Source organism: Hyperoodon ampullatus (genome assembly GCF_949752795.1).
Source record: "Hyperoodon ampullatus genome assembly, chromosome: 13".
Classification (NCBI taxonomy): domain Eukaryota; kingdom Metazoa; phylum Chordata; class Mammalia; order Artiodactyla; family Ziphiidae; genus Hyperoodon; species Hyperoodon ampullatus.
Window position 1 is genome coordinate 26,236,042 of NC_136926.1, and position 249,721 is coordinate 26,485,762.

General features: G+C 57.0%; 10 protein-coding genes and 2 pseudogenes across 16 annotated transcripts; 2 read left to right on the forward strand and 10 right to left on the reverse strand.

The window, feature by feature from the left end:
* Nucleotides 1-13,605: 13,605 nt before the first annotated feature.
* On the forward strand, nt 13,606-23,419 carry GGT1 (gamma-glutamyltransferase 1; the record flags this gene model as incomplete). 3 transcript variants are annotated; one of them, XM_079717546.1, is made up of 12 exons in its annotated part: nt 13,606-13,766; nt 14,390-14,520; nt 14,669-14,755; nt 17,501-17,693; nt 17,925-18,082; nt 19,013-19,162; nt 19,568-19,704; nt 22,050-22,237; nt 22,417-22,544; nt 22,639-22,751; nt 22,824-22,937; nt 23,273-23,419. In XM_079717546.1, the coding sequence occupies 12 exons, from the start codon at nt 13,606-13,608 to the stop codon at nt 23,417-23,419; spliced, it is 1,707 nt and encodes a 568-aa protein (XP_079573672.1). The 3 variants fall into 3 exon arrangements, with proteins under 3 accessions (XP_079573672.1, XP_079573670.1, XP_079573671.1); XM_079717544.1 differs by having other exon boundaries at nt 17,501-17,714; nt 22,639-22,937; XM_079717545.1 differs by having other exon boundaries at nt 22,639-22,937.
* A 3,226-nt stretch (nt 23,420-26,645) lies between these two features.
* Nucleotides 26,646-52,400, forward strand: GGT5 (gamma-glutamyltransferase 5; the record flags this gene model as incomplete). Of its 2 annotated transcripts, XM_079717920.1 has the most annotated exons (12): nt 26,646-26,818; nt 44,874-45,004; nt 45,315-45,410; nt 45,927-46,122; nt 46,662-46,819; nt 47,349-47,495; nt 48,369-48,505; nt 48,837-49,027; nt 49,425-49,531; nt 49,670-49,788; nt 49,923-50,033; nt 52,254-52,400. In XM_079717920.1, the coding sequence occupies 12 exons, from the start codon at nt 26,646-26,648 to the stop codon at nt 52,398-52,400; spliced, it is 1,713 nt and encodes a 570-aa protein (XP_079574046.1). The 2 variants fall into 2 exon arrangements, with proteins under 2 accessions (XP_079574046.1, XP_079574045.1); XM_079717919.1 differs by having other exon boundaries at nt 49,425-49,788.
* On the reverse strand, nt 39,341-40,195 carry LOC307062109 (small ribosomal subunit protein eS8-like; annotated as a pseudogene). The gene is made up of 2 exons: nt 39,694-40,195; nt 39,341-39,463 (listed from the first exon to the last, which is right to left on the reverse strand). The product of its transcript is annotated as a small ribosomal subunit protein eS8-like (transcript).
* A 14,664-nt stretch (nt 52,401-67,064) lies between the features above and the next one.
* Nucleotides 67,065-73,583, reverse strand: SUSD2 (sushi domain containing 2; the record flags this gene model as incomplete). The annotated part of the gene is made up of 15 exons (XM_079718095.1): nt 67,065-67,089; nt 67,199-67,301; nt 67,442-67,618; nt 67,734-68,006; nt 68,119-68,367; nt 68,724-68,882; nt 68,979-69,122; nt 69,212-69,480; nt 69,565-69,650; nt 69,882-70,083; nt 70,202-70,376; nt 70,870-71,037; nt 71,514-71,665; nt 71,845-72,052; nt 73,508-73,583. 15 exons carry the CDS (start codon nt 73,581-73,583, stop codon nt 67,065-67,067), a joined length of 2,466 nt encoding a protein of 821 aa, XP_079574221.1.
* Nucleotides 73,584-75,926: 2,343 nt separating this feature from the next.
* Nucleotides 75,927-170,755, reverse strand: CABIN1 (calcineurin binding protein 1; the record flags this gene model as incomplete). Its single annotated transcript, XM_079718154.1, has 38 exons — nt 75,927-76,315; nt 76,407-76,633; nt 78,294-78,458; nt 81,516-81,798; nt 84,305-84,379; nt 85,325-85,999; nt 86,760-86,856; nt 87,737-87,900; nt 114,505-114,618; nt 121,276-121,607; nt 122,777-122,959; nt 133,428-133,606; nt 135,093-135,244; nt 138,236-138,496; nt 138,884-139,145; nt 141,181-141,326; nt 141,508-141,714; nt 142,424-142,585; nt 144,237-144,352; nt 148,946-149,102; nt 149,198-149,440; nt 151,972-152,166; nt 153,421-153,573; nt 154,314-154,501; nt 155,010-155,088; nt 156,191-156,408; nt 156,904-157,040; nt 158,761-158,929; nt 159,934-160,220; nt 161,943-162,092; nt 163,366-163,495; nt 165,670-165,850; nt 166,623-166,757; nt 167,386-167,499; nt 168,549-168,641; nt 169,118-169,199; nt 170,390-170,454; nt 170,720-170,755. 38 exons carry the CDS (start codon nt 170,753-170,755, stop codon nt 76,172-76,174), a joined length of 6,756 nt encoding a protein of 2,251 aa, XP_079574280.1. The 3' UTR covers nt 75,927-76,171.
* A 9,508-nt stretch (nt 170,756-180,263) lies between these two features.
* Nucleotides 180,264-182,820, reverse strand: DDT (D-dopachrome tautomerase). Its single transcript, XM_079717078.1, has 3 exons — nt 182,648-182,820; nt 182,139-182,314; nt 180,264-180,521 (listed from the first exon to the last, which is right to left on the reverse strand). Exons 1-3 carry the CDS (start codon nt 182,753-182,755, stop codon nt 180,449-180,451), a joined length of 357 nt encoding a protein of 118 aa, XP_079573204.1. The 5' UTR covers nt 182,756-182,820; the 3' UTR covers nt 180,264-180,448.
* A 2,286-nt stretch (nt 182,821-185,106) lies between these two features.
* Nucleotides 185,107-190,253, reverse strand: LOC307061816 (glutathione S-transferase theta-3-like; the record flags this gene model as incomplete). The annotated part of the gene is made up of 5 exons (XM_079717130.1): nt 185,107-185,301; nt 185,631-185,807; nt 187,976-188,126; nt 188,675-188,762; nt 190,142-190,253. 5 exons carry the CDS (start codon nt 190,251-190,253, stop codon nt 185,107-185,109), a joined length of 723 nt encoding a protein of 240 aa, XP_079573256.1.
* Nucleotides 190,254-192,221: 1,968 nt separating this feature from the next.
* LOC307061858 (glutathione S-transferase theta-1-like) lies at nt 192,222-199,635 on the reverse strand (the record flags this gene model as incomplete). The annotated part of the gene is given in 6 exon segments (XM_079717195.1): nt 192,222-192,416; nt 192,622-192,798; nt 195,923-196,009; nt 196,011-196,074; nt 197,612-197,699; nt 199,524-199,635. Coding segments are annotated over 6 exon segments (723 nt in total).
* Nucleotides 199,636-201,777: 2,142 nt separating this feature from the next.
* On the reverse strand, nt 201,778-209,312 carry LOC307061857 (glutathione S-transferase theta-4; the record flags this gene model as incomplete). The annotated part of the gene is made up of 5 exons (XM_079717194.1): nt 201,778-201,975; nt 203,087-203,263; nt 203,911-204,061; nt 208,038-208,125; nt 209,201-209,312. 5 exons carry the CDS (start codon nt 209,310-209,312, stop codon nt 201,778-201,780), a joined length of 726 nt encoding a protein of 241 aa, XP_079573320.1.
* A 787-nt stretch (nt 209,313-210,099) lies between these two features.
* LOC307062435 (glutathione S-transferase theta-1-like) lies at nt 210,100-214,215 on the reverse strand (annotated as a pseudogene). Its single transcript has 5 exons — nt 214,189-214,215; nt 212,986-213,116; nt 210,841-210,991; nt 210,383-210,559; nt 210,100-210,300 (listed from the first exon to the last, which is right to left on the reverse strand). The product of its transcript is annotated as a glutathione S-transferase theta-1-like (transcript).
* Nucleotides 214,216-215,055: 840 nt separating this feature from the next.
* MIF (macrophage migration inhibitory factor) lies at nt 215,056-215,853 on the reverse strand. Its single transcript, XM_079717361.1, has 3 exons — nt 215,665-215,853; nt 215,319-215,491; nt 215,056-215,236 (listed from the first exon to the last, which is right to left on the reverse strand). The coding sequence occupies exons 1-3, from the start codon at nt 215,770-215,772 to the stop codon at nt 215,170-215,172; spliced, it is 348 nt and encodes a 115-aa protein (XP_079573487.1). The 5' UTR covers nt 215,773-215,853; the 3' UTR covers nt 215,056-215,169.
* Nucleotides 215,854-225,511: 9,658 nt separating this feature from the next.
* SLC2A11 (solute carrier family 2 member 11) lies at nt 225,512-240,800 on the reverse strand (the record flags this gene model as incomplete). 2 transcript variants are annotated; one of them, XM_079717548.1, is made up of 12 exons in its annotated part: nt 225,512-225,712; nt 225,931-226,058; nt 226,278-226,353; nt 226,438-226,539; nt 226,976-227,086; nt 227,206-227,393; nt 230,027-230,175; nt 230,691-230,820; nt 232,466-232,590; nt 235,679-235,839; nt 238,068-238,160; nt 240,759-240,800. In XM_079717548.1, 12 exons carry the CDS (start codon nt 240,798-240,800, stop codon nt 225,512-225,514), a joined length of 1,506 nt encoding a protein of 501 aa, XP_079573674.1. The 2 variants fall into 2 exon arrangements, with proteins under 2 accessions (XP_079573674.1, XP_079573673.1); XM_079717547.1 differs by having other exon boundaries at nt 238,068-238,166.
* Nucleotides 240,801-249,721: the final 8,921 nt, after the last annotated feature.

Below are 249,721 nucleotides of genomic sequence, written 5' to 3' on the forward strand. Positions count from 1 at the left end.
TGGCCCCGCCCGGGATGCTCCGGGCGGGGAGCGCGGGATCCAAGGCTGCGCGCCCCGGCCGGGCCGAAGCGGAGGAAGGGAGGAGGGTTCCTGCTGGGGGCCCCGGAGCTCCCAACTCGGTTTGGGGGTGTCGCTGGAGGAGGCCCTCGACCGCGCTAGACCTGGCTCGAGCCCTGTCGCCAGGAACTGGAGCCGCCGGGACGAGGTGGCGCTCGGCGCCTTTAAAGGCTCGGAGCCCCCGTGCTGATTGTGGAACAGTCGCTTTGGCGTGGCAAAGTGCACTGGACTTGGAGTCAGGGCGGGGTGGGTGGGGGTTCCGCTGCCGTTTGCCAGCTTTAGACAGTGCCAGCGCCTGCTTTCAGAATCTCCCCCGCCCCAACCGCAGCGAGCAGTTGTAGCATCTGACCTGTCCACCCTGCGTGGACACTTCTGAGTTGACAAATGTTTATCACCCCTCCCTGCTTGGCTGGGGGCAGACTTGGGCAGGCCGGCCTCCTCTGCCAGCCACCTGGGAAATAAATGGGATGGGGGATGCTGGTTAACCATCTCAGCCTGGCTCTGGGCAGGCTGGCAGCAGGCCAACCGCACCTGCCCCTGCTTCAGTCTTCCCCGTGACAGAAGTGGGGAAAGTGTGTGGGGTGGGGACTGGCTACTCCAGGGACCAGGTTTGAGCCAGGAACCCACTAGCTGGAGGGGTCTTTGTTGGAGGCTTGCTGCCCCTTATAGCACCCCCCACTCAGCTCTGGGCCCCTCACATTCCCAGGGTAGGGGGCATTTGGGGCACTAGGCTCCAGACCCTGACCTCCACAGCAAGGAGTGTGTGTCCAGCCTGGGAGGACAGTGTAGCTGGGCACGGGTGCAGGGGGTTGAGCATGGACAGCGATAGGGGGAGGGGAGGCTGTCCGAGGGCCTGTGGTAAGTGAGGGCAGAGTTAGGCTCCTTCTTCTGAGTTAAGAATTGTCCCCCCCAAGACTGTGTCCAAGACAGAGTGCTGGGCTCTGTGGTGCCCTGGGGCTGAGCCCCTGAGACAAGGCAGAGGGCCTGACCACCCACTGAACCCCAGCCCTTGTCGTTGCCTGCTTGGGCGCCCCCATTGGGCCTGTTCCTGGGGCCTTCCTATCCTGGACCCCCTTCTTTCCTGCCATCTGCGACTGGACCCAGACACCTCCCTTCACTGCTATGTAGCCAACTTTGTCCTGGGGCCACCTTGGCACCACAGGTTTCCTCCCTGGCAAACCTGTATGACTGCCTGGCCTGCCTTCCTCCGGGGCCAAGGTGCTGCTGTCACTAAACTGCGCCAGAGACTTCAGCAGCAGCCCCATTGCCCCAGGGGCCTCGCAGGCCCCTACCCAGAGCTGGCAGGCTGGTAAGACCTCCCCCACCCCAATCTCAGGGCTGGAGCCAGAGCTGAGATGATTCCCAGATTGTGACCATATCCTTCCAGAGGCTGAGCCAGGTCTGGACATTGTCCCCTCAAAAGCGAGAAGGCTGAGGTGGGGGGGTGGCGGGGGGAAGGCAAGGGGGGGCTGAGCCTGGATGTCCTGAAGGGGGACCATCAGGCAGCGGCAGGGGGGTATGCCCAGAGCTTGGAGTCCCATGGAAAGTGGAGAACTGCTCCCCAGCCCCACCCCTCACCCCCTGCCCCACCCTCTGTGTCCTTGGCTGAGAGATTCCTGGAGAACATTTTCCAGAAAAGGAGGGAGGGGTGGCATCTGGGCCCAAATCCCTTCATGGGCCTCCCTCAGCCTCCTGGGGGGGGGGGGTGGCGAGGTTGACTCTTTCTGGCGTAACCTGATTGGGACAGGGGACCCCAGAGAAAGAGCTGTGCCCTCGGGAATGGGAGCATTGTCCCCCCACTGGCTGGCCTCCATGTAGGCTTAACTAAAGCCTGCTGGCCCCTCTGCCTGGAGTTGCCCTGGGCCGCTGAGCTGTGTTTGGGGACACCCCGTGGGTGGGGGGCTGTGGTGTTGCCCTCTCAGCCCCCAGGGCTGATGTGGAGGTTCAGGGGTTCTCGGGGCAGCCTTACCACCCCTGAGAGCCAGCGAGGTGGAAGGCTGGGGAGCCAGAGAGTCAGGTGGACGGACCCCAGGCCCTGCTGGGGGCATCTTGGGCCCCAAGTGGGAACTTCCAGGAGACAAGTAGCACCGACAGCTGGTGGCCCAGGTGGAATGACAGGGAAGCAGGGTCCTGATGACCCAGCAGGTGGAGTGGAGGGCTGTGGCTGACGCTGCAGCTGGACCTGTCCCACCTTCGGGCGTCTTCTCTACCCACCCAGTGGGATATTTCAAGCTCAGGAGGAAGAAGGGCAGCCCAGGGCTGATGGTACCTCAGCAAGGAGCCAGGTGCCACTGAGCCTCCTGGCAGCCACTGCAAAGAAGGATGCAGGATGGATTCGGAACTCACTAGGAGGAAGGAAGCAGACAGACAGTCTATGGAAACAGTTTCCCCTGGATCTGGCTCTAAGGAATAGGTTGTGAGCTTCCTGCAGGGCTAGGAGTCACCACGGGGGTCACAGGTGTAGGCTTAGGCCCCAGCTCCTAATCCCCTGGACCTGCCCCCTTTTGGGGTATATAAACATGGGCAAGGTAGTTAGTGGTATTAGTTTTCTGTGGCTGTCATAACAAATTACCACAAACTTGGTAATGGCTTAAAACGACAGAAGTGTATTCTCTCCCAGTTCTAGAGGCCAGAAGTCTGAAATCAAGGTGTTGGCAGGGCTGTGCTCTCTGAAGGTGCTAGGGAATCATCTTTCTTTGCCCGTTGCCAGCTTCTGGCGATGGCCAGCAGTTCTCGGCCTTCCTTGGCTTGTAGCTGCTTCACTGCAATCTCTGCCTCCATGGCCACAAGGCCTCCTTCTCTGTGTCTGTGTGCTTCCCTTCTTACAGGGAGCCTACCTTATTGAATTTAGAGCCTACCTTAACCCAGGATGATCTCATCTTAACTAATGACTTCTACAAAGACTCTATTTCCAAATAGGGTCCCATTCAGAGCTCCCAGATGGATGTGGATTTGGGGGGAAACTATTCAGCCCACTACAGTAGCTTCTGCAAAACTGTTTCCTCCTCTGTAAAATGGGGAAAATAGAATGCCCATCTGGCAAAGGTGTAGGATTAGACGCAGCAAGGAAAGCATCCAGCACACATGCACGTGGCATGTGTAGGCTCTAATCAATCTTCCATGCCGAATCCACCCAGCCACCTGACAGCCATTATACTTACATTTAATGATGATCACTGGGCCCTGTGGATACTTAAGAGACAAAGACGCAGGAGGTTAAAGGAACAGCAGAGGTGGGGAGCTGTGATGGGGGTCCCAGACACTGCGGGAGCCGAGGAAGACATCAGACCAGGAGACAGAGGAGGGCTTCAATGAGGAGGCGGTGGCGTTGAGGTTGGGGCCTGATGGAAGAGCCCCAGCAGTAGGGCAGTGGGTGAATCACACAGAGGAAGGGGCGGGCCCCAGCTGACAGGAATTTATCTGGAGGGCCACGTGAACATTTGAAGGGTTTTTCAGTGGGGGAGGGACGTGCTCAGAGCACTGGGGATGCAGTAGTAGAGCGGCTGGGGAGCCCGCGAAGTTGCCAGGTGAGAGGGGGCGGCGCGGGGGGGCTGGGGGTCAGCTTTGGCGAGCGGGAGGGGGGTGTAGAGGTAGGGGCTGCTGGACAGGGCCGGTGAGGATGCGTGGGCTGCTGTCCAGGGCTAGGCCCTGGCTAACGTGGCTGGTGGAGGTCTGGGAGGGTAGCTGCCTAGCTCAGGATCCGGCTTGTTGGTTAACCCAAGGCGTCTGAAACATTAGCCAACAGGATGTTTCAGTGAAGGGGGCCAAAGAGATGCTGAAAAAGGGGGTGGGGGCAGGGCTTCTACAAGCCCAGGCAGGCTGAGCAGGGTGTGCATGGAGAGTGTGGGGCAGTTTTGGCATTAGCGGAAACGCGCATCCACTTAGCCCTGTGCAGGGTCGTGGGGTGGGGGATGGCAGCGTGTACAGGTGGGCTTGGGCGTTGCACCCACCCCCCCACCTGGAGATAGGAGTATGTCGGCTCTCCGGGAGACCAAGCCATGTGCTGGGCTGGGGGCTGGGGTATGGACGAGACGCAGCCTTCCTCCTCCACCCCCTGGAGCTACCAGACACCGCAGATAATTGTGAGGTGATGTGATAAATGCTACCTATGCAGGGAGCCATAGGCAGGGAGGATGGGGTGGCCAGGAGGGGGGCACTTATGACCTTTGAGCTCTGAGCTACTCATCCAGGAGGGAGAGGCAGCTGCAGGCCCAGGTGCTGGACCATGGAGGTCATGGTGCTTACAGCAGCCTGTACATGGCCGTCTCAGTGCATCTGCCCAACAACTATTTTATTTTATTTTATTTTATTTTTTTTGAGGTATGTGGGCCTCTCACTGTTGTGGCCTCTCCCATTGCGGAGCACAGGCTCCGGACGCGCAGGCTCAACGGCCATGGCTCACGGGCCCAGCCGCTCCGCGGCATGTGGGATCTTCCCGGACCGGAGCACGAACCCGTGTCCCCTGCATCGGCAGGCGGACTCTCAACCACTGCGCCACCAGGGAAGCCCCCAACAACTATTTTAATGATCCCTGCTCTCCAGATAGAAAACTGAAGGCAGGAAGAGGAGACCCTGGGCCATCAGGGCTGGGATTGAACTTGAACCTAGGGACTGTAGAGCCCATGCCCTTGGTTGTGCTGCCTCTGAGTTTGGGAATTAGACTTGGGCCACTGGGTGCCAGACTGGCTCTGCTGCCGGAAGCTCCCAGGTGTTAACAAGCTGCTAGCCCTGGAGGCCCATGTACTTGCCCGAGCTCCAGCCTCTGTCCTCACATCAAAGGTGGGTGCTGAGATGGTGAACTGCTACAAGGGCGCCAGGGAGTGTCTAGGGCACAGGGGGCTCTCTGCCTATGCCTGCAATTGGCCAGAGCTCACTTCCCACTACCACTGGGCCTCGCCAGCCCCTTCACCAAGCCTGAGTTCTCCTTCCATCCCTTCAGTGTGGTCTGTGTGGCTCTGAGAGGTGGTGACCAAATAGCCATAGGGTGTGGGGAGCCCTGCTCTGTGGCCTGTGACAGTGGGCAGGGTGTTAGGCCAGGTCCCCCTGAAGCAGGTGCAGAAGGCATTCCAAGAAGGGAAATTGGGGCTTGACATTGGGAAGAACCTGCCAACCAACCAGTCTCACTGTCCTTAGAGGTAGTGAGTTCCCTGTCAGGGCAGGTGTGCAAGCTGACCTTTCTGGGGTGATGGAGATGGGAGCTCAGAGGCCAAACATTTGAGATTCTGTGGTCCTCAAATTGATGAAGATGAACTTTTGTTCAGCCAACTGACCAGATGTCTCCTTGGTGCAGATACCAGGGGACACAAAATGTCTTGGATGATATTAGGTTTCCTGACTCCCGGTGGGCCCTGAGATCCTGGCCCAGCAGTTCTGGAGGACAGGTTAGGTGCTGCTTACGTCTGGACCTGCCTGCCTGGCTCACTCACTGTGAGGCTCCCAACTGCATTTTGGGATGTTGTGTCTTTTTTTCTGGCTGAGTCATGTGGCTTGTGGGATCCCAGTTCCCCACCATGTATTGAACCCAGGCCCCAGCAGTGAAAGACCGGAATCCTAACCACTAGGCCACCAGGGAACGCCCAGGATGTTGTGTCTCTACCAGCCAGATGTGGCCCACCTGGGGCACAGGCTCACCTGGCACTTCCGGGGGCTCAGACACAGCCACTCCCAGGACCTGACAGCAGGGTGGGGCACCACTGGCAGGAAGTGGTTTGCAGGTCCTTCCCCATTTCCTGGGTTGCTGTCCTGCGGAGTAGCTTTGGGTAAGTCCTTTTTCCACTTAGGCTGGGGTTTCCTGTGCCAGGAGCACCCTGCTTGCCCCACCAGTGCTTTGTTTTTCCAGGCATAGAAATGGGGCAGACCTGAGCCTGTTAGAGCAGGAAAGTGGCCTCCAAGGCCTCTGTGGGCCCATTTCTCAGAGGGGCCAGGATGGGCCAGGTGCCTGCCTCCCTGCCCACTTGTCCAGGGCCTGAGCCTCCTGTCTGGCCAAGGCCCCCAAACTCTCTAGGTCGCTGGTGCCAGCACCGCAGGGGTGATTAGCAGATGAAAGGCTTTGGGATGGTGGGGTGGGGGCCCCAGGCTGCCTTGGCAGCTCCCCTGGCTGGAGGCCAGCCCGACCCAGGGAAGCTCCTCCAGGAGCAGGGACACAGAGACCCAAGCTCAGCCAGCCCCCAGCCAGCGCCCCATCAACACTCCCTTCTTCCCATGGCCCCTGCCCTCTGCCTGACTCCCGGAATGGCTGAGGAGCTAATGGTCACCCACCAGGGTCTTAATGAGTGAGCTGGTGTTAATGGGTTACCCAGCCCGGTGGCACATTCACCAGCCTCCCCAGGCTCTCAAAGTCCAGATGCACTGGCCTGGCCTTCAGGGTCTGAGCTCAGCCACTTCCTTTTCCAGCTTTGATGCCTCAGGGCTCGGGAAGGGTCAGGGCGGTCAAGAGTCTCCCTTGTACCCTCACTGCTGCGGAGATGCCCCAGGCTCAAATTGTTCCCTCTGCCTGGGTGGCCTCCACAGTCCAATCCCAGTGCTATCTGGATCCCCCCCATAGTTTCTGCCCCTCCCTGGGGGTCCTGGGTCTTCCTCCTTGGTTGACTATACTATCCCATCTTCAGTCTGGCTGGGGGCTCCTTGAGAGAAGAATCTGAATGGGCCAGGATCAGATGGGAGAGTGAGTGAGTGAATGAATGATGGATGAATACATGTAAGCAGCAGGCTGTGTGTGGACCTCAGAAGAATGGGCAGGCTTGGGCCTGCCAGCCCTGTGGGGGCACCCACCCCATCCTGTTGGGCTGGAGCAGGTGGGGGGTGTGAGCAAATGGCCCCATCCTCCATCAGCCTGCCTCCTCAACCCCAGAAAGTTGAGGGATGAGGAAAGGCTCCCCGGGTCATGTGACTCCTTTCTGTCCTGGTGACGGTGACCAGGGTCCTTGGAGTGACAGCCTGTGGACATCTGCAGCCCTGGGGGTTGGGGAGAGGGCATCCCCTGACCAGGAACTCTAGAGAAAACGTCAGGCCTGACGGGGCCTCTGATGCTCACACACCCACCCCTGTTGGTGGAGGCATCTGGCTGTGCCCAGCACTGTGGGACCCCTCTTTGGATATTGAACGTGGCCAAGAGTTCTCCTCCTCCCAGAGGACCCTTGGCCTAACTGGCCTCTGCCTGAAACCCAGCCTCATGTAGCCCTACCCAGGTCCTCAAAGCTCAGGTCTCTTATGCAGGGTTTGGGACCCCACTGGGCTTGAAGAGGCTACCTGCTGTCCCAGGTCACACAGCCCCAGGGACAGGACCAGGAACCAGTCCTCTTCCCACCTGGAAAGGTTCCTGTGCCTTTAAAGCCTCCCCCCACTCAGGCCAGCAGGGGGAGGGAGGGGAGGAGCTGGGCACTGGGGACTCTGCTCTGTGCTGGAGTACAGAAGGAGGACCAGCCTCGCAGCCAGGTGAGCTGGGGCAGGATGGGCGTCTGGCTGTACCCCAGTGCTATGTGACCCTGAAGCTCAGCTCACCATCTCTGAGCTGCTGGACATCGTAGGAGTGGGGAGCTCAGGCTTGGGGCCTCTCGGGGGCATCTGGAGGACTGGGTTCCAGCCCCAGCTCTGTTATGTCCTGGCTGTGCTCTGGAGGAGTCCCCTGTCCTCTCTGAGCCTCAGTTTATACACCTGCGTCATGGGAGTGAGCTGCCCTTCAGGGTGATGAGGGTGGGGATTGTGTGGACGGATCCTGCTGAGGGGTCGCATGGATGGGCAGAGCCTTAGGCCCTTGGTCTGACTGGGTCTGGGCTGGGAGCCTCTGTTTCTTTTCCAGTAAGTGGGTTTGAGGCTGCCTGACTAGGCTTTCCGGCTGACTGCTACAGTTGTGGGGTGGGTGGAGGAGGGCGGGGAAGTGGGCTTCTTGGATTGAGAGGGAGGAGGGCAGTGTAGAGAAACTGAGGCCCAAAGGATGGGGCAGCCTGGGGTGGTGGTGGGGTAACTGGGGTGGCGGGTCTGGAGTGGAGGCGAGTGGTGATGGGGGCTGAGGCGCTGTGTCCTCGGGCCACATCTCTCGGGCTCTGGTTTGCTCTCAGGGTGGGGGTGGGGCATGGCCGGTACAAGTACAAGGGGTGATTTCACAAGTCCGGGGACGCCCGCCCCCTTGCGGTCATTGCAGGCATGTATAGCTATTTCGACAGGTTTCTGGCAGGTAGTGGTTATCAGGTCTTGGGGAAGGAGCCTTTTTCTAATTCTCAACCCTATTCCGCCAGGGTGGGCAGCAAGGGAGACAGATCCCAAATCTGGCCTGGGTCATGGTAAGCTTCCTGCCCAGAGCTGTGTTCTCATACCTAGGAGACATCACTCCTCACTGTGGGCACTGGTGGTAAGGAAGGTGAAGGGGTGCCTACCTGTCCACCCATGTGCCTCCAGGGCCAAGTCGCTTCTACCTAAGCCTCGGCTTCCGGCCTGTGAATGGGTTTGGGGCTGTGCCCAGTGTCGCTCCTGTGACTCTGGGGTTGGAGGATTAACAGAGAAACCCCACGCTGGCTGCTCTGTCTCACTCTTCTTCATGCTCTCTTCTCTGCTGCGTCCTGGAACGTGCTCGCTCAGCCTAGATTCAGCATGGGTGTGTGTGTGTGTGTGTGTGTGTGTGTGTACACTGGGAGGGGGTGGTGCTGATGGCAGGGTCAATATCTCTGGCTGGGTGAGGCTTGCATATTCCTGGGGGCAGAGAACTCAGCACCTTTTGTGCCTAGGACAGGAGCCGTGGGGTCTGGAGGAGACCTCCAGCCCAGACCCACTGCCCCCAGGTTCCCTCTCTGCATGTGGGTGTGGGGGGCTGACTGGGACAGAATGTGACACGCTTGATATGTGAGGAAGGGCTTTGTTCTGTACGTATGTATGCCTCAGTTGACATGGCCTTTGAGACACCTTCGCTCTTGTCTCCCCTCCGTAGAACCTGCAGCTGCTGCTGGGCTTCCTCCAACTTGCCTCAGCTCAGGGTTTTCCTGTTGAGGTCACCTGGGGGGTCTGGGTCATCCTCTGCCCACTCAGACCTTCTTCTTACCTTCCTGCCACTTCTGCCATGTCTCATGCCATCCCAGGCAGGGAGAAAACCATTGAGCAGCCTCAGGCATTGAGACAGAGCCCTGTGGCTCTCCACTGCAGACCCCTCCCAGCCGACTGAGCTGCAATGCAGCCATTCAGGCAGGACCAAATACCCTGATGTTCCTGGCTGATGTCCAGTCCTCGGGGACAGGTCTTGGGCCTTGGTCCCTGGATCTTGCATCTTCTTAGTTACCCTGGTCTGCAGGGGAGGGGATGGTGTCTAGGGAAAGAGCTGTCATGGCACCCCCATCCCAGGGTCATGCTGGTTGAGGATTTCATGGTAGTGCATTGGGTCGGTTCCATGCCAAGCCCACCCAAGGGCAGTTGAGTGATAGGACCAGGCCTGTTCTGGCTGTGTGACCCAGGGCAGGCAGCAATATCTGGTCAGCCTCCACGTCTCCTTCTACCTATCAAATGGTGCAGCCTTGCGGGGTTATTGCGGATTAGATGTCACAGATGGGGGCTGTGGGGGCTCCTGGGCAGCTTCAGCACAGCGAGCTGGGGAGCGGGGGAGGGAAGCATGACTCAGGAAGTAGCTGATCCTTCCCCTTGGCTGACGAAAGCGAAAGGGGGATGGAGCAGTGTCCAAGTTCCCTGGGGTGGGTCTGCAGCTGCTCCTGACTCTGGACTCCTTGGTGGGCTGGTCAGGGACATGCAGCAGCTTGGGGCAGGTATGGGGTAGCCAGGTGTGCACTGGTGGGCTGTGTGACCTTGGACCCACTCTGGCCGTTTCTGGGCCCTGCCTTTCCAGGCTGTTTAGGTGGTTCCTTGGGCCTGGGGCACTAATGTTCCTGGATAGGTGGTGGAACCTTCCGGACTTGAAGCCCTGGGCCGTGCTCCAGGGAGGTACCCTTGCCGTCCAGCTGTGGGGTGTGGTGAGCCTCTCAGGTCTGGGTTCTGCTCTGGTGCTGGTGACACCCCTGCTCCACGGCCTCAGGAACCATCTCTGGGACACCATGTCTGGCCCTGGAGTTCAGATACCCTGAACAAGGACAGGGCAAGCCTGTGGGGGACACCCACCCTTCAGAGGGTCCTGAGTCCGGGAGGAGGGATGCCTTGTCTCTGTCACCACACCTCGCCTTCCCCATTGGGGCCACACCCCTTGCCTGCTGCCACCATCCAGGGGACCCCAAGGGTCACTGCTGATAGCACCTCCCACCTCCAGGGCCCTCTCAGGGCTGCGTGAACTCTAGTCACCTGGCAATAGGCCGAGTCCCTGTGCCTCCTTGTTGCCGTGACATGACAGCAGCCTCCGGCCACCCTCCGGCCATCCTCCCCGCCAGGCCAGACCTTTCTTTGAGGACCGCCCGCTCTCCACCTACTCTGACATACACAGGGATTCTAGGTGGCCCCCGGCAGGCCTCTCCCCATCTCCCCCCCGCTCCCCTCCCACCCCCACCCCCCACCCCCTGGACTAGATGAGCACGTGAGTGCCTCCGGCCCCTCCTGCTCCTTTCCTGCCTCTGCTCCTCCTGGAAGGAGCCCACCCCCACCCCAGATCCCAGCCCAGCTCTGAGGCCCCCAGAGGAGCTATGACCCGGCAGGGCCGCAGGCGTGGCTCTGGGCGGCTCCTGGGAGTGGGGGTGCCTGGCCTACACTGTGGCCAAGGTTTTCCCAGGCAGACAAATCTGCCTCTTCCTCCCCAGCCAGTGTCCCAACCCAGAGCTGTCTTCTGAGGAACAGGGGCTGTCCTGGCCCCCGGCTGCCCCCAGGCCTCAGGTAAGCCCACCAGGGTGAGGAGGAGCAGGGTCGCTATTGGAGGTCAAGTACCTGCTCTCTGGCCTCAGTTTCCCTTCCTGACACTGATTTGGGTGAGAGCCAGTCCTCTGGGCTTGGACGTTGTTTTAGTGAGGCTGAGAAAAACTTGTGTGGGGAATGGGAAACGGAAGCGCAGTCACCCGGCAGGGTGTCTTCCGCAGGGCTGGGATGGCTGCCTATGGGGGGCTGAGTCAGGCCTCCCTACTGCCCTGCCCAGGGAGAAGGGGATGGGTCAGTGCGGCCCACCCCTCCACCCACTCCCTGGCAGACTGAGCCTCGCAGGGTACCCCCTGCCCTTTGGGGAGCCCACTTGGGCCCTTGGGTGAAAGGATGCACAGGCAGATGGTTGGGGGGGGCTGGAGCGTGGACCTCAGGAGGTCTTGGCTGGCTCGTCTAGGGGCCTGAGGGTGGAGAGGAGGACCCAGAGTTGTGGACGTGGGGTCTCAGCTGATGGTCCCAAGCCCAGGAGAAATGAGGCCATGCCCCCAAGCTGCCCAGCGTGGCCTGACCCAGTGGACAGGACTGGGGGGCCTCCTTGACCGGTGGGGCTGTGCCTGTGCTGGGGAGGGGGACACCGGCCCCTGTCCTGCCCCGCCCACCCCGCCGCATATGATGGGAAAGTTCTAGGTCTGGAACAGATGCCTCAGGTTGCCAGCCCAGCTCCCGAGGTCCCGCAGACCTCCCAGCATAGCTGCCTCCATCAGGAACCCTTAACCCTGACCTGGCCCCCTGCCAGGGCCCGGGGTACGCCCTGAGAGCTGTCAGGCCTGGCAGAGGGCATGGACTGTCCTCAGGGCAGCGGTGGCAGCAGGACCTGGCTGGCTCTTTGGAGAGAGCCTTGCCTTCTGACTGCTCTTCCAAGGACTGAAGAGCAGGCAATGCTGGTGGGGGATGGGAGGGTGTCCAGCGAGAAACAGTGGTGCCTAGATTCGGTCAAGGTGGTCAAGACAGAGAGGAGGGCTGGCTTGGACCCTGCTGGGGGTGTGGGGTGGTAGTCTGATGTGTGACTGCCCCCTGAGCCTGGGGAGGAGAAAGCCCTTCTGTGCTGGGGTCTGTATGCCCCCACATTGGGTAGGACACCATTCCTAGACCAGCTCTAGGAGACCCTGTGAATAGGGACAGGGTAGCCAGAGGGGTCCCAGCCCTGGGCTCTCCAGCAGACATCGCCCTTTGGAGGGAACTGAGTCCGGGAGAGGAGGCACCCTGCCTCTGTCACCACACCTCTCCTCCCCCGTTGGGGTCACACCCCTCGCCTGCTGCCATTGCCACGGGGACCCCAAGGGTTACTTCCATCCCTCCCTCACAGCCTGGCAGGAGGTCAACAGGGAAATAAACGGTGAGTGGAGGCTGACCGGCTCCCCTCTGCCATACACAGGTCTCCAGGCCCCCCCAACATAGCCAACACTTACCTAACGCTTCACGCTTTCCAACCCACTTCATCTTCACAATACTCCCAGCAGGCCCTTCTGTCATTCCACTGGACAGATGGTCAGGTGGTCAGTGACTTGCCCAAGGTCCCACACAGGTGAGACGGGGCAGGCTGGCCCCAGAGCCCACACTCCATCCCCTCGGCTGGCACACTGGCCCTCACCCCTTGGTCACATGACAGCTCCCTGCCCTGCTCTGTGCAACACCCTTGCTGCGCAGGGGAGAAATGCACTGTGGGGACGGAATATTCACCAACATGGGAGTGGCTGACAGAGTTCATCAGGGGCAGAGACACCTCACATTGCTCCCTGGAGGGCCAGGCCCAGCCCGCTTCAGAAACACCTGCTCCATTTTCAGGAGAATGAGCAGACTGCGTGGTCCGGGAGTCTCCCTGGAGCAGATTCTGTGGCCACAGGCTCCTGCAGAGCGGGAAGGAGACCCCAGTTATTTCTCTGGCCTGTTCAGCCAAAACCATCTTTTTTTTTTTTTTTTTTTACCGGTACGCAGGCCTCTCACTGTTGTGGCCTCTTCCGTTGCGGAGCACAGGCTCCGGATGCACAGGCTCAGCGGCCATGGCTCACGGGCCTAGCCGCTCCGCGGCATGTGGGATCTTCCCGAACCGGGGCACGAACCCGTGTCCCCTGCATCGGCAGGTGGACTCTCAACCATTGCGCCACCAGGGAAGCCCCCAAAACCATCTTTTGTGGCCACCTCCCCGGGAGGCTCAGGGCTCCCACCCGCCGAGGAAGGTAGGCTCTGGTCCCACGGTGGCTAATCTGATGATTTCCGGAGACTGTGGGTGCCCCCTTTGAGGGCACAACAAAAGCTGAACCCCACGCTCTGTGGCAGGTCACTCTGGGGACCCAAGGACGGTGCCGGGAAGGAATCAGGCCAGGCCTGTGCCTCCCGGAGTGACCTGCTTGGTGGTGGAGGGCTCTGCCACTGTGAGGAGACAGACAAGGTCCTGCAGGATCAGGGGCTCCTCTCTGGAAGTGAAATCCGGGGGGCTCCCTGCTGGAGATGGGGTCCTTACTGGTAGGGGGCCCCGAGGATAAGCAGGAGGATTTTGGGGGGCAGAGGTAGGACCAGGAGCTTCTGGCAGAGGGAGTGGCCTGAGCAAAAATCTGGGGGCTGGGTGACCCATGCATTCTGGGGGCCGGAAGGAGACACGAGGACATGTGTCTGAGGCTCGACTTTGTGCTGTGCCCTGCGGGACGAGGATGTGCCCAAGGCCAGGTCAGCAGTGGTGCCCTGACCTTCTACCCTCCCATCCCCCATGCCCGCAGAGCCATGAAGAAGCGGTCCATGCTGCTGGCCCTGGTGGCTGTGGTCCTAATGCTCCTTATCATTGGCCTCTGTGTCTGGTTGCCTGAGACCTTCAAGCCCTACAGCCATGTGTACCCCAGAGCTGCCGTGGCCACGGATGCCAAGCGCTGTTCAGAGATCGGGAGGTGAGTGGGGCAGGGTGTGGGGACACAGGCCCTGGAAGACAGCCACCATAAGTGGACCTGGGCAAGACCCTCGCCTCTCTGGGACTCAGTTTCCCCACTGGTAAAGGGGCTGCCTGGTTGAGGGGTGTTCAGTGTGCGTGAAGCTGCCTATCCTGTCCTTGGACCTTCTCAGCAGCTTCTGGTCAGGGGAGAAGGGGACACTGGCCCCGAGAGCAGGGTGTGGGCCTCCCAGAGTCCAGCTGAGCCCTTTTCTCAGTTCAAGGGTGTCTGTCTCTTCAGATAAACTCTGCTGTTTTATTTTTAGACCCCTAGCTCACATGTACAAAGATCAGTTCTCACTTAAAAACTTAAACAGAAAAAAGATGTTATTAATAAAAAGTAACAATTTCCCCTTTTTTTCCAATTATAAGTCACGTACATCTGTTTGCTTGAAAAAGAGGAACATTTAAGCCCGTTGGTTTTAGAATACAACAGTTTTTTACATTAAAAAATCAAAAACTATGGGCTCCTCTCCATCCTCCTTTGGGCAGGGTGGCCAGGCGGTGGGGAAGTGTGCGGAGGGGTGCGCATCTCGGAGGGTAGAGAGCCCGCCGGCTCTCACTCCCGGCACGTGCCACTGGCAGGGATGCGTTGCTGGACGGCGGCTCAGCGGTGGATGCTGCCATCGCGGCCCTGCTGTGCGTGGGGCTCATGAACGCACACAGCATGGGCATCGGGGGTGGCCTGTTTCTCACCATCTACAACAGCACCACACGTGAGTGGCTGGCAGGGTGGGAGGTGAATGGCGGGGCTGCCTGCCTCAGGCTGCACTTGGGCTGGGCAGGCAGAGCTGGGCAACTCCTAGGTTCACACAAGTGAGGGGCTGGTGTTGGTCCAGACTGCCCACATGCTGCTTCTTCCAGGAAAGGCTGAGGTCATCAACGCCCGAGAGGTGGCCCCTCAGCTGGCCTCTGCCAGCATGTTCAACAGCTCAGAGCAGTCAGAGGAAGGTGAGTGCAGGCTCGGTGTGGGTGCGGGGGCAGGACGAGCTGCTGGAAGGCATGAACACCCCCCCACCCTCCACATTCCCCCCACCCCATCTGGGGCTGGGAGTGGCTCTGGCAGTCCCCTCCCATCCCTTCCTGGCCCCACAAAACCCTCCATAGTGATTGGTCAAGCCCATCATTACAGAGGGTAAAGAGAGCTTCTGTTATTTCTGCTCAGGCCCCTCCAGGGCCACCCAGAGCTAGAACACGGAGAGAGTGATTACTATTACAACAGCTTGCATGTGCCGGGGTCCTGGGGCCAGCACTCTGCTCAGCCCTTTTCACCGATGAGCCCCTTGAGTCCTCCCTGTATGCTTGGCAGGGAGAGCGTGGTGTTGATTCCCATTTTACAGGTGGGGATGCTGAGGCCCAGAGAGGTCATGTAAACTGATTAAGGTCACACAGCTGGATGGTGGTAAAGCTGGGATTGAACCCAGGCTATCTAAACCCTGGGTTTTTAAAGGGCATCCAAGTCATTCATTCGTTCGTTCATTTGTTCATCTGTGGGGATAGCTCTCTAGAGTATGGGAAAGAGTCTCTTTTCTAACCTGCCCTTAAGCCAAGAAAGAAATCCCTGCAATTCCCCAGGCAGCCAAGGGAAATCAGTGGCCACCAGGGGGGCGCCCCTGCAAGGACCCCGGTGGATTGCAGGATGAGGTTGGAGGGAAGGAGGGGTGGGGATTAAAGGCCATAGTGGGTCTGAACCCCTCCTGCAGGCTCTGCAGGACCCTTCCTGCAGGTGGAACCCTGGGTAGGGTGCTGAGAGCAGCCATTTTGGAATCTCCTCCAACACAGTCTTTGAATTTTTACCCATTGGGAAACTCAGTGTAGAAATGAAATCATTCAGATTGTGAGATTGTGGGAATCTTACAGACTTAGCATCTTTGGAAGCTTGGAATTCATGTATTTAACTAGGGCTTGTTGGGCACCTCCTACAGCGTCAAGGGCTGTTCCCTAAGCCAGTAGAAACAAAGATAACAGGTGAAATGCACATTCCAGGTGGAGCAGGGAGAGATAGCACACATGGGTGTGCCATGTGCCACAGCACTGCCTGGGAAGCAGAGGTGGGAAGGGTTGGAGGGCTTGTGGGTTCACCAGGTGCCCTGGTCAGGGCATGTGAGCAAAGACCCAGAGGCTGGGGCTGGGGACAGCTGTGGGGGTGTCTGGGGGAAAGAGGAGGACACAGGGTCAGGTAGGACCGCCGAGGTCATGTTGGACCTCATGGATCATCATGTCTGAGTGAGGTAAATGTGTTCCCTGAGTCGAAGGGGGGACCTGGGTAGATCTGGCCGCTTTCTGATGGGACCCCCTCGGGCTGCTGTGAAAGAGAGGGAGCAAGTTACCTGCCCGTCAGGTGGCCCATCAGGATGTCACGGTGATAACCAGGGAGAGATGAAATTGGCGGCTGGTGGCTGGGCGGAGCTGCAGATTTGCTGATGGGCTGGGTGTGACACTCACCCAGGAGCCTCGGATGAGTTGGGGTCTCAGGTCTGCACCTGGAAGGACAGGGTGGCCCTTACAGAGACCAGCAAGGTGTTAAGTTTGAGAAGCCTTTTTCAAGTGGGCAGGTGCATCCTCAGGTCTGGCCATCAGGGGAACAGGCCAAAGAGTCAGTCTGGGAGTTGTCAGCATGTAATGGACCCTGCAGCCTGACATGGAGGAGGGCACCAAGAGTTGGTGCAGACAGAGGAGAGGGCAGGGAGATGCAGAAGTGACGCAGGAAGAGAGAGTGATGGACCAGGTAAGATGAGAAAGAGACCCTGCACTGGCAGCGTGGGAGTCACTGGTGACCTTGGTGACAGTGTGGCATGAGAGCCTGATTGACCAAGGTCAGGGCAGCACTTATTTAAGGGGGAGGAATTGTGTGCTGGGTGTCAAACCTTCTGGTATGTGCCAATGTTGTAACAACCCGGATCTTGGAACCTCATGCCCCACTTCAGGGTGGGAGAGACAGCTCGAGAGCTGCAGCCGCCAAGCCTGGGAGTGCCCCCTCTACCCTGCCTCTCAGGGTTGAAAGCAGGAGGGTGCCTGGGAACCGAGGCTGTGGCTGAAACTTTCTGGGTCAGTGCTGGCTTTAGGGTGTGGCGGGGGCAGTGAGGCCTAGTGGGGAACCAGGGTCCAGGGCTCTGTTTCCAGGGGAATCATGGCTCCTCAAAGGACAGTGCTGGGAAACAAAACTCTTTATGGTCAGATGGGGAAACCGAGACCCAGAGAGGGGACAGGGCAGGGGTTTGGGCTCAGGTCCCAGTTGGGACAATGGAAGAGAGGAAGAGAGGCCCTTGCTTTGGGACCAGCCCAGCCTTGAGAGTGGCCTGGGCTTGCGCCAGGGGCTTTGGCAGGTTTTGGAGGAACACTTGAGTCTTATGGGATGTGGGGCCTCGTGGCCCAGGAGGCTCAAACTGAGAAATGGTGAGGACTGGCTTCCTTATACTCTCGCTGTGCAACCGTGGGCCTGGCACAGGATTTCAGACACGGTGGCACCTGCGGAGACAGGCATCCAGGCCTGGGACAGTGGAACCCAGCACACGTGCTACCGCCCTTCCCTCCTGTGCCCTCATCAGACAGCCGAGCTGAGCCACACTCATGCCTGCTGAGTCCAGACGTGACCTCAAAAACCTATGTCCTTCCTGAGCCTCACTGGTCCCACCTGGGGATGTGCCTGGAACATCCCCCGTGTGGAGCCACTAGCTGTGTCCCTCTCCTTCGCAGGTGGGCTGTCGGTGGCGATTCCAGGCGAGATCCGCGGCTATGAGCTGGCACACCAGCGGCACGGGCGGCTGCCCTGGGCTCGCCTCTTCCAGCCCAGCATCCAGCTGGCCCGCCAGGGCTTCCCTGTGGGGAAGAGCTTGGCGGGAGCCCTGCAGAGAAGCCAGGCTGCCATCCAGCGGCACCCTGAGCTGTGGTACGTCTATGGTCCCTACTGGTGGGCGTGAGCGGGTGGCACTTTCAGGAACCTGCGCTGAACGAGGGACCAAAGCCCTGCCTGTTCTGAGCCTGGGGGTGGGGTCCCGGCCCCACCTGGGCTGGATTCTGTGGACAGGGGCACCCCATCCTTTGTTCTTTTGTGTGTGTGTGAGGGGAGTGGCTGAGTCCGCCCCACCTGCCTGCCTCACGGGAGCCCCTTCTGCCCCAGCGAGGTGTTCTGCCGGGATGGGAAGGTGCTGCGGGAGGGGGACCGAGTGACCATGCCTCGGCTGGCCGACACCTACGAGACGCTGGCCTTGGAGGGCGCTCAGGCTTTCTACAACGGGAGCCTCACGGCTCAGATTGTCAAGGACATCCAGGAGGCCGGTGAGCGGGCGACCTCAGGGGCCTGGGGCCAGGAACTCCACAGCGGGAACACTGAGCCTGGGGTCCTTGGGTCCTACCTGGCCTGGACACTGGGTCCTCAGGGAGTGTCTGGCAGGGGAGGGTCACAGATGTGTCTGCAGTTAATGACAGGCCACACGGATCCACAGCTCCTGGTTAAGTCAAAGCTGAGAGAAACCCTGCAGTCCAGGAGAGAAAACCCTGGTGGGGGTAATGCAGGTGTAGGCAGGAGCCAGGGTTGGGGAAGCGCTAAAGTACAGACCCTGGAGGACTTCCTGGAGGAGGTGGTGCCTGAGCCACAGGTGAGGTTGGACTTTGTAAGCAGAGAGAACAGTTTGAGGCCTGGAGAGGCTTTTAATTCTCCAGGAGGATCACAGGGGATGAGGGTGGGCTTGGTGAGTGAGGCATGGGAGGGGCTGCATGCAGGGCCTGCAGTTGGGAACTTGTGGGCAGGTTCTCATAGGTTCAGGAGCCCCATGCTGCCTCTCCCTCACCGAGCCATGGCCTCTTCATGTTAGTTTTTCCAGTGTGTCAGGGAGGAGGGTGATTAGCATGTTGACCTTTACCACTGACATCGGAAATTAGCCTGTGAATACTTGGTATGTCTGGAGCCATTTCCCTAGAGAATTAAGAGCTTCCCTCCACCCACCCATTAGTCATAGGAGGAGGGGACTTGGGGGAGGAGGTAGGGGAAGTGGGGGATGGGAGCAGATATTTCCCACTTAGAGAAGATCCTCTGGCCGCCAAGAGGACAGATGACAGACCCAGAGGCCAGTGGGGCAGCAGGTGGAGGGCGCTGGCCTGGACCTGGCCAGGGGGAGGTGGCACCGTCAAGGAGGTCCGGGGATAGACAGGGCTCCCCGCTTGATGGCCCCCCAGAAGTGTACCCCATCTCCGTGTCACCCCATGTAGGGGGCATCGTGACGGCCGAGGACCTGAACAACTACCACGCAGGGCTGATCGAGCACCCACTCAGCATCAGCCTCGGGGACACCCAGCTCTATGTGCCCAGTGCCCCGCTCAGTGGGCCAGTGCTGGCCCTCATCCTCAACATCCTCAAAGGTGAGCTGCCCTCCACGGCCCTGCAGAGCAGCATCCTGGGGGTGGGCACAGCCGTGCGAGGCCTTGGGGTCACGGGGTGGCTCTCAGTGCCAGAGTTCACGCTGGGCGGCCTGGTCCAGAGGGCACATCTGGTAAATCTGAGTGGTCATCTGTGACCCCGTGGACTGGGTAGCCCTGTGGCTGACATGTGAGGCCCAGACCTGGGGGACCCTTGCTTACTTCCATCCTCCCCCGCCTCCCAAGCAGCTACTGCTGTTGGTTATTAAACGTCCCCCTTCTCAAGGTGAACCAAGTGGGCCAGGGAGGCGTGGACCACCCCCCCTCCAGGGCACTCAGCTGTCCTGGCTGAGCTGGGATGTCCCGGGGCCACCGGGACCACCAACCTGCCCGGCTCTGCCCAACCAGGGTACAACTTCTCCCGGGCGAGCGTGGAGACACCTGAGCAGAAGGGCCTGACCTACCACCGCATAGTGGAGGCCTTCCGGTTTGCCTACGCCAAGAGGACCCTGCTTGGGGACCCCAAGTTTGTCAATGTGACTGAGGTAAAGGGCAGGGGCTGGCCTTTGATGGGTGGGGGGCCTACCATGGAGATGCCAGGAGGGCTCCCCGGGCCACCCCAGCCTCACTCAGGCTTTATTCATCTATTTCTGCCACTGACTTGCCCTTGGGCCTACCGTGTGCTAGGATGGACTGTTGACCCTGAGTCCTGGCCTCTGCCCCACAGAGCTCACAGGGTGGGAGAGACAGACTTGTCAGTGAGTGATAGTGCCCTCCTCTGCCACACTCCAACCTTGGGGCCTTTGCATGTGCTGTGTCCTTGGCCTGGAAGGCTCTGGAGTGGTCAGTGCCGAGGTGAGGAATGCACAGGGGCATCACAGCCCTCCGGGTGGAGGAGGGTGGATTCAGGGGAGGGGACCAGTGTTCCAGTTGGGCAGAGGCCCCAGCCACGTGCTCCCTGGTCACACCCAGGAGCTAACTTCCCAGATCCCCACCCAGGCCCTGCACTGCCCGACCCACCCACTTGCCATGTGCCCCAGCTCCAGGCTGGACCTCCACCTCCACCCCGATCACATCCCTCATTACCTACTTGGGTCCCCCCGTCCCTGCAAGGTAGACTCGCAGACCCCCTCACGCTGACCTGTGACCTCCCGCAGCTGCTCAGCAGCCCCTCTTCTCTTCCCTGGGGATGATTTTGCACTCACTGCTGCCCACCTCAGCACCTGGCATCCCTGAGGTGGTGGAAGCCACTGCATCATGCCCCTCTTTGCCCTCCCTCCCGGCTGAGACTGGCCTTCTGCTCGTCCACTCTCTGACTCTGCACGCCCTTCCTACACTGCTGCTCTCCCTCCTGGGATCCCAGTCTGCCCTTTCTGATGGGTCATTTCTGAAAGAGGTGTACGGTTGTGGGTCCAGAACCCTCCAGCTGCTGCCCCGTCCCTCTGCTCCCCCTTGGGGCAAACTTGGCCACCACCTCCTCTCTGGAGCCCTCTCCCCTCGTGCCCACCCTTCCTCCCTCCATACCTGTGCCGCCAGGTCCTGAGACCAGCCTCCGTTTCCCCTTTGGTCCACTCTCTGCAGCATCTCACCATGTTCACCAGCACCTCCCTCCCTTGACTTTTTAATTTGCAAGGTTATGGACGTTTGGGCACATTTCCTTCCTCTCTCCCCGTCTCCATCCGTCTCCCCCTTGCTCTCCCTGTTTTTTCCTTTTTAGATGTCTGGTCAGCCTTTCCCCAAGGGTCCCATCCATGTCTTGAGGCCCCCGGCCCGTCAAGCTCACACCTGCTGTTGCTGTCACGTCTGCCGTCTCTTAGCCTCAATGGACCCCCTGGGCTGTTTTGTTGATTTTAAGGCCCAGGGCAGTTGTCTTTTAGGCTGTCCCAATTCCTGGATTCAACCCTGTTTCCTTGGAAGTAGATTCAGGCTGAACGTTTTCCCCTTGGATTAGTCACTTAATTCATGGGTGTTGCTGGAACCTTCTGGAGGCATTTCCTCTGCTCAGCCTCCTGCGCCCTGCCTTGCCCATGAACTCAACACATCAGGTGTGGCCCATCACCCACCTGAGACAGATTCTTCAGGGTCCGACGAGCTCCCTTCCCAAATCAGGCTCCCAACCTGCCCCAGTTAGAGGCCACTACAGACTGAAGACTTGGAGCCTTTCTCCGTTCCTCTTTTCCACCTGGTAAGCCCCCAGCATCTCACCTGGTGGATATCATAGCCTCCCAGTTGGGTTTCACCCCCACACAGCTGCCGGAGGGATAACACCCATCAGCTGCTCACTCCTCTGCCCTAAGCACAGGTGGCTTTGAAGTCCTTATAGGGCTTGTAAGGACCTATGGGATCAGCCTCTGCTGGCATCTTCAACCTCCTCTCTCCCTAACCCCATTCACTGTCTGCCTGTCACTCACAGGCCTGCCTTAGGGCCTTTGCATTACCATTCAGGTGGCTTTTTCAGATACTGCCTTCTCTGAGAAGCCCTCCCTGACCACTCTGCTCCCACCCCATCACACTCCACCCCCCTCACCTGGCTTGTTCTTTCCAGCACATCCCTGCCTGCCTTTGTCTTCCCTGCTGTGAGGGTGGGGACCTGCGTGTCTGTTCCCTGCTGATCCCCCAGTGCTGGGCATGAAGTTACAAGTTCCCTGAATGAATGAATTATTGGATGCAGTGAGAGTGGGCACTCTGAGGACGGACAGACATTCAGAGCTGCTGGACAGCAGCAGAGACAGAGGCTGGGGAGAGGGGGTCAGACGGGCCACGTGAGACTTTGGGCGCAAGAGGGTTATGGTCAGAGCCATGGCTGGGGGCTTCCCGAGAGCTGCTCGCACAAGCCCATCCCCCTCCCCACCTCCCTCACCTCCTCAGGCCAGCTCTGGGGTCTCGGCAGGTGGTCCGCAACATGAGCTCCGAGTTCTTCGCTGCCCAGCTCCGGGCCCGGATCTCCGATGACACCACTCACCCAGCCTCTTACTACGAGCCTGAGTTCTACACGCCGGATGACGGGGGCACCGCCCACCTGTCCGTGGTCTCAGAGGATGGCAGTGCCGTGTCGGCCACCAGCACCATCAACCTCTAGTAGGGCTGCTGGGTGGCCGGGTGGGCCGGGGCTGCCTGCGTGTCCTAGAAGGGGGGCTCCACATTGGTAGAGTGCTTTCCCCTACCTCCCCAGGGAGCGTGTTGGCACTTTGGTGGGCACGTGGGGCTGGTGGGACGGGGCGGGGGGGGCACAGCTCTCTGATCCAGCTGGTCTGCAGCTTCGGTTCCAAGGTGCTGTCACGGGCCAACGGGATCCTGTTCAATGATGAGATGGATGACTTCAGCTCCCCCAACATCATCAACCAGTTCGGGGTGCCCCCCTCACCGGCCAACTTCATCACGCCAGGTGTGGGCGCAGGGCTTGGGTGGGGAGGGGGCTGGTGTCCCAACAGGCAGCTGACCAGCTCCTCTGTCCCCTCCCTCCCACCGGCCGGCTGCAGGGAAACAGCCGCTCTCGTCCATGTGCCCGGCGATCATCGTGGGTCAGGACGGCCGGGTCCGCATGGTGGTGGGTGCCTCTGGGGGCACGCAGATCACCACATCCACTGCACTGGTATGTGCCACCTGCCTGTGCCCCCAGCCCCTTGCCCGCTGGGCTACACTGACCCCATCCCCTCATCCGCAGGCCATTATCCACAGCCTGTGGTTCGGCTACAATGTGAAGCAGGCGGTGGAGGAGCCCCGGCTGCACAACCAGCTTTTGCCCAACACCACAACGCTGGAGAAAGACATTGACCAGGTTGGGGGCGGTGCTGAGTCACACTGGGGGCCCCTGGGAATCCTGGAACAGGGCCTGGATCTCCTGAGCCACTGCGGAGTGGGCGATGGCTGCTGTCCTCTGCCTGGGGCAGATGACTCATGCCCGCTGCCTGGGCCACTTTGCACCCCATGCTGTGAGGGCCAGGCCACCTGCTCCGATGAGACCCAGTCAGCCCAGCTGCCCCCAACTTGCTCTTTGTGGCCACTCAGACAGAAATGGCACCACCTGCGTTTGTGGAACCCATGCCCACACAGGTGTGGTTCAGACGGTGTCTTGGGCCCCCGTTGAGGCCTCCCTCTCCCTCCCACCCCCAGGCAGTGGCTGCAGCCCTGAAGACCCGGCACCACCACACCGAGGTCACTTCTACCTACATTGCTGTGGTACAGGCCATTGTCCGCACAGCTGGCGGCTGGGCGGCTGCCTCAGACTCCAGGAAAGGCGGGGAGCCTGCGGGCTACTGAGCACTCAGGCAGGCAAGGTGGACCAGCAGCCCAGGGATGAGATGTCCGCTGGGGGTGGGGGGGCTGGGAGTGGGACTTTGGGGGACATGCTTCCCCTGTGAGCGGCAAAACAGTGCAATAAATGGGGGCTGCAGTGCCAGGCTCTGGGCGGTCTTGCCGGCTGGCTCCCAATTCCCTGGGCCTCAGCATCCTGTGTGAAGTGGGGCCACCTGGCAGGGAAGGATGGAGATAAGGGATTCAGAGGTCTGGACAGCTCAGGCACTGGAGCCAGCCTCAGCATTTTCACTGGAACGGGGCGGGAGCTGGGAGTGGAGGGCTGGGGTGGGGGCCCAGGGTGGGCCATGCCAAGCACTGTTCTTCCTCACCTTGAGCCCCACGACGAGAGCCAGACCACTTCTTCCCTGGGCTGGGCAGCAGCACTTCCCAGTGTCAGCCACCAGGGGGCGCATGGCCCCGGCGTTTCCTCCTGGGAACCCTGGAACCTCTTCAGCCCGGCGGGTGTCCAGCCTCACCATAACCAGCACACACTGAGGTGAAGCTGAGGTCTGGGTGGGGGTGGTATTGGGCAAGAGGCTGGAGCAAAACATGTTGGTCAGGGCCAGGCCCAGGGGGCTTTCCAAGCAGAAACCCAGAGTGAAACCCAAGCTGTGATCCACTCCAGAAGGAGGCCCAGTTCTCAGGGATCCATGAACTGGAAGAGGTCGCCAAATCTCCAGGGGTCAGGGCTTGGGCCAGCGCCCCAGGGAGGGTGGCTCTGGATGGGGGAGAACCACAGACGCAGCGCCCAGCCTCCCACACCGGGGCCAGCCCCTCCCTCCCTCAGGGCCTCCTAACTCATCCTTTATACACAGTTGTAACGCCCGAGGTGAGGTGCTGGGAAAGACCTGGGGAGGTGGGCAGGGGTGAGAGGGTCCCAGCACAACAGCAAGACATCCCCCTGCCTAGTGAGCACCAGTGGGGGCCCCTGAGGGCAGGGGCACAGGACTAGGAGAGCCCAGGTTTGGGCTCTCCTTCATGAGGCAGAAAATCCTGATGCTTCCAAAGTGCCCACAGGGAAACAGGGTGTTGGTCTGCAGAGTGCCCCCATGTCTGAGCCTGAGCCCTCGAGGGTGGCATCTCTGGGGTCCCTGGGGGATGGGGGGACAAGATGGAGGCTGAGCTGGTGGGGTGGGCAGTTCTCAGCCCTCATTTTAGCCCCAGAGGAAAGGCTGTGGCCAATTTGCAGGGGAGAAGACTGAGGCCTGAGGGGCGGGCCTTGCTCCAGCGGAGGTGGGGGCTGGCCTGGAACTCCCTGGGCCCCAGCACGTGGACAGGGTGCATCCCAGTTCCCCAGCCGTTATGAGGTTCAGCTCCCCCCTGGGGCCTGGAGACTTGGCTTCCCCTCTCTTTCCTGCCCCTCATCTCCTGGACACGGATGTCCAGGGCCCTTCCTGGCTGGACCTCCCTGACCGCACTTCTGGCCAGCCCAGCACAATGCCTGTTCCTTCCCTGGGCCTTCGCTCTAGCAGTCCCTGCACCCTGGCCTCTGCCTGACTAGGAAGGCTGGGGAGAGGGGGCATTGTCTCTGTCCCTGCTTCCTCTGCCTCCCGGGCTGGCCCTGGCCCAGGAATGCACTCTGGTTCCTGGTTGAGCAATGTCACTGTGGTTTGGGGGTCCGGTGGGGGTGGTGGGAGGTGACCGCAGCCCTCCCCACCCCCCAAGGGTGCCCCAGTAGCCCCTCCAGCTCAGGCTGGCAGGGGCTTTGGACAGGGGGGCCTGGCAGGCTCTGTGGCTGTGCGGGCAGCACGTGCCTCAGTTTCTCTGCTGTGCCAGAAGGGGTAAAGAGACCTGGGGAGGGCAAAGCTCAGCTGGAAAGGAAGCTGGGAGAATGTGGGGGCTCTGGGGGGCTCTGGGGGTGGGAGTCCAGCCCCTGCACCCTGTGCCTTGCTGAGTCTCGTCAAAGGGGGCACCTCGGGGAGCCACCACTCTCCCAGCCACCTCCCAGCTGGGCACCCTGAAGCTTGGGCAGGGCAGGGTGCAGGCCGGTGCCCCCAGGAGAGGAGGCGCTGTCAGCTCAGGAAGAGGGAAGCAGACACGCCACCAGGGATGGGCAGAGATGCAGGTGGAAGGGAAGCCCGCTCCCTGAGGCCCAGTGGCATTTCCGGGACAGCAGGCCCCAGGGATGGACAGTCCGGTGGGCACTGTGTGCCAAGGGCTGGACGCAGGCCCTGTCTGCATTCCCCGCACAGAAATCTTGTCCTGGGCATTTGGCATTCCAGTCGCCTCCCCTGAGCGGACAGGGAAGCCAAGCCCCCTCCTGGTCACCCCTGGCCACCCCCTGCCCTGGCTTCAGCTGAGCTGGGACTTGAACTCAGGTCCTGATTGACATTGCCTTGGGTCCCCCTCTGTCTGCCTCTGGTCCCCTTTAGCCCCAGTGTCCTCTGGCTCTGAGGATGCTGCGGTGAGCTGCGGCTGGGCGGGGCCCCATGAAGAGGAGGTGAGTTGGGGTTCTGCCCTGGCCCCCTGCCCCACTGAGCCTGATCCAGGGGAGGGTCCTGGGCAGGCCTGCACTCTGCTGTCCTGGCTTTGCTGGGAACCAGGGAGCAGCCATGGGATCCTGGGAGCCCTGCACCCCAGCTTCCCCCGGGAAGCCAAGCAGGCACCGAGTCCTCACACACACAGGACAGGACAGGGTAGCCCTGGGCATTGGCAGCCGGTGGGAGGGGTAATTGTACCAAGGCTTTCAGGGGACAGGCGGTGGGAACAGCAGTGAGGGAGTTAACGGCAGCCGCTGGCTTCTCTCTGGCAGGAAAAACTCCCCATAGACGCCCTGCTGCCTGGCGCCTTGCCAGGGCCAAGACTGGGGCTGAAAACTGGAAGTCCAGGCGGGTGGCCAGCTCTGCCTCGGAGGTGGGCGCTGGAGGAAGGCAGCAGCCCCGCTGCCAGCTGCCTGTCCACATTCCCACCTGTCCGCCTGGCTGCCCGCTGTTCGCCTGGAAACCTGTCTATCCATCTGTAATCCTGACTGTCCACTTGTCCATCTGACTTTCCTTCTCTGTCCAGCCATCTGGCTGTCAATCCATTTGTTTGTCTCTGGCTCTGGTCTATTTGCCTGTCTGTCCCATCATCTGTGAGTCCATCTGCTCATCCTGTTGTCCATTCATCCACCTGTCTCTCTGTATCTCTCCACCCACTGGCCTGTGTGCCCACTTACCTCCCCTCTCCTCTCCCCCTGGGCCACAGAGCCATGGCCCAGGGCCACGGGGCCACGGTCAGCATGGTCCTGCTGGGGCTGGGGCTGGCGCTGGCCATCATCGTGCCTATCATGGTCATCTCTTGGCACCGCGTCCACTGTGGCCCCCAGGCCTTTGCCCATGCTGCAGTTGCTGCGGACTCTAAGATCTGCTCGGACATTGGGCGGTGAGTAGGAGGTGGGTGGGAACTGGGTGGCCCTTGACGCTGACCCCTCCCGGAGACTTTGTGACCAGTGGCGAGAGTGTGGAGAAGGCACACGTGTGTGCGTGCTGGCATGTGGGGGTCGTGTGGGTTTGGGCTCCAGTAAGGAAGCAGCCTCAGGGCCCTTGCACAGACCAGGTAGCAGGTGTGTACATGAGACAGACAGGGGTTTAGGGTAACAACAGTGTGGGCAGAGCAGAGGTGATGTGTGAGGCTGATCCTAGCTCCAGGGCTTCGGAGGCCCAGCGAGGGCACTGCTGCAGTGTTGCTTGTCTGGTCCCGGCCCCTTCAGAGAAGCCCTGGCAGTTTTCCAAGGCTGGGGTCTTCCCCCGGGGGCATGGGTGAGAGGGTTCAGGGGCTCCACATGTGAGGACTGCCTGCCAGGGTGCACTCAGTGCTGCCCAAGACCAGGCTCCCCTCCTGGCCCTGGGAAACTGGCCTCTGATGGCATCATGTCCCCCACGGCCTCCCCTCTGCGTCAAGCCCTGGCGCCAGGCAAGTGGCAGGCAGAGTGACTGATGTTTAGTGGGCCGGGGCAGGGAGGCTGCGGAGAGGGGCCCCAGCTGATGTTTCCCTGCGCTCTTCCAGGAAGCCCAGCCCACAGGAGGCTTCTGCTGCCTACCAGGACGGGATGTGCAGGATGCCCCTCCTGGCCCCTGCCCCACTCTGGGCTTGTGGGAGCCTGGGCTAGCAGCCCCCTCCCTGCCAGCTCAGTCTGCTTCCCGGAATATCTGCCTCAAGGGCCATTGTCAGGATCAGAAGTGCTTTGTGAACCAAAGAGGACTGTCCTGGACCAAGGGGCAGTGTGTCTGAGTCCCACCCAGGGCACCACTGGGCAGATGGCATCCCTGCCCCCTTCATCCCGGGGTCACCCCTCTTCCGTGCTTTCTCCCTTGGTTTCATTCCTTCCTTCCTCCCTTCATCTTCCATCTGTCTGTTTGTCTGTCCCTGCCCTGCCCCCTTCTGGCCTGGTCCTCAGGCTCTTCTCAGGGTGCTTTGTCCCCTCCCTCAGGGCTCCCTCTAGGATGACAGGGACAAGTTGGGGGCAGACTGCTTGGTCTTCCCAGAGGGCTCCCAGGGGCCGGGAGGGGAATGACCCCTCCCAATGCTCTGGAGAACTGCAGAGGTGCTGTGCCCCCTGAGCCCATATTTGCAAAGATGCAAACAAGTTGGGGCTTCAGACCCAGAGACCACTGATGGGGACGCGGCCCCCAGGGGTGGGGGGCTGCTGCCACGGATCTGTGAGGGGGTCCGGGCCTGTTGTGTCTCCCCAAGTCTTTGTTGGGGGTTTTGGAGGGCCGGGGGTTGTGGTCTCTGCTCTGCAGCCCTCGCTGGTGAGGTGAGCAGATGTGGTTCCCCCCAAGTGTTTCATGTCCTTGGCGCTCCACTTCCTGCTCTTGTTCTAAGAAACCAGGGGTGGGAGAGAGCCTGGAGCTGCCACAGCTGCTGTGGGACAGGGGCTCACATGATCTGTCAGGGCTGGGGAGATCCTGCAAGGGCCTCCTAGACCCCACCTCCTTCCACCCTGTGAGCACTGGGTTCTCTCAGTGGAGCTGGGACTCCTGCAGCAGCCAGAGCTCCTGGGGGAGGATCCGGCTCCAAGTCTAGTGTACACGCAATAGAAGCACGTTGACAACGAGGGCACACCCCATCCTGTGTGATGCCAGTGTGTTAGGCTCATGTGCAAACTGGGAGCTCCACGTGAGGGCTTGCCTTCAAGGGAGACTTCAGGGTTAGTGGTGATTTTTAGGCTTTGTGATGTCTGTCTGCTGTGACCACTCAGAAATGCCACACAGGATCCTGAGTGGAGGGTTCATAGTTCCACTTGACTTAGAGGAAACTAGGCCTGCACAGAAGGGACCAGCTGGGTGTCACAGCATGAGCGGGCCCAGCTGGGACTGTCCTGCTCTGCTGCCCCTGCAGAGAGGGAATCTCTCCGGGGTTGTTGGAAGGTAGGGTCTTCCCAGGGTCCCCACCCTCTGCCCAGGATTCCAGCCTGCCCTGGGCTCAGATCGTAAAGGCCAGAGCTTCAGTGGCCATGTGGGTAGTTGTAGAGGGGGCCGGCGGGGGGCCCAGGGTGCTTGTCCTGTGGGGCCCTGGAGTCAGGGATGGGGAGGGGCTGGGCCCCGCAGGTTGGGTCTCATCAGCTGCTTCAGACCCATTCAGGAGTTGGCCTGTGGGTCATGCCCTCGGTGCAGAGGAGAAAGGGGACTCTGGACAAGCCTCGGTTTCCCCACCTGTGAAGTGGGGCTCGTGTTGGCACCTCTGTCACGGAGCGCGCCCGGCCCAGAGGAGGTGTCCCTGGCCTGTTGTAACAGTGGCTTGGTCTGGATGTGGTCGGCATCTCAACAGGGGACCCTACTGTGGGGAAGGCTCACGGGATTATGGTGTGATGTCACCCTTCCTCCCCTCCCAGCCCTTGTGACCCTAGTGGCTCTCTGGACTCCCGGTTGACTCACCAGGAAATTACTGCACTTCCAACCCTCTGGGGTTCAGGAGGAAACAGCCTGTAGACCTGGGCATCATGCACACACACGTGTGATCGTGCGTGTCCGAGTGTGTGTGTGACAGCAGCCTCCCAGCTCCTTGGGGACAGGCAGGTGAAAGAAGTGTGACTGCTCTGCACCGCAGCTCTCTGCTGGCCACAACTGGCCCCTTCACAGCTGAGGAGACCCAGGCTCAAGGAGGGTGAGGCATGTGCCTGGTGAGTAGGAACCCCAACCCAGGTGGCCCCGAGCGCGTACCATCCTGCCTGTGGACATGAGCGTGTTCATGGTACATGTTGGCGGGCGTCGTGGATGCGTGAAGGTGTGTGATGCTTGGCTACCTGCAGCACCTGCCACCTGCCAGCCATTGTCCTGGAGTCATAGTGGTAACCAGATGGTCAAGGCTCTTGCCTTCGTAGTGGGGGGAGACAGACAATAACTCCACACCTAATGCTGAGGGGTTGGAAGTGATTATTGGTCATTCTGGGTATCCTCGTCTGTGAAATTTCTGTTAAAATCTTTTGCCCATCTTTCTGTCAAATGTATATCAAATGCATTTTCTGCATTATCAAGACAATCAAATGATTTTTCTCCCTTTAAAAAAGTGCAGTGGGACTTCCCTGGCAGTCCAGTGGTTAAGGCTCCACACTTCCAATGCAGAGGGTGTGGGTTCAATCCCTGGTTGGGGAAATAAGATCTCACATGCTATGGGTGTCACAGCCAAAAAAAAAAAAAAAGCAATAAATGTTAAACTGCCCTTGCATTCCTGGAAGGAACCCAGCTTGTTCATAATTTAATATCATTTTTATTTATCCCTAAGTTTGATTTGCTAATATTTTGTTTAGGATTTTTTTCTTCGTATTCATGAGAGGTACTGGTCTGTAATTTTCCTTTCTTCTCATGTCCTTGTCAGGTGTTGGTGTCAAGGTTACACTGGCCTCATAAAAAGAGCTAGGAAATGTCCTCTCCTTTTCCATAGTCTGCAAGAATAGGTTTTGTGTTGTTGTTTTTTCTTGTTCTTAAGATTGGTGTTATTTCCTCCTTAAACGTTTGGAAGAATTTACTGGTTAATCTTCTGAGCCTGAGTTCTTTGTGTGCATGTGAAGGTTTTAAATAACAGATTCTGTTTCTTTAACAAGTATAAGACTTTGAAGTTTTTATTTTTTCTTAAGTCAGTTTTGGTAAGTTCTTTCCAAGGAATTTGTCCAGTTTGTGCAAGTTGTCATGTGTTGGCATATAACTGTTTATAACGTCCTCTCATTATTATCCTCTTAATGTCCATAGAGTCTGTAATGAGGCCCCTTTTTCATTCTTGATATTGGTAACTAGCGTTTTCTCTTATCATTCTTTTTTTTTTTTTTTTTTTGCGGTACGCAGGCCTCTCACTGTTGTGGCCTCTCCCACTGCGGAGCACAGGCTCCGGACGCACAGGCTCAGCGGCCATGGCTCACGGGCCCAGCCGCTCCGCGGCATATGGGATCCTCCCAGACCGGGGCACGAACCCATATCCCCTGCATCGGCAGGCGGACTCTCAACCACTGCGCCACCAGGGAGGCCCTCTTATCATTCTTGATCAGTCTTGATAAGGATTTTATCAATTTTATTGTCGTTTTGGAAGAATCAACTTTTGGCTTTGTTGATTTTCTTTATGATGCATTTATTTCCTCTTTCATTAGTTTCTACTTTTATCTTGGCTCTTTTCTCCTCCTCCCATTGAGTTTAAGTTGCTTTTTAAAAAATATTCATCTTGAGATACACTTTGGGAAAAACAAATTATAAGGTGGATACATAGATGACTGATCTTTAAAGTCTTTTCTAGTGCATGCACTTAAAGCTATAATTTTCCCTCAAAGTTTGGCTTAGCTGCATTCCACAAGTTTTTGTTGTTCTTTCCCCTAAATGTTCATATTTTTATTTTGAAAAAGTTTTACACCCACAGAAAAATGGAAAGAATACCCATATACACTTCACTTAGATTCACCAGTTGTTCATATTTTGCCACATTCTCTCTCTGTCTCTCTCTTCTCATGCTCTCTCTCTCTCTCTCTCTCTCCATATATCTATCTTTCCACATATTTGGAAAATAAGTTGCATTTATCATGACACTTTATCCGTAAATACTTCAAACATGTATCTATTAAGAATAAGATTATTCTCCTATATAACCTTAATACCATTATCACACTCAAGAAATTTAACCTTGGTACAATTATAGTATCTAATACCTAGTCCAATTCAAAAATTTTCCAATTGACCCAATCTTTCTTTCATCTTTTATTTTTTTATTTGAATTTTATTTTATTTTTTTATACAGCAGGTTCTTATTAGTTATCTATCTATTTCATACATATTAGTGTTTATATGTCAATCCCAATCTCCCAATTCATCCCACCCCCACCCCCCACGCCATCTTTCTTTTTAGATCCAGTATTCAGTGATTGTCATGTTTCTCTAGTCTTCTTTAATCTAGAACAATCCCTTGCTTTAAAAAAAAAAAAAAGTTTATATTCTGTGACATTAAAGAAGTCCGTTCAGTTGTATCAGTCTTTCTTTACAATCTTGGTTTGTTTTTGTAATTTATTTACGATCAGATTCAGGTTAAACACCATATAAGATAGGTGGTATTTTGCCTTCTCATTGTATCACACAAGAGGGAACACAATGTCAGACCCTCTCATCATTGTGATGCCAAGTTGGATCACTTCATAAAGGTGGTGTCTTCCAGATATCTCTGTTGTACGGGGTACAATTTCCCTATTAAATTAGTAACATACGGTTTGATACTTTGAGACCAGGTGAATATCCTTTTCTCAAACAACATTTATCCCATGTTTTAGCATCGATTTTTATCCTCGTCTCAACAGATACATTTGTGTTTGCAAAAAGGCAATTTCTAAACTAGTCATTTCTTCACCACTCATTGGCTGGCACTCTTCTGTAAAAAAGATCCCCCTTCCCTAACCCAGATATTCTTGAGTATTTCTATTGACTCATGGATTATTTTAGTTCACTATGTTATAATCCATCACTTTACTCTTTCTGATGCTCAAATTGTCACAAATTTGACCAGTGAGAGCCCCTTTAAGCCAGCATCTATGTTCTTTTACACGAATCCATCAGTCTTAGAGAATTTTCTTGACTTATACACAAAATGTTCCAGGATCTACTCGTTTATTCCCTCAGACCTGAAATCAGGAATTGGTAGAGAATGGTATTTTAGAAATGAAAATCTGGATGCTAAGAGGGTTCATTATTACTGGGATGCCATTGCTTCTAGGTAGTATCAGTGCATAGAACAAGAAAAAAATGTAAAATCTCTGACACCTCCAGTTCAAATCCACTATGATGGGGTCTTCTGCATCTTTCTCCATCCCGTCTTGTCTCTGCAACTATGAGAGAAGTTCCCAACAATGTCCATATATTTACTTACTTGCTGTATCCCCAGGTACTCACAAAAAAGTTTCAGAATTACTTCAACAATGCACTATGAACAATAATGAATCTACTAGGGAAAATTCAAGAAGTCTTTGCAGAGGTTTTTTTGGTCCTTAAGATATATCCCGTGAAAGATGTGCAGTTAATTAAGTTCTTTTTCCTGTGTGATTATGTTAACAGTTCAATATACTATTAGCTTAGTTTTTTTCAATTAAAATTCAATTTTAGGGTTTTCTTTTTCATCCTTTCTGTTTAATTTTCTTTCTGAATACAAGTCAGATCTGTATAAAAAGGTATTCTCAAAAGTCTCACTCTCATCCATATGACCTTTATTCTGTTCCTATTCTCTCTTTTAGAGGAAACCATTTTCATTTGTTTTGGATTTATTTTTCCGGTGTTTCTTTTCTCTTTTTTCAAATGCATATGTGTGTGTATATATATATATATATATTTTTTTTTCTTTTCTTTTTTCTCTTTATTTCTTTTAAAATTATTTCTGTTTTTTTGCAAAATAATCAAATATATCCCTTATTTTCTCTTTCTGATATACTTTTTGATACTGAGAAAGGTTTATATGTTTGTTATAATGGTTATAATTATACTAATATCTTTTTAATACTATTTATTTATTTATGTCTGTGTTGGGTCTTTGTTGCTGCGCATGGGCTTTCTCTAATTGCAGCGAGCAGGGGCTACTCTTCGTTGTGGTGCGTGGGCTTCTCATTGCAGTGGCTTCTCCTGTTGCAGAGCACGGGCTCTAGGTGCATGGGCTTCAGTAGTTGTGGCACATGGGCTCAGTAGTTGTGGCTCGCAGGCTCTAGAGCACAGGCTCAGTAGTTGTGGTGCACGGGCTTAGTTGCTCTGTGGCATGTGGGGACTTCCCAGACCAGGGATTGAACCCGTGTCCGCTGCATTGCCAGGCAGATTCCTAACCACTGCATCAGCAGGGAAGCCCTATGTTGATATCTTTATTAAGTTATATGGTAAATATAATGGCAATATTAGATATATATGATATGGTCCTCTTACTCTTTCAATATTCTCTATTGGCTCCTCTGATGGTTAATTCTATGTACCAACTAGGTTATGGTGCTCAGTCCCAGTTGTTTGGTCAAATATTAGTCTGCACGTGACCATGAGATTATTTTGTAGATGTGATTAACATTCACAATCAGTTGGGACTTCCCTGGTGGTCCAGTGGTTAGGACTTTGTGCTTCCACTGCAGGGGGCATGGGTTCCATCCCTGGTCAGGAAACTAAGATCCCTCAAGCTGTAAGGCTTGGCCAAAACAGAAATGAAAACAAAACACATTTACAATTAGTTGACTGTAAGACAGATTGCCCTCCATAATGTGGGTGGGCCACACCCAATCTGTTGAAGGCATAAAGAGCAAAACCTGAGGTTCCCCAGAGAAGAAGGAATTCTACCTCAAGACTTGGACATAGAAATCCTGCCTGGGTTTCCAGCTTATTGGCCTGCCCCACAGATTTCAGACTCAAGACTACACCATCAGCTTTCCCCTGAATTTATAGCCTACTGGCCTGCCCTACAGATTTCGAACATGCCGGCCTCCATAATAACGTGAGCCAAGTCCTCAAAATAAAAATTTCTCCCTATATGTATATTCTATTGGTTCTGTTTGTCTGAGAACCCTGACTGATACCATTCCCCACTAAGAGTAATACTGAAACTACCTGGTAACTTCTTCCTCCTGTTCTTCCCATCTCCCAGCATAGGGTCTAAAGGGATATCCTTTTACTGTCAGTTAATACCTATCAGTCAAGCAGTGAGCCTCTTCTATTTTCATATATCCTCTCCATTCTCACCCCCCCTCCTCTTATATCTGCACAACAGACCTCATGACCCATAATAGCTTTAGCTGTTTCTCCTTTTTTTCAGTTAATTTTCCCTCTTGCCACCAGATGGATTTTCTGTCCATACAATCATCAAAAGTAAATTTTCCATTGGCACAATTAACACATCCATAACATCCAATTTTATGTGCAATAACACAGGCAAATTTACTTTTATCAGTGCTGGGGGCCTGTAAAGCCGGAGTCTTTTTTTTTTTTTTAATCTATTATATCTGTTATTTAGCCCATGAGTCAAAGACAACAGCCATGTCCTCAAAACAACATCCCTACCCCATTTTTGTAATGGTTGTACTACTGTACCTACATTTTCAGAACAATAGCCATTCCATCTCTATACTGTTTCCATTATAACCATCATTTTTAGTCTTAAATCTACTGGTCAGTATATATTTAATTCTTAGTCCTACTTCTTATGGCAAAGTCTTTCCAGTTACTTGAGTTGTCTAAAGTTTTTTTTTTTTTTTTAAATGAGATTTCTCAGGAAGGGTTCATGGGGAAAATATTCACTGAGTTCTTGCATGTTTATAACAGTCTGTGGCCCTTGGAGGTGAAGGTCTGTGGCCCTTGGAGGTGAAGTTTAGCTGGATATAAAATCCTTGGCTCACATGTTCTTTCCTTGAATGTATTGATTATAACACTCCACTGTCTCTGGCATAAAGCATTGATGTTGAAAAGTCTGATGACAATCTGATTTTCTTTCTCTTATAAGAGACTTAGTCCTTTTTACCTAGATGCCCAAATAATTATTAATTTTTATTAATATCCAATAGGTTAATTTGAATACATCTCTATATTGGCTATTCTGAATTGATTTCCCGATGCAGTGGAGTGTGCTTTCGACAAGTAATTTTTTTTTTAATCAGAAAAGTTACCTTGAATTGTAGTTTTTATTATTTATTATGTTCCATAGATTTGGCTTTCCTCCTTGGGACTCCTATTAAGTGTACATTTGATCTTCTTTATATCTGTATTTTAAAATCTCTTTCTTCATTTTTTTTAGAAGATTTATTTATTTATTTTATTTTTTGGCTGTGTCGGATCTTGGTTGCAGCATGCGGGATCTTCATTGAGTCATGAGGGATCTTTTTGTTGCAGTGCGTGGGCTCTTTGTTGCGGCACGTGGGCTTCTCTCTAGTTGTGGCATGTGGGTTTTCTCTTCTCTAGTTGTGGTGCGTGGGCTCCAGGGCACATGGGCTCTGTAGTTTGTGGCACAAAAGCTCTTTAGTTGAGGTATGCGAGCTCAGGAGTTGTGGTACGCAGGCTTAGTTGCCCCGCGGCGTGTGGTATCTTAGTTCCTTGACCAGGGATCGAACCTGTGCCCCCGGCATTGTAAGGCAGATTCTTTACCACTGGACCACCAGGGAAGTCCTTCTTCATTTCGTTTTGATTGAAAATAATTTCCCCCTTTTCATCTTATCTTTCTTTTAATGTATCTCTATAGGTATTGGCTCTGTGTTTATCCTTGTTTAGCCTTCACTTCTGATAATTTTTTCTTTTATGCTTCATTCTTTCATGAGTTCTATAATTTTGTTTTTTAAGTCTTCAGTTTCTCCAGCCACTTCATTTTAAGGTTTTTCTAATTCTAATGTATACTGTTCTTTCATTGCTTCTATAATTCTTTTAATTTATTTAGCACATCTTAAAAATATTAAGTTGCAGTTTACGTCTGCTCTGTGGGCTTGTCTTTCTGGCATGCCTCCACGGGACATTATTCTGATTCTTATTATCTTTTTTCCTTATATCAACTCTGTATGGGGTGTGGCTTCAATACCTTTTATTGTTCATGTTTAAGGAAGATGAGATTTCCTGTACTTTGAGTTTAGAAGGTAAGTCAGAATAGGTTTTATAGCATCATGGCTCTTGGTTCCTTTTATTGTTTTCACAAAATGATTTAAAAAATATATATGGCCTCCTACTTTCTGGTATTTGTCTTCTCTGATCACCTCCACAACTTTTTTTTTTGGCTGCACTGCGCAGCTCGTGGGATCTTAGTTTCCTGACCAGGGATTGAGCCCAGGCCCTTGGCAGTGAAAACGCAGAGTCCCAACCACTGGACCGCCAGGGAATTCCCTACCTCCATAACTTTTTGAAAACATCTACATCTTCACTATCCTTTGCCCCTGTCGTTCCTGTCCTGCTCAGTCTGACTTCTCCTCCCACTAGCTTCCCCTCCGTGCAGGGCTCTGTTCTGGAGAGAGGTTGGGATCTCCCATGTGGAGAGTTCTCAGGACCCAGAACTCCTCGGCACCCTCCAAACTTCCCTTGGGCACCTTTCACTCCCCCGTAAGCTGGAGACTGCAAAACTCAACCTGTAAAATTCATCTGCGCAAAGGTTCTCGGGTTAATTGGTTTTCCAGGCTTCCCTGTGAGAACCAGTGGGTGGTCTGGGAGTTCTCCAGACCCACTGTCTCCCCTTCCCTTCCCTTCCTTCCCACCATTGCTGATAACCCTACTGCTTTTTTTTTTTTTTTTGGCTGCATTGGGTCTTCGTTGCTGCGTGCAGGCTTTCTCTAGTTGCAGTGAGCGGGGGCTACTCTTCATTGTGGTGCACAGGCTTCTCATTGCGGTGGCTTCTCTTGTTGCAGAGCACGGGTTGTAGGCACGTGGGCTTCAGTAGTTGTGGCACGTGGGCTCAGTAGTTGTGGCTCGTGGGCTCTAGAGCACAGGCTCAGTAGTTGTGGCTCACAGGCTTAGTTGCTCCATGGCATGTGAGATCTTCCCAGACCAGGGCTTGAACCCATGTCCCCTGCATTGGCAGGCGGATTCTTTTTTTTACTTACTTACTTACTTACTTACTTACTTTATTTATTTATTTATGGCTGCATTAGGTCTTCGTTGCTGTGTGTGGGCTTTCTCTAGTTGCGGCGAGCAGGGGCTACTCTTCATTGCGGTGCGTGGGTTTCTCATTTCAGTGGCTTCTCTTGTTGCGGAGCATGGGCTCTAGGTGCACGGGCTTCAGTAGTTGTGGCATGTGGGCTCAGTAGTTGTGGCTCATGGGCTCTAGAGTGCAGGCTCAGTAGTTGTGGCACACAGCTTAGTTGCCCCACGGCATATGGGATCTTCCCGGACTAGGGCTCGAACCCATGTCCCCTGCATTGGCAGGTGGATTCTTAACCACTGTGCCACCAGGGAAGTCCTGATAGTCAGATTCTTAACCATTGCACCACAAGGGAAGCCCAATCCTACTGCTTTTGATGTAAGATATTTTCATTACACTTGGTTCAAAATATTCTCTAATTTCCATTGTACCGTCTTCTTTGTTTCATGGGTTATTTAGTAGTGTTTGTCTTGATTTCCAAATATATGAGGATTTTCTAATTTTTGTGAACTTGTTGAGACTTAAAGGTCCAGAAAACGATCAATTTTTAAAAATATTCTGTGCATTCTGGGAAAGAATGTGCGTGCAACACTGCTGTTGAGCGCAGTGTTCTGTATATGTTAGTTCAGTCAGTTTATTATTATGATGTCCTAATAATACAGCCTCACTGTTGAAGATTTTTTTTTCTTCTTATTCTATCAGTTACTGAGAGAAGTGTGTTCATCTCCCACTGTGATGTTTGTCTAATTCTTCCTTTCATTCTGCCAATTTTTGCTTCATATATTTTAAAACTGTTGAGTGCATATACATTTATATTTTCATATCTTCTTATTGAATTGAGGTTTTTATAGTAATATGTCCCTCATTATCTCTAATAATATTTTCTTTTAAAAGTCTACTTTGTTTGAAATTAGTATAGTTATACAAGCTTTCTTGGTTAGTGTTTGTATATTTTTTTTTAATCATTTTATCCCCTATGTGTCTCTCTCTCTTTTTTTCTTAATTGAAGTATAGTTGATTTACAATGTCATGTTAGTTTCAGGTATACAACACAGTGATTCTGTTATATATTCTTTTTCAGATTCTTTTCCCTTATAGGTTATTGGACAATATTGAGTATAGTTCCCTGTGCTCTACAGTAGGTCCTTGTTGGTTACCTATTTTATTCCCCTATGTCTCAATCTATTTTCTATATATTCTATCATTTTTTCTCTCTGTAGAAAATTTGGATATTTTGTATTGAATTAATCTTTTTTTAAAAAATAAATTTATTTATTTATTTTTATTTTTGGCCACGTTGGGTCTTTGTTGTGGTGCACAGGCTTCTCATTGGGTGGCTTCTCTTGTTGCAGAGCATGGGCTCTTGGCGTGCAGGCTTCAGTAGTTGTGGCACTCGGGCTCAGTAGCTGTGGCTCGCAGGCTCTAGAGCGCAGGCTCAGTAGTTGTGGCGTGCAGGCTTAGTTGCTCCACGGCATGTGGGATCTTCCCGGACCAGGGCTCAAACCCGTGTCCCCTGCATTGGCAGGCGGATTCTTAACCACTGCGCCACCAGGGAAGCCCGAATTAATCTTTTTTTAAAATTTGTGTTTAAACTGTTGGTAATCTCCTGTTAGCATTGAGCTCCTAATTCCATATTTTATAGTTGCCAGTTCTCTGATGAAATTCTTAATCTTGTCTTATTTCCTTGCATATAGTTATTCAAAGTCTGAGGTCTGACCCTTCATAATCTGGAGATCCTATGGTCTTTTCCTTCATTATCTGTGCTTTCTCTTGGGCTTTGTGCTGTCTTCCTTCCTTGTTTTCCTGGTCTTTTTTTTTTTATATAACAATAAACACCTTTTTTACATGAGCTAACATAGGAGGGAGGAGGATTTATTTGCTTTTCGAGGCCTTGGTATTCCTCAGATAGAATTCCAGCTCCTTGTCCTCGAGCGCAAAGCCATCTGCTTGACCACACTGGCCTGGTCTTGAAGTGATGCATGCAAAATGCTTGCCCTGCTAGAACTGCTCCTCTAGAACAGTGGTCCCCAAGCTTTTTTGGCACCAGTAACTGGTTTCGTGGAAGACAATTTTTCCACAGACCGGGGCGGTGGGTGGGTGGGGGAGATGGTTCAGGCAGTAATACAAGCGATTTTCAGGCAGTAATGTGAGTGATGGGGAGCAGCAGATGAAGCTTTGCTTGCTCATATCGTGCTGTGCGGCCTGGTTCCTAATAGGTTGCAGACCGCTGGGGACCCCTGCTCTAGAAGACTGCTGATTTGGGCGTTCTTCTTCCTTTCTTCATATTTCTTCTGAATTTTCTTTGATTGTTTTTTGTTTAAAGTCTCTTCCTCCTCAGGAGTCAGCTTGGCCTCTTCTTGCAGCCCAGGGGCAGGGCATAGTGGGGCTCGTACCACTGTGGGTGCTGTGTGTTGTTGGTGAGCACAATGCCGTTCTGCACCAGGGTCTTGGTATGGACCAGTTCATCGTTGGATGCATTGTAGACAATATCAGTAATCCTTGTCTTGCGTTTACCGCACGCCAAGCCCCAGGAGAAGTTCCCCATGTCCAGCCTCAAGGCCCGGTACTTCTTGTTGTCTCCCCACACGCAGACTCTGTGTCTGTGGCGGGGACCAGTCTTGGTGTTGGCAGCAGGGCATCCCAGCTCACACTTCTGCTTCTGGTTGTAGGGCTTCCTTTTGCCCTAGGTCTTGTGGTGCTGTGCCAGTTGTCCTGAGAGATGCCCATCGCTCGGCACTGGCTGGAAAGAAGGCTTAGTCCTTTTTAGTTGAGCACTAGCAAGCGTGTATAAAGATTGTTAAAACTTTTTAGAAATAATTTGAGGCCTATATGCACAGAAATCTCTGGTGTTCCTATACACCAACCATGAAAAATCAGGAAGAGAAATTAAGAAAACACTCCCATTTACCATTGCAAAAACATATATATAATACCCAGGAATAAACCTGACTAAGGAGGCGAAAGACTTGTACTCACAAGACTATAAAACACTGATGAAAGAAATCAAAGATGACGTAAACAGATGGAGAAATATACCATGTTCTTGGATTGGAAGAATCAATATTGTGAAAATGACTATACTACCCAAAGCAATCTACAGATTCAATGCAATCCCTATCAAACTACCAATGGCATTCTTCACAGAATTAGAACAAAAAATCTTACAATTTGTATGGAAACACAAAAGACCCTGAATAGCCAAAGCAATCTTGTGAAAGAAAAACAGAGTTGGAGGAATCAGGCATCTCGACTTCAAACCATACCACAAAGCTACAGTAATCAAGACAGTATGGTACTGGCACAAAAAGAAATATAGATCAGTGGTACAGTATAGAATGCCCAGAGATAAACCCACACACATATGGGCACCTAATTTATGACAAAGGAGGCAAGAACATACAATGGAGAAAAGACAGCCTCTTCAATAAGTGGTGCTGGGAAAACTGGACAACTACATGTAAAACAATGAAATTAGAACACTACCTAACACCATACACAAAAATAAACTCCAAATGGATTAAAGACTTAAATGTAAGACCAGACACTATAAAACTCTTAGAGGCGTGGGCTTCCCTGGTAGTGCAGTGGTTGAGAGTCCGCCTGCCGATGCAGGGGATGCGGGTTCGTGCCCCAGTCTGGGAAGATCCCACGTGCCGTGGAGCGGCTGGGCCCGTGAGCCATGGCCGCTGAGCCTGCGTGTCCGGAGCCTGTGCTCCGCAACGGGTTGGGCCACAACAGTGAGAGGCCCGCATACCACAAAAAAAAAAAAAAAAAAAAAAAAAAACCTCTTAGAGGAAAACAGGAAAAACACTCTTTGACATAAACCACAGCAAGATCTTTTGTGTGTGTGTGTGTGTGTGTGGTATGCGGGCCTCTCACTGTTGTGGCCTCTCCCGTTGCGGAGCACAGGCTCCGGACACGCAGGCTCAGTGGTCATGGCTCACGGGCCCAGCCGCTCCACGGCATGTGGGATCCTCCCAGACCGGGGCACGAACCCGCGTCCCCTGCATCGGCAGGCGGACCCCCAACCACTGCACCACCAGGGAAGCCCGCAAGATCTTTTTTGACCCACCTCCTAGAGTAATGGATATAAAAACAAAAATAAACAAATGGGACTTAATTAAACAAAATCTTTTGCACAGCAAAGGAAATCATAAATAAGACAAAAAGACAACCCTCAGAATGGGAGAAAATATTTGCAAATGAAACAACAGACAAAGGATTAATCTCCACAATATACAAACAGCTCATGGAGCTCAATATCAGAAAAACAAACAATCGGGTTAAAAAATGGGTGGAAGACCTAAATAGGCATTTCACCAAGGAAGACATACAGATGGCCAAGAGGCACATGAAAAGATGCTCAACATCACTAATTATTGGAGAAATGCAAATCAAAACTACAATGAGGTATCACCTCATGCTGGTCAGAATGGCCATTATCAAAAAATCTAGAAACAATAGATGCTGGAAAGGGTGTGGTGAAAAGGGAACACTCCTGCACTGTTGGTGGGAATGTAAGTTGATACAACCACTATGCAAAACAGTATGGAGGTTCATTAAAAAACTAAAAATAGCACTACCATATGACCCAGCAATCCCACTACTGGGCATATACCCTGAGAAAACCATAATTCAAGGAGAGACATGCACCACAATGTTCATTGCAGCACTATTTACAATAGCCAGGACATGGAACCAGCCTAAATGTCCATCGATAGATGAATGCATAAAGAAGATGTGGCACATATATACAATGGAATATTACTCAGCCATAAAAAGAAATGAAATTGAGTTATTTGTAGTGAGGTGGATGGACCTAGAGTCTGTCTTACAGAGTGAAGTAAGTCAGAAAGAGCAAAACAAATACTGTATGCTAATGCATATATATGGAATCTAAAAAAAAAAAAAATGGTACTGATGAACCTAGTTGCAGAGCAGGAATAAAGAGGTAGACACAGAGAATGGACTTGAGGACATGGGGTGGGAGGGCAAAGCTGGGGGGAAGTGAGAGTAGCATCGACATATATACACTACCAAATGTAAAATAGTTGGCTGGTGGGAAGCAGCAGCATAGCACAGGGAGATCGGCTCCGTGCTTTGGGATGACCTAGAGGGGTGGGATAGGGAGGATGGGAGGGAGGCTCAAGAGGGAGGGGATATGGGGACATGTGTATGCATATGGCTGATTCGCTTTGTTGTGCAACAGAAACTAACAGTATTGTGAAGCAATTATGCTCCAATAAAGATCTATTAAAAAATAATAATAATTTGAGGCCTAGGATACCAACATTCTGGGATCACCTTAATCCAGTTTGAGTGGCTGAGGTCATCTGAAGCTGGGCCGCCGTGCTTTTAAGAGCTGCTCTGTATCTAGTTGACTGTTACTCGGAGTGAGGACCCATCCCCAGGTGTGGTCCCCCAGCACACCCATCCCCAGGCACTGGAGGATGTCAGAAGCCCTGCTTGGCCGTTCAGCCTCCTCTTCCAGGACTGGCAGTCGTCTGGAGGGGAAAAGAGGCTCCAAAAGCCAGGCTCCTCTCACTCGGAGGCCTGTATTTCTCTCCTGTTTCTGACGCCCTTGAGCAGATGTTTTCTATTTGTTTGGCTTTTCTAGTTGTCTGTGGAAGTTTGGTCTGAATTGTTTAGTCTTTCATTACTAGGATGTCTGCTTTACATGTTAACAGATTATTTTTTTAAAAACCTATGGGAGCAAGGCAGATGCAGGGGACCAGATAGGAGACTGTTACAGTAACCCAGGTGAGAGATGCTTGTGGCTTAGACCAGGGTGGTGGTGTGGTGGAGGAGGTAATGAGAAAGGATTGGAATCTAGGTGTATTTTGGAGGTATAACTAACAGGCAGGATTGGCCGTTGGATATGGGGATGAAAGAAAGTGACCAATCAAGGACGACTCTGAGGTTTACAGCCTGAGGGTGAATGGTTCTGTCCTTTTCTAGGATCATGATGACTAAGAAAGGAGCAGTTTGGGGGGCAGAGGTGGGAGGGAAGGAAAAAGTGCAGTTTAGGTCATGTCAAGAGTGAAATACCTCTTAGATGCATAGGGGAGGTAGCCTGTGGATGGCTGAGGATAAGTGCCTGGAGTTTAGGGGACATCAAATTTGGGGGTCATCAGCACAGAGGTTGCATTTTAAGCCCTGAGCCTGGATCAGCTCATCTGGGGGAGGACATAGATGCACCAGGACCAAGGACTGAGCCTGGGGCTTCCAACATCCTGAGGTTGGGGTGGTGGCAGGAAAACCGGAGCGTGGTAGGTGGGGGTCCTGAAAGCCTAGTGCGGAAAGCACTTCCGAGGTCAAGTGAGATGCGGCCTTTGTGATGGGAATTTAAATTTGTTTTTTCCAGTTTGTCTTTTTTGTTTATGGTGTTTTAGTCTAATTAAAATGTGTGTTTCTCTGTGCCTGGATGTAGAATCTTAGTTCTTTCATACTTCTGGCTTCATGCCCTTTCCCATTCCAAAATTACCTGTGTCCATGTGGCACCCATGTGTGCCCACATGTGGGCCCAGAGCAGGGATATGTGGCTCCGGGGAGGGGTGAGCCCAGCATGGAGTGGTCGGATCAGTGTGCCTGAGCTGAGAAGGTGCTGGGGTCAGTGGTGGGGGAAGGGGACCCAGGTGCAGCCCCTCTTTGGGCCTTGGTTTCGCATCTGTGACCTTGAGGTGCTGGGGAGGATTCCTGGCTGTGAGGGAAGAGGCAGCCCCCAGTGAGCTGTGTAGGGCTGTGCCCCAGGGAGACAGGCATTTCCTCAGCACAGGCCAGTCTGACCAGCACCTAGGAGCTGAAGGGTTCACCCCTCGCTGCCCATGGACAGATGGGGAGACTGAGGCCTGAGAGCATTCCCACAGACCGTGGGGCCCTGGGAGGGGCTGTGGAACCCATCAGCCCAAGCCCTAAGCCCTGATGGCAGGGCAGGATCCCGGGGTCACTTGAAAAATCCAGTCTTGAAGGGGTTGGGCCAGTGTGTCCCCAGTGAGATAAGGAGTGGCATCTGCCAGGCTAGGATCCCAGCGCTGCCGGGAGGGACGGAGGGGCTGGCCCGGGCCTGGCTCTGCCTGTTGTAAATGAGCCACTGCTGCTGGGAGGACCCTAGGGAATAATGGTAGCTGGAGCACTTTGTAAACTGAGAAGCACCTTATATACAGCCAGGGGCGGTGTAAATGGCATCACAATTTGCAATCTGTAGAGTGCTGTACACCTGTGAGTGGCTGGACTTAAGGGGCAGCCCGGTGTGGTCTCAAAACTAACCTGTGGTTTGGTGGCAGGTTAGTGGCAGCAGACAGGCCACCCACGTGTCCCCATTCCCCAGTGAATGCTAGCAGAGCAGCCCAGGTCAGGAGGCCAGGGCAGGGGAGCCAGGCCACTTACTCTATGACATGTTCCCTAGAGCCATCCTCCAGCAGCACGGCTCACCCGTGGATGCCACCATCGCAGCTCTGGTCTGCACCGGGGTTGTCAACCCCCAGAGCATGGGCCTGGGTGGAGGGGTCATCTTCACTATCTACAATGCATCCACAGGTGAGTCCATACGGGACCCCGTGGGGAGGATGGGCTCGTCCACAGGTGCTAACAGTGAGGTGCTTTTAGACCACCTGAGTGTATGGCCAACCTGCCCTGTCTACCCACGCCCCTTCCTGGGTCTCTTGGTGCCCCTCAACCTCTGCAAAGCCTAAACCAAGTGTTAGTACAGAGGCCAGTTCATGGTACAGAGAGAGAAACTGAGGCCTAGAGCAGGGCCGGGGCTGTCTGAGGGGGACTGTTGATGTTCAGTGAGGCCTGGCAGCCACCGGGGTGCCCCTGACACCCCACATGCCCTGCCCAACTCCAGGGAAGGTGGAGGTCATCAATGCCAGGGAGACGGTACCCGCCAGCCACGTCCCAGGTCTGCTGGACCAGTGCAAGCAGGCCCAGCCTCTGGGCACAGGTGAGGCCCTAGAGGGGCCACCCGCTCCCACCCCACCAGACCACTGGGGCTGACCAGAACCCCCCACCCTGAAGGGGCAGTGCCCCTCATGGACGGCTGAACCACCCTGGCACTGAGGGTTGGCAGCTGGGGATGGGGAGCCCCTGCAGAGGTCCTGACTCCCCGAGTTTTCCCGGGGGAGGGCTCTCTGAGTTGGGAGGGATGATCCAAGCAGAGGGCCCACCTCAGCCGAAGGCCCGGAGGGTTCAGTGGAGACGGGTTGGGGGGCTGGGGGTGGTGGGCGGGGATGGGGCCAGTTTTTCCGGGCCCCACAGGCCTGGCCACGGACTTTGTGCAGAGGGCAGTGGGGAGGCACGGGGGTGTGAGGGGGGAGGGCCGTGGTCCCAGGTGGGCTCCAGAGGCTCGCTCTGGCTGCCACGACTGGGGGGCCAGGCAGCCAAGTGTGGAGCGATGGAGAGCCCCCGGGGGCCAAGGGGGGCGGCCCAGGGGCAGGGGCGTGACACCCGTGCCGTGCAGGTGCCCAGTGGATCGGGGTGCCCGGGGAGCTCCGCGGCTATGCTGAAGCCCACCGCCGCCACGGCCGCCTGCCCTGGGCGCAGCTCTTCGGGCCCACCATCGCGCTGCTCCGGGGGGGCCTCCGCGTGCCCCTCATCCTCAGCCACTTCCTGCACAGCAGCTACCTGCGCCCTTCCCTGCATGCATCGTCCCTGAGGTGAGCTCTGGTGGGGGCCCAGGGCCCCTCCTCAGCTCCTCCTCCAGCCAGCAGATCAACCTTCTGGGGGCCAGGGCCCTGGATGGCCAGTATGTCACTGTCTCAGCTCAGAGACCTCCGGTTCCACGAGGCAGAACCTCATCAGAGGGCTCAGGCCAGATAGAGTTTATGCCAAAGTGATGGGGCTCCCAGGGCGCAGATTTGGGCCCTGCCCTCCCCCCCACCCACTCTCTCTGGGCTGGCGGGAGGGCTTTGGCCACCCCACTCGCCCACCCGGGCAGCCCACTGACCAGGAGGAGTGCCAGGTGTCAGGCCCTGGGTGCACGCTGGCTTGGCGGGGGTGGGGGCATGTCCTCCCTGGGCCTGGGTGATGAGAGACACGAGGGTGTCAGCCCCACCCAATCCTGGAGAATCTGCCCCCATGACCACCACAGCCCCTCAGGACTCCGGACCAGGACTCCCTCCCTGTAGGGTCCTTGCAGAAGTGTGGCTGCCCTCCAGGACGTGGCCTCACCCTGGGGCCGCCCCCCACTCCCCAGGCAGCTCTTCTTCAATGGGACAGAACCCCTGAGTCTTCACGACCCACTCCCGTGGCCCGCGCTGGCCGCCACCCTGGAGACCGTGGCTGCGGAAGGCGCAGAGGCCCTCTACACGGGGAGGCTGGGCCGGATGTTGCTGGAGGACGTTGCCAAAGAAGGTCAGCACGTGAGGCCCCACAGCCCCGTTCCGCCAGAGAAAGAGGGGTCTGGGCGCCAGGGCGGAGGGTGCGTCCGGTCCTCCCCTCCCCTCCCCTCGCCTCGCCCTGAGAGGGGGCCAGCTGCTTCCAGGGCTCGGAGAGGCCGTTGCCCCAGTCCTGCCCACTGCTGGTCTCAGGGACCTTGCAGTCAAAGCCCCCGAGGAGCAGGGCCCCGAGGGTTAGGGCCCCGAGACGGGAGCTATCGGCGGCTGCAGGGGTGCTCCTGGGCCTGGAGTTGGCCACCCTCAGTCTCTCAGAGGCCAGCTTGCCTCCCCCACCTTCTCCCACTCTCCCCTCCAACCTGCCCGTCCCTGGCCTCTGTCCACCCATCCCCCAGCCCTGAGGCCACTGCCCACAGGCCCAGCACCACCCCTCTGGGCCTGGAAGGCTAGGGAACGAGGGGGGCCCCCACTGTGTGAACCAAGGTCCCTGGCTGACACTCTGCACCTCGTTTCCCCGTCTGTACATGGAGTCCTCTGTCTCACCCCAGGGAGCCGGCTGACCCCGCAGGACCTGGCATCATTCCGGCCTGAGGTGGTGGACGCCCTGGAGGTGCCCTTGGGGAACTACACCCTGTACTCACCGCCACCGCCTGCAGGGGGCGCGATTCTCAGCTTTGTCCTCAATGTGCTCAAAGGTGAGGCCCCCAAGGGCCCAGGGGTCCGGCGCCCGTGAACTGAATTCCAGGCCCAGCCAGGCTCTGGGTAGCCACTGCCTCCTCCAGCTCAGCCCCCTCCTCAGATACTGAAGACGGGGCTGAGGAGTGGGCCAGGACGGTGTGTTCTAGAGCTGGCCTCCGGTGTGGCCCATGCCTGGTCTCTGCTGAATGGTCTGCCGTCATCTACCCACTAAGTGCCCCCAGGTGACCCCGGCGTAGGGCACAGGTGCAGTGGCTCTGCAGGTGGTGAGCTGCCGGTCCAGTGTGTGCAGCTAGGCCTGAGGCCCAGCCTATTGCAGCCTGCAAGGGGGTTGCGGGGTGCGGGGGGCATCCTGGCAGTGCCCAGAGCTGGGGCTGCCTGATGCTGCCTGTGGCTGCCGTAACAAAGTATCACAAATTACCAAAACCTGGTGGCTCAGACAACAGAAATTTATTCTCTCATAGTTCTGGAGCCCAGAAGTTCAAAATCAGGGTGGCTGCAGGGCCACATTCCTTCCGGGGGACCTGGGGGAGAATCTGTTCTTTACCTCTTCCAGCTTCTGGCGGCTGCCGGCATTCCTAGGCTTGTGGCTGCATCCCTGCAATTTCAGCCTCCGTGGTCACACGGCCTCCCTCTTCTCTGTGTCTGTTTTATAAGGATATATGTGATTACATTTAGCGCCCACCCGGATAATCCAGGATAATCCGCTCCTCTCAAGATCCTTAATTTAATCACACATTTGCCATACAAGGTAATATTCACTCTTTTTCTATATAAGGTAGTATTCACAGGTTCTGGGAATTAGGACATGGACAAATCTTTCTCAACCCACTATACAGGATGACCCCCACCTGCGCCCACCCCCTCCCCAGGGTTCAACTTTTCCGCGGAGTCGGTGGCCAGCCCCGAGGGGAGGGTGAACTTGTACCATCACCTCGTGGAGACGCTCAAGTTTGCTAGGGGGCAGAGGTGGCGGCTGTGGGACCCTCGAAGCCACCCGGAGGTCCAGGTGAGGTGCCCTGAGCTGGTGGAGAGCCCCCTTCCCTGCCCCAGGGCTCAGCATGAAGGGAGGGGCAGGCCAACGGGTGCTCCGTCCACAGACCCTGAGAGCCTGGCGGGTGAGGCTGGAGGGATGTGTACACGGTTGGTTCTAGAACAGGATGGCCTGGCAGTGGCCCAGAGCAGGGAGGGTGCAGCAGTCTGGGGACTGAAGGGAGCCCTGGAGGGGCAGGTACGGGAGGGCAGTGGTGGCGCTGCGTCTCTGACACCCTTAGGGGACCTTCTGCTCTGTGACCCCACCTGGCCTCTCACTGACCCCGTCACCTGTCTGCCCACCCCAGAACGCCTCCCAGGACCTGCTGGGGGAGGCTCTGGCCCAGCACATCCACCAGCAGATCGACACCCGGGGTGACCACCAGCTCAGCCACTACAGCCTGGCGGGCACCTGGAGCCACAGGATGGGCACGGCCCACGTGTCCGTGCTGGGGGAGGATGGCAGCGCTGTGTCTGCCACCAGCACCATCAATACGCCGTATGTGGGGCGGGGGGCAGGTGGGCAGGCCCCACTCCATTCCCTAGACCTCAGCCCTCCACCCCCAGCCTGGCCTCCCAGCACCTCCCTGGCTGTGTCCATCGAGTGGTACCTTGTTTTCCCCTCTCCTGTGTCAAAAGCGTCCTACACCCTGACACCTCTGGCCAAAAAGGCTGCTGATGGGGTGGCCCTGAGCCAGGATGAGAACGGGCCTTACAACCAGGAGGATACCGTGGTGGGGGACAGGGTGGATTTTTGGGGGCAGGGCCAGGGAGGGAAGAGCAGTTCCAGGATGCTGGAGGGCACCTGCTAAAACGAGGGGCTTCTGGAGGGCTGGGGCGCAGCCCATGTGTGTCGGGAGCCCATGGCCTGCGCCCAGCTCTGCCTCTGTCCACAGCTTTGGAGCCATGGTGTACTCACCGCGCACCGGCATCCTCCTCAACAACGAGCTCCTGGACCTGTGCTGGAGGCACCTGCGGGGCTCCGGAGTCACCCCCCCTCCCGGTAAGCACAGTGCCCCCGGGCGAGAGGAGGGAAGGCAGGAAGGCTGGGCAGGCCCAGCACAGAGACAGGGATGGAGGGGGCGGCCCCGGGGGCGCTGGCTCAGAAGCGAGACTATACTGATACCCGTCCGGCCTCCAGTTCCAGGCGAGCGGCCCCCGTCATCCATGGTCCCCTCCATCTTAGTCAACGCAGCCCAGAGGTCGAAGCTGGTGATCGGCGGGGCTGGCGGGGAGCTCATCATCTCTGCTGTGGCCCAGGTGAGTCTGGGGGCTCCTGGATGGAATGTGCCCTTGCTGGGCGGCCCTGTTGTCCTGATGTCCTGGGAGGGGTTGGGGAGGGTGGCTGGTGCCCCTCCCTCCCTCCCTGCCTGCATCCTTCTCTCCCCCACCAGGCCATCATGAACAAGCTGTGGCTGGGCCTTGACCTGCAAGCTGCCATTGCAGCCCCCATCCTGCACGTGGACAGCGAGGGCCGGGTAGAGTACGAGCCCAGCTTCAGCCAGGTGAGGCCGTGGGCCAAGCCACCGCTAGGCAGACGCCTCAGCGCTTGCCTTCAGAGCCCCTGGTGGGGCCTCAGCTTTTGAGTGTGCCCAGTGCACTTTGGCTTTGGGGGCCACCAGGAGTTGAGAAGCTCCATGGGGGAGGCAACAGGCGGCTGGTCTCCACGGCAGGGGACAGGGTGTTGTTCACGTGACTCCCAGAACGAGCTCCCCTGCACCTTGGTCCCTGCTCTTTCTGGGCCATTCTCTCCGGAAGCTACTTTCCCCGGCTGAGGCCTCTCAGACTCTCCCTCATGGTGATCTGCAGCTTTTATCTGCAGGTTTATTTCTAAAGGAGTCTATTATTCCTGGGAGTCTGCAGAGGGATTTCCCTCCAGGGCACTGGGTTCTTGGTTCCCCACACAAGCAGGCCCGGGAGCTGAATTCTCTTGTGGGACTCCCAGCCCCTCCCCTCCGCCTGGGCAGATGGCTGGCCTCCTTGGAAGGTCTCTGGGCTGGCAGATGCCCTCACTAGGTCCCACTTTAAAGGACTAACAGCTTTTCAAGGCTCCAAACTTCATGCCCAGGGTCCATTCAAGCAGCTGGGGTTCAAGGTCATCAAAGCTGCCTTTCCTGTTACGAGCTTCTCTGGTCTCAAGGCCGCCTCCCAGGGCCGTTGGAATTCTGAGGACCACAGAGTGAGGGGCCTTGAGTCCAAGGGGGTGTGTAGTCCTGAGAACCTTGGTCTTTGGGCCTGGAGACTAAGGACCTCAGCCTGTCAGGCCCAAACTCTCAGAGTGCGAGGCCCTCCCTCCCAGCCTCCCTCCCTCCCTGTGCAGGGTCCTCCGCGTGGCAGGAGGACTTGATGCTCTCCCAGGACTCATCCTCTTAGGCCCTTCTCCTTGACCTTGACTGAAGGTCTTTACTCTGTGAACACCATTCTCCAAGGGCCTCACCTCTGAGAATTTGGACCTGACAGCCTGGAATCCAGAGAACCCCGAGCCCACAGCCCTCAGCTCCCTGGAAGGTTAGAGTGTTGGCCACACAGCTCAGGGCCTCCCATGGAGAACACGTGAGGCCCTGGAGACCCTGAGTCTCCAAGGGCCCTGAGAGCCAAGGCCCAGGCCTGAGGCCAGGAGGGTCCTTGTTCCTCAGGGCCTTGGAGTTCGGCCACTATGACCCTAAAGAATAGTCTCCGAGGACCACAGGTCCTGCTGTGGCTGCGAGGAGCTGGGCCTTCCAACCTAAGGACACTAGGTAATTAGCACGTCAGGCAGAGATACACCCAAGGCCATAGCGCCTGGAGACCTCGCCGTACCGGTGGCTCAGGTCCTGGAGGCCCTGGTCCTGGGGACAGCAGGGCACCTGGAACTGAGGGCCCTGGTGGGCGGGGGTCCTTGGCCTTAAGTGGGAATGTGGGGCCCAAGTAACACAGGTCTCCACATGCCAGGATCTCTGTGAAGAGTCACAGACTGGCAAGTGTGGGGACCAGGCCCCAAGGCAAGGTACTCAGGCCCTCAGACACCAACACCTGGGCCCTGATGCCCTCCAATTCCACACACTCACCGTCTCAGACCTGAGCCTTTACACTCTGTGCTCGGAGTGCCTCACCCTTGGGGACCGCTGGTGCCTGTGGCCTGGGGTCCATGTCCTTGGACTCATGGGTGTTCAGAAGCCTCCAGCTGACTCCTCCACCAGTGGGGCCCTGGAGAGTCTGGGACCCCCATCTTCTCATGCTGGTGTTGAGATGGCAGATCCTAAGCTGCCAACAATGCTGGCACCAGGGCCATTCCTCCTGTCCAGGGCAGGAGCCAGATGTTGAGTTGGGCCCTTCTTGTGTATGGGTGACCTGGGACTCCAAAGGGCCCAAGCTCTGCCTTCTAGAAGACTTTGCTTTCAAGGTCCTCAAAACGTTGAAAGCTATCTTCTCCACAGAAGCCCTTGGACTCCTTGGTTGTCACGTTGAGGCCCCTGGTGTCCTTGATCCAGGACAGAAGTGAACCTGCATCTCAGCTTCCTTCTAGTCTGGGCGATGTCCTCCTGTCATATCCCCTGGAGCCCAGGCTTCTCCTCTGGGGCCTTTGGAGTGGGAGGCTGTAGACTCCATGCCTGCAGACAAGGCTGCGTCCAGCGCCCCTCTGTCCTCTCCCAGACCGCCCCTGCCAGTCCTGCCTCCTCGGCCAGGGTCCTCAGCTCCCTGCCCGGGTCCCAGCCCCTCCATGACCAGCCTTCTCTCCTCTCCAGGAGGTGAAGAAGGGGCTCCAGTACCGGGGCCAGAACCAGACCGAGAGGCCCGTTTTCCTGAACGTGGTCCAGGCCGTGTCCCAGGACGGGGCCTGCGTGTACGCCGCAGCGGACCCAAGGAAGGGTGGGGAGCCCTCAGGCTACTAAAGAGGTTGCTCCCTCCCCACTGGGATCCCGCCCAGCACACGTCCAGGCTGGCCTGGTCCATGGGACCGAGTGCTCCAGCAGAATCTGGACCCCTTGGCAGGACGGTCAGCCTGGGGCTTCAAGAGGTGGGGACAGCCCAGCAGATGGACGGCTGTGGGGGCTGAGCCCTCCCCTCCCAGAGCCACTGTGGCCCTGCCCTGACCCCTCCAACCTCCCCAGGCCTCTCACCCAGGACTGTGCCCCCGCTCCCCAAAGCCCCATTCCCCAGCTGTGTATCTTCCAGTCCAAGATTAAAGAAGAGGCTGCACCACGCCTGATTCAGGGCTGAGGTGGGGAGGAGACCTTCAGAAAGCACGTGCAGTGAGCTGCAGCCCTCCACACACACCACCACGGAGCCGGGGAAACCAGACACGGGCTGGGCCTTCTCCAGGCCGCCCCTGGACACTTGCTGGGGCTCCGCACATGGCTGCCCGGACCCACCCATTGGGAGGAAGGCAGGGGTGTGGCCTGGGGGCACCTGTCCCTGGCTCCTGGGGGCCCTTTGCCCAGGCCCGTCCTGGAGCTTGTCCTCCGTGCCAGGAAAAGGCTGGATGAAGCGAGACCTAAGCCCCCCGCAGCCCCCAACTCCAACATGTTCTCACCCTCGGCACTGTTGACGTTTTGGGTGAGTCATTCTTCGCAGGGGCGCTGTCTACGCACTGTAGGCGGTGGAGCAGCATCCCTGGCCTCCCCTTGCTAGGTGCAGCGTCATCCCACCCCCACAGCCAGTCACCAAACCACCCCCGATTGAGACCCACGAGCCCCCAGCCACCGTGGATGGCTTTGCCAGCTCCTGGGTGCGCCGCCCTCCCTGGGGGGGATCCTGCCCCATGCCGAGTCCTGGGAGCATTGGGAGTTCCTGTTTCACCCCAAACATCCCACAGGGGTGTACCTCCGCCTGGAAGGGCGCCACTACAGATCCATCACCTCCCATTCTGCCTGGAGTTCAGCCGCACAGGACGGGTTGGGTGTTGCTCCTGTGCCTGCTGGGACAGAGTACTACACACTGAGGGCCTTCAGACAACAGACACCCTCGCCGCAGTGCCTCCCAGCTGCATCCCCAGAGCATGATAACGGTGTCCCTACACTCCTGACTCACCCTCTGCCATCCCTGGGACCCTCACCACCCCCTGGAGCCTCAGTTACCACTTGTGAGCTGATGGGTCCCCGCCCAGGCTCTAGCCCAGGTTTCTGGACCGTCAGACTCACATACCTACTCACCCACCCACCCACCCACCTCCCACCTCCAGAGCACCTGGGATCCACAGGCACCTCGGACTCAACACACCCAAGCAGAAGCCAGCTCTGAGGCAGCCGGCAGTTCTCCGGTGCCCCCTCTCCCCGCTCCATGATAGTCACCCAGTCCTCTCCCTCCATCTGCGTGGCTTGGCCTTGGTTCCACCTCTTTGTCCCTTTCTGCCTCCTTGCCGCTGCCACAGCCTCGATCCACGCCCTACTCGTGACAGTGATGAGCCTTGGAAAATGCATACCTGATCCTGCCATGAGGCCACACAGAGCCCTCCTTGGCTCCTGGGGGCCCCTGGAGGAAGCCCATTCCTCTCGCTCCCTGCTCATCCCACCCTAGGTTACTTGCCGGGCCCCTGCCCACATCCCTCCTGGACCACAAGCAATGCCAACCAAGATGCATTCCCAGCCCAGTTAGCGACTCTTACAGCCTCTTTAAACACCTTGTTACACAGAGGAAATCAAAGCAGTATCTTCAAAATAACATTCACATCAATACAGATCAGCCCCCACAGAATATGGCTAAAGCAGGGCTCAGAGGAAAATATATTGCCTTAAATAGTTACATTAATAATAATCAAAACAAATAAAGTATCTAACATACGAAGTTAGTAAAAGAACAATCAGAACGGTAAGGAAGGCAAGAGGAAGAATTTAGTAACAACTGAAGCAGAAATTGATAAATGTGAAGTCAGAAGAACAGATGTTTGAAAAAGATACATAAGCTATTAGCTAGCCAATTAGTAAAAATGAAGGACGTGTAAATACACACAGAAAAGAAATGAGGACGGGGAAATAACTTAAGCTATAGAGGAAGTTAGAAGTACTAGAAAAGGTTACTCATTTTAATAAAAATAAATTTGGAAACTTGACAAATTACTTTCTAGGATGATATAAGTAGAATTGCGATACTTAACACATACTAAAAACATTGCCACTTATCTGAAATTCAGATTTAATTGGGCAGGCTTTATTTTTATTTGCTAAATCTGACAAGCTTAAGTATAAATGACAAACGGGTCCAAGAAAGAGCAAAGGTCTAGACATGTCAGTGATCACAAAAAAAAACTGAGAACGTGGCAGAACACTGGCCTACCTCAAATGCCCTTCTGGAAAGTTTCCCAGGCGAGGTGTGTCCTGCCATTAGGATCAGAGGCCTCTCTTGCCAGTTAAGCTGCCACAGTGTAGAGCGAGGAGGAACATTTCCACATTCACTTTATGAAGTCAGCATAGGACTAGCCCCAAACTTGGCAAAGCACACCAAAGACCAATTGTGTTTGGGAAACTCAACACAAAACTCCTCAAACAAATACAAGAAAGGAGACTCCAAGCAACACATTCAAAAGGACAGGGTGTCCGGGTAGGGCCGACACCATTACTGCTGGGAATGTCCATGAGAGGGACTTGTACTCCTCTTTCACCAGAGGAGAAAAATCACAGAGTCCTCTCCATGGAGAGGCATTTGACAAAATTCAACACTCATTCTTTTTTTTTTTTTTTCGCAGTACGCGGGCCTCTCACTGTTGTGGCCTCTCCCGTTGCGGAGCACAGGCTCCGGACGCGCAGGCTCAGCGGCCATGGCTCACGGGCCCAGCCGCTCCACGGCATGTGGGATCTTCCCGGACCGGGGCAAGAACCCGTGTCCCCTGCATCGGGAGGCGGACTCTCAACCACTGCGCCACCAGGGAAGCCCTCAACGCTCATTCTTGATTTAAAAAAAACAAAACAAAAAAACCCCCCACAGACAAAACAACAACAAAACGCTGAATAAAATGGAAATAAATGGATATTCCCTTAACATGAATAAATATCTCAAAACAACAGTAACATCTGTTGGACACTGACCATGGCTAGGTGCTACTCTATTGCTTTACATGTATTAATTCACGTAATTCTCCCTAATGAAAGGGAGCTATGATGAGCCCCATCTTACAGTGAGAATACTGATGTACTAAAGCTCCCAGGGCCCTGTGGAGTAAGTGCCAGAGGTGGAAACTGGGGAGACAGATGGAGAAAATGAGTCTTGACCCCATACCATATACAGAAATTAATTTGAGATGAATCTTAGGCCTAAATGGGAAAACTAAAATAAATGCCTGGGCAACCAGTCCAGAATCATTTATTACAAAGACCATCATTTTCCTCATTGAATTGTATCAGTGCTTTTGTGAAACAAACAAAAAAACTCAAGTAAACCAAGCCATCAGATTTTAAAACACACTGTAAACATACAGTAGGTTAAAACAGCATATGAATAAACCTCAGAAATCAATCAACCACAACACAAAGTTCACAAAGAAATGCAAACATATGGGAATTTTGTCTGCTAAAAGAGCATTTTGAAGCAGTAGGAAAAAGATGAATTGCTGACAATCAGTATTAGAACAAGTGGGTAGCCACCTGGAAAACAGTAAAGTGGGACCCCGGCCTTTTATTTATACCAAATGAAATGCCAGTTGGACCAAAGATTTAAGAGTTAAAAATAAAACCATATAAATATTGTAAAAAAATGGGAGAAAAAAATTTTATTTATGTTCTTAGAGCGGGGAAGTCCTTTTTTAGGCACGACATAAAATCAAGAAGCCATATTAAAGGGACTTCCCTGGTGGTCCAGTGGGTAAGACTCCACACTCCCAATGCAGGGGGCCTGGGTTCGATCCCTGGTCAGGGAACTAGATCCCGCTTGCTGCAACTAATAGTTCGCGTGAGGCAACTAAAGATCCCACGTGCCACAACTAAGACCTGACGCAGCCTAAATTAATTAATTAAAAAAAAAAAGAAGCCATACTAAATTGGGACTTCCCTGGCAGTTCAGTGGTTAAGACTCTGCCCTTCCAATGCAGGGGGCAGGTTTGATCCCTGCTCGGAGAACTAAGATCCCACATGCCATGCGGCATGGCCAAAAAATTAAAAAAAAAAAAAAAAAAAGAAATTTGAACACATAAAAATTTTAAATTTTGACGTGAAAAATATTTCAAAAGACCAATGAAAACCTTGCAGAAAGACAGTTTCAATACGTGATCTGGGGCTGGTTACTTCAATATTTAAATATTTAATATCAAAGACCAAGTATCCATTAGAAAGATGCACAGGGATATGACTCATTAGACCACAGAAAGAGAACTACAAATCGCCATTTCAACATATAAAAAATGGCTCAACCTCACTGATAAATGCGCCAATTAAAAAAACAATGAGGCTTCCCTGGTGGCGCAATGGTTGAGAGTCCACCTGCCAATGCAGGGGACGCGGGTTCGTGCCCCGGTCCGGGAAGATCCCACATGCCGCGGAGCGGCTGGGCCCGTGAGCCATGGCCGCTGAGCCTGCGCGTCCGGAGCCTGTGCTCTGCAACAGGAGAGGCCACAACAGTGAGAGGCCCGCGTACCGCAAAAAAAACACACAAAAAAAAACCAGTGAGATCCACAGGGACAAAGCAAATGGCTCCAGCCCAAAGGCTTCCTCTGTGAACACTTCCAAACACTGACGGAACAAGTCAGTCTTACACAAACTCTTCCCGAGAACAGAACAGAGAAAACACTGCCCAACTTTTAATAAGGCCAGCATAATCCTGAGAACAAAACCTGACAAAGAAACTTCATGAAAGAAAAGTACAGGGTGATTTCATTCATGCACAGAGATGCAAAATTCCTAAATGAAATCTGAGCAAGCCAAATTCATATATATAAATTCATCACTACCAATTTGGGTTTATTCTGGGAATGCATGATTGGTTGAACATTACAAAGTCAAGCAATGCAATTCACTGTATTAACATACTAATAGAATAAAGAAGAAAAATCATTCACCATCTCAATAAATGCAGAAAAGCATCTGATAAAATTTGCCAACTTTCACAATAAAAATTCTCAGTAACTAGAAATAGAAGAAAACTTCCTTAATTTTATAAGTTGCGGCTACAAAACCCTACAGTAAACATCATACTTCATGGTAAAACATACAAGCCTTCCTTTTGAGATTGAGACCAATTCCTTTTGAGATGGAAACATGCATTGCTAGCTTTCATCATTTCCTGTCCATACTGAAAGCGAAGTCCTTGCCAGGGCAATAAGGTGAGAAAAAAGAACAAAAGGTATAATTGGAAAGGAGGCCGTAACACTGTCAATATCTGTAGATACTTAACAGGTAAACTGTTAGAAATAAGTCAACTGAACAAGATCACTGGAATCAAGGAAAATATACAAAAATCAATGATATTTCTACATCATTCACAAATAGAAAACACTTTTTTGAACTGAAATCACTTACAATAGCATTAAAAAAAAAAAATCCATGCCTAGAAGTAAAACTAACAAGTATGCAAGACCTCTACACTGAACGCTGCAAAATATAACCAAAGAATTTGAAGAAAACGAATAAATGGAGGATTATACTACATTCATGGACTAGAAGGCTTAGTGCTGTGAAGAAGCCAATTCTCCCCACATTCACCTATAAATCCAATGCAATCCTAATAAAAATCCTCACAGGTTTGTGTGTGTGTATGTGTGTGTGTGTGGAAATTGGCAAGCTGATTCTAAAATTCATATGGAGACACCAAGGACCAGGACTAGCCCAGGCAATCCTGAGGAAGAACATGGAGAGGAATCTCCCTGGTGGTCCAGTGGTTAAGACTCCAAGCTTCCAATGCAAGAGGCCTGGGTTTGATCCCTGGTCAGGGAACTAGATCCCACATGCCACAACTAAAGATCCCATGTGCTGCAGCTAAAGAAAAAGATCCTGCATGCCACAACAAAGATCCCGCATGCTGCAACTAAGACCCAGTGCAGCCAAATAAATAAATAAAAATAAAATATTAAAAAAAAAGATATGGCCAATTAAAAAAAAAAAAAAGAACATAAAGGAGGACTCACATTACCAGATGTCAGGAACAAGCTATGGTAATTAAGGCAATTTGGTATTGGTGCAAAAATAAACTGGGCAGGGCTTCCCTGGTGGTGCAGTGTTTAAGAATTCACCTGCCAATGCAGGGGACACAGGTTCGATCCCTGGTCCAGGAGGATCCCACATGCCATGGAGCAACTAAGCCCGTGCGTCACAACTACTGAGCCTGTGCTCTAGAGCCCGCAAGCCACAACTATTGAGCCCATGTGCCACAACTACTTAAGCCCGTGTGCCTAGAGCCCACGTTCCGCAACAAGAGAAGCAACCACAATGAGATGCCTGCTTACCGCAAAGAAGAGTAGCCCCTGCTCAACGTAACTAGAGAAAGTCCATGCAGCAATGAAAACCCAATGCAGCCAAAAATAAATAAATAAAATAAAATTTAAAAAATCTATCAAAAATAAACTGGGCAATGGGACAGAACAGAAAGTCACCTGACCTCTGACAGAGGAGACACAGCAGTGCAATGGGAAAGGAATGCTGTTTCAATAAACAGTACTGAGTCAATCAGAGAGCCAGATGAAAATTGTGTATCCTAACTCCTACCTCACACCATGCACAAAAATCATTCCAGATGGTTGGCAGATCTAATCATGAAATATCACACAATAACACTTTTATAGGAAAATACAGAACAGCTTTGTGACTTGGGAGAAGGCACGTGTTTCTTAAACAGGACACAAAAAGTACTAACTGTAAAAGAAAAAAATGGATAAACTGACCTACATAAAAATTAAGAACTTCTATTCAACAAAAGACATTAAAATAGTGAAAAGGCAACCCATGGAATACGAGAGTATCTGCAGTGCTTATATCTGACAATAAACTCTTACCCAGAATAAAGAACTCCTACAAATCAATTAGAGAGCTCCAGATAACCTGATGGAAAATGGGCAAAAGACTTGAACACACCTCATAAAAGACGAGCTCTGGATGGCCAGTGAACATACAAAGAAATGCACAGCTTCACTAGTTATCAAAAAAAATGCAAAATAAATCCACAATATGCTACCACTATATACCCATCAGAATAGCCAAAATTCAAGAGACCAACAATGCCAAGTGTTGGCAAAAATATGGCAAAATGGGGACTTCCCTTGCAGTCCAGTGGTTAAGACTCCACACTTCCACTGCAGGGGGCATGGATTTGACCCCTGGTTGGGGAACTAAGATCCCACACTAACATTCCACTTCTATAAACAAAGTACAAATACAGAGGTTGTTTTTTTTTTTTTTTTTTTTAAATACATATATATATGGCAAAATGGAATTGCCATTCACTGCCGGTGGGAACATCAACTGGTAAAACTACTTTGGAAAACCAGTATTACCTACTAAAACTACCACACTCCTACCTCATGCCCAGCAATGCTACTCCTAGGAACTTACCCAATATAAATGCATATGTCTGTAACTGACCAGGACCCTATGGGGCCTTCCTGGAATAGACCCTGCCCCCTCCAATGTCCTCTGCCTGCCTCTCTGTCTATAGAAAAACTTTAGTCTCCAAGGCCTTCCCTGAGTTTCAGAGAATACATTTAATCAGAGAAGTGACAAATGCAGAAAGAAAGAAGAATAGCCAAGCAAGACAAAGTAACAATAGTTTAGCCATTAAACAAAGTCAAGGACCTTCAGTTACTCCTCAAGGGCTACAGATAATATTCTGAGCTATGTCCTTTGAGCCATTTTGCAGATACTGAAACCCCCACCAGGTGGAAGAAGTTAACTGCATGCTGCCCACTAGCACATAGACCCCAGGCCAGCTGGAACCAGAAGGATGATGATGTTGACTCCCAATTACCTCACCACCAACCTATCAGAAAAATGTCCACGACCCGACCACGCACCCTGAAACCTCCCTCCCTCACCCTGTCTTTAAAACCTGTCCCTGAGGGACTTCCCTGGTGGCGCAGTGGATAAGACTCCACACTCCCAATGCAGGGGACCCAGGTTCAATCCCTGGTCAGGGAACTAGATCCCACATGCATGCTGCAACTAAGAGTCTGCATGCCACAACTAAGGAGTCCATGTGCTGCAACTAAGGAGCTGGCAAACTGCAACTAAAACCTGGTGCAACCAAATAAATAAATTATTTAATAATAAAATAAAACCTTTCCCTGAAAGCCATCAGGGAGTTCGGGCCTTCTGAGCATTAGGTACCTGGACTCCTTGCTTGGTCTTGCAATAAATGCTGCACTTTCCTTCAGCACAACTTGGTGTCAGTAGATTGGCTTTACTGCATGAAGGCGAGCAGACCCACCTTTGGTTCGGTAACACATCTGTTCATCAAAAGACACATATAAGAAAGTTTACAGCACTAGCCATTATAGCTCCAAACTGAAAACCACCCCAAAGCGCCTCAACAGGGAAATGGATAAACAAATTCATTAGCTGAAATAATACTCAGAAAAAATAAAAAACTCAAAGCAGAACACCTCAACATGGATGAATCTCATAAACATAATATGCGCAAGCAGCTAGATGCAGAGAGCGTCGACTCTAGGATTCCACCTGTGTGAAGGACAAACCAAGCAGAACTCGCCTATGGGGTGAGAAACTGGTGGTTGACCTGAGGACGAGGGAGAGGACAGTGTCTGATAGAAAAAATGTTAGGGGTGACCAGAGTGGTGGTTCACTGGGCATGTTCACAAGCTGTACCCTGAGCAGTGCACTCTCTTGCTTACAACTTATACTTTATTTAGCAGAGTTCCATCAAAGCAGCAGGGCCCACACCATGGGAACTGGGCAAGGGGTCCCTGTAAGGCTACTGTCTCCCATGGGATGATGCAGCCTGAGGTCCATGTGGCAGAGTCAGGAGGGAAGATGCATGGAAAGTGGAGGGAGGATCCAGAGCTGACTGGAGCCCGTGAGGATGGGCTGAAGCCCACATCCCTTCTTGTTGCCAAGGGCGACAAAGGTTTCTTGTAGCAGCTGGATTGCTTTGTCACACACCTGACCCAGGAGAATGGATTGAGGGTGGACTGGGACGAGGTGGAGTGGTTGCCTGGATTCCGCTGGCGCTGATGAGCTGGGTCAGCAGGCGCGACACAAGGAGTGTGACCTACAAAAGAGGTTGCCAATTCCCTTCCGCCCTCCCAATCCTGCACAGGAATCTCTCTTGAGGTCCTAACCCAAAACACATTGGGAAGGGAATTCCGGGAATTCCGGGAATGCCGGTCAGCCTGACAGAGGCCCCACGGTGTGTTTCACTAACTGACAAAGAGCAAAAAATCTGAAGGCTCCTTACACTGATGAGGGTGTAGGGGGCCCGGCAATCGCGTAGGTTGGTGGTGAGTGTCAGCGGGTACGACTCTAGGAGGAAAACAAATGTGTCGTTTAACCAGCCCATCGGACTTCCCTGGTGGCGCAGTGGTTAGGAATCCGCCAGCCAATGCAGGGGACACAGGTTCAAGCCCTGGTCTGGGAAGATCCCACATGCCGCGGAGCAACTAGGCCCGTGCGCCACAACTACTGAGCCTGCGGTCTACAGCCCGTGAGCCACAACTACTGAGCCCGCGTGCCTAGAGCCCGTGCTCCACAACCAGAGAAGCCACCGCAATGAGAAGCCCACGCACCGCAACAAAGAGCAGCCCCCGCTCGCCACAACTAGAGAAAGCCAGGGCGCAGCAACAAAGACCCAACACAGCCAAAAATAAATAATATAAATAAATAAATTTAAAAACAAAAACAAAAAAACCCCCAGCCCATCATCTTGTGTGAATTTCCCCTACAGGTGAACCTGAACTTACTTACCAAGCACAACAGCATTTGAAGAAGCAAAAGACTGTCCACCACCTGGGGAATGACTAAGTAAATTCCTCTGTTTGAGTTTTAAAATTTTCTAATTGTAGTAAAATACAAATAACACAGGACTTCCCTCGTGGCTCAGTGGTTAACAATCTGCCTGACAATGCAGGGGACACGGGTTTGAGCCCTGGTCTGGGAAGATTCCACACGCCATGGAGCAACTAAGCCCGTGCGCCACAACTACTGAGCCTGTGCTCTACAGCCTGCATGCCACAACTACTAAGCCCATGTGCCACAACTACTGAAGCCCACATGCCTAGAGCCCGTGCTCCATAACAAGAGAAGCCACCGCAATGAGAGGTCCGTGCACCACAACGAAGAGTAGCCCCTGCTCACTGCAACTACAGAAGGCCCGTGCGCAGCAATGAAGACCCAATGCAGCCAAAAACATATAAATAAAATAAATTTAAAAAAATAACAAAAACTTTACCGTCTTAACCATTTCTAAGGGTCCAGCACAGTGGCATTAAGTACTTTCACATGGTTGCACAATCATCACCACCACCCATCTTGACCTTTTCTTGTTCCCAAACTGAAACTGTCCCCATTAATTGACAGCTCCCAGGAGTTCCCTGGTGGTCTGGTAGTTAGAATTTGGTGTTTTCACTGCCATGGCCCGGGTTCAATCCCCGGTCAGGGAACTTGCCAAAAACAACAGCTCCCCATTTCCCCTCCGCAGCCCCTGGCAACCTCTATTCTACCCTCTGTCTCTAAGAATTTGCTCTAGGGACCTCATGTAAGTGGAATCATGCAGTATTAGTCCTTTTGTGTCTGGCTTATTTCACTTAGCATAATGTGCTCAAGGTTCATCCATGTTGTAGCAGTGGTCAGAATGTCCTTCCTTTTTATGACCCGATAATATTCCATTGTACAGATAGACCACATTTGTTTATCCATTCACCTGTTGATGGACACTTAAGTTGCCTCCACCTTTTGGCTATTGTGAATAATGCTGCTATGAACACTGGAAGATCCATTGAATTTTTAAAAACCTTTTGCACATAATATTTATCTTCAACACTAATGAAAAACATAAGGCCATCTTTTCACATCTCTGCCTGTTGTGTATAGTTCAGGGGACCAAGTGCTGCAACACATAGACCCCAAAATGTACTATGGCTTACTCACAAGGGAAGTTTATTTTTTGTTCCCAAAGCAGTGCTGGATGGGTGAACAGGTGGGGATGGGGAGATCTTTCCACATGCGAGGGACCCGGTTTGGCATGGCTTCCAGTCACCTGTGCAATATTGGGAGCAGGGGGAAGGGCCTGCAGGGGGTTGCCTGTGGAGGTGTTAAGGACCAGCCCTGGAACTGCCCCACCCCCTCCGGCTAGAAACTAGTCACATGACTGCACCAACTGCAAAGGGTGCTGGGGAATGGAGTCCAGTGCTTTCGGAAGGGCACCCGGCCTGTGTGGCTGCAGAGTACCTACTGGACCTCACTTCTCTAATGGCTTCTGTCCTCTGAAATTCAGCTGGAGCCAGACTCCTCCAAGAAGCACCCACCTGGCCTCCTGCTCCCACAATGCACTACACCGATCACACCCCCTCCAGAGCAGCATGGACCATGGGGACAGGGGTCTCCCAGCAGAGGCCTGGCCCGGGGCAGGGACTCGGTCACCTGGGGCTTTGTGGGAGGAAGCAGCCTGGCAGAGGGGTCCCTACTCCCCACATTGGTCCCTTCCCCCCACATCAGCCCCTTCCCACTGTTCAGCCAACAGGAAGCCCAAGTGGGAGGCTGGAGGGGAAGTGGTGTTTCCCCTCCTCGGGAGGCTAGAGGCCTCTGTTGGTGGGGCAATTGCCTCTGTGGTGAGGGCCCCATGCAACCGCATGGCTCTCACTTTATTGGGGACCTGGCCTGGCTCCTTGGCCTCCCCCACCCTTTGTCCCTCGCTGGCTCCTATTTCACTTCCCAGCTCTCCCATTACCTGCATTTCCAAGTCCCTGGATTACTGTCCTCCAAATCCCAACTAGTACAAGGGACAGGGGACTGGCCGCTGGGTTCTGGTGCTGTCACTCCCTGGGGCTGTGGTTTGGGGAGACCACCTCTCTGAGGCCAGGGTGCCTACCGTTGATGTTTCTAGGGAGTCTATGCCCAGCTCTGGGATCTTGTGCCCTCACACAGGCGCTGCAGCACCCCAGACTCCCGACGGGCCCCTGGGAAAACCCTGCCAGGTGTTGGGGCTTCCCAGCCCGGCCAGCCCCTGGCACTGGGAAGGCCTGACGTCTGGGGCCAGGGCCACGATGGAGCCCTTCTCCTGCCAGGGCAGCTCCAGGGCCTGCCTTAGAGGGACAAGAGTAGGGTAGGGAGCCTGAGGGAGGCCATGCTTTACTTTCAGGATGAAGCCTGGCAGGGGAGGCACCTCTGCTGCTGCCCTCCACGTCACTCCTCAGACCTGAGTGCACTGCCCATCCTCTGAGCCTTTGCCCAGGCTGTTCCTCTACCTGCAAAGCCCTCTGACCAATCACACCTCTGAGGCCAGTCTGGGCGGTGACGCTGCCCCTGCCCTCCTGCCCTGACCAGGAACCTGACCCTCACCCACTGTCAAGGGCCTGGCCCAGCCTGGCTCGGCAAGGGAGGTACCGGGGCTCAGTTTGGTGGGAGGCCAGCCCTGCCTTACCTCATCTGCAGAGAGGAAAGTACCTGCCCAGGGGCCAAAGGGTGGGCCCTCAGCCCCCCTGTCCTGAGCTGGAAGCCCAGAGGTTGGGGGCAGGTGGGTGGGGTCTGGAAGGACAAGAAGCACTGACCCCATCTGCCTCCACCAGAGTCTTCTCAGCACCACCCCCAGGACTCCCACCCCCCCACTCTCATCTTAGCTCTGTTCAAATGTGCCCCACTGTGCACACTCCAGGAATCCCTGCAGACGGGATCTGCCACTGCCCCTGCCCACCCCTCTGCCAAAGGTGAGGCTGAGGAGGTAGGGAGGCCTGGCCTCCGATCCGAGTGGTCAGTGCCAGCTGGACAACGTTGAGTAACCCATGCAACCTCTGAGACTGGGGGACGACTCGAGCCCCACCCCCACAAGATGAGGGAGATGAAGAGGTGGGTCTGCATGAACCTTGGCCGAGGTTGTGACCACAAGCCTGCTGGCCCAGCTGCACTGCTCTCCCTGATGGCCTGGGTCCCTGTGTAGCCTCCGTCTCCACTGTTCTTACCCTCTGCTGCCCCCACGTGGCCACTCTTGGTGCTGCGGTGAGGGGGCTTCACTCAGCCTCCCACCCAGGGCTCCAGATCTCGTGGGCAACCCCCTGCCCCTCACTCCTCTCAGGCAGAGCTGCCCGCACTGGCGAGGGGGCGCCAACCTCTAACCCCACACTCCCTGGTGCTTTCTCCATCTAATACCTATGATGCAAATCTGACCCCATCCTACCCTGCCCAGGCCTGCCCACAGTCCCCATTCAGCACCCTTGCTACAAACGGGGCAGCGATGGCATAAGGCCTGGGCCCTGTACTAGCTTCTGGACACTCCTGGGCAAAGGGCTCAGGGACCGGGACCAGTTGGGCATCGCATTACCAGACTGCCTCTGGGGCTGTGACAGGGCAGGGTGGGGGGCCCAGGGCCAGGCTGCCAGCTTGCTTGTTCCCTACACTGGGGGAGGGTGGGTCACCCAGCCCTGTCCCTTCTCGAGTGCCCAGCGTAGCACCCCATGGAGAACCCTTCCCCTCCCCACCACAACGTGGTCATTGTTCTAGATCCCACTTTACAGATGGAGAGACAGAGGTTGGGGAGAGACCGGTCTCAGGTGACCTGCCAGTGGACGAAGGCCTCAGACCCAGGTTGCTCTGGGTGCTGTGGACCGCACAGGGCAACCGTGGGACTCCCTGGAACCGAAGCACAGCACGAGCATCAGGACACCAGGGAAGGGGCACCAAAGGCTTGTTTTCTCCCCCAACAGGCAGGGAGGGGTGTTTCAGGAGGTGTTCCAGAGACTTAGAATTACAAGCCTGGAGCTTAGAGGGTGACTCTCCACACCCAAGTCTGGACCCACCTACAGTCTCAGGCCAGGCCCAGGGTCTGGGAATCAAGGCAGCTCGGCCCTGGGGCTCCCTGTTGGGGCACCAGGACTCAGTATACTGGGAATCAGCATCATGGGCACGGGATCTGAGGTACTGGCCTTTGAATATCAGGTGCTGGAGTATTAGGGCTCAGAAGACAGGCCTCAGAATTCAAGGGTACGGAGTCTCAGGCCTGGGGAATTAAGAGGGGGGTTTCCCTGGTGGCGCAGTGGTTGAGAGTCCGCCTGCCGATGCAGGGGACACGGGTTCGTGCCCCAGCCCGGGAAGATCCCACATGCCGCGGAGCGGCTGGGCCCGTGAGCCATGGCCGCTGAGCCTGCGCGTCTGGAGCCTGTGCTCCGCAGCGGGAGAGGCCACAACAGTGAGAGGCCCGCGTACCGCAAAAAAAAAAAAAAAAAAAAAAAAAGAATCCGGGGTATGTGGGGAACAGAGCCTCGGGAACTCCACAGTGACCGCTCAAGGTCCGGGTCTTTGGTGACAGAGCAGGGCACCGGGCTTTAAAGGCTCAGGTTCAGGTGTCCGTGTCCCAGGTGTATGGTGGTAGGGATTTGTGGATCCAAGTACTGGGGTGCACATTCTTGGGAGTTTGGGAGGCTGGTCTTTGGCCCCGGGGAGGTCCTGTGTGCCCTTGGCCGCCGGCCAAGCGTGCTTCCCTCAGGGTTGCGAACCCCAGACGGCCCTGCAACAGAGGCTGGGTCTAGAACAGGCCCGGTGGTCCCACCCGTGCCCCGGGGCGCCAGGAGAGCCTAGGAGGGGCGGACGCGGGTCTGGGAGGGCGGGGGCCTCACGTGTTGCTCTTCCTGCGGCGTAGGAGCACGTAGACGAGCGCGACGACGGCCACCACCGCCAGGCCTCCAAAGATAATGCCCAGCAGCACCGCGTAGCTCCGCCCTAGAGAGGCGGCAGGGCGCAAGGCGCAGGTGGGCGCACACGTACGGGCACGTAAGCGGGGCGGGCGCGTGGGCGGGGCAATGCTGGGGGCAGGCCGAGAGCTGGTGGGGGGGGCCGGTAGGTGGGCGGGGCATCCTCACCTGGCTGGCAAGTCGGGGTGGGCCGGGACCAGGTGCCATCAGCCTGGCAGGTGCTGGCCTCGGCCCCGGCCAGGCCGTAGCCGCTGTCGCAGTGGAAGTGGACAGTGGAGCCCACCAGGTACCTCATGCCCTCCTTGTGCCCGTTGGAGGGCGGGGCCAGCCAGCCACAGGACACCACTGGGGCAGGGGTGGGGCACAGACCACAGGCCTGAGCTGCTGACCACAGCCGCCAGCCTGGGGGGCCGTGTCCAAGCGCCCGGTGCCCGCCGCCCTCACCCACCGCCGCCCTCACCGGGCTGCAGGCTCTGCGCGCGAAGCAGGTGCTGCCTGTGCACCAACCGCGTGGCGTTGCCCACGCTCAGGCTCCCGGTGGCCGCCACGTCGAAGTTGCAGAAATTGTTGTCCCCACACAGTTTGGCCGCCTCACTCGCCTGGCTGGGGCTGGAGGTGGTCTCCTCGGGGAAGAGGGGCAGGAAATTGGGGTCATGCTTGGGCCGGAGCAGGAAGTTTTCCACGAGGAACTTGGAGTCGTAGGTGAGCAGGGAGGAGGCGTTCTCCACAGCCCCTGGGGAGACAGCAGCAGGCCTGGCTGGTGGGAGGGCCTGGGGGCTCCCCCCCACCTCCACTGAGCACCCCCCAGCATGGTGCCCCCTCCCCTCCAGCCTGTGGTCACTCACAGTCAGCCCCAAACTGGAACAGTTCTCGGGAACTGGCACTGGGGGGCAGGACCTGGCCGCTGCGCAGGGTGAAGTCGTCTGAGGGGTTGTCATTGAGTGTCCCAAGGAGGCCTCGTGTGTGGGTCAGGAACTTATCGGGCAGCAGGACCGCCACACTCAGGAACGGACCCTGGATGCTGACCTCCAGGCCGGCCCCTGATGACAGCATGACTGATACTCTGTCCCCAGCAGCTACTGACAGGAACATGCCTGGACACAGGGGAAGCTGGGGTCAGGGCCGCCCCTGTGGGCACCTTGCCGTGACCCTGGAGCCCCGGGATGCATGGGCCGGCACCCATGGGCTCAGGGGCAGGGGATGGTGTCCCCAGGGCCCAGCCTGCTATGACACACCACCACCCTGGGCGGTGGATCTGAGGTGCCCAGGCCCTAAAGGGAGCCCCCCTACCAGGGCCGTGCATGGGGGTTGCCTGTCGGCCCTCACGCCCTGACTCCACCTCCTCATCTGCACCCTGGACACCTCCGCCTGCTTTCTGCCAGGGCCAGAGAGAGGTGTGGAGGCCCCGGTGGGGAGGGCAGGGGAGTGGGGCCCCCACCATCCCCCTCACCCTTCAGGTCCATCCAGCTTTGCTCTTTGAAGCTGAGCACCTCCTGGTTCAGCAGTACCTGCAGAGCCCCAGCCCCATCCCTCAGCCGGACCTCTACCACATCTGAGTTGCCCTCCTGGACAGCCACAGCAGTCAGCCCTGTGCCTCGGTCCTGAGAGCCTGGGATGATGGATGCAAAATGGGGTCCACTCGGCTCAGCCTCCCCCTCCCCAGGGATGACCCTGAGCCACCCAGAGCCCCAGGGCCCGGCCTCACCCTTGGGTGTCATCCTGGTCTGGGCCCGCGCCTGCAACCTCAGGTCGGTCCCAGAGGCCTCCAGCAGCACATACTCGCCGCGTCCATTGAATGTGAAGTTGGTGCCATCGAAGGTGACAAAGTGTGGGTCCCCAAAAGCAGAGGCTGTGGAGAGCGGAGGGTCAGGCAGGTTGCCCTGGCCCCGCCCTGCCTGGGGCCCCGCCCTGGCCAGCACCTGCCCAGGCAGCACCCACCCAGGCGCGGGGGCTGGTAGCTGCGGCAGTCACTGGAGGGCCGCCTCTGCATGTAGCGGGAGCACTCGGGCGCCCAGAGGCAGCAATAGTAGAAGCTGATGACATCGTAGATCCAGTGGGAGAGGCCCGGCACGCGGGGTGGCATGCGGTATGGGGGTGCGCCCCAGTCGTGGCCGCGGTCTGGGGCGCTGCCACTGGTGGAGTCGGCTGTCAGGAGCTGTGTGCCCGCCGCCGTGTAGCAGCACTGCTGGCCTGAGCCATATAGGGGGCTGGGGGCACAGACAGGTCAGGGCCGCCGTGGCATCCTGCCCCCAGCCCCTACCCCGCACCCTGCCCACCGTCTCCATGCTCACCTGGCTTGCACGGAGCGAACGCAGTGCACAGCCCCTGGGTGATAGGTGCACACGCTGCCATGCTCGATGTCACAGCCGTAGTCTGCCTGCAGAGCGGCTGGTTGCTGTCCCCTGCACTGGCTTTGGGCTCTGTCATCCCCTCCCTGGGAGCCAACCCCTCTGGGGCCCTGGGCCCTCAGACCCCAGCCTTACCTCCCAGGTCTCTTACCTGCCTCCCCTGCACTGCCTTGGACGGCACAGCCGTGTGCCTAGTGGGGGCAGCTGGTCCCGCCTGTCCCCTCGCTCCCTACTGGGCCCTGACTGGGGTGGGGGCTCACTTGGAAGCGGCCAGAGTCAGCCTGGGCCTGGGCCAGGGTGCAGGGGCAGTCGGGCACCTCCTCCAGGAAGTTGGGCAGCTGGTCCTCCAGCTCCTCCCAGGCCAGGCACTGAGCTCGGGCCCAGGCCACAGGGTCTGCCCGGAAGTCATCGCCCAGGTGCCAGGCTAGCGCGTGCTCGTTGCTCCAGAGTGCGTGCACGTCCCTATGGGGACACATGCACACTAGGGGCCACCCTTCCTGCCCTCGGCCCTGGCTCCCCGTCCAGCGTGGGGGCAGCAGGCAGACAGGCCCCAGCCCATCTGCTGCAGGGCGGCCCTTACTTCTCTCCTGGGTGGTGTTTGCTGTTGACAATGCGAAGGGCACCCACTTTCCACCTCTGGTAGTTTTGAGGTGCAGGTTTTGGTGTGAAGGTGAAGGAGCCGGAGTTGGTGATGCTTGTGGCCAAGGAGTACAGGTACGACCATGCTGCCGTCCACTCCTGGGAGTACGGCTTCCCTGGGGGAGAGAAGGCCTTGTCAGCCCCCGGGCCTGTCCGAGGAACCCTGGGGCATGGGGTGGGCGGGTGGGGCGCCGGTCTTTGGTGCTCAGAGCAGCCTGGTAAATGGACAGAAGGGTGGACAGATGACCACCATAGGAGGCCCTGCCCTGTTTGGGGAGGGAGCCAGGCCCAAGGCCGGCCGGCCAGCCATCCGGGGGCTCAGAGAGGATGGGGCAGAGCAAGCCTTTTCTGTTTCCAGGATAAACCTTGTATCCAGGAGCGGAGAATGGCCACACCTCTTCCTAGAGCTGGTACCCAAACAGCCAGGGCTCCCCAGCTCCCCTGTGCTGCTCCAGCCAGTTCCCCTTCCTTGCCTGCACTCTTCCCACTAGAAATCCCCACCTGGATTCCCCCCACCTGGAATCCCCTTTCTCCCATCTCTGCAAGCCCCAAACTCCTGACCCCACCAGGCCCCACAGAGGCAGCCTAGGGTTACTCTGCTGGCCTCACCTGTCTCCTCGTAGCCCCACAGCTCTATGGTGACGGAGTTCGTGGGCAGAGCCAAGGTGTTCCAGGTCAGGGTGAGGTTACCCTGGGTGCTGGCGGTGCCGTGGTATTGCCAGCGGGTCTCGTTCACCAGCTGGCTCTTTTCAGACTCTGACACTTTGCTGGGGTGCACTGGGCAGGGGGCAGGGGGCGGGGGTGAGGAGTGAGTGAAGGCCCGGGGCCCAGGGGGTCCAGGGGAGGAGGCCCGGGGCTCTTAGAGCTGTGGGGACCTCGCAAGGACAAAGCACAGCAGTCCCTGGGGAGCGATGCTCTCCCCCTGGTGGCAGGAAAGGGCAGGAACTGGGAGAGGCAGGGCCCTGCCCCCACCCACGCCCAGGCCTCTGTCCTCCACCTGGCTGCTCCCCTCCCCTGGCTGGCTGAGCCACACTCCCTCTGGGCTGGAACTCCTGCATGGGTGCCAGCGGTGGGGAAAGGAGCTTGGGGAGCCTGCACCCAGGGAGTGGGGCAGGCCTCCAGAGGGACAGGTTCACACAGAGCAGGTGGGCCAGGTGCGCATAGATTAGCGCCAAGGAAAGTCCCTGTGAGGGGCCTGGGCCTGGAGAGTGCGGCCTGGTGCCTCCAGTCTGGACCAGCATGTTGGGGCTTACCAGCCAGCCAGGTGCCTGAGCGTGGGAAGGAGCGGCCATTGTCCATGGAGAGTGTGAAGGGGATGCGGCCAGTCTCATAGAGCAAGGGTGACACACAGTGCACTCGTCCCGAGGAGTCCACGAAGCCGCGGGTCTGGATGCTCTCCTTAAAGCTGTGAGGGTGGAGGAGGCCGGAGAGGCTGGGCCAGCGTGGGCTGACCTCTCTGAGGCTCCCAGCCTCCTCCCTGGGGAACCCATCCGGCCAGCCGTCCCAGTCCTCTGTCCCGGGGGCCCCACCCAACCAGCCAGTGGGTCTGAGCCCCAGCGTGCACAGAGCCCTCGGGCCTCCCACCTGCAGATCACGCTGTCAGTGGGGTTGGACCAGTTGAGATGCTGCATCACAAAATCCTTGCCACCCATGATGGAGCCCGAGTAGGGCAAGATCTCCAGGCAGAAGTCCCGAATGTCCAAGCAGCAGCTGGCCAGGCCGAAGCAGGTCGGGTGGCAGGAGCACGGCCCACCCTGGACTCCACAACGGTGGGAGCAGCTCCCCTGGGCACCTGGAGGAGAGGGCCCTGAGTGCCCAGCCTGGCCACCTCATGTACAGGGCCCACATCTCTTTCCCCCTGGAGCCTGTTAGAAGGATCCCCAGGAGAAAGCTGGCCAGGATTTGCACTGACCACCATGTGGACCCAGTGGAAACCCATAGGGCCTGTGGGGTGGGGTAACTCTTAGTCCAGTTGGCCTGAATGACTGGCTAGAATGAGGGGAGATTTGGGGAAATGTGTCCACACATGAAACTTTTTGGGAGGAGCCCCTGGGCAGATTGACCCTCAGCTACCAAGTCCGGTACCTGACGGTGTCCTCAGATGGCTACACGTGCCTGACCCCTTGACATGGGCCGGGGACCTGTCTCCACTCCTAAAGCATCAATGGACCGGCAGCCGGGAGAAGAACCACGCTGGCTTGCCCGATCTGGGGTCTGGGATATGGCTACTAAGAGTGCCATTGGAGGCCCACTAGGGGCTGGCGCCCAGGCTGAGTTTGCCCCGTCTCACTCCGCTGGGCAGTGCAGGCTCACCGGCTACGGCCCCACCCTCGGGGGAGGAGGCCAGGGGTTCTCTCCTTCGTTTAGGGGAGAGGAGGGACAGTTCCAGCAGAGGACCCAGCCAGGCCAGGAGAGGGGACAGGGTGGTTTGGTGGGGGGCTGTGGGCACCCATGGCCCTGGAGCTGGCCTGGCTGCGCAGATTGGAGGGTGGAGACTGGGGTGGGGTGCAGGCCCACGTCCCATCTGGCCCTTCCCTGCCATCCCCCAAAGGGGCCGGTCAAGGGCCAGGCTTGGGCCTGAGCCACCACTGCAGGCCTTACTTCACCCAGCACAGGGCCTGGCACTCAATAAATATTTATTGACCGAGACTGTGATGGCTTGAGGGGGTGGGGAAGGAGGCCCAGTGATGACTGTAAGTGAGATAAGTGGAAGGAGGGTGTTGGTGCTTCCCTGAGATGGGAGATAGGCCGGGGAGGGGGCTGGGGAGCTGGCAAAAAACAGCTCAGCCCAGCCCAGCCCGGGGGCCAGGGTCCCGGCTCTGGAGTGCGTGGCCTTCCCCTAGACTTTCTCGGGTTCAGTCCACCCTGAGAAGAATCCTGCCTCTGGCCAGGCAGGGGGCCCAGTGGGGCTGGGGGCTCCTCCATGTACAAACACACCCTCCATCGGGGCTCGAGGTTCAGGCCAAGGGCTCTCCTGAGCTCACCACCCCGTGGCCACCTCCCTCCCAGCCCGCCTCTGCCTTCTGGCTCCCAGCCAGCTTAGGGTAGGCATGGTCCAGATCCCCCCATCCCTACCAGCACCCCCTTGACCCTGGGCTCCCCAGAATTTCTTCTTAGCACCCCCAGTATGGTCACAGATGGCCCGATGGATGGACAGAGGCTGAGCCCAGGGAAGTTCTGCCCGGGGTCTGACTACAGCGGGCAGATGGACAGAGACGGGGGACAGAAGGGCAGCGTGGGGGCATACCTGCTGCAGGCCGGGGGCCTGGGCCGGGGGCTGTCACCAGCAGCAGCAGGGCCCAGGGCAGGAGAGACAGCTTCATGGTGCCTGCCTGTGTCTGCAGCCAGCGCAGCAGTGGCTGGGAGGTGGCGGCGGCTCACTCCCCACGGCCTGGCCCCGCCCCACGCTGCCGCCCCGCCCCACCCGGGTCCCCTCTCAAAGTCCACAGGTGTCCTATGCGCTAGCAGGGCCCTACTTGCCCAGTTAGCACATTCCTTGCCCTCGGCCCCGCGACTCGGGGAGGGGGCTGACGTCCTGAAGCCGGATGTCCGGAGGCTGCAGCTCAGACCCTGGATCCCACGCCCGGGCCTGCTCTGGGGATCCAGGCCAGGCTCCAGAAGGGGATGGGATGCTGCAGTGGGGATGAGGCAGGGTTGTCCTTGCAATCCCAGGATTCCAGCCCCTGGGGTCCCAGGCCACAGGCCTGGCACCTCAGCTTCCCTGCAGGGAGCAGGGGGTCCCAGTTCCTCCCCACAGCTGGGTGGGGTAAGGGAGCAAGTGACGTCCTGCTGGTGCCTGCTGCAGGCTGGCTGTGTGGGCACTGGGGGAGGGCTCCCTCTCAGGAAGGGTGGGAGCTGTCAGACACAGCTCCGTGGGGATCCCCCTTGGAGGGAGGAGGGGAAGGGGGAAGGAGGAGGGGAAGGGAGAGTGGGGGAGGGAAGGGAGAGTTGGGGAGGAGAAGGAGGCAGGAGGTGAAGGGGGAGGGGGGAGGGGAAGGGAGAGAGGGGGAGGAGAAGGAGGAGGGAGGGGCCTAGCCTCAGGCAAATTAACCTTGGGGGTGGGGTGGGAGCTGAGGCCAGGACCCTGGTCTCCCCTTGGCCTGGCTCTCTGGGCCCCTGGGTCAGTCTGAGGGCTCCAGACGTGCTTCTGCCTTGGGCTGGGGACCAGGAAAGGAGCCGCCCGGCCCCCCCCCACCCCTGCCCTTTCACTCTCGATATTTGCATAATCTCTTCTTTGTATACGTTCCTCCTCAGGCCCAGACTGGGAGGGGGTGGTTAGGTCACCGGGAGAGGCATCTTCTGGGAGCCTCCAAGGTCAGGGTATGGGGGGAACCCAGGCCTAGGACTCACTTGGGCTCTGCCACCTGGGCCCGGGGTCTGGACAGGCAGACAGTGGCGGTTTCTCAAGACGTCTGAAAGAGACAGGGTCCTGGACGCCTCAGGGAACTGAAGGTAGCGGGGCACAGGCTTTGGCCACATGACCGGCCTTGGCCGCGGGGGTCGGCCAGCCTTGTTCCCTGGTCACCTCTGCCTCACAGCTGCTCCAGAGAGCTGGGCTGCCACAGGTGTCGGGAGCCAGCCGCGGGAGTCGGAACCAGAAGTCCCAAGCGGATTACTGGGTGTTCAGAGCACCTCTGTGGGCAGGTGCCCTGGGTGTGGGCACTGAGGTCCCAAGCCAGCCTGGGGGCTGGTGCTGGGACCCGCCCGGGCCCAGAGCACGGCTTAGGGAAGGAAGCTCCTGGGGAGGGTCCGAGGTGTCCTGCGCCCCAGCCAGGAAGGGCCCTGGGAGATGGCTAGGCTGTTCCCAGGAAGGGGGTCTGTGGACCGGGGGAAGGAAGGTGGCCCCCTCCTCTCCCCAGCCTGCGCCAGAAGCCAGGAGTGCAGCGTGGGGGTCCAGGGGGCTCAGCTGAGTAACTGCTGGTCCCCTCAGGCCCTGCGGCCTTGAGAAGGGCCTGAGTCAGTGCCAGTTCAGCGCCCTGGGTTCCCACGTGGCTCTGCCGGGCCTGGGCTGGGGACCCTGCAGTGTCCAGCCTCTTGGGCCTTTCTTCCCAGGCGGTGGGGGGTGGGGGCACAGTGTCCAGCCCATGAGGGGCACAGCGCAGCAAGAAGGGTCTCTGTCCCCTCCCCGGACAGAACGCCTTTCAGAGGAGGCCCCCAGAGCAGGACCGGGCCCCAGCTGTGGGGCTGGCAGCTGGGCCCCCACGGCACGGAGGGGGCTTGACACTGCGAAGGGCAGGTGCTCCCACAGAACAGACGGGCTTGGAGCCGGGATGGTGGGGCCAGCATCACTCTGCTGGGGCCCCACATTTGTATCTTGCACCAAGCCCCCCGACTCATGTGGCTGGTCCTGTCAGAGGGCGAGTATGGTGGGAGGCCAGTGCCGCGCCCCTGCCTCTCAGGCCCCTCCCGAGGGTGCCCATCACATTGGGGTGCAAGTCGCCTCCTCAGCACGGCTGGGACCCTCCTGACCCTGACTCTGGAGGGACGTGCCCTCACCCCTGTGCTCCTTCCAGGCCCTGCTGCTGTCTCTCCCGGGAGCGTCTGCCCCGTGTGGCTCCCGTCTGCTCCCTGGGTGCCTGTGGGTCAGGCCCTGACCTGGCCTTGGGGAGGAAGGCCCAGAAAGCCTGGACAGGGATCGCCACCCCAGGGGACAAAGAGGCCAAGACGACTGTTCCATCTTTATTAGAAAAGCAACCAAAAAAGGACCCTCCACTGCCGTGACCCAGACAGAGCCCGCAGAGGGTGGATGCGGCCGCCTGGCTGGGGGCGGTCACCTTTACAAAGAAAATCACTTCATAAAAAAGGAGGCGGGCCCTGCTGGGCTCCCGTGGCCTGTGGCCCTGTGGTGGGGAACGCCCCACCGGGTGGGGCGGGGGTGGTGGGGGTGGGGGTGGTGCGTGGGGAGTGGCCCTCAGATGTCCATGTAGTCATCGTCCTCATCTGTCTCGCTCTCCAGCGAGGACTCCTGGCTCGATGTCTCCAGGACCTCCAGGGCCGGCTGGCACAGGCTCTCCTTCCTCACATTGGCAGCCGACTGGGCAGACAGGATGGCTGACTGCACAGACCGGGTGGGGCAGTGGTCAGTGGCAGCCTGGCAACCCCCACCCCGCCCCCAGCCCTGTGTCCCACCCAGGACCTGCAGTCACCTTCAGCTTCTGTTTGGTCTCCTCTGAGATGCTGCCTTTGGGCGAGAGCAGGGTCGGGGTGGGTGGCGTGACGGTGATCTCAGGGGGGAACTTGGTGGTGGCCGACGGGATGACCAGCTTTGGCATGTTGGGCAGGAGGCGTGATTTGGCCCGGCCGGGCTCAGCCTTGCCCGGGTGGCCCTCAGGTGGCTGGGCACTCTCACCACTGGGCACCTTGGAGCTGGCGACTGCGGGGTGGACCCAGTGGACTGAGCCGGGCTCTTGGCCTCCCGGGCCCGCCTGCCCCTCCTTTGCTTGGGCCTCATCCCCCGCAAACCCTGCTCCACAGAGGCAGCAGGACACCTCCTCTGACAGCATCAGACCGCCCTACCCTCTCTCTTTAGGCCTGTGCTGGTTGCCAGGCTCCCAGGCCTTCTCCTGTCTCTCTGCCTCCCCGAGGGCCTGGCTCTGGCTCTGGGCTGTGGGGCACCCCCAAAAGCACAGTGTTCACTGGGTGCCCAGGGCTGGGACACGGGCAAGCCCCGCACCTCCCAGGCATGCATGTGAGCTCTCAGACCATCCTAGTGAGGCAGGAGATAGACGAGCCCCCAGGGCAAACAGCTGGAGTTCGCTCCCTGTGGACAGATACTCCAAGATGAAAATAGCAGGACAATTGAGAAAGGAGGCTGGGCCCTGCCCAGATGAGAAATAACAGACCACATATTCCTCATTCTCAAGTCAAAGAGACCTTCCTGACTAGAAAGCTCCTTGGAGGTCAAAAGGGGAGTGATGCTCACTACCCATATAGGTCTCTTCCCTAGAATCCATCTTGGCTAAGAGAGGCACGAACACAGGGGAGGATCCTGAGATATACCAAATACGGACTCGGAACCAGGCAAATCAAAATGATTGGCCAAAGGAAACCCGGAAGAAATGTCCCATATAAGTGATTCAAACTAGCAGGAGGGCACCACTCTCTCTCTGAGCCCACCACCTGTGTGTCTATCCACATGTACTGTACACTTTTTCCTGCTAATAAACACTTTACTTGCTTCACTACTTTCCGTCTTTGTGGAAATTCTTTTCTGCAAAGCCGAAGGGCCAGGGCCTTGTCACTAACCACTGGTCTAGTGGCTAGGGTTCAGCACTCTCACTGGCCGGGAACCAAAACCCGACTTCAAGCCACTGCAGGCCGAGGCCACCCGAGATCCCTGGGACACACATTCTATTGGTCGGTCCTGCCACAGGGAGGATGCTGGGGCCCAGAGCCGGCCACTCGGCCAGCATCCACTTTCCCCTTGCGCCTCAGGATGAGCCAGAGCTGCGAGGCAGCAGTGTGGGCTGGCAGCCTCCAGGAGCCACAGCCTGGCTGGTGTCCACATTCTTCCGCTGCTCCATGGCTTTAAAAGGAGCGGGGCTCACTCAGCCCCCGTGCCCGGCTCCCTCGGGCTGGCACCAGGCCCTGCTGTCCTGAGTGGGGTCTGCGAGAGGCCCCAGCCCTGAGGAGTCCCCGAGGGGCCTGGCTGGTTGAGGCGGCTGGTGGGAACGGGCTGTGACTCAGACACGGACACGGACACAGACATGACACGGATGCCCGTCTGGCTCCGCCCAACCCGGCCAGCCCTCTGCCCACCCGACTCCTCCCCTCCCCACGCCTGCCCCGCCCCTGGCCCCATCTGGGCACAGGCAACCCTCCCTCTCGGCTAGGCCACCTTGGCCTGTGCTCAGCACCTCCCTAGCTATTCCCCTCTGTGAGGCAGAGGGTGGAAGGCCGGGGTGGGGGTGGGGGTGGGGCTGGGGGTGGTGTCTCGGGGCCCTTCCCTCCCCTGAGGAAGCTCTCCAGCCAGCCTCCCCTGCCTGGCCTGCTGGCCCTGGGGGCCGTGATGGGCTGCTCCCGACTGGCCTTACCCTGGCTGCAGGTGGGCTCGGCGCCTGTCCGGGGGGCCGCCTCTGCTGGCCAGCAGTGCGGCTCTGCTGGAGGGCCCTCGGGGGCCATCTTCACCTGCTCGCTGCACCGCGCCTCCTGGGGCAGGAAGCCCGTGCCCTCTGCCCCTCCTGCCAGCTCTTCTCCCTCTGTGGAGACACAGCACGGCTGTGGGTGATGCACCCCCCACCCTTGGGATAGGGGCCTCCACCTCCACCATGGCCGCACAGGGGCTCCGCTGGAACAATCGCCCGGGTGGGGCCAGGCTGCTACCAGCAGGAAACTGCTCACCCCCTGTGGACATGCTATGAACCTGACACAGCGGGGGCCCCACCCCAGCTCACAGGAGTGGCCACTGGAACCGAACAATCCAGCTAAGGACAAAGGAGATGGAGCGGTGGTGGGCCTGGCGCCCTCCTGCCAGGCCACACCTTCCAGGCATGAGGAGGGGGCTGGGAATCGGCCTCCGTGGTGCCAGGTGGTCAGTCGGCACAGGTGCGCCTGCCCCCAGGGCCCCCAGCCACGTCGTCCAGCCTCTTTGCACTCCCATTCCTCCTCCTTCCCCTTCAGGCCTGGACTCTCCTGCCAGGACTCTCCTGCCACGCTGGCCATGACCCCAACACCCTGCCGCTCCCCACTTGGCCAGGAGCGGTGATGCTGGCCCCTCCCTGGCTGGGCAGGGGGACAGATGGGCCTCCTGCCTGTCAGCTCCAGCTCCTGGAGGACAGCACCTGCCTTGCTGCTCGGCCGCGAGCCACGCCCTCCCTTCTCGGTTCTGACTGCCCGGCAGTCAGGGTCACAGCCTCTTCGTTCCCAGGGTCCAGCTCCACATGCTGCCAGGGATGAGCCCCTCGGAGGCTCCAGAGCTGCCCTCCTGGGCCCCGCGGAGCAGGTGGAGCAGCAGGAATCCTGTGGCCCCGCGGCAGGAATGGGTCACTGCACTGGGCACGCACCCACGATGCGATGCAGGTCTGGTGGCTGTCTGGTCCAGGGCCTTCCATAGGTGGCAAAGCCCTGCCTGGCTGGGCCCAACACTGAGGGCCTGGCCGAGCGACCTGGAGGGGCTGCTTGGGTTGGGGGCGCAGGCAGGGGGCTACCTTGCTGCGAGCAGTCTACAGGCCAGGCTGGCAGGAAGCGAAGTCTGCCCTCAGGGGGCAGGTATCAGTCCCTCCTGCCCCCAGGGCACGGCCCGGCCTCCCTTCTTGAGGGGTGGCCAGAGGAGGAGGGACACTCGAGGCAGGGAAGTTCAGCAGAGACTCAAGCACGTGGAGAGGTGCTTCCCAGGCCAGGCGGCCCTGTGAGGAGGACCACGGCGGGGTGGTGGGAGGGACCAACGGGGAGGGGACCTGCCTGGGGCCTCAGCCTTCAGGGAAGAGCTATCTGGGGCTCCCTGAGCCCCCAGGCCTCAGGCTCTGTGGAAACAGGGGGACGGGCTGGAATCCTGAGCCATCGGGGCAACCCTCCCTGCTCCCTAGGCAGACTCACAGCCTGGCCGCTGAGTCCCCAAGGCCCAGTGTCCTGGAGGCACCCCTGACCCAGGCTCAGACTCTCCCTGGCTTCTCTACTGGCACGAGGCCGACACTGGCCCCCTCAACCCCGTCTGGCGGGCGGCACCCTGCACAGACAGGTGCTCCCTGCTCCGAGTCCTGAGCCAGCTGGTCCCACGGCCTGGAGCGCCCACTCCCCACCCCTGGAGCCCTGACCACCTCAGCAAGAGGGACCCTCAATCACTCATGGGCCAGGCACTGTCAGCAGGAAATCAAGTCCTGGTCTGTGGCAGGCAGACACCCAAGGAAACAGGGAGGTGAGCAGACGGGGGCAGCGATGGGTAGTGTCAGGGCCCCTCTTGGGGGATGCACAGTGGAGGAACTGAGGCCTCCAGCCAACAGCTGGCGAGAAGCTGAGGCCACCAACAACCTGAGAGCGCCCAGGGGACCAGCTGATGGCCTGACGCCCCCGAAGCTCTGATCCTCTGGGGCAGGAGTCAGGTGGGGGCGGCGACAGGCCAAGGGACAACAGCCAGGTCTTCGTGGAGTGAGTGGCTTCCCTGGGTCATGGATGGTCATTGCCACCACCCTGTGAAGTCTCCCCCAGCAAAACCCGCCTGTAGGGCTGTGCTCACCGTCTGCCACCGTTGCTCTGCTGGGTGTGGACACCGAGATACAAGGGACAGCAGAGAGGAGGGGATGCCCAGGCCACTGGGTAGAGCCGCACCTGTGGCCCTTCGGCCTCAGAGGCTCCTCCCTAAACACTCGGCTGCAGGGGCTACCTCAGGGGAGGTGACTGTCTCAGGCCGTGGCCAGCACCGCTGTGACTGGCTGGGTAGAGGGTCCCTGCACTTCCCCACCTTCAGAGCAAACTAGGGACCCGCGAGGTTGGGGGCCTGGGCCCTCAGCCTCCATCTGGGCAGAGCAGCCTGTGGGAACAGTGCTCCTGGTCACGGTTAACCGGGCTTCCAGGTCTGGCTCCGGCCAGGCACTCCTGCTAGGGCTGACTGTCCCCTTGTTCAGATGGGTCAGGAAATGACATGGCCGAGCCTGCATGGCGGACAGTAGCACCCCAGCTGTGGCCCTCCACGTCGATGGCTCCTGGTGGACAGGTGAGCCTGGCCTTTGGGGACGAGCAGGGATGTGCGGGCAGGTGGGAGCCCGGCCCCGGTCCACGGAGCAGGGAGCAGGGAGCGAGAGGTGCAGGGTGTGTGCGTGTGTGTGTTTGTCCTGAAGCGTCTGCCCTCCCTGGTCTGCTGGCTGCCCCTGCCCGCGGGCTGCCATTCCCGTTCCCAGTGGCACCTAGATTTGGAAGGAACTGGGGCTCCCTCCTGCCGACAGAGCCCTCAGCCCCATCCTTCCGCAGCCCCCGCCTCAGCCTGGCTGGCTTCCGTCTGCCTCGCCCCGGGGGCGCAGGGGCTGGGCAGGTCTGCCCCACAGCCCAGCAGGCACCCAGGACTGCTCACAGGCCTGAGAGGTCTCGTGTGCGCTGGGGTCAGGACCCCCTCCCCACTCCTGAATCCTCGTGGGAGGAGAAACATGGTGAGGTGGGTGCCGTGAGGGTGGGGTGGGGTGGAGACAGCTTCTCAGGGATCACCAGGCTGGAGGCGCCCACACTCTCCATGCAATGAGTAGGACTTACTGCTGGCTGGCAACGGGGTCTGGGCCCTGCTCTGGCCCAGCGGGGCCTCACCACCAGGTGAAGGGGATGGGACTCACCTGGGCCCAAAGAGGACATGCTGGGGGTGGCCTCGGGCCTGTGTGGCCGTGGGGGCCCGGGATCCTTGGACAGGTCCGGGGTAGAGGCTGACGTCGAGGGAGGACAGGTGGCAGCAGCCGGGGCGGCAGCCTGCGCAGGACGAGGCTTGGTGTGGCTATCGCTGGGCCGCTGGGGGGTGTCCGCCGGCGTGGGGTCGGGGGCTGCAGGGGCCACAGCTGTAGGGAAGAAGTTCTCTCGGCTGTCCTTAGGGTGCTTTGGGGTGGTGGGTGTGTCCCCTGCAGCCTGGGAGGACAAAGGGGAGGTGAGGGAGGCCAGCTGGGCAGGCCTGAGTCCACGCTATCCCCCAGGACACCTGTCACGGTGCCCTGCTGTGGGCCCCAGTGCTAGCAGGGAGGCCCACTCTGCCAACTCGGGACACCGTGGGGGGCCCCGAGTCCCTCCCTAGGAGAACTTCCAGGCCACGCTGGCAGGGGCTCAGTGGAGGGGCATCAGGCTGGCCGGGATCTTCACCCTCCCACTCCTGGGTGCCAGCCTGGGAGGAACATGCCAGCCATGACCCGGGGCACAGGTTGGTGGCCCCCAGTGGGGGACTGCAGTACGGGAGGTCAGTCTTGGAGGGCGACTTCCCAAGGCCACTGGTGGAGGGGTCCTGAGACAGCCGGGATGACACCGCAAGAGTCAGCTCCTGGGCTTTGTGCAGCCCCAAAGCCACAGCATCCGAGGTGGCCCCAAGCGTGGCCCCTGCCTGTAGCCTGGCCTCGGCTGCCCCGTGGTTCCCCCACCAGGGGCCGTCGGTTCTCAGGGAGCCGGGCCCTTCAGGGCCTCCCCGTCTTCGTGTACACAGTTCCCTCTACCGCTAGGCCTTTTCCACTTTCCACCTGAAGCCCACTCCCCAGGCGGTGTGACGGCCATGGCTCCCTGAGAGCAGCTGCGAGGTGGGGCAGGGGCCTTGCGCGGCCTCTGGCAGCAGAGCTGAGGGCTGCACCCCAGTGCCTGAGCCACACCCCAGCCTGCAGGCCACCAGCCCCAGGCCCACCATACTTTGAGCCAGCCCACACCAGGGCCGGGGGGACTGCTGCCCAGGGCTGCAAGTGCGGAAGCCTCACGCCTGCTGCGAGTACCTTGCTCCCCCGTGACCCTGTCTCTTCTGACATTTGTTCTGCTGGACATGCCCCATCCCCAGCTTCACGGGGTGCGGTCACCCCGGCGACTCTGCTGTGCAGTGAGCGTCTGGGATGAGCCCAGACCTCCAGTGGGAGGGCGGGCAGGACAGAACCTGTCTGTCGTGGGCAGACACATGGGGAAGGTGGGTGCTGTGTCCCTGTCCTGCGGGAGCCACGGGTGATGGCACTCAGCCTCTAATTATGTCCTGAGCACCCTCCTGGCGTGTGCCGGGCTGCGTGGCAACTCGGAAATGCCTCCAGCAAAATGGACACAAAATGGGTGGGAGCAGTGGCTCCCAGGGCCACGGCCGCCTCCCCCGCAGCGCTGGCCAGAGGCGGGCCCAGGACAGCTGTGACCGACATGGTTGTCATCCCTAAGGTCGCTTCCTAGGCTCCTCTGACAGGCCAGGTCCCAGCTGGGTGCTGGTCCTCCGTGGGCCCCCATCTCCCCATGTCCCCTCCTTGCCCTTGGCTCCTGCCAGCTCAGCACCCCCTTTCACCTCAGACCAGAGACCAGTTAAGGGGGAAGCTGTCTGGGGGTTTCCTGTGTGGTTCTATCATTTCAAGCACCTTAAAAGTCTGCATCAGAAACAGCCCTCCTTTCTCTGGAGTGATCACTGCCCACCTGCCCCAATCTGGGTTGGTGGAGGAGGCAGGAGGGGGACCCCTGGCCCCGACCCTGCTCTGGGGCCCTGGGCAGTCATTTCTGTCCCACAGATCAGAGGTTGTGACGAGGTGGATGCATTGTGAACTCTGCTGCCTTGGCAATAGCAGGGCGGTGGGGACTGCCGGCAGGGGGGCACCTGTCTCCAGGGATTCCTGCCCTCAGCTGGGGGTCTGGCCCACCTGTGTGGCCCACAGCCCACTTGGTGAAGGTTGAACCCCTGGGCTTCCTCGGACCCAGAGCCCAGGTGGGTTAGTGGCCCGATGCCCCACTCCACTGAGAAAAAGCCCATCTGGACACCGAGGGGCAGCCAGCCGCTGAGGGACTAGGACACGACTCCCCGACTGCAGCTGGACGCCCACTGCCCTGAGCTCCTGCCTCTGGACTCCTTCATGACACCCTTCCCCAGGGGGCCCAAGGAAGAGTGAGGACTGGGAAGGCCGGGCCTGCTGCTGGGGCAGGGCATTCAGGCCACCCCTGGGGATAAAGAGGCTGCACCTACCCAAATGGCAGGTACCTGCCCTTTGACCTAGTGACCTGGCCCGGGATCATCCCCACCTGTGGCTCACCTGACCTGGCCCCTGCCCCAGCCCACCCTCTCCACCCAACAGCAGGGAGTCTTCCCAAAACACGATGCTGGACAAACACCAGGACCCCCGCCCACCCTGCTCCTATCAGCCCCGTATCCCAGCTCCACCTCTGTGCAGAGGAGCGACCTTTCCAGTTGAAGTCGACTAAGTAGGGAACATCCTCCCTGTTTAGAAAAAAGGTACAGGGGTGAAGGGACCTTCATGTCACATGCCCAGTCAGAGCTGGGGTCTGATGCACCCCCAGGCAGGTGGTCAGGGGCTCCTTCAGGGCCTGAGGCTCAGATGCCCATCTCCCCTGGGCCCACCTGACCAGCCTGCAGCCCGGGGCGGGCTCTGCACGACGAGGCTGGCACAGGCAGGGTCACGCTTACCTGTCTCTGGGCGGCGGCCCCAAGGTGGACCTGACAGAACTTCACGGCCTGCTCCAGGGCAGCCTCCTCGTCCACCTGAGCAAGGAGATGCCCAAGGTCAGAGGGCAGGGGCCTCGGTGGCCAGCCTTCCCCCGGCCCCTGGTGTTTGAGGACAGCTCCCAGGATGAGCCCTCTCACTGCTGCTTCCCCCAGGACCCCAGCCCTGTCTCCCAGGCCCATCCGCCAGGGTCACTGCTCTGGGCCCAGCTGGCCAAGCCACATTCATGTCTGTGGCTGTGCTATTTCATCCTCGGGGGCTGAGGCTGGTGGACTCTGAGCCAGAACCTGCCCCTCAAGTGGGCAATGAGGCCAGAGAGGCCTGGGGGTCGCCCTGGATGAGCAGCAGGCAGGGCATGAGGGAGACAGCCAGCCTGGAGAGGCCAAAGGGCCCGCCCTCACCAGCAGGGAATGCAGGGCTTTTTTCTAGTTTATCAGCAACAAAAAAAGTTACTGCTGGATGCTTGTGAGGTGGTGATAAGACAGACACACTCACAAGTTGCAGTGCAAATTAACACAAGTTAAAAGGAAAACAGTGTATCAAGATGGTCACCCTGTATGAGCCAGTCACAGTGCAGGGTTCTTCCTATTTTTCTCTAAATAGAGAAAAAAACGTGTGCCTAATGGATTTTTTTTTAAAAAAGGAAACAGAATAAGAAGGGCGCCTCCACTGCAGCCCCCTACTCGGGGGCCCGGCTCCCTGTGCCAGACTTGACAAGATTTCTGCAAAGTGGCTTCCTTTCCTTTATGGGTGAATATAAACATTTAAAAGCATGTTGTTTTCCTTTTGCTTTTTGGTATATGTTTCCCAGCTTTACTAACGCTTAGTTGACAAATAAACTTTTAACAAATCTGAACCTATCTCGTGCTCACAGTAGAAAACCTCAGAGGTGACTAGGAATGACTCTGAAAGCCCACCCCGGGTGGCCTGGCAGTGATCATGCTTGGGAACAGTGCCGCCAGGCCCGCCCCAAGGCCACCCACCTGCTTGATGAGCATGTAGGTCTCGGACATGATCCTCTCGATGCGGCCCAGGTCATAGGCCACGCCCTTCTGGCCCTGCTGCCACACTCGGTAGGCGTCCAGCAGGAGGGTCTTGCCGGACTCTGTGTCCTCCAGGAGCTTCCTCTTGCGGCTGGGCCGTGGAGGTGCCTCCTCGGGGTGGCTGCCTGTCCTGGGTCCAGGGGTGGCGGCTGGGGCAGCGGCAGCAGCTGGTGGGGCTGGTGTGGGCGGGCTGGGCTGCTGCCGGGCGCTGATGCTCAGCTCCTCCAGGGACAGCTCGGCTGGCCGGCTCTCGGGGCCCCAGTCTCTTGGGGGGCGGCCTGGCTGCAGGGGTGGCGCCCGCTCTGAGTCCGAGCCACGGGTGGCGGCCTCCCCTGTGTCCATGGGCTCTGTGGGGCCTGCCCGGGGGCTCTCCTTGTCCTTCCGCTCCCCGCCCTGGTCTGCACCATCTCCTGCATCCACAGCCACAGGCCGGTGGTTGTGGGGGCCTGCTTTGCCCCCTGGCTCGGCCCCTGGCCCTGAGCCATCAGCCAGAGGAGGCTTCTTGGGGTGCGGGAGGCCTTCCTGGCTATCCTCAGGACTGGCCTTGTGGGAGACGTCAGTGGTCATCCTGGCTCCGGGGAAGCCACAGGCCTTGGGCCCTGGGCGTTCTGACCCCTGTGAGGAAACCAATGGTAAGACTCAGTGTGTCTGGCGTTTCTGCCACAAGAAAGCACCCTTGGGTACCAGGTTTGCCCACCCACCAAGGCCACTCAGGCTCTGCCCATCTGCCCGCTGGCCAGGGCTGGGCCTGGAGAGCTGCCTGGGAAGGCCCTCCCTGCTCTGAAGCTCCGGCCTTGATGGGGGCCGATGAGGCCTTGGAAGTGGCTCTGCTCTTGAGGACCAGCTGGCCCTCGCCAAACGGCTTCTCTATGTGCGGGCACCTCGCGGGGAAGTGACCTGCCAGGGCCACCAAGTGTGCTCACTGCAGAGCCGAGTCCACCCTGAGCCCCTGCACCAGGGACCAGCCAGTTCTGCTGGGCAGGGGGGCACTGTAGCCAGATGGCCCTGGCTCCCAGCGGCCCCGCCTGCTAGGCTGGTGACCAGCCTCCGGGCCCTCAGGGCACCCAGCTGTGAAGAGGGACTGTGTGTGCACCAGCTCCTGGGGGCTGGCGGGTGAGGGTGCAGGGCCACTGGCTTTGCCATCTGCTCCACTGTGAGAGCTGCTGTCTCCTGAGCTGGTCCTGCCGGGCGGGGCTGCCTCAGGAGCGTCACCACCTTCCTCACCATCCACGAGCTCACTTTGGCCAAGCGTGTCAGTGCCTCACACGAGGTGATTGCGAGTTCCTTTTTGAACTGACCTTCCCACCTGGGGAGGCAGGGGAGTACTGCCCACAGGTGGGGGTGTGGGGACCTGCCCAGGGTGGGCGGGGTGTACCTCCGAGAGCTCACTCAGTGTGTCCTCCAGCACCTTCACAGTGAGGATGAAGGCCCGTTGAGCCAGGACCTGGCGGTCAGCATCTCGCAGATACTTCCTGCAGGCATGCGGGGGTGGCCAGAGCATCAGAGCTGGATGGCGGCCCTTGCCCCTCCAAGTCCCACCCAGCTGGGGTCTGCTCCCCAGAAGTGTTCCCCGAACCTCCTCCTCTTCGCCCAGCACTGTGTCCTGGGCCCCCCTGAGCTGGGCTGTGAGCCCCAGGGGCGGGGCGGGCCAGGCTCAGTGAGCTTGGGGGCCCCCGGCTTCTCTCCCACAAGCCCATCTCCAGGGAGCTCCAGGCCCCTGCTGAAGCCCCCACCCCAGCCCCTGGCACGGCACAGGTGAGTGAGACAGCGAAGAGGTGAGGCATGGTGCTGGCAGCAGGAGGCCTCGCAGCTGGGCCACGCCACGTCTGAGCTGCGTCTCTCCTGGGACCACCCGCCCCAACCACTGCAAGTGGCGGCTGTCCCTCAGTCCTGTCTGTCCCAAGAGGTCTCTGGTTACCTCTGAGGCCCAGGCCCCCTGTGGCTCGGCCCACTATTACTGGCCTTCACCTGGGGACCCTGGCTGTCATTTGGACACCTGCTGTCCCCACGAGCTGACAGCATCCCCAGGCGCCCCAAGCTGGGGGAAGCAGGAGGAAGGGCTAGCTTGTCCAGAGTCTCAGTGGAGAAACCAAACCCAGTGGGGAGAGCCCGTGCTTGCCCCAGGGAGTCTGGGGCAGGGGCGCTGGTGTTTGGTTTCCAGACAGCGGGACAGAGAGGGCCTTGAGGAGAAGGACTGGGTTGGGCTCCCTGCTAGTGTAGATGCCCCGGGCAGACGGGGCCGAGGGGCTCCAGGCAGTACGTGCTTGTGCTCTGAGCCATGGCAGTGCCAGCCGCCCCCACAGGGCTGACCGCACGCTGGACTGGGCCGGCCGACAAGGCGGCTGCACTCACTTGCCCTGGTCCGGGGTCCGCTGCAGCATGGAGGAGACCTTCAGCAGGGTGCTGTGGTCCCGGAGCTGGGCCAGCACCTTGAGCAGCAGCACAATGGAGCGGTTCATGTGCCAGGCAAAGCTGCCCGGCCGGTCGATCTCGTCCACGGGGATCCGCCAGATGCCCTGCGGGATGGACGTGGCGGGCATGAGAGGAGGGCCGCTGCGACCAGAGCCTGCCCTGGGGCCCAAGGGGACGGGAATGCGGCCCCCCACCTGCTTCCTCCCACAGATGGGGGGCAAGGACGCGTGCATAGTTCTGCACCCTCCTCTTCTGAAAGGCTGCACGGCCTCCGTTTACTTGATCGGCTCCCCCGGGAAGCACACGGGTTGCGCCTGGTCAAATGGCAGGACTGGGAGAAGCCGGGGCCTACGCGTCTCCTGCACAGGTGCTGACTTAGCGTGGGACCTGTTCCTAGAGGGAAACTCTAGGAACTCGTGAGGCTGAGGGTCAAAAGGTGCCGCCATACCACGGCAGCTGTGCTGGCCAGACAGGCCCAGGCCTGGGCCCCACCCACGGCTCTCCCTCCAGCAGTGCCCAGAGACTCGCAGGCCCGCCGAAAATGACCAGCAGCTCCCAGGATGCCGGGTTCCCTCAACACACCTTTGCCCAGCACTTTGCTCTGGCTGGGATCTCCTCCCCACTTCCCGCCTGCCTAACTCCACTGTCTGACGGCTGAGCGGGGGCAGGACTGGCTCTGGGGAGCCCCACTGCCATCTCCCCCCGGGCCGTGCTTAGTCCACCGCTGCACCCGGCACCCTGCCTATCACCAGCCCCAAGGTCTGGTTCCCTGCGGTGCCCCCCCACCAGCATGGGGTCTGACACGCACTCAGACCCAGTCAAGGTGAGGTGAAGCCCAGGATGGCTGAGAGAATGACAAGTGAACAGAAGCTCACACCTCTGAGCCATATCTCCGGGTCAGGTTCCCAGATGGGTCCCTGCAGCTGACCCCTGGAGAAACTCCTGCCCAGGAAGGACAGAATCATGAGCACCGCCACCTCTCCCATGTGGGGCCCACGGCAGGATGTCCAGGCGGAGCCCCTCTCAGGGCCCTATTCCCGTGGGAGCTGGAGGACGGTCCACAGCGCCCTCCCTGCTCCAGCAGCCCTGGGAAGGAAGCCAGAGCACCTCCAGGCCTGAGCCATTTGGGCAAGGGAGAAGCTTGAGGGCTTCCCTGGTGGTGCAGTGGTTAAGAATCTGCTGCCAATACAGGGGACACCGGTTCGAGCCCTGGTCCAGGAAGATCCCACATGCCGCGGAGCAACTAAGCCTGAGCGCCACAACCACTGAGCCTGCACTCTAGAGCCCGTGCTCCGCAATAAGAGAAGCCGCTGCAACGAGAAGCCAATGCGCTACAACGAATAGTAGCCCCTGCTCGCCGCAACTAGAGAAAGCCTGTGCACAGCAACAAAGACCCATCGCGGCCAATAAATAAATAAATACATAAATAAATAAATAAATTTATAAAAAAAAGAAAAAAAGAGAGGAGCTTGAAACTCTCAGGGCTGAGTCTCCGCAGCCTGCACGCCTGGTCCCCGGGCTCACAGTGGACATGGAGGGCCCGCCCGGGCAGGCTGGGCCCCTGTCCAGACAAAACTGGGGGCCTAACACCAATGCTGCATCTCCTACTGGGCAGGCGTGGCTTCTGCAGCAGTTCAGGGAAAGCTGCCACTGGAGAGGACGAGGGACAGCCAGAGTGGCCCAGGCACCCCGCCCCCAGGTGTGATGGCAGTGGCCAGGAGGGCGCCAGGCCCAGCAGTATAAGACCAAGGAAGGGCCCGCCCCACCAAGGCACTTCAGACATCACCGTGGTCCCCACCACAGACTGCAGAGGGCGGTGACACAAGGCATTTACCTGTTTTTTTTTTCCCTTGGGGTGGGGGCGCCAAAACGAGCCGAGGCACACGCTGAGAAACTCCCTGGAGGGCGCGGTGTCCCCCCGCTTCCCCTGCCACAGTGGGCTAGCCTCCCGCCACTGCCAGCCCACTGGGAATTGCCACGCAATGCCTCAATGAAGACAATTTCCGGGTGACACTGAGAGGGGTCTGCCTGCCACCTGCCCTGTCACATGGAGGCACTACCCGCTGCCCGTCTCACCCTCTGGGACTGCTCTCCCCGCCCGGCACTGACGGTCTGGTGCATCACGATCACGGACGTTTCCAGGCACACAGCTGGCTGAACCTGCTTGCTGTGTAGGTGGGAAGCCTGGGCCAGCAAGGGGCAGCCCGCCCCCAGCCACACTGCTGGACAGCAGCCAGCCCAGAGGCCTGTGGCCCCTCCCGCCTCAGCCACTGACTCAGCCCGCTGAGCAGCCCCTCCTCGGGCAGCCAGGACACAGTCACTGGGACAGGTCCAGTTTGCATCCCTTCACACAAGAGTTCAGCAGCAGAGGCCCCCATGCACCCATCCAGAGGGCACGTGTGCAGGCCCCAGGGAGGGCAGGGGGCGCACTGGGACCGAGAAGAACGGGGTCAGCAGTGCGTGAGAGGAAGACTGGCTGCGCCGGGGGGCCTGAAGGACAGGCCAAAGCAGTATCCCAGCGAGTAGGAGCCACGCAGCAGGCAGCCCACAAGGAGAGTTCGGGACAGGGTGCCTCGAGGGAGGGAGGCAGGTCTGGTGTCAGGCGGGGCTGGGGGGCCACGACTCAGGCCACCTCCTCACTGTGCCCTCCCCCAGACTCCCCTCTCCCAGGCAGCAGGCACTCCATCCTGGCTGGGATGCCGCCTGCTTGGAGAGCCGCGGGTGGTGCAGGGGGCGCAGTGGCAGCCTCAGAGCACTCAGAAACGCCAGGACTGTGCTCAGAGCTCACCCGTGTGCCAAGCGGCTCATCTGGAGTGTCCCAGCTGACCCTGCAGCCCATCAGAAAGGCTCTGGGCTCCTGGCTGACAGATGAGGTCACCGAGACAGACTGCAACCACCTGAATAATTCATGGAGCCCCAGACTCTGGGCCAAGCGCTTAATACCAGTTACCAAACCCTCCCTGCAGCCCCGAGAGCCGGGCATCCTCCTGCTGCTCTTGAGGAAACCGAGCTGCAGCAGCTGAGCCCCACAGCGGGGCAGGCCAGGGGTCCTGGGAGCTGGGGTGGGTTGCCCTACTTGGGGACCCTTAAAGACGTCCCCGAGGGAGCTGAGGCTGGGTCAGTGGCATGGTGGGGTGCCATCGAACGTGCCATCCACTTACAAGGGGGGCTGTGAAGCAAGGCGAGGCTAGAGCCTGGGCAGGAGGGCCATGAGGTTTTGGCTTCTGGTCACCGCAGACCCGGCAGGTGGTGCCCCAGGGAAGGGACGGACAGCAGATGGCCCCACTGGCATGGAGCACTGCTCCTCGCTGCCAGGCCAAGGGCGTGCTCAGGCCCATGGCTCACGCTGTCTTCAGCACATTGTGGTCTTAGGAGAGCTTCTTCCTGGAGGGGCAGGGGCTCCATTCCCCCCAGATGCCTTATTGGCGGGCCAGTCCACACCTCCCTAACTGCCTCAGTGTGGGCCAGAAGGAGCCCCGGCTCCCTGCACCCCAGGAGGGCTGCCGGCACAGCCTCTTCATCCAACCCGGGGCCGACTCCGAGCCTGGCAGATGGAGGGCAGAGATCCAGACACAGTTCTGGTTTGCACGGCAAACCCAACCACCCTCTGCTGGGCCACCACTCGGGCCATTCTCCATGGCATACTTCAGGGTCATTCCAGGGCTCCCAGCCCCACGTGTCACCTTCATGGGCCCCACCTTTCAGTCAAGGCTCCTCCACTCCAAGGGCCCAGGCAAAGGCTCCCCAGGAAAACAAGGGGCCAGGAAATGCCAGGGCAGGAAAGAAGGCTGAGAGAGGCACGGCCCAGTCGGGCTCCACTCCATCCGAGCCACACTCAACCGCAGGGCCAGGCTTGTCTAGGAGGGGATGAGGCTCAGGCCATGGGGGCTGGGTGGAGACTTGGATTCGTCCTATGCCCACACCAGCAAGGATAGCCCGTGTGTGTAATCAACCCCGCCCAAGGCTGCCCAGTGACCCTGGGGTGGGACCAGGACACAGTGGCCAGACCCCTTTGTCCCCCACTCTCTGTGCCCTCCCTGAAGGCTCACAAAGGAACAAGAAGTCAGCAACACGACCTGTGACTTACAGACGTACAAATGGGGGGTGCAGAGAATTAGACAGTGACACCAGGTCACTTCAGTCTTCAGCCGGGGCCTTGGAAGCCCTGCCCTCAGAGGGACGGGGGAGCCAGCGCCCTCCCCAGCACCCTGAGGGCCTCAGAGCCTTCGTGATCAAATCCCTGGGGCCCTGTTGTGGGAGTCTTCCCGGAATCCTGGGCTCCTCCTGCTGTCCCCTGCTGCCCCACCCACGGGACTCAGATGTGGCCCCTTCCCCACTCTGCTGCCACCGGGGTCATGCCCAGCCGGGGCACCAGGTGTGGCTCAAACAAAAGGACAGAGAAGAAAGTAACGACGGCTAGGAGCACCCAGAAAGGCCGAGAAGAAGATGCACCTAGGAGCCTCATGTAGGAAGTGAGGAGGGAAAGGCGATAGGGGACCCACAGCTGCCGGAGGGCGGGAAGAGGTAGAAGCAGGTGGTTGGGCAGGCAACCCAGGAGGGCCTGTGTCTGCTTGGTGCCTTCCCAGGCCCAGCCCGGCCTGAGCAAGGGCTGCCACAGGGCGGTGTCAAGGGCCGACCTAGCTCTCGTGGGCAGCAGCCAGTCCCGAGGGCCTGAATCCTGCCGCGCGGCGCCCCCCAGACTCTGAGTTGCCGCCGGTGGGCAGGCAGGAGGGGCTGAGTCTCTCTTGCTTACTGGCTCCTCCACCCCCTGAATAGAGCTGGCCTTCTGGGGGGCCACCAGGCAGGCCTGCACACCCTCTACAAAAGGAATGTTCCTGGTCAAGACCACAAACCCTGGCCCCAAGTCCCCACAACCTCGGTGCAGCTCTCGGGCGGTTCTGAGAGAGTTGCCAGTGCTGCACCTGAGCCAAGGCCTGGTCAAGCCTGGGGGAGTCTGTGCCCCAGATGGAGCCCCCGCAGGTGCTAGGGAGGCCCCTGGGTCCCCCAGGGCAGCTCAGCCTGGCAACTGCACAGAAAGCCAAGTGCATCCCAGGGACTGGGGGATCACATGGATGGGTCAGGCACACCCCCAAAGGGGTCCATGCTGGTGGGATAGGCAGACACAGATGGCTGCCATCCAGGGCGAGGGGACAGATGAGAGATTGGGATAAGGAAAAAGGGGCTAAGAGAGCAAGGACTTTGGGGAGGGAGTTGTACAGGAAAAGCCAGGGAGGAAGCCAGAAAGGAGCAGGAACTGGAGGAAGGGGGAGGGGAGCCCCTGCCAAGTGAGGGGAAACGGGCAGCCCCCTAGAGTCGACCTTACGACCCAAGTGTCCTGAGCAGAAGGTACAGAGGAGCGTGAGTTCTTTCACCTTAATTTCTAGCTCAGTAATGGCGCACGCGGATGTTCCTGCCCCATCAAAAACTCCCCATCACTTAAAAGGACCCCAGTGCGTCACCCTGCAGGTGTACCCTAACTCGCTTGGTCCCCTCCTGGATGACATTTGGGGCAGAGTCTTCAGGATCATTCGGAAGAATGTCGGCTGAACAGCCTTCCCCACAGAGCCTTTCTCCCTCTCCTCGGGCTGGACCCCTCTCCACAGAGGGGACAATGGTGGGCATGCAGCAGCCGGTGCTGTCCTGGAGGCCGTGCCTGGGCTCCTGATCTAAGATGCGGAGAGCGTCCCACCTGCCCAGGCCCTCCCAGCCCCCACCCGTCCCACGCCCACAGCATGACAGGTGAGCAAGGCCTCCCACGGCCGCTCAGCCCAACATCCCTGTTCACAGAGAACACAGTGATGCGAGCATCCCAAGGAGAGCCCGCCTCCCTGGCAGAGGGATTCCTGCAGCCCACCCCCTTGGCATGGGTGCAGCAGTGACTCAGCGCTCCGAGCAGGCGAGGCCATGAGAGCCTGCTGGCATCCCACTCCGAGGAGCAGTGGGCTGGGGGCTGTACGAGCAGGAGGGCAAGAGGGAGCCTCTCAGCAAGAAGGGGTGTCAGGGTAGGAGCTTAGGAGCCTTTTTTCCCAGAGAAGCATAAAAACTTTGTTTCCAGGACAGCCTCGGTGCCGCAGCCCAACCCTGAGCCGAGCAAAGAAAGTGTCGGTATCTTGACTGTGAGGCCTTGAGGTCAAGAGCAGCCCTGGGGAGAATACTGGCGCCCTCCACAGTCTTGGGGAGACACCTGTTACCTGTAAACCCACGCAAACCTCCCAAGCAGCGAGACCACTCGGAGAAGGGCGGAGAGGGCTGTGCAGGGCTGCATCTGGTGCCCATGAGTCCCTGGGGCCGACAGTACTCACAGGGCACCTTCCCAGCTTCTCCCACACATGACCCCACTTACACCTCCCCCGGAGAGACTAGTTCCAGGGCACACAGCCAACAGGGAGCTGAGCTGGCAGCAGAACTCAGCCTACCCAGCTCTTCCCGCTCCGCCCTGCCTGCCCCCAAGTAGGGTGAACATCACAGACAGGCAGGCCAGCAGGGCATCACCTCTCCCACCACCGGCCCAGATGGCTCCATCGCCTTCAGGAACTGCCCTGGTGGAGTCCTGAGACCTTTTGGGGCCAGGACTGCGTTTCCAGGTTGCCAGCTCCCCATCTTCCTGATGCCCTGCAGAGCTAAGGGCCCTGCACCTCCCACAGCAATCGGAGCCACCATCCTGCTCCAGGCCTTGGGTTAAGGGCGCGCCAGGGGCGGGCGAGGTTGAACACGCCTTGGGGCAGGAAGCCCTGCAGCCTCCTCTGCAAAACCATCAGGGCCACCTCTCTGGCCGCAGGGTTGCACAGAGGCCGCCAGGGGCGCCTTGGCCCTGCCCCCAGGAGCCGTCCAAGCTGGGCTGCGAAGGGAAAGGGATTCCCCGCGCCATCCACAGGTAATGAGTCCCCAGCGCAGAAAAGGGCTGGGGAAGCCTGCAATTTGCCTACGGCCGGTGCCCGCCCGTTTCCAGCCTCTTCTGCCAAATGAGATGTCGCACACGGGATCCCCAGAACTGCCAGGCCGTCCGTCCCCTCCCCCTCCGGGGAGAAGCAGAAATGACAAACAACTAAGAGCGCGGAGGCAGCCCACCCGGCAACTCCGCCGGGCCCCCCTCGCCTCCGCGCCGAGCCCCTCCGCCCCCTCTGCGGCGGGGCAGGGTCCCGGCCCAGCCCGGGGCTTGGAGTAGGCCAGGCGCTCGCCAAGCCCCGACACCATCTTCCCACCCCCGCACGGCAGCTATTTATAGCCGGGGAAGCACCGCGCGGGGTGCCGCTGCCCACCCGCCGGCCGGCTCACCATCCCCGGTAGTGGCCCGCGCAGCTCCCGGTCCGCACCGCCCGCCGCGAAGTTGCTGGGTCGGCGAGCCAGCGGCTTTCGCTTTCGCGGGGCCGGCGCAGCGCACACCCCCGCGCGCCCACTTGCATCCCCGGCGGGTCGGCTGGGCTCGCCCCAGGCTCGCGGGCGGGCTTCTCCCCCGGGCCCCCCCCCCCCCGCCCCGGTCCGCCCGCCGCCCACCTGGCGCTGTGCGGGGCCCCGGCCGGGGGCAGGGGGCGCCGCGGCCCCGCCGCCTGCCGACTTCCTCTGCCGCGGCGCCCGGGAAACCGCGGCCCGCGGGCTTCCTGCTGCGCCGGGCGGGCCGGGGGCCAGGCGGGGGGCGGCCGCGCGAGCCGGCCCGGAGGACTGAGCCAAAGCTCGGGAGAGCGCAGAGCCTGCGGGCAGAGGGGAGACACTGTCGCGGCCCGGCCCCCGCCCCGGCCCCGGGCAAGTTCCTACCCGCCGGCTCCGCCGTGGCATCTGTGCAGGGAGCTAGGGCGGGCGCCGGGCCATGGCGCGGAGGCTCGCTCGCTCGCTGGCTCGGCGGGCCGGGGCGGGGCGGCGGGGCCGGACGGGGCGCGGGCGTTCGCTCGCTGTTCGGCCTGGAAGCGGGCCCAGCGGCACGGCTGACTTTGCCGGCAAATACTCGTGGGTTCCGGGCCGGGCCGCTGAGGGTACCGGGGGCACAGCCCTCACCGCGGGAGGCTGTGGGACCTGGCGTCCCAGGCCGAGCCGGGTAGGGGCGGCCAGGAGTGCGGAGGGCAGGGCGACAGGGGCCAGCAACGCGCCGGGCGGGCAGCTCTGTGCATGGGGCCCCTGGAGTTGTGCCCCGAGGGCCCGGTGCAGGGCAGAGGCGTGGGTGAGTGGGGGATGTCCTTGCTGACCCAGTGGGGCAGTGGGAGCCGGAGTGAAGACTCTCCCAGGCCCATCCTCAGCGGGGAGGGCAGGACAGGGGCATCACGGCATCCCCCAGGGGGCTTTCCAGCTGGGAGGGGGCTCGTTTTCCAGTTGGCTGTGAGGCCCCAGGAACAGAAGACACTGGGGGAAGGGGTGGGGCTGGGCAGAAGCCAGGCAGGCTCAGGAGCCCCTCAGCCTCGGCATATGGCAGCCCTGCAGACGCCTGCGGGTGCCAGGAGCGGGACTGTGCCCCTTCTGAGAGGAGTGGGCTCAGAAGGGACGCCCCCGGCACCCACAGCCCCAGCGAATACACAGCACCTTCCTCTCTGGCTTCCTGTGGAGCCAGCCGCCCTGGAATTATCCACCAGCTCCTGGTTGCTTCTACCCCAGATGAGGACAGGCCGAGCAAAGGCGCTGCCCCCAGGCCAGGCACCGGCCTCCCCACCATCCCTCCCCCACCTCAGCACCACGAGGGCCCGGCTCTTTCCTCCCTCCCCAAACACCCAGATGCCTCAGATCCACCAGGTCCCTATCCTGGTGACACTTGTCCTGGTGACATCTCCCCAAGCCAGATAGTTTCCTCCTGTCCTGCCCCGGCTGGCTCCTGCCCACCAGCTTTCCCAGGCTTGCCACGTGCCCCCAGTCCAATCGGCCCAAGGCCAACCTTCGGCCAGGGGGCTGTGCACTCCCTGCCTGCCCTCCCTCCGGGGGGCGCAGAGGCAGTGGCTCACACTCCCTGGAGGATCAGGACACTCTGTCTGGCCCTGGGCTCCCAGAGGCCACACAGCTGCAGGGAGACAGGCCACCTTGAGGCTGTACCCACTGGGCTGGGTCTCAGGCGAGGAGTGCTCCTGCCGCATGTCCTCAAGTCACAACAGCTGTTCACTGTCCACACTCATGTCGTCATGACACCCACACATGGGGACAGGTTCAGAGTCACACAGCAGGAAGTCTAGTATGGCTGAGCGCCATCCCCAGGCCTGGCCGGCTCCAGAAGGGGTGGGGACACCCCCCAGCTGTCCCCAGGGCTAGAGCAGACATGGGACGCTCATGCCCTGCACAGGTCGAGTCAGACCCAGGGAGGCTGAAGATGTGTGGGGGCATCACATCTGGGCTAGAAAGAAACGGTGTGTGTGGAACGGGTAGTTCTCTGGAAACAGGCCCCTGTGTGCAGGAGGCCTCCCACACAGCCTGGAAGCGGCAGGTGGGGGCAGCCCTGGGCTCAGGGTCTTGCTGTCACAGCAGGAGGGAGGCCATGGTGGGCGAGGGGAGCTCAGGGGCTCTGGGGAGAGGTGCCCCGGGCGAACGCTGGCGCCTGAGGGCTCCACCTCCTTGGCCTGCTCCAGCACCACACGGCACCCTGCACCCCAGCCCTCTCCAGAGCCCCAAGAGATGGGCATCACCGTCTCTAGCTGCCAGGCCGCAGAACAAGGAAGTAGGGACCACCCTCCCTGACCCCCCCCAGGGGGAAACATTTCTGTGCACATGGGGATCCCCCCGGGGCTTCATGCGACAGCACTGTGTGTGATAGCTGTGGGACTGGTGGGCCTGAGAACTTCTGGGGCCTGAAAAGACCTTGTGCCCCACCTGGCACTTGTCAGCACCCTATGCAGGTCCTAATCGCCCACAAAGCACTTGGACGTGCAGGACACAGGCCTCTGACTACTGCCCCGGAGAAACAGCTGCTCCCCACCTCAGGGCCACCCTGAGGGCCTAAGAGGGTGGGAGCTCCTGCAGCACTATGCCACCCTCGGGGCCACCCTGACCTTGCTCCCCCACGGCCAGCAGGAGCCCCCTTGAGCAGGGAGGGGCTGGTCTAACCTGTGAGCTGGCTGTTCAGGGTTAATCCTGGGGAGGGGGTGTCCCTGGCCACCTTGCCTGGGTGCTGAAGGGTGTGCTCCAGCCTGCCCCTGGAGTCACCCTTGTCACTGGCCTAGTCACAGTGAGCGCCCCAGGACTGCCTGAGCCTGGCAGGCTCCTGGGAGGAGGACTGATGCAGAGGGGGGTGCACAGCCCTGCGCTGCAGACAGGCCCGGCACCTGAGAAGCCCCTTGACCTCAGGGCAGGACGAGCCCCACACTATCAGGGTGCCCCACTGCCTCTCCAAGGGACACCTAACCTTAATCCCCCAGAGCAAACTTCAACAATCGATCATAAGAAGAAAACAAACAGCTGAGGACATAACCTGATCCGCACAGGGGCTTTGCCTGACAGACCCCTCTCCCCACTCTAGCCCCAGGACCTGTGGGTGACCAAGAAGACAAGGAAGATGGTGGCAAGGGCAAGGGCAAGAGGTAATTGGCCCTGAGAGCCACCTCCCCCTGCCTTGGGCCTTACTCATTGACCTCTTCCAGACGGGGGGCTGGGGGCCAGCAGGAGGAAGAGGTGGCCAGGGCTGAGCTGGGGAAGGAAACGGCCCGCACACAGGCCCCTTCCTGCCCTCGGCCCAGAGCCCAGGCCTTCTCCACATGGCCCTCACCCCGGGCAGCCTCACTGCCTACAGGACCCTTTCTTTCTTCTCCTCAGCCCTAAGGGAGAGGTTCTGGTCCATCCCCGGTCAAGGGCCAGCCCTAGAAAGTCCTGACCTTCGCATCCCCAGCCACCATCCACCCAGCACCCCTTGGCGGCCAGCGGGGAGGTAGGCAGGCTGGGGCTGGACCCATGTCCACGCTGGGAAGTCGGGCGGCCAGCTTTCCTCTTGCGGCCCCCACCTGGCCATCCCCATTTATTCTCGGCTCTGCCACCGTCTCTTAGGTGAAGCACTTGCACGCCCGTCGGGGCTGCAGAGGGGGAGCTGTGAGCCCAGGAGCCCAGGGATGGCCGCCAAAGCCAGAAGGAGCCAGAGGAGGTGAGACTGGACGACTCCAGCCTTGTCTGTGTGCGTAGCCCCTGGCCTGAGGGTGGTCAGAGACAAGGTCCAGACTGTCTCAAGGCGTCCGTGTCGAGTGAGGAGCAGCAGAGGACAAACAGTAGCCTTAGGATAGAGGCTGTCATCCCTATGCAAGTGGAAAGGAAGACTCCAAGGCCAAGAGGCGTGTGGTGGACCGGGGAGTGGAAGCCAGACTAACGGACCAACGTGTGCAAGAGCCCAGGCCTGCACCCGGGGCGGCGTGCAGAGCGTGTGGCGGGCCTGCTCACACCTCTCTGGCCACCTTCCTCTCAGCGGGCAGCACAGCCCCCTCGAGTGGCCACACCCTCCTTGGAAACACGCACCTGTGCTTTGCCTCACACGCCCCAGGCCTGCACCCCCAGCAGAGGTGGGCTCCTGGCCCTGCAAAGCCAAGACCCAGACCTAGAGCTAGCTGCTGGCCAAGGTGCCACCAGCTGCACTGCCCATGGGACCACGTGGCCCTGTGGCCTCTCACGGTCACCCTTCTCAAGACCTGATCCAACGCAGACCTGCAGGCTGCTCCTGGTTCCTTCCTGCCAGCTGTTACCCCAGTCCCCGCCTTGACCTAACCCCAGTCTTCCCCAGGCTAAGTCCAATGCTGCCTTTTAGGTAGCAAGAATGCTTCTTAGAGTTAACAGTCCAAATTCTCAGCACTGGAGCTTTGAGCTGCCAGCTGGTCTGGAGGTGCAGGCCTCCCCACTGTGGGATGCTGGCTCTGTGTGTCGTGTGCCTGAGCAATCTCTCTGCCGGTAGCGTGCCAGCCTCACAGGCCCACGGCAGCCAGCTTCCTCTCCTTTCCCTGACAGCTGAGAAAGAAGCTCGCCTTCCACCCCGGGCACACAGACCCCAGCTGCAGCCCCATCTCATTCTCACTAGAGCCTCTGGCGCTCAAAAGCGGCTCAGACTATGCTCTGCAGCTGCAAAGTATCGCTGATGTCACTGAGTCCAGCTGTTTTGCCTGTTTGACCCATGAGTGAGGACGCAGGTGGGGAACAAGGACCTGCCCAGGGAAACAAAGAGGGCCGGGCGCAAGGACCCCTGTCCCTTGGTCCAGGGAAGCATCCACCTCAGCAGACAGCTGTGCCCATGCCACGCTCAGCTCCGTGGGGATGAGCACACGAGTGTGCATGCACCTCCACCAGTGCCTGATCTGCAGGGCCTGCCCAAGGCCCCAGTCACCATGGGGCAGAGCCAGGGTCTCGGTCATGGATGCCAGGGCTGTTGTGCACAGGCACTGACACAGCCATGGCCCATGTCAGCTCAGCTGACCTGGCAATTCCAGCCCGGCTGGGGGCTCAGGAGCGGAGCCGGCCTCAGAGGGAGAGAAACAAGGTCGGGGTTGGGGACAGAGCAGCTTCAGGAAGAAGTGGCAGGCCTGTGGGCTGGATGCTGTTGGACAGGGATCTCCCCACATGGCGGCGGGGGTGAGGGTGGCTGGGACGATCAGGGATGGCCAATGGGACCAGGTGGAGGGCAAGGGGTGCCTAGTGTGTGCAGCGGGGCTGCACGTGGCCTCATGGAGAGAGGGACTGCCAGGGGTCTGGGGAATGGGCAGCGAGGAGAAGAGACGCCAGCAGGCTTTGATGCCTCTCGGGGTGATCTGGGACTCGGCGTGTGTTTGATGGGAGCCCAAGAGAGCCTCCTCAGGGCAAGAGGGTGCTAACACTTGGCTCCTTTGAGCCTGCCCCACGTCAGGGTTGGAAATGAGAGCTACCGTCCAGGCTTCTAGAATAGCCCAGTCTTTGGAGGGCTGCTGAGCTGCTTCCGTTTCATCTCAGGAGGGGAGCCTGCATCCTAGAAAAGCCATGTCTGATGTGCACATGGAGAAAACTAGGACAACCCATCCACCATCTGACCCCTGGCTCCTAATGAGTGGCCTTTATGGGCTCGGGGGCATCTGTGCTGAGCAAGTGGAGCCAGGTTCAGGCTACAAGTGGTGGCAGTGGCCGTGGCCTGTGCCAGGTGTCTTCCCTGGATGACCAGCACAGGATCCTCATGCAGGGAGGGGCCAAGCTGAAGGGGTGGCAGGGGTCAGGCACTGACCACAGACAAAGCCGACATCCCAGGCAGAGCTGGTGCCTCCACTGGCATTCAGGTCCCAAGCAGGCTTACAACCCGCCACCTCCCCCAAACCCTTCACACTCGTGTAGAACATAAGAAGGGGAACAAACTCATCCAGGCTCGTCCTGCAGAGGAGGGCTCTGTCCCCAATCTGCAGGGGGGCCCTGAACCAGAAGAACAAATGTGAGATGTTACAAGCACAGCATCCCTCCCCTCTCTAGAGCGCCGTGCAGCCTCTGCTGTGGCCCGGGGGCCTCCCACTGCGCAGTGAGGAAAGAGGACAAGGACCGGCCCCTGGGAGCAGGGCCCCTACACCTGCTGGATGCTCCTGCTGGCAGGTGGCGGAACTTGCAGAGGCCCGAGTCCACGAGCCAAGCCAAACAGCGTTGCAGCACATATCCAATCACTCTCTGGCTAGAGCGCACCCTCCCCCGGACGTACCTCTGGATGACCATGGACGTGGGCGGCCCTGGGGACGGCCAGCCCTGCCCTCTCCAGCACCACCTGCCCCATCCAGTGCCGACCCTCACGTGCCATTTGGCCTCTCTCTGTTCCCCCTCCTGGACCACCTTCTCCCTGGTCTGTCCGGCCACCTTGCCCCCTTCCCCTTGCTGCAGCTGGCCGACCCCCTCTCCTGCACCCTCGGCACACGCAGGCTGCCGGGTGCGCTGCTCACACCCAGCCCCGAGGAAGGGGGGCTGAGGCAGGGGCTCCCGCAGGTTGAGCCCTCCCTCCGAGAGCTCGCTGCGCCCAAGCACCACCGTCTCCTCCTCATGGGTTTCCCGTGGTGCCCCTGCCGCAGGGCCGGCTTCATTCCCCACCCAAGAGGGGCCTGGAGCCCAGGATTCCCCACCCCTCCTCTGAGTAGGGCCAGGGGGGGCCCTCTCTGGAAATAAAGCCCAGCACTGAGCCGCTGGGGCTGGGGCGGCCTCCCCTGCAGCCTGGAGCGGGCCCTTGCTCGTCTGTCCTAAGCAAATTTGCCAGCGTCCCCACATGGGGAGCTGGGGGTTGGGTGTGACAGGACGTTATCTGAGAATCAGTGCCACCCTGGCGAGGGGCTGGGCTTCGTGGGGGAAGTTCCACCTGCTTTGGCATACCCTAATTTTAGACTTCTTATACCTAATTAGAGATCAACATTTCAAAATTTGTTTTTAATCAACCAAATTCCTGCACATCCTTCCCAACTGGCCCCGAGCCACCTCGCCTCCTTCCCACGGACCCCAGTGAGCCCGTGTGCTCTTTTCCACGAAGTCCCTTCCCCCAGCTGCCTCCTCCTCCTGCCGGGGCCTTCCTGGACCCTCTCCTGGACACAGTGGCCCCGGGGCACATGTGGTAATGGTCTCCCGTGATCCTCGATAACCCCGTGAGATGGGTCTGGTCAGCCCCAGTTTACAGATGAAGAAACTGAGTCTTACCAATACTGAGCGGCTTGCCCAAAGCCACCAGCTATGGGTGGGGCCGGGCATGGTGCAGGGCCTGAGGCTGGCCAGGAGCAGAGTTGAGGGTGAGGGCGTGGGCGGCCTTTGAGTGGCCTCAGCCTGGCCTGTGAGGGAGTACATGCTCTGCCCCCCGGGGCACGTGGTGGCCACAGCCCATCACCATGGAAACCAGGCAGGGGCCCCTGGAGCCCTCAGCTCTGGTTTGGATTTCAAACCCAATGCCGCTTTCTCAGAAGCAACTTGGTCAAACTTTCCAAATAGGAAAAGTGGAAGGAAAAAGAGAGAGAAACTCCCAGCCTGAAGCCACCCCAGAAAGACGGCCTGGGCCCTGAGCTGGGGAAGCCCTGTCTGGGTGGGCAGTGTGGTGGCAGGGCAGAGACCCCGTAGCCTCCCCAGGGCTCATGCCCCTCCTCTGGGGAGCAGGCGGTGGCGGTGCAGCCCAAGCAGGTGGGCCCAGCCCTTCCTGTCTCTGCGGGAGCAGCTGCCCTTTTGTGTTTCCCAGTGGGGTGTGTGAGAAAGGGCTCTTTTGGAAAAAGGGTTGGAAAACCACTGACCTCATCCAGCTGGCCCGCCTTTGGAGATGGGGAAACTGAGGTCAGGGTCGGGACCAGGAAGTCAAAAGCAGGGCTAAACCCCGAAAGTAGGGCAACATGGCTAGGCCCAGAGCAGGCGCACAGGAAGATCTGTGGGTCGGGGCCCATGTGGATGGGCCACTGGGGCATCCACACTCCAGCCCCCTGCAGCAGCCCAGGCTCCACGCCATGGGGGTGCTGCCCAGCCCTGCGCTCGGGCTCCTGGGCCAGCGCCCATCGCCACAGGAAGGCCGTCCTCCGTTGGGGCTTCCACTCCAGCTCAGGATGACTCTGAGCTACCCAGGGCACACCGGGGAAGCCCACAAGGAAGGGGAGGTGAATGAGCAGCAGACACGGGCACGGTGCCCTGAGGGGATGGGGGACAGGCAAAGGCCACCAGATACACTCTGCCCTCCCCTATGCCCCCACCCATTGCCAGACCCCTTAGGGACCCTCAGCTGCTCTCCACCCTGCCCCCTCCCACCCCCAGAATCCTCTGTGGGGGCATACGCTCCTGCCCACTGCTTTCACTGTCAAGACAGGTGTTTGGAGGCGTGATGGCAAGGCAGTCACGCACTCTGGCAGGGGTGGGCCCGGAATGGCCACGTCCTGATTGCACCAGGCTGCTCCCTGGGGCCCAGTGTGTGGCTTGTGGCCATCTTGACACTGTTGGGACCACAGGGCTCTCGAGTGCCAAGCGCTGGACATTCACATCCCCCATCTCACAGATGAGGAGGTTGGGTCTGTGCAGTCACAGGGCACCTGACTCGGTCAGAGGTGCGCTGGCCCACGGGGGCGGCCCCCCGTCAAAAGCAGCGAGCCTTGGCTCAGCCGCAGCCCCCACACTCCCTGGCTCTGTGGCTCAGGGCTTGTGGTCTTCAGAGTCCCTCCTGCTGGGCTGGGGTGGGGCCAGCTAATCAGGGCCAGGCAAGCAGGATGATGCCCAGGGTGGAGGTGGGATTGAACCTCCACTCCTGCCGGGCTGGGCGCAGGCTGGGTGGGGAGGGCGGTGGGCAGGAGGTGAGAAGCATCCAAGCTCTGCTCCCTGCGGGCTGCGCGATGCTGGGCCTCAGTTTGCTCACCGTGAGATGGGAATCATGGGGACGCAGGGAGGAGGGAATGTCTGCCGTCCCCGAGCTCCTCTGTGCCCCATGGAAGCAAGCCTTGTGGCCTCCCTTCCACAGCAGAGGCCGGCTCCCTGACATTGTTTCCCACCTCAGCCCAGGGGCCAGGCCACAGCCACTGCCCTCCCACAGGCCGGGAGCCACAGGGAGGGCCTGCATCCGGAGTGAGCCCCAGCACTCCATGGGCCAAGAGGACTAAGCAGAGACTGGCATAGCCAAGCATCCTCCTTCCCAAAGGACAGGTTCCTGCAGCGACTCTGCCACAGCCGAGGCCTGGGGAGCCCCCTTCCTCCTGGCCCTGCCCTGCTGGGTCCTGCTCCTGTGGCCTCAGGAAACAGCCCTCCCTTGGCCCTCTCCCACGGCTCCCTGCCATCCGTGGTCTGCGCAGCTGCCTGCCCTGCTCCACTTTCCAAACCCTCAAGAGGGCCCTGGGCCTCCTCCGGAAGCTGCCCCCCTGCTGCCCTCCAGACGGCGCCTGCCTGGGGCAGTGTCCCAGGGGGATGAAGCTGAGCCTGATACGTGCCCGCCTCAGAAAGACTCAGCGGAGACACTGATTCCAGGAGCAAGCCTCTGAGAAATAACTTGCAGTGGGAAAAGCAGTGCACACTGGAAAATGTTCTTCTCTCAGGAATGTTACACAGCAAGCTCCTGACCATTCTGGATGCGTATACAAACACTGCCGTCCCGGGGCTGGCCAGAAACTCTGGGGTGGAGGCTGCCCGCCGGATGTGGGCCCCGGGGCAAGTCCCGTGCCCCACTGGGGGACCATCATGGTGGGGTCGAGAATGCTAAGGGCTGAAGCACACTGCCACCTTCTGCCCGGGCATCCTGGCACGGCCACCGCAGTGAGCCCACACCTGGACACAGAAACTGTCCCCAAGGGCCAGGCAAAAATGCACGTGGGGGCAGTCCGTCCAGAGGCTGATTATGTCTGGTTTTTTAAAGTCTAGCTGTGAATGGGGGTGGCTTGGCTTGGGCAGGGATTTATGACCGCTGTGGTCCTGTCAGGGCGGGGGCCCGGGCATCCTGCAGACGGGAAGGCCTTGGGCACCTGCTCCAGGCTGAACCGGGCCCAGTGGGCTGGAGGCTGTGAAGTCCCATGAAGCTTGCAGAGCCGAGGACACGGGAAGGAAGGAGAGCTCAAGGTGATGCTAAGAAGTCACAAGTTTGCTAACCTTTTAAAGACTTAAAAACTGGGCCTTTTCGGGCTTCCCTGGTGGCGCAGTGGTTGAGAGTCTGCCTGCCGATGCAGGGGACACGGGTTTGTGCCCCGGTCCAGAAAGATCCCACATGCTGCGGAGCGGCTGGGCCCATGAGCCATGGCCACTGAGCCTGCGCGTCTGGAGCCTGTGCTCCGCAACCCGAGAGGCCACAACAGTGAGAGGCCTGCGTACCAAAAAAAAAAAACTGGGCCTTTTCCCTTGGAGAACTTGAAGTGATTTTTTGTTTACTTTGCTTTTGCAACTGGCCCATCAATCAACTCAATAACACTAAAAATACTGCCACAGCAGCGATTCCTACTACAGCCCAGTGTTCGATTTCCTCAATTTAACTTTTCCCTTCTTTTCTGTTCTCTAATTCCCACTGACGTGACTGGGTGTCCTTTACCCTGACGTCAGGACGGTGTTGTGCACGGCCTCAGTGATCTCAGCGAGGATGGGGCAGGCGGTGACCTGCCACGGCCCCCCTCCATCGAGAGTGGGGACAGGAACAGAGGCCCGGGAGGGGTGTCCACTGGTGACAAGGAATCCCAGTTTCTTCTAGGAATCGGTCGACACCAGCATGTGGAACTGAACCACCCTCAGGTAAATGGTAGTACGATGAACTGCGGGCCTGCAGGGGCACCCTGTGTCCCACTCGCCCACACAGACCCAGGGCCCACCCCTGGGCCCACCTCCACCTGCGCCCTCACACTCTCTGTCCCTGTGGCCCTGCCTGTCACCCTGTCGGTCCAGGAACGTGTGCTGGGCCCGTCCTTGCCTGTCTCTGGGGCCCGTCCACTGGCTGCGTTCCCACCGCCCTGACTTGTTTCAGAACGTCTGGATCCCGGCTCAGGCGCCCACTTGCAGTGTGGCTGGGCCTCAGTTTCCTCCTCTGTAAGGCAGGGATGATGGCACGACCAACACCTTGTGGGTTCTAAGGATGAGACGCGCTGCTGTGAGCGGTGACGCGCTGCTGTGAGCGGTGGCGCCCAGAGGAGTGGAGGCCAGCAGCGCACCTGGCCCTGTCCCAGCCCGGCCCCTCCAGCACGTCTGCGTCAGCTGGTGTCACGTCTGCCCCCTGCCAGCCCCTCTGCCCTGCGAGGACCTGGCCCGCCCCTGCGGGCACGGGGCCACTCCCCGGCTCCCACTGCTCTGTGGTGCAGGCACCCCCACGCCACCTCCTCTGCCTCTCGACCTCCTGCTCACCCTCAGGTTACGGGCTCTGACCTCCAAGAGTGGTGGGGCTTTATTCAGGCCTGAGGGTCTCAAAAAGCATATGTGCAAAAGTGATGGCAAACCCACTGCGAGCTCTGGGCTCCCACGGCCGTTGTTCACCTGGTCGCCTCCCCCAGAGACCTGGTGCCCCTCAAGAGTGGGCCTCACTCATGGCATGATGGAAGGTAATCAAGGGCCGTGCACAGAGTGCTTTGCCACCAGGAGGTCTCAGAGAAAGGGAGGGGCAAGGGACCTCCCCCCCACCCCAGGAGGGTAGAGGCACAGGATACAAGCTGCCACACTCACCTCCCTGACACCCACACTCTCTAGAGCCCAGATGTGGCTGCTGAACTTTGAATGGCACAGCTGCTAAGGGAGCAGGCCTTGGAGTGGGACACACCTGGATTTAAATCCCAGCCTGGCCACTTGTTAGCTGTGTGACCTTGGGCTACTCCCTGGGCCCTGCACCTCATTCAAAGGGGCTATAACAGAACCAGCCTCCCCAGGGCCCTGGCTGCTGTCACGGCTGCTGGCAGCTACTGTGCAGAGGCCCACTTGACATTCTCTCCCAGGACCCACAGCAGCCAAGGCAGCCAGGGAGGGGCTGTGAACAGGGCCCGGAAACAGGGCCACAAGCTCTGCTGTCCAGCCTGGTGGACAGAGACTAGAAAAGGGCTTTTGGTTTTAACAGCCTAAAATGCCCACTGGTATCAACCTCCCCATCTGTACACGGGGACAATAACAGTGCCTGAGCACCACAGACGTGCTGTGGGGACCAGAGTGAGCGCCCGTAAATGGCGCCAGTCCTGCCACTGCCCCCCGTCCAAGGCCAGGCCAGACCAGGCACAGATGCTCTGGCCTCTCTCTGTCACTGTGCTGTGCCTTGGGAGCCCCAGCAGAGTGGGCCTGGGGGTCTACACAGAGAGGTGGCCGGGCCCAGCCAGCCAGTCACTCGAGGCCATGTCCACATGGCCCCGCTGCCCAGGGGAGGCCCTGGTCTACACCGTGGCCACTACTGACCCCGGCCCCCCATCAACCTGGAATGCGGCCTCACCTCCCAGGGCAGGGCTAGATGCCCATGCCCCCTGCCCAGGCCACCATCCTCCTCATCGCCAAATGGGCCAATCCCAGTGTGGAGCCAGAGCTGGCCTTCCACCCTTCCTCCTCACAGGCACTGCCGGCTGCCACCCGCGGCTTCAGCACCAGAGATCACAAGGTCCACATCCCTCCTCCGGCCTAGACTGGCTGTGGGACCTCAGCCAAGGCACCTCACCTACTGGTGCCTCTGTGAAACAGGACTAATAATCCAGCCACTGTGTGGGTTGGCCTGTGGCCCCTGGATCTTGCTGTCAACCGGCCCAGGGCCTCGCACGAGCCGGTCTAACACCCAGGTGACACTCGCCTTGAGGTGTGGGCAGAGGGACAAGCCGAGGTGGAAGGTGACCGGGTCCACAGCTGAGCCCAAGTGGAGGGAAGGTGATATGGGCGGGACCAACTTCGGAAAAACAGTCGGTCTGCTGTCAGGCGGGTGCTTCCTCTCCTGGCTGTCTTGGCCCCGGGCCAAGCGGGCGGGCAGACTCGGCACTGGAGAAGCCATGCCAGGGCACCCGCAGGCCGGAACATCCCACAGGGACACACTGCGCGGCTTGTTTACTGCCAGGAGGCAGCACAAAGCCCCGCTGCCAGGGGCGGGTGGGTATAATTAACTGGGTGGAGACCAACACCTCTTCCCTGCGTTGAGTCTGCAAAGGCCCTGAACTTGAGGCTGGCGTCCGGGGATGGTGCCACTGACTCAGTCAACGGGTGTAGGCAAGTGAGGCAGGGGCTGCCCGCGGGCCCACCAGGCGCTGAGCTGGAAGGGCAGGGGAAGAGGGGCCAAGTCAGGCCCCACAACAGGAGGTGGCTGTCCCAGGCACAGACCCCAGGGCCTGGCCAGGGCTAGGCGCCCCCTCGCTAGGGGCTGCTGCTTCCTAGCTGACCTCGTCCCAGGGACCTCTAGAGGGTGGGAGGGATTCACATTTACCAGGCACACCTGCCTGCCGGGCACTGTGCTGGGGGTGTATCAGGGGGCAATGGCAATGCTGTTCTAGATGAGGCCCCCACCTAGGGATGCCCAGGCACACTGAGCTCTAGAGGCCAGGCCCTGCCCAGCACCACGGGCTCTCTCCCTGGGGGAAGGGTGTTGGCTGAGGCCTGGCCTACACAGTGGGCCATACCTGGGGCTGGGCCATAGCTGGGGGTCAGAGGCCCCTGGCCTGGGAGGTGGGCCCGTTGCACCTGCCCCTCCCTAACACCAGCATCTGCAACTGGGTGGGGTTGGGGGACCCCCCAGGTCACAGAGCCAACTGGTAGCGAGTCAGAGTAGGATCGGTGGGACGGATTCCTGCCAAGAAGCACAGGGTGCCAGGGGCTTTAGAGACCTTCTCTCCTTCCCCCAGCTCTGGCAGGTAGCTGTCCGGCAGCTGGCTGCCCAACCAGGGGGCCCTTCCTCCCACATCAGGGCCCTCAGTGAGCCACCAGGCTCCAGGGCACAAACACTTAACGAAACAAAGATGACTCCTGATGACTGTATCTCCCATCAGTTTAAGCAACTCGGAGTCAGGACAAACAGAACCACAGGGTGTGTGGTGGCTGCAGAGGAGAGTGCACCAGAGCCCAGGCAAAGGCACAGGCCTGGGCGTGGGAAGGTGCTCCAGTCTCCCTGGTCACCCAACAGGTGGGCCAAAATGAGAGTCTCCTTCGGTTCTGACTGCCCGGAGGGGCAGGGCAGTGGCCGGCGGGAAGGCACCTGGCCCAGCTCGGCAGAGCCATTAGCCGTGCATGGGAGCACTGGGTAAGGAGTGCTTGTCCTGGAGCCCCTGGCACCTCCTGTACCAGTGAAGAACTGAAGCCGCCGATCCACGGGGGAGAGGTTAGGTAAAGGCGCCCCGGGACAGCCAGACAGTGGCGTCTGCAGCAGTGACAAGAAGGAACACAGCTGCATCCACAGGCACTGACGGTAGAGCCAGGACACACAGAAGGGGGCCCAGGTGGTGGGTGGGGATGGCGATACCCACATCTCAGGCTGCCCCACTCGAGCCAGGGCAGGCCCTTCCACCCTCCAGCCAGGTCCCTTCTGGTCCCCAGCACTGCCCTCTTGAAGCACCATCAGATCCGCACACAAGCCCCAGGGCCCGGAGCAGGCTGACTTCCTGTCCTAAGGGTGAGTTGTGTGATTGGCCAAGAGTGTGCCGAGGGCTCCTGTCCGCCTGTCATGACCATCCTGCCAATGAGCAACCCCATGCCCTGTGTGGGCTGAGTAAGGGGTGAGTGGCTGGGAGCCAAACCCGCTGGGGCCTAAAGTCTGTGCTTTTCTCAGTGACGATGCGGCCCTGGGACCTGCCCTGGGGGCTGCCAGCCACCGCCAGCCATGGGCTGCTTTCTGAGCCGAGGGCGGGACTCTTCATGGGGCGGGAGCGGCTGTGGAGGAGGCCCCGCAGGCCAGCACTCCCCCTCCACTCCCTCAAACTCAGGCCACAGCCACGGAGGCCTGCACAGCCTGGGAAGCAGGAACAGTGCCGGCCAGGCCCTCGCTCTCTTTGCTTCTTTCACGGTGGCTGGAAACTGGGTTGAAACAAGAAAAAAAACCCTGCTTGCTAAAATCAGCAAACATTTTGGGGAAGGAGGGAGAGCCATCTCTGGTTTGGTTACTATGGGAACGTTTCCGAATCAACTACCAGCAGGAGAGAAGTTTGCCCTGGACAGAGCAGCCCGGCTCCAGCCCCCACGGGCCCCCCACCCAGGGGCGCACACACCTGCCCAGGAAGCCGTGGAAACTTCCAGGCACTCAGAGACAAGCCCGTGGCCTCTGCTTTCCTGGTCTCCTCTGCCCAGGGACGGACAGCCCCTCTCTGCAGCCCCCTCAGGGCTGGCACTGGCTCAAGAGGGCTCCCACCCCCAGGCCCAGCCCCGCTTCGCTGCCTCCCACCCAGGCCTCTGTGTCCTCCCTGGGGTCCCAGCTCCCTGCACGGTCGTCCTGAGGAGGCACCGCTGAGTCATGTGGCCACACGCCTTCTGCCCGTCCCTCTCCAGGGCCCAGGCCAAGCCGTGCCAGGGCGGGGAGGGCCACAGGACTTCAACCAGCAATGTCCAACAACTCCCAGCTCTGTTCTGGCAAAGGCCAGACCGTTCTGCCTGTTGGGAGAAGGCGGGGTGTGGGGCCCTTGAGTGGGGCTGCGGCCACCCCGGACTCAAGCCCGGGGCCAGGATCCAGCCTGCCCGGCACATGGCCCACAGACGGGATTTTCCACAGCAGAGAAGGGGTGGGTGGGAGCCAGTGCCTCAGTCAAGTCGTTGGGGCGGGGGGGTGATGGAGACGCGCCAAGTTCATTGCTCTCCCTCAGATGCTCATCCCACCGCATGGCTGGGCCGCTATGCGCCAGGCCTCTGCCGCAGGGCCCAGGCCACCGGTCCCCTGTGCACCCAGCCCTCTGCCCGGCCCCTCATGCACCCCGAGAAGCCCCGGCCAGCGCAGCCTCAGCCCCGGCCTCCCTCTGGCCCCCTCCCTGGCCAAGCAGCACCCAGTACCCGTGGGAGCCCTGCCTCCAGCCAACCGGACTCCTTGAGGGTCCCGCTCTCTCCCTGTGCCCCACAGCACGCTACAGAGGCCCGCACGACCGGGCAAGCACAAAGGGGCAAGCCCACGAGTGTCCTGCGGCAGGGCCCACGGCAGCCAGCACTGGCCGAACCAGGAGGACATGCTTGGAGACGGACTGTCAGGGAGACGGTCCACAGACCCGCAGCGAGCGCCTCCTCGGGACCCAGAGAACACACAACCACTGGCAGCCTGCGCCCCTTACAGGGAATGTCCCCAAGACTTAGTGTCGGCGAAAAAGCCCAAGTTACCAAAAAGCACCCCCCCATACACATATACACACAGGCATATTTTTTAAAGCAGAATGACAAACTTGTCTGATTTGGTACACGTACACTTGAGAAAAGGGAGTAGCCGGCCGCTCACAAGAGGTACCTCTAAGGAGGGCAGGAGGCCTGGAGTGGGAGACCAGGGGTGTGGGCTCTGCTGTGCGTCTGTACGGTTTGCAATGACGATGTGGCCCAATGACAATGCAGCTCACATGATTTTCAGAAATCGCCAGTAAAAAGTTAAGAGGCAGGTCTCCTAGCCCAGGCCCTGAGGATGAGGGCGCCGCCCAGGGTGGTGGGGGCTTTGGATGGCCCTGCCCTTGCCTCCCCACACCTGCTCACAGGGCCAGTCCCTGCCCCGCCCCCGCCCCAGGCCCGGGCAGTAACCCCAGCGCTGGAAGGGAGAAGAGTCAGCCTGCTCGTCCTGACCCCCAGCCCAGCTGTCAGCCCAGCCCATTGGCCAGGGCAGCAGTCAGCCGAGGGCTGCCCTAAACACTCCTCGTAAACAAGGCAGGAGGCATCCCTCCTGCTAAGATCTGTCCCACAAACGCATGCAGGGCCAGCACTCCCTGAGGCGATGGGAGCGAGCAGTGTCTGGAAGACACATCCACCCCGAGGGTCCAGCCACAGCAATGGCAAGGCCAGAGTGGGTGGTTCAGCAGGGGCCGTGCTGTCACCAGCCAGCCGGAGTACCTGTCCCTCGGGTGCTGCATAAAAGGGGGTGCCAGCACCTGTCTGCCCTCTGCCCAGAGATTAACCTTTCACTGCGATGCACAGAGAAACAAAAGCTGACCCAGAAGAGGCAAAACCGTGCAAAACGTCCAGTTCAGCCTGTGGGGCTCATTTCTGGAAGGCTCTGGAAACCACAGGAGGAGCTGCGGGCAGCAAGCATCTGAGGGGCTGGCCTCCTTAACTCTGCTGTTAGGAAGGCTGGTGCCTTACCTGGAAGGAAGAAAGGGGGTTGGGTCCCTCCTTGCAACATTACTGCACAGGCTTTAAGGGCAAAGCACCATGGGGCGGCGGGGGAAACTTTCCCCAAGCACCAACCATGCACCAGCTCCCAAGTGAGGCCATTTCCCCTTATCTAACTGGGTCCTCAGTCACTCTTCAGGCCCACGTGTAAGGAGAGCAAGCAGGAGTTCAGGGGAACCAAGCCACCTGCCTGGCTCTCACTCTGGTTCAGCAACTGCAGAAGAAAGTTTTGCAGAACACTGAAGAAGGGCCCCTTTCATTAATATAGAAACAGTACTTGTAAATCAATAACAAAAGGGCCAATAATCCAATAGGAAAATGAATCTGAGTAGAAACTACACAGAAAAAATTAAAACTGCTTACATGACATCACAGTCCCACTCACAAAGAACACAAGTGTTTTTCACCCACTGAAAAGCAAACATGAAACCATTCAATAATAGAGTAAGTCAGTAAGTCCAGGGTTGGGGAGGAGCTGGATCGGAGGGTAGCATCTGCTAAAACTTCAAGGCCCCACAAACCCCTTGCCCTGGGAATTGTCTCTCAGAGTGTATTCTAGGAGTGGACCCCCCACACGTGTGCAAAGACATATATACCAGCATTGTCTGCAACAGTGGAAGACTGGAAACAACCTAAATGTCCATCAATATGGGTGGTTAGTAAACCTTGGACATCCACATGGGAGGACCAGGCAGCTATTAAAAAGAACAGCAAGTTCAAAAACACCCTCCAAGGGCTTCCCTGGTGGCGCAGTGGTTGAGAGTCCGCCTGCCGATGCAGGGGACACAGGTTCGTGCCCTGGTCCGGGAAGACCCCACATGCTGTGGAGCGGCTGGGCCCGTGAGCCATGGCCGCTGAGCCTGCGCGTCCGGAGCCTGTGCTCCGCAACGGGAGAGGCCACAACAGTGAGAGGCCCGCATACTGCAAAACCCCCCACAAAAAACCAAAAAAAAAACACCCTCCAAGACACACGCTTAAGTGAAGAAAAACCAGGGGCAGGAGCATGTGCACTTTGCCCTTGTGTGCGTCTCCGGGCACGGGCTCCAAAGCGGGCAGGATGAGGGACAGTGGCTGTGGCCTGGGCATCTGGGTGGGAGGGAGCATCTCTTTCACAGCAAACCCCTTGGTACCATGCAGATTGATTACGGGTTACATCTACCACTTGTCTATAAAATACCCATAGGGAGAGGGCTGGCAGGAGCAGGGCTCCCAGGCTCGGAGCCCCTGCCCAGCCCCTGCTCAAGCCTGGGAGAGGAGAAAAGCCATGAATCCAGACACCCACCACCCAGCCGGCTCTCAGCAGGGACCTCACTCTGCCCATATGGCTCAAGAGCCAGCCTCTGCCACATCCCTCCAGACCCCCCAAGACCTGCCCCCCACGGCTCCTGTCCAGGCCAACCCTGCCCTTCGGTTTCTCTAGATGTGACGGGGAAGCAAGGAAAATACAGAAGAAATCAAAGCTCAGAGGATCCATGTGACATGCCAAAGCCACCCAGCTGAGGACAGGTGAGGAGGATGGGTGAGGACCCATAGGTGGAGCAGAGTGAGGGGCCAGTGGTCTCTGTGCAGGGCAGAGCAAATGCGGGAGGCCCAGGCCAGGCAGGTTGGCCAGGAGGGGCAGATGTGGGCTCTACGGGGCCTCAGGGATGGGCCATGTCTTGCCTGAGGGTGGGTCTCTACCTAGCATGGAAAATCAGAGCTGGAAGGGCATTGAAGACCCAGCACTGGCCACACTCGTTTTTTTTCAGCAGCAGCAGACCAGCCTCCAATCAGAATCTCCAGGTGCCCGGGGCCTCAAGGGGGCACGTGGGGCTGCTCCAGGGGAAGCAGGGCACGGGCCTAGAGTCCCTCTCACCACTGCCCACCGCGGCCCCAGACAACCACCGAGCTCGTCCAGGCCTCTCCCCATAGCTGGCAAACCAGTGCCCGGAGGGGGCAGCGACCTGCCAGAAGTCGCTCAGCAAGCAGGGCCTCACTCCCGAGTCTGGCGCACTCTCAACTGTGCCACCCAGCCTGCCCTCTGAGGCCGCTGCCATCCCGCGTCCTGGGAACACCCACACCGGGGTCCATTCCCACACCTTCCTTCCGTGAAAAGCGCTGGCAGCCAGCAGCCGCGGAAATCAACAAGGCAAACTACTCACGTTGAAGAAATTGGTCTTGTTCCTCTCACAGAAGAGCCCCTGTGCCGGCATGTGCTGCAGCTGTTGCCACGGGATACCGCTACCTAGCAACACGTCGCGGGCCCACTGGAGGTTCTGGGGAAGCAAGAAGTAGGTTGGAAGTGAGTGTGTAGGCAACTCTGGGCGCCCACGGAGAGGGGAGGCGGTCCCCTCCTTCCAGGCTGCGTGGGCAAAGCAGCAGCTCCTGCAGACATCCATCCCGCAGCGCCCGGCGGCCCCGGCTGCCGGCTTTGATCATCTGGCTGTGGGGTGCGTTTCAGGAACTGGTTTCCTGCCTAATAACAGCTGACCTAGGAGACCGTGGCCTCAGACTGCCTGAGGAGGGCACAGACAGGGACGCCTCACCCTGACAACTTCGCAAGCTGCTACACGGACCCAGCACCCCACCTTCTGCCAGGGGATGCCCCCACTGGCTCAAACGGTCAAGCCTGACTTGTCAGGCCGTCAGCTGCTGCCGTGAGCCTGGGAGAGCTGGGGCTCTGCAGGACGCCGGGGATGCGTGCTTGTTGGGGCGGGTGGGGGGGCTCTGTCCAGTGCTCAGGCCACTGCTCTCTGGACAGTGGTGCCTCTTGGTGAAACCCAGGGCTGGGTGAGAAGCCAGGCCTTCTCTGGGGCCTTCTCATGGACTGGAGAGCATGCCTTCCCAGCAGAGCACAGACAGCGTGGGCCCAACTGCGGGCCTGTCAGCCTCCCACAGACTCGGCAGACAGCAGGCTCCAGGCAGCCCCCAGGTGGGCCAGACGGAACTGACCAACGGCTCAGGAGACCTTATCAGGTTCACATCCGAGGCCCCGGATGGAGCTGACAGGGACAAGGAGACCCGTGCGGAACGGACAGGCACCAGGCCAGCGGGGGCACCTGACCCGTCCGCATACCTGCAGCTTAGCAGTGGGGTGGGGCGACGTGTGCCACCCAGGCAGAGCACGTCACTGTGACCCTCACCACGTGGAACTGCCAAGGAGAGCGGCCTCCAGCGCTGCCTGAGGTCCAGAGCCAGTAAGGGCGGAGCAGGGCCTGCATTTGGCCCAGGCCAGAACCCCAAGGCCGGGATCTTCTCTGGACCCCGCGGGGGTGGGGTGGGGTGGGGTGGGGTGGGGGTCATGTTGCAGACCTGCCTCGGCCTCTGCCTTGTGCTCGGCACCGCGTTCCCCCAGGGACGCAGGCGGTCCCCTCTCAGGCCTCATGCGACCTGGCCCCACTCGCTGGGCTGGAGCCCCTCACCGGCTCAAGGGTGGGGGTCCTGGTGAGGGGCTCTCCTCTGCTTGAAGGTGCCCCTCCCTCAGAGCAGGCCCGGCCCATCACCCCTTCTGACCTCCAAACCCACGTGCCACCCCACTCACCCCCACAGCCCTCAAACAGCCTCGTCCACGGCCCCGCTGTCTGTCAGCCCCGAGGGCAGGGACAGACAGACCTCTTCACTGATGGCTCCTCAGGGTCTAGATCAGTAGGGGGTCCATAGAAAGGGTGGGACAGATATTTGGGAAAAGAATCAAAGGAAGGGGACTTCCTTAGTGGCGCAGTGGTTAAGAATCCACCTGCCAATGCAGGGGACACGGGTTTGATCCCTGGTCCAGGAAGATCCCACATGCCATGGAGCAACTAAGCCCGTGCGCCACAACTACTGAGCCTGCGCTCTAGAGCCCGCGAGCCACAACTACTGAGCCCGCATGCCACAACTACTGAAGCCCGCACGCCTAGAGCCCGTGCTCCACAACAAGGGAAGCCACCGCAATGAGAAGCCTGTGCACCACAATGAAGAGTAGCCCCCACTAGCTGCAACTAGAGAAAGCCCGCGCGCAGCAACTAAGACCTGCCGCAGCCAAAAAAAAAAAAAAGAATCAAAGGAAGATGGGCAGAGTTTGAGCTTGAAGGAAATGCAGCCCATCAAGCTGAGGGGACAGACTAAGGCCCAGAGGCAAGAAGGAGACTGAAACACACACTGGGGAGGGGGGAGCCCAGGGCACTGGAGGGGGCAGAGCAGCCACCCACCCAGGGCTCAGCACACCGGGGAGCCCAGGAAAGGACTGCTTGAGCACTCAGGAGCCGGGGAGGCCGGAGCATAAGGTTGTTCTGTGGAAAACACCCCCCGCTGGTACCCCGGACAGGCATTCAGAGGTCCGGGTCTGCTCGCAGAGCTACACGCAGGTGCGGGGTGGTGCACACGGATCTTTGTGGAAGTGCATGACAGCCTCGGAAAGCCGGACCGCCTCTCTGGGCCTCCACTGCCCACTTGGAGGGTGGTGGTGGCCATCAGGACACACCTAGCGTCAGTTGGAGTACCCCAGGAATGCAGACAGGAAAGCAACTGTGTACACACACGGCTCCTCAGGGAGAACTCCCTGCCCTTCCCACACCTTCTCCCAGGAGCTGGCCCTGCCACCGCCCCTGTTCCGCCCTCCCACTGCTGAGCGCTGAAGGGAGGCAGCACTGGGAGGTAGGAGGCTGGGGTGGGGATGAGGCCAGAGAGCTTCTCTCCCAAGTTCCCTCCCTGAGGGGTTGCCAAGGGTTGGCTGCCAAAGGGCAAACACTCCAGGGGCACTGCGGCTGACCCAGGCCTGCACTGCCCACCCGGCCCAGGCCCGTCTCCTTCGTTAACAGCTCTTCAGATCAGCGGTTGCATGGTGCCGTTGCGACCTGCCGGGCTCCCACGGCCACCCCACTGGCTCTCCCCACAGCCGCCCGAGTCTCACACACGTCCCCCCTGCCCCCAGCCTTGCGACGCTTTAACCTCACTCAGAATGACGCCCCACAACTCCTCCCCACCTAACCGGCCCTCCTGAGCTCTGCCACCTCCCAGCCCTCCCCTCCTGCCCGGCTAGTCACACGGGCTGTGGGCTGAGCCCCATCCAGGGCATGCGTGTCGTCTGTGTGTCCACCTGGAGGCCTCTCCCCGATAGCTCCTCGCTGGGCCCTCGCCTGTCGGGTCTTTGCTTAGAGAGGCCTCCTGGGCGCCCTGTCCAAACGGCCACACTCCTGCGCCCATTCCTACCCACTTCCTCTCGCCCCACTCTCCTCCCCTGGGAGCCTGCTGCGGAATGCGTGAGCACCCTGGAGGGCACGCCAAGCACAGGCACTCCTGCCATGTGGTGGCCATGGGACGACGTGGTGATGGGTTCACCCCTCTTTCCAAACGTGAACAACAGTATCTGTGATGCACACGGCCGGCAGAGGGCTTGACCTACTCAAACCGATGGGCTCCACGGCATGGAGAGAGGCCCATCTGTCCCGCTGACTCTGGCCCCAAAGACACAGCACTCTTCACACCACATGGCACAGACTTTGAAGTGCATAACCAAGGTTCCTAAGCTGAGAAAAACATCGAGTTCTCACTTTATAAACCACACAAGTAAAGCCTGACAAGAACCTGGCTGGGGTCTGCGTGGAGAGGCTGGGGTCTGCGTGGAGAGGCTGGGGGTTGGGTGGCATTTTACATGCCCAGAGGGGAGCAGGGCTGCAAGCAGGTGGGCAGTTCTGCGCTGTGGCCACCTGCCCTTGTGGTGCCGGGTCCTGGCCCCGATCACTCACACGCGCCTACAGAAGGGCACACAGCCTGTGCAGGAGGGTCAGTCCCTTCACACCTGCCCACTCCTCAGAGGCTCTGAGGGTCCCACACATGAGCTGGTGGCCCAGGGGGTAGAGGACCGCCCAGAGCAGAGCACAAGCTGACAATGAATCGGTCAGGGCTTCCCCAGAGATCTCGTGGTGGGCACAGCTCTGCCAACCCTCCTGGAGGGAGGGGGCAGCCCTAACCAAACAAGTCCTAAACAGACACAGGCCTGGGCCCTAGCCCACTGCAGCAGGGTGAAGGGGCATCTCAGGTCACTTGGATCTCCATTTCCCTGATGGGTAACGGTGTGGAGCATCTTTTCTTGTGCTTATTGGCTGTTTGTATGTCTTCTTTGGAGAAATGTCTATTCAGACCCTTCGCCCATTTTTACTTATTTATTTAAATTTATTTATTTATTTATTTTTGGCCACATCAGGTCTTCATTGCTGCGTGCGGCCTTCTCTAGTTGCGGCAAGCGGGGGCTACTCTTCGTTGCAGAGCACGGGCTCTAGGCGCGTGAACTTCAGTGGTTGTGGCACGTGGACTCAGTAGTTGTGGCTCACAGGCTCTGGAACGCAAGCTCAGTAGTTGTGGCGCACGGGCTTAGTTGCTCTGCAGCATGTGGGATCTTCCCAGGCCAGGGATTGAACCCGTGTCCCCTGCATTGGCTGGTGGATTCTTAACCACTGCGCCCCCAGGGAAGTCCCACCCACTTTTAAATTGGGTTGCCTTTTAATTAACAAGTTGTAAGAGTTCTTTATATATTCTAGATACAAGTCCCTTATCAGATATGTGACTTGCAAATATTTCTCCCATTCTGTGGATCATTTTTTCACTTTGATAGTGTCCTCTGAAGCACAAAGGACCCACAGGGCCTCTATGCTCCAGGCAGCCACCGACCCATGAGATGGCAACGGGGAGATGCCACTGCCAAGCCCACAGGCAGATTTGATGAAGAAACAGGCTGCTGTTGAGCCCACATGGCAGGAAGCATTTGTTACCCAACAGCTGCGTGGGAAGTGGTCGCTGCTGCTCAGTGACTGATTCTGCTGAGAGCTCTGGCCACGCCCCCAGGACTGTGGGCTGCCTCGACAGGTTCCCGCGCTCAGCCCTCAAGGCAGTGAGGTGTTCACAGACTGCTAGGCAAAGCCTCTGGATGAAGCAAATGGCAGCCCACGGAGCCCCCAGGGCGCGGCCAGGCCCGGGTGCACATTGGGGGCCCTCCATGGCCAATGCAGGAGAGAGGGGGGCTCATGAGTCGAGACGGTGCTCCCTCTGGGAGAACCACGTGGCGAACCTGGGCACACAGTGACCGAGGAGATGCAGAACCGGGGTGTGATGCCTGAGGAGCAGAAAACCTGGGCAGCCTCGTCTCCGCCACCCGGTCCAGCCACCCCACCCCACCCCATGGCCGCCACAGACCATCACAGGGGACCCAGACGACCTGGGGGAATTAGAGGAAAGAGCAAACAGCCAACTGTGAGCATGGACACACTCATGACGTTGGGGGGCAGTGGAGTGACAGGGCCTGGGCTCCCAGAGCCGGGCTCCCTGACTTCAAGCAGAGGACATGACCCCCGATGGTCAACGGTGTGAGTGCTCAAGAGCTGAGAGAAGAAACACATGCAGCGTACTCTCTGTTATACTGGCAAAACTATGAATAGCCCCCCTCCAATTTTTCTTTAATTTTGACAGAAATACTGTTTTTCACTTTTAAAAAGCCCACTCAGCAAGGGAACAGGTTGTGGAGCCCTTTATGGGCACAGCTCCTGTGCTCAGATTAAAGCCATTTAAAGGGGAGGCGGGGGTGGGCGCGCCGCAGGCCTCCGTGGGGCCCACATCACAGCCCAGCTCTCCCTCACCCAACCCTGTGACTTCCGCCACCCTTCCCTAAGAGGCGTCTTGTACCCTACATCCCGCCTCAGCAACTGCTCTGGAGAAGGGGAGCATCAGCCACAGGCCCCCACAGACTGTTCGAGTGGGAGTTTTATTAAAATCCAGATCTGCCTGGGTCTAGAAGGCCTGGGCTCTGGATGTCAGGTGCACTGCTGAGTGCAGGCCAGGCAGCGATGGGCAGCTGGGAAAGCCTGACGCCCTGCAGCTGAGACAGAGCCCCTGCCGAGGTCCCCCCCACCAGGCCTGCCAATGGCTCTACCTGCTCTGCTCCATGAAAACCAACCAAGCCACGTGAGTGCACCAGCCACAGAACCCCATCCAGGACCTTCCCGTCACAACCAGCGCCAGGGTCCATCTCAGGTCAACTGCCCTCCCTAGTTCTTCAAACGTCCCACAGAGAAGCCAGCCAGGGGCCAGCAGCTTCTGGCTGCTGAGCTCAGGTCTTACTGAGCAGACAAAAGCAGAGACCACAGCCTGACCCCCGACACCGCCCCACCAACCGCTCACCTGTCTGGGCACTGCCCTCCCCTCCAGCCGCCACATCCCCACTGGGCCCGTGGCCACCCTAGGGGTCTCAGCATAAGGGTACCTTCCCAGAGCGCAGTGGCACCCCAGCCTGTGTGCACCCCACTGTCTTCCCTGTAGGGTTTGTCATGATGCGACTTGCTTTATCTGCTCATTTGCATATTTTTGATCTCCCCCCGCCCCGCCGCCCCAACATAGTTCTGTGGGAGCTGTCTCCCAGTGCCTCCGGGGCAAGTGTGAGTGAAAGAACGTAGACAGGCCCCACTTCCCCCACAAATGCTAGGCGCCAGCAGGAGAGGCCCGGCTGGGAAGCACCGGGAGCCCCTACATCATCTGCCCTCCAAGCTGGAGGAGGCTGCCAGCGCCAAAGCCCACGCGCGGAGCCAGTGACAAAGGCCGGCAGCTGCGTGGAGAGGTGAGCCCAGGGCAGGGTGACGGCCAGGAGGTCCGCGCAAGACGCAGCCTGGGGGACGGGGGCTGGGGGGGGGCTCTAAGGCCACGGGGGAGGGAGCCACCAGTGAGGCCCTCACAGGGAGGAGCTGACGAGCCTGTCGTCCCCCGTCCCTCACCCCAAAGCCAGAATCTGAGCATGTGGTCCTGCTGGGGGAGCAGCCCCATGCCTGCCCCTGTCACCTGTCACCTGGAAGGCTGGACACCTCCAGCCCGCCTGCCTCTTGGCCCTCTGCCCATCCCTCCCGCCACTGCCGCCAGAAACCTCTACCACCTCCGATGCGTCAACCCCTCTCCCTCAGCCTCGTGCTCACCCGGTGGGTCTTGCTGTAGGTGTAGAGGAAGGCCAGGCGGTAGAGGCTCTTGTAGTGCTGGGGGAAGCGGCTGAGGCACAGGTGGAGCGAGGCGATGCACTGCTCCGTGAGGAACTGGCGCTGCTCCTCTGCGCCGGCCGGCAGCCCCTGGGGGAAGGCAGCTGGCTCCCCCAGCGGGTCCCCTCTCTTCCTCCCATCCCATGGGGCAGGCACAGAAGTTGGGGGCTTGGCAGGGGTGCCAGCGGAGGCCGGGGGGTCGGCAGCAGGCTTCTGGATGCTTTGCTCTGTGGCCCGGAAGCCTTCCGAGCTCTCCGAGGACTCCTCGGCTTTTCCTGAATTGAGAACAAAGAAAAGAAAGTCACCTCGGCTTTAGGCCCTCTCCCCATGGCAGTCTACCACCAGCGAGAGGGGCACTTTGGTGAGCGATCAGCATAGCTGGGTCCACACTCTTGCTGGATGGGAGCTGGACCCAGGCGACTCAGGGGCCAGATCGCTGCCTCTGCCCCCCGAGCCCCCAGCTGAGGCCTCCGTGGCCTCCAGTCTCCTCCCTGATGAAACAGGATATCTCAGCTGGCACGCAGCTGAGAGGGGGACTCTGAGCTGGGCTCAGGGTGTCCCTGTGGGTGGTGGCACAGGGCTGCCCACCTCAAGGCCGTGCACGTGAATGGGGAAGCCGCCCGAAGAGGGCAGGCATGGCCACCACCACCGAGGGCAGCACCAGCTCCATGCTCAGCGCCCCCAGCCCGCCCGCCCCTCCAGCCCACCGGAGAGGCAGCGTGGGGTAGTGGATGAGGGTACAGACTGACCCTCTCTGGACCTCAGGTTCTTCTCCAGTAAAAGGGAACAGCCAGTGCTTTCCCCTGGGGAGGCTGGGAGGCCTGGCTGCTGTTGTTGCTACTGTCCACCAAGTGGCTGTGTGCCCCGGCCCGGCCACAGTGAGAAAGCTTTCAGAATCCATGGCCGGCTGACCAGCCACGGCCTCAGCGCAGTGCCAGGGCCGCCGGCCTGCCTGCAACCTCCCAGCAAGCCCGGGAGTGGGCTCTGCCCACTGACTTCCACCGTGGGGCCTGGGGGCCCCACAGGAGCTAGGCAGACTCTGGGGCCAGATCAGGGCCCGCCCCAAGAAAGGAGGGGTTCAGGCTAAAAAGAAAGCACATTTGTGACATATAGTACCCAAAGGCTTTTTGGCTCTCCCACACGGGGCCGCAGTGGGGTCCTAACAACAAGGACAGTGTCACCAGCGCCCACCGCATACGAGGCGCCTGCGTGCACCTGCCTGAGATGCCGCGTTTGACCCCACAACCCAGGAGTGGGCCTGGGATCACTCCCATCCTACACGGGAAACAGCGGGGCCCAGAGAGGTGAGTGGCTCAGCCAACCGAGGTCCCCGGACAGCAGCGGAGGCGCGAGGGCAGAGGCCAGGACCCACGTTGTCCAGCGCTGCCCAGGCTCCCAGGACACCCCAGCAGTCCTGCCCACACGCTGAGTCAGGTCTCCGTACCTCTCTCCTCTGCGGCCCCCTGAAGGTCTTTCCCGGGCGGTCCTACTTGGGAACTGGGAGCGGGCGGCCTCTTCTCTGTGTAGGGCTTCTGGGAACCCTCCAGGGAGCTGGCAGGCTCATTGAAGAGGTCCTGCGTCGAGCTGGAGTCCGAGAGTGCCACGGCTGTGCTCTCCTGGCTGCGCTCTGGGGAGAAAAGGACAGAGGCGGCAGCGTGAACCCTGGCACCTGGGGAACAGAGGGGCCTACCACGGAGCCTCTCGGCCAGAGGTCTGGCCACTGCGCCGTGCACAGCCACTCTGACACTGCCTGGCCCACCTGTCCTGGAGGCCACCGAGCCACTCACCAGAGGCACCAATTTCCTGGGTTTTCCCCCAAGAGTGGTGTTCTGGTAAGTGTTTGACAATTGACTCTCAGGAGGGGAAAGCCTTCGTTTGTAGCATTTACTGATTTCTGTGGTGTAAATACTCCCACCGTGGCCAATTTCGAGATACCAATGTGATTTATCTGAATGCAGGGTTGGGAAGAGATGCACAGTAGTGATTATACATCACCACACAGTATTCCTACCGCAACAGGCACACGTAATCGCGATGGGGAAGAACTCAGCCAACACTTTTACCCAGTCTCCGAAGGCCACGTGTGGTGGGTCTGCAGTGACAGTACAGATAACTGGGACTTGCAGACCCCAGGTTGGAGGCGCCCCCTGGGCTCCTCTCCACGGCCTCCCAGCTGCTCCTGAGGAAGATGGGGGCGGGGCAGGAGAGATTGGGGGACATCTTCCCGGGGTGCAGGCTGCTGTGGGAAGAGTATGAAGCCCTGGCTGGACCTTTCTCCCCAACAGAGCAAGCCAGAGCCAACAGGAGAGGGGCAGCAAGCCTGGTGATAGCCCTGTCGCCTCCAGGGCACAGGTGAAGACCCATGGGAAACACCTGCAGGGAATCGCCCAGGGCCTGAACACTCCCACCAAGACACAGGGACCCGGCTGGCCAGGTCTGAGGCTGCACCCAGACAACAGAGGACCAGCCGAGCCCCCAGCCCGGGCTGGCAGGCACGGACTCACAGCCAAGCACTCTGCTGCAGGAAGAGGGGCAAGGACGTGGAGAGACCCACCTGAGGGGCACACAGAGGGCCTGAAGCAAGCAGAAGGTGGAAACGTTGAGAAAACCTTCCAGCAAACCACCCCACCCTGAGCACAAGGCAGCATTGGGGGAACTGGAGGCCTGGGGTGGGGTGCACCAAGGGAACCACAGCAACAGCAAGACCCAACCCTGCTCAGCTTCCACCTCGTCAGCCTCACTTCCCCACCCGACGCCTGGGAGCTTAAGAGTGAAGCCCATTCCAGGCATGAATATCAGTTATCTCAACCTCTTCTGTCCTACACACGCTATCTCGAGTTCAATATAAAAAGTATAAGACACACACACACGCAAAAGCAGAAAAGAACACTGTCAAGAGACAAAAAGATCAACAGAACTGGGCTCAGAGGTGACCCTCCCCTCTCTTTTTTGTATTTACCTTCTCTAAAGTATTACTAACTCCTGATGAAAGCGAAACCAGCAGCCATGCATCATGGACTGGCAGCACGTGTAAGAATGAAATGAACGAGAGCAGCAGCCTGAGAGAAGGGAGGTTCACGCTGCTGCATGTGAAGCAGGATCACATCCTCCAAGGGCAGACTGTGATCACCTGAAGATGTATTTTCTTAACCCTAATGCAGGCACTACATTATTTTTAAAAAAGAGTTATAAATAAACCAATAGTAGAGATAAAAGGCAACCATTAAAAAATAGCACTTCGTTTTTGTCTTGAACTTTGTGTACTTGAAGGTGACGCTCACTAGTCACGTGACCTTGAATAAGTAAGACCCTTTCCCCACCTCTGAGTTGCAGCCACGTATCATCTCAGGGGAGCTGGTGCCATGGGGGCTTCTGGGGTCTGGCCCTCAACCCTTGCTCAGCTGCTGGAGAGCCTGGATGCCCAGTCGGCAGTGCCCTGGGGCCACCAGCAGGACAGCATGAGCTGATTAGCAGGCAAACTCACAACAGAATGGGAAACTGTTCTGGCAAAGTCGAGAGCCTGGACTCTGGGAGACCCCGGCCGCCCGAGTCCAGGTCCTGCTCTGTCACTTACTGGGTCGGACAGCTTAGGCGGTTGCCATAATTTCTTTACACTTGTTTCCCGACGTGTGGAACTGTCATAATACATGTGCCCACTTCATGGGGTTGTTATGAGGATTAAAGTGCCTGATACACCGTGAATGTTCATGAAATGTCAGCTCAACTATCACCAGTATGACCTCAGAGAACCCGGACCATCTCATCTCTAATGTCTCAGATGTGACACACAAGGGTTTAGTCCTAAAGGCCACACTGGACACAGGGCCTGTCGACAGGGTGCTGACCACTCCTTACACTGACTGGGCAACACCGTCCCAGGTGCGCTGGGCAGCACACAGGATACCAAGAATTAGGCCTGTGCTTCCAACAGCAGCTCTGGGGCTCCACCTCTCTACCCACATCTGACTGCTGACCAGGCTTTGGGGACAGTGACCTTTCAGGCAGCTCCATAGCTGCCTCTGCATGTCCACTGCCCAGTAAGTACAGGGCATCAGCATCTCACTTCGTGGCGGAAAGGACCTCCTCGGCAAGGGGCTCTCCCCTGACTGCAAGGCAGATCCCAAGCTCCATAAGCTCCAAATGGGGGTGATGGGCAGTGTGAAGGCATCGCTTCTCCAGGGCTGGCAGCCGACCCTCTGGGCTCCGGGAGGCCCAGACCTGCACTCCAATTCCGGAGCTGCCACTTGGGCTGCTCGAGGCCTCCATGTCATGGTCTTTAACATGTTTGTCACTGCCCGCCCCCCCCACCTCTGCCCCCGACACACACACAGGATTCCCACAGGGGCCTGCTTGGTTCCTGGCACACTGGAGTGACGCCCACCAACCCACCCGGCCCTCAGCCCCACCTCCGGCCCTGACAAAGGACTCAGGCTCGTGGTTAAGCGGTCCTGGCAATCAGCCGATGGGTGCTCCCCTGCCAGCACCCAAGCAGCCGCAGGCGCCGCAGGGCTGGGCAGCACGGCCTGCAGCAGGCAGGCATCCAGGAGGCAGCACAGCGGGAGGACTGACTGAGAGCTGGCATGAGGCTGATGGGCCACGAGCTCACAAGTTGTTGGGCTTTGGGCCTGAAGGAACTGCTCATTTGATGGAACCCGTTGTGATCATCATGAAAACCAAGGATCAGCTTAAACAAACATTCGGATATTTCCTACCAATGCACTAATGTCCTGGCAGCGCTGCCCGGTGAGGGTGAGGGAGGGTGGTGTGGGCAGGACGGCGGTACCCGCTCCCCGGGGAGTGACAGGTAGAGGGGCCTCAGCTGAGCCTCCTTTAAAACTGCACCTGCAGCCACCACAGAGCAGGACACGTGTCAGCCAGGGAGCCAGCGGGAATGGGGCTGCGACCACGCTTCCCTGACCCCTTCAACACGTGGGTGAAAACCTAGGACGCTGACCCTGACAGGGCAGAGAGCAGCATCGGCTGGCACGACGCGTGTGGTTCCTCCCAGGGTGATCGCGGGCACTCACGGAGCCCTGAGGAACATGTAAAGGGCCGGGAAGTCCCCAGGGGCCAGCACATCACGCAGCACACCCTGCAGCTTGGGGGAGGCGAGGGTCTGCGAAGCAAGAGGGTGGGGGATGCTCATGCCTGGGAAACAGAGGATAAGTGTGTCGCTGCAAAGACAGACACCAACAGGGACTCAGGAGGCCCAGGGCCAAGTATCTCCAATCCTCTCGGGTCTCGTGTGTCAGAGAGGGTTGGCACGAGACTGTTGAAAATGATCCTGATTTTAAATACTAAGAAGCAAGTGAGGTCCCACTTGGGGGCCTGTGGAGGGGCTGCACTGGGGCTTCCTGGGCCCCTGGACCTAAGGCAGAGCCAGACTCAGCTGAACAGCCGGCGACCTGCAGGGCTGGGCAGGAGGGCCTTCCCAGGAAAGGCACACAGGTGGGTGGACCCTGGAGACCACCCACCGCCCAAGCTCCCGACTTCCTTAGTGGGCTGCCTAGAGGCCAGCAGGAAAGAGAGCTGGCACCCGGGTGGAGGGCCGGCTACACAGGCAGCCCTGCACTCCTTCCAGGGCGCTTTTTTAGAACCTGTCCACACAGAACCTGCTCACACTAATACATACTTGAGGCAGGGTTATAAATATGTCACTCTTACTGTTAATCACTGGAGAGGTTCACTTCCAAGCCCCTGGGCCACCGCAGCCCTTCCTCTGAACCTTAGAGGGACGTGCATCTGTTGACCTGCTTTCTCAGCCCGGGCACCCCCACCACCACCTCCAGGGGGACCCACAGCCAGGGCAAGTGAGCAGAGCTGGGGGCACAGAGGGAAAGGGGTCCGGCCTGGTGACACAAGCCCCTGTCCCACCGGGGCTTTCTTTATATGGGTTTGACTCAGTTCACATCCCTTGAACATTCTCAGGATTTGCAGGCCAGCCTGAAAGAGCTCTTTGGTTACAAGACACACGTTCCCTGGTGTGTTTTCTCCATTTGCTCTGGCAGGAAGGCTAGAAACGGCCACAGCCAGCTAGTCCATTAGCTCAGCTATATGAAAGCTCAAGGAAAAAGACGTGTGCTTGTGTGATCAAAACTGCAGCAACTCTGGCTGCTGAGCCCTGAAAAGATCACCAATTTTCTGCCGACCAGAAAACAACAGGTTTCTAAGAACTGTAAACTTGGGTGGAATCAATATTTTGAGAAATCTTTCAACTGGGCAAAACCTGCCCCAGTCGGGCCCTGATGACCGCCAAGAAGGGACTTGTCCACCGGGAGTAGGGCTGGGGTGTGGGATGGGTGCCCTCCTGCAGGCCAAGGAGACTGGACAGACCTCCAAGAGAAGAGACACCAGAAACCCGCCCCACCCATCCCCCAGAGAGGTAGCAGTGGAGCCAGGCCCCCAGTGCTCAGAGTGGGGAGAAGGGACTTCCCTGGTGGTGCAGTGGTTAAGAATCTGCCTGCCAATGCAGGGGACATGGGCTCAATCCCTGGTCCGGAAAGATCCCACAAGCCACGGAGCAACTAAGGCCACGAGCCACAACTGCTGAAGCCCGTGCGCTCTAGGGCCCACGTGCCGCAACTACAGAACCCATGTGCTGCAACTATTGAGGTCTGCGAGCCTAGAGCCCGTGCTCTGCAACAAGAGAAGCCACTGCAATGAGAAGTCCACGCACTGCAACGAAGAGTAGCCCCCGCTCACCGCAACTAGAGAAAGCCCACGCATAGCAACAAAGACCCAACACGGCCAAAAAAAAAAAAAAATTTTTTTTAAGAATGGGGAGGGGACTTCCCTGGTGGTGCAGTGGTTAAGAATCCGCCTGCCAATGCAAGGGACACGGGTTCAAGCCCTGCTCCGGGAAGATCCCACATGCCACGGAGCAACTAAGCTCCTGTGCCACAACTACTGAGCCTGTGCTCTAGAGCCCACGAGCCACAACCACTGAAGCCTGCGCACCTAGAGCCTGTGCTCCGCAACGAGAAGCCACCGCAATGAGAAGCCCACGCACTGCAACAAAGACCCAGCGCAGCCAAATAAATAAATAAACAAATAAATAAATTTAAAAAAAAAAATGGGGAGAAGACCTGGCCTCATAGCGTACCCCTTGCCCTAAGCCCTCACCGTGCACCACCCTGCTCCCCGAGCCGGCAAGGCACTGACCAGGGAGGCCTCGGGCAGCTTTGTTTTCCTAATGGCAGGCGGGTGGACAGCTGCCTCTCGACCCCGATACCAGGGCAGGCAGAGCAGGTCAGGTGAGAGCAGCACCCCACAGCTACCTGGAGGGGTTCCCAGGAAGGCTCTTCCAACAGAGGATGATTGGGAACCTGCCTTTCTCAGAGCCAGAGAGAGAGAGAGAGAGAGACACCGCAACCACGCCACTCCCCTGTGGCCTTCAGGCTCCACTGCTTCCCAAGCTCTCTCCCTCAAGGTCTCTCTTCCACCTACCCAGTCATCTATCTCAGTGTCCAAATGCCACAGGACTCTCCAACCTCCGTGTCTTTGCTCCCATGGCCCCTCACCCGAAATGGCCCTGCAGCTCTCTCTGGAGGCCCACCTCCTCCAGGAAGTCCCCCCGATCCGCCAAACCCCAGAGCCAGCTCATGGCACTCCCTCATGACACCAAGCACTGCCCCAGGGACACAGACCCAACTGAGATCTCATCTCGGCTCTCCCCACGGCGCCCTCTCCTAGGCCCAGCACACAGCAGATGCTAACAGATGCCATGACCAGCTACAGCCCAAAGACGTTTTTCAAAAGTGAGAATGAGGGAGAAGAGGACAGAGAAGGTGACGGGCTCTGCCCTCTGCCAGCCTCCCTCCTTGGCCCGACACCAGTCCCACCCTGTGGGGACTCGCAGGACCACCTGGGCTCCATGAGGAGAAGGTCTATGTGCAGGACAAGCCCAGCATAGGCTTGTCCCCTCGGCCAGGCCGAGGACACCACGGCTGCAGAGCACACGGTGAGCATTTTTACACCCTTGTCCTTGTAAAGAACACTTTGTATCTTATAGTCTGTTGCCTTTGCTACCCTTTTAAGCAAGAAAGAATAAAGCAACGGAAACACAGACTGAGCTGCCTGCCGGACAGGCGGGTGGGCGGGCAGTGTGGGGAGGCCACTGCTGCGTGTGCGTCTGGCCAGAACTGGGATGATGGGCCGGGGCAGAAGCCAAGCACATCAAACACACACTCTCCAAACCACAGGACAGCAATACAGAGGTGCTCCCGGCCAGCGGGAAGCAGGGAGCCGGACTGAGGGTCAGCATGCGGCCAGCTCGGTCCCTGAAGCGAGCTGTGACAGCACAAGCAGAGGACAGCCTGGAGAACAGTGGTCAGGGTTAGGGGCAGCACGGGCAATATTGGTGGAGGCCGCGTGGGCGAGTGGGCGAGGACGAGCACAGATGGGACACGACACAGACGGTGACGGTGACAGCATGGCAGGTGAGGATGGATGGTCGTGAGGGGGCTTGATACAGGCACGCTGGGCTGCCCCGAAGGCCCACACCTACCCCTGGGGCTCAGGGCAGCCACGGTTCATGCTGTAAAGGGGGCCACACGGGCACCCTGCACCCACCCCAGCCCCTGTGGCTCCCGCTCGCCTGACCCTGGCTTGCCCTCCCCTCCCCGACAGTGACCTCCAACACACCCCTCAGATCTTGACTAAGCTTCCCCCCTCAGGAAGGCTTCCCACCCACCAAGAGACCAGGACAGGTCTCTGTGGGACCCTCCTCTGTTCACGGAATCACACCTGCTCCTGTACCAAGCACCTGCAGCAGGGCAGGGCCCAGGGCTGTGCCATGTACCTGGCACAGGGCTGCAGGACGGGCAGGGCCTTGGGCAGGCTGGAGAGCCCCACCCTGAGGCCCCCTCCGGCTCTGGCTCCGACATTCCAAAGTGATGTGGAGCACGACAGCCAGACAGTGAGGGTCCTGGCCAGTCCAAGCCAGGCCCAGGCTGTTCTATAAGGGTCCCACTCCCTGGGCCCTGCCACCAGGGAACTTCCAACAGGGAGACGCACAGACCCAGCGCCTTCCAGGCTGCGGGGACCTCCCAGTGTGGCCTCTCCACTGGCCCAGGGCGGGTGGGGGAGGACACTGAGACCCCAGGTGCCCTTGGCTCCACCCCAACTAGCCCCGCAGCCTCCTGCCCTCAGCTCACTCCCTCACGGGGGACAGGACACACGGCCAAGCCTGCCGGGTGACTGTGAGGACGGGTACCCGCTACCACTCCCAGGACCCAGCCTGGAGCCCCACGCGGAGCGAGCACGCACGGCTTCATGGTGGGGCCCCCATGCACACACACGCACATATACGCACACACGTGCACACTGCACAACGCATGTGGGGAGGAGCACAGAGCTTGTCTGGGAACCTCATCACGCTGTGGTCGAGCCTGTGTGAGCGGAGATCTCTGGAAGCCCCCTGAAGGTCCCAACACACTGCAACGTGGAAGATTTCAGCGCTGCGGGCGAATCCCAAGACGGATGGAAGGGAGAGGTGAGGCAGGCGGGGCTGCTGGGAGCGGAGGTCCTGCTCGGTCTCTCTCTGTCCCTCTCGGCCCAACCAGGGCCCCTCAGGTCAGCCGTGGGCACCTCCAGCTGCCCGAGGGCCAGTTCCAAGGACTTCTCCCCAGGGCCGCAGACAGGCTGCAGGAAGCTCCCCACCCTGGTGTGGGGGGCAAAAGCGTGCAGGTGGGGCCGGTTCAGAGAGCACCCCGGGGCCGCCTATGCTAAGCTAAGTAATTACTAAGACAATGAATAACTGTCAAGCTCCCTACATAGGCCGCAGCCATCCTCCTAAATCTCCCCTCAATCTCTCTCCAGGTCAGAACTGAGCCCGGCTGGCTCCTGGTGGTGAAGCAGAGGCGTCCTCAAGTGCAGCGCGGCCCTGAGGCTGGGTCTCCTCACCACACCCCAGGGAGGGCCTGGCACTCGGCTGCCCGTCCAGCGGGCAAGTTAGCTTGATGGTCCCTGTGGTGCAGGGGACCAGGGCCCCTCGGGGGCCGACTTCAGAGGATGCCACCTGCCCCTCTTCTGAGGCCGCACCACAGCTGGAGGGTCAGGGCACAAAGCCACGGTGACTGACCCCACACCTGAGCTCCCCCGGCTGAGCAGCGGCGACCGGGGCCCCTGCCAGCTCCGACGACAGCTCAGGGTGCCTGCGTCTAGGAGGCGGCTGTGACCCGCAGGCACCCTCGCTTAACACCCACAAGGAGAACGTCACCCCCGTCGCACGGGTGCGGAAGCTGTGGCTCAGAGAAGTGAAATTCTTGCCGAGGGCAGAGCTGGTGGAGGGGGCAAGGTAGCTCTGCCCTGGCCGCCCCGTCTGACCTCGAGCAGGGCCCCAGCCTCTGCACACTCATCTGCACCAGGGCTGGGCGCACGCGCCATCCTCCTCGCCAGGCAGGGGCTCCACGCCGGCCCCCGACCTCCCGTAGCAGGAGACCCCAGGCTGGTCATGGGAGGTAGGAGCTGAGGTGGCTGGTGCAGACAGACCTTGGAGGCTCCAGCACATCCCCCGGCATCGGCAGCCTGCTGCTTCTGCCCTAGCCAGGGCCTTGCCCGGCAGCCAGCAAGGCTGCCCTAGGGCCCCTCCAACGTTCCAAGACCACGGCTAGCTCAGGGCCCCAAACATTCTCGTGCTGTGGACGCCGCTTTCTCTCTGAGGTGAGGGCTGAGAGTTCTAACAGCACCTTAGATAGGCCTGGCCAGCGCAGGGCTTCCTGGCACAACCAGCTGGGGCTGGCCATGGCGAGCCATGGGATCTCAAAGGCTCCACGTCATTAACAAGAATCACTTTGCATAAAAAGTTTTTACAACCATTCAAAAACGTACAACCACTGAAATAATATCTGAGCGTATTTGTGTGGCTCCCCCTACAAGCTTCCAGAACCAGGCGCCCAGGACATGTTACACCGGCACCTGTCCCCATTGCTGTGCTCCCCACGGCTCCACGCACACACAGGTGTGCCAGCGTGGGACACCCTGAGAGGCGTTCCTCCCTCCTGAGACCGGCCTGGTGCTAATTCCTCCAGGAGGTACCTGGCAGAATGGAATTCCCAAGCAAGGACTTATTTCCAGTGTTTTCTCAATATTCTCAAGAGTAAAAGGAGAGGACAGGGTTTAACTTGAGGTGAGTGAGACCTGGAAGGTCCCTGTTTCAGGAATGTCTGCGGTATCACAGCGAGAAGATCAGGCCAGCCAGCTCCCAGGTCCATGCTCCCTGCTCTGGGGTGGGCAGGGAGGTGATAGAGACACACAGCACACGCTCAGACCCGCACGCGCTCAGACCACAGCCCCTCCACACACACCACAGGCCACCCTGAACCCCGGAGGGGACACCGCCAGCGTCCTCTCCTCTTGGGTCACAAACCACACCCCGAGGAGTCTAGTTTGCCACCTTGCCCCCCTCCACCAGCTCTGCCCTGGCCCTGCTCCCAAGCCCTGCTCTCCAGGAGCTGTGCACTGGGTCCTGCCGAGCTGAGCGACGTGGGAGCGAGGGCCTGGGTGGCCTTCAGCACTGTCACTGCCCCCAGGGTTCCACCTAGTGGCCCCCAAGGCCCACCAGTTGGCCTGGTGCCGTGCAGGTGAGGGGAACATGAAGAGACTGAGCTGCGAGGCCGGCATGCAAGCCTCCGGTGTTAGTAAGGATGTGGGTGACCGACCACCACCTGCCCGTCCCACGTGGGGAGCCAGATGACCCCACCACCAACCCATCTGGATTCCCGGGGTGACAGACTCAGAGTCACGGCCCTCCCCAATCATCAGAAGGACGTGCCGTAATAACGTGGGGGCCACTCGGGGCTGCCTGCAGACGCCAGCGGCCTCCCAACCGCCCTTTCACGTCCCCAGCTCACAGGGAGGAAATGCAGGCTCGCAAAGGCCCCCAGGTGGGCGGGGGCAGGTGGCGACCCTGAGCATGTCTGGGGAGCACAGGATCACCGTGAGTCCATGAGGTTAATGAACAGCCGCAACATTGCCCGTGTCACCCCAGACCCGGCACCCCCCTCACCAAAACAAAGCGGCTCATCACCCGAAGCACCCGCCCCCGTGATTGGCGTGCCGCCCTGGGCTGGCAGGAGGGAGAACAGGGACTGTACCGTCCGGCGTCGCCTGCTGGTGGGGTTTTTTACATTTGACGTAATCGTGGTCAATCGGAGTGGCTGTGTAAGGTGGGGATGTCAGACCTGGGCCAGAGGAGGAAGGGAGGGAGGCTCCGGGGCCCGGCAGTGTCCCAGCTGAAGAGTGGGAGTCCTCGTCCACCAGGCAGGCCTTCTCCCTGTGGACCAGAGGGTCAGGGCGCAGGTCAGAACCGCGGCCCACTGAAATGGGGCACATGCCGGTCTGGATGGTGCCCTTCCCAGGGCAGGGGCCCCTGTTCCCAGCGCCTCTGGTGACACCTGCCCCCTCTGGCATCCAGGGGCTGAAGGGGTGGCCCCACGGGCCCCAGCCAGGAGCTGCCCACCCCTCACGGCTGCGCTTGCTGGCAGCTCCCGTCTCACACCCGGGAGACCCCTCCTCAGAAGCACCCGCCCAGCGCCCCTCCAGGCCGCGTCAGCGCCCTTAGTGTGACACCCGTGGCCTGACACCATTCATCCCAATCAGTCTGTGGACAGAGAAAACATCTGGATTTACTGCGCACTCACACGTGTACAAGGGTATATGCTACAACGTTGAGAAAAAAGTTAAAAACACCTGAAACGTGCAAGGAAATGGCTATAGAGAGCAGGGCGCACCTGTGCTCTGCAATAACACACACCCGGACAAGTGGGCACCATCTACGGAGTGGGTCCCAGACTCGCTGCTGGGAAAAAGCAAACTCTGCAACACCTCCAGGAGCTCGTTTTTATAAAATAAAAGAACCCCTATAACTGGACGTTTACGTGAAAGTGTGTGCAAATGCACAGAACATGATTTGGGAAACTCAACCGTGAACAGACGCTAACTCTGGGGGTGAGAAAGGATTTGTCATGTTTTAGTCCATACATGTACACATTACCAGAATTTTCTATAACTAGTATGTATTTGCGTATTATTTGTATAAGTTTTAAGTTAAAAAAAATTACAATCACAAAAAGGCCACATCACTGTGCCTTGGGGGCCCTGTATGACTACAGTCTCAGGGCGCACCGTGTCCACCTGGTGACCTGCCGCACATGTGCCCACCTGTCCCATAGCTGACAGGCCCCGGGTGCAGGTCTCTCTGGCACTGGGCAGAGCCTGCACGGTGCCCAGCCAGGCAAGGGCCCAGGGATGGGGCAAGCTGAGCCAGAGCTCCAGGACGCAGATGCCGGGGTGACCCACAATCAAGGGGAGGCCCGGGAGTCTGGCCCAGGCCTGCCAAGAGAACCCCATCAGGGCCCCAGCACCATGAGCTCTCTGGTGCCACGAGAGGAGCCCCCCCACCTCTCACACCCTCCCGGCCTCTCAGGAGAAGGGGCAGCAGCCCTCAGAGGGCCCCACCCCAGGAAGAGGCCCTGGCAGAGGGTGCCAGGGTAGGAGGCTGCCGCGTGCAGCATCCACAAAGGCAGAGCTGTGCCGGGAGGGCGAGTCAGCTCCTCCAGGGACCGTCCAAGGACGAGGAGGTGATGGGCACGCACAAGCAGCCTCTCTGTCTCAGGTTCAACAGAAGGGCCTCGGCCCAGCCACTGGGAGCCTCGGGCCAGACCTGACTCTGCAGGCTCTGGGAGACTCAGCAGACCCCTCCGCACCCCAATGCCCACCGCCCAGCCGCCGCCCAACCACCGGGAGCACGTGCTACTCACTTTTCTGAGGCTTTGGGCGCGTTCTTCTCCTCGCCCCTGGCAAAGGGCCCTTCTGCAGCCTCCTTCATGAAGCTGACGAGTACCTCTGCACTGACCCCAGAGTCGGGCCTCCCCAGGAGCTTCAGGATGGATGCGTGGAGCCGGAAGTACACCTGGGACAAGGACGCGGGTGTGAGCAGCCCTCCCAGCTGCCGAGGTTCGCTGCCCACCCGCCCCCACCCCACCAGCTGTTAATCCAGCACAGCCTCCCACCCAGCACCCACACCCCTTCCTGGTACCGCGGAGAGTGGACAGCTCCTGCACACACGTCTCCCCCGCACCATGGGCTCCCTGAGGCCACAAGTAGCGGGACTTCTGTCTGTGTACCTGCCCCGGAGCCGCCCTGCGGACAGAGGCAGGCAGGCAGTGCTGCAGCAGTGAGGCCTGGGCCTTCCCTCCTTTCCTCCGTCCTCACCACACTCGTCCATTCACAAGCGTGAGGCCAGCGGCCCAGGCCCCCAGCCAGGAGAGCCCAGGGCAATTTACTGCCCCCAGGAAGTATCACACACCACAGGTGACCAGGCTTGACCTTCCCACCCAGGTGTGGGTGCCACTTGGCTCCCACGGACAGCACAGTGGGCGACACGAAGGTTGCTGTGGCCACAGGCCCTGATTAACCAGCCTCTCCTCACCCAGAGGCAGTTCTAGACAGACACCAGCCAGGACCCACCCAGGTGAGATGCCTGGTGGTCCAGCCCAGGCCACACTCTCAAGTGGGCACCCCGGACAGAAGAGCCCACACCCAGAGCCCCTCCACCTCCAGCCAACCCGTGGGCCCCAGAGAAACCGGCCCAGAAAGTCCATTTTTAGATGCGGGGCACCCATATGTGCCCAGGTGGCCAAACTCAGGGGAAAGCCAAGTGTTCCACTGGCAAAGGTCATCCAAGCAGCAGGTGAAGTATTTTGAATGAAGGCTAAACAACAGAGGGGAATCTTCACCAGGGCAAGATTAAATTCTTAAAGAGGAATGCCTTTTTTTTTTTTTTTTTTGTGGTACGTGGGCCTCTCACTGTTGTGGCCTCTCCCGTTGCGGAGCACAGGCTCCGGACGCGCAGGCTCAGCGGCCATGGCTCACGGACCCAGTCGCTCCGCAGCATGTGGGATCTTCCCGGACCAGGGCACAAACCCGTGTCCCCTGCATCGGCAGGCGGACTCTCAACCACTGCGCCACCAGGGGAGCCCAGAATGCCATTTTTAAAGCAAGACAGACACATGGTCCAGCTGAGCGCCTGCCCCCTGAGAGCCCGGGTGGTGTGCTGGGAGGGTGGCCTCAGCCCCTCATCCAGAAGGCCCTGGGCCCTGAAGCGCCAGCATCCTGCCTGCTCACTGGTTCTATCAGACAGCAGCAGAGGCCAAAAGTCCAAGGAAGATACATGCAGGAAAAAAGAGAGCAGTCGTTCTCCTGAGAGTGAGAGAGCCCAGGCTGAGTGTGCTGACTGCCCTCCCTCAGCGGCCTCAGGGAACGCCAGCCACTCCTCTGGGCGGCAGCCTTCTCATGCCCCAGGCGGGAGTCCCTCCAAGGACGGGCTCCTGACCCAAGTGTAAGGCATGAAAGAAATGCAATGGGGAAGGACATGGGGCCTGGGCTGTGTGGACAGCTACCAGGATGCTGCCGGGGAAGCACTAGACAGGTAGTTTCCTTCCACACTCCACACGGAACCCCCAGAGGTGGCCCAACACTGCTATACACCACTCAGCATGGAGCACTTTTAAAAAGCAAACTTTTTAAAACGCGACTTTTTTGTTTGCTCACAAGGTTCACAGATCACCACAAGGCTCCAGGCACAGGCCGTTATTGATCTAATGTTACGTGACCTGGGGAAGGGCTCAGAGGAGTGTTCCCTGGGACTCCCCTGGTGGCCTAGTGGTTAGGACTCAGTGCTTTCACCGCTGTGGTCTGGGTTCAATCCCTGGTTGGGGAACTGAGATCGCAAGCCCCACAGCAAGGCCAAAAAAAAAAAGTGCTTCCTCACACACACACACACACACACACACACACACACACACACACGAAGCCACGCCCAGCCTGCACCCTTCACAGAGGGAGTGGAGGACACACACACACACACACACACACACACACACACACACACACACACGAAGCCACGCCCAGCCTGCACCCTTCACAGAGGGAGTGGAGGAGAGGCCACACCCACGAAGAAGGGGCTGGGTGCTCAGCCAGGAAAGGGGCCAGGAGAACATGAAGGAAGCCCCAGCTCCTTCCACTACATCTAGTCCAATGAGAAAAACAAATTGAAAGATGGTAAGAAAATGTTACTGTGTGTCTACATGTTAATAGGAAACACGCCTAGAAAAACAAGGACATGGCCAAACTGTCAACGTGGATTATTGCAGATGAGGAGCTAGGATCAGTGGGGACTTTAACTTTTCAGTTTAAACACTTCTGAATTATTTGATTATTACATTTTTCTTAACCATTAACATGTATTAATTTAATAAACGGAAAAAAAAACCCTAAATGCAAAAAAGGCATACACAAGCAGATTTTGCCACAAATTTCAAGCACCTTTCTGGGCGGGGGATCGGTGGGGGTGGACACACAGCCTGAGAAAGGGTGACGCTGACAAGCCCAGGGCCTTGGGAAGCCTGGTGCACCCATGCCTGTGCTGCGTCCTCAGTGGCCCCCTCACGGTACCACCATGGGCACCAACGAGAGCGCTGAGCCACACACCTGGAACCACAGATGCAAATCCAGGCAGCACACACGCGCTCTGCTCAGGAGGAGCAGCGCAAGACCCTGAACCGGGGGTCTAGAGGGCCGGCGGCTGCCCAGCTGAGTCCCACCAGGACAGGTACTTGGGGCACCCCCTGCAGGCTGGGAGCTCTCCCATGCACCCAGGGACCAGGCTGCAGGCGCGAGTGCCCCGGAGCCAGGGACACCGCGTGCTAATGCTCCCTCCCCCAGAAAGGATGGTGAGCACCCCTTAGAGAGAGAGGAAAGGCTGTTTTAATTGAACTGCACACAAAGAAGTTTCCAGTGGGTTGCAGGGAAGTCACTGGGACCGTGTGCCCCACCCCCAGGGAGACAGTGAGACCGGCCCGTCCCCTCCCCACGTCCCCACCCGGGGCCAGCGCGGCATCACCTCCAGGGCCTCCATGGCCAGCTCGGGGGGGTTGTGGTAGTGGATCTTCTTGGGGTAGCGGGCCGCCTCCTCGTGCAGGTAGTGGCCGGCTTGCCGGTAGTGCCGCAGGTACACGGTGGGCGACTGCTGCTGCTTCTCAGCCACCTTGCCCAGCATGTAGTGGATGAGCCACTCCTCCTCATCCCCGTCACCCTCGCAGCGCGCCGCCGATGTGAAGCAGTGCCTGGCGGTCTCCAGCATGCTGTCTCGCCGCTCCTCCATCTGGAATGAGACCACGTGGTGTCCTACTGCCACACCTGCCACACTGACATGCTGTGTGGCTCCTTCACGTCCCTCTTCAAGGAGCCAAGGGAGCCCCTGCAGCACACAGACCTCGGGCCAGACACCCAGCACCCACACTAGGGGAACATTTCCCCACCAGGAGGGGCTTCAAACTTCCTAGCACAGTGTCAAGAATTTTACAAGGACGCAACAAGCTCCTCTGAGGGAGCAGGGAAGAGACAACAGCTTCTCCACGGCCCTGAAACTGGTGGCTGACCAGCGCTCACAGGAGACTGGCCCTGGACTCACCCACCCCGGACCCAGTGTCCAGAGACCAGGGACCAAGCTGGCATGGACCCCAGGACAGCGGCCGCCCCTGCCCCTCACCTGCTGCACAAGCTCAGGGGGCAGCTCAGGCCTCCACTGCTTCAACTGGCGTGAGGCAAAGGAGTGCAGGGCATAGGACATGGTTCCGAACTCGATCCACAGGGACAGGTTGGAGCTGTCGATCTCCAGCGCCTGCCGGAAGCAGTTCAGCACGGGTGTGGCGTGCTTCCAGATGGGCCCGTCGCTCTTCAGCTCGTTGGAGTTCAGTTTGTCCTGAATGCGGCTGGCCCGGGCCAGGGCCATGCCTGCCCAGGAGTCAAACCTGTGGTCATGACACGGCCCGGCTCAACATACTGCTGCCCTCACTGCCCGGCAGACACGGTGCCCACAGGCACATGGGCTCCACCTCAGACTTCCTAACTCCACCACCGCGGGCATCCCTGAGCCAGGAAACATGGCCCCGCAGGCCCACCTCCAGAGAAGAGCACAGGGCACAAGTCACCCAGCCCCTCACGGCACCCAAGCACTGCCCTGAGAGGATCGCCCCTGGCATAGCCAGACGCTGGCACCCTGCTGCCCTCTGCTCCCCTGCCTGGAGGACATCCCCCCACGATGGCTCTGAGGGGGAGGAAAGGGCCTGGTCCGCAGGCGTAACCTCATGACCTATAACCTCCCCGACCAACAGCACGGAGCAGCCCAGACTCCTGAGACCCCTGCCACCTAGCTTCTGCCGGATCCGCACTCCCCCCTGGGACCCTGCCCTCTCCAGCTCAGGCACCAGCAGCAAGATGGACAGCAAGGGGACCATGTGATGGATGAGACCCCATCATTCTGAGACCACCCCAGAGAAACTGCTGGTGAGAATGCAGGAACCTCTCTGAGGCACCAAGACCATTTCTGGGCCCTAGAAAGAGTCTGGAATTCTCTAGCACAGAGAACAGAAAAGGCAGCAATCACATGGACATGCTACCCTCCGCAGACTGACAAGTCTTCCACTACCGCGGCACAAACTTCAAAGCCAGCCCCTGGCATCCCTGGGCTGTGCAAGGTCAGGGGAACCTGGGCAGCTCACAAAGCTTCCAGGCACTTCCACTGCTCTCCAAGCGACCAGAGATGAGGGAGCAGGAGAGACCTGAGAGGACAGTGCAGGACCCTCCTCAAGAGGGGTCCTGAGCACCTTCTTCTCCAGGGGTGGGGCCTGGGAGAGAGCATGCTCTCTCCACCTGGGCAGCTCCTTCCACACCACAGCAGATGCCCACGTGCGTGCATGAGACCAAAACAGAAACCACCATCTCCTGTTGCAAATACAAGCAAGCAGAACACAGACACATTGTCACAAAAACTTGAAACGCTCCTCTGGGTGCTGCCAGGAGCCAGGCTCCCCCTTCCCTCAGACAGGTGGGTGTTGTCACTGTCACTTTTCAGACGTGGCAGCAGCAGGAAGTGAGCACTCAGCCAGCCTGAGTGCAGCTCTGATCCACCACCCCGGGCCACGCGACCCTAAGCCACTGCGACCCTGGGCCCCACGACCCCAGTCGGCAGCGACCACAGGGAGGACAGCCAGGGCCACCACCACACAGGCCCTTGCCTGGAGGAAACCACAGGCTGAGCAAGAGGGGCTGCGGGAGAGCCTTTCCCACAGCTGTGGGAGTCATGCGCTGGCTTCTCCACCTAGACCCCAGACCTCCTGCCCCGGCCAGGTGGGACCTGCCTGATAAGGCAGAGCCCTCCGTTCCCGACAACTCCCAGGAGGGCTGCCTATGGAGGCCACTCTGGACCCTTCAGACACAGGTCACCAGCAGAGAGTGGTCTCCTTCCGACCCTGGCCCTCCTAGGCGCAGCAGCCATCAGAAAAGATTCCCTCTCAATCAAGCGAGTCAGACTTTATGAGCTTAGCAGGCCCTTCACGAGGATCAGGCCGATCAGTACAATTTAAGAAGAGGCCGCCAGGGACCACTGGGAAGAAAGCATGAGCCTTACGTACGATGGGCTCTCCTGCCATCAATGCACTGCATCCCAGGAAGGAAGGAGCCCCCCTCCCCTGCCACCAAAGAAGAAAACAACCACAACGAAAGGCACTGCAGTGGAAGAAGCAAGAGTCCACCCAGCCGACTCCCCAGGGCTGCGGGCCGGGACCAGAAGGACACAGTTGCCTGCTTTGACCCTGCCCCCACCCCAGGGACTGGGGAAGAAGGCTCTGCCCTTCCTCACCTCTGCGGAGTGCCCACCTGCCCTCCCTTCCTTCTTCCTGGCCTCCTTGCTGTGGGCAGGGGAACCCCAAACCGCCCCGGGAAGAGCTCTCCGAGATGAGTCCCCAGCCTTCCCACAGCCGGCCTGCCCAGCACCCGGTGGCTGACCTATTGGGGCAGACGCAGATGTCGTGCATGTAGAACTTGATGGCCTTGGACTGCTCCTTGTTTTTGAAATGGTAATCAGCCAGGAGGTAGTAGAGCTCATTCACCACCGAAGGGGAGGGGTCGGCCCCTTCCGGGAGGCAGGGCACCTGGTAGGTGAGAGGGCAAGGGTGAGGGGACATGGAGCCAGGGACTTGGGTGTCACCAGGGTGCGACCAGGACCCTTCACTTCCCAGGGCCCTGCCAGCTGGCACAGAGCAGGGGAGAGGCCAAGGCACACAGGCGGAGGTGCTGGAGGAGACAGGACACGGCCGGCACACCAGCTCCTACCTCTGCAGAGGTGCCCTCGATGTAGGAGGAGACTTTGTCCAGGCTCAGGGCTGGCCGCTCTGTGCGGGGCACGATGGTGGCAATTCGCTTCAGGAGGTTGGCCAAGTCAGCGGACACGGTACTGGTCTTATAGCTGTCAAACTCAGGAAGGGTCTTGGGCTTAAAGTACTCGAACATGAACAGGGCATCCTCCCATATCAGATCCACCTGAAAGAAGGCAGAGGCAGGCCATAGTGCGGTCCAGGTATAGTGCACGGCGGGGAGTCCTTCTACGGAAACGCTCAGTGTCCAATGTAGACGAGGAGAGCCTCAAATGACTCCCACATACTTAAAACATCTGCTCGCTGACTGCAATCCCTAAACCCAAGTGTGTGACACAGAAAAGTGAACCAGCACCAACCCGGTCTTTATAGAGACAAACACTGGAACCGAGGGCTCGCTCTGAGTCCACATGGCCATGACAGAGGGCAGGTCACCTGGTTGCCAAATACTGACCAAGCGCTTGCTCTGGGCCAGGGCGCTCTGCATGCCACGGGGGTCACGGCGGGGACCCTGCCCAGAGTCGCACACACTTAGGGGATGGACTCCCTCAAAGAATAATTGACTGTGTTCAGGACCACTGAGGTAACACACCCACTAGCGGTCTGAAAACCAAAAACCAAAAAAACAGAAACCCTCTAAGGAATTATCTGCATTATTCAAATTGGGGGAAAAAGATCTACTGCAAAATTGCCATGCTGCATTTTTGAATGATTAGTCAACATTTATGAAACTAGTTCTTGCGAGAAAAGCAAGAACTTTCTTTGGTGGGACTAGTCCACCTGATGCAGCAAATCCCACCTCCCAACCCGACCCCCACCACCACGACAGCACCCCCACCAGGGGAGCCCAGGCCCTGTCCCCAGGGGGCCCTCACCTGCTGAGCTGAGTGCTCCTCCAGGTACCTGGCCTTGCTCTTCTTGCTGGGGTAGCTGTACAGGCAGTAGAAGCACTGCTCCAAGGCTGTCTCCAGCTCCTCCTTGTATGGGTGAGTGTCCTCAGAAGCGGATGCAGCAAGCTCCTTCTGGAGGACGCGCACCTAGGTGGTGGGCGGGCGGGAAGAGGCACCTGGGGGAGGGCCGGCAGCCGCCTGCACAGTGGGCCCATCAGCTCTGCTAACCTGAGGAGCTTGTCTGGGCCTGTGTCCTGGAACCGGCCTGCCACCCCCTTGGGAGCCATCTGGGCCCCGCTCTGCAGGGCGTGCTGAGGATTTGCCCAGCTTCCCTCCTTCCAGCACCGCAGGCAGTTTCTTGCAGTTTCTAGCTACACTTGTTCATTTAGACATTCATCTGCTCCCCAAATATCTACTGAGCACCGTCTTATGCTGGGCACATCGAGACACTGTCCCTGCCTTTGGGAAGCTCAGACTCCCGTGGAGGGGTGTGAATTAAAGTTATAATGTCAGACGATAAATCCCATTAGGGCCGAGGGAACCTCTCTCTGGCAGACAGACATTAGTGAGGATCTCAGAGGAGGTGAGTGATAGTCAGCTGGTCAATCTACAGAGGTCAAAGCAACGGCTACCATTATGATGCCCAACTATTAGCAAACATACATTCTTTTCAAGCATCCGCGGTATTTTTACCAAAACTAGACAAAAAGCAAGTCTCGACAAATACCAAGGACTAGGTATAATACAGACCACATCCTCCAAACATAATTCGATAAAATTAGAAATCAGTTACATAAAGATAGCAAATATCTCAGCCATAAAAAGGAACAAAATTGGGTCATTTGTTGAGATGAGGATGGATCTAGAGACTGTCATACAGAGTGAAGTAAGTCAGAAAGAGAAAAATAAATATCGTATATTAATGCATATATGTGGAACCTAGAAAAATGGTACAGATGAACCGGTTTGCAGGGCAGAAACTGAGACACAGATGTAGAGAACAAACGTATGGACACCAAGGGGGGAAAGCGGCAGGAGGGTCGGGGGGGTGGTGTGATGAATTGGGCGATTGGAACTGACATGTATACACTGATGTGTATAAAATTGATGACTAATAACCTGCTGTATAAAAAAATAAATAAAATAAAATTCAAAAATAAAAAAAGACCTTGTCATAAAAAAATAAATAAAAATAAAGATCGCAAATATCAAAACTTATGGCATGCAGCTAAAAATGTACTTGGGGAAAACTTATAATCTCCAACACACGTATTAGAAGGTGATCACTAAAATAAGCATTTACTTCAATAAGTTAGAAAAAACACGAAGCAAATCCAAAGAAAGTAAAAAATAAAGTGTCAATTAGTGAACTAGAAAGCAAAGAAAAAATAGGTCAATAAACCAATAACTGGTAGTTTGAAAAAACTAATTTCGATAAACCTCATAAAAGACTGGTTTTTCAAAAATGGAAAAGGAAGCATAAATAAATGATTTTAGCAATGAAAAAGGGGGCATAACTAGAGGTACTACAGAGACTTTTAAAAGCATCAGCAAATACCGTGAACAACTTTATGCTTACATGGACACTATTCCAAAAACAGAACTGACCATGGAAGAAAAAATCCAAATGAACCTAAAATCACTAAAAAAGAGAGTCAATAGTTTAAATTTTACTCCAAGAGAGAAGCGGGGAGAGAGAGGGGAAGAGAGAGAAAGAAAGCAAGAAAGCACGGGCACGCACTCTAGACCCGGGGTGACAATGGCCGGAGTAGGGCAGGAGCGCCCCAGCAGCACTTACGTAGAATCGCAGCAGGGCCCCGTCGGAGTTGCAACACCAGGCCCTCCGGCCCAAGTACTCATGGGCTGTGTTGAGCAGCATGAGGGAGGAAGGGAGCATGGGCAGATCGGCTGTCACTGGGGAAAGACCAGGCGACACACAGGGTCAGTGCCAGCACGGCTGGGAGCAGTGAGCCCCCCTCCTCTGTCTATACCAAGGGGCCGCAGAGTTCCCCCTCTTTCCTTTTTCATCTTTTTGTCTTTTAAAATCAGTAATGATGTGACTGGGTTTACTAAAGCAGTACATGCTTATCAAAAAACAATTCAGATCACACAGGACCGTATACAGAAGGAATGGTCTATCACCAAACAGCAGCACTGCCCACCCCCCCCCACCCCCCGCCCCCAATAACCAGGGCTGACATTTGGTGAACATCACTGGAAGCATCTTTCTATGCATGTATGAGACATTTTGAAAGAGACAAGTCATTTACGACAATGGAACCCATACTACACATACCATTGCTTAACTTAAAAATTCTTATATTTAGGTCTGTTTAACTACTACAGAAGGAAAAAGAACTACCAAATCTCAGTTAAATGTTTGTTCATCACTAGAACTATGACTAGTTCCTTAAAGATCCCTTGGTGTGTTTGAAACTCTGAGCCGTAACCCATCATGGTCTTATAACTAACGTTTTTAAAGAGGATTAGGACAGAACACATTAGGATAGAAAGTAATAGAAAAAACAGAATCAAGATTCTTTCATGAAATTTGTTTTGTACTTTTTAAAAAAATTATTTAATTTTATTTATTTTTGGCCGTGTTGGGTCTTTGTTGCTGCACGCAGGCTTTCTCTAGTTGCGGCGAGCGGGGGCTACTCTTCATTGTGGTGTGCGGGATTCTCATTGCGGTGGCTTCTCTTGTTGCAGAGCATGGGCTCTGGGCTCAGTAGTTGTGGCGCACAGGCTTAGATGCTCCACGGCATGTGGGATCTTCATGGACCTGGGATCGAACCTGTGTCCCCTGCATTGGCAAGCAGATTCTTAACCACTGCGCCACCAGGGAAGTCCTTTCATTTCCATTTTCAACAGCATCAAATGACTCTTACACCAGGTCAGTGATGGCTCTGTGGTAGCTTTTTCCTCCTCTCCCCCAGCTCCCAATCTGGTCATACATACTGCTTCTAGTTCAGTAGGGTTATAACACGTACATTCTGTTCTGCAGCCATAATCAGCCCGGCTGCTCTCTTTCGACTCTGATTCTAAGTGGATCTGGTGCTCATCGCAAGCTCTTTCCTGTGGCTTTTCCATCCTGACTCATGTTCGTTTACTGACTTCATCCTCCAGCCATGCTTCTAAGAAGCACTCAAGGAGCTGGAATCCACTGTAATTACAAATGACTGGCTACATGCCTGGGCCCACACTTTCCTGCCCTGAGAACCCTGCAGACATATGGACATGACCCCAACTGCACTGAACACTGCCAGGGAGAAATCTGAAATGAGCCCTGTTCTTTGTCCCATTAAGATAAATTGCTTTTTCAGTTTAGAAACCTGACAAGTCTTTACCCCTAAAATAGATCTTTCATCAGGATGCATCCTGATGTAGATTGTTGCATATCAACTTTTCTTGGTATATACTTTGAACCTGCAGATTCAGTGTTTATTACAATTCAGAGAACTCTTCCTGTATTTGACATCAGATTTCTTGCTGTCATCAGGGGCCCCATTCACCCTCACACTGGACCACCTCTGTCTTCCACATCTACCGCCTTCTCTCCAGTGCTGTTAGCTCTTAATCCGTCTCCCGCAGTTTCAGTCATATTCCCTCTGCTCCTCGCTGTTTTAGTTTATTAGTTTATAATGGTGAGATGTGGTTTGCAGCGTTTTCCCTTAGTTCTGCAGTTTTCCTTTTCATTTTATCCTGCTTACCGTCTTAGAAATTTTAACAAATGATTTTCTTGGGTCAATCACCCACAAGCCTCTGCCTCTGCTCCTTGCTGTATGCTTGCTTCCAGGCCTAGTTCACCTGTCTCTCGAATGGTGTGTTCCTTCTTCCCTTCCTGTACTCGATGCGGGGTGTGGGGTAGGGGTGGGCCATGATCTGTCAGCATGCCCGCCATGTCACCTCTCTCTATCCTGCTCATGGTCAGCCAGGGCGGCTCCTCGGACCACAGCAGCGCTGCAATCACCATGAAGGAATTTTCTGGGGCATCTCCCATAAAGAAGACCAGCCTGCCCTTCCTCGAAGCTGTGAGCTTGCAGCAGGTGCTGCTCTCAATCACTTTCCGCCACCTGTGTCTGCTGAGGGAAAAGAAGGGAGCTCGCTCGACCAGCTGCATCAGTCCACACTGGGGGACCAGGGTTTTGTCCTCTCTTCCGAGATCTCCTAAAAGTAGGATGGCTGCCCGGGGAGAGCAGTGCGGCCAGCACATGGCCCCAGCCAGCAGTTCCTTCGGCTTGGCTACAGCCGCGGGAGCCACATCCAGTGACTGAAGTGAGATGGGAGGGCAAAGGCCTGGCTTCCTCTGCCCGACATGCTACAGAGCCCCTGCCGGGGGCCGAGACGACGTCAGGATGCACCCTGTTCTCCCCGCTGCTTCCCGCTTCCTTTCACGAGTAGAGATTCCTAATATACCATCCCAACATCTGCTCCAGGGAACTCAGCATGCAACATTGCCCCACGCTGGGCCCTTACTGCCGGCCAGAGTGCCCTCCATGTAGTCTGCCACCAGGAGGGGCAGGACCCAGCAGCCCTTCCTGCCTCTGCCAAGGCCCAGGGCAATACAGGGGGCAGCCCCACTGGCCCACTCTCTACAGAACAGAGGACTCTGTCCACTCACCCTGTCCACTCAGTCCTCCTCCTGGGGGTGGAGGAGGGGATGGGCCACACCGGCGGCCAGTCCACCAGGATCTTTGTTTCCCTAGCCCACCCTTTTGAAGTTTATGGCCTTGGACTGTCCTCCTCCCCTCATTTGCTTACTGGCAGTTTTTTCAAAAACTATATTGTGGGGACTTCCCTGGTGGCACAGTGGATAAGACTCCACACTCCCAATGCAGGGGGCCTGGGTTCGATCCCTAGTCAGGGAACTAGATCCCACATGCATGTCGCAACTGAGTTCGCATGCCACAACTAAGGAGCCCGCCTGCCACAACTGAGACCAGGTGCAACCAAATAAATAAATAAATAAATATTTAAAATAAACCAAAAGAAATCCTGTTACTAAAATAACAAAAAAGCAAACAAACAAAAAAAAACCTATATTGTGCTTGCATAATTAATTAAGAGGAGACTCTTAATTAGGTGTAAACCTTAATTTTTTTTCACCACTGAAGTTTTTTTGTAAAACACAGAGGCACTATTTGTCAAGCACTCTAAAGATAACCGTTCTAAAAATGTATCCAAAAAAATCAATTCAGCAGAAGCAAAAAGGCGTGCATGAGGTATTGATTAAAGAATGACCAGTAAGAGAGAAACACCGCTGCCCTGAGAGTTGGGCAAAGCAGGGCACCTCTCCTAGCATCGCGAAGACAACGGAACACAGCCACACAGCTTATGCACGGGGGCGAAAGTCTTTCTCGGTCTGGCTCCTTGCCAAGTCCAGCCACATGCCCAGCCCTTCCGGGTTCCTGCCCAGCTGCCCCATCGCTTCCCGGCCCCCCATCAGGCCTCAGGCATGGCACTGTGGGTGCTGCTAGTGGTCCCGTCTGTCGCCCCCACTGTGAACCTTTCCAGGCCAGAGGTTCTCACCCACGGAGGCCTGACAAGCAGAGAGCAGCTGACAGACACCTGCAGAGTGAAGCACTTGGAGCAAGAGAGCAAGTGGAAGGAAGGCAAGCTGGTGTGGGCTCCGTGGTTGTGGCCACACAGCTGACTTTCCTTCCTGTGCGCTTTGCTGATCTGTCAAATGACTGAGGAAAACCCCCCCAATAAATTCAATTTTAAGCTGGCTGAATATACACATAAGTACGTGTATTGTAATCATAGCTATATAAAAAGTATACGTATATCAGCCAAGTTAAGATTGAAAATGCGAGAAAACCAAAGGAATAAAGTCCATTCGGTAGAGCTACACTCTTTGCTTAAATGTCATTTAGCTGTTGGATTTTGATGTCATTTCTTCCACCGACCACATTTCCCACCACTGTGCTGACCCGGCTCAAGTGCCATCTCCACACAGGGTCCTGGCTCGCCCCTGCGGCCTCTGCACTCGGCACCAGCACCCCTCGTGCCAGCAATGACCTGCCGTGGCAACGATGGCTTTACTGCCCCATAGGTCCTCCAACAACCCTGAGATGGTGCCACTATCCCCAGAGTGGACGGGGGGAACAGAGGCTGGGGGTTGCCTGACTGGCCCATGGTCACATGGCCAAGAAGTGGAACCTGTGCCTGCTTGCCCCGTGCTGCCCTCCAGCTGCCCAGGCCCACACCCACGAGGGCCCACAGGCTGCGCAGGGACTGGAGGAGCTGGCGGCACGAGGCTCCCAGAGCAGGCCCACTCCTCACGGTGCTCGTCACCTGCACCCGACGTGAAACACTGCACAGGCCACGGCCCCGCCCCCACCGCATGGTGGGGAGCCTCTGCCTCCATCCAAGTGCCATGAAACATCTGCTGCCCGAGCCCAAGCCCACTCACGGTGCCTGGACAGGGCTGCAGGGCCCTGAGGCAGAGACGAGAGGCAGGGACACCGGGCTGAGGGCCATCCCCACCGGATCGTGTCCCCACACCTTCATCTGCCGGGCTCTGGAGCTGCTGCTGGTGGCACAGGGAGCGGAAGCTGTCCTCTTCCTGCCGGATGATGCGGTGCAAGATGATCCAGGGCAGCACCGAGGACACGTGGGGCTCCTTGGGCTCCTCCTGCACAGCCATGCTGCAGTCGATGACCTGGGGCGATGGGGCGTCACTGTAGGGTCAGCTCCCCCCAGGGTGCGTCCTCAGGGCCAACCGGGCTGCGGGCGGGCAGGAAGGAGCCGGGTTACCTGGATGAGGTTGTTGGTGAGACGGGTGAGGCCAGCGGCGGAGGATGAGTCCCTCAGGATGCTGCCACTGCTGTCTGCTGAGAGTGCCTGCTCGATGCCCAGCAGCAGCTGGGTTACCGTGGCCACCCACTCCTCCTTGGCGGCAGCCTCAGTGGCATTAACCATCTGCTGGACCGCCTCATTCAGAGCCACGTCAGAGCACTCGAAGCACTGACGGTGGTCCTCCAGCCGGAGCAAGGAGTCCTGCATGAGGGAGGAGGGGGCAGGAAGGCGCTGTGAGAGCTACGGCCACACTCGCCACGCTTGGCCCCACAGGGGCCCAGGGCATGCAGAGCAGGCCCGCCCACCTCGACCGCCCTCTGAGGTGACAGACAGGCAGAAACGCACCTGAACGCAGATCAAAACCACCCCCAACATAAGAGCCTTAACTTCCAGGAAAAAGGGACCTGTGTTTCTTTAGGGAAAGCCAGCACCGAGCAGGAGCTGCTGAGGTGTGAAGCCCACAGGGGCAGAGGTGGAGGCCGCAGGCTGGAGCCAACCCCACCTGATCAGAACACGCAAGGGGCTGGTTGACAGAAAGTCAGAGACAAGACAAGGACCCATCACTCTAATGTGACATGATCCCCAGTGCTTGAGGCCAGAAAGAGCCAAAAAGCAGAAGAATAACTGCCAACAAATGAGGAGAGCAGATCACCACTGACTGTGGCAAAAGACCATCCACCCAAAACAGAAACCATCAGAAATAAAGGGAATGCAGTGAAGTGGCCAGATTTAAAATAAACACGCAAAAATCAACAGGGTTCCTATAAACCATAAACGTAGTTAGAAGACATAATGACCAGCAAAAATGTCCTGCTCAAACAGCAACCCAAAGTATCAGGACTAAGAATCAACACAACCATGAGGAGACTGTACACTTACATTGAAGAATGTGGCAGGCAGCTCATCTACACAGGGAGACCGAGCCTCCTGCATATCCCAGAGAGGATTCCAAGTCAGACCCCCACCCTACGAAAGCTAGGTGAAGCGGGTTACACGCAAGCATGAACCCAACACCTAACACTGCAGGAAGAAGCAAGGCGCACAGGCCTCTGTCTGTCTGTTGACACGCCCCCTGCAGCCTCCCTTGTGGAGAGTAGGTTCTGTCAGGGGGCCTCCCCGCTGCCCGGTGTCAGGCACACTGTGGGAGCTCCATCCTGTGTGTGCAACAACTGGATGAATGTTGTTCTAGCCTCGAAAAGGCTTTCTAAGCATAATGAACAAATTCACCACTGTTTGAAAACATCAAGAGATTTAATGACCTAAAAATTCAAAACTTATGTACGTCAAAGAAAGCACAAGCTGCAACTTAAAAGCAGACAACAAACTGGGAAAAAACATTCGATGAGAAAAAGATTAATATCTCTAATATATAAAAAGCATTCCAAATCAATAAGAAAACACACCCCCTCAAGAGGAAAAGGAGCAAAAACCAGCATTTTCTCCAGCACTCGGCCTAGGCCTCATCTCGGGCTTCAGCACCGTGCGGTGCCTCCCCAGCAGCAGGCCCCTCCCCTGGGGCCCCCCCACCCACTTTGCCCAGGAGCTCCAGACCACAGAGCAAGACCACCTGAGCCACTGAGCTGGCCTGTCCCTGGCACACTCAGCTGTCCACCTCACAGCCACTGGCGCTGAGGTCATCACAGCTCATCCCCTGCCCTCCTCTCCCCATTTTTCCCCTTTCACCTCCGCTTGTTCCCAGTCACACCTCTTAACCATTTCCCAGTTCAAGAAAGTCAGTTCAGAAAGCCCGGGAGGGGACTTCCCTGGCGGTCCAGTGGTTAAGACTTTACACTTCCACTGCAGGGGAAGCAGGTTCGATCCCTGGTCAGGTAACTAAGATCCCACATGCTGTATGGTGTGGCCAAAAAAATTTTTTTAAAGGTTAAAAAAAATAAAAATTTTTAAAAAGCCCGGGAGAAGACTGGGCTCTCTCCCTAGACTGAAGAGGAAGGACCCAGTGAGATAATAAATCAAAGCCCACCCCACACCACTGAGCACATCCTGTGTATCATCTTCCACATCCATCTCCACGCGTCCCAAGGATGGCGGCAGCGGCCACTGCCAGCACCCAGCTGGGGCTTGCCACATGCCAGGCGTGATGCCCACACACGCCAGCTCATGAAACTCCACAGCAGGCCTCTGAGGTACAGACAATAACCATCCCCGCTCCGGAGACAAGACGCTGAGGCACGGGGAGGCTGAGTGACCACGCAGCCCAGCAGAGGCTTGGTGCCCGGCCAGCTCTCAGCAGGGGTTCACGTGCTGAGGAGGGGGGCATGGAGGGAGCCGACAGGGCACATGGGCCTCACACACCACACTCGTGTTCCTTTCCTTCAACTACTTGATCCTACAGGACTATTTACCTTCTCTTAATTCTTTACATTGTATAGATATTTTATCAATTTTATATGTACTCAATAGTTAATTTAAAAAGCAAGGAACAACAGGCAGATGAACCATCAGGTGGATGGATGGCTAAGCCCTGACTAGTCTCCCTTCCCCCTCTGCCACGTGGAAGTTCAGAGCCTGGCGCAGGCTCACCTTGATTGAGCCCAGCAGACCCCTAGGTTCCAATTCCCGCCCCCGTATATTCTCACCACGTCTTCCCGGTGCCCGAGGGGGCGGATTTTACTCCACTTCTCTCTGCTTTCTCCAGGGCTGCCTCCAAGCCCCCCGAGAAGAAACTCCGGCCAAGCAGAAGGCACAAGCAGAAGGGCCGGGGCAGCACACACCTGCAGCAGCAGCAGCTGGGCCGGCCTCTCAGGCACAGATGTCATGAACTCCAGGTGTTTGGCCCGGTCAAACCCACTGGGGCACAAGGTGGGGCGGAGCAGGCGCACGACGGCCTGGTGGTCGCCAGCCTCATACAGCCGCTGAGTCTCCTCCAGTGACTGGCACCGTTCCAGCGACCTCAGGTTCTTGTCGATCTGGAAAAGGCCCAGAATCACTGCCTGACGACCAAGCCCTCACGGGCTCCCTGAATGCAGCCAGAGTTTTGCATTTTTAAAAAAATTAATTTATTTTATTTTATTTATTTTTTATTTTTGGCTGCGTTGGGTCTTCGCTGCTGCGTGCGGGCTTTTCTCTGGTTGCGGCGAGCGGGGCCTACGCTTCGTTGCGGTGTGCGGTCTTCTCATTGCAGAGGCTCCTCTTGTTGTGGAGCATGGGCTCTAGGTGCGCGGGCTTCAGTAGCTGCAGCGCACAGGCTCAGTAGTTGTGGCTCACGGGCTCTAGAGCGCAGGCTCAGTAGTTGTGGCGCATGGGCTTAGCTGCTCCACGGCATGTGGGATCTTCCCGAACCAGGGATCGAACCCGTGTCCTCTGCATTGGCAGGCGGATTCTTAACCACTGCGCCCCCAGGGAAGCCCCCCAGAGTTTTGCATTTAACAGACCCAGCCGAGAAGTATTAACAGCAAGTAAATACCTTATAAAATACTTTATAAATAGTATTTCTATTAAGGGCAAGGCATTCAAGTCTTTGAAGAACGAATATACCAAAAAACAAAACTACCACAGAAGCAGAAGGGCTCCAGAAAGTGTCTGTGAAAATAGTTAGACAGCCTCATGGCCACAGTTCAGCGAACCAGACTCTTAGAACCGTGGAGCATAGGGCTTCAGAGACCTAGGGAGCCCAGGCCAGAGGCTGGCACACACCACCAACCCCCAGAACCTTCTCCTCACAGGAGGCCTGCAGGATACAGGCAGCAGGGGCACTGCACTAGGCCTGGCCCTGAAACCACTCTGCAAGAGTCTGAAGGCTTTCAGCCAATGTGAATGTGTCACAGATGTGGAACTGTGGGCATGCGGGCAGAGGCTGCACAGTGAGGACAGGATTAGAATCACATACCGCTGACCCACCCCAGGGCCAGAGCAGCAGTGGTCTGCTTCTGCGGGGCTTTTCCTCTCATTCCTCTGGGGCTGCTGCCACACGCAGGCCAGAGAACTGAGCAAGAGCCATTCTCCACCCTGTGGGCAGACACCTCCACCCCGGCTCCCAGCCACCGGCCCCCAGAGGAGCGCTCCATCAGGGGGTGTGCCTGCGAGTCCGTGGCACCCTGTGCCTCAGAGCTGCCTCTCCTGGGTCCCACTCTGCCCTGCTCAGCACGTGGGCCACTCTCCTAGTCCGTACGGACAGGTCAGGCCTTTGACCAAGAAAACACCATTAAAAAGCTCCCACTCACCTCCTCCAGGGAGACGACTGAGTCATTGTGGAGGTTGGGCAGGCGGATCACGACGTCTCTTTGCTCGGCTCCCGCCGCAGCCCGGGCAGCAGCAGAGCTCTGCAGCATCTCCGTGCAGATGTCATAGTTCTCCAGGGCCTGCTCCATGTCTCCCTGGGCAGAGGAGGGGTACTCGCTGTGCTGCACCAGGTGCCTGCCCCCTGAGCCCACCAGACTGAGGGCACCATGAGGGTGGTTTTAGCCAACTACTACCATATCCCCTCTACAGAGGGGGTGGGGCTTAGTAAGTACCTGCTGAATGAACGCATGAACGAATGATTCACACTACAGCTCCAAGGGGAGCATCGTGACCCTCGTGGTGGCAGTGAGGACACCGGGACACCAGAGCAAGGCTGAGTATCTATTCCAAATCTTGAGCAAAGCTGGCAGAGCCGCGACTGTACCCAGGCATGTCCCAGCTCCAGAACCGACTGTGGGGCACTGGCTGCCACAGTGTGCAAGGGGCTGGGGGACAGCCAGCCCTCCTGGGCCCTCCAGACAAGCTCCATTCACACAGATGGGCAGTGATTCCCTCCCAAAAAACTCTGCACCCATTTGCACACACACTCAGGCTCTCTCAGGAAACATAAGGAAGGGGTCAAGGCTCCAAAGCAACCTCGCTGGGTCTACAGGGGGCCCATGAGGCCCCTCGTGGCGCTACAGCTGTGCTGATGGTGGGCGTCGGGATTTCTGAGATGCTGCACGTTCCCCACCACATCCCACCTCCTCATGCAGAGCCCAGTGCCCAGGCAGGTGCCACACGTGCGCACACACACCCTCCACCACGCAGCCAGCCCTCTCCCCTCCCTCCGGGTGCCAGCGCATCTTCCCCAAGCAGCCGACCACAGACCAACCTGCAGCGCCAGGAACCGCGCCTTCAACCAGTACACGCGGACCACAAACTCCAGCCAGCCATCCTCAAACAGGTCCCGCTGGGACGAAGCAAACGACAGCTGCAGGAGGTCCCCCAGGAAGTGGGCTCCCGGGAAGTCGGGCCCGAACCTGCCACTCACCACACCCGCAGGGCAGTTCCGAGGAGACACTGAAAACCATCAAGCCGGAAGGAGTCAACCGCATGTGCGGGGCCCAGACACCCTTCTGCTCCCTGAGGTTGCCCCCAGCCCTGAGCCCTTGGATCCTAACAGCCCCCGAGCGGCAGAGAGCCAGCTGGGCTGGATGGGGATATGGAGACCCTGGGGCTAGAGGCCCTCATCCGGCAGACTGATCTGGAACATATCTTTGCTCACCAGGTGGTGGTTTAAGTCAGAATGATCCACGTCACCTGGGACAATGACTGGGGACACATAAAGTATCAGGTGATAACCTGAGAAAACGGAAATGTCACGTCCCTCATCCTGAGTAACAGAAGCAGGCAGGTGGCTCCCTTGGGGCTCAGCTGCTTCTCAAAGGCCCCGGGTCTTTCCTGGCCTGACAAGCTGACCCAGGAAATGTGCCCCCTGTAGGTGTGACTCAGCCCCCCACTCCTGCCCCTTCCCGGCTGCCGAGGGTCCAGAAAAGTCGCCCCACACAGAACACGGAAGGTCGCCTACCTGCAGAGCTCCGGCCCTTGGTCAGCAGCCACTGGTCCAGCTGCAGCTCCATGCAGGAGAGGGACATCAGCATCATGTCCTGCAGGACGGGCGCGGATGGTCAGGAACAGGGTCACATAGGTCAAGGGCAGGGGATGGAACGAACCTAAACTAAAATTTACTATGATAAGAACATCAAGTTTCCCTCTACCTACTTTCCATTTCATAAGTGGTAATCACTGGCTTCCTACTGGGACATAAGGAGAGGCACATGGATCTACACTGGAACAGACTCGGGAGGACCCGGGAGACCCGCCTTCAGTCCTCGAGGACTGTCCTATGGAAGAGGCAGCCCTGCCACCTGCCGAGCACCAGGCACTCAACCCTGACAGCCCCCAGGGTGGGCGCGTCATTCCCTGGGTGGACCAGGAAGCTGAGACTCAACAGTAAGGAGGCGCCAGCCTGGCCAACGGGCACAGCTGGGAAATAACCAAGCTGGTCTGTCTAGGGACCAAAGCCTTGGCCCCTCCGCCGCTCCACCCTGCTGGGACATAAGGAGAGGCATGTGGATCTACACTGGAACAGACTTGGGATGACCCAGGAGAGTCTGGGCAGGCGGGCCTGGGCAGATGCTGCCAGGAAGCAGTCCTTGGGGTGTCCCACTGGAGGCTGCACCGCCAGGGGCCCCTGACCCACATGGCCCTGAGGACCTGTGAACCTGGAGCTCCTCCACCTCTGTGCTCCCAGCAAGAAATACCACCCAGGGGGCCCTGAAAGCTCCCAGTGCTGCCTCCTCAGAAGCGGCCTGCCTCCTCTCACGGGAGAAGGGGCCAAAGCACCCTGGCTCCCTTGGCCCTGGGAGGCACTGAGTGCAAGAGCCTGGGCTGCAGAGGGCAGTGCGTAGGCTCGGCCCCCACAGCTGGCAGTCCCCAGCACCCCTTCGGCAGCAGCCTTCCTCCACCTCTGCACTTGTGTCTCCTCACTTGTTGAAAAAACGGGTAGCGACGGTCCCTGGTGCCTAGAACACAGCAAACCTCCACCTTGCAGCCTCTCCGCTGCTCTCCTCCCGCTCGTAAACCTCCCTCCCCCGTGACCCGCCCCCCATCTCAACCCCACACCTCCGCCTGCAGTTGCAGCCCAAGTCCCCTGCCTACGCCTGGCCCCCGCCTGGCCCCCGCCTGCCCGCCGCCCGGCCAGCCAACCTGGATGTGCCTGTCGCCGCAGTCCCTGAGCAGCGGGTTGGGCAGGCTGGCGCTGTGCCTCCGCCAGCTGTGGTAGATGCTGAGCACGACCTCTGCCAGGCCCGGCGGCCAGCGCAGCAGGAACCTGCGGCCCATGCTCTTCAGGTAGCGCATCATGAGCTCCAGGATGCCCCCGTTGCTCAGGTTCCCCAGCAGGAAGGCGTGCACGTCTTGCTTCTCTGCCCGGAGTGGGGGAAGTGACAAGACTTCAACAGAGGACCCTCCGTGCCAGGGGCCCCATTTTGTTCGGGAGATGAGAGCGGGCGTCAGCGGGAAGAGCCCATGTGCCCCAGGGGGGCGCTGAGGGCAGGCCTCACGGCCGTGGGCACACCTATCTGAACCTCCAAGGCCCAGGCGGGTACGAGAGGGCTGACCCCTGGGTGTGGCCTTGTACAGCAGCACAGCTCCTGGCCATACCCAAGAGCTGCGATGTACCCATTCGACCGGCAAAGCCCGCACCCCTAGGGGAGCACGGTGGAGTGTGAGCCAGGACACTCCAGCGCACCCCCTTCCTCCAGCTGACCACAGACCTCAGGCAGGACAAAGCCAGGCAGCCCCTGGACCACCCTTGAAAAACCACCCAGATCTGTCCCCCCAGCACGCGGCCTGAGCGGGTTCCAGGAGAATGGGAGGAAGGAGTCCTCACAGCACTGCCCGTGGTGCCCGGGTCCTACCAGATTCCATGAACGTGGCTGAGTCGAAGGACAGCCTGTGGGGCCCGACGCTTGGGAAGTTCTCCAGTTTGGCTTCTGACGGGACTTCGTAGTTACTAAAGGGATCGTCTTCCTCCTCGGGGTCCAGCTTTCTTAACCTGCATGGAACACACTGAACTCGCAAAGGCCACGGCGCATGTCCCAACACCTTCCCCTGAGAGAGAGGAGAGCTGAGCCAGACCCAAGGCTGGCCCCAGCCCCACGGAGAGCTAGAGACAGAGGCCGAAAGGCTCCACTTGGGCAGCACAGTCGGCCAGGCCTCCAGGTGCCACGGCCCAAGGAAGGCCTGGGGGACGAGGAGAAAGTGGGTGGGTGGGTGGCCCCTCCACAGCTCCTCATAGCTCTCTGAGCCCAGGGAGGCCTCTCCCAGCAGGCACCACACCTCAGACCCCCCCAGGGACTCCACTTTAGCAGAGTCCGCCACCTCGCCGAGGATGGACAGGTAGGCGCCTCCTGACATCCTGGTGTACAACTGCACGCCCCTGCCCCAGGGACCACGCCCAGCAAGCCACCATGTGCCCCTGCCTGACGATTCGAGGAAGCTGACGTGAAAACCACACAGGAAACCAGCAGTTGAAATAAAGAATAAAAAAGAAGGTAGACACTACTCCACACGAAGCCGGCTGGGGAGCAAGGCCCTGGGCAGGGCAACAAGTGGAGGGGAGATGGGGAAATGGTCCTTGGGCCCCTTGGCACCTCCTCTTCGCAGCCCTCGGAAGGGAGACCTGCTTTTGGAGGGGCGGCTAGGAAGGAACTGATCAGAGAGCCCGCGTCCTCCACTCACTGAGAACAGCTCCACTTCTGAGCATTTCCCTCTCACCACACAAAAACGGAAAGGCAGCAAATTAGGAAAATCAGGAACCTTGTGGCAAAACAGATTTACAATCCACCTAAAGCCCCTGGCTCCTCTTCCTCCTCCTCCACTTGGATGCGTCACCATTGAAACCTACTGTCACGAGCCAAAATGCCAGCTGAGGACTCCTGGGACACATGCTCACGTAACACACGTAGTTACCTCCCAAACTCCACTCCAGTAACCGGGAAGGAATAAAATGGAGTCACAGGGGGTAAGAGAGGAAGCCCCAGCTGACAAGACATGCCCACCAAACGTTAGAAGGCAGAGAGATGCCCGACCAGCAGAGACTGACTGCTCTCTGCCCTCAGTGAGGGCATTAAGAAGTCTGGCACTGGCACCATAAACCCCAGGAAGGCTCAGGCATCAAGGTCCCGGAGCGTCTGAGGGAGGTGACAGGGCAAGGACCAAAAGCACGGGGGCTAGCGAAGACCTAGGGGAGGAGCACTGGGGCGCAGCCCCCCAGCTCCACGTAGCCTGGCCCATCTCCTCCCGGGAGGCTCCTCTGAGGAACACCGCGAACCAGTGAAAGCAAGGGATGACTCCTGAGCCCACCATCCACCTTCTCAGAGTTCGAGGGAACCCTGCCGAGCCTGGAGAAGCCAAGCAGGCGCCCTCCCTGAGCGCAGGGGGTCCCTTCCACGGGCCGTCCCCACATCTGCACCTGAGGAGCAGCAGCCCCAGGCCTCCTGGCAACAAGGGAAGGCCTGGGGGCGTAAGCGGGTCACCTCCAGCTCCAAAAGACACAAAACTCACGGTTCCTGCCTTCAGGACATTCAGAGGCAGGAGAGGCAAGAAAACCCAAGCCCCCAATCCAGGAAGACCTGAGCGTTGGCCGTTTGTACAGATGTTACAAGACGACGGAGGACATGCCTGGAGGGGAGGGCGACCACGGAACCAGAGACGTGACAGGAGGCAGGAGGTTTGTGTGCTTCCTTCGCTAAAACAGAAAAAGTGCACTGTACCTGGACGGCAAGAACTTCACCAGCAGCTCCTGGAAGTCCACCTTCTCTTCTTTTTTGCACTTAGTGTTTCGGACGCGGGCAGACCGCCGCTTCGCCGTCTCCCCGCTCTCCTCAGAAATCTTCTTCCGCTTCACCCCTTTCTTGGATTTATCTCCTCCAGAAATATCACCTTCACAAAGAGAGCACGTTGAAATCTCACAAGAGGCAGGCTAGGGAAATGCACCGCGAGGCACTCGGTCCCTTCCTTTATAATAACCCTGCCTGCAGGTTTAACCTGTGGCTTCTTTGACATTCAGGAAATCTCCTGTCTGCTCTAACAAGGAGCCTGGGAAAAGTCCATTCCAAACTGCTTAAGTCTCACCCCTTTCTCCAACTCACAGAGCCCAAAAGCCAGATCTCAAGGCTACTTTCCACACCTATAGAACGCCAGGGTCTCAGAGTCAAATGCCCCATCCCCCTGCCCCTCCCACTGGCTGGCCTGGGATGGAACAGAGCAAGTAGCAATGACACTGACTCTGTCCATCGCCATGGCCCAGTGACATGATGTGGGCAAGAGAGTCGCATAAATCATACAGAGAGGAGAGGGGTGTCATGTATGATTAAGTTAAAAACAATCATATACAGGTTCATTCAGAAACTTCCTTAACTGCCAGATATTCTTCATCGGTGACACAAAAATCAAGGAAAGGCTCAGGAACTTTAGTCTGAAATTCTTTTACAACTCCAATGATAATAGAAACCAATAAAACCATTCCAACATATACTACCGCATACGGCGGTAACTATGCTGACTGCTTCTTAAAGCTAAAGAACTCAGAACATCAGTGCACAGCAGCACTGGGTGCAGGGCGTAAGCCAGCAACTGAGTAGAACCAGCAGAGGGACCCGCCAGCTCACAGGTCACAAGCAGGAGTAAACTCTACCCCAGGACTGAGCAACTGGGCATCGAGTGGTCTGAGGAGCTGTATCCCTGAGGCCAACCCCTTCCCTGCAGGGGCCCCAATGCAGAAGCCACCCCTGACGAGAGAGGCCCTGCGAGCAGGCCCAGAGGTTCCCCTGTGGGGCCAGGAGCAGCAGCAGGACCCGTCCCTCTGGAGAGGCCAGGGCACCCCGACTCTCATTCATGCTCAGCAGACGGGGTCTCTCCCGAAACCAACCCCAAGGCCTGCTCACCCGCGGGGATGCCCGTCTCCAACAGGCTGGGGCTGTGCAGCAGGAAGCTGGCCGTGGCCACGGGGGCGTAAGAGAGCACAGGCTCTGCCACGGTCACCTCGGGGTTGGCGTTGACAGGGCTCGGCTGGATCACGCTGACAGGTGCCACCACGGCAGAGGACACCAGGGGCTGGCCGGGGTCCTGGTAGTCAGACAGGTCGATCCTCTTGCCAAGGCTGGGCCGCGGGGGCTCGCAGGTGGTGAGGTGGTGGTACGTGGCCAGCAGGCTCTCCCCGAGGCACTTCCAGCTGCAGGGAGAGGGTCACCGCCCGGGTCAGCACACAACACAGGGTGCCCGGAGCTCAGGGCCGCCATCTCCATGAGGGCGGGGTGGTCTCAGTTTACTGATGGCTGAGGTGGAGCAGCGGAGCTGGAGCAGAGCCCGCACCCACTCCACTGCCCGCAGGAGAAGCCCTGAGGCATCTCAGCCCCAGGCCCCTTCAGACCTACCAGGAGAAACCACAGACTCACTCAAAAACCCCTTCTCTACAAGGTCGAATCTTTAAAACGATGGTGTCGTTGTCCTGTTGCCACTCGTCTGGTTTTCTGGGGGAGGAATACTGACAGGGATATGGTCCAAAGGGGCTGAACAGCTCCTGGGCCGGGGCTTGCTGGATGCAAACCGAGACTGTCGTGTGTTTTGTTGTGTGTAAGTTGTGTTGTGTGCCCTGTTGTGGTGAGGTGTAGCATGTGTTATGTTGTATGCTGTCTGTTGTTTTGTGTTTTACATGTAGTCATGTGTTGTGTTGTATGTCATGCTGTGTTATGGTATGACACAGTGTAGCATGACGTACTCACCCTTCCAACCCTGAACAGCTTCCCAGGCCCTCAGACTAAAAACCAAAGCCTCCGCCTGTCCCCTCAGTGGCGCCCAGCCTCATCGCACCGCCGCAACCCCGCCCCCTCCCCCGCCCGCCCCCTGCACTCTCCCCTCGCTAGCTTGCTTTCAGTTCTGCAAACAAAACCACCCCCCACATACCACAGGGCCTTTGCACAGGCTTCCCTCTGCCTGGAAACAACACCCCACTCACACCTCCCAGCTCCTCTGCCTGATCCATGCCCACGCCTCCACCAGACTCCAGCTCTGGCCCTAAGCCTTCCCCAACCCCTGGAGCAGTGCAGACCCCCTTATGAGCTCTCGGTGCTGTGCTTCTCTCCTCGAGGGGCCCGTCAGCTTTGCACATGTGCCCCTCCTTCTGGTGACTGAGTACCCCTGGGACTGCCTCCAGTTTCCTGGGAAACCCAAACGTGCAGGAACGAACAAGTAGGAGCAGTAACGTGGGTCAGAACCAGCCCCTCCTGCGTGCTGGCTCTGCACGACCCCCGAGCACTCGATTCAATTATCATGATGACCCTACAAGAGAGGGATGCTGCTCCCTCTTTTCCAGGAAGTGGCACATAATGACCCGGCGAGGGCACCAGGGCTGGACCCAGGTCTGTCCCATCCGGTGGGGAGCTGCGGGCCACCACGACTTGCCTCCACATATGAGACACTCTCAACTTATAGGCACGAGGGTCAATGTCAGGATGTTAGGAACAGACCTCACCGAAGGGCTAAATGACCCCAACTCCAGGGACCACCCTTCCCAGGGCTACGCTGAGGCCCACCTTCCAGGGTGCCGAGCAGCCCTAGCAGGGGAGCATGGACTAGAGATCGGGAAGCCAGGACCTGGGATCAGCTCCCCCCTCACCATTAGCCTCTCTGAGTCATCCCCCGTCCAGGGCTTGGCTAATGCTGGTTTCCTTCTCCCCTTAGGGTGGGCAGATGAGAGGGGCGTACAGGAACATGGCAGGTGGTGGGTCAAGGACAGCAACAGAGAGGGACTTCGACCGGGGAAGGCCCAGCCTGCTTCCTGCAGTCACCCGCCCATGTGCGCCCAGCTCCTGCCACGGCAGCAGCCCGGGAGGGCTCAGCCCCCTCCCAAGCAGGGCCCAGTGGCCACCCGGCAGCCCAGACCCAGACGACCTACGTGAAGAAGGGGATGGGCTGCACCAGCTTCAGGTCTGGCTCCTTCTCGTGCATGGTCAGCGCCTGCCGCCTCCTCCGAAGCCCCAGGGCCTCGTCCACGATGGCCTGCGACTCAGCCGCGTTCACCGACACCTCGTGGATGGACATGTCACTGAGAGTGCGTGAGACAGACAGGAGTGACTGTGTCGCACTACAGCCAAGATGGAAATCTTACACAGAAGGATGCAGTTAATATCCTTTAATCTGTATTAATTCTTCCTAAAAATAAAATAACCACTTGAGTCTGGGCTGAAAAGGGCAGTAATTAGCATTCTTAATACCCATGTTACACTAGAAATGATTAAGGCCCTTTGATCCGCTTACAATTCATCACCTTCATCTGTATTAACAGGATCATAGTAATGGCAGAAAAGCCACAGAAAAATTAAATGCTGCTCTCAATTATTTGCTGAAAACCTTTTAAGGATTTAACTCTCCCATCCTACCCATCCCAAAAAAGGTCATCAGACCAGCCAAGCTCACCAAAGCCTATGGAAATCAACAGAAAGGGTGGGAGTTTGAGGCCCCGGATGCCTCCCACAGGCACACCTCTGCCTGTGGTGGCCCGGCGAGACCTGCCCCCACTGCCCCATGCCCTCCTCCCCACAGGGCTTCCCCGTGGAGCCACACGCTTATGGACTCATCCTCTGTCCTACATGCTCATCAACCACCTCTCCAAAGAAGGTCAGCTCCCTCAGGACAGATGTGAATAAGAGGCACAGTCTTACGAGGGACAAACACCAAAATAACCACTAACTCCCAACCGGTGAGCTCCCAGGGCCAAGGAGATACCAGAGGGCACAAGAGTTGGTTCCACTGGAGGATGGGCGGGGAGGCAGCTCAAACTTAGAAAGCTGCCAAGAGGGGATGTGGGGCTTGGAATACGAAGGGGCATGAAGACACAATAGGGAGAGGTGGGGATTCCAGGTGAGGGCGCTGTGGGAGCCAGGGTGCGGGACCGGACAGGACACAGCAGGGCCCTGGGACAGCTCTCCTCTTGGGGGAGGGAGAAGCAGGAGGAGAACTGGGGGGTCAGACTGCAAAGGGCCTCCTGGGCAATGCTGCCGAGCATGAGCCTCATCCCGGAGGCAGGCATGGTGGCCCGATTAGAGGCGGGCCGGGCAACACAGGAAGCACAGCCTCGGAAAGGGGTAGGGTGGGCAGCAAGGAGCGAGGTGAACAAGGCTGCCGTGAGCACCCAGAGGAGAGCCACAGGGCAGCGGGGAAGGAGGGCAGCAGGGAAGGAGGGCAGCGGACAGGCGGAGGCACCGCCCATATGAGGCGTGTAGGGAAACAATAAACCAAGCAGATCAGAGCCATTTGCCAAGCAAGGGGCCTCAACAGCCCCCAGCCGCTGGGGAGGAGGTGGCGGGCTGCAGACTCACCATTTCAGGAACATCCGGAGGGAGTCCTGGCGGAGACACGGTTGCTCCTCGAAGATCTTCTCCTTGAGAACCAGCCCCTTGCTGTAGCGGCAGTCCTTCTCCAAAGCTTTGCAAATGAAGTACAGACAAGCTGGCCAGGAAAGAAACAGGCGTGACCTCCAAGCTGCACTCTGACTCTCTGGCCTTGCCAGTGACGCCAGGGAAGTAGTCCCTGCTCTGGAGTCCAAGAAACACCAGGTAAATGATGACAAGACACCACTTTAATCCATCCAATCGGGAACGATTTTTGAAAATAATAATACCAAGGTCAAGGGGCAAAGGCCCACACTGCCAGGGAGGACGGCTGAACAACCTTTTTTGGGAAACATGGGCATCAAACACAGACCCTCAGCCCAGCAAGCCCACCTTGAGGAAACCCTTTGGGAACCAGCTGTCGGCAAACTGGAGTACGGCCGCCAGCTCCTCTCTGCCTGGGCACCGGACAGCCCCGTGCCCCGCCCAGCTCCAGAGTCTGAGTATGGATGCAAGGCGCTCCCATCAGGAATAACCAGAGAATGATGGAGCGGGGGAGGAGGAAGGAAAGCTGGAGCAGAAGCAGAGATGCCACGTGGAAGTCAGGGAGAAGGGCCACAGGAGAGCGGTGCCCACGCCACAAGCAGGAGAGGGTCTGGGCTGCCCCGCCAGCCGCCCACTGAACTAGGGACAGGGGGCCCAGAGGTTCCCGCCTAACCAGAAGGAGGAGGAGGACATGGTTTCCTCTGGAAAGGTGGTGGGAACAGAGAGAAAACCAGGGGGGCACCAAGCCTCTGGATGGGCTGGTCAGCAGCACCAGAGCTGACCGCGCCCGCAGCAGAGGGAGGCCTGCCTACTCCTCTCGAGCATCCATGTACCGGCTGCTCATACCCTGGGGCTTCGATGCGGTTCTGCGGCTCTCACAGACACATGCCCCGCTCTGTCCCCCAAACCCATCTTCCCACCCATACTTCAGCTTATCAATTGCAGCTTCTCCAGGAGAGAGAACTGAGCCTGGTGCCAGAGAGAAGGCGGGACGCTGAGGCTGGGGCCTCCAGGGGGCGCCCAAGCTCCAGAAAGAGCCCGGGGAGAGACCCACAGTCACTGAAGATGAAAGCACTGGAGTCAAAACAGGTGATCCACAGCACGGGCGCGGACATCCACGGAAGGACACGCCCGAGAACGTTTGCGTGGAGGGACACAAGGGCCCAAGTCCAGAAATGACCCCACGTGCAAGCACGCGATAGTCAGAGGGTGCAGAGGAGGGCAGACGGCAGAGGCCCCACAGCAAAGGGGCAGGGAGAAGGCACCCGCCCCCGCCCCCACCCGGGCCCACCTGGAGGAGGCGACAGAGGGCTGAGCTGGCTCTGGGGACACAGGGAGAAGTCAGGGTCACCTCAGGCAGGGACAACTGGGAAGGGGCCACAGCAGCCTGCCCCTGGGGCACGCTGACCCCGCCGCCAGCCCTGTGCTGCGCGCGGTTCACCTGACTATACAGAGCTACGTGTGGAGTCCCGTGGGTGGCGAGCAGGGCCCAGCTTCCCAGCCTCTGCTACCCCATCCTGCTCCACCTGCTCGATGCGCTCTTTGAAAGAGAAGGAAAAGCCTCCAAGAGTCAGCCTTCTAGCTGTAACCTTCAATGTGAGGGCAAGTGCTGGCAGCAGGTCTGTCCTGAAAAGAATGAGCAGGCCGTGCCAGGACCGCCTGTGCCCGAGGCCAGCTGCCCTGCGTCCAGCCCTGCCCGGGGCCCTCCCACAGAGCTGCCTGGAGGAGCTGGCCCAAGAGGCCCAGAACCCCAACAGCGCCCGCCTCAGGACAGCCTGTGAGGGGCCGAGCAGAGGGCCAGGCGGGATCAGAGAGTGAAGCAACTGGAAGGCAGACAGGGCTCCGTCTGGCACAGATCTTTCCAGCAGCCCTGCTGCTCTGTGGAAGGACCAGCTGCTAAAAGGAGGGAGTGAGATCCCGGCACTGGGAGTCAGACTGCAGCCGCTAGGCTGTCTGTCAGCAACTTATAAGAACAGGCACAGGACGGGACACCACAGAGACAAAATGAGAGACTGAAGGGAAAACCGCTCAGAAGACATGCTTCCTACTACAATGCATGGGGTAAGTCTCAACCGAGAAAGAAAGACAAGCAGAGTAAAGCAGGGAAGCAAAGGCATCTCCATTTCCCCTGAAGGTGGGGCAGAAAGCACTTCGGTGTTAACTCTGGCTCCGAGCTCATCCAGGCCTCCCGCCCTCCTCGGTCCCAATGCACGAGCACGTGGCAGAAAGCAGCGACACCCCACTCACTGGTGTAATCGCTGAGGGTGTATAGGACAGTGATGAGGTTGTCCAAGCAGGGCCAGTGGTCAGGATTGCACCGCAGCCCTTCCTCAAAAGCGTGGCGAGCCAGGGGGACCCGGATGAGCCTCAGGGCCACGTGTCCGATTTTATACCAGAGGTTGACGTCCGTGGAGTCCAGCATGACCGCCTGGTAGCAGCACAGCAGAGGCACACTCAGTCAGCTCCCCAGAGCGGGCATCCGTGGTGGTAGGAGGGCACAGCACCAGCCCAGCCACCCAGACTGCCCAAGGAATGACAGGGAAGTCACGTGGACCAATTTATCTAACTCAGAACATGTTCTTAATACATTTTGTCACTCTGAACACCTGTACTCCTTACATATTTGCTATGTAAAAGAAGTGCAAGAAGTAGAATTAAAAGAAAATACAGAAGCCTTCTGGGATTCTAGAAACAGCATGGGTGGGAGACAGACGTGGGTTCACATCCATACTCCCACACTGCCCAGCAGCATGACTGCCAGCCTCAGTATCCTCATCCCTAAAATGAGGATAAAGACGCCCTCCTTGCCAGATGGCATGAGGGTGAGCACGTGCATGGTGCTGGCGCCTCAGAGGGGCCCACACAGGTAAGCCAGCCTGATAGAAATAATGGCAGTATGATTCTGAGTAGGTACTGGGTGCCAGGGGTCAGGCTCTGTGTTCAGCACCCTCTTTATATCACTCCAACTCTATGGTGTAGACCTGGAGGCCCAGAGAAATGAAGCAATCACCCATGGTCATGTGTGCCCTGCGTGGCAGAGGAAGCACACACATGCAGCCCTCTCTGAACTTGCTACTGTCACCCCACTGCCTGTGGCCTCGGGCACTACAGCTGACACAGCACCACACACTCTTCAACCAACCAGACCACAACCCCACCCCTCCCCCAAGAACTCCCAAAGACCCGGCTGAGGGGAGCACCTCCAGGTAGAACTCCATGGCTGTCTCCAGGTCCTCCCTCTGGGCGGCCAGCTGGGCCAGGTTCTTAAACGTGGAGTACTTCAGCATCAGCCCAGGGTGTTTCAACCCCTCCTTCTCATCACCAGACGAAACTGCCTGAGAACAAAGCAAACAGAGGAGCAAAGTGACACCCAGGCCCTGAAGCCTCAGCCGGCAGTCAGCAGGACACCTGGCTTCAGGGCTGGCTTCTGCCACAGGCCCTTGGGCCAGTCCAGTGCCACCCTCCACTGGAAAATGAAAGTGTGGCCCCAGATGTCCTTTAAGGACCCCCCAGTTCCGAGCACACAGAGGAGAAAGGCCAGACCACCAAGAGGCGGTTTGCGGGCCGTCTGGGCACCAAAAGACACAGAGGGAACCCTCCCGGCACTACCGCCACGCCGGAGGGCCCAAGCCTAGATGGTGACATTTACAGCATCAGTAAGCCAGCCAGCGGCTCCCGCATGCCACTCCCAGCTCTGATGCTTCACTAGCTGCATGGCTCTGAGCCAACAACACCTCGCTAAGCCTCCATCTCCACACTGTGAACTGGGGACAATGCACCCGCACTTGGCAGAGTAGCTGTGAAGACCAAGTAGGAAGAGCAGCTGGCATTTACGGAGCTCTTACTCTGCACCTAGAACAGTTCTGCATGCTTCTCTGGACTCACCCAACCCTCAGAGCAAGCCAGCGAGGTGGACGCTCCACAGGCGGGGAAGCTGGGGGCAGAGGGCCTCTGGGGCCTCACCTCTCGCAGCAGGCGCGCCTCCAGGAGCTCGTGGTAGGCCTTGGCGGACTCCTCAAACCGGTCGTGCTTCTGCAGATCCAGGGCCTTGTGGTACAAGGCAAAAGCCTCTGCTTCCTGCAAACCAAGACAGGACACATTTTCACACAGCACAAAGGTCTGTCTTTTTAAGCCAACAATGTGTGAGAGGGGGCTGCCGTCAAGGCCATGTTACTCGTCAGCTGCACGCTCGGTGGTGGAAACAGTCCTAATGCTCCAAGCTCGCAGGAGCTCATCACTGGGAGAAGAGCCCCTCAGCAGCGCCCCCAAGGAGACACGAGCAGCACGGGCTCACCTGAGTCTAAGCAACAGCAGAAGGCAGGCTGAGGGCACAGAGCAGAGTAATGCCAAGGTTCTGTGAGCCTCGCTGACGCTTTCTGGGAGAGCGGCCCCACCAGCCGTAATAACCCAGGGACTCCAAGAGAGAGCAGGGAAGGCTTCCACTGCTTTCTATGTGCCGCTCTGCCTCAGCCTGCTCGCTGCCGGGAGGGGCAGAGGGGGCACTGGGCAGGCTGAGCCCCACTGACACCCCTGAGGGCCGGGGACCACTGACTAGCAGCATCTGTGAGGGCTCCACACTGTCCTGGCTTCTCCCGAGAAGGGGGAGGTGTATGCTTATTCCAGGGAAAACAAAGACCCAGCAAACCCTTGTTATATTCGAGTAGGACGTTGGGGGAGAGACGGCCGAGAGGAAGGCAGGCAGGCTGGGATGGAAGTGGTGCCGGGCCTCGTGGCAGAGAGGAAAGACAAAGAATCCGTGCTCCCCACAGACCACCAGTGAGACCTGGGCTAGGCAGCACCCTCCAGGGCCTCCCCCTGGAAAGTGACGTGCTGCCGTCCCCCGGGTGTGCCAGCTCCTGAGGCCCACAAAGACGACCGGCTGAGTGAAGAGCCAGCCCCAGCTGCAGAAGGGCCCACGCACACTCAGAATAAACAGTGTGACCATCCTCAGTGTGACCCTCTCTAAGTGAAGCAGGTCAAACAGGAGATGGAGAGCCAGCCATCTCTGTAAACAGGGTTTTCCTGTAAACTCCCATTCAGGAGACATGGGGATGCATCTGAAACATGGTGCCACCACAGAAATGAGAATCAAGGTCCAGCTGCAGAGAAGTCCATGGACCACACACCTGCGCCTCCTTTGTCTGGGTCTTGTGACTTTTAAAGCTTCCTTCATGCTCATCCTCAACCGTGGAGCTGGCATTTAAGGCTGCGATTCGAATCTAGAAGCAGAGGTTTGACGGAAGAGTTGCTTTTAGATGAGACGTGTCTCATCTCTTCAATAACCCACAACGTTCACAACACTCTGTAACACACTCGGCCTCAAACAGCTACGGCCTCCCCAGATGCAGAGGAAAAGGAGGACTGGGACATTCTGAGGGAACCACACCAACCTGTTCAGGGAGCATGTCCACTACGAAAGGAACAGGCTGGAGACACCCCAGCAATGGCCCGACACAGCAGAAGACCCAGGCATCGGAAAAACAGATTCCAATGACACGGGATAACTGTGTGCCTCTCTAGCCATGGTGGTGTGGCCCTGCAAACCACCCAACAGGAGAGCGGGCACCCACACCCTCGAGGGTGCCAAGAGCCCTCTGGGGAGGAAGGCTGCCCCATTCGGACAGCCTTCAGGGCCCACCCAAGAACACGCCCCTCGCCCCGGAGCACCACAGAGCAGGTGAGCATCCGCACATACCATAGTCAGAGGCTTCGGCACACCGCCCAGCACCGCCCAGCACTGCCCAGCACCGGCAGGGCAGTGCCAGCCCACGCGGCTCCTATGGAGGAAGCAGAACAGGCTGAGGGAGGGCCCGGGAAGCACCAGGCCATCAGGAACCCGTGTCCAAACCCACGGGCCTCCCGGCTCTGGGCACACAGGCTAGTGGGCCTTGGGATGGCTCTTCAGTCTGTCACCCAGGGAGCCCCTGGTCCTTGGGACAGAGTGCCCACCTTTGCCAGACCAGGGACCAGGGACAGAGGGGAGTGAGACCGACATCTGCCCCCAGGGCTCACTGCTCAGCAGAGGTAACAGATCGATAAACAATTATTTTTTCAAAAGTTGAATGAAATAAAGAGAAACACAGGCAACAGGTGGAGAACAAGTCATTCGAAGGGATGGAGGAAGGTGAAGGAGGAAGCCCTGTGTTAAGCCCCAGGAAGGGACAGCAGTGGGGTGGAGGGTGGGGAGGCAGAGGCAGGGGGCCTGGAGGGTGGGAGGGAAATATAAAAGGAAAAAAATTAGAGGTAGGCAGACCAGTGTGAAATCTGCTAAAAAAATGACAGGATTGGTGAGGACGTGGAGAAATCAGAACCTCATCCACTGCAGATGGGAACGAAAAATGGTGAAACCGTCTGGCAATTGCTCAGAATGTCAAACACAGAAATTCCACCCCCAAGAGAAATGAAAACATGTCCATACCAAAACTTGTTCATGAATGTTCACAGCAGCATTACTCATGACAGATTAAAGGTGGAAACAACCCAAATGTCCGTCAACTCACAAATGGATAAAGAAAATGTGGTATGTCCATACAATGGATTATTATTCAGTGATAAAACAAATTAAAGCACTGGTACTTGCTACAATATGGATGAACCTTGAAAGCACGCTAAATGAAGGAAGCCAGTCACGAAGGCCACATATTGTCTGATTCCATTTATACAAAATGTCCAGAACAGGCAAATCTACAGAACCAGAAAGTAGTCTAGGGGAGAGGGACACATGGGGAGTGACTACTACCACGTACAGGGCTTCTTTCTGGGGTGATGAAAACGTTCTGAAATTGATGGTGGTGATGGTTGCACAACTCTATGGATACACTTACACTCACTGAATTGTATACCCTACATAGGCAAGCTGTACGGTCTGTGAACTATGTGCTGCTATTAAACAAAGAGATGCCAGGAGCTTGGCTGGGGCAGTGGCACTGGGGACAGAGGGGGGACACGTTCCAGGAGGCAAACTCACAGAACGGGGCCCCTGGGAGGCTGGAGGGAGCAGCAGGGGTGCCGGGTAACAGCGGAGGTTCTGGCCTGCGGGGCGGGGAGGAAGAGGCAGCACCACCAAACAAGCCAGTCAGGGCAGAGGAGGGAGCCAGGAAAAGTCCCACCTGAGAGGCTGGCAGAAGGCCCCAAAGGGCCCAGCAGGCAGTGGAAATGAGCCTTGGCAGAGACTGAACACGTGCTCCACATGTATAAAATAAAATGACCACTGCTACTGCCAACAGAGCTCACAGCTACGACCTTCACAATGGGCTCTGAGTTCTCCAAGAGTTCCTACAAGGAAGAAAGGAAGTACAGTCTTCTTCTCAGACGAGGAAGACTCAAACCCCATGAGGCTGACAGCTATTTTATCTCCTGGGTTCCACATTTAGAAAAAAGAATTCTGCTGATTAACTCTGGAAACTGCTGCTTGACCATAAACTATGCTACAATGGGCACTGTGACCACCATACAATCTGGAAAAAAAAAGACGATAAAAGTAGAAACTATAGCACTAAAACCCTGTACCTAGGGAAAACACACACACATCCCAAGGGGCAGTGTCCCTGTGAAGAGCGAAGGGAGAGAATGAAGTCCCCGTCAACTCTGGGTGGTGTTTTTCGGTCGACATTTCAGAGGCCAAACCAGCTTCCCCAAGGGCTCACTCTTCTCTGGGAGTGGATTTCCACACGTGCCTTTGATTGTGGACAGATCAGGCTTCACAGCAACCGATTCAGCTGTCAGATTCTTGACTAAGGAAGGAAGGCCCTCCCTCCACCCCTGCTCCCTACCCAGGCAGCGTATATTGCCTGAAGACCAGCATGGGACCCGTGCCTCATGCCCTCAGCACCCCCACCTCCTCCCTCGCCATACACTGATGCCTGGCAGCTCTAGCAAACTGCTCCCGTTCTTTGTTGAAAGAGCTGTGGAGAGATTTTGCTTCCTTTTGTTTCGTTTGTTTAAAATTGAAATTAGTTATTTTCTTCTGCTGGACAGTATTAAATAGACCAGGATGTTGAGTTACCTGCTAGACTGCAGTAAAACACACACACACGCACTAACAAGTGCTGACAAGGATGTGGAGAAATTAGAACCCTTGTGAATAAGATTCAGCCTTAAAAAGGAAGGACCCTCTGACACATGCTACATGGATTAACCCTGAAGACATTATGTTAAGGGAAATAAGCCAGTAACAAAACTACGATTCCATTTATATGGGGTACCTAAAATAGGCAAATTCATAAAGACAGGAAGTAGAATGGTGGTTGCCAAGGCTGGCGGAAGGGAAGGATGGGGAGGTATTGTTTAGTGGGCAGAGTTTCCGTTTGGGAAGATGAGGTGGATGCTGGTGATGATTGCACAACCCTGTGGATGCATTTAATGCTATGGAACTGCACACTTAAATATAGTTAAAGTGGTACACTTCATGTTAAGTATACTTTACCAAAGTTAAAAAAAAAAATCCCAAAGGATAGAAAAACAAAAGCCTGATAGAAAAGTGGGGAAAAGATATGAGCAAACAATTCACACACACACAAAAAGACATACAACTGGCTCTCAAACATATGAAAAAATGTTGGAACTCACTAATAATTAGAGAGATGCAAATTAAAACAACATTGAAACTCCATTTCTCCTCTACCACATTGGCCAAAAGTGAGGCAGGAAAGCACACCCTAGTGGTGAGGTTGTGGGCAAACAGGCACTACTCTCAGGCATCGCTGGTGGGAATGCAAATTAGTACGACCTCTCGGGAGAGGAATTTGACAATAGCTAACAAAATGACCTTTGTTACCTTGTTACACTTACCTTTCAACCCAGCAGTTCTGGGAATCTACCCTGAAGATGTACTTTGAACAACATAAAAATACATACCACAGGGTTATTCACCCGCAGCAGTTTGCAACTGCAAGATATTGGAAACAACCTAAATGGCCACAGACAATAGAGTGGATGAATAAATAAACTATGATACAACCACACAGTGAAGCAATACGCAGCTGCAAAATTAGTGAGAAAATGTTAATAGCAGTATTATTCATAATAATCAAAAAGTAGAAACAACCCAAATGTCCATCAACTGATGAATGGATAAATAAAATGTGGTCTATCTGTACAATGGAATATTATTCAGCCGTAAAAAGGAATGGAGTACTGACAACACAGATGAACCATGAAAACATGATGCTCAGTGAAGGAAGCAGAAACAGACCACACACCGTATGATCCCATTACTATGAAATGTCCAGAAAAGGCAAATCTACACAGGCAGAAAGTACATTAGTGAATGCCTAGGGCTGGGGGAGGAGGTGATGGGAAGTGAGTGTTAATAGACACAGGGTTCCTTTTGGGGGGATAAAAATGTTCTAAAATTGATTGTGGTGATACCTGCAGAACTCTGTGAATATACTAAAAACCAATGAATTGTAAACTTTAAATGGGTGCATTGTATGGTATATAAATTATATATCAATAAAACTGTTTTTTAAAAAATGAATAGGAAGGACTTCCCTGGTAGCACACTGGTTAAGAACACGGGTTTGAGCCCTGGTCTGGGAAGATCCCACATGCTGCAGAGCAACTAAGCCCGTGTGCCACAACTACTGAGCCCTCATGTCACAACTGAAGCCTGCAACGAGAGAAGCCACCACAATGAGAAGCCCACACACCGCAAAGAAGAATAGACCCCGCTCGCCGCAACTACAGACAGCTGCGTGCAGCAATGAAGACCCGAAGCAGCCAAAAATAAATAAATTTAATAAATAAAATTTTTAAAAATGAATAGGATATCTATGAACAGATACAGGGTGATTTTCAAGACATACTGTTAAGTAAAAAACAGCAAATACAAATATTTATAGCATGCCACCCTTCGTATAAGAAAGAGGAGGATATAAGAAAACACACAACCATCTATTCTTTGTGCAAAAGAAACATGAAAGGATAATCCAGGTACCAGAGACATCAGTTAGTTACAGGAGGTGAGTGGGAAGGGGTGCAGGGGAGAATGGGAATGAGGTGGAGGGGATGTGGAGGCAAGGACCCTTCTCTGCGTATACCTTGTGCACAGCTCTGACTCTGAGAGCCACGGTCACGTGTCACACTCCAAAAATAAACAATCAAAATCAACTAGGATCTAGGGGGGACCCAAAATGGAATATCAATACTAGTAATGAACCTGTTGTATCACAAATAGCATAACCACACTGAAGAGGATAAGGAAGAAAAGAAAAAACCTGTATAAAACAGTATCTTGACTGGATACCTCAAGGCTAAAGACAAAAAGGAGCTTCGATTCCAGGGTTGGGGCAGAGAAAATACAAGATGAGCCTGGAACATCTTGTGGCGCCAGAAGGTAAGTACTCAAAAAAATGATGAGGGTTTGTTGATAGGACACAGCGGCTAACCTGAAGGAGACCCTAAATAGCCAAAGCCAAACAGTAAGCAACAAAATAACGGTAAGATTAGATTTTAAGTCACAGAATAAAATGAATATCCTTGGTTCCATACTGATACAAATAAATAATCAAATAAATAAATAAATGAGAAAAGGAATAGCTCTTCCTTCAACTGAATTTCAATGAATAAATGCAGAAGGAAAGAAACATAATTACCTTTAGGCAAATGCCACAAAGATCCACAGATGGATGCTAAGGTCAGTGGGTATAGATTTTCCAGAACCAGAATTTGCATCCTCTCAAAGTATCTCCCCCAAAGATACTTACTAACTACAAGGGAAAAAAACTGTAACTTTACAGTATTGAAACCTGGCAGACACCAACTAAACCAAGCAATCAAAGTAAACATCACCAGTAATGAAACATGTCTACCTCCTGAACTCCTTGATACGATGCACTGAGGACACCATGTTTGTGTTATTCTGGCCTAAAATGCATAACTTCACTCCAAGCATGAGAAAACATCAGACAAGCCTAAGCTGAGGGATATCAGACAAAATAACTGATCAGTACTTTTAAAAAGCAGCAAGGTCAAGAAGTTAAGAAAAGACTAAAAAACTGTTAAGGACTAAGGTGGAGACTATGGAGAAATGACTAAATGCAATACGGGATCTTGGATACAATCCTGGGATGAAAATAGACCACTGCAAAAACTGGTAAAATTCCAACCAAGTCTATAGTTGACTTAATAATATTGTATCAATACTAGTTTTCTGTTCTTAATAATTATGCTAGGATTACATAAGATGTTAACATTAGGGAAGCAGCATGAGAGACACATGGAAACTCACTGTATTATTGTTGCAACTTTTCTCTAAATCTAAAAGTAGTTTAAAAGACAACCTACAGAATGGAAGAAAATATTTGCAAATGGTGCATCTGACAAGGAATTAATCTCCAAAATACACAAAACAGCTCCTACAGCTCAATATCAAAAAAAACAAACAACCCAATAAAAAAATGGGCTGAAGATCTAAATAGACATTCCTCCAAAGAAGACATACAGATGGCCAAAAGACACATGAAAAGATGCTCAACATTGCTAATTATTAGAGAAATGCATATCAAAACTACAATGAGGCATCACCTCACACACTCAGAATGGCCATCATTAAAAAGTCTATAGGGCTTCCCTAGTGGCACAGTGGTAAGAATCCGCCTGCCAATGCAGGGGACATGGGTTCAAGCCGTGGTCCGGGAAGATCCCACACACCGCGGAGCAACTAAGCCCGTGCACCACAACTACTGAGCCTGCGCTCTAGAGCCTGTGAGCCACAGCTACTGAGCCCATGTGCCACAACTACTGAAGCCCACACACCTAGAGCCCGTGCTCCATGACAACAGAAGCCACCTTAACGAGAGGCCTACCCACCACAACAAAGAGTAGCCCCCCCAATCGCCGCAACTAAAAAGAAAGCCCGCGTGCAGCAACAAAGTCCCAACGCAGCCAAAAATAAATGTATAAAAATAAATAAAGTGTTAAAAAAAAAAGTCTACAAATAACAAATGCTGAAGAGGGTGTAGAGGAAAGGGAACCCTCCTACACTGTTGGTGGGAATGTAAACTGGTGCAGCCACTATGGAGAACAGTATGGAGGTTCCTTAAAAAACTAAAAATAGAGCTACCAAACGAGCCTGCAATCCCACTCCCGGGCATATATCTGGAGAAAACCATAATTTGAAAAGATACATGTACCCCAGTGTTCACTGAAGCACTATTTACAATAGCCAAGACACGGAAGCAAACTAAATGTCCATCGACAGATGAATGGATAAATAAAATGTGGTATATTTATACAATGGAATATTACTCAGCCATAAAAGAAAGAATGAGGGACTTCCCTGGTGGTCCAGTGGTAAAGAATCTGCCTTCCAATGCAGGGGACGCGGGTTCAATCCCTGGTGGAGGAACCAAGAACCCATTTGCCGCGGGGCAACTAAGCCCGCGGCTGACAACTACTGAGCTCGCGCGCCTCAACAAGGGAGCCCGCGTGCCACAAACTACAGAGCCCACGCACTCTGGAGCCCGCGTACCACAACTAGAGAGAAGCCCACGCGCCGCAACCAAGAGTCCGCACACTGTAACAAAAGATCCCGTGTACCGCAACTAAGACCAGACGCAGACAAAAAAATAAGGAAACTAAATAAATTAAATAAATATCAGGGGCTTCCCTGGTGGCGCAGTGGTTGAGAGTCTGCCCCCCGATGCAGGGGACACGGGTTCGTGCCCCAGTCCGGGAGGATCCCACATGCCGCAGAGCGGCTGGGCCCGTGAGCCATGGCCACTGAGCCTTCACGTCCGGAGCCTGTGCTCCGCGGCGGGAGAGGCCACAACAGTTAGAGGCCCGCGTACTGAAAAAAAAAAAACAAAAAACAAAACAAAAAAGAATGAAATAATGCCATTTGCAGCAACAAGGATGGACCTAGAAGTTATTACACCAAGTGAAGTAAGACAGAGAAAGACAAATATCATATGATATTGCTTATATGTGTAACCTAAAAAAAAAAAGATACAAATGAACTTATATACCACAAAGAAATAGACCCACAGACATAGAAAACAAACTTATGGTTACCAAAGCGGGGGGGATAAATTGAGAGTTTGGGATTAACAGATACACACTACTATATATAAAATAGATGACCAACAGGGACCTACTGTATAGCACAGGGAACTGTACTCAATATTTTGTAATAACCTATAAGGGAAATTAATCTGAAAAAAAATAGCTATATATGTACGTATAACCAAATCACTTTGCGGTACACCTGAAACTAACACAACATTGTAAATCAACTATACTTCAATTAAAACACACAAAGTAGTTTAAAATAAAAACTTTACAAAGAAATAACCATTTGAGATTATATATTTATCATCTGTAAGCAATGTGAGAATGAGGACCATAGCCATATTATTCACCACAAACCCTAGAAACCACAAAAAGGAGTTTAAAAAAAAAAAAAAAGCTACTGTATAAAGATGAGAAGGGAAGTATCTGGTACTCATTTCTCAGTCTCCCAGCAGAACAGTTGCATTTTCTCAGAACAGCACATTCAGGAGTTAAACCTCACAAGTTTTCAAACTCTTTATAGTTTTCAGGTCCTTCAGAACACATAACAACAGCACACTTTGAGCACCTTGTACCCTGATCCAGTGGTAAGTGGTGATGTTTCCTAGCAGGCTCTGGCCTGGGAGTCAGGAAGAATAGGTCTTAAGCTCAGTTGGGGCACTACCTGGCTGTGTGACTGACATGGCATAAGATACCCCCTCTAGGTCTCAGTTTCCTCTACTGCATGAGTCTTTGGACTAAATCAGGCGTCTGCAAGCTCACTAGCCTACTGTTTCCATACAGCCCAAGAGCAAAGAATGATTTTTACATTTTTAAATGGTTGAAAAACTTCGTGACACGTGAAAATTACATAAAACTTACATAAAATTCAAATTTCAGTGTCCCTAAATAAAATTTTATTGAAACACCACCACTCTCTTACATACTGTCTTTGGCTGCGACCACAGTACTCAGTATAGCACCCGAATACTTATACTATTATAAGTATACTCATACTTACTATAGCCACAAGACATAATACTATTATAAAAAGCATTATATCTACAACCAAAGTTTGCCGACCCCTGAACGAGACCACTTCGAGGATACTCCAGTTCTAAGAACGATTATGAGTCACCCAGAAGGAAGCCCAGCCGCATGGAATCCGCATACACAGCACGACCTGTAGTAACCCAGGCCCCCAAGGGTGGAGGGGCCCCCAGAGCCCCTTGTGCAGACACCTGCCCCAGCATCAGGAAGCTCTATCCGGCCCGGGTCCGCCTCCTCGGGGCGGTGGGGCAGTCAAGGCTTGCAGTTTGGAGCCAATGGCCCGCGGGGGAGCCGGGGACTCGGGACAAGAGGCTGCACATCCTCTCGGCCTCAGTTTCCACCCATGAGGGGCGCTCACCGCGCAGCGCCGCCGTGAAGGTGAAGTAGAAGGACGCGAGGCGGTGGTCAGCGCGGGGCCCGGCACCGCAGTCGCAGACCGGACGGCGGCTCCCGCTGCGGCCACTGTGACCCCTGCCCCCACGCGGAGCCCCTCTCAGCCCCCCGGGACGAGCAGGAGCCGACGAGAGGCCCGCGCGGCAGCGGGGCCCAGCCGGGCCACTCCGGGTCCCGGCTTCGGTTTCCCCACGAGGAGCCCCAGCGTCCGCCCGGCCGGACCCCGCGACCGCCGCCCCTCAAACCCCCGCCCCCGGCAGGGCAGAGCCGCGCCCCCACCCGGGGCCGCCCCAAACCCGCTGCCAGCGAACTCACCAGGCGTCTCCACGGCAACCGCCTGTCCTCCGGACCCCCGCGCCTGCCGGCTACGCGCCTCACAACAAGGCGCGCTCCCATTGGCTCCGGAGCCGGCTCCACCAGCCAGTCGGCAAGCGCTTACGCGCCGCCCCGCGGAGCTGGCGCGCGAGGACCATGCAGGTGGCTGGTGTAACGTTGCACTTCGGCCTGAGCGCGGCTTGGGGCTCAGCGCCCGCTGCTGCCCGAATCCCGCCCGCTCCCTCCCCACCGCTCGTCGTACCCGGGAAGCGCCGAGCTCGGGGCCTGGCCCGCAGCAGCTGCCAAGTGACGGCCGCACTAGTTACAACCTGCGACAGGTGTTCTGAAGGCCGTGGAAACCTGGGGGCACTTGGAGGGAACCGGGGCCGGAAGAGCATTCTCACATTACCTGGACCTCACCTCGTTCCGAAAAGGATTTGAAAAACCTAAAAGTCACAGATACAAGCAACTACTGAATCAAAAGAAAAAGGGGGAGGGGGAGCGGGGGATGAACGGACCGGGGAGGAAGTGACAGAACAGAACTGGAAGGAGGGCCCAGCGTTGACGGGTTTCTGACAAGGGCCTGGGACACAGAGGTAACGCTCTTGGGAGCTAAGCGTTTTAGGGAAGTGCTTCACACTGGTTGACATTCATAGCGGCTTGAGTCCAGCAAGAATGACTTAAAGAACGAATGTTACGGCTTTTTCTTTGACTTTATTTAGAGACAGTAAAACCATGGTGAAGAACTCATAGACCGTTCAGTACAGTAAAGCTTTAATGATATGCTAGTAGATAAAAAAATAATTGAGTCGCCAACTTTGATTTTTGAGAGGAGTATAAGGGGCAGGGTTGGGTTAAACAGAGCATAAACAGATGGTTTCAAACTTTCATGGATGACTTGCAACCTTGTATGCAGTTCCCACCACTGAGTTGTATCTTGAAAGATGCTCTGGAATCAAAGTTGAAAAAAGATGGGGAGGGTGGTGCAAGCAGCAGGGAGCTAGCTGTGTGGCAAGGTTTTGAGTTGAGGAACACTGCTGGCCATGCAGGAGCCTCATGCAGCATGGTGTTATCAGGGGGTAAAACTCAGGGCCACAAGGGGGAGAGGTAATGCCCGCGTGGGGGGAGGGGCCAGTCCTCACAGCAAACAGGTGACATCACTCACAATAGTGGGGATGAGAGATTGAAGCTGGGGAGACCAGATCGGAGGCTCTTACCTTATGGTCCAGGCAAGGGTTAGGTATGAATCCCTCCTTAGGCACTTCAACCATTCATTTGCATTCAACCCACAAACATTCCCTGAGCCCCTTTGGGAAGCAAGACATCCATGTTGGCAGAAGGAATGAGAGCAGAAACAGCTGGGACAGCGAGCCAGGGAAAGGAACTCCAAGCTGTAGCTTTTAAGTCCTCAGCGGTGGTCAGGTAAACACAGCAGGCACAGGCACATTCTTTTGGAAACTAACTTATTAACCAGGTGGACTGCATAGACTGCAAATCTCAATTTAGTATTTCATTGGTGCACAGGATGATCAAAGCTTTAATTATGCAGAGAAACATAGCACCCAGAGATGTAAACTCTGCATCCGGAAGGAAACTGAAAAGGTGACTTCCTTTGGGCTACCCCCACCCCACCTGTATATCCTCTGAAATGCAAAAGCATGGTATATTCTTTAGATGGGGGTGCGGGATCCCATTCATTTCATTTCTAGAAGCAGATGTTGCATTTCTCGGTTTGCCGTTTTGCTACACTGAATCCTCATCAGGAGAAGGTGAAGTTTGGCAATGTCCAGGGAAGGTCCCTGAAGCCCAGGCTGAGGACAGGAACATCTGGTCAGCAGAGTCTGCAGGAAGGCCCAGGCTGGACCAGCTGCCAGCTCCTCCCCACCAGCCTGAACATGGGCATTGGGAGCAGGGCCTGCAGGCTGAGCCCTCCACCCTCTGATTTGGGCAGCCGAGATACAAGACATGAAACAGAGGCCCTGGAGACAGGAACATCCCACCTCCCAGGTTCCCTAAGGTCCCCACCTCATAAACCAACCCTGCTGCCCAGGGTGGCCCAGAATGCCGGAGGAGGATAAAGGGAAGTAGAGAAGTCATGTTTGAGAGACAACGCTCTTCATTTATTTGTCATAAGGATGGGGAAGAGGACCGTGAGGTCACAGGCCTGTCTGCACGTGGGGGTGCCAGAAACTGGTATCCACCAGGCCCTCACTCTGCCAGGAGGCCTCTCTGGAAGGGGCTGCCAGCTCACAGATGCCCTGGACGCCCTCCACGCCAATCATAAAAAGGTCATGACTGTCCCCTTCTTGCCGATCTGCCAGGGCTCCAAGGGGAGAAAGCGGATAATTATCCTTCAGGAGACAGAGAAAAAGATGTCATCAGCTCCTTGGCTAATGCCTCACATTTCAAGACCCCTAGCCAGGTACTCCCACCATGGGCTCCCAGGCCAGCCTGCCTTAGCCCACCAGGCATTTTGCAAGCCTGTCTCAACCCATTAATGCTCTCTGCCCAACCCCCGACAGGGCAGTGGGCATGTCAAGGTTGGGATGGTGACTGCACATCATCATCACCCACCAAGAACAGACTCTCAACATGGCGGCCTCTGTGGTCACTGTATTCTCTGTCTGTGGGTTCACAGGGGAGCCCTGTCTTCCAAACTGCAGACCCCATGGGGGCATGGGCAGTGCCCAAGCTGCCTGTTTTCGCAAAGCCTGGCTCAAGAAGGCCAGGCACAGGGTGACTCCCCCCACCACCCCTGTAATGTCTGTGGAGTGAGTGAGTGTGCCCCTCTCACAGAAGTGATAGGAAGTTCCTTGTAAAGAAACAGGATACCTGGGATAGCCTGGGACCAAGGAGGTATATGTGACAACCTCAGTTTTCCCATCTGTAAATAGGCATAATGGAGGTATCTACCTCATGGGGATGGCATGTCCACACGAGGGGTGTGGAGAGGGGGACAAAACTTCTAAGGATCAAATGGGATCAGGCATGTGAGTTACCCACGGAGTATCTGGCACATGGTAAATTACACATTACTTATGTTGTTAGAATTATTATCATTCCCCAGTTTGAGGACCAGGTCTAAGCACCCCCCAGAAGTAACCATTCTTCACCAGCCTTCCTGGGCCAATGAAGGCTCCATTCTGGAAGGTTCTTTCAAGCTTCTCATATACTTAGTTCCTCGTAGGCATGGACTTGACTCAGGAATATTTTTCACCCAGGAAGAAACTTTAACCTTGCCACAGAATCCCAGGTTTGGGAGCTGTAGGTGTTCTTGGGAATTGTTTAATCCATGCCTCTCTATTCACAGAAGAGAAGGCTACAAACCAGAGGTGGTTCACTTCCAGGTTTGTCTGGATCCTCCAGCTGCATGGGACCCAGAACCCAGGTCTCCAGACATTCAGGCCAATGCTCTTTCCACTACTCTGTGGCCCTCCCAGGAACCTTACCTGGGACCTAATTGGGCCATAGGCCCAAAGGTCACAGCCTCAGGACATACCCAGAATTCCTCAACCAGCTTGGAGAAGCTCTAGAAAATTACACCTGTTTCCCTAAGATGTGGGGAAGCCTGAAGGCAGATGATAAATAGCCTTGGTTTTGTCAGGGTAGCAACATCCTGCCCTACCAGGTGTCAAGGCAGGTGCAGTATAGTGCCATCCCATGCAGTACCCCCAGGGAGCGGTTAAAGGAGAGCCTTCCCACTTCACAGATGGAAACACTGAGGTCCTGGAGGCCACACCTTGCCCAGGTGTCACAGGGACCACTACAGAGCCAGGAATTCACTCAATTCCACTACCACTCTCAAGGTGGGCCCACCACCGGGGGTCGCAAGGGGCCCTGCGGCACCACATCTTTCTAGCGAAGGGTGGGGAATTAATTTTTTCCCCAGCCTTAGAAAGGGCCTCAAGTCGGATCCCTGCCCCGTCTCGCAGCAGTCCCAAGAGGGTCCTCTCCCTGCCCCTACGCACCGGTCCTGGGCCAGGTCCAGCTCCTTGGTGAGAAACTCGAAGAGGCGGGCACTGTGGCCGCGGTTCTCCTCGGCCGTGCCCACCACACCGATGGAGGAGACGAGCAGCTGCGCGCCGGGCTCCGCCGAGCCGTTCATCGCCATGACCAGGCCGGGCCGCACCGTCACGTTCACGCGCTGCGGGGACACGAAAGTTTCGCCTGAAGCCGGTGTAGGCCGGGATGGTGCTGAGGACCGGGCAGCGCGGAGTGGGGAGGCGCGGGCCCCGCGGGATCAGGGCTGGGGGCACAGGCCGGGGTCCTTGGAGGTCACGTCGGGGTCATGGCTGGGCAAGGCGACAGGGAGCAGACGTGGCGGGTGGGGCCGCGGGGTCTTGGAGAGCGGGAGGTCAAACTTGGCGGGCGGCGGGCGCGGAAGAGTCAGGGTCGCGGTGGGGAAGCCGGGGCACGGACAGAGCCCGACGCCATCCGCCAACCTCCTCCCTCTCTGTGCTCCCCTGCCCATACTCACGTCCTCAGGCTTGCCCAGGATGGCGGCAGTGGCCGCGCAGAGCCGCTTCTCCAGTCCCGCGGGCACACGGCCGGCGGGCAAGTTCGTGTCCAGCTCAACGAACGGCATTTCTAGCGGGAAGGCGCGCGAAAGGCCGCCAGGAAGAAAGAAAGCACGGAGTCCAGGTGGGTGATCTCCAGGGTAGGGCTGTAGGGAGCAGGGGCGGGGCGCCGCGGAAACCCGCTCCTCATTGGCTGGGAAGGTACACAGCGCCCCCCGATTGGCTGCCTAGACTACACCCCCGGCTTCGGCCGACAGTCTCCCCGTGCGACGGCGCTGATTTCCGAAAGTGCTGTAGCCTGGCCGGCTCCGAGTAACCCCACCCCCAAGGAGACATTGGCCGCTCCGGGCCCCGCCCACACGCCAGGCCCCGCCCCCCGCTCCAGCCACACTGGCCGAGGTTTCCGGTCTCCTGCAGCTTTCCGGCGCTGCTGCGGTCGTCTGCTTCTTAGCCAATATTTAGATGGAGGTTTGAACACCCCCGCCAAACACACACACCTGTAGGAGCCTTCCCCAGGCTCCACCCTAAAAACGTTACATCGTCACGGAGGCTTAAAATTATTTTTAAATGGGTTGCCTCCAAGTCAGGCAACTTCACGTTCCATGTGTGAATCTGCACTTCTCTTGATCAGGACACCTGGTGATACATGTGGGCTCGAGTGGGGCTGGGCAGAGACCCTCGGGCTCCCTGCATCCCTACCTGGCCCCCAAAGACATCTACCTTTGTGGCCTCTTGTGCCTGTGCCAACCTTGCCTCACGGTGAAGGACAGCCCACCGGGGGGTGAGAGCTACCAAGTCCCAGTAGAATTACCAGCAATGTTTACAGGACCCTATGTTTTTATAGGTGAAACAAAAGTTGTTATTTAAAATGTGGAAGTCGGACTTCCCTGGTGGTGCAGTGGTTTAGAATCCGCCTGGCAATGCAGGGGACACAGGTTCGAGCCCTAGTCCAGGAAGATCCCACATGCCACGGAGCAACTAAGCCCGTGCCCCCAACTACTGAGCCTGTGCTCTAGAGCCCATAAGCCACAACTACTGAATTCCGTGTGCCTACAGCCCATGCTCCGCAACAAGAGAAGCCACCGCAATGAGAAACCCGCGCACCACAACGAAGAGTAGCCCCCACTCACCACAACTAGAGAAAGCCTGCACACAGCAAGAAAGGCCCAATTCAGCCAAACTAATTAATTAATTAAAATGAAAAAACTGTGTAAGTCCGTTGAGGTAGCCAAACATGGTACTCTCATCTGTGCTGTAAAGTTGTCTGAATTGTAAATGATAAAGATAATTGAAATTGTATGGGTGTATATGAACAATTTCAATTACACATCTAAAATTCTATTTAAGTGCACATATTAAAGGAGCCTCTATGGGAGGCAGGCAGGCTGAGGCTCTGTCTGTCGATGACCCTGTCTCCTTCGTTTATTAGATGATTCAGATATCAGAGGGTCTAGGACACAAGACAGGTAGATTGTGACCATCCTGAGACACAGGTGACAAGTCTGGGACCCAGGGTGTAGCGTGGAGAAGACAGTGGCCGGGGTTACGAGTAGGCAGGGAGAGCAAAACCCCTCAGCAGCACCAGGAGGCCAGGAACTAACCTGAGACTTCCCTCCCTGCAAGGAGGTTCATGAACCAGCCCTGCACCCCACCTGTGGGAGACAGCGTCACCCCGGAGGGAAGAGAGAGACCTAGGAGACTGAGGTGATTCCTGATTGTGACTCTCTTTACCAAGTCAACTGTGACATGTGCCAGTCCAGGGGGCATGGAACCAGCTCCCTGCCAGGACTGAGGGAGGGAAGCTTTGGGGCTGAGGAGCCCAGAGGGGTCACCTGACTTGGCCTAGGGTGAGAAGTTGGAGGAATTCTCCCTGGAGAAGGACGTGGTAACAAATGCCAAAAGACCAGGAAGAGCACCAGGCAGGAAAGGTGAGGGGGAGCCCAGTAGGCAGCAGAAATAGGCTGAGCCAAGGCCAGGAGGCCAAGGAGGAAGCTGGGAGTTGGTGTTGGGGTGGGGGGGTGGAACCAGGAAAATGGTGGGCTACTGGGGGAAACCAGACGGGGTGCCCTGCAGGGACGGGGGCAAGGCCTCAAATGTAAAGTTCAGTGACTCGTCCTTTGTCCTCTAGCCTCAGGGCAGTGAGGCACCAGGGTAAGTTTCAAACAGGAGAGGGCCGGGGGTCAGGGTCACATCTGTGTTTACTAAAGCTATTTCCAGAGGTCACATGGAAGTCAGCGTGCAAGGGGTAAGGGTGAAGTTGGCAGGCAGACAGAAGAAGGAACACAGGACTGGTGTGTGGCAGGCACTGTGGACCGGACTCTGCGCAGGTGTCTCACTCACAGCCGAGGGGAGGCAGTGCCATTTCTTTATTCTGAGGACAGAGCTCCGTCGACGGTGGCTCTGCAGGCCCACCCGGTACTCACTGCAACAAAAGCTGCACCAAGGGCTTCAGCCTCTCCTTCATGGCAGTGTCGGCTGGAGGCAGGTCCTTAGCCTTCATGATGTCCGCGTGGGCCTCCTGGAAGAGGTCCTCCCCCACCGCGGCTTCCACGCGCTTGCGCCACGCAGCCAGCTTAGGCCGGCTTTTGAAGATGTCACAGCCAGCACTGACAGGCTATGGGAGAGGGAGCCAGGTGGAGGGGTGGGACCCAGGGAAGCACAAGGCAGCATGTCCCAACTTAGGGATCCCTTGGGTGGATTTTCCCTCCTCTGCCACACGGGTGATAGGCTGGGGGTTCTCCTCCAGGAAATACCGAGAAGCTGCTCAATATCCCTGCAGGGTGGGGTTTTTAAGCCCCTTTTTACAGATGAGGATGCTGAGGCTCACAGGGAGAAGTGACCTGCCCAGGGCCCCCCAGCCAGAAAGGGCAATGTGAGCTGGTACACTGGCTCTCTCCCAGGGTACCCCAATGCCCAGCTGGCCCACCACCCCACGACACTCACATGCATCAGCTCTGTGATGGCCACCAAGTCTGCCACTGAGATGTGAGGCCCAGACAGGAAGTCCTGGTCCTTCAGGAACTTGTCCTCAAGCAGCTGCAGGCACCTGTCCAGCTCGGCCAGAGTAGATGCCAGTGTCTCAGGGGGCACCCGTTGGCCCAGGAACACAGGGAACAACATCTGGTAGGCGGGCAGGCAGAGGGAGGGCTCAGGGTCTGCCCAAGACCCAGCATGGTTCCTGCTCTCATTCCACCTATCAGCCATCCTCCGCATTTCTCCTCACTCCCATCTACCATTTCCGACCCACAGCCACTACCAGCCCAGGCCATATCCCTTACTCAGGCACAGATAGCCTCCACCTCTTCCTGGGTCATCACATCGGGCAGCCGGGGGATACTTCAGCAATCCCAGTCTGCCCATATCTTCTCCCTGCATAAAGCCTTCCATGGCTCCCTAGTGCCCTCACTGCAAAGGCCTCAACACAGGGCAGAAGCCATCCTCTCCCACCCCACCTCCCACTTCACCCCAGGCTTCTCAAATGGGAATGTGCGTGCAGATCCCTCTGGGATGTGATTCAAGTGTACGGTCCTTATCAGTACACCTGGGTGGGGCCTGAGACTCTGCATTTCCAAGCTCCCAGGTGACACTCATGCTCCTGGCCCATGGCCCACACTCTGAGTAGCAAACATCTACACTCACTTTCCTGGACTTCTCTCCATTCTGCCCTCAAATGCACCGGGCTTCCTCCCCCACCACAGCTTGTAAAGCTATGGAAAGCTTCTTTGTGCTAAATGGACCCCCAGAGGGAATTCCCTGGCAGACCAGTGGTTAGACTTCCGCGCTCACTGCCGAGGGCCTGGGTTTCATCTCTGGTCAGGGAACTAAGATCCCACAAGCTGCATGGCCAAAAACAACAACAACCACAACAAATGGGCCCCCAGAACAGTGGTTCCATACATGCAGCAGGGGCCAGCTCACACTCCCTCACACACACAGGGAGCCTGCTCTGTGCCAGACACTATGTAAGTGCTTTACCAATAATAACTCAGAGTTCACATTTCAAAAACCTCTGCACGTTTGATAAGTAAAAATGGTATCTGCATGCTCTTTTAATGTGCATTTGCTTGATTTTTACTGAAGTTACTTGTTTTCATCCATTTATTGACCCTTTCTCCCTGTCCTTCAGTTACATCTCTGCTGGTTTCTTCTGCGCATTTTTCTCCTGTGTTTTGATGGGCTTCTAAGAGCGTCTTATTATTTTTTAAAGCATATTTATTTATTTATTTATTTATTTATTTATTGCTGCGTTGGGTCTTCGTTGCTGCGCCCGGGCTTTCTCTAGTTGCGGCGAGTGGGGGCTACTCTTCCTTGTGGTGTGCGGGCTTCTCATTTTGGTGGCTTCACTTGTTGCAGAGCACGGGCTCTAGGCGCGCGGGCTTCAGTAGTTGCGGCACGTGGGTTCTGGACTTCTCCGGTGGCGTAGTGGTTAAGAATCCACCCGCCAGTGCAGGGGACACGGGTTCGAGCCCTGGTCTGGGAAGATCCGACATGCCGCAGAGCAGCTAAGCCCGTGCGCCACAACTACTGAGCTCACACTCTGCAACTACCGAAGCCCACATGCCACAACTACTGAATCCCGTGCGCCTAGAACCGGTGCTCTGCAACAAGAGAAGCCACTGCAATGAGAAGCCCGCGCACCGCAACGAAGAGTAGCCCCCGCTCATCACAACTAGAGAAAGCCCGCGCGCAGCAATGAAGACCCAATGCAGCCAAAAATAAAAATAAAAAATAAAAAATAAATTGTTTTTAATGTTCTTTCTAACATTTCTTTGCCATGATCTTTCCCAGGTTTATTTTTGCTTGTTTTCATTCTTTTTTTTTCTTACACAGATTTGTGTAAAATCGATTAGCCTTTTCTTTAAGTCTCCCACTGTTACTAGGCTTATAAATCCTTGCATACCCAGAAATCAGATCAACATTTAGTGAAATATCTTATTTCTTCCTACTTTGAGGTTTTTCGCTTAACACCTCTCCATCTGGAAAGTACATATGTAGCAAAGTGAAGGTTTGATTCTTTTCTCTCCCAAAAGACAATATTCCCAGGCAGCCTGGAATGTGCAAAAGGGCACAAGATTAATTTCCAGCAGCTCAGGAATCAAGACATATTGGGGGAGTCATTCCCAGGCTCTGTGCCTTGGTTTCCCCTCTGGGAAACAAGTTGGTTGCCCTGGAGCATCTCTGGCATTCTAGAATTTAGTGTTCTCAGGTCTCAGGTCTGAATGGAATGCTTTAGACAGAAAGCACCATCCCCTGGTCACCGAGGAAGGGCTCCCTGCTCTGAAGCTCATCTTCTGCCACATGGTCCGGGTGCAGCTTGTTCGCAGGGTCGTGTGCTGCCACGCCAGGTACTCATCCACACGGGCTCGGGCCTGCAGGTCCTGGGGGTACCAGTGGTCAGGGGCCTCATACTTGCGGGTCAAATACAGCAGGATGGCCACACTGGGGGACACGGTGGTTGCAGGGGACATGCCCCAGTCACTCTTTAACCATTCCACAGGGGCCAGGCCCTGGGTGAGGCCGGTCCCTGCTCCTCACACATCTTTCCCCAGCTCCTGGGGGTGGAACATTTCACTGTTTCTGGTACAGAGTAGGAGTGTGAGGCTCAGAGAGGTTAAGTGACAGCCAGGATCATACAGCTCTATGTTGGGCCATCCTATCATCAGAACTAAGGGCACCAAGTGAAAAACAAAATGTCATGAGATTTCAGAAAGTGGGCGTATGCTCAGAGAAATCTCCCATGAGGAAGCAGTGCCCAACATGTGTCCCGAAGGATGAAAGCGACTCCAATACCATTCCCCAACATCTCAAGGGCAGGGACAGCAACAGGAGGAAGACCAGGCGCCCCTCCCAGCCCTGGGCAGCTCTGCTGACTTCAACCCACTCTCCACCTTCGGGCTAGTAAGGGGCTCAAGGCACACAAGCCACGATCCAAGCCATCAACGGTGGACACACAGATGGCTGACTGGTGCAGCCAAGGGACCCGTTACCTCTCAGCCAAGGTGAAGTCCCCATCCTTCAAGGCTGGCACCTTCCTCAGGGGGTTCACCTGGGCAAAGTCATCGCTGTATTGCTGGCCTGTGGGAGAGACCAGTGAGGCAGGTGGGGAGAACTCTGAGCCCTCTGAGGTATCTGCCCACCCCTACCCCAATGTCCAGGCACCAACTTTCTGAGGCCTCCATCCAGGTGGGGCAACAGAGAAGACGAGGCCACTCTGCTGGTCAGCGGATCACACATGCTGAGCCTGCCAGAGGTCCCCCCTTCCTGTGTCCACCACCCCACCTTGGAACCTGGGTCAAGTAGCATCTCAGCTTGGACTTGGGAGGAGGGTGATTCACTGCAACTGTAATCCATCCCAGCCCCGGCCAACTCCATCCATGCATCAGACACTCTAGCCTCCTCCCTGGGCTCTAGGCTTGTCCACTGCAATCCACCTCTCTATGCCAACTGGGTGACCTGTCTACACCCCAGAGCTCCAGCCACACCTGCTCCCGGCCCTCAGCAAACCTCGCTCTCACCAGCAATACCTCCCCGACTCAGCCACTCAACCTCCTGCAAGTCAGCTCCTCTTTCTTTCTTGTGCCAAACCTTCAAGGCTCCTCCCCCACAGGGGTTCCCAGGTCTGAATCACATCTGCATACCTCCCTGGCCCGGGCCAGTGCAGAGGGTACACCAAGTAATGTATGTGGAGTCGGAGGGCTTCAGTGGAGCCGGGATCCAGCCTGGCCATAGGACCGCCTGTGGGCCTCTTTGCCCTTCTACTGCATGGACGGAAATCACCCCTACCCATCCTCCCTCTAGAAATTGCCTCTGTGCCCAGCCCCCACCCCAAGGAGCATTGAAAAGTCAGAGCAAGCTGGCATCAAAGCAGCTGGTGGCTCACGCTGGGGCACCAGAGGCAGAAGGTGGGCAGGCTCAGCCAAGCAGGGGTCTCCCTCCGGGCCTGCCGAAGGGGCTCTGAATCCAGAGCTTATCCTACTGTCCAGTTACAGCCCTGCCCCCTCCCCGGATTCTGTATAAGTGGAGGGGACCTAGGCAGGCATAGGTAGGAGTAAAGAGGAGACCAGATACAGGTGTCCAACCTCCTCCTGCCAGCAGACCCAGAAACTCCAGAGATGGGGGCTGCTTCCACTGGGAATGAGGAGGCAGTTCACTGTTTTCTCCAAGCCCAGGTGTGGAGGTGTTGGAGCTGTCACTCCACTTCCCGCGGCCCCACACCCCCACACCCCCACTGCCCTCTACCTGCTCTGCTCCTTCCTAACCTGTATTTTGAAGAACGGTTAGTATTTACTAGGCAAAGGTCAAGACTCTGAAAATACACAACTTATAGGCGAAGCCACGGTTTCCGACTGGAGTCTGTCTCTTGCCGTCTGTCTGCGCAGGCCGCCTGACCGTGGGGCCCCGGGAGCCCGTGTGCACACAGGGGCCCAGACCCCGGGCCTGCCTGCCGGACCCACCTTTGAGCAGGTCCACGGTGCGCAGCTCGAAGGGGATGCCGTTCTTCTTGGCGAAGATGTAGACTGCGCGGCAAGGCTGGGACAGCAAGTCCAGGTAGAGCTGCAGGCCCATGGCGGGGGCGGGGGTTAGGATTAGTGCAGGACTGAGGCAAAAGCGGCGGGCAGGGACCACCTGCCACACAGCCGGCGGCCGCGCGCAGCCTAATTAATCGAGCCCGGCCACGCCCTCCCCGCCCATTGGATGGTGCCGGAGAACTTTGGACCAATCAGCTGCGGCCTCGCTCTCCCGCCTTCCCTCTCCGGGGTTCTGGGCTGGGGTCCCTTTCCCGGTGGGGAGGGTACAGGGAGACGGACTCTGACAGTTTCTTGCCGCCAGGTCAGTCCCCTAACCCGGACCTCAATGTCTACCTGAGTCAAATGGGGCGGGGGGATGATACTGGGGTACGACGTCGAGGGCGCTTCCAGCGCAGACACTCAGTGAATTTAGAGTCGGAAGTGTTGGCCCAAGCCACCTTCCCCCACTCGCGGAGGGGGCTGAAAGAGGAGGGACTTAAGTGTCCCCAGGAACACAAATAGAGGAGGAGAAAGGAAGTGCCACGGCCTCCCCTGGGCCCAATGCACAGGGTGGAGGTTGGGGAGGGCGTGTGGGCCTCTGCACCCAGCAAAGACTAGGTCCACACCTCAGGAAGCCGCCCCTCCCCAACCTTCCTTACACTCCCGGCTAATCCCTCCAGCAAAGCAGAAGCCCTGTGGGGCCCATCTAGAGGTTTGCAGGGGGGCCCGGAACCTCCCCACTTCCTTTGCAGGGCCAAACCCCTCCAACTACAAGCCTGGAGCTCCTGAAGTCTGTGGCTGTGATGCCCTCATTCTCTAAGCAAGCCTCCTGGATAAAAAACCCTGTCCCCAAACCCAAGACTCAGAGAAAGCCCCTTGGCAAGAGGATCGGTTACTGCAAAACTTGAGAATAGCTTGGCCTTCCTGGGCCCCAGGCTCCCAGTTTATAGAAGACCTATCCCCCCAGGGCGGAGCCATGTTCTCCGCCCCCTCCAGTGGACTGCCCTCCTCCACAAGTCACCCTTGGCCAGATTACTGCAATATCCAAATCTCCCTGCTTCCTCCCTGGCCACCGTCCAGTCCAACCCCCAACAGCAGCCAGAATATTATTCTAAAATGCAAGCTGAGCATTCCGTTCCTCTTCATGGTTTGCAGCTCCTAAGTGTGGCATTTAAGGCCCCTTATGACTGAGTCCTGACCAGGAGAGCTGCTGTTTGGATTTCCCCTCCCGACCAATTCCTCAGGACAGATGCAGGACTTGTGATTTACAATACCTGGTGCCAAAGGGCCACGTCCTGGGTGACTGGCCCAGCAAAGCGATAGCTGGCATGCCTACAGCCAACACCAGTGGATGCCCGATACCCCTGCTGTCTTTCTCTAAGAACTAGAAGGCAAGGGGGCATTTGTTAATTTCACTCTTGACAACCATCAGGGGGAAGCTGACCCATGGGGCCTAGGAAAGGGGGTTGTCTTTTTTTTTTTTTTTTTTTTTTTTTTGCATTACGTGGGCTTCTCACTGCCGTGGCCTCTCCCGTTGCGGAGCACAGGCTCCGGACGCGCAGGCCCAGCAGCCATGGCTCACGGGCCCAGCCGCTCTGCGGCATGTGGGATCTTCCCAGACCGGGGCACGAACCCGTGTCCCCTGCATCGGCAGGCGGACTCTCAACCACTGCGCCACCAGGGAAGCCCGGGGGTTGTCTTTTGAATAGAGGCCAAGACCAAGGTCAGGACAGAAGGAAGTTCAAATAAACCACACGTCAGAGTTAGAAGCAGAGGCTCAGGCTGAGCCCAGGTTTATTTCCCAAACTGAAAAGAAGATGCAGTGATTAAAGGAGACAAGGTCTGGGTATGCCATTCTCATCGTGGCTTTTAGGCAGCTGTGGAAGATGAGTGGGGACCTGGCCCAGGGAGCAGAGGGGCAATGGGACTCAGGAAAGTCACGCCTGCTCTCTGGGTCTGCCTCCCATGGGACATGGAAAGGAAGGTGCTTTGTGAACTGCCAAGGGCAGAGCAGAGGCTTCCCAGCTCACTGGATCATGGACAGCGCCCTAGGCATCAACTTCCGCTTAATGGTGGGGTCTGCAGGCTGGGAGTCCTTGGCCTTCAGGATGACCTCATGGGCCTCCTGGAAGAGGACCTCCCCCACTGCCGTCTCCACGTGCTGGTGCCACACAGCCAGCTTGGGTCGGCCTTCAAAGACTCGGCAGCCAGCACCCACAGGCTGTAGGGAGACAGGGGACAGGATGGGCATGGATGGGTGAGGCCAAGTATGGCAGCATCTACTTGGTTTGGAGGCCACAGAACTCCAGAAGGTTTCTACACATAAGCACAGTCCCATGGCCAGGTGGGGCAGTGTAAGCAGGACTTCAGCAGCCACCCAGGACCTCCCCTGCCTAGTCCCCCCAACAACCGCCCACAGCACTCACATACACAAACTCCGTGATGGCTATCAGGTCAGCCAGAGAGATGTGGGGCCCAGTGAGAAAGGCCTTGTTCTGGAGGAACTTGTCCTCAAGCACCTGCAGGGTCACGTCCAACTCTGCCAGTGTGGCTGTCAGCATCTCAGGAGAGACCGGCTCACCCAGGTAAACAGGGAGCATCACCTGGTGGGTGGGCAGGCAAAGTGGGGGGTTAGGGCCCAGCCCAGCCTCAGGGGCAGGAAGGCAAGTTTCCCTGCCCTTAGAGCTGCCTCCTGGTTCCATGCATTTTTTTTCCTACAGGGAAATTCCTAAAGGACTCCTTTTCCCGGAACTATTCCTGTTCCCACAGTCTGAGCCTGGGGCATCTAGTTGCAGCGAGCGGGGCCATTCTTCATCGCAGTGCATGGGCCTCTCACTATCGTGGCCTCTCTTGTTGTGGAGCACAGGCTCCAGACACGCAGGCTCAGTGGTTGTGGCTCACGGGCCTTGTTGCTCCACGGCATGTGGGATCCTCCCAGACCAGGGTTCGAACCCGTGTCCCCTGCATTAGCAGGCAGATTCTCAACCACTGCGCCACCAGGGAAGCCCCTGGCTGCAGACTTTTTAAAACTATGGATCACTTGCTGACATTTAAAAGTGGAGACATTTCATATAAAAATCCTGAACTTTCCAGCTTTTTTTTAACATAAAGGTGCTGGCCACACAGGGCCGGCATTCCTACCTGGCCACCAGCGCAGCATCTAAGGCTGCTGCTGGGGAGAAGCTGCTCCTTGGTGGGGGAAGCGGGAGGGTGGGGGGAACAACGGCTCTTAGTTTGCCAAACCCCACATAAGTCCGCCCCCGTGTATTCTCTGCCTCACCCCAGCAGCAGACTGTCTACATTTCCCTTCTGTTCCCATGGGGTGGTTCCAAAGTTCTTAGGGTTTTAAAAAGTGTTTTTATTCCTCTTTAAATATAAAAGACCATAAGAGGGTAATAAATAAATTCTGATTTATTCTTATCAGGAAATGCTATAGAGTAGTTAGAAAAAAATAAATTAGACCCACCCATAGCACTATGGAAAAATGCAAGTTCCAGAATGATATGAGAGCATTTATATAAAATTGTAAGCACTCAAAGCAAAACTTTATTTTTATGGCTACACATAAATGTAATAATGTAGAAAATCGTGAACTGAAAGGACTTGAACCAGATCCTGGGGAGCAGGGGGCACCTCAGGAAGGAACAAGGGCAACAAAGAGGTCTTTTGACTTTTGTCTCTAATGTTTCCTTTTTCATATAAAAAAAAATAGAAGTCACAATAAAACTCATGACCCAGAATTAGCCATACACTTTCAAAAATGAGGAGTGCACTTCTGATGAAGATATGACAGTCACAAAAAAACCACTGCTCCCACCGTAACACTGAAAAGAAAATAAACTTATTTTCCTTTAAAGTCTTCAAAGAATATAGAACTTTAAAAAAAGGAAAATAAAAGAACAAAAAAGCCTAAACCTGTTCTGTCCAATATGGAAACCACTGGCAAGGAGAGGTTACTGAGCTCTTAAAATATGGCTGGTCTTAGGTGAAATGTGCTGTGCATGTAAAATACACACCAGAAAACAGACACAGATCAATGGAACAGGATAGAGAGCCCAGAAATAAACCCACGCACTTATGGTCAATTACAACAAAGGAGGCAAGAATATACAACAGAGAAAAGATAGTCTCTTCAATAAGTGGTGCAGGGAAAACTGGACAGCTACATGTAAAAGAATGAAATTAGAACATTCTCTAGCACCATACACAAAGATAAACTCAAAATGGATTAAAGACCTAGACATAAGACCAGAAACAGTAAAACTCCTAGAGGAAAACATAGGCAGAACCACTGAGGGGCACTTAAGTGTCATTGTTGATGGACACTGGGGTTGCTTCCACAGCTATTGTGAATAATGGCTATTGTGAATATTGCTGCTATGAACATCTCTTCGAGACCCTGCTTTCAATTATTTTGGGTATATACCCAGAAGTGGAAGTGCTGGGTCATGTGGTAATTGTATTTTTAATTTTTGGGGGGAACCATCATACTGTTTTCCACAGCAGCTGCACCACTTACCATTCCCATCAACAGCGCACAAGAGTTCTAATTTCTTCTTATTCTCACCAACACTTGTTATTTTGTTCACATATATATATATATATACACATATATACATGTATACATATATACATATATATATACACCCCCATTCCAGTGGGGGTGAAGTGGTATCTCATTATAGTTTTAATTTGCACTTTCCTAATGATTAGTGATACTGAACATATTTTCATGTGTTTATTAGCCAAAATGATACTATTTTGAGTACACTGGGTTAAGTAAAGTATAGTCATTTCAACTGTTTCTTTTTACTTTTTAATTGTGGCTACTAGAAGATTTAAGACTGCATATATCTCACTTTGTACTTTGGTGCAGCACTGGACTAAATGAACTAAATTCCAGAGGGCACGAGCCCTCCCTAGGTAAGCCACATTCATCCCTGGGGTCCAGGCAAGCAGGGGTGCAAGCCTGCCATCAGCATAGGAGTTTTCTGATGAAGCAGCCACGTGGAGAACTTAGGGCAGGGCTGAAAAGTAGAGCCATCTCACGGTGGTACTTGGTGCTTAGATTCCAAATCCCTGCTGGAGGAAAGCAAGCAACCTGATTCCACCCTCCAGATACCTGAAGCCAGAGATGAACTGAAACTAACTAATGCCACATCCCAGCCCCACTCCTGACTGGCTGGAAGGGAGGAACCTCCCACCAAGACTGCCTGATAGAGGAAAAGTGCAAGCCCTTTCTCGGGTATTTATTATGTATTCAGTCTCTACTCTCCTTTTATACATACTGTGCAGCACACAATAATAAATTATAAGACATACAGAGAAAGAGGAAAATGTGGCCCATAATCAAGAAGGATAAAAAAACAACCAATAGAGACAGACTCACAGAGAACCCAGGGGTTGAAATTAGCTGACAAAGACTTTTAAGTAACTATTATAAATATGTTAAAGAATTTAGAAGAAAAGATGGACCAAGTGGGTGAGTGGATGGTGAATTTCAGCAGAGACATGGAAACTCTAAACCAAATGGAATTTCTAGAACTGAAAATTACATATCTCGAATAAAGAATGCATTAGATGGGCTTACCAGCAAACAGAAGGAAGGATTAGGAAGTCAAAGTCAGGTCAATAGAAGCTATTCAAACTGAAAGGAAGAATGCGATGTTGCTGGAGCCCTTTTGGGGCGATGTCCTCACTGCCCCCGCCTGGAGAGGGGCACCTCACCTTATGCCACAGGACCCAGAGGCAGTTTCTCCACAGGGTTGTGTGCTGCCAGGCCAGGCACTCATCCACACGGGCACAGGCCTGTGTGGTCCTGGGGGTACCAGTGGTCAGGGACCTTATACTTGCGGGCCAGGTAGAGCAGAACGGCCATACTGTGGGGGAGGGGAGGACATGATGGGTGGGGGAAAATATGGATCTAGGGGCTTTATACAGAGTCCCTTCCTTAACCTTCCTGACCATGTGCCAAGGTATTTGCTTGGTTTCCAGACAAGGAAGCCGGGCTCAGAACAGGGATGGGAGTTGCCCACGGCACACAGCCTTTGGTGGCAGAACTGAAAGTCTGTCTATGGCTAATACCCAAGCTCATCCTATCACCAGGCGAAATCCCACGGCAAGTCCTGCCAAGTGTTCTGAGACAGCTTCTAATGGGAAAATCAGAGAGAGCTTCCTGGAGGAGATGGCATCAAAGCTGAGCCTTAAAGAATCTCAGTTCTTTCCAGTCTGCATCTACTCTTGTCATCCGACATTCAGCCCCTCCCAGATGGCCTGGTGGTTCAAGAAGGCTTTCCTGTTGTCCCTAAAGCACCTGCTGGAAACACAGGGCGGTGGGCGGGGGGGGGGGGGGGGGTGCGGTGCTGCGGGATCATGAACCAGCAGGACAGACAACGCTCCCACAGCTCCCCTCCTGCCCTGGGTTAGGAGGGCTGCCTTGGTGTTGGGGTGGGGGTGGACCCGGAAGAGCACTGAATGTGGGAATTTGGGGCCACAGGAAGGCCTTCGGGAACTCGGGATACCCCAGGGGCTGGGCACCCCAGCCAAAGGGGCAGAAAACCTCTGTATCTGCCACTGGCCTAGGTTCCTTACTGGGAACCCTGCACCCACATCCAGCTGAACAGCTCACTTGTCTTTTTGCTCTTTTTGCTCCCAACTAATTGTTCAAGGAAGCTCCGAGGAGGGCTGAAGGTCCCTGGGAGCCATGCACCTCCCAAAGTAGGGGAGAAGAGACAGAGAAATGCAGAGATTGCACGCCACCCCTGGCAGGTACGCGTGGGCAGTCAACAGTGGGCAGCACAGGACTCAGGCCAGTAAGGGCAGCAGGAAGGAAGATGGCGCTGGCAGAAGGTGGGAGGAATTCTTTGGGGGTGCATCCACCTCGAGATTCCAGAGATGAGTTCAAAAGTTCCAGGTTCCCCTTGTTGTGGGAGGCGTGACTTAGGTGATGAAGGGGGCAGAACTGGAAAAAAATTTCACCCTCCCTAAAGAGATTTCTACTTCTTGGGACTGTTGTGATGCAAAACATGCACGTGTCTGGTGGTCCTCCCACGGGCATGGCCCACCCAGGGAAGGGGCAGCCCAGAGATGGAACCACTGGGGCATCAAAACACAAGTTTGGCCAGCGGGCAACCCTTGGAGGGGATGAAGCCACCCTGCCCCACACCCCTGCCCGGGGACCCATCACCAACAACCACAGGATTGGTACAGATGTAAAACAGATGCGTTCTTTTCCAACCATCCCTGTGAACTGAAACCCTGAACAGGCAGGAGCCGGGGGTCAAGCCCTGACTCTCTGTAGGATGTTGGGCAAAGGGCCCTTCACCTCGGAGGACTTCAGTTTCCTGTCTATGAAATAGAGAGCTAGGACGAGATGGTTCTAGCGAGGTCTGGTAGCAGCCCCGGGTCCCCAGTTACCTCTCGGTCAAAATGAAGTCCCCGCCCTTCAAGGCAGGCACCTTCTGCCGGGGGTTCACCTGGGCAAAGACATCACTGAGGTGCTGGCCTGCAGAGAGCCCATCGTGGTGGGTGGTGGGAGGGAAACGCCAAGCCCTGCGTGGCTGCACCAACCCCCCACGCCACCCCCGTCTCAAGGCCCAGGCCCCAATTTCATGGCTCTTCTCCAGCCCCGGGCTGCTCTCCGGTGTGGGAAAGGCTGCTGTGGGAGGAGTGGGAGGCTGTTCTGCCAGCTGGTGCAAAAGACCTTGACACCCCTTGCCAGGTTCTGGTGGGCATAACCTTCCCCCAACAGCACGCCCCCAAAACAGAGCTCAAGAAGCTCCAGCCAGGGTGGGGCCTCTCCTTGCCTGGGCCCTCACAGACACCCAACCCACTGCCTTTCCACCGTTGCCAGCATCACAAGCGCCCATGCAGGGTGTCCCCAGCTGCAGGGGCCGGGAGGCTGGTGCCCTGAGTGGACTGTGATTTCCTATGGTGCCCCTTTCCCTGTGGACTCTAAGATAGGGTCACCAAACACAGACAAGTGGCCTCTTCCTGGTGTCCACTTACTTGCAACCAACTTCCACAGGCCCCTGTGTGTCCCCTTGCTCACCCTGCCCTGGGCACCTGGGACAGAGCTGGCCCTGTCGTTAGGCTCTGCATTCTTGTCCCACCACAGCTCCCAAGAAAGGTGCAGCCCACTGTCCCCCAGGACCCTGACCTCTGCTTAAGCTCATATGAGTGTTTTCTGCTCCTTCAGACGCAGCCAGAGAGAAGCTTCTGAAGGGCACTTAAGCATCACTGCTGCCATGCTCAACAGCCTTCAGTGGTTCCCCATTACCACGGGAGCAGGGGGAAGCTGCTCAAAGTCATAAACTATCCACTACAGCCTTACCCCTCCAGCCTCAGCCCCACTCTCCTCCCTCTCCCTCCCTTCAGACTGTTCCTTCACCAGGGACCCTCCCCTCCTCTCCTGGTGAAACACACCTCCTACTGCACCCTCTATCTGACAGCCCAGTTTGGACATCCCTTTGTCCCCATGCCCTCTCCCCTACCCCACACTCTGCAGAGGTAACCCCTGGGCAGGACAAGTGGGCAGTCCCCAGAGGAGGCTGGGAGGAGATGGCGATTCAGGCAGAAGGACAGGCTGGCCCAAAGGCAGAATGGCAGGCGAGGCCCACCGAGCTGGGGGCGCTGGGTGGAAGGCTCAGCCAGGCAGAGTTGCCCTACTTGCCCCACCAGCAAAAAGGGAGTTCTGCTTTCCGCTACCCCAGCTGCCATGCCAACTGTGCCCTTGGGACCTTGGGGACCTGTCAGAGAGACAAACCCTCTTGCTCAGAGTGCAGGGCTCGCCAAGCCCCTGCAGTCCCTCTCCTGCTCCCAGAACTCCCCGTCGGCTGCCCCCCTTTCCAGTAGGAATAAGAGAGGCAGAGGACAAGGTAAGTGAAGGCAAAGCAGGAGGAGGAGGAAGGGACAGAGGGGGACCCAGTGCAGCCCAGGCCAGAGCATCAGCATCAGCAGTTGGGGCCACAAAGGAGGGACTCACTCTGCCACACTCCCCATGCGGCCCCCTAAAGCCCTCTCCTCCTGCCCCTATCTCTTTCCCTGAGGCCCCATCCCTATGCCCAGGTGCACCCCCTCTGTTCGCAGCGTCCCTCCTCCTTTCTTCATGCCTCCCCCACATTTTACTCCGCTTCAGCTGAGCCCCGTGGTCCATTCCATGGGACCAAGCAGAGTTTGGGGATCCCCGAATCTCGTATCTCCCTGGTGGCTCACCTATTCGGCGCTGGCCCCAGGATGGGGGTGGCTTGGAGAGGAGTCCCCCTAATTGGTGTTCGGCCTCCCCGTCCCTCACTGACTTCTCGGTCCCCCAGACCCGGGCCTGGCCCACCTTTGCGCAGGTCCACGGAGCGCAGCTCGAAGGGGATGCCGTTCTTCTTGGCGAAGATGTAGATGGCGCGGCAGGGTTGGGACAGCAGGTCCAGGTAGAGCTCCAGGCCCATGGCGGGGGCGGACCACCCTCGCAAAGCAAGGAATACGGAACACAGCAAGCCCAGCGCTGGGTCTGATGAGCAGCAGCGCGGCCCGCCCCCCTGGTAGCTCCCCATTGGCGCTTGGGCCGCGCACTTGGGTGCAATCGCGGAAGCCCGGCGGCGAGTCTGCGCGCTGGGCGGGGGCTCCGGATGGTCCCCCCTGGGGGAGGCGGGTCGGGAGGGCTCAGAGGACCCCCAGGCCCAAGCCCATCTCACTGAGCATAACGTCTTCAAGGCTCATCCTAGTTGTAGCGTGTGTCAGAACTTCCTGTTTCACGGATGAGAAAATTGAGGCCCACAGTGATTACAGGTCCAGAAAGTCTGACTCCAGCAGCTATGCTCTTGGCCACGAGCTGCAGAGATCCTGGCGCCAGCAAGAGGCAAAGCCTCAGGGCTTACGGTCAGCGTGGTGGGCTAACTCACTTCGCCCCGGTGCGCGCCCTGGACTCTGACAGCAGGTCTTCCTGCTCCTGCCAGCCCAGTGCCTCAATCTCGTTCCCTGGGTTTGTTTCTTCCCTTCTCTGGGCCTCTGTTTCCCCATCTTTAAAATGATGGAGCGATCCCACTGAAAGATCCAGCAATCCCACTTCTGGGCATATATCCAAAGAAAATGAAAACAGGATCTGGAAGAGATATCTGTAATCCCATGTTCATTGCAGCATTATTCACAGTAGCCAAGATATGGAAACAACCTAAGCGTCTGTTAAGGGGTGACTGGATAAAGAAAATTTGGAGAATATACACAGACACATACAGGGGAATCTTTCATTCAGCCTTTAAAAAGAAGGAAATCTTGTCATTTGTAACAACATGGATGAACCTGGAGGTCATTATGCTAAGTGAAATAAGACAGACACAGAAAGACAAATACTGCCTGATCTCACTTATGCGTGTGGAATCTAAAAAATGTGGAACTCTAACAAGCAGAGAGTAGATGGTGGTTACCAGGGGCTGGAGGGGGAGAGGGGAAATGGCAACATATTGGTCAAAGGGTATAAAGTTTTGAATACCCAAGATAAATAAGTTATGGAGATCTAATGCACAGCATGGTGACTATAGTTAACAGCACTGCATGGTATACTTGAAATTTGCTGAGTAGTTCTTAATTGTTCTCAGCAACAACAAAAAATGGTAACTTGTCTGCTGAAAGGAAGAAAAAAAACCACAACCTGAGTGTTGTGAGTGAAGTTTGATCCAGGGTCTTGCTGAAAACTACAGCACAGGAGACAGCCTTTTCAAAAATCCAGTTTTTGTTTCATTGATCGTCTCTATTGTTTTTCTCTTCTCTATTTCACTTATCTCCACTGGCATCTTTATTATTTCTTTTCTTCTGCTGGTTGTGGGTTTAGTTTACTCTTCTTTTTTCTACCTCCTTAAGGTGTAAGTTCGGTTATTGATTTGAGATCTGTATGCCTTTACAGCTACAAATTTGCTTCATAGCTCTGCTTCTGCTGCATCCCATAAGTTTGGGTGTATTGTGTTTTTGTTTTCATTTGTTCAAAGTACTTTCTAATTTCCCTTGTGATTTCTTCTTTGATCCACTGGTTGTTTAAAAATGGATTGTTTAATTTCCAGATATTTCATTTTCTAGTTTTCCTTCTGTTGATTTCTCATTTCATTCCACTGTGTTCAGAAACACACACTGTATGATTTCAATCTGTTTAAAGTTCTTGGGATTTATTTTATGGCTTCACAAAGGGTCTAACCTGGAGAATACTGCCTGTGCCCTTGAGAAGAACATGTATTCTGTGTTGTGGGTGCAGTGCTATGTGTAGTTGGCAGGCCGATGGGTTTAGGGTGTTGCTCAATCATCCATTTCCTTGGGGATCTTTGGTCTCACTCTTTCATCCATTAGTGAAAGTAGAACACTGAAGTCTCAACTCTTATTATTGACAGTTTAATCATGTTTAACCTTTAATTTTCAAATTCTTTTTGGAAGATGGGGGGACTCGTGACTGGCCCCCAGAACCACCACATCAGACGTGCGTCCCAGGCTCAGCAACCGTGGTGGTTGTTCCAGTTCTTTATTAGGCAAACAGTGATTTTCAGCGTCTCCCCTAAGGTAGGAGGCGCCGGGGGCTGAGCCGGCCAGGCCCACTGGCTGGGCTGCTTCTACTTGAACTTCTGCAGCAAATCGCAGATCCTCTCCTTGACCATTGGATCCAGCGTGGAGCAGTCCCACTCCGCCAACTTCACCAGCCGGTCGTGGGCCTCCCAGAAGAGGCCGGAGCCGATGGCCAGCTCCACCCTCATGCGCCACTCGGCCAGCTTGGAGCTATTGAGGAAGATGTTATTGTTGCCCGCCATGGGCTGTGGAGAGACAGAGAGGAAGGCATGGTCAGCCTGTGGACCAGCCCCACCTGGGTCCCTCCTACAGCTGCAGGGCTCTCCCCATCTGTCCCTGTGGACAGTGAGCTGGCTAACCCCCGAGGCCTGGTCAGGGGTCGCAGGCCATGTAACATATGTGGGTGGGGATGGAAGATCCCTGTGGGCTCTCAGTCGCTGGTCTTGCTCCAAGGCTCCTGAATCCCTCTCTAAGGGACCCCTGACCCAGGGGTTCCCACTTCTCCAGCGTGAAGCCTCCCAGGGGTCCTGCCCTCTTCCAGGGAAACCCCTTGTCCCCAGATGAGGGTGGGAGGAATTCAGTTATTTTTTCACCCGTGTTGAATCTCCCTCTGTGATCAAGCACAGGGGTGGGGACGAGAAAGCCATCAGGCAGCCTAAGAAACATGCACACAAGATGTTTGGGGGGTTGTGGATGAAATTTAAGGGGTGGGGGGTGAAACTGAGGGGACTACACCACCTGGGACAGAAAGATTGGAATGTTTTTTACCCGATGCTGGTCCACACTGTACACTGACGAGGGCCACTTTGCATACTGGCCAGGGTCTCAACAGCGTCCTTCACACCAGCTAGGTCAGAACTGGCCACCCTCCCCTGCACATAGAAACCACATAAATGCCGCCCCACACCCAGGTGTGTCCCCCCATGCACAGCAGATGCCCCTCAGACCCAGAGCCAGGGAGCTGCTCTGTACAACCATCTGTCTGGAGCTCTGAAAAAGAGGCGCTTTGGCTGAAGGACACTTTGGAAGCCTCTGGACTATTCCCGGAGAGTCCAGCGGGAGGAGGAGGCATCCAGGATCCTGGCAGACTGACCAAGAAACACTGTGTTCTTCTCCTTGTCCCATGCTGGCCCTCCAGCTCCTGCCCCCACAGAGGACTCTTGGTGAAGCATGAATGACCACGATCCTTCCCGGTTCAAAACCTGTGTTTCCTGTGGCCCCTGGGTCAAGGCCAGACACCCAGGCGTGGCTCCCACAGTCCCCATATCTCCCCCTTCACCAGCCTTTCTGAAAGTTATGGTCACAGAGGAGTCCCTCCTCTGCCCAGGCTCCATCCCCCCATCACCCCACCGCTACCTGCATCATCTCCACCAGGGCTACCAAGTCGGCCAGGGAGATGTTGTCCCCGGTGATGAACATCTTCTCCTGCAGAAACTTTTCCTCGAAGAGCTTCAAGTTGTTCTTCACCTCTGCCAGCATCTGCTCTGTCTTCTCAGCTGGAACTTCCTCACCCGTGATCATCGGGATCAGCAGCTGGCCAGGGTGGGGGAGGGGAGGGAGAGGAGGCCATATCTGACCCTCCAGGTCTCAGTACCCTTTTCTGCTAGAGAGGTGGTGGACAGTACCAAGGATGTAAAGTGGTGTCACCTCTTTTAGCAGTTCTGGTTGGTAGAAGCTGCCTGGGACCCTTGTTCAGAAGGATTTGAGGTCCCAGCAGGAAAGAATCCTATGACTGATTACTGATATCTGTCACAGGCATAGGATAAGAAGTAGGGACACATGTACTGGTTATTTGTCATCTTCAAATTTGGTAGTCTTTATGGGCCCTTTGACTCTGGGGGGGGGGCGGTTTGGAGGGGGTGGCTGCATGGCTTGCGGGATCTTAATTCCCTGACCAGGGATTTAACCTGGGTCACAGCAGTGACAGTTCCAAGTCCTAACCTCTGGACCACCAGGGAATTCCCAACTGTGATATTTTCTAGTTTGGAATGAAATGTCTTGAATCCTTCAGTGATACCAGCCCCTCCTGGGCACCCCTCACCTTGTCTTTATAAGGGTCCTTCCTACTCAGTGGTTCACACTCCCCACAGCTCTGTAAGGCAGGCAGGAAAGGGAGCTGTGGAAATGAGGCTCAGGGAGGGAGGGACACTTGCTTGAGCCCCCGCTTTGGCCCTGCTCACCTTGATCCAGAGTATCTTGTTCATGGGCAGCTGAATGGCTGTGTGTTGCCAGGCCATGAACTTGTCCACGCAGGCGCGCATGTGCAGGTCTGGCAGGTACCAGTGCGAGGGCGCACTGTACTTGTGGCACAGGTAGAAAAGGATGGCCACACTGCAGAGAGGACAGTCAGGGCGCTCCTCTGGCCTCCCCAACCCTCTACACGAACCATCCAGCGGGGCTGGGCCCAATGTGGGCCCTCCAGCCACAGGTGGGCTCTAGGCACTGACATCCTACCTGGAGGAGGATGAGCCCCGAGGGCCCCGGGAAAGGCAGTCAGTCCGCCCCCATCAGCGAGGGCAGGGAGGGGCCCTGCAGGGCAGGTGGGAGTTGGTGGATGGCGTCAGGAAGGGCAGTCCAGACAGGGCACAACACGTAGGGAAACACGGGGTAAGAGGGAGCGCGGGAAATCTGGAGAAAGCAGAACCCATGAGTGACGGGGAGAGGGTGCGGGGTGGGTGGGGAGAGGTCAGGGACAGCCGGAGATTGCCTGCACCTCTCTGTCCACGCCCACCGCCCACCGCCCCCACCGCCACACCTTCCGTGTTTCCTGATCCTGCACCTGGAAGTTACGGCCCTCAACGCTTATTCCCTGCCTTCAGCCCTCCCAGCTCCCACACTGGGAGCTCGGATACCAAGTGGGGCCCACACACACCAGCACGTTCTCTGACAGCCCCTGCCCCCAGGGTGAACCAGAGCTTACTGTGACCGGAGGAGCCCCACCTCCTGGGGGACAGGCGCCCAGCCCACATCACAGTCCCTGGGATGACCCTGGAATGGGCATCTGGCCTTTTGTCTGGCCAGCACCCTTTCCCCCACTTTTCCCGCAGGGACCCGCTCCACCAACAGTGATTCTGGCCTGGGTGACTGGCAGTCATGGGCCCCAGTGACCTGGCCAGTGAGAGGCCCACAAGTAAGCAGGTGACTCGACTGGGCCCATCCCTGTCCTTCCTGAGAACTTCAGATCACCTACGAAGGAGGGGTTGCTCGTTTTGCGAGGACCAGGTGCTTCAAAGGTGAGGCTACAGAGCTGTTGCTGGTGGTGGGAATAGGAGAAAATGCTGAGAGAAGCTGGCAGGTGGACTGGTGGGGGAAAGCATCAGAACCACCATAGCTAGGCCCAGATTCCCCTGGCTTGTCACATCCCCCAATAAACTCAAACTAGTTGAGCTGAGTTTCTGCCTTGCGTGGCTGGTGTCCTTAGCCCCTCACTCAGTGCCCTAATAGACACCTGTGGGCAGAGGGGCCAGGAGGCTGGAGGGATGGGGGAAGGGTGGATCTTTGGAGAAGGTCTAAGGGGGATGGTAGTGGATTCACAGCCGTTCTAAGGCCCAGGACTGGGAGGTGGGAGGGAAGGACCAGCAGGGTGAGAAGGTGGCATAATAAGAAGGCCAAGGGCAGAGGTGGGGGCCCTGCTCTGGAGAGAAAACCAAGGGTGTGGCTGGACAATCACTTGGTAAAGATATTAGGCAGGTGACTTGTGAATCTAAGGGACCATTTCAGCAGAAACACCGACAGCTTGTACTGAAGGAGACAGATGGGATGAAATGAACAAAGGCTGTCAGACACCTCTGTGAAATGGGCTGATGGGACTATTCAACCTTCAAGAAAAAGAAAGAATAACCCAGAGGGAGGCTCAGGGGTCAGTAGGGCTGTCCTGCCACCACAGGCCTGGGGTACTGGTTCTAAAAGGTGGGGCCAACACCCTGATAGGCCCAGAGGACAGAGTATGCAGCTAAAGAGGATGATTTTGTTAAGAGAGAAACGAAAGGCCCAAAATGGAGTCACTTGTGCTAAGCCCCACATCAGCAAACCAAGACTCAGTACCTTAATCTAACTGCAGTTTCAGCCTCTCCCAGGAATGTGACCTTTAACCAGTTAATCTGGAATTACCTGGTCAGCACTAGTGAGGTCATCTGCCTGATAGACCCCTGGCTTCCCCCAAAGAAAGGTGATCTTGACTAAAACAATCCAGTCTTTGCTAGAAACTTCCTTTTCCTGCCTCCTTCTGCCTATAAAAAGCCTTTCATTTTGTACAGCTCATCAGAGCTCCTTTCTAGGTGGGATGCTGCTCTGTTCATGAATTGTTGAATCTTTAATTTTACTCAGTTGAATTTTGATTTTTAACAATGCTCAAGCCTTAAAATCGAATGCAATTTGTGCTGCCAGGTTTCAGACTTGCTGGAGATGCAGGAGCCTTTTTTTCCTTCCTATCCTCTGTTTTGGAATGGTAATGTCTAGCCTATGCTTGTCCCCCCACTGCATTTTGGAAACAGGATAACTTGTCGTCTGGTTTCACAGGTTCATAGATGGAAGGGAATTTTGCCCCAGGATGAATCAAACCCTGAATCGCACCCATACCTGATTTGGATGATTTAGAGGATGGCCTTTTGGACTTAAAGGTGATGCTGGGATGATTACGACCTTTGGAGATGCTGGGATGGGGTGAACGTATGAGCAGGACATGAATTTGGGGGGGCCAGGGAGCAGACGGTTATGAGTTGAATTGTGTCTCCCAAAAAAGACATGTTGAAGTCTTAATACCCAGTACCTTAAAATGTGACCTTATTTGGAAAGAAGGTCTTTACAGAGGTCATCAAGTTAAAATGAAGTCATTGGAGTAGATGCTAATCCAAAATGACTGGTGTCGGGACTCCCCTGGTGGCGCAGTGGTTAAGAAACCGCCTGCCAATGCCGGGGACATGGGTTCGATCCCTGGTGCAGGAAGATCCCACATGCCTCGGAGCAACTGAACCCGTGCGCTACAACTACTGAGTCTGTGCTCTAGAGCCTGCAAGCCACAACTACTGAGCCCACGTGCTGCAACTACTGAAGCCTGTGCACCTAGAGCCCGTGCTCTGCAACAAGAGAAGCCACTGCAATGAGAAGCCCGTGCACCTCAACAAAGAGTAGCCCCCACTCACCACAACTAGAGAAAGCCTGCGCGCAGCAACGAAGATCCAATGCAGCTAAAAAAAAAAAAAAAAGACTGGTGTCCTTATAAAAAGGGGAAATTTGGACACAGAGACATGCACAGAGGGAAAGCGATGTGAATAGACACAGGGAGAAGATGGCCATCTTCCAGACAAGGAACACCCTAGGCTACCAGAACCTAGGAGGGACCTGGAACAAATCCTTCCTGGCCCCTTCATGGCGAGCATGGCCCTACCAACACCTTGATTTCAGACTTCTACCCCAGAGCCATGAGACGATACATTTCTGTTGTTCTAAGCCAGCCAGTCGGTGGTACCCTCTTACAGCAGTCCTAGAAATGTACCTAGCCCTGGGCCATCCAGACTTCCATGGTCCACTTGGGAGATATACTTTAAGTTATGAGACCACCTGTGAAGCAGGCTGAGAAACAATGAACTCTGAATCTTACCAAACCTTGAGATCCAACTACCAGTTTACAGGAAATGAAGGGACAGAAAGCCATGTTACACGGCACCATGAGGATGCAGTCAGCAAAATTTAGACCATTGGAAATTCCACAGGACAAAGGAGCTGGTTTCTTCAACCACAGCAAAAATGTAAAGGTCCAAGGTGGGGCGTGGAGGGGGATGGAGATGAAAAGAGACTGAAGAGGTGGATCAATCAGTTGCACTCTTTGCAGCTTATTTGGACCCTGATTCCAAGGCACAAACTGCAAAGAAAATATGTCTGAGATATTCAGAGACTGTCAAATACGAACAGGATATGTGATGAAATACAGGAATTATTGTTAATTTTATTAGGTGTCATCATGGTATTGTGGTGATTTTTTTTTGGTTTTTTTTAAAGAGACTTTATCTCTTAGGTGGTCATTCCTAAACATTTACAGGTGAAGGAATGGAGTGGCCAGGAGGCAGGGGAACAGAGTGGAGTATAGATGATGCAAAATGGGCCCCTGGGTGGACCACTGTTGGAACTACGGGGTGGGTATGTGGGTCCGTTATACTCCTCCTTATTTACTATTTACTCTACTTTAGTGTATGGGTGAACTTTTCCAGAGTAAAAAAAAAAAAAAATCAATAGGCACCAGCAGGAGGGCTGCCACTGAATCTCCCAGGAAGAGCAGACACGTGGTGGGAGAGCCAGGGAAGACTGTTACCTTTCGGATAAGACAAATTTTCCATCTTTGAGACTGGGCAGCTTCCTCAGGGGGTTGATCTCAATGTACTCCTTGCTGTGGTGGTGACCTGAGAGGTGCAGGAAGGTCTGAGGCTGCTGGGACCCCAGGGAAGAGAGACCCAGGCCTCCCAGAGGCAGAAATGCCTTTCTCTCCATTTTCTCAAGAAGGGAAAACTGAGTCCCAGAGGAAAACCATGGCTCACCCCAGGTAAGGGGGCAAATCAGCGGCCCAACAGGGACCAGGTCAGGACGCCTGCCCCCATCCCAGGCTCTGTGACCAGGACAACCTTTTGGCTCACAGAAGCTGGAGGCCTCCAGCCCTCACCCCCAACTCTGGGCCTAAAGCCACAGCCTGTGAATCAACAGAAGCCCTAGGGGTCTGGATCCCACCCCTAGACCCCCTGCCCCTCTAAGGGGAGCAGGGCAGGTGCCAGCACAGGAGCCCCAGCCCCAGCACACAGATGGAATCCAAAGGGGAGCCTCCCATATGCACTCAATCCAGGTGATCCGAACAGAGAACCCTATGTGTGTGTGGGGTGTGTGTGTGTGGGGTTAACTCTTCCTTGGCCAGCTGCCTCCATTGAAAACACTTCCAGGGGCTCTACTGCCACCCCGATAATGTCCAGGGCTCCCAGGTCTCCTCATCTGTGCTCTGGAGGCTCCAGCCTCTGCAAGCTGAGGTTTTAGAGCTGCTTGGAGTGGTGATGGAGAGTGCAGCCACGGACCTCACCCAGGCTTGGGGGTCACCCTGAGCAGGTCTGAACACTTGGAGCGGGGGAACGGGTGTGGATGGAAGTAAATAAGGAATAACCGTGTGCCTCTGCGACCTCTGCCAACCTAATTGGCAGGTGCTGCAGCTGACGAGGTGCTGGGCACCCTCGAGGAGAAGGTGGGGCGCTAGGTGGGGGTCCCTCCACCCCTCTTCCTCCCACTTTCCCCCGGAAGAGCCTGTTCATCACAGTGGGGCAGAGTCCGTGGGGACCGGCAAAGGCAGGCGGGGCAGGAGCACCACCAACAATTCCCTTGGGAAGCTTTTCTTCCCCTGTGGACTTTGTGGGGGTCTCCTCTGTCTCTGTCTCCGCTTCTCAGAAATACCCCAACCTTGTGTCCTGCCTTCCCACCCAGGCAGCTGCGGGTGCCGACCTTTCAGCAGATCCACAAACTGGAAGTCGAAAGGGATGCCGTTCTTCCTGGCGAAGATGTAGACAGCGCGGCACGACGCAGACAGCAGGTCTAGGTAGAGCTCCAGGCCCATGCTGGGCCCCCGCTGCGGCCGGCAGACACCCAACCTCAGCCAAAATGCAGCCTGTGCCCTGGCCCTGTGCCCACCAGCTCAGGCCCAGACCCCCACGTTCTGGAACCTCTTGTTCACTTGGTGTTGTCATGAGGCTGAGAAGCCTGGAATTCTCACAGCAGCAAAGATTCTGAGGAAACCCAGGAACAGGCTGGGGAGAGGCCTGTGGCTTGGGTCCAAGGGGTCAGGGGTGGCTGTGACCTTGCCCTTCCCCTCCCTGGGGGTGCCCGTTTGTACTCCTGGCCCGGGTCTGAGAAGGGCTTCCACACGGGAACTCCCGGGGCCAGACCTTCATGGCAGAATGTAATCGAAGGGGCATTGCAGGGTCCAGAGTGAGGATGGGATGAGAACTAACCCAGGAGGGTTCCAGAAGCTGGGAGCAGGGGTATCCACAGGTCAATCTAGCCTGAACTGTGGCTAGAAATGGGTGGGGAGAAAGAAACAGGAGCCCAGGGGGCTGTCAGGGCATTGGGGTGATGCCACAGGGGACTCAAGGGGCCACGCAGAGGAGCCCAGAAACCTCCAACCTGGGTTGGGACTGGCTGTGGCCAGGCCAAGCACCTGGACTAGGCACCTGGTGGCAGAGGAAGGTCACTGTGGGGGCCTGAGTGCTGCTCACTCTGAGCTGCGTGACTTCAGGAGATCCCCTGACCATTTGGAAATGGGGAGAGCCCACTTCCCGGGACAGAGAGAGGCTGGACACAGAGTGTTTACTATAGATGGCAGAGTGCAGGGGCACGGCAGACCCTCAGCGGAGCCGCTCTTTCACCCTCTGCACAAGCTTCTGGGCCAGCTGGGGATCCCACTGGGCCCCTTGGGGGTCCCGAGGCTGAAGCATTCACCTGTGGGCCTCCTGGAAGAGCTCAAGGCCCAGGGTGGCCTCCACACAGGCTTGCCACACAGCAAGCCAGGGCCAGTCTTGGAAGAGGTTGCAGCCGACGGCAGTGGGCTGGGGAGACAGGGCAGCTGGAGCCTGGGCTCAGCCTGCGCCCAGAACAGCCCCAGAGGGCAAGTGGGCAGGAGAACCTCACCTGCATCAGCTCTGTGAATGCCATCAGATCCGCCAGGGAGACCTACTCAGTGGCCAGGAAGGGCCTGGCCGCCAGGACCTCCTGATCCAGGTGCTGCAGAGCGGGCGTCAGCTTCCCCAACAGCTGCTCCAGCTGCACAGCATCCACAGGCTGCCCGGAGAAGTGGGGCAGGAGAGACTGGGCTGGGAAGAGAGGTGACAGCTTATCTTGGGGCCCTCTGAGCCTCCTCAACCTCCTCTTCACCCCTCCCTCAGCAGCCATTTATCAGCAATGCCCTCTGGGGCTCTGCATTCAGAAGGATTCTGAGGTTTCATTCAGGCTCAGGGGAAAGACAGCTGTGATAGATTAGTGATGTCTGCCCAGGGCAGTAGATGGGAGTTGATATAAGGGCCAACAGGTCCCTTCCAGCTCTGGGGGTCCTGGCTCCTGACCAGGCAGGATAGGGCAGGGAGGCTCACCTTACATAGGTAGACGTTGGTGGCAGGCAGCTGGATGGCCGTGTGCTGCCTCGCCAGGTACTCATCCACACGGATGTGGGCCTGCAGTTCAGGTGGGTACCAGTGTGCCTCTGTCTGGCACTTGTGGCTCAGGTATAAAAGGATGGCCACGCTGTGGGCAGGAGGTGTCAGAGATCTGCCCAACCCGCCTGGGCAGCTCCATCTCTCACTAGCAGGGAGATATGACTGTGCCAGCGCTCCAACTCCACCTCTTGGGGAGGAGCTCCCCACAGCCATGTCCCCTCCAGGTGGCATCTTCCCCCACCAAATGGCTCCATTCCTCCCTTCCAAGCTCTGCTCCTCCCTGGGTTTCAAGCCCCCTCCCCGCTACTACTCCAGCCTGCCCTCTGCCTGGGGACCCTGCTCTCTGGTATCAGGGTCCCTACTCAGAGGGAGGGAGGCAGACCTGCCACAGACACCCCGTCCTAAGGGGTCTCCAAGTTCCCTTCTGGGCCAGTTCTACTTGGTGCTCAGAGTCTGGGGGAGGGGCTCAGAGGGTCCCGCACTCTATTTTTTTTGGCCGCACCTCACGGCCTGTGGGATCTCAGTTCCCCAACCAGGGATCGAACCCGAGCCCCTGCAGTGGAAGTGTGGATTCTTTTTTTTTTTTAAATAAATTTATTTATTTATTTTTATTAGCGGCCCAGAAACACTGGAAACTTCCTAAGCTCTGGGATTGCCTGACCTCCCCAGATATACCAAGACCTGTGTGCAGGCACGGGCCCGCTGCTCCCTGCTTCAGCTCCCCTGGTGACCTACATTACTCGTATCCCTGAGGCGGAGCTGTCCTGTCAGCTCCGTGGTTTAGGGAATATGTAGGAAAGACATGTGGTGAATCTCTTCATTTCACAGATGGGGAAAACTGATGCCCAGAGGGGAGCCAAGCAGGCTCTTGACCCCAGGGTCCCTCGGATCAGGCTCCCAGGGGAAGCAGGCCCTGAGGCAGGCGTCTCAGACCAGGGGACAGGGCAGTAGGGCAAGCCTGCAGAGGACAAGGTGGGAGGCCTGAGGGGGAGCCTACACTGCCCAGCTCTCCAGAATGGACAAGCCCCGAGTGGTCTCCGGGCCACCGGCGCAAAGATCACAGAGCCGGGTGCAGCCACCCAGAGGGTGCTGGGGGACACAGGACCCAGGAGCAGCTCACAGGGCCTGGGCTGAAGCAGAGGGTACTTGGCATCGTGTAGCACTGGGTGGCCTCAGGGAAGGCATCCTAGAAGGGTGCAGTGTGGGGCTCCCAGTGAGCAGGTGGCGGAAAGGCATTCGATGCAGAAGGAACAGCACCGGCAAGGGAGGTGCCAGGCTGCAAACCAGGGCTGAAGGCGCCGGTTGCCCCAGAGGCCAGGGGTCTTTGCTGGCAGGTGACGCGGTACCACTGGGGCAATGGTGGAGAGCGGGTAGCAGTCTGTGCCTCCACCCCCATCTGTCCCACATCTCAGTTCGAGCTGTTATTTGGAAATGAGTTTTTGCTGCTGTTTTGAAGGCTGACAACACCCCTGTGGGCCTTGGGGCAGCTGTGGCATCAGGGGAAGGGACGGCTGCTTGGTGGGCAGCGGAGCCCATGCTTCGGAGGAAACGGAGCTGGCTGGGTGCGGGGCGGGGGGTGGGGGAGGACTGGGGTTGGGGACAGATGTCTTGAGAGGGAGAGCAGCTGCTCTCCTCGGCATGCACGGGCGGTTATTAGCTCCAGGGGGCTTGGGAGCATGGCGGGCTCCCCGCCATGTGGAACCCTGATCCACAGTTGCCCCTTTTCCTGTCCAAGGAGCCACTGCTGTGCGACACCCCAGCTGACCAGAGCCTCTGGCGCTCCCTGATTCATGGGGGCAGTGTGCCGTGCTCTGCCCTCCGGAACCCCTCCATCCTCCCCAACACAGCAGGTGCCCAGCCTCCTTGGCCCTCAGAGACCCCTGCAGCTGAGGAGACCCCCGTGGCTCATGTGAGGCCACAAGGTGAAAGTCCAAGCTGGGGGCACTGGGAGGGAATGTGAGGTCTGACGCTGGGAGGTGGTGGTCTGGTGTCGACACACCCCGGGAGTCGGGATGGTGTCCTCACCTGTGAAATGAAGGAGTCGGATGAGATGCTCACAGACACCTAGGCCCCTGCTCTCACGACCTCGTGTGGTGCATCAAGGTGAAGGCCAAGAGCAGGGGGAAGAGGCCGTGTGCTGGGAACTTGGGCGTTGGGGGGCACACAGCTGGGGAGCTCAGGGGATGTGACAAAGGCCAGGCCGAGGCAGGAGCCTGTCACAGGGCAGGTGCTCATACCCAAGAGGGAGGCCCCAGGCCGCAAGCCAGGCTGAGGGATGTTTGGCTGCAGCTGGAGCCATGCCACACCCCACCCTCCCCTGGCACGGAGACTGACTCCAGTCCCCTCACTGAGGACAGAATGAGACTTAGGTGAACTGGAAGACCTCTGTGGAAGAGGAGCGTCCCCTCCGAAAGATGGGCCACACCCTCCAGACTCCCTTGAACCAATTCTCCTCCTTTCAAAGGTCACAACTGTCCCCACTGTCCTGGAAGTAAATCCTCAATATCCAGGGAGCTCACTGGGGGCTGAGGGTGGAGAGTGCCCCCTGGACCTGGACTGAAGGAGAGCAGCCCTCAGGCATCTGAATGAGCAAGCTGGCACTGGCAGGCTGCCCCAGAGGTGTGGGGTAGGGGGTGGATCCAAGTGGAAAGTGCCAAGGGACTGGGCTAGGTAGCCCCGGGGCCTGGGCTGTTCTGTAGTTGCCATAATCAGAGGGCAAGTGTGACCTGCTACAAGCCTGGGATGGGCACCCGAAGCTTCCTGCCCCTGCCTCCTGGGAGTTCACACTGAAGCCACAGTGGGTGCCACATGGGCTGGGCCACTGGCAGCCACCCCAAGGAAGGAGCCCGTGGCCACCCCAGGCCCCAGCACACATACAAGGTGGCCCTTGTCACTGTGTATCACTCAGAGGTGGGCCTGCTCCTCACTCCCAGCATCAGAAGGGAAGAGCTCCAGAGGCTTGGTCCAGATAGTAATAACCCTTTTCCCCAGAGCCCCTCAGCTTCCAAAAACAAATTCACTTAAATTCTGTGGAATTTTAAAAAATCGCCTCCATCTAGGATGTTCTTGTCTATCTTAGGGGCTGAGGAAGAACAAAGGGTTTCAATGGCTCGGGGCCAGCAGGAATCCAGAGGTGGGGCCCCCAGGAATGGGGTTCATGTGGCCAGAGTCCCTTCTCTGTGCCAGCAGCTGCAATGAACTGGACTTCTCCCCCAGGGCAGGCAGTGCAGGAAGCGTGGAGCTGGCCCTTCACACAAATTCCCAGTGCTCATGGCTGGGCCTCACTTGGAAGGAGTCGCTGCCAGGGCCCATGGAGGCGCTCACGCTGCAGGGCAGTAAAGTGTTCAGCCCAAAGGCGACTGGACCTGAGCAAGCAGCACCCCGTGGCTGGAGGACTGCCTGCTGCCCTATCGCTGTCCCCACGAGGGAGCGAGCCCCAGCACTTGGAGAAGGGATCCTAGGCCAGGAGACCCCAGTTACACTGGACCTTGACACTGACTTTGTTTTCACAGGGTACCCTCAGCGCCAGGACCTCCAGAGTCCTAGTGGGGTTAACTAGCTACCTGGAGGCTTTCAGAGCTGCTGCGCCATAAGACCTGAATAGTACCCAAATTACAGGGGATGTTCTCTCAGGGAACTGCTGTGCCTGAGGGGAGCAGACACCAGGCCCAGAACTGGGGTGAACAGGGCAACATAACCAGGAACTCCACCTCCTGGGCACCTTCCCTCCTACCAGATCCAAAAGCTGTTGCAAAGCTCCAGAACAACGGGATTTCCCAAGTCAAGACACTGAGGCAGCAGCCTATCGAAAAGTGACCCTGGATGGAGTGGGGAAGACCTTCTCTACCCCCCCGCCCCCACTTAGATTCTGACCCCTCTCCCTTTCCCCGCCAGCCCTAGCCCAAGAGGTAGATCGGCCTCTGCGGGAGGTGGGGGTGGGGTGGGGGACGATCGCCGAGGAATTCCCGTAGGATTCCGGGGTCTGCGGCCTCGGGCAGGATGCCAACCACAGCTGGGCCTTCTGCTGGGGGCTGGGGGCGTGGAGAGGCTAGGCTGCAGATTCTGGGGGCACCCCTCCCGATCTCGGTTCCCCAGTCACTGACTCAGCCCTGCACCGATTCCTCCGCAAGCCAAGGAAGCCCGAGGCAGCCGCAGTCTCCACACCGTTTATTTCTCCGTCTCGGTAGGTGGGGTCGCTAGGGCGGGGCGGGCAGAAAACCGCGCGCAGGCTGCGGGCTCGGGGCAGGGGAGCCCGGGGCGCGACACTCAGGCGAAGGTGGAGCCGTTCCAGCCCACGTTAGCCGCGTTCATGTCGTAGTAGTTGATATAGATCCTGCGGGGGAGGAAGCGGGTCTAAGCGGGCTGCGAGGTGGCCGCCGTGGCCGGGTGCCCCCTGTCCCCCGACGCCCACAAACCTGTCCGGGCTGATGCGCAGGCGTTCGGCCAGTAGGCCGCACAGCAGCTTGCTGTAGGAGCGGTTCTGCGCGCCGCCGATCTTGCCGATGCTGTGCAGGCTGCAGAGCGCGCACGGCTCGCTGGAGCCCCCGAAGGCCATGAGTTGGTCCGGCACCACGTGCACCGCGATGTACTGAGGGGGAGGGGCAGCGGTCAGCGAGCCTCCTGGCCTCGCCGGCCCGGAAGCCCCCATCCCTTCCCCTCCCGGAGCCCCATCCCGGAGCCGCCTTCCCCGCCCAAGCCCCATCCCGGGGCCACCTCCCCCGCCCCAGCCCGGGACCGCTTGGCCGGGCCCTCCCCGCAGACCTGCGCCGGCTTGCCCGTGGCCTGCGCCAGCTGCTGGGTGAGCTCGGAGAGGAGCCCATCCGGCACAGAGGCGCGGGGAACGTTGGTGTTCACCAGGAATATCGGCATGACGGCGAGGGACGGCGAAGACAGGGATACAGGAACAAACCGACTCGCGCGCAAACACCGCCGGGAAACCTCTGAGCTACGTGACCACCGCCCGGCGCCCCGCCCAGTGCGGCTGCAGCCCAGCCTCCCGTGACACCACAGCCGGCGGAGGCCCCGCCCCCGAGGCCGCGGAGCGCTCGCGCATGGTGACGTCACCGCATGGTGACGTCACCGCCTGCGGAGGCCCAGCCCGCCCGGCGGAACTCGGAGCCATTGCAGAGTCGGTCCTTGGCCCTGAGCACCTCCTCAAAGTCGTTCTCCACGCGGCGGCCAGAAATCTGCCTGTCCCTCGTTTGTCAGTCCTTTCATCTAGTCACAGCGACGTCTATGTGCCGGGAGCAGCGGGGATGCGGCTTTTAGCGGGACAGATGGCCCCTGGCCCTCCAGCAGATCACAGCCAGACAAGCAGATGGGGTCCCAGCTCATTCCACTGAGCCCTTGTGTGTCCGCAGTCTCCGCGCGCGCGCGCGTGTGTGTGTGTGTGTGTGTGTGAGATGGGGAGGGGTGGTCATTGCTGCAGGAGGGAGGGGGCTGCCACAAGCGAGTCACCATCCAGAGGCCTTCCCTGCACCCCTGCTCTTCACGGTGGGTGAGGATGCCAGGAGGTGCCCAGGAGAGGGACAGGGAGTAGGAGGGGTTCCAAAGGCAGTCAGCACCTCCGTCTCCGAGCCCACCTCAAAGCCCCATCCGGTCCCCTGGGCAACCCCTCTGCAGGTCTAGAAACTTTAGCTCCTCAGGGAAGCCCCACCCTAGCCAGGTCCTGTGGGGATGCCCTCTCACAGAGCCCTGGGTGCAGTCTCTCTCTTCCACTGTTGGTCAGCTCAGGAGGCACCTAGTAGGTGCCAAACATACAAGAGACATGGACTAAATACTGGCTGAATGAATGAATGAAGTTAGCCATGAGACGGCAGGAAGAGGACAGGGCCAGGGATGAGCCTGCAGGCCCTGCCATTCCTGGGCAGGAGGGCCACCCGACTCCCGCTCTGAGGAGACCCTGGTCGGGGGGCTGTGCTGGGGAGCAGAGCTCTGCAGGCACTCGAGGGGGTTTGGCTCATGCTGGTTTGACCAAGTCTCAGAGCTCTCCAGGGAGGTCCTGTCCTTGGTCTCTGGCAGGTGTGGTCTGGTTAAGGTGGCACAGCACACACTGGCCTGGACACTGGGCATGTGATAGAGCAAGGCCACCATGCCTGTGGGAGCAGGTGGCCTCAGGCAGGAGGTCACATGGCCCAGCTGTGCAAATGCTCTGTTAAATGTGGATCCCTCCAGGTGGGCCCCAGGTCATATCCCTCCCCACTCCCACACCCCAGCAGACTTCCTGTGCCCAGGGCTCTGTTACCACTGATGCACTGATGCACCCCATGCACTGTCTCCAGCCCGGGGTGCTCCTCTGAGCCCCAGCAGCCAACTCCGCATGTCCTGCTACCTGTGTCCACATCCCAGTGCATGACTATTCTCCCACCCCTGATCGACTGCCAGTGAATTGTGCCTCCCTCCACTGTCCCTTTATCCTCACTTCTCCGGCCCCCACCCCGCCTTAGTCTAAGTTAGCTGGCACCACCTTTGGCCTGGCCTGGCCTGCCTGGGGGAGGGGTCTGTCTCCCCACCCCCTGGCAGCAGATCTGGCCATGTGACTTGCCTTGCCCAGTGAAATGTGAACAGAACTGACCCAAGTGACTCCAGCCAGAAGATTCAGGAGCCAGCACCTGGTTGGCGGTTCTCTGATAATGGAAGTGGGTGACACAGTGAAGCCTTGCCAGCAAATAACCTGCGACGCCCTGTAGGTGAGCCACTGTTCGGGCCATGCTCCTGGCTTCTGGCTCCTGGCTTGGGCGTTGGTCCTGGAACACTGTCGGCCTGTACTCTCCCTCATCTGCCTCAGGCTCAGTTCCTCAGGAAAGCCCCAGAGCTCCTGGCTCCGTCAGGTCCTCTCCTTCAAGGCCGTCACCATATCTCTGTTTGCGAGTTACTGCTTCCTTTCTGGGCTGCATGAGGTGGGGGACATTGCTGTGGCCTACCTTCTGACCCATTACTAGGTAGCAGGCGGAGGGCCTCCAGAGACGACCACGCCCGATTCCCTGGAACCTGTGAATATGTTACCTTACGAGGCAAAAGGCACTTTGTAGATGTAATTAGGGTTACAGACTTTACAGTAGGGAAGTTATCATGGATTATCTGGGTGGGGCCAATGTAATCACATGAGCCCTTAAAAGCAGAGAATTTTCTCCAGCTCAAGTAAGAGATGCAGCAGGAGGGGCGGTCAGAGAGCCTCAAAGCAGAAGGACTCAGATGTGCCATTACTGGCTTTGAAGATGAAGGGGCCTCAGTCGTTCAGCCGCAAGGAACTGAATTCTGCCAGCAGCTTGAATGAGCTCAGAAGGGGGTTCCTCCCTACTTGACCTGGAGACGCCTTGACTTCGGCCGTGAGACCTGAAGAAGAAGACCAGTCACTTTGTACTCGATTGTGACCCACAGAAACTGAGATAATAAACGTGTTGTTTTAAGCTGCTCAATTTGTGGTAATTTGTTCTAGGAACAGTGGAACAGTAACACCCCCAGCGTCCCCAGGGGCTCTATAATCACCTGCTGAACAACAGCGCACACGCACCAGGAGCCCTTGGCCCCCAAAATCCTCTCCTGCTCCCTCCTCACTGACAGCATCCCAGTTCTGTTTCCTTAGAACCTTCACCGTCCCAGAGCCACTGGCAACCAGGCATGGGCAACGGAGGTAGCTGTGGCCTATGTGATGTGCAGGGTCCATAAGGAAGCAGCAGCCTGCAGATGGAGGCTCTACCCTATGCCCTTCCTCCTACCCCCTCCTGGAAACTGGACAGGACTGCACTCCCGCCTGGAACCGGAACAGAACTGCCAGACGTGCAGCAGCTGCCAGGCAACCCTGAGCTGGAAAAACACAGGCAAAGGAGGGGGAGTGGCAACCCCGAGGAGCCTGGGGCTCTGGCGGCTCTGCCCAGCCCCTTCAGCTGCCTTTACATTACAGGAGAAAAGTAAGCCCCTCTCTGCTTGAAGCACCACTGGTCAGGGTTTCTGACGTTTGCAGCCCCAGGGCAGCTCCTGGCTGGTACAGAGGACTTCTTGAGGGCCACGCCCCACAGTTGAGGGCTGCTGGGCAGAGAGGGGGTGGGAAGGAAACCTCAGGATGTAGGGAAACGCCAGCTGGATGAGGAGGAATACGGCCCATACGAGCACCCGGCAGGCCCCTAAAGCTGGCAGCCGTGCCCCCCACCCTGGTTGAACATCTCTGTGGGCAGGACGCAAGTCACCCACGCTGGATGGGGTGCATGGGGAGGGGGAGGGCCTGCTGACTCCATGATGCAGGGCTACTGCTGTCCTCTTGCTGCCTCTCCCTGACACGGACCTGGCCATCGGTCCATGTCCATGGATGGTCCACCTGGCCACCGGCTCCCACAGCTCCTTCGCCAGCTTCATTCCCCTTGCCATCCCTCCCCCGGGCACTCGCGGTTCATCACTCACAGCAAGAACCCAGCCAGCCTTGAGCCCCCGACTGTCCCCCACGCACCAGTCCCTGTGCCCTTGTTTGCTGAATGTGGTAAAAGTTGCAGCAAAGACAAGCAAAGGAAACACCCTCCCCCTCCAGTCACAGCGGAAGAAGACCTGGGGGGTCATCATCCCTGCTGGAGACCGCCCCCCCGAGTTGTAGCTGAAGGTACAGGATTTTAAGAGGGGTGTCTGCCAGGAGAGCACCACACTGCAAAAGCAGGGCCTAGGCTTGTTGGGGCGCTAGCGGTCATGGCCAGCTCTCCCCCACAGATGAGACACGGTTCAGAGAGGGTGATCTGGGCTGAGCCTCTTAAACTCTCTGAGCCTCAGCTGCAAAATTTCAAAATGGGGGAATTCTTTTTCCATAGATTTGTGTGAAGATTTAACGAGATTAAGGACAAGCGCAAAGTGCTTGCACTCAGTACGTGCTCAGTAAAAGCTACCCGATCTTATTGCTTTGTCATCAAGTGTCCTGGAGCAGAAAACGGACTAACAGGCCTGACCCTAATGGTGGCACTGGGCAGTGTGGGCGACTGTGCTTTCCCTCCCTGGTGGCCAGGTCCTTCCCCACCCCCGCCCCTCCCCCATCCCATCAAACCTGAAGCCAGGCTACGTCTCCCCCACCTCTCCTGGAACGGCCTCTCCTGTCTGTGGGGTCCTGTCCCTGTTTCCTTGCCCTGCTGAGGGGTTCCCTGGGCAACAAGGACTTCCAACGCCCACCCCACACTCTCAGAGCCAATTTGGCTGGGTGGACAGCAAGTGGAACATGGCCCAAGGGCTAGGCCCAGGCTGGGGGCATCTCTGTGGTCCATGCTGGGGACCAGGGCACCTAAGTGTGACCAGTGCAGTCCCAGACCTGGAACACAGCCTGACGCCTGCCCTGCTCACAGCCTGTGCACCACGGGATTTCGAGGGATGGATCCTTTCTGACTAATCTTCACCAGGGGCCAGTAGTGGCCACGGTGGCCACTGGTGCCGAGGGTGGGGGGGGGCAGCTGGGGAGGTGGGTCAGCAGAGGCGGAGATGGGGCAGGTGGCGGAGAGAAGCTGGGAAACACACAGAGGGCTCCCAGAGTGCTGACACCTGCCTTCCAGAAAGCTCCACATTTACCGGACCCACAGGCCTTCAGTCCCATCCTTCAACACTCCTGCCTCCAAAGGAACCTCAGCTGGGCCTGTCCTCAGGAAGCCAGCTCCAGGTGACTTCTCCATGAGACCTCTCCTGACCCCGACTCAGAGAGTTCTCGCTCCCCAGAGAAGCTACTGCTTGCCACTTCTGCTAATTTGGCGGTTACTGCTTCCTACTGAAAGCCAGACAAATTCTTTATGATACAACAATGATAAATTGTTTTTTTGACCTAAGTGCCAAGGTAATCCAATGGGGAAAAGATGGTCTTTTCAACAAACAGTGCCGGCACCACTGGACATCCATTAAAAGTAAATGAATAAGGGAATTCCCTGGTGGTCCAGTGATTGGGACTCGGCGCTTTCACTGGGCCTGGGTTCAATCCCTGGTCAGGAAACTGAGATACTGCAAGCCACGCAACGCAGCTTAAAAAAAAAAAAAAAAAATGGTGGACACTAGATGACTGTGGATGTGGTGATGACTTTTTAGATACAACACAATCCATTAAAGAATTCATAAGCTGAACTTCTTTAAACTTAAAAACATCTGGGGACTTCCCTGGTGGTCCAGTGGTTGAGACTTCGCCTTACAATGCAGGGGGTGCGGGTTCCATCTCTGGTCCAGGAACTAAGATCGCACATGCCTCCAGGCCAAGAAACCAAAACATAAAACAGAAGCAATATTGTAACAAATTCAATAAAGACTTTAAAAATGGGCTTCTCTGGTGGTGCAGTGGTTAAGAATCCGCCTGCCAATGCAGGGGACGTGGGTTCAAGCCCTGGTCCAGGAGGATCCCACATGCCACGGGGCAACTAAGCCCGTGCACCACAACTTCTGAGCCTGCGCTCCGCAGCAAGAGAAGCCACGGCAATGAGAAGCCAGCGCACTGCAACAAAGAGTAGCCCCCGTTCACAGCAACTAGAGAAAACCTGCGCACAGCAACGAAGACCCCATGCAGCCCAAAATAAATAAAATAAAATAAATTAATTAAAAAAAAAGACTTTAAAAACTATATACAGGGACTTCCCTGGTGGCACAGTGGTTAAGAATCCACCTGCCAATGCAGGGGACATGGGTTCGAGCCCTGGTCCAGGAGGATCCCACATGCCATGGGGCAACTAAGTCCGTGTGCCACAACTACTGAGCCTGCGCTCTAGAGCCCACGAGCCACAACTACTGAAGTCCGTGTGCCTAGAGCCCGTGCTCCACAACAAAAGAAGCCATCGCAATGAGAAGCCTGCACACCACAACGAAGAGTAGCACCCGCTCGCCACAACTAGAGGAAGCCTGCATGCAGCAACAAAGACCCCATGCAACCAAAAATAAATTAAATAAATAAATTTATTAAAATATATATATACATTTTATAAATAAATAAATGAATAATAAAAACGTCTGCTCTGTGGAAGGCACTGTCAAGAAAATGAAAAGGCAAACCACAGACTGGGAGAAAATATCTGCAAAAGATGCATCTGATCAAAGACTGTTATACAAAATATACAAAGAACTCTTAAAACTCAACAATAAGAAAACAAACAACTTGATTTTTAAAAACAGCCAAACAGTTTTTTTAAAATTAATTAATTTATTTATTGGCTGCGTTGGGTCTTCGTTGCTGTGCGCGGGCTTTCTCTATTTGCAGCAAGCGGGGGCTACTCTTTGTTGCAGTGTGCGGGCTTCTCATTGAGGTGGCTTCTCTTTGCTGCCGAGCACAGGCTCTGGGCACGCAGGCTGCAGTAGTTGTGGCACGCGGGCTCAGTGGCTTGCAGGTTCTAGAGCTCAGGCTCAGTAGTTGTGGCACATGGGCTTAGTTGCTCCATGGCATGTGGGATCTTCCCGGACCAGGGCTTGAACCCGTGTCCCCTGCATTGGCAGGCGGATTCTTAACCACTGCGCCACCAGGGAAGTCCCCAAACACTTTTAACAGACACTCACCAAAGAAGATATATACAGATGGCAAATTAGCATACAAAAAGATGTTCCATGTTTGTTATCTGGGAAGTGCAAATTACAACAAAATACCACCACACACTTATTAGAATGGCCCAAATCACTGACAACACCAAATGTTGGTGAGGATGTGGAGCAACAGGAACTCTCATTCAGTGCTGGTGGGAATTAAAATGGTATAGCCACTTTGGAAGAGAGTTTGGCAGGTTCTTACAAAACTAAACATACACTTACCCTATGATCCAGCAATCATGCTTCTTGGTATTTACCCAAAGGAGGTGAAAATGTATGTCCACACAAAAACCTGCACATGGATGTATATAGCAACTTTATTCATAATTGCCAAAAGCAACCAAAATGTCCTTCAGTAGGTGAATAAACTTTGGGACATTCAGACAATGGAATTTTACTCAGCGCAAAAAGAACTATTAAGCAATGAAAAGACATGAAAGAAACTTAAATGCATATTACTAAGTGAAAGAAGCCAATCTGAAAAGGCTACATACTCTATGATTCCAACTATATGACATTCTGGAGAAAACAAAATTGTAGAGACCATAGAAAGATTAGTGGTCGTCAGGCGCTGGGCAGGGGCAGGAAAGGGATGACCATGTAGAACAGAGAGGATTTTTAGGGCAGGGAAAATACTCTGTATGATACTATCATGGTGGATACATGTCATCATACATTTGTCCAAACCCATAGCATGTAAAACTACAGGAGTGAACCCTAATGTAAACTGTGGACTTTGGGTGTGATAATGACATATCAATGTAGGGTCGTGGATTGTAACAAATGTCCCGCTCTGGTGGGGGACGTTGATAATAGGAGGCTGTGCATGTGTGGGAGAGGGGGCATATGGGAAATCTCTGTACTTTTCTCTCAATTTTGCTGTGAAATTAAAACTACTCTAAAAAATATTTTTTTAAAAATAGTGGGCAAAAGAATAGTCTTCACAAAAGAAGATACGTGAATGGTCACATTAGCACACGAAGAGATGCTTAGCATTATTAGCCATCAGGGAAATACCTCAATAAAACCACAAGACGCCACTACACACTCAGTGGAATGGCTAGATTAAGAAGACTGACAGTGCCAAGTGCTGATGAGGATTTGGAGCATCCAGAAGTCTCATCAATTGCTAGCGGGAATGTAAAACAGTATACGCACTTTGGAAAACAGTTTCTTCTACAGTTAAACATACTTTCATTATTTTTTTAACATCTTTATTGGAGTATAATTGCTTTACAATGGTGTGTTAGTTTCTGCTTTATAACAAAGTGATACATTCATTATTAAACTCAGCAATTCATTTACCCCAAAGAAATGAAAGCATACATCTACACAACTTGTGTAGGAATGTTCATAACAGTTTTATTCATCATGGCCAACAATTAGAAACAGGGCTTCCCTGGTGGCTCAGTGGTTAAGAATCCACCTGCCAATGCAGAGGACATGGGTTCGAGCCCTGGTCTGGAAAGATCCCACATGCCGCGGAACAGCTAAGCCCGTGTGCTACAACTACTGAGCCTGCGCTCTAGAGCCCGCGTGCCACAACTACTGAAGCCCGCATGCCTAGAGCCCGTGCTCCGCAGCAGGAGAAGCTGCCGCAATGAGAAGCCCGTGCACCATGGCAAAAAGTAGCTCCCACTCGCCGAAACTAGAGAAAGCCTGTGCGCAGCAACGAAGGCCCAATGCAGCCAAAAATAAATAAATAAATAAATAAAATTTATTTTAAAAAAAACAAACAACCAATTAGAAATAGCCAAATGTCCACCTGCAGGGAAATGGGTTAACAAATGATGATATATCCATACAGTGGAACACTATTCAGCCATACAAAGGGATATATGCTAATACATGCAACAATACACATGAACCTCAAAAACTTTATCTGGAGCAAAGCCAGACACAAATGCATACATATGGTATGAAATTATATCAAATTCTGAAAAAGAAATCTGACCTATAGTGACAGAAGGCAGATCCGCAGTTGCCTAGGGCCTGGGGTTGGGCAGGGTATTGATTGCAAAGGGGCATGACGGAACTTTGGAGATGATGTGACCAGTCTACCTTGATGGTGGTGGTGGTTCATGGATATGTACACCTGTCAAAACTTATCAAATGTAAACTTAATATGGATACATTTTATTGTATGTAAATTATACCTCAATAAAGTTGATTTTTAACAATCAATTCCTCAGAAAATCCTTCCCTGACCACTCCCCTCTCAAACACCCCTTGGTAAACACACCCTTCAGAAGCTGTATTTTCTTCCGCTTCATTTCCCCAAGTCTGTTTGTTTTGTTTTGTTTTAAGATTTTTTTGATGTAGAGCTTTTTTAAAGTCTTTATTGAATTTGTTACAATAGGGCTTTCCTGGTGGTGCAGTGGTTAAGAATCTGCCTGCCAATGCAGGGGCCACGGGTTTGAGCCCTGGTCCAGGAGGATCCCACATGCCACGGAGCAGCTGAGCCCATGCGCCACAACTACTGAGCCTGTGCTCTAGAGCCCGTGAGCCACAACTACTGAGCCCACGTGCCACAACCACTGAAGCCCGCACGCCTACAGCCCGCGCTCCGCAAGGAGAAGCCAACGCAATGAGAAGCCCACACACCGCAACGAACAGTAGCCCTCGCTCGCCGCGGCTAGAACCGCTAGCCCGCTCGCCACAATGAAGACCCAATGCAGCCAAAAATAAATAAATAAATAAATAAATAAATAAAACTTTAAAAATTTGTTACAATATTGCTTCTGTTTTATGTTTCGGTTTTTTGGCTGCAAGGCATGTGGGATCTTATCTCCCCATCCAGGGATCGAACACGCACCCCCTGCATTGGAAGGCGAAGTCTTAACCACTGGACTGCCAGGGAAGTCCACCCAAGTTTGTAATTGTGTTTTTATTGGTTTCCTGTTAACTGCCTCCAGACAGGGAGCACCGAGAGGTCCCAGACCCCACCTCTCCAGCTCACCACTGATGGCTAAACACCAGGCCTGCACACAGTAGGTGCTCAACAAACACCCATTAAACAAGGGGATGCAGGGCTGGTGAATGGAGAGGGCCTGAGGGAAGAGCAGCGGCCAGCTGGGCCCCAGCCAAACCTGCTGAGCTAGAGTTCTGTGGACCGGATGACCTCCGGCCCGTCCACGCGGGGCCCTGGCTCCACCCCAGGGAAGTTGAGTCTGTGCAATTCCTCTGAGATGTCCACGAAGCTCTTGCCTCTGGTCTCAGGGAGGAAGAAGCCAGTGTAGACGGCCCCACAGACACAGACACAGAGGAAAGGCACATAGAGGAAATGGGACAAGCCCTCCTGTGGGTTAAGAGACCCAAGATCTGGTGTGGCCCATTCAGCCCCCACATGGAAGGCCCCACCACAGGTCCTGATGAGGGACTTGACCCTCTTGGCTCAGATAAGCCCCATCCCCTTCAGTCTCACACCTTCTGGATGGAGCCTCCCCTGGGGTTCTCATGCTGACAAGGACAAAACCTATGGCAGGGCCCCCGGGAGGGAGGGGCAGGCAGGCCTACCATGATGAAGGGGAACCCCAGCCCGACTAGGAAGAGCATGGTCCACATGAGCGCCCCGCAGACCATGTAGGCAGCAGGCCGGGCCATCTGGTCAAACAGCTCTGTGGCCAGGATCCCGGTCACTCCGGCTGGAAGGAGGAGTGGGGACAGGAGGCTGCCAGCCAGGGCTCCCTGGCCGGTCTTCCCCCCACCTTGCCCCGGACAAGAAAGTGGGGCCCTTCCAGAGCTCCTCCAGCCATTCCCTCCCAGAAGCCTGTACAGTGGGGGGAGGGCACACCCAAGCATCCTTCACCCAGACATCCGTGCTCCTTCAGCCAGGCCCAAAGGCAGGAGCTCTTCCCACTCACCAGGGCCAATGCCAAAGCTGAGGATGAAGGCAAAGACGCAGGACATGGCCAGGTAGGGCATCCATGGGAGGGAGCTCTGCGACAGAGGGGCGGGGGTGGGGGGTGGTGAGGTGAGGTCAGGCGGGGCCCAGCCTCCCGGCCCTCATCCACGCCCAGCTACCTGCAGGCACAGGGCCGCTGTGAAGACGCTCCCCCAGCAGGTCATCAGGCCGTACCCCCCCATCAGCAGCATCCGTCGGCCCACCCTCTCGATCACCACACACTGCAAAGGAAAAGGAGCCCTCACTGATTCACTGGTGTGGGCCACGGTCGCGGTCCCCTCGGTTTGCGGGCCAGCAGTGGGGAGGGGCCTCATGAGGAAGCTGGGGAGGCGGGCGCGAGAGCAATTTACCGCTTCAGTGGATTAAGACATTATTAACTTCTCAGAGGACCTCAGTCATTCAACCTCATTCAGTTTCCCCATCTCAAAATGGTGGTGGGAGTGCCCGGCAAACTAGGTGCTCGATAAGTGCTTGCTAACTCGCCGTATTTTAACATAGCGACCTGAAGTGGAAGTGGCTTAGCGCCGAGGCCTGCGGTCCCCGGAGGGCCAGCACCCCGAGGATCAGCACCCCGAAGGTGAGCACCCCGAGGGCCAGCATCCCGAAGGGTCCGTCGCAGGGCTGGGGGATGGGGTGTCATCCCGGAGGCAGACTCACGCTGAGCAGCGCAGCCAGCAGCTCGCAGCCCCCGGTCCCGATGGTGACGTACTGGACCTTCTCCGGGGGAATCCGCGCCTGGCTGAACACTGCCGACGCGTAGGCGTACACCTGCCGGGGGGAGGGGGGAGGGGCGAGAGGCCGAGGCGCACCGGCTCTCTCCCGGACCCCGCTCCACCCCCTTCCCCCTCCCCTCTCCCCCCAACACCGGCCTGGCCCGGACTGCTCACCGCGTCGTTCCCGCACAGCTCCATGGCCCCGCCCGGCACCACCAGGCTCGCCACCTGCCTCCGCAGCGCACGGTCCCGGAACAGCTCCCACGGGCGCCGCGCGCGCCGGCCCTGGCAGGCGGCGCGCTCCCGCTCCAACTCGGCCAGCTCCCCGGCCAGGTCCGCGGGGCCCCGCAGCCGCTGCAGCGCTGGGGGAGGGGGCAGGGCAGAGGACGCTGAGCTCCCTCCCCCAGGCCCTCTGTGGCCCCCACAGTGAGCTGCCCACGCCTACCTCCTTTTGCCTTCCCAGGGTCCCCTTGGTCTGATGGGGATGATCAGTTCACAGCACCACGGAGCAGAAAGGGCTTTAGAAACTCGGGGTTCTGCGGTTGCATCACACAGGACACGACAATTGTGGCAGATCTCCACTGCCGTCTCAGTTCTCCACCCGTCCCTGGGCCATGGGATTTGGCAATTGCTCCCACTAAGGAGGCGTGTATACATCTGCCCCTTGGTGCTGGGCTCCCCCTGCGACTCTCTCTGGCCCGTAGAATTAGGCTGTAGGAGGGCGTGCCGCGTGTTCCAATCCAGCCTCAAGAGACCTGCTGGTTTCTATTTGGTCTTCTGTCATCATCATAAAAACTTGCAGTGGGGCTGGCCCACTGGTCCCAGGAAAAAGCAGAGATGGCCCAGCTGGGACCGTCCTAGATCAGCCAGTGCCCAGCTGACCCACACCAGTGACAGAGCCTCCAGCCAGACCTAACCTTCATCAGCCAACCCCAGAGAACTAAGAGGCTTGGGCTAAGTAATTGCTTCCTTGGTCTCCTGCGGAGGTGCGACTGTTAGGCAACAAGAAAAAAAACGGACCCTGGTGCCGGAGTAGGAGACGCCATAACTAGGGCCTATGACATACAGTGTTGGTTCCTAACCAGGCAGAGGACGGTGAGGAGGCTGGAAGAATGAAAGCCCGTGTAACGTGCAAGAAACAAAACAGGTCTAATGAACTTCTGGACTTGGGCAAAGAGATCTCCAAGTGTCGAAAGCATGAACTAGCTGCCTTTACCTGAGTATTCTGAGCTGATTGTAAGGTAAATGAGCTCAAAAAGACCTTCAGAGGGAACACAATTTAATCAAATTTAACTTATTCCAGAGCTTGCTAGGTTAGTTAAATAAAAAAGAAAAAGAAATCTGTTTCTCATCTCTAGCTTCTCCATCTAGCAGAGTCCTAGGTTAAATCACAGCCTGAGAGCAAAGACTAAATCCAGAGCAAGGCCAGCGAGCCCTGGCCTGAGGGTAAAGATCAAATCAAGGGTATGGCTTACTGCAGTGCCTCATAGACCCTCCTGGCTGGAAAAACGGGCATTACAGAGGCTTAAGGGTATTGGTCCACCGCAGCTCGACATGCCCTAAATTCCAGTAATTAAGTTGCAAGAGAGAAGCATGTCTCGAAAAGAATTGTGGGTGTGGCTTTCTGGCACATAAATCAAATGCACAGAAAATTCACATCATTTTTGGAGAAAGTTGTATTGACAGAAGCTCTGCCAGCCTGGATGAAAAGACACCAAGACAGTTTGAAATGTAAAGACTTCTGTGCCCCAGTTTTCTATAGGTACATTTTCCAGGGCCCTCTTCAGGTGTCAAGGAAGGTGATAGAAAAGGAAGGACTTCTCAGTGGCCTGGGGAGCCCCTCCCTGGGGGCAGAGCCAGGGCTTCATGCAGGAGCACTCTCCATCCCAGGGCAGGGGAACATGGCAGGGTTTTCCCAGGGGCACTCAGCATTGCTATGGATCAGGCAACTGCTTTCTGCCTCCTTGCCGCCTCTTTTTTGAAAAACATTTTTTCACCAGTGTCTGCTGAGTGCGTGCGAGGCAGAAGACTTCTGTTTATTTCCTAGGTCTTTGGCTCAAGAAAAGGCATATATAGACTTGACATGATCTTAAGATCCTGGACTTCAAGCCTGATGCCATGATTGGGTGAGACTTGGTGGGGGTGGGGAGTGTTTCCGGATAGCACTGAGCATGTTCCTGCTCAGGGGAGGGACATGAATAATAATTGTGGCCACCATGGCAAGCTGGGAAGAATACATTAGTGGGCCCTGGTCTTCGCCCCTTGCCACATGAGTGGAGATGCCATGGATTTTCCCATCTCTGGACTTTGGGTTCAGTGACATGACTCTCCTTGGCTAATGGGAGGTTAGTGGGCAGGAAGGAACCAAAGGTTTGGAAAGTGCTTGTGCAGTGGATCTGCCTTCTGGGCTAGTCTGTCAGTACCAAGAGTGCGAGGAGCAGCGTGTGCAGCAGAGCTGAACTGCTCCAGCCCAGACCAGCCTCAACTGGCCAGCCCCAGCTGACCCCAACACCATGAGCCAGCCCAACTGAGATCAGCAGGGTCATGCAAACAGCCCAGCAAGTAAATGATAGAAGATGCAGTAAAGGATTGTGTGCTTTAAGCCAGAGATTTTGGGATTGTTCCTTTGGCATCATTATTGTGGCCATAGCTAACAGGGAAGACCATCAGCCCAGCTGGCATTGGGCCCTTGAGGTCTTCCTCAGTGTTTCTTCATCTTGCATGTCAGGCAGGGGGCAGGTGGTGCTCCTTCTCTGCACCACCCTGGGGGTTCCCAGATGGCAGGTGCTGGGTCTGTTCCATCCCACTGCCTTGGCGCTTAGGACAGCCCCTTGATAAAGAGCTCTGAAGGGATGGATGGATCATGAAATTGAGGCACAAAGAGAGGGATAGCTTTTCCTGAATAAATGCGACCCAGGAAATGAGGACCCACGTGCTCTGGCCAGATGTACCCCATGGTCAAGGGTGGTCTGGAGGCCCGAGGTCAGGGACTCACCTGCCAGACAGGCCTCGGAGTCTCCACAGTCAATGAGGAGGTAGCGTGGGCTCTCGGGGAGCAGGGGCAGGGAGGCCAGCTGGAGCACCCCAGGCACCAGGCAGCTGGCCAGCAGAAGGGGCCAGGCCTGCGGGCCACCCAGGAGCTCCCTGGGGAGACAGAGGAGAGGCTGGGCCAGATGCCTCATTGTCAGAGCTCTGTCCCCTACCGGCCCCCCTGAGGGCAGAGGGTCTGCATTACCCTGTGCCTCTTCCCAACCAGCTCTGGGTCTGGACACCCAGGTAGGGAACCACGATAGGACAGGGTCATAGCCCCACCTCATCCCTGGCAACTCCTCTCCCCAGGGCTCTTCCCAGGGCACAGGGCTCTGCCCTCACCTCCCTTTTCTGGGATGAACAGGACACGCTCCCTTTAAAAGCCCAAACTTGCACCTTCTCCTCTTTGCTCCCTGATCCAGAGACGCGAGAAGAGGGTGACTCACACCAAGTGTGGCTGACTGACACCACACTGGCCAGATGCATGTGGACAGGGTTTCAACGCCTTCATACAAGGAAGCAACGCCTTAATCCACTTGGGGGGGTAGGGGAGAAATTTAGGTGAAGAAGGGCTTTCCCTGGCATCCCTCTAACCTCTCAGTGCACGTGGGGTGGGGGGTGGCACTTACCTGAGTCCAACCACCTGACCCATCACGATCCCCAGGGCGGTGAAGATGGCTGAGGTCATGGCCACAGCCCCTCGGAGCTCCGTGGGGGCGCTCTCCCCCAGGTACATGGGCTGGACGTTCATGCTCACACCTGGACAGGAGCACAGCAGCTGTCAGCCACAGGCTGGACTCCCGCAACGCTTGGGCCCGCCTCTCCCCCCCACCCCCGCCCGCCCCCACCGCAGCCTTGGCACCACCAGCCCAACATCTACAGGCACTGAGTGCTGCTCCCTCAGCCCAAGCGCTCTGAGGGGTTCCTCCCCACCTGATGTAGGGCCAGCAGGACTCCAGTCAGCTCCCAGGACTTCTGAGAGAGAAGCCCTATCACCGGGAGGAGTGTGAGGGGCTCAGAGGGAGCAGATGCCCACCAGCGGCCCCGGCTCTCACCTCTTATATCAACTACCACTGCATGTTCTCCCCCATCTTGGCTTCCCTGGGGACGCACCTCGCACCCAGGCAGCCAGTGGGAAAATGGAACTGGATGGCGCCCCCACTGCCCACCCCAGAGGGTGACAGCCGGCAAAAGCTAGGAGGCCGCAGTACTGGGGCACCATCCACCTGGGAACACGTCAGGGAGGGCTGCTCCATCCCCTCCCTGACGTGGGATCAGGAAACAGCCCTCAACAAGGTCCTGCCTCTCTCTGAGCACTGGGTGGGGGAAGCTGGGAGGAAGGTGGGTGCACTGATTGCCAGAAGCTCTCCCACAGAGGTACACCCACTCTTCCTGCAGACAATTAGGGAGGGATTCCTTCTGTGCCATGTACTCAGGGCACAAAGTTTGACCTGGTCCCTCTTCCCTGAAATGTGGGCTGTTCTGAGTGACTCACTTCTAATAAGTAGACTGTGGCAAAACTGATGGTGTATGACTTCTGAGATTAGGCCATAAAATGCACTGGGACTGCGTCCTTGCGCACACACGTGGGCTCCCTCTCTCCCATCACTTCCTCTGGAGAAAACCAGCCGCACTGCTGTGAGAACACTCAAGCAGCCCTATGGGGAGACCCATAAGCTGAGGAGCCCGGGGCTCCTGCAAACAGCACACGAGGGCGCCATCTCAGAAGCACGTCCTCCAGCCCCAGCTAAACCTCAGGTGACTGCAGCCCTGCCTGACAACTTGATCACAGCCTCCTGAGAGGCCCCAAGCCAGGACCACCCAGCTAAGACACTCCTGGTTCCTAACCCAGAGAAACCATGAGTTAATAAATGTTGCTGGTGTTAAGCCAGTAAATTGTGGAGTACTTTGTTTCACAGGAATAGATAACTAACTAATAAAGACATCAGCACCTGGCTGTATAAACAGTAGGAGTCAAGGGGGATTGTTGATGGGCACCCCTAAAAGCCCAGGTGGACACGCTTAAAATTCTGCTCCCTCCCATGACAAGCCCCAGAGCCTGAGGGGTCCCTAAGAGGCTACTCTGCTTCTGTAGGGAAGATCAGAGAGCTCGTCCTAGATGCCTTTTCATCTTGACTGCCAGGAAGCTCCCAGCTTAGAGGACTTCTGTTGGTTTAAGTTTGGGGATGTTTGCCCTCCCATCCCTTACAACTTTTCCATTTTTCTAGATCCACTTTAAGTACCTAGTTATATGACCCTTTTAAGATAAATCATATCTAATCATTCTGCAAAAAAAAATGGTGGGCATGAATGGAAAACAAATCAATGAATGAAGGGAATAAAGAGGATACAGGAAAGAGTAGGAACAGAGGCAGGAGGGGGTCCCCCCACACACACACTGTACCTGCGCTGACGCCCACGAGCAGCCGCCCCAGCATGATCATCTCAAAGGAGCCTGCTCTGCGGCTGAAGCCAAACAGGGTCGCTGCAGCCACCACGAAGATGTTATTCACCAGCATGGACTTCTTCCTTGGGGAAGCCAAACACAGGCGAGAGAGGTGGGTTCAGTCCTGAGGACCACCCCTGGGGACCCTTCTCTGAAGCTGCAGCCAGCCCTGATCAGACCTGTGTGTGCATGAGGGGACTGAGTCAGGAGTGTAAGCTACACGAACAGAAATGACGCTGGCCACTGTAGCTGGGGTCACTTGTGGGATGCCCCCAGGGGCCTACTCCCACTCCCCTCCTCCAATATGCCCCAAATTACTCTCCTTTCTGCCTCCACCATGGCTTGAAGTGACAGAACTCATATGGCTTTATCCCTACCGATTGAGTATTGCTCTCCTCACACTCCTCTGTAAAGCAAAGGGCCTAATATCTGATTTCTCAGACTCAAGGAAACCCTGGGGAGGAAGAACAGGGACTTCCGGAGTGAGGGAAGGGACACCTGGGAAGACAAGTCCCTTCCCGTTTCCTCCGTGCATTGCAGAGTCACTGTTCAGAAACTTCAGGATGGCTGGGTGGTCTCTGCCAGGCTGGTTCAACGGGACAGACAGCAAAACAGGAAGGGGCACTGGGCATGTCAGCAGCTCCACACAATGAGGCGTCAGCTCTGCGCTCCTGACACCGCGCTCAGAGGCGCCGTCATGCAGGTCACCCAAGAGAGGCCACAGGAGGTCATATGGCTCATGTACTGACAAGGAAATGAGCCACAGGAAGCCGCTGGCCTGCTCCAAACCAACAGCACAGGGGTGAAAGATGGGCCAAAGCTCAGATCCCCTGGCCTGGAGAATGGAGAGTGACAGTGGATTATAACTTGATCCTGTGGTAACTCCAGTTGTGACTTATAAGCCACATACGGCTTCCTCACTGGTATAAATTAATACAGTACTTCCAGGACTTTCCTGGTGGTCCAGTGGTTAAGACTCCACGCTTCCAATGCAGGGGGCACAGGTTCAATCCCTGGTTGGGGAAGTTCTGCATGCCAATGCCGCGCGGTGCAGACAAAAACAAACAAAAAAACACAGTACATCCATTGTAGCTATTTATCTGGCGAATGCATTTTGCTGCATTTCAATACACAGACGACAGCAGAAACATTTACTTCCGCCCGGCAGGGAGAGTACTGCACCTTTCCGACCTCCTTAGGGACATGGCAGCTCTCCAGCTCTGGGCCACACCTGCTCCATGGGGAGCTGCCTGCCTCAGGCATCTTGCTGGCCCGCTGCTTTGATGACTTTATGCTGAAAGGACCTGGGGAAGAGGAAGCGGCAAGTGCACCCGACGTCATGGTAACATACAAGCATGACAGAGCGGGAGCCGCCACACCAGTGGAGCTCCTGACGTCCGAGGGCACATTTCCTCCAAAGTGCAGGATGGCTCGCTGCCCTTCCTCTAAGAAGGATGGACAAATCTCAGATGGCTTCTTTCTACTTTGGAGGCAGCCTGTCCCACAGTGAGTGTCGTGATCTGATACCTACACTGGATGATTTGCAAACCTGGAAGCTGTGAGTGGAGTATGCCCTAGTGGGTCCAAACCAGCTGCCAGATGCTCCGCCCCTCGACCCTCTAGACCTGGGAGATTGTGGTGCTCAAAGTGCCTCCAAGGAGAATCCCAGTGCAAGACCTAGGATTTTGGAGTAAAACCACTACTTCAGTGAATTACTACCCCCTTAATCAGAAATAACTCCTGGCTGGTCACTAGGCCCTAGTGGAGAATAAACACCAGAATGGGGTGTTTGGCTATTGTTTTAGCCAGCTGAGTCCTGGTTTTCTGTTACTTGCTGTTGATACTCCTGCTAAATACACAAACATGTTATCTGTGCAATTTTGCTTCCAACAAAGGAGGTTACATCAGTGAAAGCAGGATGGGTGCCCACGGAACTCAGTATCGCATTAGGAACCCTGTCATTCAGAAGTAGATGACCTCAGAGGGTAATAACCTGCTGAAGGACCCACACCATCAGGACTGCCATGCCCACTCAAGCATGAAGATTGGGGTCACCCCGATGGGCAAACAGCCTTAGGCCGGTAGAAGTGCTGACACAAGACAGGAGCAGAAAACCTGAGGATGGACGTTCCCGAGGCAGGTTTTGGAGTGACCAGCTCCAAAACCCAGGAGCAGACCCTCTACCTATGTTTCCAGGTTCTGGATCATACGCTTTAAACTAAATTCATCCACTAGTTTCCTTTTCTTTGATTAATTTTCCCTACACTTTCTTCTTTCTTCTTCCCATGAGGTGTCTTGAGGGCAGTTAAGTTTACCATTAAGTGTGTAGATTGCAGAATATCAACACGTTAACGGCAGGGCTGGCAGATTGGTCGTCACGTGGAAACTCTGCACTCAGGGAGGACACCTCCGTTGTGTCGTCCCTGGTGGCTGTGACGAGGCAGTGCCCTGGGTGGTCTCAGGAAGGACCGAACCAACTAACGTGAGGAGGGGTACATGGGGAGCTGAATATATGGGTGAAAGGTGCTGACACATGCTGGGTGGCCAGCCATGGGGGGTACCATGAGAGCCGCTTGTTTTTCTGCCCAGCCTTGCTTCTCTCCTGCTGTCTCACGGGTGTAGGCATGCAACCCAAGGTGGGCCAGGAACAACCCGTCTCCCTTGATTCTGAGAGCGAGTGAAGATGCTGGAGGTGGAACAAGGCTGGAGCTGATGCGCTGAAGGCATCTCCCAGGAGGAAAGTCCAGGCTAGGGTGGCCTTGCATCCTGCCCTCCCCAGGCCTGGCTTTTGACCACTTCCTTTTGTCCTATGAGCTGCCGCAGTATCCTTTGCATTATCACAGTTTTCCATTCAGTCTGTCAGAGTCTGTCTCTCTTGTTTGCGACCCAAGATCTGTATCAGTTGGATACAAAGTGGGGCACTGGGGAGAAAACACCTGTTCACAGTCAGTCAACGTGTGTTGTATTGGCAGCCATGGGTCCTCCCTCCCTCCCAGCATGGGACTCTTCCCTCTGCCACATCTGCTGGGAAATGTGAGTCACCTGGTGAAACTGCAGGCAGAGCAGGAGGCCGGTGAGGAGTTGACGCAGGCCTGGGCCTGCCGGGCATCCTGCCCGCACCCGGGGTGCCCCTCATTGAAGGGCATTTGGGGGCCCACGGGAAGCACTTACCTCCCCAGTGTGATGGCCAAGGGGCCAGCAAGCAGCACTCCCAGAAGGCCCCCCACGGGGTACAGAGACACGATGAGGGACCACACGAGCAAAACCAGATGGTCGGGCAGCGGCCGGCCAGTTCGCATCCGCCACGTCTCATTGGTGAATTCCTGAATGTGCTGTGGACAGAGATGCCAGTCAGCCCCCCTGGGGCGGGGGCTCCCTCCCCACAACAGGCCTTCTCCCCATAGGCCCTGCCTCTGCAGAGCAGGCAAGTCTCCCCAGCAATCCTACTCCCTTCGGGGCAGGACCGAACTCACCCAACTGCAGGGCACTGTGCTGTCTCTTTCAAACACAGTGTCTCCTGGAGCTCAGAGCTGGCCAGTCTCCATGTGCCCCTCTGAGTCCACTAACGCCCCCCCTCCCCCACTTTTGGCCTGGGAAGCCACCTGCATGGGCCACATCAGCAGGCTCCCCTGATGACCAGCTTTCTGATGGACTTGGCCATCAGTGAGCATCAGCAGAGCAACAGAGGAGGCGGGAGGGGTGTTTGTCCCCAGGGCTCCTTCACTGGGGGCACCTCAGGATTGCTGCAATGCCTGACCAAAAGACCCAGATACTCTCCTCTTGGTCAGAGATGAATGTCAGTGTCTGGCTGGTCTTAGGCCTCCCAACAGGACGTGAGGGAGGACATGAGGATGACCAGGGGGTGTAGGTGAGCAGGCCAGCTCAGGGTAATGGCTGTTAGCCTGGTGCCCGCCTGGTCCCTCTGCGGGAAGGACCTGTCCAGGGGAGCTGGGACCAGGGCCAGCTTCCCCTGACCTGGGCTTGAAATCCTCAAGGGTGACCATTCAAGGGGGTAGGGGAAGCCTCAGAAGCCAAGGAAGTCTCATTTGCAGGAGCCAGTGATGGCACATGGGAAGCAAGGCCTGAGAGTGTCCTGCTCTGGGCAGATCCCTCTCCAGCCTGCAAGTTTGCACTGAAGTGGACACTCGCATGCTTGTTAAATAAACAAATAAAAAAGCAAATGGAGCTCAGACCCCCCTTTCTAAACCCTTCATTTCATCCTCTTTTAAGGGACTGGGCAGCTATAGTTGTTTCTGCCCAGAATGTACTCCCATCCCCAACTTCTAAGCACCAACATGCTTTGAGGGAAATTCTTTCCCCTTGACAATTACAGCTCCCCACACAGTTGGTCACCTGACCCAGGCCTGGCCAATCAAAGTGCTCCACCCTCCTGACCACATGATTGGTCTAGTGGGCATGTGATCCAAACCAGCCAATCAAACTCTTCCCCAGCCTTTCTGTTGGAACTAACAGGGAGGAGTTCTGTTTGGGGGTTCCCAGTCCAGGACAGGAAGTGAGTCTGGTGACAGCTGCTCTCTTGCACTGGGTGGAGGATGATGCCCCGCACGGATACGGGAGCCCCAGTTCCATCCTGGGACCTGTTTCCTGCAGCCTCACCTCCTTCACAGCTATGTGACAGGACACTTGCCCTTCTCACTTAGGTGGGATAGAGGTGGCTTCTATCAATGGGGCTGAGAGATTCATCCTTTCCACAAGCATTTACGGAACATCGGCACAGGCCAGGACAGAGTCAGATGCTGGGGACTCAAAGATGACTTGGACACTGAGAGGAGACCAGCAGGAGGCTGAGACCAAGGGCTGGGGAGGGAGGGTGACTCCAGCTGGGGGGCTGCTAAAGGAAGGCTTCAGGGAGGTGATGGCATTTGGGTGGCTCTTGAAGGGCTTCTTGCAGGCGGGGCAGAGAGGGCTTCCCATCAGAAGGAGTCTTCAAGGAAGGGCTGGGTGCATTTGGGGAACTGCATTTAACCTGCTTTGGTAGCGGAGTTGGGGGAACGAAGGTGGGAGACAGGTGGACAGGTTCTGATCCCAGGAGGCCTTGGACTTCAGGTGGATGAGTCTGTCCTTATTCCTGTAGGCACTGGGGAGCCACAGAATGTTTCTGGGCAGGGGAGTGGTTTGATCAAACTTGAGAGGATCTAGAAGGGGGAGGTCAAAGGCAGGTAGGCCAGTGATACAGGCAGGAAAGACGGGGTCTGAACTGGGATTGTGGAAGAGACCCGAGGAGAAATGGCTGGAAGCCAGAGGCAGTTAGGAAGGACTTGGTGTCCAAGAGGGAGGGAAGAGTCAGGGCGGACCCCAGTCACTGGGTGGATGGTGGAGTCATCTACTGACATCAGGGACTCAGGAGAACTTGCGAGTTTCAGGGGAGGATGCAGAGCTGGGTTTGAACTAGCAGGGCCTGTGGAACATCGCAGTGGAGGTGGACATGTGGCAGAAAGCGCCACCAAGTGGATGCTGGCCTGAAGATCTGCTGCAGGCAGCTGCTGGCCCTGGCCCAGCACCCACTGGGATGGTGACGGTGCGCATGTGGGGTACATACCAAAGTCGGGGCATTGATGATGGAGAGGTTGTAGCCAAATTGAAAAGTCCCACCAATGCCAGCCGCACAGATGGTCAGGAGCAGGACCCTGCCCTGGAACTGAGGAGAGAGGAGAGGACACAGAGTGCCTGATTACAGCCTCCACCAATCCCAGCACTGCAATCTATCTGAACCAGGCAATGATGGCTCCACTTTGCAGATGAAGAAACTGAGGCAAAGAGGAGTTGCCTAGGTCATATGGCTGGCAGGTAGCAGAGGCACCCCTAGCCTTCTGCTCTGAGTCCAGGATCTCTCTGCCCCTTCACCCCTGACAGCATTTTCCTGAGATGGACAGCCATTCCGGGCCCTCCTTGCAGGGCTGCCCCTGGGCATGCCTGCTGTGGCTCAGGGGACAATGCCTTGAGCTGGGGCCCCACAGGCGTGAAGCTCTGCCTCTGGCAGGACAGGAGTCCCTGAGCTACAGTGACTCGCCCCAGTGAAACTCTCTCAACAGAGTGGCTGGGCCTCCCTCTCTTCCCTCCCAGCCTGTTCTGCCAGGAGGCTAAGAGGAGGGGCCACACGGACCTACATGTGTGGGGGCCTGGGGGGCACATGGAGCAGCAGAGCAGCCTGGGTCCCAGTGCCAGCTCTGCCCTTCCTCCCTCATCTTCTCTGAGTGGCTTCCTCGCTGGCCCTGGTGATGATAATGGCTACCTTCAGGCTGCGGGACAGCCAATGCGCATGTGCACTACACACACCTGGTACAACAAAGGGCAGCTTTTCATCCTCATGCAGCACCCTTAGAGATGGAGGGAGAACTCCCCAAGGCACCCAGCTCAGCGCCCTGATGCCCCATTATTAGATTGGTATCTTTTTCGGGGGATTCACAGTCTTATTTATATTTTTTCTCTTATAATTTTTAATTACAAAATAACATGCTCGTTAAATTTTTTGAAAATCCAGTGTACGCTAACAGTTCTCCACTCTCCCAAATAGCAGTGAACTGCTTCCCTCAGATATTTTCTGAGACATTCACAAAGTGGTTAACTATACAAAAATCAAATTGTTGATCTTTTCCTAGTAACTCTATACTACCTTTCTTGCTCGGGCAGATTGTCCCTCAAGTATAAAGCACTGTGTCATATTTATTATTTTTTTAATACTTAAATACAAGCTTCAAGTCAGAAGGATGTTTGGCTAAGAGCTTTCTGAAGAATTTCCAGAACCTGAAGACTACTTACTCATTCATCAGTGAAATACCAAGTGCCTGTCCCAGCCAGGAACTGAGCTGGGAGGCACATACGCGGGGGAGGTGGGGGGAATAACAGACCTGCTTTCACCGTATTGTGAGAACCTGGCCTGGGGGTGGGGAGGTAGAGGATGAGGCTCTGAGGGCAGGATCCTGCCAAAGATCTTGCCACAGGTCTGCAGGCAGGTCTATGACAGGCACCCTGGCTGCCCGCAAGTTCCTACAAGGTCTAAGTAACTTCCTCCCAAGCCTGAAGCCATAGGGGGAAGCCAGCTGAGAACCCAGGAGTCCCCTCTCACTGGAGTCACTGGAAGCACCCTGCTGGGCTGCCCGGAGGTGAGAGTTCCACTAAGAGAGCAGATCTGCAGGAAGCAGCAAGTCACGCACCGCCTGATGAGAACGGAGCCCATGTGGCAGGGGTGCTGGCAGGTCTCCAAGACAGCATAAATTACTTCGTTCCATGAGATCGTGCATGGAGATTGCCTAGTCCTCTGACTGGTCATGAAAAGCATTCAGACATTAGCTATGGTGGTGATTATTAAGTCAGTGAATAAAGATTTCTTGCTTCCCTACTGTGGGCAATAAATCTACTGTTCTAGGTGCTGGGGATATAGTAGTGAACAAAAGAGACGAAATCCGTGACCATTCCAGCGGGGGAAGACAGGCAGTAACAAATAAACAAGGAAAATACATAGTATGTCAGCTGTGCGACGTAGACAGAAAGCAGGCGAAGGTGAGAGGGGGTGTCTGGAAAAGGTGGTCAGGGAATACGCCATGAGAAGGGGGCATCCGCACAAAGACTTGAAGGAGGTGAGGGGAAGCGCCATGCAGATCAGCGCCGGTTGGCGGGGGAAACCCTGAGGCGGGGTGGTGAGCGGTATAGGCTTGCTCTTCCCGCTGCCCCGCTCCCTCGGTGCAGCAGGACGGGAGGACGGAGTTTAGAACCAGCGTGGAGATGAAGGTTGGGGAGAGAAGTGAAGATGGGAAACAGGCCCAGGACGGGATGAGGCGGCCAGGACTGCAGTGCCCAGGGGCTGCTGATTCTGGGGGCGTGTCCGGCCCACACGAGGACCAGAGGGATGCTAGCCTGGGACGCGGCCGGTGCGCAGGTCCCGCACATTGCGCCCCAGCCCAACACTGCGCGTGAACGCATGCTCTTGTTCGTCTGGGCCGAGTACCTAGCTCCACTGTGCAAACAAGGATCAGATACTTCTGTACACTGGACGCGTTCGTTGAGCCTTCCCGAGGGCACGCCAGTCCGTAATCCCTCATCCGAGTAGCCTGGGCCGGCAGGTCTCGGAATTCAGACGTTTGCGAAAAGCGGATCGGCGTGGAAGAGGGAAGCGCATGCGTAGTGGGCGTTTGCGGAGGCTCGCTCAAAGCTTACCTTAGCCAGAGCGCGCGGCCGAGACACGTGCGCAGGCGCACAGGGCGTAAAGGGGGTGGGGGGCTGAGCGGGTCACCTGAGTCCGAGGCTGTAACGGCGGCTCGTGTTCATCCTCCATCCCTCCCTTTCTGCAGCTCTGAAGGTGAAAAGCCACTGACTCCTTACTCGGCCGAGCCTGTGGCCCATCTCCGCAGACCGGAAGGGGGCTCAGGTCCGAAGTCACCACGGCCAACCCCTGCATCCGCCTCCGCATGTCTTGGCCTGATCAGCGCGCTCCAGACTCGCCCGAAATCCCGGCCCTGGCCCCTAGTCCCCTCGTCTCCTCCCCCGCTGCCTCCTCCGGAGTGACTCTCAGCCCGTCACTGCTGCGCTCTCCTTTGGACCTCCGCCGCCGCCCCTTCCGGCCCCTCTGCCCGGCCTCCTCTCACCCCAACCTGGCGCCCCTGCCCGCCTCCGGGAGGCCCCTGTCCCCAGGCACTATGAGGGCCGAGCCCTTGATTCTTCACAGACATCCCCACTCTCCTCCAGTACAGGTGTCCCCGCCCTTTCCCCCCGGAGGAGGGACAGGATTAGGAGGGCCAAAAGGCAGACCCACCAGTCTGGAGAGCTCTCATCCGTCCGTCCTGGCAGAGCCAGTGACTTGGAACGCGGATGGGAGACCCAGTCTCGGGTTGCAGCCCGGGGATCCATTCCGTGAGAGGCCAGCTCGGCCTATGCGACAAGATTAGTCCGGCCCAGTGGACCTTGTGAGATGAGGAACCACCGGGTCCACTGGGCAGGATTTATCTTTTATTTCTCAGGGCTTCTCAGGTCCTTCATGAACCCAGGAGTTGGATTAAGGCCAAATCGAAACCAGTTGCCAAAGATGCTATTTTTGGTCATAGAAACATAGACCTGAAAATTACCCTAGGAAGTCATCTGAGCAAAGACTGTGATAGGACATACACCAGAAGGGATACTGTTTTATTTTTGCTGCCCTGAACTTTTAAAAGTTTCTAAAAAACATCATGCATTTTTTTTTTTTTTTTTTTTGGTATGCGGGCCTCTCACTGTTGTGGCCTCCCGTTGCGGAGCACAGGCTCCGGACGCACAGGCTCAGCGGCCATGGCTCACGGGCCCAGCCGCTCCGCGGCATGTGGGATCTTCCCGGACCGGGGCACGAACCCGTGTCCTCTGCAACGGCAGACGGACTCTTAACCACTGCGCCACTAGGGAAGCCCTCATCATGCATTTTTAAAGGAAAAATATCAATACAATAAATAAAATATTAGCAGTTGCTAAGTGCATGCCTTTCTGCATCTCTGCATCTAATGAGATGATCCCCCGCTGCGATAATACCGTCTTCGCTCCCTCCCCGCCGCCCCCCACCATGGACACCTCGCTGGAGTCAGCCCCCCAATGCGTGGGCTCCCCAGCCACTAACTATTATCCTTAAGCAAGGGAGCTTGAGGTTTCTCTTCGGCAAACATTAATCAGGAGTTTAACCTTGAGTGTGTAAAAGTCAAGGTTGTGAGTGTTTGTGGCTGCCCAGTGCTGATGGCTAATCCTCTCAACGTCCCTGAGACTCCACAAGGTGGAGTCTGTGTCCGCAGCACCCCTGCAGCCCTGCTGGAAGTCGGGGCTGGGCTTTCAGATCTCCAAGTCCAGCGCAGACCCTACGGGATGGGGCCGTCAAACCACGCCTGAGTCAGGGGAGCGTGGAAAGACAACCCCCACGCGTGCCGACTCCTTCTCCGGGGAGCTTCCCGCGTGAATTCCCACCCAGTCTTGGTTTCCCTGGTGAGAAGGCAGAGGTGGGGGTGTTACAAAATCTTGGCTCCCTGTCCACCGATGCCGAATAGAAATAAGGAGACAGAGGTTGGAGGAAATAGAACAGAGTAGCTTTATTCCTTTTGCCAGGCAAGAGGGGAAGACAGTAGGCTAGCGCCTCAAGAACTGTGCCCCCCTCCTTGGGGAATCGGAGATTTTATATGTGGGGCTCGCAGTCCGGGGTATATGATAAGGATCAAAAGTAGTGAAGGTCTTGCATTTTTCTTCTGCAAATTCATGGCCAAAGCTGGTATCAGGCGGCTCAGCAACCAGGTCTGGTGTCCCTGAAGTTATCGGCTGGTGACCTTCTTTCTGAAATGAAGAGTGCTACAAGGGAGTGTAGGGGGAGAAGAAAGGCCAGGTGCAAAGGGTAATTTGTATGGAGTCAGAGAGTAATCAGCTTTGTGAAGGACAAGTCTAGCTACAAGTGTTTATTAGTAGTAATAGCTAAAGAATAACCAAGATTACTTAACTCTTTCAGGCCTGTTTATATTGTTTCCCCAGCCTGTTCACTGTTTCCTTATTTTCCTTGTTTATCAGAAAATTCTCATGTCTATTTTTGCTGCAACAGGGGCAAGGGAGGAGGGGTGGCCTGCTTTCAGTCACCAGTGCTCAGGACTTCCGGGAGGGAGGCCAACGTGGGTGGTGACGCCCCTCCCCCGCCATGGGAGCCACGACCCACGCTCCCTCCTACACTCCGGAGCCTGTCACTCTGCAGATGGGGAAACTGAGGCCCAGAGCTGGCGGGGAGGGGGGAGTAGGGGGATCCGCCCCCGGCACTCAGCGGGAGGCAGGGAACACGGCGGCTCGCACCGAAGGTAATCGATACCGCAAAGCTGGCTGGAGGGCTCCACCGGGTCTGCGCTCCACCGAGCCCCCGGCTGCTCCTACCCCCGCAGAAGCGGCGAGGCCGCCTCGTCGACCCGAGCCTGCTCCAGAAGGTGCCTCCACTGTTACCCGGGCCCGGGGACTCCCCTGACCCCCGGATTAGGCCTCCAGACCGCATTTAGCCCTCCCGGGCCGCCCCCGCCAGTTGCCGGGATCCGTCCCCGCTGCCGAGACCGGCTCCGGCCGCGAGGGGGCGACAAAGCCCGCGCTTCGGGAGTTGGCGCGGCGGGTCGCCGGACCTCTCGGGGCTCCGCGGTGGCAGGGAAACCAAGAGGCCTGAGCCAGGGCCCCGCCAGATGCGGGGAACTCCGGGGGGAGCTGCCCCCACGGCCCCTGGGCGCCGAGTCCTGGCCGAGCCCGGGCGTCCCCTGTTCCACGAGCCCCAGGTGATTTCGCTTCCTTGGTCCTGCGCACCCAGACCGCGCCCCGCCGGGGAGGGGCGGGGGGCAGGGCCTTGGTCGGGAGCTCGGAGGTCTGACACCCAGCCCACCCTGCCTCTGCCTCGCTGTGTGCCTCCCCTCTCTGCTCCATGAGGGGTGGGACAGGAGTCTGGATGGTGGCCTAACCCCTGGAGCCTGGTCTCAGGCTGGCCCCCATGGTCCCTGGTCTCTCCTTCAGCCCATCAGCTGGACATCCATCACCAGGTGGGTGGTGGGTGGGCTGACCTGCTTTGACCCGACTGCCTCCCCTCTGACCTCAGCGTCCTCATCTGTCAGCTGTGTTTTCCAGGAAGGGCTGGGGAGTGGTTCAAGGCCCCTCCTCCTTGCAGCCTTCCCTGTTCCTCCCACTTGGACTGGCAACTCTACTCTACACCAGGAGCCTCCCAAGGAGGCACTGGCTGGAGTTCAGAGGCCACCTGACCTTGGGCACCAGGCTGTCAGGGTGGGCAGTGAGCCATCACCAAGCACAGCAGGCCGGCCACAGGCCTGGCTGCAGCTGATACCAATGGGGTACCTGCAGTCCCAACATGTACCTCCTCTCTCCAGGCTCCATTTGCTCACCTGTAAAATGGGGACATCATGACGACTGACGTGCCCCCTGCACAGGCGCTGCACCCTCAGGCCCCAGGTGTGTCTGTTGACTGCCTGCACTGAGCATCCTAAGGGCAGGTACCGTGCCCTCTCTTGATCTCCAGACAGACCCTGCCTGTGGGTAGGTAAACACAAGGGGCTGCAGCCTGACTGAGTGTGGAGGGCAAGGCCTAGGGGCAGCCCCTGCAGGCTCAACCCCAAATCCAGCTTCTCCCTCCTCCTCAGAGCTGGCATCCACTCCAGTTCTGGGTCACATTTCCAACTTAACGATTCAAAACTAAGAAAGAAAGAAGAAACCCCAAGCAACAACCAGCCGAGCAGCCCCTCCTGGCCACCCTTTGATATTTGAGGACTTAACAGTGGAGCTGATTGCGGATAGGAGATTTAAAGCCATCTTAATTAGAAGCAAAGAATGTCCTCGGGGTTGGCTGTTCTAAAAATACAGCTGTGCCCACATCTGGAGGGGAAGGGTGGGAGGCGGGGGGTGGGGATGGCGGTTAGACAGAGTCTGAAGTGCTGACGCCTGCATTCCCTGGTGGGGGAGGCCCCCTCCCAGCAGGGCCCATGGTGGGGGAAGAGGGGAGGACACCAAAGTGGCCAGTCCCCTGTGGCTGGGCCACCTGGTGCAGGTTTGGGATGGAGCTGAACAGGCAGCCCACCCCTTCCTGGGCCCACCCTCACCCCTTCCCCATGCCGTCCCCACACCCCAGCCTCAGTTTCCCCAGGGGTTTGGTTAACACCCGCTGCTTCTTTCACCAGCCCCCGCCTGACACAGGCACAGCTTCTGACCGGGGAGGGGATTTTTCCTGGTTTTGATATTGAGTGCTATTTGTTACCTTTTATGAACTTGTCGCTTGTTTTGTTCATATCCTCATTCTAAACAAATGAGGTACTTTTGTACCTAATCTTGGATTTGTAACTTTGCATTTGTTTTCTTAAAGAGGCCCTAATACCTCACACAAGTGAAGGGCGTGCGAGGCTGGGAGAACATCTTGAGTGAAATGTGGAGGCGGGGCTTGTGGTGGTGTCTGGGCGGGGGGGCGGGGGGGGTGGAGGGGTACAAGGACGCAGGGTTCCTGTCCCAGGGGCTGAGCGAGCACCTGGCCTGGGGCTCACCCTCCCCGGTATGTGAGCAGGGCCTGGGCTGCTTGGCAGGGGTGTCAGGGGTATAAGCCAGGTGGGGGATGGGGGAGCCCAGGGCCTTTCTGAGCTTCTCCATCCTCCTGCTCTGAGCACTCAGTCACTTTCTGGGCAGGGCTCCCAGAGTGGTGGCCCCTGTCCAGCCTCCCAGGTCCTTGCCAGACTACAGATGGGAATTGCCTGATGATCTGGCAGGCAGGCTATGGGTAGGAAGACTGTGGGACAGTGTGGCCCTCAGGTTCCACATGGACCGGATCCCATGTGCATCCCCGGGTGTGCAGGTGGGCAGCAGACCCGTGTGGGACCACACAGTCTTTTCACTGTGTATCCATGAACTCACATCCCCGGCCCTGCCATTTGGCTGATTCAGCCAAGCAGATAATTTTCTTCCAAAACACAGCCCCGCAGCCACACTGAGCTCGAAAATAGCTGAGGTGGAGGGGGCGGCGGGGGGGGAGGGGGCGCCGCCAGCTGCTCTGGGGCTCGGCTGGAGGCGGCTTTGATGGTCAGGTAGTGGCCATAGCAGTGAGTGGAATGAGGGGCAATTGATGAGGGTCATGACAGCCGGGCATTGAAGGTCAGGCTGGCCTGGCAGCTGGGGCTGGGGAGGGACCATCTCATCCAGCCACTGAGGGTCAGAGATAGAGAAACCAGGGCCCAGGCGGGGAGGCCCACACCCCAGCTACTCAGCAGGGGAGCATCCAGGGAGCAGAGTCACCTGTCAGAGACATGGCAGGAGCCCAGAGGTGGCAGAGAGATTTTTGTCTCTGAACCATAGCTGGAGAAGGGTGAAGGCAAGGAGCTGGGAGGGCAGGGCTGGGGAGGCCAGGGAGGGCTTCCCTGAGTGGTCCTGTCCCCCCGGGACCCCTAACTCGGCCTGTCCCAAACCAACAGGGGGTCTCCCTCCCAAACCTGGCCCTCCCCTACGTCTCAGCCCCCTCGCCAAGCACTCACTAAGGTCTATGCCTTCCGCCTCCTTGACCCTGTCACCCTCGCTGTCACGTGCCCGCCACTGCAGGCCGCAGCCATCTTCCCCTCTGACCCCTGCTCTCTCCAAAGAGCCGCCATCTGATCCTAACCTCACCTGGGGCTCTTCACTGCCCTTGGGACAGAGACCACCACCTACAGGGCCTGTCAGCCAGCCTCTCATCATATGCAGCTCCTTCCCTGCCTCTGTCCCTCCATGCCACCTCAAGACCTTTGCACAAGCTGCTCTCCTGTCGGGCCTGGCTAATGCTTACTCTTCCTCTATCCTGACTGCCTCCTCCCTCCCCAGCCCACCCAGAGACCCTCAAATTCCTGGAAAGTCTATGTTGCTACCAGGCTCAGAACGCCAGGCCCAGGTCGCCCCCTCTGCCGGGCAGGCCTGACACAGCCCACCTGGACGGCTTGTTGTTCTTATGCTCCGGTCACGAGCAGCTGCTGCCGAGTGAGTTCCGGACTCAGTGCTAAAAATATCCCATGACCCAGACAGGAAGGGCCACCGGGGACACAGCTGCTCCTGGGGGCACTGGCTGGAGCTGCGGTGAGACCCACCCACAGCAGTTGGGGGCGTGGTCCATGTGCTGGGAGGGGGTGGGCACTGAGCTCGCAGCCCCTGAGGAAAGGCCCCGCGAGGGGTGCCACATGTTATCCACAGGAAGACACAGAGCCTCCAGCACTCACCTTGTTTCTGCTTCTTGCCAGCTGTTACCACGGGCACTTGCTGCCTTCGGAATAAAATACATCTAAAAATTGAGTGTGTGGGGCCCTAACAGAAGGTAAGTGAGCTCTGGTCCCTTCAGGGAGGGCTTCCTGGAGAGCTCTGGTCCCTTCAGGGAGGGCTTCCTGGAGTAGGGGGCATTTCTATCACCCTCTCTCCCTCTCCTTTTAACAGAACATCTAGGCTGGTAGGGAGGGAAATGAGTGACTGAATAAGTCAGATCTGGGCCGTCCCAGGAGAGAGATGCTGAATAAGAGGTGGGGAAAGGACTAGAGGGTTCCCTGTGGGGCCGGGGAGTGGGAGTCAGGGTTGGCTCCAGGTTTCGGGGTTGTCACTGGGGTCTCATGAGGGTCTCTCCTGGTGTATGAGCCCTGTGAGGAAGAAGGCCAGCTTGGTGGGCATGCAGCAGGTGCTGTCCTGCCTGTAGGCACTGGAGAGCCTGGACAGAGAAATCAGGGGTCTTCCGGTGTCCCCAGAACTGGGCACCTGTCCCCAGACCTGGGCTCCTTGCTCTGTAGCAGGCAGGGTCCCGAGGCCAACGAGGTGGCTTGGAGAGCAGGCTCATCGCCACCTTGCCACAGGCCCGCCTCCTGCCATAGTCCTCAGCCCAGGAGAGAGGAGGCGGCCCCTTGGGCCGGCCTGCTGCCCTGCTGCTCAGGACAGACAGATGGCTACACAGGCATTAGCATCCAGCACCCCGCCTGCCTGGCTCACCCAGACCTTCTCTCTGTAATTAACTGTCTGGAGGTGCCAGGGGTCGGAGCAGCGGGCCCGGTGCCTCTCGAGTGGCCTGTCCTCGGCCTGACACTGGACGTGAAAGACTGGACTGGTGGTGACAGTCTGCCCCAGGCCCTGCTCTGCCTCCTAGGGGCCTCAGTCCCCACCTGAGGGTACCCTGGGCCTGAGAAGGGAAGATGTGCAGTAGAACCCTGCCGTTGCTCCTGGCATGTCCTGCCCCCACCCTGGGCTCCGTCTCCCAGGAATGTGCTTCTCCAGCCCCAAACCCGGCTCCTGCCTTATCAGCCCCATCGAAGGGGAGAGACAGACACCCCTATCACATGACGGCCCCTCTGTTAGTCCCAGCCTGACCCTGAGCGGAGGGCCAGCCAGTGCCTGCTTGCTGAGGGGCCCGGAGGCAGGAATGCCTCCCCTTCCCCGTGCAGACAGGAAACCTGACCCCCTCGCTGGCTCCTTCAAGCCTGGCAGGCGCCCGCCCTGATGTCTGAGGCCCTGGATCCCAGCCCTGCAGCCGCACCTCCACCTGGGTGGGATCCCACCTGGGTGGGATTTGCTCCGCCAGCCTCACCTCGAATGTGACCTAGATTTGCTTTGCTGGAAAATGGAGGCTGTCTGAGGGGGCGTTATCACCTTGCTCCCACCAGCCTCTCAGCCCTTGGTCCAACCCCTGCTGTATCAGACTGACCTCTCTTCACTCCTGAACCCAATGCACACCCCCTTCACGCTCCCAGCCTCTCCCTCCCCGCCCCTCCCAAGTGGGCCTCCAGGGGCCACTCCCCAGGGGACCCCTCTTAGCCCTCCTAGGATCCACCTGAAATGGAGTTTCTCTTTTCTACCAAAATAACAGGGTATCTCAGATGGTTCTCCCCACTCCAGTCTCTCTGGGGGACTCAGGGTCCAGCCCAGGGCTTCCCTCACCTGCCACACTCGAGTCCAAAGTTGAGCTCCCATTTGGTAAAGGTCCGGGCACCTTCCTCTCCCTCATGGCCGCCATTATCCAGGGACCTTGGCGTGGCTTCCCAGGCCACGTCTCCCAGGGCTTCTCACTACCTTGTCCCTGCAGCCTTTTCCTGGTTCTGCTGCAGCCTCCCTGGTCTCCCTGCTTCCCTGGCTGTCTGCCTTCTCTCTCTAACTAATGAAGGTCGAGCTGCCCAGGTCTGGCCTCGCCCCTTGGGCATCTCACGCAGGCCCAAGGCTAAAAATTGGTCTACTGAAGGCTGCTACCCACACTTGGACCACCTGCCTGACATCTCCCCCAACATCACACTTGGGTTTTTCCACACGGATGTCATACAGATGCCCCAAACTCAGTGAGGCCAGAACAGGACTCTCCATCTGCCTGCCTTTCTCCCAGGCATTCTCCAGCTCAGTAAAGGCCACCGCCTTCCATCCACCCTGCAGCTCAGGCCTCGAAGTCACCCTTGACTCCTCTCTCACAGCTCTGTCTAGTCTGGCAAACCCACATCCCACCCCTCCCGGCCCTCCAGGCTCCACCCTGCCCAAGCCACCTGCATCCCTTGCATCATCCCTTGCTCACCGATTCCTCTGGCAGTCTACTGTGCTCACAGCAGTGACAATCAAACATCACCTCTTCACAGAGGATTCCCAGATCACCCCATCTGGCCTGGGGCACACTACCCAACCCTCCAGCCTCCACTTGGCTGTTATTTCCGTTAGCGCGCTGTCCTGCAAACACTAGGTCTCATCTTAGCACAAGACCATGATGGCCTG

Bases quoted from the DNA above. Each gene is read 5' to 3' on its own strand.
- DDT (XM_079717078.1), bottom strand. From the start codon at position 182,755: ATGCCGTTCGTTGAGCTGGACACGAACTTGCCCGCCGGCCGTGTGCCC. The intron at 182,315-182,647 runs GTGAGTATGGGC...GTGTCCCCGCAG, and splicing joins TCCTGGGCAAGCCTGAGGAC to CGCGTGAACGTGACGGTGCG. The intron at 180,522-182,138 runs GTGCGTAGGGGC...TGTCTCCTGAAG, and splicing joins CTGGACCTGGCCCAGGACCG to GATAATTATCCGCTTTCTCC.
- MIF (XM_079717361.1), bottom strand. From the start codon at position 215,772: ATGCCGATATTCCTGGTGAACACCAACGTTCCCCGCGCCTCTGTGCCG. The intron at 215,492-215,664 runs GTCTGCGGGGAG...CCTCCCCCTCAG, and splicing joins CCACGGGCAAGCCGGCGCAG to TACATCGCGGTGCACGTGGT. The intron at 215,237-215,318 runs GTTTGTGGGCGT...CCTCCCCCGCAG, and splicing joins CTGCGCATCAGCCCGGACAG to GATCTATATCAACTACTACG.